Source organism: Aethina tumida, chromosome 5 (genome assembly GCF_024364675.1).
Source record: "Aethina tumida isolate Nest 87 chromosome 5, icAetTumi1.1, whole genome shotgun sequence".
Lineage (NCBI taxonomy): Eukaryota > Metazoa > Arthropoda > Insecta > Coleoptera > Nitidulidae > Aethina > Aethina tumida.
This window is the reverse complement of record NC_065439.1, coordinates 13,071,445-13,359,802: the sequence shown is the minus strand read 5'-3', so window position 1 is coordinate 13,359,802 and position 288,358 is coordinate 13,071,445. Positions and strand designations below refer to the sequence as shown.

Below are 288,358 nucleotides of genomic sequence, written 5' to 3'. Positions count from 1 at the left end.
TAAAAATGATTAGATAATGTGAATTTTTTATTAACTTTCTGTGTGACAAAAGTAGAGAAAGTAGGTAAAGAAATATTAATAAAATTTTGATAATACATGGTAGGAAAATAAAAGTATAAAAGTAACAAACAAAATGCATCTTTTATGTTAAATCAATTGAATCAATTTGAAAGATTTTATTTATACAAAAAAATGTTGAAAATATGTTTGAAGTCGATTATTTTATTGGATATGCCAACATTTACTTTGAAAACTTATATATAACTAAAGCTTTCCCGTGTTTAAGGCATTCGTTGCTGCTGTCGTTGCACTAGCAGAAGATTTTCAGTACGTTCCGAAATTATGGTTGACTTCCAGGAAAAAAAAAGTTAAAAGAGAACACACGTTTACCAATAGTACATAAGTAATTGCTATAGTTGTAACAGCCATGTCGGTAACTTTGGGTGATCTGATCCTGCCACTTGAGAAACAAGTTAATATTAGATATCCTACAGAATTTTGGGGAAGCATATATTGGAGTGATGAACCAAAGTTAGAAGAATAGAATTAAATTGTAAACTATACGTTTGTCGACTTCCAAATAAAAATTTATGTCATTGATCCGGATCTAAATACATTTTGAATGTGTAGTATAATCGAGGACGAAAATAAATAATCACAAAATATAATTTGACAAATATTTATTATTATTTATTAAAACTTGTTTTTGATTTCAATCTTGTGCGGAGCACCGTTCACATATTGCAGTTGAAGAACTTCGCAAACAATCCTGTTACGTATTCTTTTGATAAAGAATGTTCCATACATTCTTGTATTAATAAATTTGAGAATTATTTTAAAACTCTTTTAAGCCATATGTTTATGAGAGTAGTCCTAAAAGTAACCGATCTGATGACGTAAGTGTTTAAAAAAATACTTTGGTTAAAAGTAACTTTCAAGCTTAAGTTTTGAAAAATTGCTATTAATTGTATCTGCAGTATATCCACCTAAAAAGAATTTGTATAGATACTTTTTTTTGTATTCTCCTTGTTAGATCGGTACTTTGCAATTAATTAATTAATTAATAAACGTATATTATTATTCCATAAAAAATATGAAATACGTGGAAGCATTCGCCATTTATTGAATAAAAATAAGTGTGTTTCACATTTTTGAGTACCTTTACATTTATTACATTTACTTTTATTTAAATATGGAAAAATATTTAATAATTACGAACATTTTGTTTATGGCAGTAATTTTATGTTTGTTATTTCTGTAATTTTTGTGTCCACTGTTCAACTGGCTAAATTAGTTAATTTTATTCCTGAAAATACTGCGTTCATTTTTTCGTTGAGCAAAATTATATCAACTTTTACTTTTTATTAATTTATTGCTCCTATAAGAAAAATAATAATTCAGCGTTACAATAAACTAAAGAATTAAAAAGAAATCGTTAAAGAGTTTTTATCTAAATAAGTCACAGTTTCCCACACTATTATTAAGGGCTGACCAAGTAGCAAAGATAAATATGGAATAATTTCTACAGTTCTATATGAAATGAAAACTAATCATTAGGATTAGGAACTATTAAATTTAACTGTTTAGTTGAATAACGTATAAACCGAAGAAAAAGAAAAACGAAAGATTTCAATAAAACAGTGATTATTTGCAACTATTATTATGAAGCAATTTTAGGGTAATTGAAAGAAAATCAATACTGCAAGCTCGTTGCTAAGTTACACCTGGGAAATGTCCTAGAATTGCATTGATATACTCTATCATATGTATACAATTTCAAATATGTGCCCTTAACAAATAAATAAATCATTTAAATTCACAATATATTACTAAGGTAAATGTATAAATAGGCCATTTTTATAAGTTTAAAACTTAATACTAAAAGAAAAAACTATTTGACGGTGCAGTAAACGCATTTTAGAATATGACATATCGATACTGCAAGCTGGTGCTCGTTGCGGAGATCATAACAGATGTTTAGGAATTATTTTAGGGTTCTTTATAAACTTTAAAAAACATCAAATTAATTAGTTAACTAATAATTTTAATGTAATAATACATCTGTGGTACTCTGGATGAAACAGAAACTTACTCATATATTAAAAACACTTAATTAAAAATATAATTTTAATAATAGATGTCAATATCTAAATATTTTAACGAATTTTCTAATCTTTCTTCGGTACATGATATGAAAATCCTAAGAATTAAGATGTAAAAATGATTAGGTAATACAAAATTTTTATTAATTAATGTTTTTGTGTGAAAAACGCATAGAATAAAGAAATATTAATAAATTTTGATAATACATGGTGGGAAAATAAGTAATATTATAAAAGTAACAAACAAAATTCATATTTTATGCTAAATCTATTTTTAGAGCTCAGTTCGCAGAAATGTTTGATGGCTGGGGTACAACTGGGATTCTACGCATCAGCCTTTTACCGCTTTTCTGCCCCCTAAACCCCCCCATATACATGAAAAATTACAAGGGAGATGCAAGGTAACCTAGTAACCAAATTGAGACCAGCGAATCACCAAGTGCCGGAGGTGTGACAGATGCAATATCGATCCGCAGACTGGACTACTAATAAGGGATGCGTGCCCCGGGAATTTAATTTCAATACTTGGAAAATTTATTAGAAATCTGATAATAATATTATATGTTAATGTTTATCAGATTTCAAAATAATTGAATATATAAATATTAATTTCTATTCTATTTTTGACAATATTTGTAAAGAATTATTAAAAAGATTATATGTTAATATTTAATATTTCTTTACCAATATTGTCAAAAATGGAAGAGAAATTAATATTTATATATTCAATTATTTTTACCAATTACAATTCTCGTGAATACAAATCATGATTGAATAAATTCATGAATACAATGGAACAAGATACTATAACCACATTTTTAACGATTTATTTTTATCATTATAATTTGTATTCTCCTTATTAAATCGGTACTTTGCAATTAATCAATTAATACACGTATATTTATTATTATTATTATTGCATATAAATTACATGACACATTCGCCATTTATTGAATGAAAATGAAGGTGTTTGACACATTGAGTACGTTACCTAAAATACATTTACTATTATTTAAATATGGAAAAATATTTAATAATTACTATTAATTTAGTTTATGGCAGTAATTTCATGTTTATTATTTCTGTAATAATGTGTCCACTGATCAACAGATCAAGTTAATTTTATTCTTGAAAATACTGCTTTCATTTTTTCACTGACCAAAATGTTAACAATTTTTTCTTTTTAGTAATTCATTGTTAATGTGAGAAAAATAATAATTCAGCGTTGAAAAAGAAAATCGAAAGCTTTCAATAACACAGAGATTATTTGCAAATATTTTTATTAAGCAATTTTAGGATAATTGAAAGAAAATCAATACTGCAAGTTACTGCTCGTTGCTAATATATATTTAATAATACAGATACATATTGGAACAAAATACTATAACTACATGTTCATTTATTTCTTTTTATTATGATGATGATACATAATTTAGGATTCATGTGTTTTCTAAAGATTTCAACCTTGTATTTAACAATACCATCATTCGTGAAACACTCAATCAACCTTACAAGTTGAGTCTGGGCACTGTGCCTGTTCATTTCTTCGGTAGAATATTTTTTGTGAGTTGAGCAAACACCGTTCACCCACTAAAGTCACCTCATAATTGTACGTAACATAAGTTTTTTTTTTTTTTGGGACGAGAGAATGGAAAATCTTGCTAGACGCCTCCTGATGCAGGATCGGCGGAGGCAAGTAAACACCAAATCAGAAATTTCTTTCTCCTTTAACTGTGTAAAGTATGAAAAGAAAACCGTCGAACTTCAGCACCAGTCTTTAAAGAACTACAATTCTCAATAAAAATGATAAAATTCACGCCGTTTAGAGACGGTTATAACGATATTGTATTTCTACACTAATAGAAATAATATTTATATATTCAATCATTTTTACTAATTACAATTCTTGAAAATCTAATTGGCATTAAATAATATGAATACAAATTGGGACAAAATATTATAACCACATTTCCAACGATTTATTTTTATCATCATTTGTATTCTCCTTGTTAGATCTGTACTTTACAATTAATTAATTAATAAACGTATATTTATTATTATTGCATATGAATACACCATTTATTGAATAAAATAAGGGTCTTCCACATTTTTGAGTACATTACTTAAAATACATTTACTATTATTTAAATATGAAAAAATATTTAATAGTTACGAACATTTAGTTTATGGTAATAATTTTTTGTTTATTGTATCTGTAATTTTTGTGTCCACTGATCAACAGGTCAAGTCAATTTTATTCTTAAAAATACTGCGTTCATTTTTTCACTAACTGAAATTTTAACAACTTTTACTTTTTAGTAATTAATTACTCCTGCAAGAAAAGTAATAATTCAGCTTTGTCACGAACTGAGGAATTAAGGAGAAATCGTGAAAGAGTTTTCAGTTAAATAAGTCACCGCATTATTATAAAGGTCCGTCCAAGTGGTAGTTAAGTCAAATATTGAGTAATGAAAACTAACAATTAGAATTTTATAACTATTAAATTTAACTATTTAGTTGAGTAACGTATAAACCGAAACAAAAAATAAACGAAAAGTTTCAACAACACAGAGATTACTTGTAAATATTTTTATTAAGCAATTTTAGGATAATTGAAAGAAAATCGATACTGTAAGTTACAACTCGTTGCTAATATATTCAATAAAATAGATACAAAATTGAACAAAATACTATAACTACATTTTCATTGATTTATTTTTATTACGATGATTACATAATTTAGGATTCAAGTGTTTGAGGTTTTCTAAAGATTTTAACATTGTATTTAACCCTAGGGCACACTGTCTGTTCATTTCTTCGGTAGCATATTTTTTGTGAGTTGAGTAAACACTGTTCATCCACGAATGTCACCTCATAATTGTACGTAACATCAGTATTGATGAGCGAGTAAACACCAAACCAAGAATTTCTTTCTCCTTTTACTGTGCAAAGTATAAAGAGAAAACCGTCGAATTTCAGCACCTGTCTTTAAAGAACTACAAATCTCAACAAAAATCTACGCCGTTTAGAGACGGTTATAACAATATTGTATATCTACGCTAATATAAATAATATTTATATATTCAATCATTTTTACTAATTACAATTCTTGAAAATCTAATAGGCATTAAATAATATGAATACAAATTGGAACAAAATACTATAACCACATTTTCAACGATTCATTTTTATTAAATGAAAATATGGGTGTTTCACATTTTACTATTATGTAAATATAAAAAGATATTTAATAATTACTATTAATGTAGTAATTTTAAGTTTATTATTTCTGTAATTTTTATGTTCACTGGTCCACAGGTCAAGTTAATTTTATTCTTGAAAATAATGCGTTCATTTTTTCGTTGACCAAAATTATAACAACTTTTACTTTTTAGTAATTCATAGCTCCTGTAAGAAAAATATTAATTCAGCGTTGTTATGAATTGAAAAATTAAGGAGAAATTGTTTAAATCACGGCATTATTATAAAGGGCCAACCAAGTGGTACTTAAGACAAATATTGAATAATTTCATCAGCTCTATATGAAATGAAAGCTAATAATTAAGATTGTATAACTATTTACAAACTTACAGGTTGTGTCTGGACACTGTGTCTGTTCATTTCTCCGGTAGCATATTTTTTGTGAGTTGAGCAAAAAACGTTAAAACTGGCCGACCTTTCTTCTATTCTTCTTAAAATCCACGGAAGTCACCTCATAATTGTACGTAATATCAGTATTGATGAGCGAGTAAATACGAAACCAAGAAATTCTTTCCCCTTTAACTGCACAAAGTATGAAAAGAAGTCCGTCGAACTTCAGCACCTGTATTTAAAGAATCACAAATCTCGATTAAAACAACAAAAATTATAAAATTGGAATAAGTTGTGGGAGAGCTTACTGTCTTTATGAATATATACTTCGCCATTTTGAGCCGGTTATAACAACAATATTGAATTTCTACAGTAATAGAAGTTAATATTTATATATTCAATCATTTTTACCAATTACAATTCTAATAAGCATTCAATAACATGAATACAAATTTTAACAAAATACTATAACCACAATTTCAACGATTTATTTTTATCATTATCATTTGTATTCTCCTTGTTAGATCGGTATTTTTCATTTAATTAATTAATAAACGTATATTTATTATTATTATTGCATATGAATTATGTAGCGCATTCGCCATTTATTGAAATATAAGGGTGTTTCACATTTTTGAGCACGTTACCTAAATTACTGTTATTTAAATATGGAAAAATATTTAGTAATTACGAACATTTAGTTTATGGTAGCAATTTTATGTTCATTATTTCTTTTGTGTCCACTGATCAACAGGTCAAGTTAATTTTATTCTTGAAAATACTGCGTTCAATTTTTTGTTAACCAAAATTAACTTTCACTTTTAAGTAATTCATTGATCCTGTAAGAAAAATAATAATTCGGTGTTGCCATGAACTGAAGAATTAAGGACAAATCGTTAAAAAGTTTTCCGTTAAATAAGTCACCACATTATTATCAAGGTCCGACCAAGTGGTAGCTAAGTCAAATATTGAGTAATTTCATCAACTCTGTACGAAATGAAAACTGATAATTAGGATTGTATAACTATTAAATTTAACGATTTAGTTGAGTAACTTATAAACCGAAACAAAAGAAAAATGAAAGCTTTCAATAACACAGAGATTATTTTCAAATATTTTTATTAAGCAATTTTCATGTTCATTTATTTATTTTTATTATGATGATTACATAATTTAGGATTCATGTGTTTTCTAAAGATTTTAACCTTGCATTTAACAGTACCACCTTTCCTGAATCTCTCAACCAAACTTACAAGTTGAGTCTGGGCACTGTGACTATCTTTACAGAACTACAAATTTCAACAAAAATCTAATAGGCATTAAATAATATGAATACAAATTGGAACAAAATACTATAACCACATTAATTAATCATTTGTATTCTCCTTGTTAGATCGGTACTTTGCAATTAATTAATTAATTAATAAACGTATATTTATTATTATAATCGAATATGAATTACGTGTCACATTCGCCATTTATTGAATAAAAATAAGGATATTTCACATTTTTGAGTACTTTACTTAAAATACATTTACTATTATTTAAATATGGAAAAATATTTAATAATTACTATTAATTTAGTTTATGGCAGTACATCAAACCAGGAAATTGGAACAAAATGCTATAATCACATATTCAACAATCGTTAAAAAGTTTTCCGTTAAATAAGTCACCACATTATTACTAAACAAATAATTAGGATTGTATAACTATTAAATTTAACTATTTAGTTGAGTAACGTATAAACCGAGACAAAAGAAAAACGAAAGCTTTGAATTACACAGAGATTATTTGCATTTTATGGAGCAATTTTAGGATAATTGAAAGAAAATCAATATTGCAAGTAACTGCTCGTTGCTAATATATTCAATAATATAGATACAAACTAACTACATTTTCATTTATTTATTTTTACTGTGGTGAAATTTCTTCCTACTTTTGCGGCGCAAAGTATGAAAAGAAGACTCTCGAATTTCAGCACCTTCTTCAACAATTGGCCCCTTCGTCGAGACCCAACAAATCACCAATAACAGGAATATCTTTGGGGTGAGATATTATGGTTTAGTGTTCATTAGAGTTAGTAACATGTATTTAAAATATCATGTTGAAGTTTTCGATTGGTCAATCCACGGATTTTAATCTTTATAGAACCACAAATCTCGATATATACAACAAAAACCGTTGGGATAAATTGTGGAAGAGTTGCTGTCTCAATGAATATATACCTCACCGTTTAGGGTGCCGTTACAATTCTCGTACATCTAATAGATGTACAATAACATGAATACAAATTGGAAAAAAATACTAATGCAATACTTTCAACAATTTATTTTTATCATTATCATCATCAATATAAAATCAGAAAGGCACAAATCGGATATAATACAAAATTATTTTCATTTTATTAATCAATTTCATTTTTATTATTATGGTCATCATGTCAATCATGTTTTGAAAAGTTTAATGAGTTTTCACGAGAGATTTCAACATCATAGTTAATAATGTTGCCCTGTCTCAAACCCTCAACTAACGTCCCTGGTGCGGACTGCATATTGCGCCTGTTCAATTCTTCGAAAGCGTATTTTTTGTGAGTAGAACACGTACCGCTATAATTGGCAGCAGAATTATCCTCCAAATTAACGAATGTAATATCATAGTTGTATGTAGCATCCGTATTGATAACCGAGTAAACCCCAAACCAAAAATTATCGTCTGACTTTCTAATGCAAACTATAAACAGATGTCCGTCGAACTTCAACGCCTGCCGCCAGCAATTGGCTCCTTCGTCGAGACCCCTCAAATCACAAAAGTCAGGAATATCATTCCTGAAATCATGCGCCTCCCTTAAATGGTCTTCCATTTTATTGTACAATCCCGACCATGTGCATCCATAACTGGTAAACGGACATGGCAGGTTTGAATAAATGCACTTGTCCTCGTGTGTCATAACTTCTATTCCCTTGGCAACAAATTTACAGCCATACTCTGCGTTTTGACACGGGAAGGTGAGTTTATAGTATATCCTTTCCAGGTTCAAGTTCCTGAAACCGCTCTTCTTGCCCCTACATTCAGGACAGTGTAGCATACGCCGAAAGCAGGATTTGCAGCAGCTGTGGCCGATAACGCACATCCGTATTGGTGGTTTCATGTAATCAAAGCATACGGCACACTTGAATTCGCTTATTAAATCACACATCTTGCTAGACATAATGACGATCAGTTGGTTGATTTACGCGTTGCACTTCACAGTAAATTTAATGAACTGTGCCATTTGGTTTGATGCAGTTAGTATTTATATGCATTAACATTCAGGTATAATAAAATTTTAACATATACTATGGATTTAAGTTCTATAAAAGTTATACCTGGAATTATTACTTCCATTTTTATAATTTATATCTGAATTTAAGTAAGCTTATATTTTGTTTTCTGATAGAGCCTTTAGCAATATCAACACATTCACATTGTTTATTTAACTCACATTTAATCTTAGTATACCTAATCGACACGTTCTTATTCAGTCAATTCAATCTGACTGATATTTAATCTTAATTAATCTAGTGTTATCTAATTTTATTAAATTCAAATTTAAATAGTTAATTAAATACCAAATAACAGTTGAATATTATATTGAAAAAATAAAAACGACATGAACGTAAAACCTGTAACCATGGACTACAAAATCGTTAAAAGGCAAATTATATAAAAAATTTCTTTCTTTCCCTGATTAAATATGTTTATTTTTAGAGGTAAAGTTGAAATGGCTTGATTATTTGTGCCCAGTTCTATATGAAACATGTTATTCGTACAAGAATATAATGAAAATATGTTTGAAATCGATTATTTTATTTGATTCGCTATCACTTATTTTGAATACTATAATGAGGGCTGAAAAGTTCGTAGGCTGACACATAAATGGCGCTATTAGTATTAAATCCATATGATTTTCAGTTAGCCTTAACCTTCAAAAGACACGTGTATAAATTTGACAGCTGTCGTATGGACAAAAAAGACCATCTATAAAAGATTGCTCATGGTGTACGTACATCATTTGACAGAATTCACATAATCGATTAATTGATGATTCGAGATCACCAATGGCTCATGGATTCGATTTTTAAATTCTCGTATCTTTATTAAACTGCATACAGGGTGTTTCATAACTTATCCGATATTTTTTAACCAGATATGCACTTCTAAATAATAAGTCGATTTCTTAAAAAAAGTGTATTAAGAGTCCGACGTTCTAATTAACGTGTATTATGGCGTTAAAAATAACATAAATAAAATTATTTTACAATTATTATACTAATAATCCAGTTATCAAGACATTGCAACATTACTTTATTTTTCCAAAATAAAAGTAGTCTAAGTTACTCCTTATTACATCAGCTACCTGTCAATAAAAGTCCCGTCAAAATCGGTCCAGCCATTTCAGAGATTAGCGGGAACAAACAGACAGACAGACAAACAGACAAAAATTTCAAAAAATGTTATTTTGGTGTATGTACCGTATTTATATTCATATGCATGTAGTAAAAAACGGTTATTTCAATATTACAAACTGACACTCCAATTTTATTTATATGTGTAGATTATATGAAACTTTGGTAAAAAATTATAAAAAATATACCATTACTCAAAAGCATTTACTAAACAATTTCTCTTTTAAACTTTAATTTTCTTGATTTAATTAGCTGTTTATAAAATGATAAAATATAACAATAATATTTTCAATAATGTCAAAAATAAAAAAAATCTTATAAATGTTAACAAAATTGAATAACAGTTACTGGAGATAAAAAAACATTATATTAGCAGTCATAATTAATGAAATATATATTTTGAGAGGTAAAATAATCTGTAATAATTCAACGTGCTCTTAAAAAAGAATAGTTAAAATTAATTGGCGTTGTTACAAAGGTTGAAAACAAAGGCATTTATTCTAGATACATAATTTTATTCATCTTATACGTTTAATCTATTTTTATAGCTCGATTCGCAGAATTATTTGATGGCTGGGGTCCATCTGGGATTTCGTATAATAATCTTGCACTATCGATCAGGTTATAGCCAATCCGAATGCGCAAAATTAATAAATTGGATGCAAGGTAACCTAGTAACTGAATTACCGCCGACGAATCATCAGATGCCGGAGGCGTGCAACATATGCAACATCGATCCGAACCTTGAACTCGAAATTAATCCGGGATGCGTGCCTCGGCTACGTATAAAATGAAACTGGGCATCCTGGTGAAAACATTTCGAGTCCGTCAGTCCTGTTGAAAACGACCATCCATCACATCCCAATTTGTAATCTTGAGTAAGACATATTATTCGTGGCTTGATCGATGAGTATTGTAACACTGGTTTCTTTGCAAAGGTTTGTAGATTAACCGAGTTAATTTGTTTGGAAAATGGGGCCCGACTGGCAGCCACCTCCTCGTGGTGGGTCCTGGGTCGCTACTTGCGAGCTGAGAGCTGCCTTAATAGTTAAAAATGAATAAACGAGAAGTAAACCAAAAACGCAAACTTATGTCAATGGTCCGCATGCTTATCTTTCTCTTGTTCCCAATTTTCCATTGTTCTCATTCTTTCATAATACTTTGTGTGTTCAGAATGTGATATTATAGTTATATTCTCATTCCGCGCCATTATATAATTATAATATCACATTCATATGTATCTAATGCAATCTGAGTCTGTTTAGGTGGCCTAATGGAGCAAAGTTAAACACCCATTGCTGTTGATTAGATGTACTTTTGTCAATATTTTCCAACAGTATATTCATCCATCTTATTAGTGACAGCAGGCTGAACATCTCCATCTAGATTCATCTAGCATCTCCTGTTCTGTACCAGATGGGACCTGAAGATCAGTGGATTTTCGAAAATTGGCATGGCATTCACAGTCTTCAAACTTTCAACGTATTGGATGGACGAATAGAACTACATTCCACGGCCAAACATTAAGAGAAGAATGCTACTTACATTAATGGAGCAAACCATGAAAAAATCTAACAACTTTCCAAATGAGATCATATTAATGTTTCAATTTATACAGACGAACGAAGAGATGTATAATAAATGATTCGAAAATATGTTCGTTTCATTTCCAATTAATTAATTAATATTTCAAAATTTAATGTATACAATTATATTTTATTATATAAAACTTTGGTAAAAAATTATAAAAAATATACCATTATAAAAAAGTATTTAATAAACAATTTCCTTTTTAAACTTTAATTTTCTTGATTTAATTACCTGTTTATAAAATAATAAACAATAATATTTACAATAATGTCAAAAATAAAAAAAAATAATTATAAATGTTAACAAAATTGAATAATATGACTACTGCAAGCATGGTTTTTAATATTCCCTTACAAATATTGTAAAAAATATATATTCCACAATATTTCTGCAACATTTAATTTCAATATTGAAAGGAATTTTTTAACATGTCTGCACGGTAGCAGTAATGTTGGGAATTATATTTTCATTTAATTTGGGGACTATAGGAAAGGCAATCACAACATATGTTAAAAACTGAAAGAAAAGGATTTAAATATGTTTCAATAATAATATTGAATATATTTAATATCTACTGAAATGTGAAAGTAAGGACATATGAATATGGCTGAAATCTTTCCCAAATATTGTCTGTAAAAAATAAATATTTCAAATAAATATTCGTGCAATATCACTGTAATATTGGATGCTGGAAGTGTGGTTTTCATAAACAAATTAATGTTCATGTAGTCCACACAATCTCGACATTGGTTTTAAAATCATGCTGATTCAATTTGATTTTCGTTGCTTATAAAAATGTTGAAATGATTTCACCATTTAACTTTATTTTTATAATCGTCAACTTATATAATGTATATGTACAAAATAGAAATAAATGCTTGTTTTGAACTTTGTTAACATTACTCTATTTCTTCCAAAAAAATCTCTTAGAAGGTTAATTAATATAAATTGTGATGAATGGATAAATGTGCAAATTTAAGTGACTTCCTTTAATTAATTAATCGATGTACTATTCGAAAGGTAAAAGGAAAAATAGTAAAATTTTATAAAGATGCTTTAGTAAGAAAGAAAAATAAACTTAATAAGTTACTAAAAATATAAAATAAAAAATATTTGCTTGAGATACATAATTCTATTTATTTTATACAATAAATCTATTTTTATAGCTCGATTCGCAGAATTGTTTGATGGCTGGGGTGCATCTGGGATTTCATATACTCACCTTGCACTATCGATCAGCCTAAAGCTCCTCCGAATACACAAAAATAAAAAATCGGATGCAAGGTAACCTAGTAACCAATTTACTCCGGCGAATCATCAGGTGGCAGAGGCGTGCAACAGATGCAATATCGATCCGGACCTTGAACTCACAAATAATCCGGGATGCGTGCCTCGGTAACGTATAAAATGAAACTGGACATCCCGGTGAAAATATTACGAGTCCCTCAGTTGAACACCACGGAGATCCGCTTCAAATTAATTTGTTGTCATAAGTAAGATATATTATTGGTATTTTTGTTTCATGATAGATGAGTCTTGTAACACAGATTTCTTCGCAAAGGTTTGTTGATTAACTAAGTTAATTTGTTTGGAAAATGGGGCCCGAGTGGCAGCCACCACCACGTGACGGGCCTTGGGTCGCTACTTGCGAGCTGCCTTAATAGTTAAAAATTAATAAACGAAAAATAAACCAAAGACGCAAACTTAAGTGTATAATCCGCATACTTATTTTTCTCTTGTTCCCAATTTTCCATTGTTCTCATTCTTTCATAAAACTTTGTGTGTTCATAATGTGATACTATAGTTATATACTCATTCCGTGCGATTATATTATTGTAATATCACATTCATATGTTTCTAATGCAATCTGAGTCTGTTTAGGTGGCCTAATGGAGCAAAGTTAAACACCCATTGCTGTTGGTTAGATGTACTTTTGTCAATATTTTCCAACAGTATATACATCCACCTTATTAATGACACCAGGTTGAATATCTCCATCTAGATTCATATTGCATCTCCTGTTCTGGACCAGAAGAGACCTGAAAATCAGTGGATTTTCTAACATGGACATGGCAATCAAAGTCTTCAAAATGGATGGAAACTGACTTTCAACGTATTAGATGGACGAATGGGACTACATACCACAGCCAAACATTAAGAGAAGAATGGTACTTACATCAGTGGAGCAAACCATGAAAAAAAAAAACAACGTTCCAAATGAGATAATATTTGTTTTAATTTACACAGACGAACGAAAAAATGTATAAAAATTAATTTCCAAATAACTAATTAATTTTTCAAAATTTAATGTATACAATTATATTTTATTATATAAAACTTTGGTAAAAAATTATAAAAAATATGCTTTTTTTTGGGGGGGACAAAGAGGGGAAAGTAGTTTAAAAACCCCTCTCCGGGCATCGATGTATGATAAATCATACATGGGGGAAAGGAACGTATATTTGCATATACGGGGTATGCTGAACAAGAAGACGTGGAACTGACAAAGATGCCAGCCGCCTGTCAACTGGGTTCGGAAGAACAATTTCAATCTGAGGAAGATCCGAAGATCTTCCTGGGGATGGATTGGACTTGCAGGTGTTGGATCCGTTAGCTCCCCACTACCACTAGCTTGTGGAGCGGTACTGAGCCCCAGGACCACGACAAGGTGGATCCATCCTAGGGAAAAAATATACTATTTTTCCAAAATATTTAATAAATAATTTCTCTTTTAAACTTTAATTTTCTTGATTTAATTACCTGTTTATAAAATGATAAAATTTAACAATAATATTTTTAATAATATCAAAAATAAAAATAATCATATAAATGTGACAAAATTAAATAATATGGCTACTACAAGCATAGTTTTTAATATTCCCTTACAAATATTGTAAAAAATATATATTTCACAATATTTCTGCAACATTTAATTTCAATATTGAAAGGAATTCTTTAACATATTTGCACGGTAGCAGTAATGTTGGGAATTATATATTAATTTAATTAGGGGACTACAGAAGAGGCAATCAAAACTTATGTTAAAAACTGTAGGAAAAGGATCTAAATATGTTTCAAAAACAATATTGAATATATTTAATATTGGGCAATATCTACTGAAATGTAAAAGTAAGGACATATGAATATGGCTGAAATCTTTCCCAAATATTGTCTGTAATAAATAAATATGCTTGCAAAATCACAGTAATATTGGTTGCTGCAAGTTTGGTTTTCATAAACAAATTAATAATCATGTAGATGCAAGTCCACATAATCTCGACATTGGTTTTAAAATCATGCTGATTCAGTTTGATTATCGTTGCTTATAAAAATGTTGAAATGATTTCACCATTTTACTTTATTTTTATAATCATCAACTTATACAATGTAACCCTACACATGTACAAAAATGAAATAAATACTTGAACCACTTTTGAAATTTGTATAAGTTAACATTACTCCATTTCTTCCAGAAGAATCTTTAAAAAGGGTAATTAACATACATTTTGATGAACTGATAAATGTGTCAAATTAAATGACTACCTTCATTTAATGAATCGATATATTAATCGAAAGATAAAAGGAAAAAATTAAAATTTCTTTAATAATACAACCATAAAGATGCTTTAGTAAGAAAGAAAAAAAAACTTAATTAGCGCTATTAATAACATATAAAGGTATTTGTTCCAGATACATAATTCTATCTATTTTATACGATAATTCTATTTTTATAGCTCAATTCGCAGAATTGTTTGATGGCTGGGGTGCATTTGGGATTTTATATACTCACCTTGCACTATCGATCAGTCTAAAGCCCCTCCGAATTTACAATAATAAAAAATAGGATGCAAGGTAACCTAGTAACAAATTTACTCCGGCGAATCATCAGGTGGCGGAGGCGTGCAACAGATGCAATATCGATCCGGACCTTGAACTCACAAATTATCCGGGATGTGTGCCACGGTAACGTATAAAATGAAACTGGACATCCTGGTGAAAACATTACGAGTCCTTCAGTTGAACACCACGGAGATACTGCTCATCCTAATCTGTAGTCATAAGTAAGATATATTATTGACATTTTTGTTTCATTATGAGTCTTGTAACACATGTTTCTTCGCAAAGGTTTCTTGATTAACTAAGTTAATTTGTTTGGAAAATGGGGCCCGATAGACAGCCACCTCCACGTGGTGGGTCCCGGGTCGTTACTTGCGAGCTAAGAGCTGTCTTAAAAGATAAAAATGATTATAATTATAAGTAAAACAAAGAGGCTAACTTATGTGAATGGACAGCATGCTTCTATTTTCCTATTATCAATCTTCCATTGTTCTCAATTTTTCATAATGCTTTGTGTGTTCAGAATGTGATAATTTCCGCGCCATTAAATTACTGTGATATCACATTCACATGTTTCTAATGCTGGCTAGAGGAATTTTTGTGAATATTTTCCAACAGTATATTCATTCACCTCATTAATGACAGCAGGTTGGAAATTTTCATCTAGATTCATCTCGCATCTTCTGTTCTAAAGATCAGTGGAGTTTCGAACATCGACATGCCATACAAAATCTTCAAAAATGGATGGACATGGACTTTCCACGTATTGGATGGATCAACGGAACTACTTACCACGGCCAAACATTAAGAGAAGAATGGTACCAACGTCAATGAAGCAAACCATTGAATAATCTAACAATTTTCCAAATAAGATGATATTTATGATTCAATTTACACAGACGAACAAAGAAATGTATAATAAATGATTCAGAAATATGTTCGTTTCATTTCCAATTAATTAATTAATCAGTTAATTTTGCAAAATTTAATGTATACAATTATATACAGTATATATTATATTACATAAAAAATTATAAAAAATATCGTACCATTATTCAAAAGTATTTAATAAATAATTTCTGTTAACTAAGTTAATTTGTTTGGAAAATGGGACCCGCCAGGCAGCCACCTCCACGTGGTGGGACCTGGGTCGCTACTTGCGAGCTGAGAGCTGCCTTAATAGTTAAAAATGAATAAGCGAGAAGTAAACCAAAAACGCAAACTTATGTCAATGGTCCGCATGCTTATTTTTCTCTTGTTCCCAATTTTCCATTGTTCTCATTCTTTCATAATAGTTTGTGTGTTCAGAATGTGATATTATAGTTATATACTCATTCCGCGTCATTATATAATTGTAATATCACATTCATATGTTTCTAATGTAATCTGAGTCTGTTTAGGTGGCCTAATGGAGCAAAGTTAAACACCAATTGCTGTTGGTTAGATGTACTTTTGTCAATATTTTTCAACAGCATATTCATCCACCTTATTAGTGACAACAGGCTGAACATCTCTATCTAGATTCATATTGCATCTCCTGTTCTGGACCAGATGAGACCTGAAAATCAGTGGATTTTCGAACACCGGCATGGCATTCATAGACTTCAAAAATGGATGGAAATGGACTTTCAACGTATTGGATGGACGAATGGAACTACATTCCACGGCCAAACATTAAGAGAAGAATGGTACTTACATTAATGGAGCAAACCATGAAAAAATCTAACAACTTTCCAAATGAGATCATATTTATGTTTCAATTTATACAGACGAACGAAGAGATGTTTAATAAATGATTCGAAGATATGTTCGTTTCATTTCCAATTAATTAATTAATATTTCAAAATTTAATGTATACAATTATATTTTATCATATAAAACTTTGGTAAAAAATTATAAAAAATATACCATTATTCAAAAGTATTTAATAAACAATTTGTCTTTTAAACTTTAATTTTCTTGATTTAACTACTAGTTTATAAAATGATAAAATATAACAATAATATTTTCAATAATATCAAAAATAAAAAAAACATAAATGTTAACAAATTTGAATAATAGTTACTGGAGATAAAAAAACATTATATTAGCAGTCATAATTAATGAAATATATATTTTGAGAGGTAAAATAAAAAAGTAATATTTCTGTAATAATTCAACGTGCTCTTAAAAAAGAATATAAATGATAACAAAATTGAAAAATATGCCTACTGCAAGCATAGTTTTTAATATTTCCTTACAAATATTGTAAAAAATATATATTTCACAATATTTCTGCAACATTTAATTTCAATATTGAAAGAAATTTTTTAACATGTCTGCACGATAGCAGTAATGATGGGAATTATATTTTAATTTAATTAGGGGACTACAGGAGAGGCAATCACAACTTATGTTAAAAACCGTAGGAAAAAATCTAAATATGTTTCAATCATAATATTGTATATATTTATTATAGAGGCAATATTTACTGAAATGTAAAATTAAGGACATATGAATATGGCTGAAATTTTTCCCAAATATTGTCTGTAATAAATAAATATTCTTGCAATATCACAGTAATATTGGATGCTGCAACTGTGGTTTTCATAAACAAATTAATAATCATATAGATGCAAGTCCACACAATCTCGACATTGATTTTAAAATCATGCTGATTCAGTTTGATTATTGTTTCTTATAAAAATGTTAAAATGATTTCACCATATTATTTTATTTTTATAATCGTCAACTTATAAAATGTATATGTACAAAATTGAAATAAATGCTTGTTTTAAAATTTGTTAACATTACTCTATTTCTTCCAGAAAAATTTCTTAGAAAGTTAATTAAAATAAATATTGATGAACTGATAAATGTGCAAATTAAGGAAAAAAAGGAACATTTTTTTAATAATACAACTATAAAGATGCTTTTGTAGGAAAGAAAAATAAACTTAATAAGCGTTACTAAAAACATAAAATAAAAAATATTTGCTTGAGATATATAATTATATTTATTTTATACAATTAATCTATTTTTATAGCTGGATTCGCAGAATTGTTTGATGGCTGGGGTGCATCTGGGATTTCATATACTCACCTTGCACTATCGATCAGCCTAAAGCCCCTCCGAATACACAAAAATAAAAAATCGGATGCAAGGTAACCTAGTAACCAATTTACTCCGGCGAATCATCAGGTGGCAGAGGCGTGCAACAGATGCAATATCGATCCGGACCTTGAACTCACAAATAATCCGGGATGCGTGCCTCGGTAACGTATAAAATGAAACTGGACATCTCGGTGAAAACATTACGAGTCCTTCAGTTGAACACCACGGAGATACAGCTCATCCTAATTTGTAGTCATAAGTAAGATATATTATTGGCATTTTTGTTTCATTATGATGAGTCTTGTAACGCAGGTTTCTTCGCAAAGGTTTGTTGATTAACTAAGTTAATTTGTTTGGAAAATGAGGCCCGACAGGCAGCCACCTCCACGTGGTGGGTCCTGGGTCGCTACATGCGAGCTAAGAGCTGTCTTAATAGATAAAATGATTATAATTATAAATAAAACAAAGAGGCTAACTTATGTGAATGGACAGCATGCTTCTATTTTTTTATTCTCAATCTTCCATTGTTCTCAACTTTTCATAATGCTTTGTGTGTTCAGAATGTGATAATTTTCGCGCTAATATATAATTGTAATATCACATTCACATGTTTCTAGTGCTGGCTAGAGGAATTTTTGTCAAATTTTCAAACAGTATATTCATTCACCTCATTAGTGGCATCAGGCTGGAAAACTCCATCAAGTTTCATCTCGCATCTCCTGTTCTGGACCAGATGAGACCTGAAGATCAATGCATTTTTGAAAACGACATGCCATTCAAAATCTTCAAAAATAGATGGAAACGGACTTTCCACGTATTGGATGGACCAATGGAACTACTTACCACGGCCAAACATTAAGAGAAGAATGGTACTAATATCAATGGAGCAACCCATTGAATAATCTAACAACTTTCCAAATAAGATGATATTTATAATTCAATTTACACATACGAACAAATAAATGTATAATAAATGGTTCAGAAATATATTCGTTTCATTTCCAATTAATTAATTAATTAATTAAATTTTCAAACTTTAACGTATACAATTATATTATATAAAAAATTGATAAAAAATTATCATATTATAATAGTAGTATTTAATAATCAATTTCTGTTTAATGTTCTTGATTTAATTATTTTTTTATAAAATGAAATGTTATAAATGTCAACAAAATTAAATAATATGACTACTACAAGGATAGTTTTTAATATTTCCCTATAAATATTATAAAAAATATATATTCTGCACAACATTTAATTTCTATATTGAAAGGAATAATAATATTCAATATATTTGATATTAAGGTAATATCTACTGAAATGTAAAAATAAGGGCATGGAAATATGGCTGAAATATTTTCCAAATATTGTCTGTTATAAATAAATATTTTAAATAAATATTCTTGCAATATCATATCATAATATTGGTGGCTGCAAGGGTGCTTTTCATAAACATAAATTAATAATCATGTGGATTGCAAATCCACATAATCTCGACATTTTAAGATGTAAATAGTGATTAAGCAATCCCTACTTTTCTTGATTGGTTTTAAAACCATGCTGATTCAGTTTGATTTTCGTTGTTTAGAAAAATGTTGCAATAATTTCACCATTTTGCTTTATTTTTATAATCGTCAATTAATAAAATGTATATATATATATATATATACATATGTACAAAAATGAAATAAATGTTTGTGCCACTTTTGAAATTTGAGTAAGTTAATATTACTTTATTTTTTCCAGAAGAATTTTTAAAAATGGTAATTAATATAAATTTTGATGAAGTTATACATGTGCTAATTTAAGTGACTCCCTTACGAGTCCCTCAGTTGAACACCAGAGATACCCAGCTCATCCTACTTTGTAGTCATAAGTATTATTATTGGTGTCTAGTCTGTTCAGGTGACCTAATGGAGTAAAGTTAAACCTCCATTGCTCCATCTAGATTCATCTTTCATCTCCTGTTCTGGACCAAATAAGACCAAAAGATCAGTGGATTTTCGAGCATCGAGATGTCATACAAAGTCTTCAAAAATGGATATGGAAACGGAGTTTCAACATATTGGATGGACGAATGGAACTACATACCATTGCCAATCATTAAGAGAAGAATGGTACTTACATCAATGGGGCAAACCATAGAAAAATCTAACAACTTTCCAAATGAAATGATATTTATGGTTCAATTTACATAGACGAACGAAGAAATATATAATAAATGATTTGAAAATATGTTTGTATCATTTCCAATTAATTAATTAATTAAACGGAAATTAATTGATTAAATAATTAATTATTCAAAATTTAATGTATACTATTAAATTATATAAAACGTTGGTAAAAAATTATAAAAAATATCATACCATTATTCAAAAGTATTTAATAAACAATTTCTGTTTTAAATTCTAATTTTCTTGATTTAATTATCTTTTTATAAAATAATAAAATATAACAATATTTTCAATAATGGCAAAAATAAAAAGAAATTTTATAAATGTTAACAAAAATATGACTACTGCAAGAATAGTTTTTAATATTTCCTTATAAATATTGTAGAAGATATACATTCTACAATATTTCTGCAACATTTTATTTCAGTATTGAAAGGAATTTATTGATTTTCGTTGCTTATAAAAATGTGGTAATGATTTCACCATTTTACTTTATTTTTTAATTGTCATCGTTTATTTATATGCACAAAAATGGAATAAATACTTGTACCACTTTTGAAATTTGTGTAAGTCAACATTACCCTATTTCTTCCACAAGAATGATTAAAAATGGTAATTAATATAAATTTTAAACAGATAAGTAACATCCTTTAATTAATTAATCGATATATTATTCGAAAGATAAAAGGAAAAAGTAAAAAGATGCTTTCGTAAGAGGAAAATTAACTTAATTACTGTTACTAAAAATATATAAAGGTATTTGCTCGAGATACATAATTATATTTATTTTATACGATTAATCCATTTTTATAGCTCGATTCGCAGAATTATTTGACGGCCATCTGGGATTTCATATAACCACGTTGCACTATTGATCAGTCTAACATCCCGGTGAAAACATTACCAGTCCCTCAGTTGAACACCACAGCTTATCATAATTTGTAGTCTTATTATACCAATATATATATTATTGGTAACTTTGTTTTATGATAGATGCTGATAGAGATGATTGTAACATTGGTTTCTTCTCAAAGGTTTGTAGATTAACCAAGTTAATTTGTTTGGAAAATGGGGCCCGCCACCTCCACGTGGTGGGTCCTGGGTCGTTACTTGCGAGCTAATTGCTGCCTTAAAAGATAAAAGTTATTATAATTATAAGCGAAACAAACAGGCAAACTTATGTGAATGGTCCGCATGATTTTATTTTACTCTTGTTCCAAATTTTCTATTGTTCTCATTTTTTCATAATACTTTGTGTGTTCAGAATGTAATATTATACATATATTCATATGTTTCTAATGTGTTTCTAATGCAATCTGAGTCTGTTTAGGTGGCCTAATTGAGCAAAGTTAAACATCCATTGCTGCTGGTTAGATGTACTTTTGTCAATATTTTTCAACAGTATATTTATCTACCTCATTAGTGACAGCAGGCTGGAAATCTCCATATAGATTCATCTTGCATCTCCTGTTCTGGGCTAGATGAGACCTGAAGATCGATGGATTTTCGAACATCAACATGGATAGAAACGGACTTTCGACGTATAGGATGGACGAATGGAACTATATTCCGTGGTCAAACATTAAGAGAAGAATGATACTTACATCAGTGGATCAAACCATGAAAAGATCTAACAACTTTCTAAATGAGATAATATTTATGTTTGAATAGACTAAATGAGACCTGAAAATCAGTTGTTTTTTAACATGCCATTTAAAATCTTTAAAAATGGGTTGAAACGGCCAAACATTAAGAAAAGAATGGTACTAACATCAATGGTCAAACCATGGAATAATCTAACAACTTTCCATATGAGATGACATTTATGGTTCAATTTACACAGACGAACGAAGAAATGTATAATAATATTCAAAAATATGTTCGTTTCATTTCCAATTAATTAATTAATTAATTAATTTTTCAAAATTTAATGTATACAATTATATTATTTTATATACAACTTTGGTAAAAAATTATAAAAAATATCATACCATTATTCAAAAGTATTTAATAAACAATTTCTCTTTTAAACTTTAATTTTCTTGATTTAATTACCTGTTTATAAAATGATAAAATATAACAATAATATTTTCAATAATGTCAAAAATAAATAGAAATCTTATAAATGTTAACAAAATTAAATAATGTGACTACTGGAACCATAGTTTTTAATATTTCCTTACAAATATTGTAAACAATATATATTCCACAATATTTCTGCAACATTTAATTAAAATATTGAAAGGAATGTTGCATGTCTGCACGGTAACAGTAATGTTGGGAATTATATTTTTACTTAATTAAGGAACCATAGGGGAGGCAATCATAACTTAGGTTAAAAACCGTAGGAAAAGGATCTAAATATGTTTCAATAATAATATTGAATATATTTAATATTAAGGTAATATCTACTGATATGTAAAAGTCTAAATCTTACCCAAATATTGTCTGTAATAAATGAATATTTCAAATAAATATTCTTGCAATATCACAGTAATATTGGTGACTGCAAGGATGATTTTCATGAACATAAATTAATAATAATGTAGATTGCAAGTCCACACAATCTTGACAATTTATACAATGTATACCTTACACATGTACATTTTTGTACAAAAATGAAATAAGTGCTTGAACCACTTTTGAAATTTGTATAAGTTAACATTAATTACTCTATTTCCTCCAGAAGAATCTTTAAAAAGGGTAAATTTTGATGAACTGATAAATGTGTCAATTTAAATGACTTCCTTTATTTAACTGATCCACATAATAATAGAAAGAAGAAAAAGTAAAATTTCTTTAATAATACAACAATAAAGATGCTTTTGCAAGAAAGAAAAATAAACTTAATTAACGTTACAAATAACATATAAATGCTTCAGATACATAATTCTATTTATTTTATACGATAAATCTATTTTTATAGCTCGATTCGCAGAATTATTTGATGGCCGGGGTGCATCTGGGACTTCATATAACTACCTTGCATTATCGATTAGCTTAAAGCCCCCCTAAATACACAAAAATAAAAAACCGGATGCAAGGTAACCTAGTAACCAATTTACTCCGGCGAATCATCAGGTGGCGGAGGCGTGCAACAGATGCAATATCGATCCGAACCTTGAAATTAATCCTGGATGCGTGCACCGGGAACGTATAAAAGGAAGCTGGACATCCCGGTGGAAACATTACGAGTCCATCAGCCGAAGACAACATATCCAGCTCATCCTAATTAGTAGTCTCAATCAAGTCTTATTTTTAGTGGTTCAATCTCCTAGTAGGTGAGTATTGTAACACTGATTTTTTTGCAGAGGATTGCAGATTAACCAAGTTACTTTGTTTGAAAAATGGGGCCCGCCAGGCAGCCACCTCCACGTGGTGGGTCCTGGGTCGCTACTTGCGAGCTGAGAGCTGCCTTAAAAGATAAAAATGATAATAAATATATTCGATAGTATAGAGAGCCTAACAATAGCAAGGGTATACATTTCGACTTCTACAATTTTCCATTGTTCTCATTTTTCCATTGCGCATTGTATTTACAAAATATTGTATTATAGTTGTGTACTCCTTATCTCAATTATCTTTCGATTTGTCTATACAATTTTTAGCTTACTTATATAGTAATTTCGTTAATGTTTTATCTTTGTAGGTGTCCCAACTGACCAAAGTTAAATGTCTTGTGTTGCTAATTAAATATACTTTTGTTAATAGTTTCCAACAGTAAATTCATCTACCTCAATAGTGGCAGCAGGCTGGAAATCTCCATCTAGATTCGTCTTGCAGCTCCTGTTCTAGGACCAGATGTGACATGAAGATCAGCGGATCTTTGGACGTTGGCATAGCATTCAAAGTTTTCATACAATGGGTGGAAGTGGATCTTCGATGCATCCGATCAGCAATATGGAGCACACCGCCACCAAGCGATGAAAGAAGAACAGCATCCACATCATAGGACCAAACAACTTTCCAAATTAGATGACATCTGTGATTCAATCTACGTAAACAAATGAGAGAAGATTTAATAAATGATTCGTAAATATAATCGTTTTATTTATATGATATATATAATAAATTTGAGTAGTTTTGTTAATAGTATTTAATAGATGCAAAATTGACAGAATAACAAGGTTTCCCTTGAAAATAGAAAAGGGAAAATAAATAAATAAAACTTTGTATATTTTTTCTTAAAATAGTATATAAATAATATTTGTAAACTTATTTATTATTTAAAAGTCTTTCTGTCTCAGGCGTGTCTCTTTTCTGTTTCTCTTTGTCAATTAAATGATCAGACTTTTTCCTTTTCCTCATGATCCGTTTTAAAAGTTTGTTTTCCTTTTCTTTGATAGGTTTCTGCGATACCTGCTGTTCTGAGCCTTTCTGGTCGACACCCTACATAAGACGAAATAAGTTTCGATTACATTTATTTATAATACCCACCTCCATGATTTCGTGTAAGGTTTTCCCCATCATATAACCAAAGTCACCTCTTCCGAACACCCATCCTGGTGATTTGCCCTTATGATCCTCAAGTAAAAATACATTTCTACAAGAGGTGTATAGAATCTTCATCAGACAAAAAATTATTACCTAAAAACTATTTGTTCAAGTTTATGGAGTTTAATTACAATTTATGTCTCACATGGAGTACTGTAATGACAGACATCAAAGCAGTCACTAAATTTATACTAAATTCAACTGGTTTCGATACAATTTCCAAACAGCCGTTAGTGTTTACAGAGCTTTCCACAATCGAATCCTCATCCTTCCAAAGGTGAGCGTACCCTGGTTGTTGCAAAGCATCGTGAAAGCACTGCGATGGAAAATCCACCCTGCAGCAACTCCACGGAATTACAGGCAAATGCATCACCCCATCCTCCGTTTTACTGCATACAAAAATATGTTTATATAATTATATGAATATTAATCCACAGTAAATACTTTTTGACGGCTTCCGCATCTTTGTTAACTTCGTAAACGCTTAACCAACTGATCTTGTGCCAGTCCTGGTAACTGTAAATTCCACAACACTTCTGACTGAACTGCAAATAGTCCATGCTGTATTTCATATCCGCGTTCCTAAGATAATTTTTCATGTAGCTCTGCAAACTGTTCTTCATCGATCTCTCGATTTGTCTGTTCAATTTCCTAGCCAACAGCACGATCACGACAAAATACAACGCCGTTTGCGAACCGATGAAGCACCATATCGCGAATTGGCTGCTGGTACTTCTCCGTCGTGCGTGATAGTAGCACTTCCTGCAAACCATGATGCCGAACAACCAATGGGTCATCAGGTTCGTGCCGAATATGCCGGTGGTCGCGAATGCGAAACGAATTTCGGACGATTCCGATTTGATGATCGGAGCCACCTGCAGGAACATGTAGAGCGACTGTCCGAACACCGCCGCCCCCAGAATGGACTGCAGAATGCAGAACGCGATCAGTATGTAAAGTAACTGGGTTCGTTTAGTGTATGAAAGGATAATTGTTCCTAAGGCCATTATTTAACTTTTAACTTCATGTTTGTGTGACGTGTGACGTGTTTTCTTGCGACATGTGTCAGTTCTTGGAATATTTTACAGGGTGTCCTTAACTTACACCGACAACCTTTAACTGTAGATTCACATCAGCAAACTAAGATATAGGGAATGCTTTGGATGAAGTGTACGGGTTTAATATAAGAACGTCAAGTTTAGTTGAAGAAGTAAGTAATAATTTAATGGAAAATTGTCCTGCTAGTCATCAACTTTTTCAGTTTTACGAAGGAAATAAAAACAGGTTATTTCTAGACGTCCTGGTAAGGAAAAAATGGAACTGAGTATCAATGTCAGATTACAGGAAGCCAATATAACAGAAATTTTTCCAACAACTCAAATACCTTAAAAAGACACTTCATAACTTTTTTATTGAATGTGAACTGTTAAAGTAATTAATTAATGCTATGATTGTTTTAAACAGTATTATAAAAACTACTACATTCTTATTCTATAAAAAGATATATATATTTTTCTGAACTGAGTTAGGCATAAATTTAGTAATTTTAATTTTGAAAGAAATTTTTAATGATTAAATATATGTTATTTAACTTTATATTACCACTTTCTGTAATATCCTTTTTCTCTTTTAATTTTTGGCCCGACCATTTTCCGAATATACAACAAATATATATTTCTGGAAACTTCTCAATGAGTTAGTTCATTTAAATTTATAAAATTTCTATGTTATAGTTAGTTAGTTTAGTTATAAACTTTATAGAGGGTAGATGTCTGGAAATTGGGATAAGCAAGACAAAAAATCGATGGATGTTGTTGTTTCCTCAGTGCATGTTCAGCTACAACAGACCTGTCTGATTGTCATAGTTTGCAGCTCCGTTTATGTTCTTAATCCTAGTTCCCATTAAACATTTTCTAGTACTGATATAACAGTTGGGCTGAAAAGTTCGTAGGCTGACATAGAAAAAATCTTTTTTTTGATAGAATTTGATTTTATTATTCAATATAGTTGTCCTTGAGAGTGTCCTTTCAGATCGATACACTTATTCGAAAATAATTTTCTGGGAGGTTTGCAAAATACTCCTCCGCGAGCTGAATTTATTATTGATGAACCATCTTTTGAGGTTTTGAGAGGAGATGATAATCCGATGGAGTTAAATATGACGAATAAGGTGGATGGAGAAGCAATTGGAGCCTTAAATCACGGTGTAATCTGAAGAATCTTATAATATTTATCCAACTTTTCTTTTGTTTCCTTCGCCGTCCTAAAAAATAATGTTTTATGAGAGAACGAAAATCATGATGCATAACACGTACCCGAAAATCAGCTGTCAAAACAAAACTAAGGGCTGTATCGGGCTGAAATTTGACATGTCAGCCTAAATATAAATGGGCTATAATGTATCAGAATCTTTCTCCCGATAGCAGCGCATTTTGGTGGTCAACATGGTTACTTTTTAGCCCACTTGATATAAATATAGCAATGTTTAAGGATTAAATGTGTTATTTAATTTTATAGTACCACTTTTTATAATATCTTTTTCGCCTTTTAATTTTGGTCGGACCAGTTTCCGAATATACAACAAATATATTTTTCTACAAACCTCTTGATGAGTTTAAATGTATAAAATCTTTATGTCGAATTTAGTTATAAACGTGATTCCCTATACTTTACTGGAAATTGGGATGGGCAAGACAAAACATCGATGATTTGGTTTTTTGAAAATTTTATGGTGTGATTTCCACAGTTCATGTTCAGCTGCAACAGACTTGTCTGATTGTTATAATTTGCAGTTCCGTTTATGTTCTTTAATCCCAGTCCCCATTGAATATTTTGTAGTACCGATATACACTTTTCCGCAAAAGCATGGTATGTGATATATCCCGGAAGCCGTTTGAGAGTCCTTGTCTTTGGTTAACTTGAGACTGTATTGAATTTTTCTTGTAGGTATAATAGTAGTATGTATATTATGTTCTAGTAGGATAGAATATGTTGTTCCAATTGAAATAAATTTCAGGAAAATATCTACTATGTCGGTGGGGAATATTTCTATCACGGTTAAGGATTCATTGACAGGATCTTTCGTGAAAAGTGATACTACATCGAGACAGGCCAATTTATGATCTGTATCAGAATGTAACCCATTCAGTATTTTCTCTTGTTTGAATCTTCCAAATGATACCTTTGACGGATCTATTATTTAATATATCTTAATTTTTACATATATTTTGTTTAAAAATTATATTACACAACTTTTGAGTGACTGAATATAAAATTTGGTTTTTAAAAATCAAATAAAAATAAGTTATAATAATTAAAAATCACTTGATAACAAATACAAATACAAACATCTTGAAACATAGTGTTAATTCAGTATGACTACACAATCTTTTGGATGAAAGGTTTTGACCTCTCACTTAAATGTGTAATCAAAAATATAAATAAATAAAGATGCGAGTATGTCGTAAACATTTATTAAGCGCATAATTACATATGGAGCGATGCTGGTTAAAAAGGAAATTTGCCTAAAACTGAAACCTTAGCCGAAATTATTTATTCGCCTTCTTCGACCTACGGCGCGTGCCTTGCGCGTTGTCGTTCTGTCCGTAGAGCGTGTTAAGTAAGTTCTCCAGGTCCGGCCGTTCGGTGCGCGGCGAGTTGCTGTGCCTCCTAGGCGGATTGTTCTGTTTCCCCAGCGCGATCCTGTACTGCACGTGGTGCGAGTCCGGTTTCAGGTGTTTGAGGCTCTCCTTCTGGCAGCCGGCCCATTCGGTGATGTCGTAGACGGCGCCCTCCATGCAGGCGTAGTAGTGCCACAGGAAGCCGAGCACCTTGGCCTCCGCCCAGATGTCGCCCTCGCGGGCCGCATGATGGATCTTGCACTGGTTGCAATTTCGGGCCGCGTAGCTCGGCCGGTCGATCTTTATCCGTTTGTGGCGGAAGCCGCACGCGCTGCAACGGATCGTGTTCGCGGCCGCCTCCACCTTTTGCTGCAGCTGTTGCAGCAGGTCGTTCAGTTCGCTCCACGCCTGCACCACTTGCGCCGACTCCACCACACCTAAAATAAATTTATGTGAAAAACCGTTCAGAGAATTATCAAAATTTTCGTAAAAAATCCTGTTTTCTCTTACTCATAACTTGTAATATTAAAGCAATTCAAGTAATTCTTGAGAATGCTTCCTGAATATTAAGCTTTTCATATTTTTCTGCACAATCTTAATTAATTTTGATTATCACAGTTGTTGTTTGTAACAAGAAGATACCACTACGCAAATACAGTAGTGACGTCATTATTATTACTTTTTAAAATAAAATGTTAAATATTATGGTCATAAATAAAATATTACATTTATTATTCTGAATTGAGCTGGACAGGAACATAGCAGGAACTCTAATATTGAAAGGCATTTTTAATGACTAAATGACTAATATATGCCATGCAATGGAAGCAAACTGTTATTTAATATATTAATTATAGAAGCAGAGCATTCTCACATCATAATTAAATCACCATCCAGTTATACAGTGGGTATAACAAACGTTTTGTGTAGTTTTGTCCAACTAGGACATCTAATATAAGCTAAATAGTTATTCTTTAACAAATTAAATGTAGACTCATTATTAAAAACTACCTATCGCCGCTCTTCTTTTTACTTTAGAAGTCTCTAGTCTGATAAACCTCCTTTATTTTACTAACTTTTTTCTCAAAGTCCATAAACTAAATTTTAGTTCCATTTCCTCCATGTTGGCTTTAGTTTGAGTTGATGATAAGAATGGATTATTATATGACATTCAAATTATCCATTTATTGATAGCTACCACTTGCCTTTTTTTAAATTCTGTATTAATACATTGAAGTAAAAAATTACTATAATTTTACCAACGAAATATTAAAGAGTGTAAGTAGTTCATTAAAAAATAAAATTAAATTGACCAGCATAACTGAAATAACATTAAACAGTATATATACTGTAATCCAATTCAAGAAATATAATGCATATTTTAATAAGTTGCTATAATTACAGCAACGACTGATATATGACGATCTTGCTTCAAAAAAAAATGTTTTCATTAAATTTTACTTGAAAATACTGGTAATATAGAAGTTATTGAATAAAATCTTAAATTTGACCATTTGATATATAAGTTTGAATACTTTTGCTACAACACATTTATTAACAGCATCGTTTCTTTAATATGTGGAAGCAAATTGTTATTTAATGTTAATTGTAGAAATAGAGCATTCTCACACCATAATTAAACCACTATTCAGTTTTACAGTGGGTATAACAAACGTTTTGTGTAGTTTTGTCTAACTAGAACATCTGACATGTGCTAAATAGTTATTCTTAAACAAATTAAATGTAGACTCATTAAAAACTACCTATCGCCGCTGTTCTTTTTCTTTAGAAGTCTCGAGTCTGATAAACCTCGTTTACTCTACTAACTTTTTTCCTTGCTTTAAAAATGTTTTCATTAAATTTTACTTGAAAAGACTGGTTTATATAAAAGTTACTGAATGAAATCTTAAATTTGACCATTTGATTATAAGTTTGATTACTTTGGAATATTTTTGTACCACAAATACAGTATTTAACTGTGACCTGTTATTTAATGGACATGTATAATAATATTTATTTATTAATGATGATGTACCTCTGTCATAGGCAGCTCTCCTTTCGGGTTCGCCGATCATGTCGAATGCATGGACCAAAATTTTAAATGCTTCTTCAGCGCCTGGAAGTGGATTCTTGTCTGGATGTACCAAAAATGCTTGTCTCTTGTAGTATCTACAATTCACCCAGAATGTACCAATAAATCTTAAACAAAACCACCGCAAAATGTTACCGTTTAATGTCGTCGTCAGTGCACGTTGGCGTAACCCCGAGTATACTATAAGGATCCTTCCCCTTGCAGGCCAGCAGTCTTCGCATTGCCTCGTCACCGGTCGTGGGCATGTTGATGTTGTTCTGTAACCCATTGTGTGCAAAACTACTGTGTTGTTCCGTCTCCTCCTCCTTCTTCTTCCCCTTGAACTTCTCCAAGAGCCACGTGAAAACTTTGATGCGTTTGAAAACGTCCGCAGTCGACGTCAGCAACGTCGAACCGTGGGTTCTCATCCACGACCACGAGTTCACCGCCCTAAATAACAATCATCAGTTTTTTGTGATAGTACAGGGCGGAAGCGACTTACAAATCACGGCTAATATGGATGCTTAGACTGCATATGTCAGAAACAAGGTTGAATAACCACAGGAGGCACACCATAAATAGTCTCCACCATCCTTTGGTGTACTGTTTCAGTTTTTGTCCTACAAAGCCTATACAAATAATTAAATACATTTCATACAGTTAAAATTTATTGTGTAATAATTATAGAGAGCATTTTAGTTTACAAAACAAATATAATCTGATTAGACAAATTGACAATTATAAAATTACTTATCAAACTTTTATTGATAAAAACACTGATAGTCAAACAAACAATTACACAATTAAAAACAGTACAGCTCACCAAAAGGTACATGTGTTTCCCTTTTCCTAGTCCTTTGATTTCTTTTTCCTGGTGGTCTTTCACTGTTTGCAAAGGAATCATTTGGTTTAGGTCTTCCAATGGGTTTTACAATTTTCTTCACTCCATTCTTGTTGTTCATCAAAGATTCAGTTTTAATAGGAACTGTTTCGATATCAGTTATATCACTGACTGTTTTGTTGACCTTTTTGCTCTGTTTTATATAATTTTTATCCTTGTCATCCGATTTTTTCTTCTTGTCATCTGTTTTGGTGCTAGATGGATCAGCTATGTTGTCGAGAGATGCCCATTTTCGAGGCATTTGGTTGGTCTTATTGGTTTTTACATTCTTGTCAGATTTTGTAAACTGACTTTTGTCAACATTCAGATCTTTAATATCATTGTTCAATGTACGGTTTATATTATTATTACTCTTTTGAGATTTATCATTTTTTGTAGTTTTCTTATTCTCCTTCTTGGGTTTGGTCTCTTTCACATCATTCTTTAAAGGTTTAGCAGTGGTCAATGGTACAGGTTTAGTCAAAACATCAGAATAACTGGGCCTCATTGGTTTAACCTCAGCAACCATTCTAGGCTTCCTATGATCCCTGTTAAATGAAAACTGCTTATCCTCATTACCTTGATCCAAACTTGATACATATTTAGGCTCATCAATAAACTGATGATTGTTAATAACATGTCCAATATTATCTCTCTCAGGATGAACCTCAAAAACACTTGGCTTGAATGTTTCTGTGCCAAATGGTGAGTATGTCCCAGAATTGTTTGGTATAACCCAATTTCCAACCAGATTATCTATCAGTGTATGGTTGGTCGGATGTGGAGGTTCAGACTGGGGCTGATTCAAAATATTGTCTGGTATATTCTGAACACTAGGGCTTAAAATAAACCTGTCTAGTAAATTGAGATCGTTGCCGCCATTCGGAATGGGCTTATACTGTTCGTAATCGTTTATAGGTATAGTCTTGAACGGCGAGGGGTCGAATAAATTGGCTGGTGGCGGGATGTAATTATATGAGTTCGGATTGTATGGATCAATGGTGGGATGGTTCATCATCGGTTCGGGACTGTGCACGCCGAAATGGTTGATGTATGAATTTTGGGGTTGGTTCCAATTCATTTCGGTTGTTGGTGGCGGCGTAAAGGCCAGGGGCACATATTGGCCGTCGGTATTTTGCATTTCCGCCGTCATGTTGCCTATTATTTGCTCCATGGCTTCGTTTGTGAAATTTCGCTTTTTATCGCCCATATTTTTGGTCTATGGCTTACAACACATGCATTCGTTAAAACATTTTGGCACATAAACACTATTTTGTCGTTTGCTACTGTCACTTTTGACAAGATGTTAACAATTGCGTTTCAGATGGCGCGATCTATTTTATCGGCACATTTGCAACTTTAATCAACCTATTTCATGCGGTTTTAAAGAATTTTACTCTCTTTTCTTTTTATACATAACTAAATTTAAAAAACAAATGTTATTAACCAATTTGAATTGAACAAATTAAGATAAATTAAATATACAATTTTATGTTTACTTGAAATAACCTAGATGGCACTTTTTTACAGATAAAATATCCTTAACTTGCTTAAAATATTAGTATCTTTTATTCATAATTATTATATTATATTTAAAAGAAATTTTAAAACAAATCTTAATTTATTTAATACTTAAACATTAAAAAAATTGTTGCGACATCTAGTTACATATTTCAATACTGACAACTTACAGACTTTTATGTTGTTTAAGAAATATTTTTAAAACGAGTTTATATTATTTAAATAATTTTAGCAATGAACATTTATTACGATTTAATATAGTGTTTTTTATTATAAATCATGTCTAACATAAGTTTTTGGAATCAACGACAACTCACAGTTTAGTGACAGATCACACAACGTATTCATAATTTAAGGTTAATTTGTTGTCAACAGTAGGAAAATTCCAAAACAAACAAAAATGCTCTCTGCTATGGTAAAAGAACATCAATCAAAACAATCATTAAAAAAAGAAATTCAAGGTATTATTTTGTACATATACATAAAACGGTTGCACATATAATCATTGTCATCCTTTCCAGAGGCTAAAAGAAAAGAAGCTTGTGCCTCAGCTAGCGATTTAACACAAGCTCTAGTGGACCACTTAAACGTCGGGTAAACTCTTTTAAAGCACACTTTTTACGTCAATAGAAAAAATGTTGTTTTAGTGTGGCTCAAGCATATTTGAATCAGAAGAAGCTGGATGCTGAAGCTAAACAGCTTCATACAAGTGCCACCAACTTCTCTAAACAAACCCAGCAATGGCTTAATTTGGTTGAGAATTTTAGCAGTGCCCTGAAAGAGATTGGTGATGTGGAGAACTGGGCAAAGACCATTGAAGGTGATGTCAGAACTATCACAACAGCCCTGGAAATTGTTTATAAAAACTCCCAAGAGTCTTCACAAAGCAGCCTTAATAACTAACTGTTTTATTATTAAATATTTTAATGTGATATTTTTAGGTTTAAAGTACTAAACTAAGTTCACTACATTTTAATTTTTATTTCATTGTACATTCATAGACAGACAAATAAAAGTAACATTTATAAGCCATATATTTTATTATTTTCAAAATTACTAAATTATTTTATTTATTCTATTCTACTTGAAAGTCTAAATAATATGCCAAAATGTTTAGTGTTTAACCAGCTCCAGATGTGACTGGGAGAGCGTTTGTACGGCGGTACAACTCCAACAGTGACCCCTGACTGGTTCTGGTCCTGGTTGATAATATCCCCTGAATTTGTGTTATAGTACATCAGGGACATTGGAGGAGGTAAAAGAACTTGCTCAATTTTTGGTTTGACACAAGTAGAATTAGAAACTCAAACTCCCAGGACACTTTACAAAGCAGCCTTAATAACTAGCTATGTTATTATTAAATTTTTTAATGCGATATTTTTAGGTTGAAAACACTAAATTAAGTTTGTTATATTTTAATTTTATTTTTCATTGTACATTCATAGAAAGACAAATAAAAATAACATTTATAATACATATATTTTATTATTTTTAAAATTAACATACTAAAATATTTTATTTATCCTATCCTACTTAACAAAGTCTAAATAATACGCCACCAAATTTAGTGTTTAGGCAGCTCCAGATGTGACTGGAAGCGACCCATTGACAAGCGTTTCTACCGGCGGTACAATTCCAATAGTGACGGGCGACTTTTCTTGATTTTGGTTGACAACATCCCCCGTATTTGTGCCATTATACATCGGAGATATCGGTGGAGGTACAGGAACTTGCTCAGTTTTTGGCTTGACACAAGCAGGATTAGGTGTCGTGGAATTATCTGGATTTGTGTCAGCCGTTTCCGGACAATTCGGTTCTTCCGGACCTGGTACTGCCATAGTAGTAACACAGTAACTGTAGTCTTGCCCCGCCGGTTTTGCGCCACCGCTGTTCGCATAATCCAAGAGATTAACGTCCGCAGTTACGTTTGCAAAACATGGTAGATTTAAATTGGTCGAGTTCGCACCCGCCGTTGCGTTCTGACACAAAGGATCATCTTTGTCGATGCATGGTATCGTGGTGTTGACGCAAAGTGCCTGGTTTTGTTCCGGGCAAGGCTGTGCCGCCGTCATTGTCGTGACGCATAGGATGGTGCTGTTGGTGGTGCAAATCGCCGTGCTTCCAGGCACGCAAATATTTGTCGAGTTGTCGTCACATAATGTTAACACGTTGGCTGGTAGTTGTATTTGTTCAGTCGTTTCTGGTTGGTTGTAGTAGTTGTAAACCTTGTATGGACGCCTGAACAGTCCGGAGACCACGTACCACAGCACCATACCGCCTAGAATATTTCTGAAGGCGTGTTTTCCGAAGAAACCTCCGGATTTTTTCATTCCATAACCGTATCCATAGCCAGCTAAAATATAGTCGTCAAATCACCGGTGATTAAAATCAAACACTACTTACCCATGTTTCCATATCCACCATAACCACTTCTTCCGCCGAAAAGCCCCCCTAGAAATCCACTACTTTTTTGTTGAGGGTAGCCCATACCTCCCATGTTGTTATAACCGCCCATATTGTTGTATCCCATTCCACCCATATTGTTATATCCCATTCCACCCATATTGTGCCCCATACCACCCATGTTATTGTAACCCATTCCCGGTTGCTGATAACCCATGTTTTGGTTCGGATATTGGGAGTACGGTGGAGGTGCAGCATGAGGATTGTACGCTTGTCCTGGAGCACCGTACGGTGGAGGCGCTTGACCGTATCCTTGGGGTGAATGCCCTGGGGCTCCGTAAGGCGGTGGCGCTTGTCCATAAGGCGGTGACGCGTGTCCTGGAGCTCCGTATGCTGGGGGAGCTTGACCGTATGGCGGAGCAGCATGACCTGGGGCACCATAGGGTGGAGGGTTTTGTGCGTTCTTGTAGGCGTTCTGGCTGGATGCTGGCTGTTGATTGACATTCCATCCGATGGGCTTTTGATCTGGACTGCTCTGTTGCACACCAGCTTGTTCCTTCTTCACAGCGTGCTCTTGGACAGGTGCAGAAGGCTTGGGAGCTGGGGCCGGGGCGGGTGCTGGTGCTGGCTTTGGTGCGGGGGCTGGTGCTGGAGCTGGTTTTGGTGCAGGTGCGGGCGCGGCCTGTTTAGGATACGAATTTGGTACTGGTTTAGGCACATTTGCACTGGACGAGGAGGTGGATCCGGAGCTCGTCTTTTTACGAGTCCACAATGACCCTGACGAGCCTCTACTTTTGCTTCTTCCACCACCCGAACGTTTCGCATCAATCTCACATAAATGGTAGATTAACACCACCACTATGACAGTCCCTAACAAAAAACCTGGACGCATCTCACTGAATTCGAGCTCACTCACTACAGAAATGAGACGAAAATGAGATGGTCATAAATATTTAACACGCTAAAATGGACCGGATTATAAGACACACAATGTTTATCAACATAATCTCCAAAACATTTTTATATTATTTTTGTTTACCGTTTCAAGAGAACAATTTATTAATTATGATAATTTTGTCTAAATAAATAAAGGACAAGAAGAGAAACTCTCAATGCTTAACATTAAATTAAATTAAACTTTTATTTAGTTGAATTACAATAAAGAATATATTTAAAATTGGACAATCACAACAAGAATATATTTGTTTAACTAAACAAGTTGAATAATTTTTTTAAATTTTGTTTTCATACAAGGCGGTCTTCGGTCTAAAGACCTATTAAACATTTCCGTTCCTTGAAAGTGATCTCCCCAATGTCAATTTGAATTAAGAGCGGCCCAGTTCAAAAAAACGAGGAAGCCAATTTGCAGAGCTATTGTAAACAGCAATTTTCCAATTTACTAGAAGAAATCTAACATTTCCACTGCTAGAGCATATGGTATACCACACACGTCGAATAATATGCAGCATTTGTGTGAAGGAAACACCGTCATTGGAACTGAAAGAGTCTAACATAGTTATAATCGTACACTAATCTTTACAGTTTCCATGAGAATGAAATTATGGCCGGTTAAAGGCGTGAATTCATAATTCTCATAAGTCTCAATTAGAGTGTTTACACGAAGCCTGTTGCAGCAAATAATATAATAGGTTACAAGAATTATGGTTCTAAAAGGAAGTGTGATGTGATTTATGAGTGAAACTATCAACGAATCGAAATCTTTACAGCTACAGACTTGAATTTTTTTAAATAATAGAAACAAAACATCTTCGACTAAAAATGATTAGAAAGTACAATACCGTGATGTAATTTTTATTTGGCACTGCAGACAGAGAAAGTAAACTATAACAATGCACGGCAGATTGCGGCACACAATCGAAATAAACGCCTATTTGTCGCCAGTTTAACGGTTTTAAAAACCCTGAGGAGTTTTTCCCAGTGATCGTGCGTTAGACGTTGAATTGGTGGTGAAAAGTTGGATTGTCGGATGAACACTGACGTCTCGTGAGTTGTTTTATTTTTGAGAAAGTTAGAGAGTTTTTCGGATTTTGTTTTCTATTGTGCTTCACAGTTTAACAAGGCTTAAACGAAGCCGAGCGAAACCAGAAACAGTTTCCAGTTGTACAAAACGATATTAATCGATTGACCTGTAAACTATTTAGAACACAAATATGTTATGAATTGATTTGAGAGGTGCCTTTCTCACACAAATCTAAGGTGGAACAATTATACACTTCAATTGGCAACTGAGACATTTCAGTATGATTTAATTATGCACAAATTGTAACAATTAATTCAAATGCAGAGGAAAAAATAAAAACAGCAACATTCTTTAGTACTTTTCTAATTAATACCAGACAGTGAAAATTAAATGATTTTACTGTGTGCATATATATTGCCTTAGTCAATTGGTGAGACTAAAATGGATGTTAACGCTTTCCCTTTTATAACCCTTGCCTGACAGTAAAACTAAAAGCCGCAACTATTTAAAAATTTATAATTTACTATCTCTTGTTTGTTTGTATTGTAAATTACAAAATTAAACAAAGAGAAACGCTGCTACTCCAACAAGCGGGCCAAACGTTTACCACAACGATTTACCACTCTAATAATACAAATTATCCCCCTTATATAACAAAATTCTAATCAAAGATCCTGTAATTTCTTAATTGGCTGGATTTTCTAAAACTACACGAAAACATGTGTTTACCACAGTCAGTTACCTAACACGTTTTATTTAAGTCGTTTCAACAAATGACAAGACAATGAACATTTCTTTGCGTTGTTAATTTATACTTCCTCCACTTCCGTTTGCGTTCTTGCAAAATTCCGTCGTAACACACGTGCGTTAGCACGTACGTACCTTTGATAAAACTGTTTACTAATACATCTGTTAATAAAATGTGATTTCACTTCGCGTGATATTTTTTTTTTTGTATCTCGAAGCGACTCAACAATGAATTACGGGGTTGAAAGCCGACAAATTAATCAATTTTCCGCAGGACTGAGCGGTCGTCGTCGGAATGCAGGAAGCCCAAAAAATCACGCAAATGCAAATTGATTGATAGTGCGTTTCCTCGCACGCACATTTTTTCTCCGACGCGTCGCACAATTAACTTAATGGACGCCGATTGCACCTTTTATTGTTCGGCTTTCTTTAGCAAACGGTGCATGTTGCGGAAGTGGCGAACATCCATCCCGACGACATGCAACACCGGCGGGCGAATCTCTCGCTGGAATTCGATTCGAATTGAATCTTATGTAAGTGTTCTACCAGATCAGGAATTAATTGGGTTTTTATGAATAGCTTCTGTGAGTGGCTGGCACGGGTAAATGTTGTGTTTGGGCGTTGCGACATTCGTGTTTTGATTTATTGATGTGTACATGTTTATGGACTTCCTCAATCCAAATCGGTTTGTCCGATCAAGAACGTCAGTAAATTGCGAGTCTCTTTGTTATTTAGAATACGGCATAAAAATTCACAGTGTATTAAGTGAAAACGCTCTTTGGAATACGGAATAACTTGATTAAAGTGACAAAGAACACAGTAAAATATATTTATTTGGTGTAGAAACTTATTCTTACCTGTGACTAATTGTAAAGAGTTTTCCTTTTCAAATAATATTAAGTACTGAATTTATGTTATTGGTGGATGATTTATTTGAATAAATTTTTATAATTTCCAATACCTTTGTTTTAAAATGTATATGAAATTTGAAAGTTTTTTCTTTTTAAAATTTAAAATGTTCAAGTACACCAAACCAAACTTAAACGGAGCATTAGTCGTCAAAAAAGCAAATAATTTTTTGACAAAAAAATGTAAGCAAAGTTACGTATTTTTGCAAATTTTATTTTAAATGCCTTATGTAGGATTATCACAAATACAGAGAGGAAGAATTATTACTCTTTCAAAACACGGTCAAACTTATTCAAGGTTTCTGGAGTAGGCCCAGGAGAAGAAGACACGTTTAATTCCTATTAAACAATCACTAACCAGTGAAAGATATGTCAATTTAGTGCTACAACCTGTAGTAAGCCTCCGGAGAGGTGCTCCTCCACATACCAGCAGAGTTAACAAAAGTTGTTTGGAAATGGAAGGTGTGACTGAATTAGAGTAGCCTTCTTGTTCGCCGGATCTTAATCTCATTGAGCACTTATGGGATCATGCTAAAAGAAGAGTTAGAGCTAGTCATGGCAACACAGAACAATTTATGAATGAAAGCATTGAAGATGACCGTCAAGGTCGTCGTTCTGAAACCAGTACCATCGAAGAAATTCGAATATATCATGCAAAAAACCTTATACAACATATTTGGAAATAGGCCAGTTATCAAATTGCGGTTAATCAACCATTAGAAAGACGGTTCATGAACTAATTTTTATAGAAAAATTTATTCCACATAAACTAAGTGAGAATAACACTTCTTGGAGGCAACGAAAATATCGGTTGATTATGACATTCTCACTGGTCTGAATAATGGTTTGGAACTGGCAATTCTGGTACTGGATGAGTACTTAAAATGTGTTAAGCAAAAATAGGCTGTTGCTGGAAGAGTACTTAAAATGTCTTAATCTAAAAAATTGATTGTTTTGGAGTTCATGAAAAACTTATCCAAAGATAAGCCACTTTAATAATTAGAGAAGGCGTTTATGACAACACAAGGCTATATGTCTCATTAGGCATTTCAAGGAAGCTTCAAAATGTTAAATAGAAAATTCTATTTCATCTATCAAATAGTCCAGCTATTTCTCAATGTTATTATCCTTTATTTTTGTCGTTATTTAATTCCGAAGAAGAGGTCAAACTGACGCAGATATTTTTGTTTCAAGAATCTAGTTTTTTTTTCTCGATACATGAATTCACTTGTATAACGAGCTTTCATTGCTGCTAGGGGAATATTTTCTGAGAAATTCATATTTTTGTTATTTACTCTATATACAATTTGTAATTATAGTGTCTAGAGTTTTGTAGTAAAATTGGTTTGGATTAATAGCTTTATATTTTAAACTTTTTTTCCCAATGAATCATATAGGCTTGATTGTGTGAATTTACTATATTAGTTAAAAATCAGTTCAAACCAGTAAAAGTCTCACGTCGCCTTCGCAATGTGTTTAGAGCTGATGATTTCGTCAGTTTCAAAATGGCAATGAACGCATTGAAGATGAACAACCTCAAGGCCGTTCTGAAACCTGTACCATCGAAGAAATTAAGTAATATATCATGCAAATACCTTATACAACATATTTGGAAATAGGCCACTTATCAAACTGTGATGAATCAACCATTAGAAAGAAGCTTCATGCACTAATTTTTATCCAAAATGGATTCCATATAAACTAAATGAGAATAACAATGCTTGAAGGCAACCCAAATATGGGTTGATTACTTCATACTCACCAGTCTGAACAATGGCTTGGAGCTGGCAAACCTAGTACTGGATGAGTACTTAATTTGTGTTGAGCAAAAATGCTCTGGCGCTGACAAACCTGGTAATGGTGGACTCAAGTGGAATTTTCATGAAAAATTTAAGATAAGCTTTTCATGAACACTTTAATAATTAGAGGAGTTTATAACAATACAAAACCTATTTCATCTATCAGCTATTTCTCCATGTGACTATTGTTTATTTTTGTCGTTACCCATTTTTTTTACCAAATAAATTGTTTAATTCAGAAGGGAAGGTCAAAATTGACATTGATTTCTTTGTTTCAAGAATCTAGTTTTTTTTTTCTCGATACATGAATTTACTTGTATAACGATTAGTTTGTTGAACAACTTTTATTTTAAAGAAAGTTAAAATTACTTTTTTCTGTACCTATTATGATTATTCAGTATAAACACATGTTTTGCTCCTAATTTAAATTTTTGTAACAGTTTGTTATCTCCTCAGTAAAATTTCGCAAGAAAATAATAAAGGCACACCTTTATGTTTAGAGGCATAGTAAAAGCGCGAAGTAAAAGTTTTTTCGTTTTGCTATCGTACTTTAGAATTGATAGGTCGTCATTAAAGGTGTAAATCTAGTTTTCACAATATTTGAAGGTTAATGTTAAGATATCAGATTTATGTTCGATTCGTTTCAAACACCGTAATTAAAGACCCACGAAGCTTTCCAATCCGAGACGGTTTTTTATCGTACAATAAAACAACAATTAATCCACTGAAACACTAAAGGTAAAGTGTGTTTGGATGCGCTAACTGTAAATTCCTGCAAGGAATTCTGTGCCAACGGAGAAACTCATCAGTCTGTTTTTATTATGACTAAAATGTTACGTAAATATTTCGCCGTGCGTCCTTGTTGACCTACATTTGTTTTTGACGCGTTTACAATTTAATTTCTTTTCCCGACTGTTTCCTCGTCATTTCAATATCGGAGTGCAAAAAACCATACTAGCGTGTTGTGATGGTTAATTATTTGGAATATTATTACAATCTCTTTGGCTGTTATACAATCATTTATTTTGACTTGTAATAGATGGTTTGTTAGAATTGACCGAAGAGTAAGAAAGTACCAGTTGTCATAAAACGTTAGATAAGATAAAACAAATCTGAAAGCTTAATTTGTGAACGTCCTCTGAAAAAGGAAATCCAAATAGAATGGGCGATTAAAATTCAAACACCATAAGAAAATAAAGGAGATAACATCTGAAAGTACTTCTCTTCGTACTTAAACAAAAGGCTCACGCCCTGTAACCTGTAAATATAATTGAAAGTCACGATGAAAATTAGTTCATTTAATCAGTAAAATGTATACAATATATTCCATTTAATTATAGTATAATTAAGCACCCAACATAGCTTCGTCTGATGGATGTAAGAATTTTTCTGTGGCGTCGTCCGAGTCCAGATAGTCTACATTAGTGAGCACCTCCTGTGATTCATCATTGTCATATTGATCCAACCAATCATCAGTTTTGGTTGTATGCGCATCCAATACATCAGACTGCTCTCCACAGTACCCCATAATCCATTTACTCAAACTTTTGTCTGAATCCCCCTGTGACAATCCCATGAAGTCAAATGACGACGTCTCCTCCTCCACTTCCTCCATCCCTTTTTCCTCTTCCTCCCCTACCTCAACTTTATCGTAATAGTCCAAATGATCCAGTACCGGTCTGTCCAACGAACTAGTCTTGTTACAGACACTTGGTGCGTACTCCTCCTCGTCTTTTTTATCTTCGGTCACCAATTCGTCTTTGCCTCCCTCGTCTACGTCCTGGATGTGTTGTAGGAACGCCTCCATGACGTCGGAGGTGTGCGATTTCGATGACAACTGCTCAGTTGTCACTTCGGTTGATTCCTCCGACTCGTCACTCTCTTCGAATCCGTACTTCTGTCTCTCCCATCTCCTGCCGGCCGTCCACGCCTCGTAGAACTTCGGTATGTAGCCCACCGGCACGTCACTGCCGTATCTGCAGTTCTCTTTTATCCATGACTCTTCTTTTGGTGCTGGAATGCTGTTGACAATTGTAAGAGAAGTTATGGGGAAAATTGATTCGGTTACCTTATTTCCTGAACACCAGTCACCCTGAAAATCAATCAGTTTAATAAATGTCCCAAGGGGTGGAATTTCTCTTACACATCGTCGCTGATAATAATGTTCCTCCTTGTGTCAAAGACCCCATACACGACGTCATAGTCAGTCGGCCCCAAGACTTGTGGGTCCTTCTTACTCGTCAAAGTCTCTTTTCCTATTGGTGGAAGATTAACCAAAGGCGTCTCAATGGCAAATCTAACCAAAACCGTTCGTTATACTCATGGTTACTGTTAAAAAAGTTACCTTCTGTTCGGCATTTGACAATATTTAAAGTTATCCTTGTGCACCCTCTCCGAACCGAACACGAACACCATGCTGCTTTCGTCTACGTTGCCCTTGCAGAAATTCGCCTCTATCTTCTTGTCCATGCTTTGCCCCGTCGTCGGAAACGTGATGCACCCTTTGCCGTGGAACAGCCCGTCTTCAAACTCGCCGTCGTAGACGGTTCCGTCGGCGAACACGTATTGGCCGTACCCGGAGAATCCGGTCATGTCCCACTCGCCATCGTAGCTGCTGTGGGTGCAAAAGACCTTGATGGATTTGCGGCTGGTGGTGAAGCCGTAATGCAGATAGTTCGGGGTGGAGGTCAGGCTGTTTTTCGAGGGTATTACTTCAGGTTTCTCGCATCCGACCAGTACTTTCCAGTCGCTGTTCATGGAAATCGCCCTTTTGCGTTTTAACGTTGGTTTTCTGGTGTAGGACGATAGGAGCAGTTTCGGTGATAATAGTTCGGTTGAAGACTGAAAGGGTTGTTCGAAAATCATGATGGAAACGTCTTTTTAATGGTTCTCTTACCATTTTCTAGGAGTGATATTTTATGCGACTCGCGATAATAACAACAAAAAGTATAATAGAATGACAGTGACAAACGTGCCATGACCAATTATATGGATTTGACATAACATTAAAAATCTACATTTCCGGATTGTTTGATGGTTGTAAAAATTAATCCGCTCTGCTAGGATTGCTGCAGTTATGCAATTTGCGACGTTTACAATGAAAATTACGATTTTATCTGACATCCGAAACTATCAAGATTGCAAAAACAATGATTCAATTACATGAACAATTCAAAAGAATTTTTGCTGTGTTTTACAGATTAAGTTTTTGTGTTAGGCAAGTTTGGACTAAATCTTGTGGAATTTAATGTTGCATTTTTGCCTAATTGGTCATTGTTCTGTAAGATAATGGTGAACTGTAGAGAGAAGAAAATTGACATGTTGATGAACAAGTTTTCCTAATCCAAAAGGAAGAATACAATTCATTTTTCGCACTTTTATTTAAGGTAAATTTGAAGAAAACTGAAGCTAAAAACTCTCTCTTTACCATTTTCCTTTAATAATAGTATTTGAAGACCTTTAAAACTTCTCCATTTCGAATTGGTCATGTACTTCCTTTCCAGATGCATGCCCTCATCTAACGGCAACCCACCGACGATTCTGGATGCAGCAGATCTAGCCGAAACCTAGGCAAAACTCGCGCGCGTCAACTTGGAATTGACGGTCGCAGAGAAAGCTTTCCATGAATTTCTTCCTTGCATAACCCGATATGTTTTTCGACTTGTGTAACTCGCGAATGTGTCCGCGAACGAGAAAGGCCAAAACAGTCGGTGATGCCGGTGTCGTAGTCGGTTTTTCGGTTTGTTTACGTTCGTCGTGTTTGGCAAGGGAACGGGTCCATCGTGAGTAGGTCAGTAATCGGACCGGTGCAAGAACGGTCGTTTGGTGGAGGAAGTTCTCGGCGAGATTCTTCGGCACCGGTTCCTGCAGTCTTCAGTCGTTGTTGATACGCGGTCGCGGCCTGTGCTGTCTGACTTTCGAAAGGTGCACGTGGATTTATTGTTTTCCGGTATGTGCTTTTTTATTAATTTACTATTAGTTATTTGTTAAATAAATGTTTAAGAATCGACTAATCAATCGAATACTGATATTGAAGTGCATTTTGTACGTCACTGATATTGTTAAGATATGGGTGATTAAAGGAATATTCTTCAACTTATAATTTGAAGAAAAATATTATCAAAATATTTTTTAGGTAAAAGATATTCATAATAAATTAAATAAACATATAATATTTTTAGAAAACAATAAAAGATTTTTTTTTTCTTATACGAAAAAGGTTGCATAAAACTAAATATTTATTATTATTTTATTTATATTTACTAAAGATTTTCTTTAGTAAATATAAAGTAAAGCAACATAATTATTTATAGAAATATGAATATTTTTAAAAATCTAAATAATAATATTAAATATAAAAAATATGTTGTCTATTCAATCAATAAAAAATATAATAGCAAATGTATATAAACATATTCTAAAATTTAAAAATGTATCTGTGGCAAAAATCTATTAAAAGAATTATTTACATGTATATAAATATTTTTGAAGATCTAAACAAAATATTAAATACAAATAATAAAAGTTTTATCAATTTTATTAAATGAGAGATAAAAAATAAGTATATATAAATATATTATATAAAAGTTTAAAAATAAAAAATAAAAATATTAAATATAGTATGTTTTTTCAATTTAATAAAATATGAAAAAAATTATAAAAAACAAATATATATAAGAGTATTCTAAAAATATAAGAGTGGTAAAAGTCTATTAAAAATTATTTACAGTATATAAATGTTCTTAAAAATCTAAATAAAAATATTAAATGTTTTTTCAATTTTATTAAATATAAGAATAATTAACCAAAGTAAATAAGGAAAAACTAAGTAAAAATATTAAATATGATGAATTTAAATATTTTTTCAACTTGTAATATGAGAAAGATTATAAAAATATATATAATAATTTAAAAATCCATAAATATAAGATTTGGAAAAATCTAAAAAAATTATAATATATAAATTTTCTTAAAAATCTATATAAAAATATTAAATATGATAAAATCAAATGTTTGTTCAATTTGATTAAATATGAGAAGAATTATAAAAAACTAATATATATATATATATATATATATACATATATATATATATATATATATATATATATATATATATATATAAATATATTCTAAAATTTAAAAATATATCGGTGGTAAAAATCTACTAAAAGAATTATTTACTGTAAATAAATATTTTTGAATAAAATATTAATTACAAATAATAAAGGTTTATTCAATTTTATTAAATGTGATATTATAAGTGTTAAAAATCTGTTAAAAATTATTTATAGTATATAAATGTTTAAATCTAAAATTAAAAATATTAAATATAATAATATTAAACATTTTTTCAATTTTATTAAATATAAAAAAAATTATAAATAACTAAAATATATAAAAATATTCTAAAAATCTAAAAATATAAATAGTCGTAAAAATCTATTAAAAAATTATTTATAGTATATAAATGTATATAGTCGTATAAATCTAAATAAAAATATTAAATATGATATATTTAAATATTTTTTCAACTTTGTTTTTTTCAATTTTATTAAATATAAGAAAAAATATAAAAAACATATATTTACAAAATATTCTTAAAATATAAATAATGGTAAAAAAATATTAAAAAATTATTTATGGTACATAAATACTTAAAATCAAAGTAAAAATATTAAATATTATAAAATTAAATATTTTTTCAACTTTTTTTTCCAATTTTATTAAGAAAAATTATAAAAAACAAATATATATAAAAATATTCTAAAAATATAAATAGAGGTAAAAATTTATTAAAAAAATATTTATGATACATAAATGTTCTTAAAATCTAAGTAAAAATATTAAATATGATAAAATTAAATGTTTTTTCAATTATATTAAATATGACTAAAATTTATTAATTTATTATTATTTGATAATTTTTAATTTATTTTAATTAATTATTATAATTTAATTTTTATATAAAAATATAAGGGTGGTTGATTAAAAAATATATTTATAGTATATAAATAAATATTCTTGAAAATCTAATTAAAATATTAAATATAATAATTTTTTTTTGTTTTTATTAAATATGAGAAAAATTAAATCAATTAACAGTGGTAAAAATCTATTAAAACAATTATTTATAAATATTTAATCTTTTAAATAAAAAGTTAATTAAAAAATCTAATAGTGGAACATAATGTATGTTGTAAATTAAAAAATAAATCACGTAGAATTTCTTGTTTCTTTAATTTCATCAAAAAAAAATCAATTCATTTCAACAATTCAACATTATTATTTTATTCTGTATCTTTTTATGTTCAAGAAAATTTATATATTTAATTGCAAAACAATAGCTTTCTCTAATTTTAATTTATTATTAAGAAAATTAATTTTATTACACATGTACTAAAAATTGTAATTCGAGCAAAAAAATAAATAAACAAATCAAAAAAAATAAATGTTTTCTTTTGAATGATATCATTAATATGTAGATATTGTTTGTAATATTCACGTGTAAAAGTACAATAAATAAACCTCAAACAAATGAGTTTTTAATGATGACTTGAAAATAATTATAAAAAGTGAAATTTTTTTATCGATTCTCGTATTGTTGCACAACAATAACATTGACCTAAAGTACACTATTTCATAAGTTCTGTCTAGAAACAAATATTGGAAATCTGACTAAAATTTGCTTGCTTTAGAAATCCACCTTTTCCTTTTGCTAATTGACAACTATTTCAAACACGGTGATATTCTAATGAGCGAAGATCATTTCAAAAATTCACTTTAATATTGCACGTTTATTAATAAAACGAATAATTGCACTTTTACTCGTAAACTCTAATTGGAGGCAATGTCTTAAAACGTGTTTCGCAGTTTAAAACGTGTGATAATTTAAGTACTAAGTACTTTCTAATAAACACAAACCTAAATGTGGGATCGTAAACAAAAAATCAGCCTTTTACTGCACCCAAAGGCAATTAATAGTAAAAAGAATGTGAATGGATGAATCAATGAATTAATAAACGAATTCGCGATTTCATTTTTGCGTTACCAGTCGACCTGTATTAAACACAAATGTTACAACAAATCAATTTCTAATGCGTAAAATAACCATATGCATGTGTTCATTACTGTAATCAATTTTGTAACCAGTTGCATAATTGAATTTAGTCACTTAAATAAATGTCCACGAGTGGACAAGAGTAAATCTTTATAAACACTCCGACTGATTGACTCGCACTTTCTGTTTTTGTCTATATTAAGTCATCAATGCAATGTGCCGTCACAAGAATAATTAATCGCTAATTATACGATTGCAAAATCGAAAAAGTGCAGCGCTTACAAATAATCGGTACTGGAACAGTGTCAATGTCGCACAAATGTATAAGAAACAAATTGATATTAAAAAGAAATTAAACAAAAAAAATTGTCTAAAATCCGACCTCACCAATGTCAATGTTAATGACGTTAATATCCGCGTGTTGCTCAAGTTCAACATGGCGATATTGGAGAATTTCATATCCGTCCTTTGGAGACACACGCGAGAAACATTCGCAAGGTTGAGATTAGAGAAAGTGTGATCTATTCTGTAACAAAGTCGATGTGACTGTCTGTGTTTTGTCTGGATATTTTAAGTTGAATAATCGTCATTTAGTTTTTTTTACAGTTGTGGAGAAATTTTATCACGGTTTTTTCATTTATATGGTGAAAAAGTTTTATGAATGATGAAGATTAAAAACACAATAATGAAAGAAGAATTTTTATGTGACAGAACTAGAAAATTTTGATAAAAATTATGTGACTGTCAGTGTTTTATCTGAATACTTTTTAGTTGAATCATCGTCAACTGGTTTTTTCACAATTTTCGAGAAGTTTTAGTATTATTTTTTAATGTCTGTGGTGACAAAGTTATAAAATATTGATAATAAACGTATCAACAAATTTTGATAAAGATGATGTGAGTAGATAAATTTTTTCCTGAGGTATAATAAGTTAATTAGTTTTTTTAACTGTTAATTGATTGATCACTTCAATAGTTTAAAAGTTGTATAAAAAGTTTTAAATAAACATAAAAGAAAAACACAAGAGCTTTGATTTGAGAGTATCCAGTAAAAACTATTTATAGTAGTATAATATTCTTAAAAATCTAAATAAAAATATTAAATATGATAAAATCAAATATTTTTTCACTTTTATTAAATATGAGAAAAATTATAAAAAACTAATATGTATAAAAATATGATGGTAAAAATATATTTAAAAAATTATTTATAGTATATAAATGTTCTTAAAAATCTAAATAAAAATATTAAACATAGTAAAAAAATATTTTTTCAATTTAATAAAATATGAGAAAAACAATTATGTATAATAATAAACTAAAATCTAAAAATATGAGTGGTAAAAATCTATTAAAAAATTATGTATAATATATTTTTAAAAATCTAAATAAAAATATTAGATGATAAATTTAAATATTTTTTTCAATTTTATTAAATTATGTGACTGTTAGTGTTTTATCTGAATACTTTTGAGTTGAATTATCGTCAACTGTTTTTTTTTTCATAATTTTCGTGAAGTTTTAGTATTATTTTTTTATTTTTATAGTGATAAAGTTATATATACAAATTGTTGATAATAAACATAAAGACGTTATACTAACAAAGTTTGGTAAAAATGATGTGACTCGGTTTTGTGAAGATAATTTTTTTGCTGAGGTATAATAAGTTAATTATTTTTTTTTAACTGTTGAGAAATTGTTCACCTCAATAGTTTAAAAGTTGTATAAAAAGGTTTAAATAAACATAAAAGAAAAATTGAAAAACACAAGAAGTTTGATTTGAAAGTATATAGTAAATTTAATTAAAAATTATTTATAGTATATAAATATTCTTAAAAATCTGAATACAAATATTAAATATGATAAAATTAAATGTGTTTTTAATTTTATTAAATATAAAAATCAAATATATAAAATATTCTAAAAATATAAAACCATTAAAATATTATTTATAGTATATAAATATTTTTAAAATAAAATAAAATAAAATAAAAACATTAAATATTTTCAATTTTGTTAAATTATGTGACTGTTAGTATTTTATCTGAATACTAATGAGTTGAATTATAGTCAATTGGTTTTTTCACAATTTTCATGAAGTTTTAGTATTATTTTTTAATTTCTATAGTGATAAAGTTGTATAAAATGTTGTTAGTAAACATAAAGACGTTATACCAACAAATTTTGGTAAAAATGATAGTTAAAAAGTTGTATTAAAGGGTTTAAATAAACAAAAAAGAAAAATTGAAAAACACAAGAGCTCTGATTTGAGAGTATCCAGCAAATTTTAATGAAAATTATATGATTTTTAGTATGAATGATGTAATTGTATGTATTTAGTATGAATATTTTAGGTTGTACTGAAAAAATTGAATAAAATGTTGAAAAGGTGTTTTATACAAACATAGAAGATCAATTAAGAAACAGAAAAGAATTTTGGTTTTGAATTGGGAGTGTACAGCAAATATTGATAATAATAATGAGATCATCTGTATTTTGTCTGATAGATTGAGTTAAATAGTTATGAAATAAATATAAAGATCAATCAAGACAAAGAAATATTTTAACCAACTTGCTTTTCAGCAAATTTTTGGTATAAATGATTAAGTATTTATGTTAGGTATGAGTATTATAAGCTGAGGTATCATCGATTAGTTTTTTAGAATTGTTGGGAAGTCTGGGTACTATTTTATAATTAACGTAGTGGAAAAGATGCACAAAAGGTATTTAAATAAACATACAAAATAACTGAAAAAATGAAAAGATTTTTTATTTTGATTTGGGAGTATCCAGCAAATTTTGATGAAAATGATGTGATTATTTGTATTTTATCTGATGATAAGAAAAGAAGTATTTTGATAAGCTTGTTTTTAAGCAAATTTTTGGTAAAAATGATTTTGTTCTATGTATTTAGTATGAGTACTTCAGGCTTAGCTATCGTCAATTAGTATTTTACAATTGCTGGAAAGTTATAGCATTATTTTATAATTTCTGTAGTAAAAAAGTTACACAAAATGTTGAAAAAGTACTTAAATATACATAAAAGATAATTGAAAAACTGAAAAGAATTTTTATTTTAATTTGGGAGTATCCAGCAAATTTTGAAATAAATATAAACATCAACTAAAAGACAAAGAAGTATTTTGACAGCTTGTTTTTAAGCAAATTTTTGAAACAAAATATTTTAGTATTATTTTATAATTTCTGTAGTGAAGTTAATCAAAATTTTGAAGAGGTATTTAAATAAACATAAAAAATTAATTGAAAAATAAAAATTATCGATAATTAAGTATTTTCTGTGGTGGAAAAATTGTACAAAGGAGGAAATTATTTAACCTGATAGTTATATCAATAAATATTGATAAAAATGTTGATGGTGTTTTGTCTGGATATTTTAGGTTAAATTATCATAATTATTTTTACGATTGTTTCGAAATTTTCTCATTGCTCTTTGTGGTAAAAAGTTGTTCATTGTGTTGTAAAAGCTGTTTAAATAAACATAAAGAACAAAGACGTGACTGTTCAGTAAAGTTTGTTAAAAATTAACTTAAAAAAACAATAAAACGACCAAAAACCTCCTAAAAGTATATAATTAAAAACTAAACCTATTAACAAAATCGTTAGTACAACAATTTAATTACAATGATGAACCCTGCGGGTGCTTGTACCTGTACTTGTGCTTACATTGACCCCAAATCTAAATTTAGTAATTAAAACCAATTGTCTCCGCCTATTTTTTGACTAAAATGTCTTATTTCTCCTTATTTAGATATTTAATGTCAGGGCGATTGAACCGGCGTACATCTTTGACTTTTCAACACGGCAACTCGTTTTTTGTACGCGACTTTTCTTGAATGTGCAATGGAATGAGTTTCGTTATACTGTAGATTTCCATTATGCGCAATTCCACTTTCTATAAATAAAAATAACACCGATTAATGATTTCCTTGCCTTCGACAACAAAAACAGCACGTCTCGCATTAGCTAACGACGTAAAATTTCTTCTCAATAATATTATTTTTCGGAAAATGTTAATTAATTCGACGGCGGCAATTTAAGAACAGTTTGCACAATTTTTATTTGGCAATCGGTCTCTTGTAAACCAGTCGACGTTTCGACGAACCTTGCTCCGGTTATGATGTATTATTAATCGTGTCGATTAGACATTTTTCCCTCGCAAAGTGGAAAGTTGCATCTTTCAGATGAATAGAGACATTAAAACGGATTGGTTTATCTCGTGAGCCGATCGGAAAGTAGGTATTTATTACGGTTCGAGCTTGAAAATGGAAAAGCTGTTGGAAAACGGTTATTTTCGTACATAACTAATTATAATTGGCCGGCCGTAAAAACTTGTTATTAAATAAATAATTATCGTGGTGCAATTAACGTCCGTTGCACTTTTTAACTAGATTAATTAAGTTATTGGCTGGCTAATTGTTGTCGTAACGTTAAAAAATGTTGAGTTGGATGTCTTCAAGGCGATATACGTTTGGAATACAAAAATCCGTGCGTTAATCCCATTAATTAAAACTTAAATTAGCATGGCACTTAATTGATTTTCGTTTTATTTCTAGGGTATCAGAGGCATGTCACAACCGATAGCTTTCACAAGACCGATTGTTCTGTAGTTGTCGCAGGATTGGACGTCGATTCGTCGATTAGTGTGGTGCAATTTTTTGTAATTTAATTGGACGTTTTATGTACGATGGGACTGTCTAAGGTACTGGTGTTGTGCGCCGTGGTTTCGCTGTCGAACGTTGTTAACGCCGGAATTCTCGACACCTTCAGTTGGGCACGTTCAGACAAAATCGAAGTTTCCATCCCCTGGCTACCATGTAAGTTTATGATTTAATATTTCCCTAAACCACAAAAACGTTGTAATAAACCAAATGAAATGTGCACGTGTATTTGTAATTTGACACCGGCAAACTGAACGCCAATAATTGACCTCGTTTAACAATAACCGATAAAAAAGCCAATCACTACTTAATAAACATGTCTTGCAGTGCGGACTTTCTTCAGTTGTTGGGCAAGATGACATTAGCATCGAAAATCCAATCGTCCATCAAATATCAACGGCCCAAACGTTTCGTTGTGAAATTCTTCAACGTGTTGCAGTTTTATTAAAAACTAAAAAAACCTCATCAGCATCTTAACAACATTATTGCGCCACACTACAAAATTAATAATGTACGCGTAATTAATTTTTACGATTGGAAACATACGAGCTGCGCATTATTTGCTGATATTCGTAGCAATTAATAATGAGAATTATTGACAGTTAACAATTTCCTGTCTTTTATTTCCTACCGGGACGTTTAATTGGTGATTGTCCGATTCTAAAACGTTTTAATTGATCGCTCACAATAAACAACACAATCGTTTCAGATGATCACTGACTGGATATAATAATAATTGATTAAAAAATTAAACAAGAAAATAATAAGTATACAAAAGTATACATTGTCAGAAGCCAATAATGCGTCGCACCCTCTCTTTAATTAAGACATTTATTGATACGTTGTGATGAGATTATCGACATTTGCTTGTGATATCTTATTCCACACAAACTGAATCTGACGTCTTTGTTCATTAAGAGTCCGTGGAGAAGGTGTAAATTCCTTAAGAGTCGCCCCATCATATCCCACACATGTTTGATTGGGGAATGGTCTGAAGATCTGGGTGGCCAAGGCAGTAAATTTACTTGGGAGGCTTCTAGGAAGTTTAATGTATTCCTGGCAATATGTAGATGGGCATTATCTTGCTGAAAAATTAGTCTGAGATCTCTTTTTATGTAGGGATGAAAATAAGGTTTCAAATCGTCAACCACTTATCGCTAGGACGTCATATTGCCACTAATGAAAACTGACGGTGACCTGCTGCTATAAGCAATAGCACCCCATACCATTAAACCCATAATGTTATGAATAAGACTCTCCACAGCAAAGAGAGGATCACGTCTTTCTCCACGTCGCTGTCTTACTAACACATAACCATCGTGCATGCCCAAGCAAAAGCATGATTCATCACTAAACACAATGTGATTTCATTCCTCATCCCACTCTTGACGTTCCATACACCAATCACTACGTTGGCGTCTATGGTTTGCTGGTAGAAGCAAGTCCAAAAAAGGGCGATAAATTCGTAGGCCAAAAGACCTTATATGGAGGTAAATAGATGGAATACCAATGAGTCTACCAAAAAATTCATCAGCAATCATCCGCGTTGAACTCATCCTGTTCCTTAGTACCAATATTCTAAGACGACGGTAGCTCTGATCTACCTGAACCTCCTGCTCTATCTCCTCTGCCCCCTTTACTCTATTGCTGCCAACATTGTGTTACACTACTCACATTGTGACAAAAACTAAGTACATATTTCAATTTACACAAATTTTAATCATTTATTATTTCAAAAGGTACTTGTATACCAAATTTTAAGAAAATATCTGAATGCGTTCTGCGTGTTGCGTTTTTTTACAGCTAATATAATAGCAACAGCTAAAACGTTGTTAATGTGGAGCGTGAAATGAGCCTACATTAAATTTGAATATTGGCAATTAAACCTTTTAATAAAACTCTCTCTCCGACGAAGAGAGCTGAAATAATAACAATAATAAACACATTTAAGGTTTTTATGATGTAGAAAACGTGTCCACGGCCAATAAGGAATGAATTATTATTATTAATTTTGCAGTCGAGAACGAGTCAAGATGCTACGACGAGCTGGGATGTTTGAACATCACGCGGAGCTGGTACCATTTGATAAACAGGCCGCTCAACGTTTTTCCCTTGCCCAGATCGGTGATCAACACCAGGTTTATACTTTACACCAGGTCCAATCCCACCGAGGTAAAAATATTGACTTTTTTGATAATTTACTACTGATATTAAATTATTTCAATTTTTAAATGACAAAAATCGTTTGAGATCCCAAATATTTATCTAAAAATAGCGGTTTCATAATTCCTATTTATATATGATTTATCATTTTTTCATATATTTATGGTTCCATCGATATATAAGTAACAATGAAAACATTGAAGATGAACAAAATTAAGGAACTTTTCAGTAATGAAACGGTTGTTGAAAATGTTATAAGAGATATTAAAAAAAGTATAATGGAAAAGCAGTGAAGAATTTTGACTTTATAATGTAGCAAATTTTGGAAAAAATCATATTATCTGTCTGAATATTTTAGGCCATCAGCATTTAGTTTTTTTCATATTGTCAATAAAATCATTGCAGATGAACAAAGTCATGGTTGTCCTGAAACCTTTTCAGTAATATATAACTATGAGGAATTCAAATTAAAAGAACAGTCATTTTTTTCATTTATTTATGGTTCCATCGATATACAAGTGACAATGAAAACATTGGAGATGAACAAAATTAAGGAACTTTTCAGTAATGAAACGGTTGTTCAAAATGTTATAAAAGATATTAAAAAAGTATAATGGAAAAGCAGTGAAGAATTTTGACTTTGCAATATAGCAAATTTTGGAAAATATCCTATACTTGTTTTGTTTGAATATTGGATCATCAGCAATTAGTTTTTTCATATTCATAAGAAATTTTCCCATTTCTTTTTTAATGTAAAGGTGGTTCAAATAAATTTGTAGAAATTATAATAAAAAACAATAAAACTACTAAAAATCTTTTAAAGTTACACTGTTAAACAACAAACTCATTAACTAAAGTTTATCCAAAAAAAATTAAATTGTGCATGTCACAAATTAATAATATTCTGGATATTTATAAATTCCATTTTGATGGTTTCGTCAGTTTAAAAGTGTCAATGAAATGATTGAAGATGAACAAAGCCAAGGTCGTCTTGAAACCTTTTCTATAATCAAAAAATGTCGTAGTAGTACAATTTAAGTAAACAATAGTTGAAAAACAGTGAAGAATTTTGATCTTGTAATGTAGCTTGTTTTGTCTATATATTTTAGGTTGAATTATCAACAATTAGTTTTTTCATAATTATTAGATATTATCCCATTATTTTTAAATTTTTGTAGTGAAAAAGTGGTTCAAAAAGCAGTTTAAAACAACGTAAAAAATAGAAATATGACTTTTGATAAAAATTAGTTTCAAAACCTATAAAAGGACTAAAAAACTTTTAAAATTGTGCAATTAAGGAGAAAACTTATTAATAAAATGATTAAAATGATTAATTTTTCCAATAATTTTTCGAAAAAAACCTAAATTTTTTCGATTGGTTATAAATTTTATTCATATATGACTTTTTATTTATGGTTTCGTCGGTTTAAAAGTGAAATTAAATCATTGAAGATGAACAAAGTTAAGGTCGTCCTGAAACCTTCACCAACGAAGAAATTAAGCAACATCACGTGCAAAATTCTCGTGCAACACGTCTGGAATTAGACCAGTCATTAAACTGCAATGATTCAACCATTATAAAGAAACTTCATGCAATATATTTCATAAAAAAATTGGACAAATGGATTCTACATAAAATAAGATGGGAATAAAAAATTAGAGGTTGTCAACGATAATTGTGTCCTTGCTCACAATGCATATGAGCCCTTTTATTGATCATATTGTTACTGTGACTAAAAATGGATAGATTACGACAATTCTGGCCAGTCTGGACAATGGGATAAAGCTGATGGAACAGTACCCTAAGTCTAAAATTTTGATGACTAAATGGTGTTTTATCCATGTTTATTCGTTTCCAGACCAAACGATCAATGCAATTATATACTGGCAAATTGATCAAGTTCAAGAAAAACTCAAGATTCTTTATTCAATAGCAAAAGCATTCTGCTCCTTCATGACAATACAAGACCTCATGTCACCTTAAAGACATAAAGAAAGTTTCAAAATATTAAATACGGTATAATCCTGATACTTTAGTTGTCCTATTTTTTACCTAACAAACAATTTGAAGAGGAGATCAGAACTGAGGCTGATCATTTCTTCTGTTCCAACAAAGCATTTTTTTCTCTAAGCATAAATTGGCTCGTAAAATGCTTATTATAATGGTGATTACTTTGTTGAATAACAGTTATTATATGAAAGTTACGTTATTTTATAGCTAAACGTTAAAACGTGAAGTACTATTTCCGGTACCTAATATTTATTATAAGTACCGAATTTTAGTGTATGGTTATTTTCCCAGCGTAAGCAATGTTGCATCAATCAAAACTAGTTGGCACTCAATAATAAAAATTCTCCATATAAAGGCAACAATAACATAACATAAACAAAGTCTTCGGGTTCATTGACTTACGAATATGCACAGTAACTCGAATTAGGCCCGAAGATGATGATTATCAACGCTGACGTTACGTAACATCGTTTTGAATGATACAAGAGTTGCAAAGCTGCAGATGATTTGATACTCAACCAACTAGATAAAGACGGCCGATTTGGAATGTAATGGGTACCGTATTGTATCCATTCGAGTAGAAATTGAACACTTCCTCGTGTTATTACTTTTACTTTCGAATGGCGATCGGACTAATTGTAAAATTAAAGCCGGGGCATTCCTTCTCAGGGTTTTTGATCATTGCCGTTCCGTTTCAGGGTCAGCTGATAAAGGCGTCGAACCAGTCGATAAATGAGTCCAATTTTAGCATAGAGAAAAAGACGAAGTTCATCATACACGGATTCATCGACACGCCGCTTTCCAATTGGGTAAGTGGAGCCAGTTAGGATAAACGTAAAAGAATATATTCACCCGACATCTGGTAAGTTGAGAATAGCTATTTTGTTATCGATCTTACCATAAATATGACACCGGGGAGAGAGAGACGGTTACAGGAAGTCGCAGAGCGCAATGAAAGTGTGAAATAATTGCTGATATTCACCGTCGCATCTGATTTCCTGCAATAAATTCCCATCACCCACCACTTTGAAATTACTTCGTTTTTCCATTAATTTTTGATTTTCGCTTTGCAGGTTGGGGACATGCGAGACGAATTGCTGAAAGCCGCCGACGTGAACGTCGTAGTGGTCGATTGGGCTGGTGGAAGTTTGCCCCTTTACACCCAAGCAACCGCCAACACCAGATTGGTCGGGTTAGAAATCGCCCATCTCATCAATTATTTAGTTGTAAGTCAATCGGTGGTTTTAGAAAGGGTTTTAAATCGATTTAAAATCGATTTCACTTTAAAATTTGATAACAAAACAAGGAAGTTTATGCTAATTCAAAATTTGAATACTACATAATCCAAGAAACAAAGCGTTAATGATGTTAATAACTTGTATTGTTAATGGAAATGTAAATTAATAATGTTTTAATCAATTAATGATAATAAACAAGCTAAATATCAGTTTTGACATTGTGTAGAAAGCGCCTTTAACTGATAGCAAAATAATTAATTATGCAAAATGCAGATTTTCCTCTCGAATTTGATTGAAGAAGTTGATTTCTAAGTTTTTAAACTCCTATAAACTACTTGACTAATCACATAACCGTATTGGAGATATATATATATATATATTTTTTTTGTTGCTGACAAATCTGACCACATTACATAGCCAGAAATTATGTAATTGCATTATGTGTTATGATCATTTCAATGCAATTAAACCGATTTTTTGCGCTTTAATATCTGTTTAATGCGTTGTCCGATGTATTTCCTTGATATAAGAATTAAGAATAAATCTAGAAACATTACGCAAGTTGCGAACGTTATTATTCTAAAGATGTGCACTTTCACAGATAATAAAAATACATTTTGTAACAAGGAAGACTCTGAATAGTATATTGCATCTCGATAGTTAATCCTCCGTTCAACTGGACGTTGATTTATTCGCCATTGACCCATTTAAATCGCCAAATGTGACTTTCATCGATTTTCGGAATACGTTATGTAAAAGTTCTAAAAGTGTGTCGTCGGATAAATTCTGCACGTACATCTAATCAGGGCTTCTTTGAACAGAACCCGTTTCAAGTGTTGATGTGGAGACGTGAAAGCGGAGCAGATCAGTCCACACATCGACAATCTTCCTTTTTTTTACAAGAAAACATGCCCGCAACACATTATTAAATAACAAATTGTAAACCGAGAGCTATTCGTTACACGGTCTAGATATCTGTGTTGCAAGTATCGTTGTTTTTGATGCACCACACAAATTTTATATAACAATTTGTTACAATCCGAAGTACTTGAATGCTTAATTAATTTTAATAGATGACAATAATAAAAAATGTCTCATTATTGTCAGTCCTTTGCGTCAAAAGAAACGCACGTAGTTTCTAATGATCTCTTTATTATTAACTGCCCCACTTAATTTTATTTAACGACGATGCCAAATGAAAGTGCGACAAAAATTAAACATAATTAACGTAAACGGATTCTATTCTGCAATTTCGAAAAATTAATTTAACGTACGGATGGAAATTGCAATTTAAATTGGGCTCGTGTCTTTCTCGAGTGAAAGGACACGACGAAAAAAATGTCCGTCCCAACTAACAATGTCATTAACTCGACCAGTTCCTTCCTAGTTCGATTTTTTTCCGAATATCGGTCGCCACTTTCATTATTATTAACTCGACAATGTTTTTAGAAAAAACACGACTACGATGCGAGAGATGTGCACATCATAGGACACTCGTTGGGTGCCCACACCGCAGGATACGCAGGATCTTTAGTACCCGGTTTGGGGAGGATAACTGGGTTGGACCCTGCCGAACCGTATTTCCAGGTAAGTCATACAACTTGTGCGTTGTTAAAGATGGTATTGTGCAATAATGTTCGGTTACTTTCACTGTATGCATGTGATTTGGGTGTATTGTTGTGGAAAATTCATAAGGAGACATTAATAACAGTTGATTTTTCGTACTAATGAATTAGAATTAACATAAGCCTCTTACGTAATAAATAATTGATTCGCACGTTAATAATTGTTGATTTGTGTACGTCAAAAACATAATGCCATGTTTGTGCGTAATAAAAAAAGTACTTCAGACCACATTAGCCGGCATAAACTGTTTATAATTGTAGATTTGAAAAGTTTTAAAATGATAAATGTAGAAATTACGAAGTTGGAACCAGTTCGCGTCCGCCGAATCCATATTTATACTTTTTATTTACGATTATATAATAGGCATTACGGTTTTGAATAACTTTCACATTCCTGCGCTTGTTGCGAATATCGGCGCGGACGAGATGCATTCCCAGTGATTCACGTGTTTTTATTTATTTTTGTATGTTCGCAGGGCATGCCGGCACACGTAAGATTGGACCCGAGCGACGCGGAATTGGTCGACGTCATCCACACGGACGGAAAAGGCATATTCTTTTTGGGTAGGGCCTTATTAATTATAATTGTTACGTAGCAAGCGCCGGACCGCGGGGCAAAAGAGTTTGAGCGCCACACGATGGCGCCAATTCATTCCGGACGACACCCATAAATATTATGATATGATATTCGTTCGTTAATTAACTGAAAATTGAACCGCCTGATTTTAATTTAGGTTACGGAATGTCCCAGCCCTGCGGCCACTTGGATTTCTATCCGAACAACGGTAAAGAACAGCCAGGTTGCGACATTACGCAAACCCCTTTAGTACCGTTGACACTTATTAGGTAAGCAGACTAAATAATTTTCCACTTGCGCCGTTTAATTACGTACATTATTAGTTATAAATATTGCGCAACCAAATTATTACATAAAACAGCTGAAATTACCGGAATATTCCGACAGGGACGGCTTGGAAGAAGCTTCCAGGGTGCTTGTGGCCTGCAACCACGTACGAGCCATAAAACTGTTCATTGACAGCATCAACACCCAATGTCCTTACATAGGTACAATTCCCCCTTGCACTCCGTAACAACATGATTCATTGAATAAAATTACAGCTCATCAGTGCTCGGGTTTCAACCAGTTCATGTCGGGCAAGTGCTTCACGTGTAAACCGGGTGCAAATTGCGCCATCATGGGGTACCACGCGGATAGCACGCCCGGAATTGAAAACGAAGTCGCCCCCGTCAAACCGCAGGACACGGTCGGAGCTAAGTACTTCCTGACGACCGGAAGAGAGTACCCGTATTGCCGTAAGTGACTGAAATATCATCAACAAGTAAACGATTTAACAAACTTCCCCTTAGATCGCATGTACAGAATAAGCGTGGAGTTGGCTAAACCTGGCCTGGCCGAAACGTGGGTGCAGGGTTTCGTGAAAGCCTCGTTGTACAGTCCGTCTGGCGTTATCCACGCAGACCTGACGCCGTCCGGTGATACTAAATTGGAACACGGTACCACGTACACCACTGTGATATCACACCCCGTAGACCTGGGAGGGACGGTGCGAAAAATCGAACTGAACTGGGAGTACGACATGAACGTGCTCGAGCCTAGGACGTTGTGTCTGTTTTGGTGCAACGATCACCTGTACGTTAAAAGCGTGATGGTTGATGAAATGGAACTTCCCGGCAGAGGGTAAATACCCAACAATTATTAAATCCAATTAAAGTTCTACTTTATTTTTTACAGCAAAAGGGATGCTCAGTTCACAAAAAGACTGTGCTCAAAAGGGAAAAGAGAGTATGCGGACATTCCAAACAGAGGAAGAGGGATTTTCTTGGATGGATGTAGAAGTTCGGACAAATATGACAAAAGCTAGTATTCGCAATGGATGCAAATTTATTGTTGTGTCATACTGACTGGTTTCGGATCTTACATCACTTAAATCGTACGATGGGTCGGATGATCACTGCGTTTTTCCAAGTGTACTGTGTCTGAATTGTGATGTATTTTTATTATTTATTTAAAGTACAAAATATACAATGTTAAATATTGCGTTATAGATCAAGTTTCATCAAACTTATTTCTAACAATATCCTATAAATGTAAACATGACAGGTGGTGGATGTTAGATTTATATTGTTATTTAATAATCATTGTTGTTAAATAAGTACAAAATCACACAAAACAATAAAAACAGTATTATAGTTTATAAAAAAAATATCTGACTTATATTCTATAGACATTTAATCATTTAAAATTGTGATTGTGTAACATCAAATTATTTCATCATGATATTGGTATTTGCATTGTATATTGTTCTTAGCACAATAAATCCTAAGTATGTGCTAAGTATTGTGATATGTGACATATTTTTTATAATAAAACTTTCTTTAATTTAATAACAATCGTTTATTTACCTTTTCCTTAAACAAAAATTAATTGTATAAATAACTAAAGTTATATATAATAAAACTATGTTATTAATACTAAATAATAAGTTTATTATCTTAATCTATGTGTATTAAAACCTTTCCAGTACATTTTTTCTGTTCAATAAATTCTATAGCCTTATTAACATCTTCCAATTCAAACTTAGCACTTATGTGAGCACTAATTGACCCATTATTAGCCAGTTCCAAAGTATCAGACACAACAGTTTTATATAAATTCCTTTTCTGCTCCCTTAATGCTTTTAAACTTACAATAGAAAAGAATGTGTGTGGTGGTGGTGGTGACATTGTCTCAAGGAAGTTGGGTGCTGCATAGAAAATTTTGCCACAAAATGTCGCACTACAAAAAACATAAAAAGCAAAAAATTTTTAGCAAGAATTAATAATAATATTGGGGTGTAAATTTACCAGTTTTTTAAAGTTGTCATCATATGATCACCTACAGCATCATATACAATATTCACACCTTTATTTTCAGTAGCTTTCTTCACTTCTTTATCTAAATTAGAATTAAAAATGAATGTTGACAATGCTCCTCTTTCCCTCACCAATTCACCCAGTGCTTCATTGTCAACAACCCCTAAAACCTGACATTTGAATAATCCAATAATAAATGTAGTAAATGTTAAATACATACACTAGCTCCATAAATGTTGGCTGCTACATCCACAGCTGCTAAACCCATACCTGCTGGTCCAGTACTTATAACAATCTTTTCTTTTTCTTTCAAATTGGACAATTTTGAGAAGGTGTAGATGGCTGTGGAGTGTCCATAAGCTAATACGGCAGCATCTTTCCTCTCCACATCTCCAGGTATTCTCCACACATCATCGATATCCAACTACAACAGTCATAAGCTTATAATTCTTTGTCAGTTGGGCTTGTTGTGTTGGTTTTACAATGCACTGTTCGGCGAATCCTCCAAAATGCATGAGACTGAGACCAGCCACACGTTCACCAACGCGTATTATCTCGTTACCCACATCCTTGCCCTTTTCTATAACTTCGCCGGCCAATTCGTAACCCGGGATGAAAGGCAATTCTCCCCCGCCATGCCTGAACTTGTGACAATCGACGGAATTCACGCTAACGTACGCGACTTTCACTCTTACTTGTTTGCTTTTGAGTTTTTCGATCGGTCGTTCTTGGATTGACAGGGGTTCGCCCTTTTTGGTTAAAACGGCCGCCCTGAACGTGCCCTTTAATCGGGACTGATTGTGGAGATTTTCCGCGAATTTGCACAGTTTTCGGGCATTTCTTTGCAGAACGTTCATTTTGAAATTGTTAGGTTATATGGACCTAACCTCAAACTTGGCAATTTGACAAATGTCTCAGATTTCACTAAAGATGTGTTTATTTGAGGTGAGATCTGGGTTGCATATTTAGATTACTTAGGAGCACCACAATATCGGGCTCCCAGATACTTCACCAATTCCACGCCGCCACTAGTAGAATAATATCTGTTAGAACCATTGTAAAACAACTTCACAAAGTTGGTCTAAAAGACCACTTAGAAGAGTACTCCTCACTGATCGCTACCGACAAGACAGGGTACGGTGGGCGCGAGACAGGCAACATTGGGTGGCCGAATGGAACGCCGTGCCCTATTCTGCCATGTCCAGGTGTAGGTTGCATAATGAATTAGGATGTGGAGGCCAAGAAATCCGAGACCAAAGCATCACGTTTTTTTTTTTATATTGAAAAGGGAAAGTCTTATAAAAGACGGAAAACCCCTCCGGGCACCGATCCCGAAGATCATAGCCAAAAGACAGACGTATAAGTAAGGCATATACGCGGGTGCCGAACCAGAAGGCGTAAGGCTGGCAAAGATGCCAGCCCCTGTCAACTGAGTGTGAAAGAGTAAGACCAATCTGAGGAAGACACTAGGTTTTCCTGGAGAAGGATTATCCTTCCTGGGTCAGATCCGTTAGCTTCCCACTGCTACTGGTTTGTGGAGCGGTACTGAGCCCCAGGACCACAACGAGGTGGATCCATCTTGGGGCAAGGCATCGCGGATTTTTCCAAGTTTAAGCTTTTAGAGATGACTTGATAAAGCTTTGGGGTGGCATTTCTAAAGAGGTAGAAGCGATATTCCTGTTGTAGACAACACACGGTCTCAAAGGGCCCAAAGTGTTCTTAACACGATCAGGGAACTTGAAATTTTGCATCTTCCTTTGCCATCGATGTTACCCGACCTGAATCCCATCGAACATATGTGGGACGTCATTCAAAGGGCGTTAGATACTGATGAACTGGCTACTATCACACTTCTGCAGTTACAGGATGCCTTACCTCAAACCTGAGACAATATTTCTCAAGACTGATTGACATCTTAATACGAAGGAACCATGCTGCTAGAGGTGGCTTACAAGATACCATTTTTCAAAATATAGTTATAAATTTACGTTAATTTTTTGTTAGTCTTTCCTCCTTTTAACCGAACTTTCAATATCCCCTTTGTCGGTAGTTTAATTCATATTAACAGTCATTCGATCACAAATAGAAATATTTTAAAGTCATTGTAAATATATGAAATATAATAGATTGTGGTCGTTGAAACTGCATATCCCATTTTAAATATGTGAAATTTTGTTTAATTATATAGTAAGGGGGCCCAACACAACGAAGTGCTTCCCTTATCTATAGCTGGTTAAATAGCGACTACGCTTTAAGCACATTAATAAGTACTCCGCCGTGCACTCACTACTCAGCCACTAGAGTCGGAGCCCCCGTTCCCCAAATGTATGTGCTTTGAGTGGTTCTAATGGCATAACCTCTTACCACAGAACTTCAGCAACAATTTCTTGCAAATTAGCTTCCGTTTCATATGTATGAAAACAAACTATAATCTAAAAGAAATGTTGGATGGAATGCCCCACATCAATGCAGCAATTGGCTGTATTAATGAGGGGGTAAAAGCACATACGGCGAATGTCCTGAACAATCGCTATAACGCTGATTTGCAGGATAACCAATGGATTTGTCCTACACTTGTTGACACAATGTAGGTGGCATTTAATGTTTATTTATAATACAGTGCGTTTTATAAACTGACACAGTTTGCATGCTACGCTGTACATCAAGTGCCACAGATATTCTATATTTTTTTTCTATTTTCGGTTATAGTAAATTTCCTAATTAGTGCCTTTAGTAACAGTTCAGAAAAGTAATATTTCCGAAAGAAATAATATTCGATATCACAAAAAATGAAAAATGTTACAGTCAAAGTGATCAAATCGAATTAAACTTCCCCATGCTGTTTCTGTCATGCAATGACATTGGATCAAAATCATCTGGAACGACTGAATGTTGTCGACCTCATGCGTCGTTTTTCACAGACATAACATAACTATCAAATATTAATATTCTTTTTAATTATTTATAAATTATTTATTAGTATATTTATAAGAAAATAACCTGATCCAATATTTTTTAACGTTGATGTAAATTTTACTGAAATAGTAAGAACTATTGTGTTCAGACAATAATTTTAAGACGAATTGGGCTGTTTTTGCAAGAATGTAGAACCCCATCATAAACTTCAATACTTGGACTTACCTGTCTATCAGGGTGAGTCTAAAACCGAAGAATCCGGGGACTTTATTCTCAGCTATTTAAGATTCGTTCGACTTTGTGGACAATTGGTTGTCAAAAAATCATCGAAGTGTACCAGTAAAAATTAGTACCTAATCGATAATTAAAACCACTCATAAGTTTAAGGAGTACCAAAAGAAGACATATAGTGCAACCAAAATTTAATGGAACAGTTTTTGAAATCACAACGAACATTGTATATCTGAACAAATTATTGCACCAAACACCAACTATTTGTTAGTCATGTTATATACTGAAAAAAATGTTAAATTTTGTTCGATTATATAAAACTTATACTACTGTAATTATGATAAAAATTAGTCCTCCACATGATTTTAAAATTAATTGAAATTTAGTCAGATTACATATAACATCAGGGTCCTTTTTACACAATGGTGTACTAAAATTATGATTATATTGACAATTGTGACAAATATGCAAATCAAATTGTATAAAAAACTGTAAACTTTAATGTGTTTTTTGTTATTGTATTGTAGTATTGTTATTTTGTTAACTGTAGTTTGTGGGGCAAATATTTAAAAAGATCCAGAGTGGAATGACAAGCTGAAAGCGCTCCCAGTGGCTCCTCAGTTAGCTGCTCGCCCAGCAGGATAATCCAAAAACAAATAATAATAAAATTATGGATGCGAGAAAATTTTGTTTGATTTTATAAGAAGGGGCCATTTCCCTACACGTTGGAGTACTCGATATGAAAGATTATTAAAATAATTTTGCAAACGAATAAGTACTCCAACGTGCACCCAATGGGAATGGGTCATGAAACCCCCGTTGCAAAAATTCGACAAGACACCGTGGCATCCATCGATCATCCACAAGTAGACCAGTTTCCGGTAAGTACGGAAACTGACTTAAATGAGGTGACAATGGAATACCCACCCCCTACTGTTGTTAGGTGCAGTGGGAGGCGTGATATCTTGTCAGGGCACGAAGGACAATTATTGTTTGCTGAATTGTAAAATATATCCTGCTGACAGCAGTACAACGTAGGTAAAATATTATATTGTATGTATAGTTTATTTAAATTGTGGTAATATTTTATATATGACCATTACTGTAAAATAAAATACAGTCGTACTTCGATAACTTGAACCATGAGTTATCAAGAGTTTGAGTTAATGAATAAAATACCTACCTAGAGAGTTATAAAGGTGTACTTATCATGTAAATATGATTTAAGCTAGATATTACAAAAGATATTGTTAATGTGCACAACTTATTAAAAATAATATTTAAAAACCTGTAAAATTAAAAAATAGTTATCAAAAATTCATGTTATCGAAATTCGACTTATAGAAGTTCGACTGTATATTAAAATTATACAAATATTTGTGCATTGAATATATTCGGTTTTTACGGTACAACAGTTTTTTTATATAGAAATGAAGAAGTAATTAGATTTAGTGTAAATCCTGCATTTAAAAAAAATTCAATTCATTCAATTAAATCTATTATTAATTAATGTTTAAAATAGGCGAATAATATATAAAAACAACTGTAAAATCATTGAACAATAAACACTTATCAATAAATTGAATTTGATATTACAATTCTACTATTGCAATTTTAATTTTTAATAATCATTTAGTTTAATAAAGATTTTAGGTGATGCATAACTTTTGCAACTATATGTATTTATTAAATGCCTAATTAAAAAACCAATTTATTCCAAAATCACTCCAATAAAATATACTGAGTTAACCAAGTAATTTGCAGCAACAATTTGTTTCAGTGATGTCTGTATCACATCTACATATGTGCTCATCCAATTTTGTTTTCTGCTGAACGTCGGTGACTGGATTGAAATCAGAAATCGCATAGTTTCTGCTTCCACTTTCTTCCTCACTGGAATATTAAATAATCACGTTTAGGCTTGTGGTTTGGGCATTTAAAAAACTGCGAGCATAGTCCAGTGTTAAATTCTTCCAAACCTTGTTTAATAACCTTTTTCAACAATAAATTTAAACGTTAATATCATAAAAGTCAAGATATTTTTGCGTAATGTGATATTTGACATGAATAAATTAGTCCAGGCTTTTATTTTTACATTATAGCACCAACGTTTTACTTACATAATTTAATGGAAATTTTAACAATCTAAACAAAACACTAAAACAATGTAAATCTCTATAGCAGTTACACGACTCCAAAATATACATTGATGGTAAGGAATAACTAAATGCTTAAGTTAAGTAAATAGAATTTATTTATATACAATTTTCTATACCATGCACAGTCTTTAAGTTTTTTAAATTTAATGTTTCACGGTTGTTCAATTAAGTGCCCAAAGTACATTACCGCCCTTAATATATTAAAACAACAGATGTCTTCATTATTTAAACTAATTAGATAAATGTTCTCGTTTTTACAAATTTACGGAAAAATATCCTTGGTTTGTATTTAACTTTAAAGTTACCCCTTTTCTGTTGAATAAATTTTATTAAATTTAACGTCCTCATTGTTGTAGAAGTTGATGTTATTACCACAACTAGGTAAACTGCTGACTACAGAAGACCGGACAAAAAGAAGTTTATTAGGTATATATAAGAATCCCTTAATAGGACTTTTTTCTCATCTGAATTAATTTGGAGAAGCAAAGGTTCAGTTATATTGGTTTCCATGAGCTTATCATCTTATAATTAATGTTAAGGCTCATAATGTATGGAACTGCAATCTAACTGAAATTATTTCAATAATAAAAATTTTTCTTATAAAATATCTAAATCCAAATTTACAAATTTACCATAGATAAGGAAACAAATGATTTTTTCTCATTCTTGGGAATTCTTAAAAACAGAAACGAAAAAGGATATAGTGTAATACAACTATATATTGGGAAAAAAGAAAATGCATGGATAATTCAGGTATTTCACATATATATTAATTCTAATACATGTTTACTTTTAATTTAAACAAATACGAATTATTTATTGATGTACATCTTTAAGTTGATATTTCTTATTATAACATTTATGAATCCACTTCCGACAGTATTCTCTTGATAAATTTAATCCAGTTTCATTATTTATTTCAGCTTTAATGTGCCGCAAAGTATTTCTTCGACCATTTTTGCATATTTTTATCAATATTTTTTTATGCCTTTCAGAAACTAATTTTTGATGACCCAGACCATTTTTCCAAAATATTTACAGTTTGACCATAATGCCTAATTATATTAAGTTCGTCTGCCACTTCACGTATTGTTTTGTTACCACAATAATTTTTAACCATTAACTAATAATTTTGAAACATACGGTGTTATAGTTATAATATGTAATAAATGGATTTAATTCAAATTTTGTCTATTATATTATTTATAAAAGGAACCATGTTATGAACAGGAATATCATAACGTCATCATCATGCGTCCGAAGTTCTTCATAGTTGGTTGAAAGATAAGAATACTGAAGTTATCTATTGGTCAGTACAAAGTTCGGATCTAAATCCAATTGAAAATTTATGGAACGGCATGAAGTGCCGATTAAAAACCAGGAACTACCAAATTTAGATTATTTGTGGTTATCAACTGAAGAGTTGAGAATTTTAATTGTCTTATCGTTAAGAAGATAAGAACGGCCAACGAACAGAACACAGTTTCTTGAACATCAGTTGTCTAAGTTGTCAATCAAATGTCGAAGAGACGCGAACGAAGTCAGACCTCTGAAAATGCTACCTACTCGTGTTAACAAAACGTCAGAAAATAATTCCAACAAACATTGACATATAAACCGGAACAAATATAGATATGGAAAATTAATGTATATAATGTAATTAAAATTGAATTGTATTAAGTGTCTAAATAATCTACAATAAAATTGTAGAAATCGAATCCACATAAGAGATGGATGTCGAAGATTCTCGACTACAAAAAAGTAAAATAAAATGAAAATATTTATATTTTAAATACAATTGACGGCGCACTAACGGTTTCTATGGTTTTGACGATAGTTTGAGTTCATGCACTGTAATTAAATCCCGGTTTAGAAAAGCTTCTGATATTTATTTTACAACAATACATATTCGTGTTAAGACTAAAATTCATTCATGACCATAAACAGGAAAAACCTAAAACCCTCAGTACCTGGACTAGACTACCTGATTTTTTACAAAAGCTATACATTTTCATGGTGGTGGTAAACAATATCAAAATAACATCTGTTTTCTCAGTGATATCCTAAAATAGCCTTCCACATCTGCGCATAACAATAAAAATCTACCTGGATTTTTTATAAAACCCAGGATCTCTGGAGAACCATTTCCATTTATTCAAGAATCGGTGCGCGTTGTTGAGATCTGGTGCAACCACACAACATGTCAGTTCAAGAAGCAGAACTAGAAGAAAATGACAAACGGTGCAAAGATAACCATTCATCTGTTTAAGTCACAGCATCACAACAAATGTTTAAGATAACATGTAAGTACTTTTGTAGTTTAGAATATAACTAAAAATAATCAATATTTTTGGTTTTAATAGTGTAATAAGTAACTAAGATCAAAATTAACTTTTTAATTGACGTCCCTTTTCTGTTCCCTGTAAGTGTACCAATGAGGTTTACAATATGTTGTACTTGTTTTTCCATTTTACAAATTTTTCACTATTTATTTAAGCTATTATAATTATACTTATTCAACAAATTTGTTCGTGTAATTATTAAATGTAGAGTATTCAAGTAATTTTAAAAGTCACACAAAATGTTACAACACTTCTGACTAATTTTATTTGTCGTAGAATGTCCGAACAATCCGGAGAGCAATTGTAACCTGAAGGTGCTCTGGATGGTTGCCACCCAGAGCGTCTTCAGCCAACTTCACGTCCTTGATGCCGCTGAACTGAACGACATGTATGTTTAGTCATTTACTACTGATTTTGGTATGCTGATAGCCTTCATGTTCTTCGATACTAGCTAGCCATAATGAGGTTAATATTACTAGAAGTTCGACTATCAGTATGAAATAATAATATTTTACAAAAAAATATTAAATTAAAAAAGTTCACAAAAAAACACAATACAATTAAATCCTTAAACATAATCAGGTCAGAAGGTCAAGAGTATAAAGATAATTTCGCAAAGAAATATTAAATTTTACAAATATAAAATTAAATAAGTTTGCAATTTTACGAAAAAATGCAGTCAAAACCTTAACCATAATCAGGGCAGAAGGACAAGGGGTAGTTTACTATTTAAATGTGATAAAATAGGGGTACTTGATATGAAAGATTATAAAGATTATTTTACAAAGAAATATTAAATTTTATAAATATTGACAACTTAGTTCCAAAAAATTTATTTCTTCAAGACACCGCGGCATCCATTTGTTACGTAAGTACAAGTAGAGCAGTTTCCGATAGGCACATAAACTAACTTAGATAAATTAATGGAATACTGATCATTTGAAGTACTTACCGACGATTGAAGGCGTGATGTCTTGTCGGGGCTGAAAGGACAAGTTGTTGTTCACAGTATAAATGTGAGAAAGTCGGTTTAGGTTGCTTACGGACAGTTGAAGTCATGACGTCTTGTCGGGGCACAAAGGACAAAAGTTGTTTGCAGAAAAAAGTCGTAAGTCCAGTTCCAAAAATTTGATTTCGACAAGACACCTCGGCATCCATCTGTCACCTATAAGTAGATCAGCTTCCAGTGGGTACCGGAACTTAAATAAGCTAATTGATTACTCATTTCCTACTAATCATTTGAACTGCTTACCGACGACTGAAGGCGTTAAGTCTTGTCGGGGCACAAAGGACAAGAGTTGTTTGCAGAAAAAAGTCGTAAGTCCAGTTCCAAAAATTTGATTTCGACAAGACACCTCGGCATCCATCTGTCACCTATAAGTAGATCAGCTTCCAGTGGGTACCGGAACTTAAATAAGCTAATTGATTACTCATTTCCTACTAATCATTTGAACTGCTTACCGACGACTGAAGACGTTAAGTCTTGTCGGGGCACAAAGGACAAGAGTTGTTTGCAGAAAAAAGTCGTAAGTCCAGTTCCAAAAATTTGATTTCGACAAGGCACCTCGGCATCCATCTGTCACCTATAAGTAGATCAGCTTCCAGTGGGTACCGGAACTTAAATAAGCTAATTGATTACTCATTTCCTACTAATCATTTGAACTGCTTACCGACGACTGAAGGCGTTAAGTCTTGTCGGGGCACAAAGGACAAGAGTTGTTTGCAGAAAAAAGTTGTAAGTCCAGTTCCAAAAATTTGATTTCGACAAGACACCTCGGCATCCATCTGTCACCTATAAGTAGATCAGCTTCCAGTGGGTACCGGAACTTAAATAAGCTAATTGATTACTCATTTCCTACTAATCATTTGAACTGCTTACCGACGACTGAAGGCGTTAAGTCTTGTCGGGACACAAAGGACAAGAGTTGTTTGCAGAAAAAAGTCGTAAGTCCAGTTCCAAAAATTTGATTTCGACAAGACACCTCGGCATCCATCTGTCACCTATAAGTAGATCAGCTTCCAGTGGGTACCGGAACTTAAATAAGCTAATTGATTACTCATTTCCTACTAATCATTTGAACTGCTTACCGACGACTGAAGGCGTTAAGTCTTGTCGGGGCACAAAGGACAAGAGTTGTTTGCAGAAAAAAGTCGTAAGTCCAGTTCCAAAAATTTGATTTCGACAAGACACCTCGGCATCCATCTGTCACCTATAAGTAGATCAGCTTCCAGTGGGTACCGGAACTTAAATAAGCTAATTGATTACTCATTTCCTACTAATCATTTGAACTGCTTACCGACGATTGAAGGCGTTAAGTCTTGTCGGGGCACAAAGGACAAGAGTTGTTTGCGGTATAAAAGCCGTAAAATTTTATTTGATTTTATTAGAGCGGACTTTTCTACACGTATTGAGGTTATGACATAATTTTACAGCATATCAATGGAGAATGACAACAATACTTTTTGAATTTTTATGCTCACTGTCTTTTCCTTTTAACAAATTATTTATTATTTTTTAATAGTAATATAAACAAATATTTATTACAATTCTATAAAAAATTAAATTTTTATGCTTTGGACAATATAATATTTCAACTTCGGGATTTCTGGTTTGAACACATTTTAAAATAATTTTCTTTAAATTAATTTTACGAATGATGTTTGGAAGGATGTTAAAAACTATAGAAGAAATATTGTGAAAAATATTCGTAAACTCGCTTGTTGGTTCAAAAAATAATCCACGAAGATAATGTTTTCGCTTAATGAATATATTTTGCTGAAGACCTTTTTCAGTTACTATTAACTTTGTGCAATTATCACATCATAGTTCTTTAAACATTTTTTTAATAACGGTACCAGCTGCATATGGTGTAGACAAATCTGATTTTTATACAGAGTGTGATGGTATTCTGAAACAAAATCAATTTCGCTGTTAGACCCACTAGTGTCTTCTTGTGCGATGAGGTCTTTTAAAATATCCAATGTCCCAGTTGATAAATCCTCCTTACAGTTAAAACCTGGGGAGTGTAATGACATAAAATTGTTTACTATCAAAGTCTTTTCCTTTTAACAAATTATTTATTATTTTTATATAATAATATAAACAATATTTATTACAATTCTATAAAAAAAATTAAATTTTTATGCTTTGGACAAAATAATGTTTCAACGTCGGAATTTCTGGTTTGAACACATTTTAAAATAATTTTCTTTAAATTAATTTTATGAATGATGTTTGGAATGACGTTAAAAACTATAGAAGAAATATTGTGAAAAATATTCGTAAACTCACTTGTTAGTTCGGAAAGCATCTACTATTAACTTTGTACAATTAACACATGATAGTTTTTTAAACTTTTTGTTAATAGTGTGTGATATTCTGAAACAAAATCAATTTCGCTATTTGACTCACTAGTGTTTTCTTGTGCGATGAGGTCTTTTAAATTATCCAATGCCCCAGTCGATAAATCTTCCTCACAGTTAAAACCTGGGGAGTGTGATGACATAAAATTGTTTACTATCGAAGCGTTGGTTGAGTAGATAAAGGAGGTGTACATTGGATTGACATTTCTCACTCCATGACTTCTTATCTATCACGTATAAGTGGATCAGCTTCCAGTGGGCACCGAAACTAACTTAAATAAGTTAATTGAATACTCATTTCTTACTTTTCATTTGAACTGGATATGAGGGATAAACGGTATAAAATTTAGTTTGATTTTATAAGAGCCTCCAGTAGGCACTGGATAAATTAATGGAACACTCATTCTCCATGTCGGTTAAGAAGATTTAGGACGGCTAAAGGCATGAAATCTTGTCGGAGCACAAAGGACAAGAGTTGTTTGCAGGAAAAAGTCGTAAGTCCAGTTTAAAAAATTTAATTTCGACAAGACACCTCGGCATCCATCTGTCACGTATATGTAGATCAGCTTACAGTAGGCACCGAAACTATCTTAACTAAGTTAATTGATTGCTCATTTCCTACTGATCATTTGAACTGCTTACCGACGGTTGAAGTCGTTATGTCTTGTCGGGGTTGAAAGGACAACTTGTTGTTTGCAGTATAAATGTGAGAAAGTCGATTAGGTTGTTTACGGACAGTTGAAGTCGTGACGTCTTGTCAGGGCATAAAGGACAAGCGAGTATTTGAGGGATTAACGGGACAAAATTTTGTTTGATTTTATAAGAACTTCCAGTAGACACAGGAACTTATTTTAATAAGTTAATAAAACTCTCATTCTCCGTGGGTCGGTTAAGGAGATTTAGGACGGTTAAAGGCATGAAGTCTTCTCGAGGCGCGAAGGACAAGAGTTGTTTGCAGGAAAAAGTCGTAAGTCCAGTTCTAAAAATTTAATTTCGACAAGACGCCTCGGCATCCATCTGTCACGTATATGTAGATCAGCTTACAGTAGGCACCGAAACTAACTTAAATAAGTTAATTAATTGCTCATTTCCTACTGATCATTTGAACTGCTTACCGAGGGTTGAAGGCGTTATGTCTTGACGGGGTTGAAAGGACAATTTGTTGTTTGCAGTATAAATGTGAGAAAGTCGATTAGGTTGTTTACGGACAGTTGAAGTCATGATGTCTTGTCAGGGCATAAAGGACAAGCGGGTATTTGAGGGATTAACGGGACAAAATTTTGTTTGATTTTATAAGAACTTCCAGTAGGCACTGAAACTTATTTTAATAAGTTAAAGAAACTCATTCTCCATGGGTCGATTAAGAAGATTTAGGACGGTTAAAGGCATGAAGTCTTGTCGGGGAACGAAGGACAAGAGTTGTTTGCAGGAAAAAGTCGTGAGTCTAGTTTCAAAAATTTAATTTCGACAAGGCACCTCGGCATCCATCTATCACGTATATATAGATCAGCTTACAGTAGGCACCGAAACTAATTTAAATAAGTTAATTGATTGCTCATTTCCAACTGATCATTTGAACTGCTTACCGACGGTTGAAGGCGTTATGTCTTGCCGGGGCTGAAAGGACAATTTGTTGTTTGCAGTATAAATGTGAGAGTCGGTTAGGTTGCTTACGGACAGTTGAAGTCGTGACGCCTTGTCAGGGCATAAAGGACAAGCGGGTATTTGAGGGATAAAATTTTGTTTGATTTTATAAGAACTTCCAGTAGTCACAGAAACTTATTTTAATAAGTTAAAAAACTCATTCTCCATGGGTCGATTAAGGAGATTTAGGACGATTAAAGGCATGAAGTCTTGTCAAGGCACGAAGGACAAGAGTTGTTTGCAGGAAAAAGTCGTAAGTCCAGTTCTAAAAATTTAATTTCGACAAGACACCTCGGCATCCATCTGTCACGTATATGTAGATCAGCTTACAGTAAGCACCGAAACTAACTTAAATAAGTTAATTGATTGCTCATTTTCTACTGATCATTTGAACTGCTTACCGACGGTTGAAGGCGTTATGTCTTGTCGGGGTTGAAAGGACAATTTGTTGTTTGCAGTATAAATGTGAGAAAGTCGATTAGGTTGTTTACGGACAGTTGAAGTCATGACGTCTTGTCAGGGCATAAAGGACAAGCGGGTATTTGAGGGATTAACGGGACAAAATTTTGTTTGATTTTATAAGAACTTCCAGTAGGCACAGGAACTTATTTTAATAAGTTAATAAAACTCTTATTCTCCGTGGGTCGGTTAAGGAGATTTATGACTGTTAAACGCATGAAGTCTTGTCGAGGCACGAAGAACAAGAGTTGTTTCCAGGAAAAAGTCGTTAGTCCAGTTCAAAAATTTAATTTCGACAAGACACCTCGGCATCCATCTGTCACGTAAATGTAGATCAGCTTCCAATAAGCACCGAAACTGACTTAAATATGTTAATTGAATATCGATGTCCTATTAAACATTTGAACTCCTTACCGACGGTTGAAGGCGTTATGTCTTGTCGGGGCTGAAAGGACAAGTTGTCGTTTGCAGTATAAATGTGAGAGTAGGTTAGGTTGCTTACGGACAATTGAAGTCGTGACGTCTTGTCAGAGCATAAAGGACAAGAGGGTATTTGAGGGATTAACGGGACAAAATTTTGTTTGATTTTATAAGAACTTCCAGTAGACACAGGAACTTATTTTAATAAGTTAATGGAACTCTCATTCTCCATAGGTCGGTTAAGAAGATAAGGAGTTGTTTGGGGGAAAAATGCCATAAAATTTTATTTAATTTTATAACAGCAGACTTTTCTATAGGGAAAGCACTTTGTATAGAAGTTATAAGATAATTTACTACATAACAAATTAGTTTCAAAAATTATATTTCGACAGGACACCGTGGCATCTATCTGTCACGTACAAAGAGATCAACTTCCGGTAAGCACAGAATCTAACTTAAATAAGTTATTCTCATTCCCTAATAATCATTTGAAGTGCTTACCGACGGTTGAAGGCATGATGTATTGTCATGGCATAAAGGACAACTATGTATTTGAGGGTTAAATGAGAGGACGTTTTATTTGAATTTATAAATCGTGCATCATTCCCTATAAGTCGATTAACGTGTTAAGGACGCTTGAAGGCATTATGTCTTGTCAGGACACAAAGGATAAGAGTTCTTTGTAGTTCAATTATAAAATCATTGAACATTTCATTTGTTTTCATTCAGATAAACTGTAAAATATTGTTTTATAGACAACTAATTGTAAAACATTAAATAATAATTTAAAAATATGTCAAAACTTGGAACCCGATTCTTCGGGCCTTAGTTGCTTCGTGTTTAATCATTCTATAAATGTAGCATCCTAAGTTCGGTTCGGATCTTCGTTGCTTTTTGTCAGACACGCCAAATATATATGTCTAGTAAGGCGATTATGAAGTTCGTCGAAGAAGAAAATTGTTTTCTGGAGCCATTGCCTGGCCAGAAGAGTGGTTTCGGCGATAATAACGGATATAGCCATCTTGGAATAGGAACAGGACGCAGATGGACAGAATGATGTTCCTTATGGTAAGTGGAGAATCCAGACAATGTTTATCTCCGTACGATTAACACTCCTTTTCTATTTTATAGTGATTTCTAGACCCCTTCGATTTCATCACTGATATCCATGAATGGAGGAGGTATATATCAACTGACATGACTAGGAGATTTGTTAGATGGTGGAGTGTAACACTGCGACGACAGTACGATTTTCTTCGATGGCAACTCATGATATACAAGTAGTCAAACTTTTCTTGCTTTCTCTGGGATTATGACTGCATCTGGCAGGAATGTCTGTTCCCTGTATGTCCTGATAGGCTATCATCTTTTATGTACAACATAGGAGAAACCGCCTATTTATTGTTTGCTTCAACCAACGTGTTGGATGGTTGGTTTTTGTTGGTTGAGCCATATTCACTACTTTTGTTTGATTGTATATTATGGGGCCCAGCACAACGGTGTACTTCTCTTATTATAATAAGTGCACTACTTTTTCTACTATGAAGCTGATTAAATAGACACCAATCACATCAATAAGTACACAGTCGTGAACTCACAAGAGTTGGACCCCGACCTACAAAAATATGCGACAAGCACCATAAACAGAACATTAGGGCTGGTTATACGGTTAAATAATTTAACATTCTGTACCATGGAGACCATTAAACAAACAAACTAAAAGCAATGTGCACGGAAAAAGTTTGTTAAATGGAATATGCCAAGCTCACCATTGGGGGAATGTGTGGCGTGGCACATCTTGTCGCACATTTCGACTGAACCACTGTACAGTCGACATGTTGGATTGCAGGATTCTCGGCGGTCTTGTCCTGCTCTTGGTGATGGAACGTCGGTGGATTTTATCATTTATTTGTGTCACAGAAAAGTAATAAAAATTATTTTAGAAATATTATTGTAAATTCATTAAATGCAAATAAAATTGTAATAAACAGTTGTTATTTTAATTTAGATCTTTTTAAGAATTTACGAACCTCTTTAAACTGAGATTAAATTCGTGAAAAAGTCATTATTATAAAAGCATACTACAGATCTACAATATATAAAAAAACAAGTTGAAAGAGTTGGCCATATGTAAGTGCATATTTTTTTAACTTCGTAATAATTTGTAATTGAACCATTCCTTCACAACAATTGATGTAGTTGATTCTTATTAAACGGAACTAATTACTAAATAGAATTATAAGAATATTTCATAATTGGAACCTTTTATTTGGTTGTAAATTATAGGGATCCTACCCAACAGTGTACTTCTCTTAATCCTAGAAGTGCACTACTCTCCCTCTACTTCTACAAACTAAAGAAGCTGGTTAAATAGACACCGAATCACATCTATAAGTACACTGTCGGGAACTCACCAGAGTTGAATCCCCGTCCCAAAGCAATGTGCGACAAGCACCATGAACAGAACGTTAAGGGGATGATTGATGAGATGAGGGGGATGCAACGTTCTGTGCCATGGCGACCACTAACAAACATGGAAAGGAAGGATAACAGAGTTCGTTAGATGGAATACGCTACAACCACCACCTGTGGTTGTAACATACCTTGTCGCCCATTCGACCGAACCACCGAACAGTCGACATGTGGATTGCAGGATTCTTGGTGGTTTTGTCCTGCACTTGGTGCAGGAACGTCGGTGAATTTTATCATTTATTTAGATTACAGAAATTTGTAAATTTTAATTCGTATGTATATTTTTCAAGACTTTCTATTAATTGAGATAAAATTTACGACTGCAATTATCATTATTCTATATAAACATGGTACAGATCTTAGTCTACAATGAAAAATTAATAAAAATTGAAAGACGTATGTTTCAAACATGGCTGTTATTGGATTTGGGGTTTCTACATTTTGGTAATAAATAATTTAATTCATTAAATATTCAGGCATGATATGTTTATTTAATTCGTTGTACTTTTTTTGGATTCAATCGACATTATTAGTGTCATATGTTTTGTGAATTGTTTTTATATATAAAAACATTAATAAATTGTAATTGTACGTTCCTTCAGGACAACTGTATTTAACTATTGTGGATAACTTTTGTTTGATTGTATATTACAGGAGTCCTACCCAACGGTGTACTTCTCTTAGTCCTAAAGGTGGTTAAATAGACACTGAATCACATCTATAAGTACACCGTCGGGAACTCACCAGAGTTGGACCCCTATCCCAAAACAATGTGCGGCAAGCGCCAAGACATAGAACGTTATTGAATAATTTTAGTTGGGGGTAAAATGTGACGTTCTGTGCCATGGCGACCATTAACAACCAGAGATGCTTTTTAGATGTGAAGGGATTGTTAATAGGAATACACCTAAACTTGTTTTAGTAGCCCCGGATAGGCGTATCTTGCCACACATTCGACTGCGCCACCGCACAGCCGACATGTCGGATTGCAGGATTCTTACAGAATTTGTCCTGCTTTGGTGCTACAACACCGGTGCACTATATTGTTTATTTACTAAAACTAAAATCGCATTAAAAACATTATTGTTTTTATTTTTGTCAGTATTAAAATGTAAATTTATTTAATTTTAATAAATTCTAATTAAAATATCCTATTATTTATTATATTTTTTATATTTCAACAATGTTTCTATTTTAAGTATCACACTTTGAAATCGGCTTAATTATATTAACATTATATTTAATAAATGTTCTGGCAACTCATTTAATATTGATTTAATTATTTTAATTGTGTTAAATTTTGTTAAGCCAATTTCCTTGCCACTGTTCAGTCTAATTAATTTTTTTCATGGTAACTCTCTTTGACTTTAACAATATGGTAAAGTATTGAAAAAAGTGTAGAATTTTGCCCAAATATTTGATGATTTTTGACCTGCAAAAATTACATTTTTTAAGCAATCGAAAAACTGGAAGTTTATTGTAGAAATATTGGATGATTTGCTTTCGAGTTACAACTATAGCAAATTTGAAATTTAGTTTCGAATAAAAGACGTTTAAAGACAAAATGATTCATTTCATTGTTGTGAATAGACAAATATCATATTTAGAGCTATTCCAGATCCATACAATTCACATTCCTCTTCATCAAAAAGCGCCCCTTGGGCTGTCGTAGCCAGTGTGGCCATTCAGTAAACCGACATTCAGTGAACTGGTTATTTTCGTAAGACACGTTCGACACCTTTGGACTCGGCGCGGTTCAGTTTATGAATCGGAACGCAACTGCAGTGGTCCCACACGTTTATATCAGCCACGAAGTAAATAAGTGTCCCTATAGCACCACATATACTTGGGTATATGAAACTCGGTGCGAGTTTTAGTTGATATATAATTGGAAATTAATATATAAATCGCGAAATTCAAATTAAAAATAATTTTATAATGTAACCTTTCTATTAATTAGACCTATTTTCAAACTCTGAATGAATTATTTGAATTGTTCTTAATAAAAATTTTGTTTTAAGAAACTAATATCCATAAAATTATGAAAAGAAATGAAAAAATTGAATGGAAGGAAATATATTCCTAACTAAAGATACGACAACTTAGAAACTGTTATTGTATCAAAATAAACTCAAATTTTTAAGAACATTTTCAAAGTTTATAATGGATAAATTTAAAATATGTATAATATTTAATAATAATATACCTTTGTATACTGATAAATTAAAAAATAAATAAATACTTGTTTCTGCATTTCGTGCGTCATCAGATAGGACACAATTCAAAATTGCAATTCTATACAACTCTGAAAATCCTATGACAAGCTTTACACAATTAAAATACAGTTTAATTTGGTTAGTGGGGTAGCTTGTCGCTGCATTTATGGCGACAAGTTTTTCATTTAGAAATATTTATAATTTTATTATTTCAAACAACAATTTTTAAAAACTACAAAGCCCATCGTCGCTGAATAAATGCAGCACTATACTAAGTTTCAATTTATCAGCATATAAATTTAGTTTTATGAGAATAAATATAATAAATAAATAAATAAATGTATTTATTTATAACTTTATTTATAAATAAGTACATTTGGATATAGGACAAGCAAATACAAATTGATTAACATAATAATATAATACAATAAAGAACGTAAGATTACACTTTTATTACAATAAATGTACATATTTATATAAGAATATCAACTTCATAACATATAATAAATACGAAATTAATCAATCAGTTTAATTTTTTGGTAATAAAACAAAATTTATTTTTAATTATTTAAGCTGAAAAAGAACATCTAATTAGATTACCTGAAAGACATAAGAAACACATTTTACAACACACAAGATGTCAATATAAATTTGTAGTTCAGTGGAAAAGGGACAAATAGGGGATAGAAAATAATAAATTTTATTTTATGTATGTAAGCTGAAAGAGAATATTTGATTAGATTATATAAAAGACATAAGAAGCATACGTTTTATGACACAAAATGTAAAATTTATATTAATTAACATAAATATGTAATTTAATGGAAAAGGAATAATTATATGAACAGAAAATTGCATAAAGTTTTATTTATGTAAGCTGAAAGAAAATATCTGATTAGATGACCTAAAGGACATAAAAAACAAACATTTTATGACTCTTAAGATGTAAAATTTTATTAATTAATCAAAATAAATCTGTAATTTAGTGGAAAAGGAATATTTAGGAGGATACAAAATAAAATACAAGTTTTCTTTATTTATGTAAGCTGAAAAGGAATATTTGATTAGATTATCTGAAAGACATAAAAACAAACATTTTATAACACTTAAGATGTAAAATTTTTTTAATTAATCAAAATAAATCTGTAATTTAGTGGAAAAGGAATAAATAGGAAATAAAACAAAGTTTTCATTATTTATGTAAGCTGAAAGAGAATGTCGGAGCACATTATCCAAAGGACACATAAAACAATAAAAGCTTTACGAAAACATTCGTTTTGGGAAAGTAATAAATAAAATGTAATGGAGCAAACTACAATTTGTTCTACCTTCCGCAAATATTTAGTAAAATAATTGATGAACACAATGATAAACCGACACCAAAGTTCAAACGACGAAATAAGAACCGGAAATAACTTACTTTGCGTTGCGAGTTGCCCAGTTAACTAGTCTCGTTCTGGACCTACCTGAAAATAATTAAAAACGTTCAGTTAATATTATTGTTTAATTGTGTAATTCAATTATTATTTGTTACCTTTAATGCCCTTTCCCTGTTGCCTTATCGTCTCTCCAATGGTTGGTTGGGTCATCATCATCATCAGTTCAGGATTTGTCCATCAAAGTCACCAAAATAGTCCACGTTGGGGAAAACACCACATCACTGTTGTCCTTAGCACTTTTATCCGTCGATGAGAAAATAAACAAAAATCTTCCCTAAATGTTTTAGTTAAAGAAAGAACACTTTGATTTGTATTTGATGCGTATCTTTGAAAAACTATCAGAGTTCATTTCATTGTTACTGCGTTTCAAACCAACAGGGGACCAAAAATCTCGCGCCCGATCTTACTTATCCAAGTAAAATATAAATACTTTCAATAATTTAAGGTGACTGACAATCTCTTTCTCCCGATTTTACTTATTCAAGTAAGGTATCAATACTTTCGACAATTTGTATGCGACCGAAAATCTCTTTCTCCCAACTTTACTTATCCAAGTAAAATATCAACCCTTTCCAAAAAATTACTTCTGAATGCTTTTGTTAATATTTCTCAATGTAAATAATTTGTATGGCTTTACTTATCCAAATAAATTCATTTCATGGCTACTGCGTTAAACGTACAGATAATCAGTGCACCCCATGATCTGAAACCCAACCACTGCTGCCGCCAGGCTGCCTAATTAGAGCTTATCGGTACTGTGACCAAGACTCCGGGTCAGGATTTCAAACCAACAGGGGACCAAAAATCTCGCGCCCGATCTTACTTATCCAAGTAAAATATAAATACTTTCAATAATTTAAGGTGACCGACAATCTCTTTCTCCCGATTTTACTTATTCAAGTAAGGTATCAATACTTTCGACAATTTGTATGCGACCGAAAATCTCTTTCTCCCAACTTTACTTATCCAAGTAAAATATCAACCCTTTCCAAAAAATTACTTCTGAATGCTTTTGTTAATATTTCTCAATGTAAATAATTTGTATGGCTTTACTTATCCAAATAAGTTCATTTCATGGCTACTGCGTTAAACGTACAGATAATCAGTGCACCCCATGATCTGAAACCCAACCACTGCTGCCGCCAGGCTGCCTAATTAGAGCTTATCGGTACTGTGACCAAGACTCCGGGTCAGGATTTCAAACCAACAGGGGACCAAAAATCTCGCGCCCGATCTTACTTATCCAAGTAAAATATAAATACTTTCAATAATTTAAGGTGACCGACAATCTCTTTCTCCCGACTTTACTTATCCAAGTAAAGTATCAATACTTTCGACAATTTGTATGCGACCGAAAATCTCTTTCTCCCAACTTTACTTATCCAAGTAAAATATCAACCCTTTCCAAAAAATTACTTCTGAATGCTTTTGTTAATATTTCTCAATGTAAATAATTTGTATGGCTTTACTTATCCAAATAAGTTCATTTCATGGCTACTGCGTTAAACGTGCAGATAATCAGTGCACCCCATGATCTGAAACCCAACCACTGCTGCCGCCAGGCTGCCTAATTAGAGCTTATCGGTACTGTGACCAAGACTCCGGGTCAGGATTTCAAACCAACAGGGGACCAAAAATCTCGCGCCCGATCTTACTTATCCAAGTAAAATATAAATACTTTCAATAATTTAAGGTGACCGACAATCTCTTTCTCCCGATTTTACTTATTGAAGTAAGGTATCAATACTTTCGACAATTTGTATGCGACCGAAAATCTCTTTCTCCCAGCTTTACTTATCCAAGTAAAATATCAACCCTTTCCAAAAAATTACTTCTGAATGCTTTTGTTAATATTTCTCAATGTAAATAATTTGTATGGCTTTACTTATCCAAATAAGTTCATTTCATGGCTACTGCGTTAAACGTACAGATAATCAGTGCACCCCATGATCTGAAACCCAACCACTGCTGCCGCCAGGCTGCCTAATTAGAGCTTATCGGTACTGTGACCAAGACTCCGGGTCAGGATTTCAAACCAACAGGGGACCAAAAATCTCGCGCCCGATCTTACTTATCCAAGTAAAATATAAATACTTTCAATAATTTAAGGTGACCGACAATCTCTTTCTCCCGACTTTACTTATCCAAGTAAGGTATCAATACTTTCGACAATTTGTATGCGACCGAAAATCTCTTTCTCCCAACTTTACTTATCCAAGTAAAATATCAACCCTTTCCAAAAAATTACTTCTGAATGCTTTTATTAATATTTGTGAATGTAAATAATTTGTATGACTTCACTTATCCAAGTAAAGTATAAAATTTATTCAAAAATGTACTATAGAGTTATTTTATTTAGTATTAAAGTATTAAACTTTCGAAAATATATATTCAAATACTTTTATTTATTCTAGTAATGACAACAAAATGTTCTTTCAATAGTTAAAACATTGAGAATTGATTATTTATTTATATTATTAGCGACTTCTGTAATTATAAAAATATACCATTAACTAGTTACCCTGTATGCTATTCGTAGAAGGAGAGTGGGGTCGACGTACGCCATCTGTCAATGTCTGTCATCTGAGAGAAACATGGAAATTGGTTATAGAATTTCCTTAAATTGACAGTAATATTGTAGTGTTTTCGGTTGGTGAAAACAATTTCCCCAGACTTTTCGCACGGCTTAATGACAAATTGTTTTTTTTAAATTTATGTCATTTGTATGTATGTATGTATGTACATTTTTGTTTGTATTTGTTGGTGTATATAATTTTATGAATAGTAATGTTGGTTATTTAATGCGTTATAGGGTCTACATTGTACAATTGATGGACTACGTTATGTGTTCTACGGATTACGCTTTACGATCAAAGTAACAATTCCGTTAAACGTCCTTCCGTCCTGCAGAGAGAACGTATACATTGTACGGATTACGTGTTACGATCAACACCAACAATTTTACACATATTCAAGTTTATGCATTGTTAGACTCGTGATCTTCAAAAACTTTGTGTGAAACACTTTTATGTGTGTTAATTAAGTGATGCTTCCTTTAATAGTTAAATCAATCAGAATCGAATATTTATATACATTTTAATGTTCGTCTCTTACAACCCTTAAAGTATTATACATCCAATTGTTTAAATGCATTGAAAATATTTAAGTTACTGTTAAATTACATTAAAAAATATAAAGAAAAAACAATTAGATGTTTATAGCAGCCAAGTTAAATACAACTCTTATACTAAGTTATAATTTACCAAAATCTAAACAACTATAAACAGACCTAAACACCTTTTGTAATTGTTTTAACTAAAGAAGGAATATTTAAGATAAGTATTTAACAACGCAAATTTTGAAGAGTATTTAATTCAATTTCCAAACAATATACTATAGTCTTGTAAAATTGTGGGCTTTCACGTAACCGGCTTACGTTTTATGCAACGATACCGATGCGTTTTATGTTAAACATATGTCTGCAATTTGCGGTTTCAAGATATATTAAGTTTCAACGAATTGCTACGTTAACCATGGTATGACTTACGTTCTACGCTATACGTTTTTGCGTTACGTTTGACGTCATACGTATCTTTGCTAATGCGTTATACGGTCCACGTTATACGATTGACGGTCTACGTTATGCGTTATACGGATTACATTTTACGATCAAAGTAGCAATTTAACTCGCAAAATTTTAGAACCAAAGAATGAACATTTATGCTAATTGCGTTATACGTTCTACGTTACGTCTTACAGGGACTACGTATACATTGTACGGATTACGTGTTACGATCAACGCCAACAATTTTACACATATTAAAAGTTTACACATTGATAGACTCGCGAAATTCAAAAAACTTTTGGTGAAACTCATTTATGTGTGTTTATTAAAATGATTCTTCCTTTAATAGTTAAAACAATAAGAAACAAATATTTATATACATTTTAATGTTCGTCTCTTTACAACATTCAAAGTATTACACATCCAATTGTTTAAATGCATTGAAAATATTTAAGTTACTATTAAATTACATTAAAAAATATATAGAAAAAACAATAAGATGTTTATAGCAGCCAAGTTAAATACAACACTTATACTAAGTTATAATTTACCAAAATCTAAACAACTATAAACAGACCTAAACACCTTTTGTAATTGTTTTAACTAAAGAAGGAATATTTAAGATAAGTATTTAACAACGCAAATTTTGAAGAGTATTTAATTCAATTTCCAAACAATATACTATAGTCTTGTAAAATTGTGGGCTTTCACGTAAACGGCTTACGTTTTATGCAACGATACCGACGCGTTTTATGTTAAACATATGTCTGCAATTTGCGGTTTACAAGATATATTAAGTTTCAACGAATTGCTACGTTAACCATGGTATGACTTACGTTCTACGCTATACGTTTTTGCGTTACGTTTGACGTCATACGTATCTTTGCTAATGCGTTATACGGTCCACGTTATACGATTGACGGACTACGTTATGCGTTATACGGATTACATTTTACGATCAAAGTAGCAATTTAACTCGCAAAATTTTAGAACCAAAGAATGAACATTCATGCTAATTGCGTTATACGTTCTACGATACGTCTTACAGGGACTACGTATACATTGTACGGATTACGTGTTACGATCAACACCAACAATTTTACACATATTCAAGTTTATGCATTGTTAGACTCGTGATCTTCAAAAAACTTTGTGTGAAACACTTTTATGTGTGTTTATTAAGTGATGCTTCCTTTAATAGTTAAATCAATCAGAATCGAATATTTATATACATTTTAATGTTCGTCTTTTACAACCCTTATTACTTATCCAAGTAGAGATGATTTATTCTGAAATATTGTCATTTAAAGCATGCATTTATTCTTATAAACTATTCATGCAAAGATTTATCCATGCATTTATTTCCAATCGATTGATCCTCCACTTAATCCAAGTAGAGTTGATTTATCTTGAAATATTGTCATTTAAAGCATACATTGATACTCCACTTAATCCAAGTAGAGTTGATTTATTCTGAAATATTGTCATTTAAAGCATGCATTTATTCTTATAAACTATTCATGCAATGTTTTATCCATACATAAATTTTTAATTGATAGAAACTCCACTTAATCCAAGTAGACTTGATTTAATCTGAAATATTGTCATTTAAAGCATGCATTTATTCTTATAAACTATTCATGCAAAGTTTTATTCACGCATTTATTCTTAATTGATAGAAACTCCACTTAATCCAAGTAGAGTTGATTTATTCTGAAATATTGTCATTTAAAGCATACATTTATTCTTATAAACTATCCATGCAACTGCACTATCGAATTAACTTGGAGGGTATGGTAACGCAGACCACCACCCCATCTCCCCAAACCGGTCGATACAGAGGTCGATAACAGACTGACTGGTGTGACTCACGAGGGCGTCTTATATAGCGGGGAATGTCGGCTAATGTCGGCTAATGTCGGCGACACATCCCTTGCATCTGATTGGTCGACGCCGAGTGTTTGTTAAGTCATGCGTATCGAGAATGTTTTCAACCGAACTGAAAATTTTCCTGTACAATATTTGAATTATAAACAAATATCACCTACTGTTTTATAATAAATAATTGTGTATATGGTATTATAATCATTATAATTAATATTAAATACTGTTAAAGTTAATTTAATTTTATAATTGATAATTTATAAACAATAAATGCATATCAATTGAAAGTAAATAATAATAAACAAAGAAAATACAACAATCCGCCAATTTAAGGAACATTTTCTAGCGCATGCGTTGGTAGAAAGATTTTTAATTCATTGCTAGTCATTAGGTTATTTGAGAGCGGTATTTTGATTTTTATTATTACCATTATTATTTGGTAAACATAATCTTAATTTATTTTTCTATATAGACAATCGTATTGTATTTATTTAATAATGTACTTTTATTCTTTTTTAACTTATTTCCAATTTATTGATAAATATTATTTATTTATTTATTTATTTATATGGAGAAATAAATATAAAAATCACAATGTGTTTTATAAGCATTTTAAATTGGATAAGTGAGCAACATCCACTGGAATAGATTTGTTTCTTTTAATTGTGTTGTTTTTTATTATAAAATATATCTTTTTGTTAATGTTATATTAATGTATTATTTTTATATATTTATTTTTTATAAAAATTATTCCCCTTTATAAATTTGCCAAATTAATTAATATTTTCTAAATTTATTTAATAATGAAATTTTAATTAGATATAGATAGATATCAAAGAAATATTCAAATATTATATAGGAAAATTTTCAATTCGGTTGAGAAAGTTCTCGATACGCATGATTTAACATAACCTCTACGTCGACCAATCAGAAGCAAGAGATGAGTCGCCGCCATTAGCCGCCATTACACGCCGCGTGAGTCACACCAGTGTGGCCATTCAGCAAACCGTACCCCTCTGAACTTGATATTTTTGTGAGACACGTTCGGCACCTTTGGACTCGGCACGATTCGGTTTCTGAATCGGAACGGAACTGCTTGGACCCACATGTTTATAATACATTAGCAGTGAAGTAATTGGGATAATAAATTATTATGTGATGATTGGTCACGATTTCACTCTAAGCATATATCGTGTATTAATTACAAACTGCTTATTCAGTGAACGACTAATGATCCACACAAATGTATCATAGTCCAGAATTTTCTTTAACACGAGCTTCATCACAAATCAGAGCAATTACAATACTATATATATATTGTAATTGCTCTTCATTGTCAAATTGCCAAATTGTAGTAAAATTCTGTTAGTATAACGATATATACTACTTTGATTATAATAAACAATCAATTTTTTTAGTAAAAATTTATTTATTTAAATTAAATGCTTAATTTTAAGCAGTAAAATAACATTTATTTAATAAAATTTTTAGTTTTCAGCAGCTAACTGTAAAAAATATCTAAAACTTTAAGGTAATTAAGGTACCTTAATATTAAGATTAAAACTAAGTCTTACATGATATTTAATTTAATAATAAAACTATCTTAGACCTAAGTAACACAACAAATGTAAAATTAAATATTTATTATAAGTTTGTACACAAATGTAGTATTCGGAATATTTATATTACAAATACATCAAACAAAGTACAAATACTGTTAAATTATTGGACAAATATGATAGTTAAGACTGCCAGAAGATACATTTGGATGTTCGATCAGTTTCGAGATACACGTATATGAACAAAATTTAATTGTTTCTTGTTTTTCAAAATATTCTCCATGAAGACTGACACAATTTTTTTTATGTGAACCAATTTTCAAAGCACTTTGCCATCTTACCCCAACATAGTACTTTCAAAACAAGTGTTTAAAAGCTTGCTAAATTAAGGACTATACGGAGAATATTCCATCAGTAAAGTAAAATATTATAAATATTATAATTTTATCTTTATGTGTTCCATTTCCACTATAATAAAAGTAAATTATTTCAAGTTATAAAATGATTCTTTATTAAAAAAGTCAAATAATTATATTTAATTATATTGTATGGTTCTAATTAATTTAAAGTTTTCGTTTAATATTTAAATTAAATACAACATTTATTTTTAATCAACATATTTTTTTAATATTAACATTTGAAATCAGTTCAATTAAACAAACTTAATAATTCAGTAAATAATTTGAAGTTCTTCAAATATAAAAGAAAATTTCGCTTTTGGTTTTCATTAATTTGAACTAAATTGTTATTATGATTATTATTGAACGAGTCGTGCTGTGGAATTAATAAAATCTATACCAAATTTATTCTAAAAAGTACCAATGTTGAAGATTTATCAGTAATTTTATAATTGAATATTATTTTCCACACTTTAGATATAAAATAAATGTTTGTCCTTTTTTATAGTCCTAAAACCGAATAATATGATATCTGCAATAATGTTCCTACTATATAATTATTTTTAATAGTTATATTAAATATACATTTGTATTAAATAATTTAGAATTTAATGAACAATTTGTACGGTGAACAATATTAATATTAACAAAACGGGTAGTTAATTAACACATTTGTGTTTGAAATCAAAATCATAGTATTTCTCTCAGAATTATTTTATTGTATAAGATTATTTTAATAATTATATAATATATTTTTACAATTAAATTAACCATAAATAAATATTGATTGTTTATTACATTATTATCATTGTTTATTTTATAATTGTAGTTATATTATTAATTTCATAATTATATTGAAACAAAAATGTACTATATTCACACCGACTCTAAAATTTTATTCTAATAATGCAAGGTCGTCAATTAATGCCGACCGCAAATCTTATTTAAAACGCTTTGCAGGTAAATATAAAATTGGAAAAAACTGATACTAAAAACAGCATGCGTATCCACGGCAGTCGCGTTTCGATTCGGAAACCGAACGTGATGAACGAAAACGAACACTCCAAAATCGTCTTAGACCCGAAAAACCCGGTTTGCTGAATGGCCACACTGGACGTAGCTTGTCTTCCAGATGATCGACCCTCTCTCAAGGCAGCTCGTTGACATAACTTTATATTACCCGGAAATTTTTATTAATTATGTAAATAGGGGCTCCCCACGGCGAAGTGCTTGCTTCACGTAAGCAGGTTAAATAGACACCTCACATTGAGCACATCAATAAGTACTCCGCCGTGCAACTCAGGGCCTCTGAGTCAGAGGGAGTAGCGGGAACCCCGATCCGACATGTGTGCGACAAGCCACCACGACCAGAATAATACGGCGGAACGAAAGTAGTATATCTAGCCGTAGCGTCCATTAATTAACACACCTTAAATCTACTGGCCAAAAAGATACACACAACTCAAAAGGAATGCTCCACATCATACTGGTGTTGTGTGGTGTTCGATGGGCTTGGCCGACACACCGCACCAGTTGTGGATGTGGGACATCTTGTCGCACATGAGACTACACACATGCAGCCGCAATGTCCATTTAGGGGTGTTTCGTCCATTTTGTGCTGCTTTTGGTGACACAATGCAAGTGGTTTTTATTACTTATTTAGAGTAGTGGACAATTTAAAACAAATTTAAAAAAAAAAATTAAAATTGGCAGTTATGGAGACTGCCGATAGAAGTGAAAACTTGGAACTTTAGTATTAAAATTTGAAATTGCATAATGTTTAAATTAAAATTATCAACATCAATTTGGTATTGACACTCCGAGCAAGAATTATATGTATGTTTATATGTTTTTTATTATTCAAATATATTAAGAGCTGTACAAGATCATAACAAAATATAAATACAATTCAATTGAAATAACAATTGATATAGAATCGTATTATTTATGGATAGTATTTGTATTTATTTAATTTTCAATGAATTTGATTTTTAACATTATTTTAATTGTTTGCATCGTTGTCAGCATTAATTTCAATAATACTTAGATTTTTTGTACTTTCAATTATTTCATTTTGTTCTAAGATATTACAATAAGCTTATGGTAACTAAAGTAAGAAATGACAATGTTTGAATCAAATTTATCTAAGTATCGCGTAAAAACGGCATCGATTATCGTTTTATATTTTGTTGTACTGAGTTTTCGGTCATTGGACATGGCCATTCAAATAATAATCAAAGAAAAACACTATTTCAACAATGCACAGTATTACATTGAACTTTTCACTAAATCCATTCAATTTCACTTATAAGATATACACAACACTATCCATCAGCTGTATGGCTACAGATATACTGTTATGAGCATGTCGGTGACGCGAACGCACTAGATTTCACCCATCCAAAAAGTGTCTAATGCACACACCACACTGCGCATGCGCCAGTCATAAGCATGTCGGTGACGAATCCATATGATTTTCCTCTACCAAAAAGTGCTCAATGCGGCTAAAGAAGTTGTCACTTCAAAAATTTGCAGATTTTAGAACATAAATTAATAAATAATTGATATTTTATATTGCATTTTAGTGACAGAAATACTATTGTATCGTTTATATTAAAATAGATTTTTGTATCAATTTATGATCCACTTATATATTACTGTGAATACAGACTTATCTAGAGGGAATAAAATTGTCAAGCAGTTGCTTGCAGGATTTTTGTTTTTTATATCCCGCTTTCAAGACAATAGAAAATATTACAACTTCTTCGTTTTATAAATTGTAAAATCATTATAATTAATAATCAGTAAATTGTAATTGTAAATAATATTAAATTAATAATAACAAAATCTAATTGGCCTTTTTAAAGATCAGGGATCACAAAATAATATTGAAGAAGTTGTGATAAAATTCTTGTTTAATTAAACTGTCGGCAAAAAATAGGAGATATTGACTTTTCCTTGAAGTATTTACCACACAATATAAAAATTCAAAACAATTTCTTATTATTGGTAAATGATTTAAACATTTTAGTCGTTTTTCTTATTTGTTGGTTGTCAGATCAGGAAGTTATTGAATGATGATTATTTTTCACAAAAGCATCGTAGATGGTTTTCTTGGACACAGAAAAAGTGACAACTACAGACAAATTGTTTCTGAATTATTGAAAAATTATTATGAATTAGAAGCATGGATGCCATTCAAAATGCAGTTTTTGTACTCACATTTGAACTTTTCCCCACAAAACCTGAGTGCTTTGGGAAAACGCACTCATCAAGATCTAATTAAAGTAATTTGAGATATCAATAATTTTGGGACAAAAGTATTCTGGGAGATTATTGCAGGACATTAATTCGTGTAACTGGCCCAGAGAAATACAAACGATGTTCAAATACTGCCATTCACTTTTGAAATTTCCTTTATTTGTGAATCAATTTACGATATTTTATTAAAAACAGGGAAATAATGATAACAGATTATGGTGCCTTATAGCCCATTCATATTTAGGCCGACATGTCAAATTTCAGCCCTTAGTTTTGTTTTGACAGCTGATTTTCGGTTACGTGTTTGGCATCATGATTTTCATTCTCTCATAAAGCATTATTTTTTGAGAGGCAACACGGCGAAGGAACCAAAAGAAAAGTTAGATGAATATTATAAGGCTAATACTCCTTCAGATTACACCGCGAAATATTGGTTTCGAGAGTTTCGTGGTGGTCGAAAACTCCACTGCCGATGAAGTCCGTAGCGGCAGATCCTCCGATGGGATTGTCATGGCATACTCTTCGTGGACTACTTCGAAAAAGGAAAAACCATCAACAGCGAGTATTACTGCGCATTATTGGAGCGTTTGAAGCCCGAAATTGCTGCGAAACGGCCTCACTTGAAGCGAAAAAAAAATTGTTTTTGCATGACAATGCGTCGGCACATAAGAGCATCGATTTAAGGCTCCAATTGCTTCCCCATCCACCTTATTCGTCCGATTTACCTCCATCGGACTATTATCTCTTTCCAAACCTCAAAAGATGGCTCATCAAAAAAAAAATCAGCTCGTAGAGGAGTATTTTGCAAATATTCCAAAAAATTATTTTTTTAATTTATATAATATATATATATATATATATATATATATATATATATATATATTGAATAATAAAATCAAATTCTATAAAAAAAAAGATTTTTTCTATGCTAGCCTACGAACTTTTCAGCCTAACTGTTATTTTATATTTCGCAAACCTTACGTGTTACAAACACAATTTTGTTGCATATTTTAATATAAACTGTTTATTTGAATTACTTGTTTGTGTACCACATTGTATATAATACGTGTATGAGTGGCAACCTTGAGTTGATGCTGAGATGTGTCCTTTAAAAATTTCTTAAATTATCAGTCGCCATCCTTTGGAATATTTTTTGTATACGGTGTTGTATGTTGTCGTGGTGGAGGTAATTGTTCCTGTTAGTGTATTTTTTTTTACGCAGTTACATAAGCTTATTGAAGATTGTCATAGATGAAAAATTGATAACCATAACCATAACTTGGTTCTAATAAAATACTTCTGTGTTTGTTGTATTCTTTGAACTGTTCTAATTACGAATTCCGAAGTATTCAATGCACTTTTAAAAGTAATCAAATATAATTCAAATTAAAATGTTAGCTAGAAAATATTTATTTACAATTAAAACTTTTCAGTTGAAAAGTCATTTTTCTGGAATGTAAAACGATGTAGAATATAATATTGTCTATAGACTGTGCACAAATCCATTTAACGAAAATCGCTTTAGAAAAATAGATTATTAGAGACCTGTCGTTTCAGTCATTGTAGTATTTTGTAAAAGTACAACTCATACTATTATATACAATAATAAAATATGTTAAACTATTAGCTCCAAGGCAACCTTCAAACTGTTGGATATTCTAGGTCGCAGTATGTGATTAGTTTTATAAACTTTTGTAGAGTCTCTTTTTGTTGAGGTAAATCTTCAAATCTAAAACTTAAAGTTAATATACTCCAGATTATTAATTTCTGACCTTAATATAATTAATATAAAAAATCAGTCCCCAGCTTATTAAACAGTTTAAAAGGAAGTTAAATAAGTGTGAATTTTCTTTAATTAAATAAAAAGGGGTCCCCACATAACGTTGTATCTGTTGCTCAAATTTTGTTCTATATACCTTTCTACGAGGCTACATAGACAACATTTATAAGAACTCCGTCATGAACTGATCACAGTTGGAACCCCTGTCCCAAATCTATGTACGGCAAGCACCACGATACAGGACGTTACTGATGATGTTATAAGATAATGCAACATTCTGTGCCGAGGTGACCACTAACAAATAGGTGATTGAATAGATTATTTGTTAGATGGAATACGCCACACATAGAACCCCCGTTTTTCATGTGGCATATCTTGTCGTACATTTGACTGCAGTGAACAGTCAACTTGTTGCTTTGCTTTTTTTTTTTTTTTTTTTTTTTTTTTCTGGGGACAGAGAGGGGAAAGTGTAAACCCCCCTCCGGGCACCGATCCGGAGATCATAACCAATTGGAAACCATATGTGCTAGCACATATGGGGGAAAGGGCGTGTATATACCATACACGGGTGAAGTTGAACCAGAAGACGGGACTGACAAAGATGCCAGCCCCCTGTCAACTGGTTCCCGGAAGAACAAGCCCAATCTGAGGAAGGTCCTAGAACCTCCCTGGGTGAGGATTGGGCTTGCAGTTGATCCGTCGGCCTCCCGCCACCACTGGCTTGTGGAGCGGGACTGCCCGAGATGAGTTGCTTTGCATGAATCTCACCGGATTTGTTCTGTAGTTGGCTGCGCAACGCCGGTGGATTATGTTATTTATTTGAATCACAGAAAATCAATTTAAAATAGTTAAAATTACTATAAACGGTCGATAATTTCAATGACAACAATTTGAATAAACTTAAAGTTCATGCCACATTCTTATAACTGTATGTATACGTATATTTTGCTCCAACAGTGCAGTCAGTCAGAAATGCAATATAAATTTCAGCTATCCACATATAAAATTGTTTTAGAAGATCCTAGGATCATAACCATTCGGAATTATGCAGACCAAAGTCGCGGTGAAATATGGGGGTGGGCTTCGGGCATTTTAGCAGTCGAAACTGCTAATTGGAAAAGATGTTACATGCCCATGGATTGGGTTCAACAGCCAAAAGGCAAGGCCTTGTGTATGTATCAGAACCGCGGGGAAGAATGTCGTGAAGACGAGAATCATCCGGTTTGGGGTGGTTGGGGTTAGAAGAAAATTTTGTTTAATTATAATATAGGGGGGTCCCTTTTACACAGCGGTGTACTTTTCCTAAAATTACGGATTATAGACATTTAAACATCTATAAGTACTCCGCCGTGAACCCACCAGAGTTGGGACCCCCAACCCAAAACAATGTACGACAAGCGCCACGACAGAACGTTAATGTTAATTGTCCATGGGTAATGCGCCCGCTCTGTGCGATGACGACCATTAACAATCAAATAAAACGCGAAAACTGAAAAGGATTGTTAATTGGAATACACCTAACCCAATTAGAAACCCCGGTTAGGTATACCTTGCCGCACATTCGACTGCACCACCGTACAGCCGACATGTTGGTTTACAGGAATTTCGATGAATTTGACCTGCTATTGGTGCTACAACATAAGTGGATTTTAATACAATTCTACGTTATAGAAATATTTTCGTACATTTATTTAAGATGACAGGATCAAATCAAATTGTATAATAAACAACTGTAAACTTTAATGTATATGTTGTGTTCCTTTGTCATGAATGTAAGAATTTCTATTAATGGAGATTTAATTCACCCCAGTTTTTGGTATGGAGCGTCGTAATATTTTGATAATTATTTATTAGTGATTAAAATAGAAGAATAACAATTTTAAAACACAAATAAGTAGATACTAATAGATTCAATTTGCCTTATGCCAAAAGAATTTTAAAAATATCTACTATTTTATAAACCATTTTAAGTTGTGAATCCTAAAGACTTACTTAGTTTTTGATAAAGATCAGAGAGGGTTAAAAATTTAGAAATTAAAATATTAATACTACATTCGACTGCACCACTGTACATGTTGGTTCCCAGGAATTTCGCAGGATGTGTTTATAAACAACGTTATTGTAAATGTGACAAATATGTAAATCAAATTGTATAAAAAAACTGTAAACTTTAATGTGTTTTATGTCATCAATCTAAGAGTTTATATTAATGGAGATTTATCCACAATGGGTTATAAAATATTTCAAAAATGAAAGGAAAAAATGAAATTGTAATTTAGGGCATTTTCAAGTTAATTGAAAGTTTTTGATATGGAGCATCGTAATATTTTGATTATTATTTATTAGTGATTAAAATAGAAGAATAACAATTTTAAAACTTAAATAAGTACATATTAATAGATTCAATTTGCTTTATGCCAAAATTGTAAAAATATCTACTATTTTATAATATATTTTATTTTATTTAAGTTGTGAGTCCTAGTCCTAATGACTCAGAGATCAGAGAGGGTTAAAAATTTAGAAATTAAAATATTAATACTACATTCGACTGCACCACTGTACATGTTGGCTCCCAGGAATTTCGCAGGATGTGTTTATAAACAGCGTTATTGTAAATGTGACAAATATGTAAATCAAATTGTATAAAAAAAACTGTAAACTTTAATGTGTTTTATGTCATCAATCTAAGAGTTTATATTAATGGAGATTTATCCACAATGGGTTATAAAATATTTCAAAAATGAAAGGAAAAAATGAAATTGTGATTTAGGGCATTTTCAAGTTAATTGAAAGTTTTTGATATGGAGCATCGTAATATTTTGATTATTATTTATTAGTGATTAAAATAGAAGAATAACAATTTTAAAACTTAAATAAGTACATATTAATAGATTCAATTTGCTTTATGCCAAAATTGTAAAAATATCTACTATTTTATAATATATTTTATTTTATTTAAGTTGTGAGTCCTAGTCCTAATGACTCAGTTTTTGATAAAGACCAGAGAGGGTTAAAAATTTATAAATTATAATATTAATATTACTATACATGTATGTATATTGTATTATAAAATAAATAATATCTAATTGTTAGATAGTAATAGAAAATTTTGTTTAATTATATAAGTAGGGGGCCACAATCTCCTGATATAGTTCAGTGAGATTTTTTTACTTTACACGGCGATGTGCTTGTATCACAAGAAGCTGGAGGCTGATTAGAATGGTTAAATATTTACATAGAACACATCAATAAGTACGCCGCCGTGCACATTCGTGCATTCTGAGCCTTGTGCCGGTGGTGGTGGTTGAATGAAAAGTGGCCCCCGTCCCAAAAATTTAACCCGACATGACGCCGCCCAGAAGGAAAAACGGTGCAGCATCCTCTGCCTCAGCCAGATTTCAAAGCAGGTGCAAGAGAGAATAAAAAGTGCAAGAAAAAATTGGATACCCGCACCCAACGGCACCTTGGTGGTCGTTGGACTAGAGACCACTGGGTGCGTGGTGTCATGTCGAGCATGTCGGTTTGCAGGAATTTCACGGCATTTCTACTGCTTTCTGCAGTGCAATGCAGGTGGAATATACTCACACTGAGTGTTAAATATATTCAAATTATATTTGTAAATTTAATTTTCCATTTTTCACATGACATATCTCGTCGCACATTAGACAATAGTTTGAATCCAACATGTTGGTTTGCAGGATTTTCGCTGAATTGGTTCTGTTGTTGGTTGCACAAACTTCATGGAATATATTGATTATTATAACATAGAACATTTTGAAATAAAATCACACATAAAAACATTGCAATAAATGTGTCAAATATTTAAAAAATTAAGTATTATTATTTTGTTAACTGTTGTTTGTTGGACAAAAAATTAAAAAGAATCAAGTAATTTCTAAGATCATCAGATTTGTTTTGTGCTCTCCGGAAAATCCGGAGTGGAATGACAAGTTGAAAGAGCTCCAGCCAAAAGAATATTAAATTTGAAGACCACCTTCTTGGTGTTGTAATTTCTTTATCTAAAATAGATTTCTGAGTTAGTTTTACGAATTAGATCTTGATGAAAAGTCTAATGTGAATGCAAAATATGCATTTTGAGTGGCATTTGTGCAGCTAGATCGCAATAATTTTTTAGTAACAATTTGTCTGTAGTTATCATTTTTCCTGTTTCCAAGAAAACCGTCTAGGATGCTTTTAAAAGATTGTCAGGCTGCAGATTCTTACTCCAAAACACAACAAAACAATGAAAAATAATCCTTATTCAATAACTTCCTGATCTGAGGACCAACAAATATGCGTTCTTTAGCGTTCTAACTGCATACAAATGTTTAAAAGCAGCACCATATTTATTCAGAGTCTTCACGAAGTGTTTGAAAATACCTAATTTTATACGCAGTGGTTTACTTGAAATGTTTTGTTTTCCAAGAGAATACTCTGTTCTTTGTAGCGACCATGCTCACCAAAAATTGCTTAAAAAAACATTCTCCTTTTTTCCAGTCATTTTTTTTTATTTTGCGGACCATCATCAATACGAAGTAAGTTAGGATTTTATTCCACCAATATATGATTATTTAAATATTTACAAATATTATTTAAACATTCGTTACTAATATTTGTAGTTGTTGCGAGAAAATTTTGTTTAATTAAATAAAGAGGGGGCACTACTTATTAAGCTGTTACTTGGCGAATTACTTATATTAATCCTAAATTATCTCTACCTAATAACCATAACCCCTTATCTATAATTAAACCCTATTTTAACTATTATAATAACTATTATTGAGTATTGAGGTAGTTTAAGTCCGTGAGTGTTATAAATATTACTAACTAAAATTTAAATAAAGTAATTCGTCCTGCAACATTCGATGTACTAAGGTGCAACCAACAGTCCACCATATAATCCGTTGAAAAGTGGCCCCCGGTCCAAAAATTATTGCCGACAAGACGCCGTCCATAAGCTAAAATTTTAGACGGACAGCATTCTACTCTACACGTGCAGCACTTCATGGAAAAGTGCAATGTGTGAGGGGAATACCTGCAACCAAACAATCTCGATTGTAAATTAACATTGTTGGTGGCGTGGTGCCTTGTCGAGCACACCGAAATGTCCGGTTTGGGCATATTTCACCCGCTTACAGCAGCTTAACACGGGTGTAGTTTTAATCGTATACATGATGGGTGTTATGTTATGAAAAAAATATACAGTGTGCTTCTGAAATATATTTGATTCCTTTAAGAAAACTTACTAATTCTACACAATATTAAAATTATAAAATATTTTAGTAATAAAAATCTTGGTAATCTTGCTTTTTAGATGGATATAAGGAATAGATCAACTTCATAATTAATAATACTTTATATACAGTGGAGAAAAAATGTAACGTTTAGAAAATTTAGTTTTTTATGTTAATTTAATTTGACAAATAATGTCTAATTAGATTAATTAAAAACAGATAGATATAAAATTAATATTTTATCAAAAATATACAACAAATAAATTAACAAACTTTAAATACAAAAAAAAATAATGTTTGGTCTCATTGTTAAAATAACTAATATTGTTGTCCAACAGAATAATCACGAGTTCTGAAAACCACGAAAGAAATTTTCAGCTTTTCAGGATGATTAGGTAAAAAATTATCACAAACAATTGATTTGCAATTAAAAATTGCACCTTTAAAATTGTATAATGGCCTGCTCAATAAATTACACTTACCTTAAATTTAGTTATCTATGAAAACCCAAAGCTTGGAATATTCGTTTCCCTGTTACCACTCTTTGACTAAGAGAATTCATTAAATCTTGCACCAGTCACTGAAGAAGAAGGGCGTCCCAGACCTGAAAATGGAATGGTTTTAGGAAAACTGACTAAACTACTGAACATATTCTGACATCAACTTTCTAAGGTGATTGGAGTAAAGATGTGGAGGCACACTATTTATCTTAATTAATTTTTCTTTTGATAACAGATTCCGTGGTTTTCAATTATTGACTCTCTTTCTTCCCAGACACTGACTCTCCTTTTTTCCAATTAAAAAATCTTTTGACTATCTATTCGAATATCTATCAGAATAGTGAACACCAATTAATCGAAAAAGTCGCTGCATAACCTGAACACCATCTAATTAATTGAAAAGGGTGGAAGTGCACCACACTCTCAATGGATACACTATTCGATAACAGATTATTATAAGAATATAAGGTTTTTGTTTAATTTTAGTCAGTATGATACATACTACTTATATAATTACATGCACATTGTAGATACTCTCAATTGATTCTTAATTCTTTTAAAATTACTTTGTTTTATAATAATTCTTTAAATTATATCCAATCTTCTTATTTTCATACAATATTTTTACTTCCAAAAACTTGTTAAATGTCTTTTGGTTTGACATAACCTAACCTAACACTTAGGTTAGGTTAGGTTGGGTGTTCTGTGGGTTAGGTTAGGACCTTTTGTTTGTTTTTTTGATTAGGTGGTGTAAACAGAAACTATGGCCAGATCTACATTATTATGAGCAACCACTGTAAAGAAAAGGAAAAAGACATTAAAGGTAATTAATTTAAATTATTAATCAAACAATGAATTTAATGAATGAATATTTTTGTACGAGACTAGTTAAACTATGAACATAAAATACATTTTTGTACACGTTATTTTTGATTTTTCACACCGGTAAGTAAGTAAAAATAAAAAATAATATATTAAAATATTAAATTAAGGATCACAATTATTATTTTATTAAGTTACCAGAACATGATAATTGAAATGCTATTAAAAATAAATAAAATATTAATTGTAATTATGTATGTGTAAGTGAAATATATTTTATGAATATAAATTTTACAATATGTATAGTATTATAATAAAGGATTTGGCGCAGGTATAAATGTAATAAAAGTTTTAACAATAATGTATATTCAAAATAATAAAATACAGTCACGGATCTTATACGGTATCTAATATATTAAAATCACAATTTCACAATACTGGAAAATGATAATTGGGATGTTGTTGTTGAGCCAAGGATAGTATACACAGGAAGTAGCTTTTGTTCTGCGGATTAACGTAAAACGAATACGTGGTTGATAAATCTTGAGCGGACGTGGTGGACATTGCGGGGCTCACCAACGGCGACACACTAATTTCCGAGCTCACGTTCTCCTGCAAATTGAGCAAACCGACGGTGTTCCTTACGTAATCTGCCACTCTAGCTCTAGATACGGGATCCATTTGAATTGCGTTTTCATCATCCTGTTTAATCGGTTGTATTTTGGGTGTCACGCTTAATATTAGAAGTGTTGGATCCGTGCTGGGAATGGAGCTCAACTCGGATAGGCTCAATACTTTATCAGTCCTGTCTTCTTCTGTGTTAATTATGACTAAGGCCTCGGATGTTAGTATTAAAGCGGTAGCTTCGAAATCGGAGTTGTTTATTAAAGTTGCGTCTGTTGCGTATAATATGTTAGAGTTGGACAATGCGCTGGATAGTTTCCAACTGTATTTTACAACTGAATTGGGACTGGTGTAGATTTGGAACAAAACAGGTTGATTTCTAGCTTCTGGAAGTGAATTCCAGCCAGCCCCTTGGAGTAAGCCTTGTCCGGTGAGTGCCAATAATTCAGCTGCACCACTCAGAGGCTTGGTTATGACTCCCACAAGTCCCAAGCCTACACCCGCTGCCAGAGCACGAGGGGACGCTCCGTCGGACATCACAGATTGCAGAGGATGGTGTGCTATGCCACCCACTGCTCCTAATATACTTATGCCTAATCCAGTAAGACCCTAAAAACAATGACATGTATAACAAGTTAACAATTAGGTTATTAGATTTAGATACCTGCATGAATCCTTGCGCCAGTCCCTGCGGTCGCTGTCGCCTTTGTTCCTCCGTTCTGCGCAAGTGCTCCTCGTCCAACGTCAACCGATCTAAATTCCTGGCAACGCTCGATGCCAGCTTCGTGACGCTCTGCAACGTGCCGGACGTGATGTGCCACATCAATGAGGCGGATCCCTGGGTGACGCCGCGTAAAAACGCCATCGGTCCTTGCACCAGACCTCTGTAGGGTAAACTGACGAAATCTCGGAGTCCGGTGCCCATAGCCCGGGCCAAACCTCCGGGACTGCCCAGCAGTTCCAGCGAACTAACCACCCAGCCGGCCCGGAATATTGCGCCGGACAGGTAGTGCATGGTCAGTGCGTGGCCCAGTCTTAATCAGAAAATATATTAATTGTATAACACTTACAAAATATTTTAAATGTTTAAATTTGTACCTGTAGGGCGTGGTGAAGAGTCTCCGCCTTTCGAACTTGCCGAACTGCAGCGGCGACTGGTCCAACGCGATGTACAACTTGATGGAACAATGTACCGACAACAAAATCGACACTGGTGATATGGTGATCGCAGAGACGGTCAAAGGTGACGACGCCAAAGCTAGTTGCCAAGCTATGATGTCCGGTACGTAGACAAACCTGCTCCGGTTCGTAGTCATCAAACCTTTGGGAGGCGCCCACAGTACGAGTTTCGAGGGCGAGAATATCTTGAGGCAGTTGTTCAAGCGCGTGATGTACACGTCCTCTATGTAACAGCTGATCGGTTGCAGTGAGATGTTCACGCTTTTGGCACACGTTATTTTGGAATTGCGCACCGGGTCCGGGAACGATTCGAGGACCGCGTCCACCACCAGGAGGGCGTCGGTGGTGTCTAGAAGGAGAACCTCGATGGGCACGTTTAAAGAACCGAGTTTGCGGTCCTGATTTTGGGCCTGGCCGATGAACACCACCGGGAAGTCGTACGACTCCCTTGAATACAGTTGATTGTCAAATTGTATGTCGGAGACTACTAGATTAACGGTCAGGACCTGCAACAGAAGTACGATGTATTTGTTATAAAGTTTGTGTGGGTTAGTTTAACTCACATCAGTCTGTGTGATTCCCACAGCGACGTTATCACAGGTGAAACTGGCGAGTTCGCATCTTTCTCGGGGAGTTCTCAGTTCAGTCGAAAGAGTTGTAGAAAATGATTTTAAGAATACTTTTATTTCCACCGATTTCCATCTGTCGTTCATGGGTATGGTGTTGACCTGAACTGAACGATTGCGTTCGATGGATCTTGAAGTTCTCGTCGACGATGGGGGGACCAACATCATTTTATGCTGATCATACATTGTGTGTAAGTTTTGGAGGAATACCTGTTCTTCTGGTACTGCAATATCATCTGTCGTATCCGTTGAAATACTTCTCTAAAATTAGACAAGAAATTAGTAACCAGATTGATTATTTGTTTTAGTATTCTATAAATCTCTAATTAATAAATTAAGGGAATCACCCTGCATAATCACATTATTGTTCAAACCAATGAAAATTACCTGTAGGCCGTTTTCTGTGAATTCAGCAGTGTCAGGAATGCTTGTGTTTAAAGACAATCTCACTCTTATGTCTCTGGCACTGATTTCAACCTATAAAATTACAAAATTAGGGTATAAAATGATAAAATAATTAAGTAAAGTTACCAAACTAACGGATTCCAATAAAATGTGAGTAAACATGGCGTTATTAATAATTGAGACTTTAAGGTCACCAAAATAGGGTACCCTTAGGAACTGCTCATTGTCCACAGTTATATTAATGTGTTCAGACCACTTAACTTTTTTTCCATCTAAAAATATTAGAAAATATTCATACATTATTGTCAGAACAAAATAATATTAAATTATTTTGTTATGATGATTTTACCATTTTTGTTTTTACTTCCGAAGCACAGTAGTTCCGCATAGTTGGTCGGCGGAATTTCCGGAAACTTTTCCGACATCAACGGCATCGTGTAATAAATACTGGAATTTGGCAAGATCTCACAGTTCCATTCGAAATGCTGACTTTCTTTTACCGTCGTATACTCTGGGGATATTTGTGCGCACAATAAATGAACGTTGCTCTTGTTTTCTATAAATATTTGCGGCCTTGGATCGTGATTAATGGCAACAAATGTTTGGCCTTTATGTTCTGTTGTTGTCAAACAAATTGGAACCTGTACTCAGTAATATTTTATTAGTTTTCTTAACTTTTGTTTGTTGTAAAACGTACCGCAAATTTGTCATCAGAGAGGCACAAACTTCTTCTTACAGTTGGCTTATCCACCCTGACTGGACAAGACCAACCCAGCTCAGGTTTGATTGAGAACGTCATGTAAAAGGCAAAGTCTACGTTATCAAACTCGCCAGTTACATTCAACCATCTCTTAATAGAAACTCCGTCATGTCTAAAAATTAATCAATCAATATATTTAATAATAACAATTTGAAGAACGTACTCTTGAGTAGGCCGGACGTTAACAGTACTAACTTTCGTACTGAACGGTAGCTCGAAGATTTCTTCAACGTCAGGAATGACAAAGCACAAAACCTGCAGCGAAATGTTAGTCAAATTGCACAGCACATGAGTGGACGCCACTCGTAACAGTCTTATCTCGTTGGAAATGGTGCTGGATATGGAAAGCATGGCAACCTAAAACCCATAACATGTACAAGAATCCACCAAACACCCGATCAAACATACGTATTTATCACAGTAAATAGCTTCGGTGACGTTTCCGTCTAGCGGAATGGTTCCGGTGATCTTTGGCATGTAGAAAGTTTGGCTCCAATCGGATTTGGCAAGTTGCAGGGGCGCCGACGTGTACCAGGTGCCTTTTATGTGCACAGAAATGTGGAAGTTCTCCTCCATGGTGGGAGGAGCGACGATCCCGTTGTGCGGAATACGACACAGGTTCACCTTGTTTCTGCTCAACAGGAAACTGACTGGGCCGCCGAATGTGTTCACGATCATGCACCACGGATAAAGTTCCAGCATCAAGGAACTCGAGTACTGACAAGCGTTTCTGTATCTCACCTATGAATCGTACAAAATAAATATTTAATTACACAAAACATGGGTATATAGTACTTTAACGTGTGTCATGGGTTGTTCGCCGATGATCCAATCGATGTTGTCGAGTTCATCCCCGAAATTCGGCCACTTAGTTTCGTTAAAGTCGGCCAGAACTTCCAGTATGTGGTCCACATCTTCCGTGTCCATGTTCCTGAAGAAGCTTTGTTGGTCCACCAGACTATAGTGCAACGGTACATAAGGAGTGGGCGTTGTAATGCCATTTCTGAAACACAAAATTACTTAACAAACGAAGACTTTTATAAATATTAACTTACTCAAGCTTGAAGGATAAATTGTGGGAATGATCAATAGTTCCGGGACAGTATAGTTGTTGCACCTCCCCTTTACCTCTCACGATTGAATCCAACTGCACCTTCAACGTCGGCGTTTCGATGTGCACCTCCGCATTAATGGGCAAACTCGACCGGATCGCGAACAGTGGCCACAACATTGCCAGGATCCTGTTCGTACTGTCGATCTCTTGTGTCACCACCCTGACCCAGATGCTCAGGAACTGTCCCTTCTCCTGCAACGGTACTTTCACCAACCAGGGCTGCGAACCCGTGGTGTGTTCTCTGAGGGGTATATCGCCCGTCCATGTCGATTCCAAGCCGTAAAAACGCATTCGCAGAAAGTATTCCTTATCGGTATTTAGTAGGATTGATGGGGTCGGTAGTCTGGGTCCAATGACGTGGGCTGTGGCCGACTTAAATTCAGTTTCTTTACTTTCTTTGTCAGTTTGTGCCGTCACCACCTTGAACTCGAATGGTTCCAACAACATATTTGCCACTAAAACAGGTTAAATTTTTAGTTTGTTGGTTGTTACTGTGACATAATTAATACCAGTAAGTTGTGCTGAAAAGATTATTTGTTTTTGCGTTGAAGACAAAGATTTAATTGTGACTAAAATCCTTAAGTTCTGGCCAGAGCTCATTTTTACCACTTGTATGCCATCATGTTGGATTTTAATGGTTCTGCTCCAAATCCACTCGTTCTGTTCCAAAGCAATCTGTGAAAAAATACAATTATAACTTTGAAAATAATGATTTTATTTAGAATTAATAAATACTATTAGGAACCACTAGGCGCATGCGCAGTAATGTTTCATAGTGCGCAGGCGTCTGGTGGTTTCTGATAGTTATCAATATTTAATCAAATTTACCCTCATTTCCTGCTTCCTCTTCTGCGTTCTCCAACAATATAAATGAAAATGCCTGGGCATCAGAAGAATGTCTTCGTCTGTAGAAGTTTGGCCGAACCTGATGTTCACGTTGGTGTCATTACAAACCACGTACCTTGACACTATAATGAAGTCATTTTTTTCGGAGTTTGTAACACTTTGAGACCACAATTGGCCGCTCACTGCTAAAGTATGTGCGATATTCGGACCGATTCTCAACTGTATTGGTCTTGAAAGAAAGTTTAGGCGCAAACTATCAGACATGCTTACTTCTAATTTGTAGGTGAACGGGTCCAAAAGGGGTTGTTCCGTTAAATATGTGTAGTCTAAAACGCTGGACTTGGTTGAGGCACTCATTTCGAACGAGAACATTTCCATGTTCCAGCTGGTTAAATAAGAAGTAAGGTTGTCCCAAGTCAGGACTAAAAATTTTTGATTTTCCGGAATTAAAATGTCAGGTTTGTAATTTCGCAAACACTTGGGCAATTGCTGTTCAGATTTCTTGTTGATGTAACTGTACAAATTGACGTCGATTTTAGTTATGTAAAGGGCGGCGGAAAAGTTGGGTATTAAATTGCGGTTGAAGTAAGAATCGATGCGCATGCAGGCGGCTAAAGCTCGTGGCGATACAAAAACATCTTGGAAGTTTTTGTCGTCGTCCGATTTGTTGAAGGTGTTTATAACGACTCGCCAAGTGCAGGCTACGATTATTTGGGGGTGGCTTTTGGGCAAGTTCAGGTGACACACGTCGTTCTCAGACAAATAAAATTCCGTGTAAGGTAGATAACAGTTCCTGACGTCGCTCCAGTACTCCAGTTTGCACAGAACTTCCAAGTCATCCTCGGTGTCCATAGTGATTTTGTATGGCACGGGAAATACTCTGACTTTCGTAAGAGCTCGAGGTTGTGGATAACGCCAAGCCATGGCGGATATATCTTTGGTCCAGAACATGACTTGATACGGCAGGGGTAGTTCGTCAGTAGTGTTGCTGTTTGCGTCCACGAATTGGAAGGCGCCAGCCCTTAAATCGTCTTTATAATGTTGATCTTTGTCCGAAACAGGTTCCGGTTGTTTCCATTCCCTTTCCTTCTTCGGTAATTTGCTGATAAACTCTTGCAAGTCTTTCAAAACCATCTGGACGCACTGCACGTGCGCAGGACTGACGTCGAATATAATACAATCGCTTTCTGCCGTTAGTTGTATCTTAGGTTCGCTTTCTGCTGTCTGCCAGCTTTCCCAAAACAAGCAAAGCTCGAACGTCAACGTCCATGGATTCAGCAGGATCTTCCTGAAGTTCTCCTTGACCACCGTCAGAGTTAAACACTTCAACGTGAAGGAATTGGTGATTTTCTCCGGACGACTGCACAGAACAAGTTCGCTTCTCATGCTGTTGCAACTCAAATTGACCTCGTGGCCTGTACGACTGATCATGGCGAAAAGAAGCTGCGAACAATGCACGTTAATCGCCTGGATTCCGCACAGGGCGTCTTTCATTTCCTGAAACTTGGCGTACGTTTCGCCGTACTTTATGCTCTTGACTCCGCCGAACGTTACATCCTGCGAGTGATACGATTTGTTTTCGGACGTGACACTCACGAAACTGGTTCTGGTGTCGGTTTTGAATGCCTGCGTCACTCGGTCCTTGATCTTGGCCAGGTGCGACCACTTGGATGAAGAGCAAAGTATTTTAATTGGTCGCGAAATGTCCACGTCCAAGGTGGCGTTTCGGGTCAAACCTCTCGTAAGTCTCAATGTAAGGAAGGCGGGCAAAATGCCAGTATTGGGGTCGGGAGAGCCGGACTTTGTTTCAACCAGACTGAGGGGGAAGTCTGGTTCGATTGGCACATGATCCACTGGCGAAAATTCGGGGTCCGTGAATTTGACGTTGAGGTCGAAGCATGAAATTTGGAATTTTCTGCCCATGTGTTGCTTGGAAATGAAACAATTGGGTTGGTTTAGGGCTACGTAAATTAGGGGTGTGTAGAGTTTACTGTTTTCCGTGTCCGTTGTTTCTTCTGACGATTGATATGATTGATCCTGAAAATATTTAAAACGAAATTTTTAACTGTTGGGTGTAACTAATCGAATCTTACTTCTTTTGATGATTTTTTTCTTTTAAGGTAAAGAGACCGTCCCCGTTCGCTTCTGTCCATCTGATACAGTGACAAGATAATTTTTCCTGCCGTTATAAGCACTTCGACCGGAACAACATTGTGAGCCGGTGGAAGAGGATTCGGTGGCCTTGGAAATACGTACAATCTTTCACTTTCTGATATGGTAGGCACCACCACTGATCCACCAGTAGGAGCCTAAATACAAAATATATAATAAAATTTTATAAAAAAGCAAAGATGAAAGAAATCTTACAATAGCTTTAAACGACGTTAAACTGCGAATATCCGACGTATCAATCCCTGAATCTCTTTGAGCATCCGCATCGTCGTCATCGTATTCATAATAAATAGTTTCGGAGATTTTCTCTGAGGTGTAAGGCAATTTAATCTTAGGTCTTTTGGAAATTTCGTCCTTCAGAATAAAAGGTTCTAATAGATAGAAAAATTCACCCACCAAAGCAGACGACAATTTGATTTGTTCTAAGGATAAATAAACGAAAATGTCGGTCACAAAGTTTACTTCCATGGAGTTGCCGCAGATTACTGTGTGATCATGGTAGATCATAGCCGGGGCCGCCACCACAGAAATGTCGAACCTACATCAACGAAATTTAGTTTGCTCATTATTTAATAATAGTAGTAAAGTACTTGTCAGTAACTGGCCATAGGTTTAACATGGGTGTCATGTTGGGTTGGCCTTGCTCCAAATTGTTCCATTCCAAAGCAGGATTTTCGCTTAGTGCCCTTAATGTTGAATTAACGCTGTTACTGCTGCTCAAAACAGGATCTATATCCTCCCAAGGGCCTGTACTAATTGACATTCCGATTATGTCCAGTTGATACTGGCGATCTTCCACGTCACTTCCTGTAAATTAAAGAATATATACTAAACATTATATTTTAAAATCATGAATGTTACCAGGAATGTTGAGAATACGTGCGTGAGCAGCTTGTTCATAAATGTCAGGTCGTACTGGTACTCGAATTATGGGATTAACGGCTGTGGGATTCAAGGAAATCCTGTGTACTTGCAATACGTAAACGTCGTGGCCCGTTTTGGCGGAACCCAGCTCACAACTGGGCATTATCACCCTAATATCTTGACATTCCACATAAGCCAATGGTAACACCTGATTGTTAAGATAGGACAGAACAGTACCCTCAGTTTCCGTCTTGTTTTTCGGCTTAGGTATCTGCAAAAGGGGCGCCAGAACCAAATAAAAGCTCCTCAAAGTCTTGAGCGACAGCACGAAATCGATTGGCTGGATGTTTACGACGATTTCCGTTATGTATCTGGTCGTAGACATCATGTTAAACAATTCCGATTTCTTGTCCTTCTGCTTCTTCTGCACGGCACCCCACAACGTGTGCGTATGCTTGCAACTGGCCCTGGTTATTGTGATGCTGATGAAACCGTTGTCCTCGTGCCTTTGTCCCGTTGAGACGTCTTCTTGTAACCGCATGACAATACCAGAAAACGGACCCGGACGCCAATGGGAGTTGGGTGTACTGCGTTTGTAGTGTTGGATTGAAAGGGAGCCGATTTTGCTTTTAATCTTTAAATAAATGCTTTGGAAGTCCAAAGAGCTGACAATATCCTCCGCGTCGATGACCAGCTTCAAATGCGGATGGATGTTTTCCGGGTCCTCACCGCATTTGACTTTGTACTCGTCGCTCAGCAGTTCCACCGTAAACCTATCATAAAACAGAACTCATTTACAACAAAAATATAGACTTTTTTTACATGTTATGAGTATTTGTTTTTGGTAGTACCATACAAAGTTCAAACCATTTAGATTGGTACTACTATATCATCAAATTCAAACCCTTTACATTTATTTTCTTCACATTTATAGACTCTTTTTACATATTTTTAAGATGATTCTGGTATGAACAAAAAAATTATATTAATATTATTTATTTCATTTGGACCATTTACACAGATAACAGCAAATTTATGCTTTTCGGATTATTATTATGTTCAATGCATATTCATATATTTGTTTGAATTTGAATATTTTTTTATAAAATATTTTAAATATTTAATCGATAATTTATTTAATTAAAAAAAGTCCTATCAGACTAATATCTCATAAAAAATGAATGTCATTTCTAGTGATATTTATGAGTATTTGTCTTTGGTACAAGATCGTGTGGTTCAAACCCTTTAGATTTATTTTCTTGGGAACATCTAAATCTCAGAACTAGTTTACAACAAAAATATAGATTTATTTTACATATTTTTAAATTTCGGGTATGGACAAAAAAAATTATATTAATATTATTTATTTCATTTGGACCATTTATATATATAACAACAAATGTATGCTTTTCGGATTATTATTATTTTCAATTTGTTTGAATTTGAATATTTTTTATACAATATTTTAAATATTTAATCAATAATTTATTTCATTAAAAAAGTTATATCAGACAAATATCTCATAAAAAATGACGGTCATTTCTAGTGATATTTATGAGTAGTACTCAAACCCTTTAGATTGGTACTATTATATCACCAATTTCAAACACTTTAGATTTATTTTTTAGGGAAAATCTCGATAATTTCCATTCATAATAACTATATAAACAAATTACATTTATAATCGACAACTTATTAAAAAAAATTGATAAAAAATGAAAATGTAATATAAGGAATAAAAAGACGATGTATAAAGTTCTTGCTTGCTTTTGATAAGTTTCATTTATATAATCTATATAAACCAATGATAATGGCTAATTGAATTATCCTAGTTTTACATTGTTAATCAATAACTTTAATTAAAACTAACTGTCAAAAGTTGGATAAAACATGAAAATGTAAATAAAAGACAAAAATACAGTGAATAGGAATCCTGTAAACTCTCTCTCTCTCTATATATATATATATATATATATATATATATATATATCTGATAATGGTTAATTGAAATTATCCTTTTAATGATAACTTAATCGATTAATAACGTCTTAATATTCGTGTTAAATTCGATATTTTTCATTAAACCTGTATAGATCGATGATAATGGCTAATTAAAATCAGTGTAGTTAAAATTTGTCCGAATTACCTCGTGATGGTCCACTGTACCCAAGCGGTGAGCCGCACGTTATCCTTGTCCATGATTTCTGTTTGCGAAGTGATGGGAGGCGTCGTTTCGCTCATGGATTCCGTACTTTCCCTTATGAGAGTCGGGGTTAGAGTCGAACCACCGCTTTTCGGCGGCAAAGGAGGTAATAATTCAGGGGCTTTCTGACAATTGGGTTTGTCTGGTGTTAAATTGGTCACAACTTCCATCAGCCCGTATAAAATGCTGGCGAACAAATATACTTGGACTTCGCAAGTGCTTATGACTACAGGAGTCATATCGATGTGAACGCATATTCCCAAATAGCCTAAATCTTTTTTGTTACTTGGTCCGGTTATTTCGTTTTCCGGTTGGGCTTTCTCTTTGCAAGGTTTCGCTGACAATCCGACCGTTGCGTTCAACGAGACTGGTTGAAGGAATGTTAGTTTTTTGCCGAATTGGATGGAGTAACAACTTAGGTCTGAGATGGACATGGTCCAAGGAAAGCTGGAGCGGTCCGATGTCCAAATGTTTTCGGGCAGAATCACCGGTAGAGATTTTAAATAGTTTTGGATGTTGTGACGTTTCTGGCTTCTGATGCTGGCGAATGGCAATGTTATTATCATAATTTCTGGCGGATTGTTTCTGTTTATCGCCTGTTCAATTGCCTCTTGAATGCCTGAAATTGAGAATTATTTAATTTTTATGAAATACACAATAGAATTAAACAACCTTGAGCTCCAACTGCCGAAAGTGATTCCATTGGGAAGTAGATGGTGCATTGGGATATATCACCCGATAATAACATTCCTTTCCAAACGTCAAACCATTTTTTCAGAACATTGTAAATATGCTCTTGAACCTGTAATATTGGATTGTTTAAATGTTGTACAATGTGTTCTAAAATATCAAAAACACTTACATCCACTTCACCTTCTTTCTGAATTTTAATTTTCTTCGACGGCACACTTACGGTCAGCTCTTTCTCTGAACTACTGTGGACTGATTCCAATTGACTGAACTTCCTGGGCGTCTCTATGATACTTCCACTCGCCTCCGAAATGTTCTTCCTCTTGTGAATCGAGTCCAAAAAGTCTAATTTATTCTGCGGCACCTGCTTGGGCGAGTACAGCATCCACCTGCAAAGCATCGGATCCACGCATATCCGGATCTCCTGCAAATTGAACACCAAAATTGGCGGGTGTGCTTGCACGTCCGGATCTAGCGGATATTGAACGGTTGCGGAGAACAAGGGCATTTCTTCCGCCAGACTTTTAACGGGCTGATCCTTCCTCGGTTCCGGCCCAGAGATGAACAACACCTGTTGTATGTCCCTGGAAACGAAACCCTCCCGTCCCTTGACTTTTATCTCAAGCGGTTCCAGGATGAAGGCTTTGATGGACCCGGCGCTCATATCTGTCGAAACGGTGGTGTTGGTGGTGACTTGTCTGAACCTGATGCCTTCAACGCACAGTTCTATGTACGGCAAACCGAAATCTTTGGACGCGTCAATCAGCAACGTGGTGTTGTGAATGGAGTTCACCGTTCCGCACGGATCCAGCTTTATCATCTTGTCTATAATTTCGCAGACCACCATCATTTTCGCCTTGGTGGCGTTTAAGGTCACGCCTTCGGATTCGAAGGTGCGTTCTCTGTGAGGAATGTTCGAGTTGATCCAGTATTGAGGTTTTAAAATGCTTTTGGAAAAGTAAGATGCGCTGCAAGGCGTTATGATCGTAGTGTGTCGCTGGGGGTTGATCAATAATTTGCTGCACAGTCCGAGAACCTTAACAGAAACCTTGTAGTAACAGGCGTCGAACATTTGGGGCGGCGGATCTGGCAACTGGCATGTCGTGTGTACCAATCTGTTCACGTACATGGGAGTTGTAATTGTCACGTCTAAGAACTGACATTCCACCGTGACTTTAGGTAGTTCCGGCAAAATCTTGGGTGCCGAAGCTGCTGAGTTCTTTTTCCGTTTTCTGAATATGGTGCCTTTTGTGGGGAGGAAGAAGGGATGGTCCATCAGTTGCATTTCAATTATCGGTGCGAAGAAGGTGATTCTGGTTGAACGGCCCGAAATATATGCGTTTAAGGCGTCGAAATCGTCTTCTGACGGTGGCAAGAGTTCGTTAAGACCTAGGTCTGGTTTTGGTGTACTGTACGGTGCATAATCGTAATAGGAAGCTGCGACTCTCAAGGACTGTATCCGGTGAAAGAATCCCGAACACAACTTTAACTTAAAGGGCCCAAAGCACACCCTCAAGTTGGACATTTCCGAAAGGTTACTGAAAATTTCAACATGTGTAACAAAAATCAACACGGTATCTTTAAATTACGTCTGCACATGTTTACTAAAATGTTATTAATAAGTACCTGAATTCGTAGTCGCTTCCGATTTCAGACAATCGTTCACTGGTCATATCCTCCGGCAATTCCATCTGATAGACGTAGTCCAAAGCAAAAGCAGAGGTCCGTTCCAACAGCACGGACTCGGTGAACGTCATCATGTGATAATCCCATGACAGGTTGTAGTTACGCCTCTCACCCTTGTTCTCCACCGCCTCAGCATCGAACAGCGAGTCCGTTTTGTGGAAATTCGTGACAGCACCTAGTTTCAGGTAGGGAACTGGTACAGATCCATCCTTGACCTCCTCCTGGGCACAACTACAGCAACCCTGCGGCAACAACAAGGCCTCGCCGATGCCAAAACTCGCGTTCAACCATTTCATGCCGTGGGTGATCGTCTCGCTGTAAATACCTTGCAGTTGAAGCTGAAGCATAGGCCAGTATTTCAGTTTCTTTTGGGAGTAGTAACCGCGGTCGGACGGGCTGGTTTCCGACACCTGTTAATTAAGATTTTTGATTAACATTTTAATTATGTGTTAGTACAGACCACCTTGAAGGTAATCGACAAATTGTCGACGTAAAATCCGATTTGTAGAGTGTGTCCACTTGGACTTGGCTGTTGATTGTTCCAGTCCTCCTCCCACTGCATTGGCAGGACGGACGAGACGTAGGACCACGCCCACCCCGTCCAAGTTTCAGTCTGTTCCGTCATATCTGCACAAAACAATTGTTAATTTGGAGACTCTAACGACAAATTTGTAGTAAAACCTCTGATTTCAGCCAGCGAACTTTGAGACACAATTGGGGTAACGTTGTCAGGCTTCAGTTGTTTTTGCTGCAGTGCGTAGAGTAGCATTATTAAACGCATCAGCATTGGCACTTGTTGTTCAGTCATGCTAAACTGCATTCTGTGAACAATTATCAATTTAATATACAATCAGAAATGTCAATATATAATATACTTGTTGCAATAAATATCTAGTCTGGTTGTTGAGGCTCTGCTGGCAGTGGCTGAGTGATAGTGTCTCAGCAGATGCATCGTCATTGAGCATCTGTATAGCATAGGCTCTTGATAAATGTCGATTTTTCCGGCTGCATTCCTCTTGTCCAGACATAGGGTTAAGTCATTCACGGCTACTATTTTTCTGAGCATTACCTGCACTGGGGAAAGATCTAAAATTTAGTATGCAAACTCTTTTCTATTATTTGTCCTTTGGGAGATCTACATAATATATTAAATAAACATTTTATATTTAAATAGAATTCGAATTTTATCATACAACTCATGTGTTAATACCCATTCAAATAAAACAACAAATTAAATTGGGGTATTTTTTAACACCTTGAAATTAAATTAAGGTGGACTTGAATATTCAAGTAATTAATTAAATGAATATGGTTTATAGTATTACTTTAACATGCATTAAAATATGCTGACCTGAAAATGCTGGTTCCCATTTCTCATTTGCTGATTCAAATTTCAGGTGTTTAACATTCATAGACATTACTATGTCTTCTTCCACATATTTTAAAATTAAATTATTACAGTATATGCTTATGTTACTAACTATTTTATTTATTAATAATTGGACATAACCAGGTGGGGCTTCAACTTCTTGCCTTCAAATTAATTTATGTAAATATTTTTATTGTGCTTTTAAGTATTTAACATACTTTGTGCTTGGCCTTTTTTGCTTTTCCCTGGCAGCTCTTGCTGCTTCTGGAGAAGCAGTAGAGTCTGTCCCTCTTAATTTTAATATGCATTCTACAATTCAAATTATTACTACTTGTGATAAATTACATTATTATTTTACCTATAGTATTAATAGTTATGGTAATTGGTTGTGAGTTTAGTTTAGTCCATGGTACATGTATAAGTAATTCCCTAATATGACCAGACACAAAACTAAAGGGTAGATGTAGCTCTTGTTCTAACACATCCAATCGCAAGTCTAAGTTGTGAAATGATGCGTCTCCGCCCCATAATGATACCTACAAAACAAATCCAACTAGACTTGAAATTATAGCAAAAGTGGTAACTGTATACTTGAGAATCTTCAAGTTTGAAGTTCTTAATGTACCGATCGACATAACTGAGCAATATGGGAGTGATGTACGACTCCAGTTTAAACATATCGGCGAAAATCACCTGGAAAATTCACGAAAATTGAGTAAATAACAATTTTTCAAGGTTAGATGTAATTTACCTATTGTAGAAGTCCATTAGTCGGCGATTAAGTATTGATCATCGTTAAGCTAAAACCGCCTCATTTTCCAGGCTTATATTCGTGACATTATAGATAATGAATTAATTATTTAAACATGATAATAAACATCTGATTTTAAACACGTCAAATATCAGTGTGACCAACCATTATTTGATTATGCATATTGGCAACCCTGCACAATTTTGTGTTGGCCAATCTTTAAATCGTAGTTGGCCAGCCCGAAATGTCAGTCTTGCAAGATGGCGAACGTGCGTGACAGCGACACTTCGTTGTGGCTTCACAATAAACTCGGAATTTCGAACGATTCCTGGACCGGCGGTTCGATATGTTCGCAACTAAACGCGGAAGTTTTAAGGAACATAAAGGACTGTTTTCCAGATCTGCAGACGCAGGTCAAGCTGAAATTGTTATTAAGTTTTTTCCATATCCCGCGCAGGAATCTCGAAGAGGTATGTTTATGTTTATTGCGAGGTAATCAGTGTGTTTCCATCCTTGTCGGTCGCGCGCGTTGAAGAGGCGAGCCGCTCCAGACGTCTATCGCGGATTAATCACGGTCTTGTGTTGTAAATAATGCATTTTTTCAGTGGAAAATCGAACTGGAGCAAATTTTGGAGGTGGCGATGGCCGATTCCGAGTTGTGGGTGTGCATGTTGGCCGACACGTTAAAAACCTATCCCTCGACTGGTTCCCTAAACACCGAAATATCGGAACTGGATGAGGTACGACCCATATTCACAGACCTGGTCTCGGACCTTCGTAGGTTGGTCCGCAAGCAAAATGAACAGAACGTCTTACCAATGGAATGCCATTACCTCAACAAGGCGGCCCTCGTTTCAGTCGTAAGTGTTTGTGTATAATTAGCGTGTGTCACAATTTGATGAGCGTCTATTTTCTGAAGGTTGGAAACAAGCCAGAACCCATTAAGCATTTCACGCTGAAGAAACGCCCGAAGTCCGCACTGCTGAGGGCTGATTTGCTCCAGAAGTCGTCAGATGCCGCATCGAATCTCAAAAAGTCTTCCGCACCTGTCATACCGGTCAGGTCTAGGGGTATGCCCCGCAAAATGACTGACACAAGTAAATAAATGTTTATATATCCGTATTCTGGTATGTAATGTTAATAAATTTTAGCCCCATTGAAGGGAATTCCAAGCAGAGTGCCAACCTCTGGTTTCCGCACTTCTGGCCTCAATGGCACGATGAACAGCAGACCGTCACTGACGCGACCACCAGCAGGTCGAAAAGAGGGTGGCGTGAAACTGCTCGAGATATCTGATCAACCGCTTGGTTACGCGGCTGCTAAAAAACGGAAGAAGATGCAAGGTAGCAATGTTTATTTATCAGAATTTCACGTGATTACTACATTATATTTTGTACCTTTGTTGCAGAAATGGAAGACGCAAAGAAGGCAACGGAGAATGCCGGTCAACAGAATCAACCTGCTGCTGGTGCTACGACTCCCGATTACGCGGCTGGTTTATCTACGACACCCGCTTATGCACCTGCTACGCCACAGCCTACAGTTACTCCTGCAGGTTGGTTCTTGTTTTTTCTAATACACATTATATATACTGGTACACTGTTGGATTTTTGTTAATTTTTACTTTTGTAACAGAGTTCGAAACACAAAATCACACAATTTATGTTCAATAATTTCTAATGTCTATGTATTTTCAGATTCGTTGCGTTCTAATAATTGGTTTGGCAGTGGAAAATTATTGATTTTGCCAGAATTAAAATTTAAGGATCAGCCTCAAACAAAGACATTCATTGTCAGTCGCAAGAAGCCCAAGAAACTCACTTTTCCTGGTTAATAAAATTTTTGATCTCTTCAATTTATAAAAAATTGGATGTCGACGGTAAAAACTGCCTAAAACAAAACCGTGATTTTGTTCTCAAATATCAAAATTAAACAAACATTTTTTGAAGGAGTAAAAAATTGTTGAAAATGGCAAAATCACTATTTGAGCTGGATTCAAATAATGACAGACATTGTCAATCTCAGGAAACCTAATTTTTCTTGTTAGAAAAGGTTACAATCTCCTTTAATTATAAAAAAAATGCTATGCTAAAAACAAAAATGTCATTTAGATCTCAAACGATAAAAATATTAAAGTGATATTAACACACTATAAGCGGGTCTGGTAAAAATACCCGTCTCGAGAACTGTTGATTATTAGCGGGCCGGGTAAATTTTACCTTTTTGAATGTACTTACTTTAAAAGCAGGCTAAGATAATTTTACACTATTGATTTACATACGGAACTGAAAAAATTATCTCTTATTTTTTGTTATCATTCAACAACTTAGTTTGGACTGTTTTGCTACCCGCCTATAGTGTGTTATCATTCTTTCTAGGTAAAAACGGTGTTTACTTTACTGTTGGGGTTTATAGGTCTACGTTTGTTGAAATTATTTCCTGACGTTTCCCCAGCATGAGTGGCTAGCATCTTCAAATGTCAGACACGAACGAAATCATGGCTCTGCAGATGCTAATCTCTTGTGGTTGCAAAACCTCAGGAAATAATTCCAACAAACGTAGACCTATAAACCCAAATAAATATTTCTTATTAATAATATTTACTACCTTGTTTATTTATAAAAAATGGTATTACAGAAACAGAACTTTGATTTTGTTCTCAAATATTAAAATTAACATTTTTTGAAGAATTAAAAGGAGTTGGGGTTGACAAAATTAATGTTTAAGTTTGATTCAAATAATGTCATTCATTGTCAATCTCAGGAAACCTATTTTTTCTTGTTATGTTTTCTGTTTACAATCTCCTTTATTTGCAAAAAATGCTATGCCAAGATAAAAAATGTGATTTAGTTCACAAATACTGAGACAGAATTGAAAGAACAACAGCAATTTGTTTTTTCTTCTTGAAATTATTAAGTATTTATCACACTTTAAAAATATTAAAATTTAAATAAGACATTGTTTACTGATTAATCATTTTCTCCAGCTTCATCTACATCAGTACTGACCACAACGCCTGCCACCCCACAAACCGCCGTACAGTCGCCCACGACCAACACGGCGACAGCTGCGGCGACGTCCGTCACGACCGCCCAGATCGTGACGGCAGTGGCGGCCGCACCTCAGACTCAGTTCGTAACCGCGGCGGTGGCACAACAGGCGACGATGCGACCGGTGCCTCCGTTACTGGCGACGGCGACCGGCACCAGGACCACCACCGCGGTGATAGCACCGGATCAACCAGCAGCGGCCGCGGTCAGTGCCGTCATCGGCCAGGTGGTGGGCACGTCGCCGATGGTGATGGCGCAGCGGTCTGCGCAGGCGGCCGTGCCGACAGTCACACAAATCAGGATTCAGCCCCAGCCGCCGGCAGCGAATGCGTTGCAGAGGAGAGGTCTTGCCCTCACGGTAGGTCGGTTGTAGAATGATAATAACTTGTTTGACTCACGTTTGTTATTGGTTTTAGAGAGAACAAATGTTGGAAGCTCAGGATATGTTCAGGACGGCGAACAAGGTTACGCGTCCCGAGAAGGCGCTCATTCTCGGTTTCATGGCGGGGTCGCGGGACAACCCGTGTCCACATCTCGGCAACATAGTGACGATAAAACTGTCGGAGGATCAGGAGAATGTGATGCAACAGGACGACACGTACGTGACCATGATGGTCGAAACTCATTTCCAGATGAACTACAACAACGGAGAATGGAAGCGGATAAAGAAGTACAGACATATCGAGAATACAGTGGACCAATTGCCTGCAAACACGGTGACACCAGCGATTGTTTGATAAAAGTAGAAACATGCGACATAATGCGCTTCCAGATTTTAGTAGATACTGTTATACTCACAATGGATTTGAGTGATCTCACATCTGAGCTTTGTTTGGTGGAGTATTATTATCCTTATATTATGCTTTTTGCGTCGTACAGAATTTTATTTGAGTTTATGACTTGTATAGGTAATTACAAGAGGATGTTCACCAAAAGAGTATATAACTCTACATTTTTTGTACAAATTTGACTGATACAGTTCGTTTTATGGAGTGCAAACTATTGGAATAATATATGCGATATATTTTTAACAATTAAGTATAGAATACGAGATGCTTTACAAACTGTTTCTAGGCAGAATTAATTGTAATGTTGGAAGATGCAAATTATATTTACTGAAGTTGTACAGGTTTTTTTTTTTATTTTCATCAGATATTTATTATACAAACGATAATTAGTTACATTACATGAAGTTTTACAAATTTAAGTGTTCACAACTACGCTAAATTTTTGTTACGATTTACTGTGAATATATAAGTGTATATATTGTTAAGCAAATAAAAATATTTTTTAATAATTTGATTTAGTTTTTTAATTGTTTCCCAATACTCTTATTCCATCTCTTATATGAATTTATAGAAAAATACTTTCCAAATATGGAAAAGAACTGATTTATTAATTGAAATATGTTTTTAATATTATTTTTAATAATTTTCCAGATTTAAAAAATTATTAAAAAAAAGTTGTTTTTTTTAATACAAAGACGTTTTTTCTGGTTTCACAATATTCTTGTTCAAACATTTTGAATCTTTCAGATTAAATTAATAATTACAGAGAATTAATTTGCTTTAAAATAAAAATGTTATATTAATTTTAAAGAAGAAATATGTTTTAAAATAATGAATTTAAAGTTACTTAGTTTTTTAATCGTTTTGCAATATGATTGTTCAAATAGTTTGACTATTATTGAAAAATTCAAATTTTCAGATTGAAAAAAGAAAATGTGCTGTTCGATGAACAGCAGACCGTCACTGACGCGACCGCCAGCAGGTCGAAAAGAGGGTGGCGTAAAACTTCTCGAGATATCTGAACCTCTTGGTTACGCGGCTGCTAAAAAACGGAAGAAGATGCAAGGTAGCAACGTTTATTTATCAGAATTTCACGTTGTTACTTCATTATATTTTGTATCTTTGTTGCAGAAATGGAAGACGCAAAAAAGGCAACGGAGAATGCCGGTCAACAGTCAACCTGCTGCTGGTGCTACTACTCCGACGCGGCTGGTTTATCTATGTTCTTGTTTTTTCTAATAAACATTATATATACTGGTATACTATTCGATTTTTATTAATTTCTACTTTTGTACAGAGTTCGAAACACAAAATCACACAATTTATGTTCAATAATTTCTAATGTCTATGTATTTTCAGATTCGTTGCATTCTAATAATTGGTTTGGCTGTGAAAAATTATTGATTTTGCCAGAATTAAACTTTAAGGATCAGCCTCAAACAAAGACATTCATTGTCAATCGCAAGAATCTAATTTTTCTTGTTAAAAAAGGTTACAACCTTTATTTATGCTATGCCAAAAACAAAAATGATAATAAAAATATAATAATTTTATTTAGTTTTTTAACTGTTATGCAATATCCCTGTTCAAACATTTTGTTGTTATTGAAAAATACTTTTCAAATCTAATAAATAAAAATATTTTATTAATTTTAAAGATGTTTTAAATTAATTAAATGATTAATATTTAATAATTTTATCTGGATTTTTAACTATAATGTTCAATCATTTTAAATTTATAGAAACATACTTTTTAGATTTTAAAACATAAATATATCTTATTAATTCTATTGAAAAAATATGTATTAAAATAATTTAAAAAATATTTTAAAATTATTTTTCTTTAGCTTTTTAATTGTTTTGAAATGTAATCCGCAAATATACTGAAGTACTTTTCGGATTTGAAAAAATAAAAATGGTTTATTAATTTTATAAAAGAAGTATGTTTAAAATAATTAAAATAATTTTTAATATTAATTTTATTTAGATATATAATTCTTTTTAAATGTTCTTGTCAAACATTTTGAGCTTACAGAAGATTACTTTTCAAATTTGAGAAAATAAAAGGGTTTTAATGTTTTTAATTATTTGAATATATATATATATATATATATACTTTTCAAATTTGAAGAAAAACATATTTTATTATTTAGTTTTTAAATTATTTTGATTGAATTATTAACATTTTGAACTTACAGAAAGATAATTGTCAGATTTGAAAATGTAAAATATTTTATTAATTAAAAAAAATATTTTTTAATAATTAATTTAATATTCAGATTTTAATAGATTTTCAATATTCTTTTTCAAGCATTTTAAATTTATTGAAAAATATTTTTGAACTTTGAAAAATTAAAAATATTTTATCATTTTAAGAAAGAAATGTTTAAATATAATTTAAAAATATTTATTAAGATTTTATTAAGAATTTTAATTGTTTTGCTATAATCTTGTTCAAATATTTTGAACTTAATAATATTCAAATTTGAAAAAATAATAATATTTTATTAATATGTTTTAAAATAATTTAACAAATAGGTTTTAATAAGTTGATTTACATTTTTAATAGTTTTGAGATGTTTTTGTCAAATAGTTTGAACTTACAGGAAAATACTTTTTAAATTAGAATAATAAAATAATTGTTATATTTGAAAAAATAAAAGTATTTTGTTACTTTTAAAGAAAAATAATTTAAAAAATGTTTTTAAACAATTTTATTCAGATTTCTAATTGTTTTGCAATATTTGTTTAAAGCAACAAGATTAGATACATTTGAAACAAGTGCTTTAAAAAATTTAAATTACATGAATATATATGTTTAGTCGAGACACGAATCAAAGTTCTCTTTACGTGGTTCACAGTTCGACCGTGGGATGGCGCCAGGCGGTCAACCCACGTAGTCGCGTGTTTACATGTTGTTTGGCAAGATGTAGACACAATCTATCATTTAACAAATCTTAAGAAAACACATTCAACAGGCTGACAGTACGTTTCGACACAGTGGTTGCGCGATAACTAAAGCGTTTGAAAAAAATATATATATACATAGTTAAAAAGTTCGGTGGTTGTGAAGTTGGTCCGGTCGCGCGGAAGAGTTGCATAGTTTCGTGGTGTGTGTCGGTGGTACGGACGGAAAATGAGTTCAGCAAACCAAGAAAGTTGTATTTGAAAACTTGATAAAAGTTATTTAAATAATTATGTTTACTTATAACGATATGATAAAATTAAAATAAGTGAGTGTGGTGGCGAGTTGAAAAAAAAAAAGAATAAATATAAATAAATAAAAATAAATTGATAAGTGTGACGACGGACTGGATAAGGAATGGTTGAATGGGATGTTTGAGATTGTTTTAAAATTTTGAAAGTGAAATTCGTACGTTTCCTTAGAAAGTTCGGTGCGGGTTCGAAGGAAGCAACTCAAGCCGACTCAATTTTGATTTGACGATAATATAATCGCACGCAGCGGGTCACTGTGCAAATGTATAATGTTCAAATTGTGCGGTAAATAAAACATTCACACACACAGTGTTTTTATCTCTATTGCAAACAACCAAGTTTAAAAATAGCCAGCCAACTATTTATTAGTAAAGTGTTAAATCACGTGAAATAAGAATAATTATCGTCTCTGCACTAAAAAATTCGGATTACACAAAGCTGTACCGTACACGCAGTGTACCCACTGTTGGATTTTTAAACACATGGTAAGTTCACTTCTGACTTTAAAACTATTTAAATTAGGACCATAGTTTAAGTTTATTTTTGTCGCCAAGGTCATTTTCTAAACTCCGGTTTTAAAATTTTATCGTACTATTTTATTGACCTCTCTTGTTCCAACCATTTTCAAAATACACGTGTACGTAAATAACCATTTATAACACCTATTAATATTCTATATCTATTCATTTACGTTACCGATAATTGCTTTTTCTATTTTAACATCGTACCGTACTCCTAATGATCTTATAAAACCTACTCCGATGTTACAAAAGTACTTCGATATTACTGGGTATTATCTGGGATTATTAAAAATCATTAGCAAACGGACGAATTCATAAAACTTCTTATTAGATTTACACCATATACAATTGTTAAAGGGAGAAAAATCAAAGCAAATTCGTCTTAATCTGCAAATATATCTACCAATTAAAAACACATCAAAGAACACATTAACATTTTAATTTTCAAAATCTTATTGGAAAGAATAATATGTATTTTTGCATAGATTTATTCATGAATTGCTAAAAATATATAATAAATTCATCCTAAAATAGGAGAAAGAATAAATCAATTTCAAAATTTCTTATTGGATTTGCTAGTTTCCTATCGACACGTCAAAATATCCACTAGTTAAATCTACATGAGATGTCAAATTTGCCTTTTTAACATCTTGTGAAGGGAATAAGTTAAATTTTTGTATGGAGCTGTTGATAGATATTAGTTTTTAAAAATCGTGTACAAATTAGTTTTAAAATAGATGTAATAATAAAACAATTATAAAAATTGTCATTGATTTTATTCCTTGAATTTATATTAAAATGTGATAATCGAAGAAAATTCTCGAAACTTACTTTTTACGTCTTAACAAAATTAAATAACTACTAATTAAATGTACACAATAGATTTACGTTTTTATAAAGAACTCACTTATCAAAATTGTAATTTTTAAAAAGTTGTTTGGAACTAGCATTTTATATTTTTATACAGTAATACTGATAAAGATTGATTATTGAATATTATGTACAAATTAATTTTTGTATACTTATATTAATATAAGTAAAATGTTTTGTTAGTTTTATTTGTTGACACAAACTAATTAAATTTACATAATAATTTGAAAAAGACTTAATGAAAATCGTCAATGTTACATATTTTACGAATATTTTGTACCTCTGTGTTGTAGACAAAAATTTTACAACAGGTGAAATAATAAAGCAATAGTAAAATTTCTTACTCTATTAATTTCTCTTACATTTATTAAAATACGAGAACAAATTGTTGCCGTATAATATTTTAAAAAGACTTGATTAAACTGAATAGTTTCTGTTTCTGCAGCGTTGTAGATATATAAATCAGAGTTAATAATAGGTGAAATAATAAACTAATAATAATTTTCTTTCAGTTTCATTCTTTTCCATTTATTGAAATAGGAGGATCAGGATGAAACTGTAAAAAATTCAATTTTCAGAAATCTTATTAGAATAAATTTATTTTTATCAGCTGCGTTATATAGACGAAAACTGTTCACATATTAGTATTAAAATAAGGGATAACCATTGTAAAATATTTTTTACACAATTATTAAAATAAGAAAATTTGGGAACTTTGATTTTTAATTTTTAACACGAAAAATATTTGCTAATTAAATTTACATAAAAATATTTTCAATATTGCAATTTTTAAAGATTGTATTGGAAGGAATAGTTTGTGTTGTGGGTAGAAAAACATTATCTACAAATTAGTCTTAAAACAGATAAATTAATAAAATTTCTTATTCAATTTATTTTTCTGATTTTTAATAAAATGTGGAAATCCAATAACTTCTTCATTTTTCTCTTGTTACCATTTGATATTTTAAAAAGTGGAGATGAAACTGTAAAAAGTTCAATTATTAAATGTCTTATTGGAACTCATAATTTATAATTTTACGTGGTGTTGTGGATTAGTCCTGAAATATAAAAAATAGTTTATATTTTTGCAATGTTGTAACATAATAATAAACCAATAATAATTATAATAATAATAATTTTCTTTCAATTTTAATCTTTTCCGTTTATTAAAATGTGAGAATCAAAAAATCCTTCAATTTTTCATTTTATTATAGAATATTTTAAGAAATCTGATGAAATTATAAAGACTTCAATTTTTGAATATTTAATTGGAACGAATATTTTATGATTTTGTATATTGTTATTGATAGACAATAACAATTTACAAGTTAATCCTGAAATATGAGATATAATTAATCAATTATAAAATTTCCTGTTGGTAATATTTTTGAATTTATTTCAAAATGTAATAATCAAAGAAAATTCTCGAAACTTTTACGTATTAACAAGCAAAAATATCTACAAATTAAATAATAATGTTAAGGTTTTAACAACATAATTGATCTAAGTACCATATATAAAATATTCCTTACTTAAATTTACTTAAAATTTTATTAGTTTATGTTTTTACAGTGGTGTAGATAGACTAATTTTAATATAGATGAAATTATAAATCAATTATAATTATAATAATAATTTTCTTTCACTTTCATTATTTTCCATTTATTAAAAGGAGAGAATCAATTCAAAATGCTTTAACTTTTCTTCTTATTATAAGAGTTTTTAAAAAGATCCGATGAAATCGTAAAAATTTCAATTTTTGAAAGTCTAATTGGGATAATTTTGCATATTTTTATTGATAGACAAAATTAATTACAAATTAATCCTGAAGTATGACGCATAATTAAAAAATTATTGGTATTATTCTATAAACTTATAATAATATAATTTTTTATTAATATTAAAGTTTTAACGTGATTTAATATTTTAAACAAGGAATTTATATTTTACACAGTATTATTTGATAGGTCCAATAACAGAACAAGTATAAAAAATAATATTATTGATGTATATTAAAATAATTAAAAATTTAAAAAAAGAAACAATCATGAATATATTTGTTTTGTTTCTTGCATATTCATTAAAATGTGGAAATCGAAGGAATTATAGGCATCTTCGAACTTTGCGTTTTACGTTTTAATACGTAAAATATCTATTAATTAAATTTACATAGACACTTTTAACACTTTAAAAAGACATGATGAAACACGTCAAAATTACAATTTTAAAAAACCTTATTGTAATGAATAATTTATATTTTTGTATGATGTCCGTTGACATAAATTTATGTTTAATATTTATCAATATTAGCACGTACATGTAGTAAAATTAATTTTAAATACACGTTTTCCAATTAAATATTTTCTGTATAGAAAAGTCGAATTGAATTATGGTTGTCCAATAACTTTTTAACAAACTGACCTACATTAATCAAGTTTGAACACTTTGTAACATTTACAGTCGTTTAAATATAATTTCATTTGGTACAACATTAAAGGAACAAAACAATAAACCAGAATTATTTTATATTAACCTAATTAATAACTCTGGATTTGTCGATTGGACATAAAAATGTCTTACCCGACAAACAACTCGAAATGTTTTTGCTTAGATGGTTTTTCGCCATATTAGTACAACGTTCAAATCAATATGGTGAACAAATATAACGAAATTTTGGCTTATTCACAAGTTTCCCGTATCAATTCGTGCGAACGGACACCTGTAAATTCCAGGAAATTCAAATTCCCTCAGAACGCGCTTAATTCGTTCCAGGTTTTCGTCGACTTTGTGTCTCGACACTTATTAACAGTCCCATCGTATCGAAACGGGATGTACCCAGTTTTGCATCGACGATTCGTTTTCGTATGCCGACGAACAAAGACGTGTTGGGTCCGTTGCTTTGGTCTGGCTGCTATTTTTCGCCTCATCGGTTTTATTTTTAGGTGTACTGTGTACCTAATTTCTGAATTCCGAATGGATTTTGTGCGACTGATTCATTATTTATTGGCATATAGATATAGAATAATAACGTGTATTCGATTAAATCACTTTTACGACCCGTTGTTCGTGTGCTCATTTTTGATTGATTAGATTTGTAATCGTTGGTTCGGGATTAATAGGATTATTGGGCGGGATGATAAAAACTTGTGGAAATTACCGTTATGATAAGTTATATGCAGGGAATCGTAGATGAGGTAGGTGTCTTTGGATGTTAGCAGGATTTCCTAAGGGGTAAAAGCTAATATGAACAACAGCAACACCGCAAACAATATTTTGATGTCTATGAGCGTTTCAGAAATAACTACAAAAACTGGCATATAAAATATTTCGCAATTAATCAAAATATAGTTGTATCACGAACTATATATTTTTGGAAAACTTTATTTTTTTTATATATTGCAAATACAAATTCAAAATTCAATTATTCTATTTGAAATAAGAAAGTTGAGCGTATCATCTTCTATTATTTGGCAAACTTATTATTAACGGATGTTAACAACTGATAATTTATTTGAAATGTATATGTAATAAGTTTTGGGTTAATATCTGTGAATATAAAATTTTCATTTAAGAAACATAAATAAAATAAATTATCAATTTTGTTTCGTAAATAACAATATATGAAATAAAACAGTTGTACATATTACCTCAAATTTTTTCAAATATTTGTAAAATAATTATATTATAACTTATCATTAACGTATCTTAATCAATGATATTTTGTTTGAAAATTAATATTTATGTCATACATTTTGGGCAGGTGTAAGTAAATATAAAGTTTACTTTTATTAGTTACACCATCTTTATGTCATAGACAACAATATTTATTATCTCGATTTTTTTAGAAAGATTGATATATTTTTGGAAAACTTGATTTTATTTTGACATTTTAAAGGCAAATTCTGTCATTTTCTATTTGAAATAAAACAACTGCACATATTATCTCGAATTTTTTCAAATATTTAGAAAATAATATTTTTATACATGAATATGTTAATACTATTAAATATGACATTTGACAAATTTAATATTAACGTATCATAAACAATGATATTTTGTTTGAAAATTAATAACTATGTCTCATTTTTTGGGTAGGTGTGTGTGAAAATAAAATTTATTTTTTGAAAGCATAAGTAAAATAAAGTTACACCATTTTTGTTTCGTAGACAACAATATTTATTGTCTATTGTTATATGTTAGATTTGGAAAATAATATTGTTATACATGAATATGTTAATACTATTAAATATGACATTTGACAAACTTAATATTAACGTATCTTTAACAATGATATTTTGTTTGAAAATATCTCATTTTTTGGGTGGGTGTTTGTGAATATAAAATTTATTTTTTGAAAGCACAAATAAAATATATTATCAGTTACGCCATCTTTATTTTATAGACAACAATATTTAATATCTCAATTTTTTTAGAAATATTGTTATATCTTAGTTAAAGATAATTTAAAACACTACCAATTTATATGATTTTGGCAAACTTGATTTTATTTTGACATTTTAAAGATTTTAAAGATAAATTCAGTCATATTTTTTATTTGAAATAAAATAATTACACAAATTATTAATTATTTTGTTTGAAAATTAATAATTATATCAAATATTTTGGAGAGATGTGAGAGAATATAAAATTTGCTTTTTGAAAAGATAAATAAAATAAATTATCAGTTACACCATCTTTGTTTCGTAAACAACAATATTTATTATCTCGATTTTTTATGAATATTGTTATACCTTAGCTAAAGATAATTTAAAATATTATATATTTTTGAAAAACCTGATTTTATTTTGACTTAAGGATAAATTCAGTCATACTTTCTATTTGAAATAAAATATTTGCACATATTATCACGAAATTTTTCAAATATTTGGTAAATGATATTTTTATACATGAATATGTTAATACTATTAACTATGACATTTGACAACTTAATATTAACGTATCTTAAACAATGATATTTTCTATAAAAATTAACAACTATTTTGTGTGTGTGTGAATATAAAATTTATTTTTTGAATGTAACAATATTTATTATCTCATTTTTTTAGAAATATTGTTATATAATTTAAAACACTACAAAATTATGTATTTTTGGAAAACTTTTATTTTGACATTTTAAAGACAAAATATTTTCTATTCGAAATAAAACAATTTCACATATTATCTCGAAATTTTTGATATTTTTTATTTTGTGTTTAAAATAAAACAGTTAAAAAGCATAAATAAAATAATTTATCAGTTACGCATTTTTTTTTTTTCGTAGACAAAAATATTTATTATATTGATTCTTTTTTAGAAATATTGTTATATCTTAACTAAAGATAATTTAAAACACTACAATATTATATTTTTTAAAGTTATTATATTAATGTATAGTCTCCATTAAAAAAGATTTACATATTAATTAATTATTATATCTTAACATTTTTATGTAATATATATATATATATATATATATATATATATATATATATATATATATATATATATAGCTGTTGGGCTGAAAAGTCCGTAGGTTAGCATAGAAAAAATCTTTTTTTTTTATAGAATTTGATTTAATTATTCAATATTGTTGCCTTCGAGGACGATACAACGATTATAGTGGTCATACAATTTTTCTATACCATTTTTATAATACGATTTGCCTTTAGCTTCAAAATAGACTGGAGTCCACTCGGCTGACTGTTGGTTGGACTCCGCTGTGAAATGATGGAGCCATGTTTCATCCATTGTTACATATCGACGCAAAAATTCGGGTTTATTACGATTAAACAGCTCCAAACACTGCTCAGAATCATCAATTCGATGTTGTCTTTGGTCGATTGTTTCGTAAAAAAAATGAACTTTGGTACTTATGTCAGTTAGTTATACTACATTTTGTCTGAAAATACCCGTAACAGTTAAATACAGTCGATTTGGGACACCCCGTGTATTTAATATATTTAAATAAATATCTTGGAAGCTAAATTAAATATAACTCAAGTTGAATATTAAACAAATTTTTGTAAATTAAACTTCGGAAGGAAACGGGGATTAATAAAATTTCAGCGAGTATGTTTCCATGTCGGTTTCGGAATGAAGCCTTTGGGTAAACACGGTTTTACACGTCGCTAAAATGCGAAAATAACTCCGCCGATGAGTTTTCTCGTTCATGGTGATTTAGATGCTGCGAATGCGGCGCACAATTAATATTTTTCCTTGCCCCTAAGGATTGTTTATTGTACGGCATTTTGCCGGCAAAGGTATTTTTAAGCTTCAATTAATTTATTTGAAATTAAGTCTAATTGGAATGTTTATCAGCGTGCAGTTCGTAGAAGCCCCGGGAAATGTCAAGAACTGAAGGAAAATAAATAACTTACTTTTAATTATGGTCGTTAATAATTTAAAATCACCGAATATTTTTTTTCTATATTAAATATTTTTTTGTATAGAAAAGAAATTAAATTTCCAAATTATAAAAAGAAAAAAATGCTTTTCTTCATTGTACACGTAATTAAATAAGAAAATCAAGGAAAATATTTTAGATAGGGAGACTATCTTTAGAAAAACATTAACGTTTTGCACTTATAAACAAATTTTACTTTATACAATTCCTAAAAATATTCTTTTTATATATTAAAAAAATACATAATTTTTGGCGGATATTAAAATATGGGGATTAAGTATAAGAGACTCTATATTATAACAAGAATTTATTAAAATACTGTAAAATAGCCATTCTGGAGTTTTGTTGATACACAAACATAAATTAGTCTTATGAGAGACACATTTTTTTTAGCTTTTGAAGCTTTAAATAAGCGAGATATAACACAGAATTGTAATTATTAACAATCATATTTTGAACAAATAATTTATAATTAATTACTAAATTATATTTAATTTATATTGATCGAAAAATAAGAAAAAATAATAGTTTCCTTCGTTGTACACTTAGTTAAATAAGAAAATTAACAAAAATAATTTAGATACTAACTTTAGAGAAACATTAACACTTTGCAATTCTAGACAAAATTTTACTTTATAAAATGTTTCTAAAAATATTGTTTATGTATATTAAATTAAAGAAATTTATAATTTTTGGTGGATATTTAAAAAATGAGGATTAACTTTAAGAAACATTTCTAAATTTTAGAGAAAATTTTACTCCAAATAATTTTTAGAACTGGTGTATACATATTTCATTTTTCTGGAGCCATTCTGCAGTTTTGTAGATAGACAAAAGTCATTCATAAATTAGTCTTATGAGAGAAACATTTTTTCTAGCTTTTCAAGCTTTAAATAAGCGAAATACGACACAAAATTGTAATTATTAACAATCATATTCTGAACAAATAATTTATAATTAATTAATAACTTATATTTAATTATATATTAATCGTAAAATAGAAAAAAATAATGGTTTTCTTCGTTGTACACTTAGTTAAATAAGAAAATTAAGAAAAATAGTTTAGATACAGAGACTAATTTTAGAAAAACATTAACATTTTACAATTCTAGGAAGAATTTTATTTTATAAAATGTTCCTAAAATATTGTTTTTACATATTAACTTAATGAAATTTATTACTTTTTGTGGATTAACTTTAAGAAACATTTCTAAATTTTGGAGAAAATTTTACTCTAGATAATTTTAGTTTCTTATATTATGATTTTTATGACATTTTGTAATTCTATGTAAAATTACTCTATAAAACGACATTTTAAAAATGGTGTTTAAATTTAAGAAACATTTCTAAGTAACAGAGAAGAAAAGTACACTAGAAATTTTTATTTTTTAACACAGTTGATGAAATTTCATAAAAGCGTAAACTAGTGTTATTTATGTCACTTTCCTGGAGCCATTCTTTAAAAAATGTAAGTAGAATAATACTTGGTAGATAAAGATAATAATTTTATTACAACTCCACAGCAAACAAGCGTGTATTTACATTAGAAAGTCAGTTAATAAAAACTATTTATATCTAAAATACGCGTCGGTAATCAATTTGCGTTCGCAAACACATTTTGTACGCGACAGATAATTTTTTTATTCTTCACAAAGATAAGAGTGTACATATAATTAAATCACAAAACTGTTTAATTGAAATATTATATGATTGTTTGGAAATAATAATATGAACATCTGTTCGGTTTATGTTAAGATTGATGAACGTCCCCTTTACCTAATCACCAATTCAAACAGAAAGGAACAAAGTAAATTTAAGTGTGTGTGTGTAACGACTTAGGAAATTTTTTATTTGCACACCACTCGAAATCTCGATTAATGTTACAATATACAAATATTAATAAATCAAATAAATCGCAGGGGGAGTTCGTACTCCGGCAATGAACGGAGCCAATAATACGATTAGCAGCTCATGTTCATATCACAATTGTTCTAAAAATAGCACGAAACCATCATAAACATCTATTTACATAACATGTGGTGCAATATGCAGTATTTCACGAAAACCAGACACGCACATTGTGTGGAACGAGAAAACGGAACGGGATGGGACAGGACTTAAATAAAGGTGAATCCGGGCAATTTCAACTTTTCCCATAAAAAATGACGAGTTGCCGAACGTCGACGAAAAGTTTGGTGCGGACGGATATGTCAATTAATTGTGTATTAACGTTGTAATAAATTGATGTATATGGCTTCAAAATAAATACAACGTTAATGATGATGATAATTCAGTTGATTTGTGCATGTCGGTCATGAATTTTATAATTTATCTACGATTTATCGCGATGTGTAAATATTGGCCTTCTAAATATAGATTGTGCGGTTTGTGCGTTCTGAAAAAAAAAAAAAATGAATAAATAACGGAAACCTCTCGAAAATGTCCCGGAAAAGATATCCGCTTTGTGGATATCTGAGTTTATTTTTTTAACATTGAATTTATTAAAATTCATTCATTGGTTGTTTCTATGAGTTATATTTAGTTTGAAAGTTTGTTTTAAAATATTTTTCCTAATATAACTTTAATATTAATAATAATATTTCAAAAAAAGTATTTATTAATTCACAATATTCCTTTTTTTATATAATATAATTATAAAAACTTTAGAATGTAAAGTTGTATATTTTGCAAAATTTTGGTTAATAATTAATATTTTATCTTAATCTCAAACATTTTTTCGTATTTATTTAATTAGTGAAAATTGTTACCTCCAATTAGAATTTTATATTTTGTATAATTAATTTCTATTTTCTTCATTCTTTGTTTTTTTTTTTCGTTTAATGTTGAAATTAATGCTTATAGGAGAAATAAAATTGTGGATCTCATATTTATTTAAAGAATTGATAAAACATTTTCTGTATTTTTTCTATTAAATTGAAAAAAATTAAAATCAATAAAATGTTGAGTTTGAAATTTTATAATTTAAACTAAATGAAAAAATTAATATTAAATTTATAGAGGGAATAATTGAACACTCTCTCTTTCTCTCTATATAATTAAAATTATGATTAATTATTATTAATTATATGTTCTCAAATTTAATTTCTTTTTTTTTTTCACATTTTCTACTGAAAGTTTTTAAAAATTGAAATATTTAATATTCCTAATCTTGTCGTATTTATTTAATTAGTGTAAATTGTTTATATAAATATAAAATTGCTTAACTTCCTTCCAAAATTTTTTAATTTTGCTTAATACCTGTAATTAGAATTTTATTTACATATTTATTTTTCCAATTTCTTCTAGTGTTGAAATCCATAAAACTTTGGAATATGAATTTAAAATAAGATAATTGAAAAATTTGTTACAATTAAGGAATGAAATAAAATGTTGAATGTTGCTGAGTTTAGTGTAAATTATAGATAAATATGAAGTTACAGTTTTATTTTTTTTATTTCCTTTAATTATAATTTTACAATTTTTAATATTTAATTTTTTTTCTTAATTTTTGTTATTTTTCTACTAAAAAGTTTTTAAGAAAATATTACGAATGAAATAAAATGTTGGATGTTACTGAATTGTGTGTAAATTATAGATAAACATGAAATTTTTCACACAATTTTTCTGTTTTATTTTTTTCATTACCTTTAATTAGAATTTTATAGTTTTTTATATTTATTTTTTTTTTTAATTTTTGGGATTTTTCTACTAAAATGTTTTTAATAAAAAATTGAAACTAAAATATAATATTCCTTAAAATATAAATATATATTTTGTTTATTATCTCTAATTATAATTTTATATATTTCCATAATTGCCGTCTATTTTTTATACTGAAAATTTTTTAAAAAATGATTAAAGTAACAAAATTTTGTATGTAAGATGTATATTAATTTACTGAAAAATTTAATAAAAAATATATGTAGAAAATAAAAATTCGGGTCTTGTCGAATTTCTTAAATTAGTGTAAATTGATGATGCAATTACACAGTTTTTTTGAATGTACTATCTTGTCGAATTTGTTTAATTAATGTTAATTTTTGTACAAATTTAATTTTTTGTTTTTTTTTATATTTAGTGTATTTTCTATTTTTCCTAATTTTTCGCACTTTCTGTTATTATAAATATAAAAAATGTATTTATTACAAAATTTTCATATTTCTATGTTAATATTCGTTTTTATGTGTTTTTACATTTCTTAGAAAAATTTTTATAAGATTTTTCGACATTCGAAATTTTTTAGAAAACTTACTATAATTGTGTTTATTCATAAATTAATTTTAATTTGACTTTTATAAATTTTTCTAGTACAAATATTGTAAATTGTTTATGCACATGTTCAGTATTACTAAAAATACTAAAAGATTTTTAAATTTTAAAATGTTTTTATTAACAAAATTTTCTGTTTTAAATTTTTATAATTTTGTCTCACATTTTTATATATTTAAAACATTTCTGATAATATTTTGTTAATATTGGAATTTTGGTTTAGTTGATGTTTTTCTTTTTTCATAAATTTCGCAGTTTTGTTGAAGTTAATTTTTTATAAGTAATTTTTTATAAAAAATAATACATTTTTCAAAATATTTATATATTTAATGGTATTTTCTTCTATTCTTCATAATTTAAATATTAAAAATTTGAGTTTGAATGTTCATTTACTAAAAATTATTAGTATATTATATTTATAATTTTACAAAATTATTATTTCTTAGAAAATTGTGAAATACTATATAAATATAGAAGCTTGTAGAAATAATTTTATTCTGTAAATTTGATTTTATGATGATTTTCTTGTTTACTAGAATTTGTTAATACAGCAACGAAATTTTATATTTTTTTTTTGTTGAATAATTTTAGTTTTCTAAATTTAGATTATAAATATTTATTTAAATTTTACAACTTAATTTTGTTTACAAATTTAAACATTTTTTTTAAATTCAAAACGTACAATTCTATTTATAACAGTGTTACTTGGTATATATCAAAAACATAAACAACTATAATTAGCCTTAAGATTAAAATATTCAAGTTATACTGTAATACTTAATTCTACAAAGTTTTTATTGTGAAAATCGTTAACTTTTGAGCTGTGACGTTTTACTTTTATTACATTTTATGAACCTAAACAGCTATAAGTGGCATGAGTAAACTGAATTTATCAGTAAACCACAAGGAAACATTGAAACGACCATTATTTAACTTAATTTTATGCCACCGCCTCTTATTTACATAATTATCCAATTTTAATTTGGGTAATATGTTTTCTTATACTTAGCATTTCACATTATGTACGCACAATATTTGGGCTTTAACGGCAGTAACTTGCCAAGTTATCGTAGCTAAGCAAACGTTTACTTTAATAATAGATCCTCCCTTGGATTAATGCACATAATTAACTTTAACGTTACCAAAACCGATTCATGAAACACATAATGATGATGTTAAAACGTTTCACGTAATTTTGTGGGTGAGAGAAAAATGGGAAGTGAAATGTAATTGTGCAAGGACGTAATAAAAATTTCTCCCGAAAATAAATAACAGTAATTATCAGCGATAAATTATGGCAATGTTTAACTGTCTGATTATTTATTCAAACGCATTCGTATTGGGTCCCATTCAGGTACGTAATACATAAATTGCAAAGTAATATTTAGCCGAAGGCGCATGAATGAAATCTGTAAGTGAAATGCTACACTTTGTCAGTGCAAATCGCATTTCGCTCGGGCGAATTCCAGATTGTCAGTAATATAATAAGCCATTGGTTACTGTAATTAATTTGTCCGAGTTATTGTTCAATGTGATCGAGTCACTGGAAATTGCCACAGCACAAGGGAAATTAGAAATTTGCGGTTGTATATCTAAGGGAGTCAAATAGTCGATTTGTTCGTGGACAATAAATTGGTTCAACAAAAAATTCAATATTCAAAATTATGAATAAATTCATAAAATGAATATGATTTTTATTTTTTCCACAGAATTATGAATATCATTTTTTAGGAAATTTGGTACACTCCTGGACAAAAGTTTGGGTACCCTATGAAACAGTTATTGAAAGTAGCAAATAAACAATAATTATAAAAAATAATATTAAAATAAGCACTATGTATATTAAAATATAAAATATTAATAATAATAAGACATAAGATTGCAAACCCCTTAAATTTTATGTCCAAATAAAAAAGTTTAATTTTGTATAAAATTCTATTTTACTTTATGATATCTTAATAAAAGTAAAAAAAAATTCTTGATGCATTTTTATTAATCCTTTATACAGGAGAAAAAATAGTAATTTTATTTAAATTATTATTCAAATAATAAACAATTCAGTTTTAAGGTTTCCAAACTTTTGTTTAGGAGTATATATGACCATATTTGCAGGTGTTTAATCCAGTGGTGTAGCTAGACTTTCATAAACTTAAAACTTACCCTGTAGGTTTTCATTTTGGTTAAAATACGTGACATTTTGTCTATAAGTACATATTTTCATTCTTTACAATTGAAAAAGTTGTCAAAATCGGACCAAAAATATAAATTTTATGGGGATGTTCCGCTTTTAAATTGTCCACACTGTATTACAAATTGTATAATGTCTATATTATTTAATAATAGTGATAATGAATATTTATATTAAAGTAAACTATTATAAATTAATATATAAATAATGCAATGATATATTAAAAATTATGAATAAATTCATAAGATGGATATGATTTTTAATTTTTCTCCAGAATTATGTATATATATATATATATATATATATATATATATATATATATATATATAATTTTTTTAATAAATTTGGTACACTTCTGGATAAAAGTTAGCATAGCAAATAAACAATAATTATAAAAAATAATATTAAAATAAGCGCACTGTATATTAAAATACAAAATAATAATAATAATAATAATAATAATAATAATACACTGTGTATACTGCAATTTGTTTCGATATTATAAAAATATTATAAAAAGTATACTGTTTTTTACCAAGACATAAGATGGGAAACCCCTTAAATATTATTTATTTCAAATTTATGTCTGAATAAAAAAGTTTAATTTTGTATAAAATTCTATTTTACCCTATAATATCTTAATAAAAGTAAATACAATTTCTAGAAGTATTTTTATTAATCCTTTACACAGGACATATTATTAATTATTGGAATAATAAATAATTCAGTTTTACGGTTTCCAAACTTTTGTCCAGGACTGGATGTGACCATTTCTGCCGGTGTTTAATCCAGTGGTGTAGTTAGACTTTCTGTAGGTTTTGGTTAAAACACGTGACATTTTGTCTATAAGTACATATTTTCATTATTTACTACAATTGAAAAATTGTCAAAATCGGACACAAAGCACAAATTTTATAGGGATGTTCCGCTTTTAAATTGTCCACACTTTATATACCAAATTGTATATTATTTAATAAAAATCATAATGAATATTTATCTTAAAGTAAACTATATTAATAATGCAAATGATATATTAAAAAATAATAGAGGAAAGAGGCAGTTTATGTTTTGTAAAATTCAGGGCATCATTCTGGGTCCTGTGTAATAAAGATAGACAATAAACTGATGATCAATAAATAAAAGACTAGCTTGATCTTTATTTACACCAAATAACTCAGAATTTTCTAAACGACAACAAACAAGCTATGAGAGAATGAGGTTCTTAGCCCTACAATGATGTCCTACATTAGATCATAAATTGTTTAATGTATTCATTGGTAGATAATAAAGTAACCATTAAAAAGTTAATAAATCTATAATGTAATGAAATATTATAAAATAATAAAAAAACATAAGAAAAAATTCTCTGACAATAAGTAATGAATCAAATTAAGATTTTAAAGCTCTATTTGTGTTTTATAAGTTTTCCCATACTGTGTGTAAATATATAATACAATTAATTTAAATTAGATTTCAAAAACTAATCTAATTACCAAATATTTAAGGGGGAAGAGACGATTTTGTCAATAAACTGGTCTTTAAAAGTTGGGTTCTTTAGTGAATCCTATTTTGTTTTTAATATTTGTAATATGACGTAGTGTATTTGAGTTGTAGAATAATCAGCTATGCTAATGACCTCAATTTAGTAGTACATTTTAGTACAATCTACGATTTTCATAAAGATGTATTGAATAAAGAGTGGAACTAATATTCTTAGTGATACTAAGGACTACAAGGCAGATAATAAAAATGATATAAAAAACAATAATGAATATTTACCTCTAGTTTATTTAAATAAGAGTTTCCATATTAGTTAATAAAGAAATATAATAAAAAAGAAAACCATTAAAAAGTTAATAAATTCATAATGTACTGATATATTAAAAAATAATAAAAAAAACATTAGCATAAGAATAAAATCTCTGACAATAAGCAATGATGAAACAAATTAAAATTTTATTTAACGAAACAACGCTCTATATGTGTTTAAAAAGCTTTCTCCTGCTTTAACATATATAAAAATACAATCATTCTCAAAACTAAATACCACCCATTTTTATTTGTTACGTTGATCACGTTTTTTTAGCATATTTAAACATTTTTAATTGTGAACATAAACGTTCAGTTGAACAATTTGTGATATTATGTGGAAAATATGCGAATATTTTTATCTACAATTGGAAATGCGGTCAATATTATCTTCTACAATTATTTTATAAAGTATTCCATGATTAAATCTTATTTTAATTGAGAATACAGGGAATGTAAAGAAAGGCCAGTATTAGTCTGGAGGCGAATTCTGCTTATATTGGATTCTATATTTTTATTACTGTGCTTACTTTATTTCTACTACAAACATTTATCATTACTTTTATATTATGTATATTTGTATCAGTACAAACATTTATTTTTATTGTTGTTTGTCTTTGTATGTAATTAACAGTAGAGAGCAACTAATTCACCCACTTTTGTCTAAACAAGTGAGCTTCACATTAGTCATTATACAGTGTGGCTCATTTCAAAGTGCCACACTTGCATAAAATTTTATCTTTTTTTCCAATTTTGTTTTGTTCAAATGTAAAACATGTCATCACTTTTATGGGCACAAAACCAACATTTTTTAGACACGAAATTAGATCATATTATTGAAAATCATATTCTCTTTTTGAATTTACTTTTTAATTAGTTTTAATTAATTAATTTAATTTATCAAGAATTTTGGAATATTATACTAATAATACTATGCTTATACTAATACAAAATACCCAAATTTTATTTACCTGTATCATTCCAGTGTTCTATTGAATGTATTTATTATAACTATTTCATAAGTTCGTGGGTCTTTTTCACAATTATTCTGGGGCAATTTCCGAACGTGATTCATTAGTTCTTCCACAAACTTCACAAAAATTTGAGTTTGAAGAATATTAGTATAAGTATAGTATAATTAATATAGTATTATTAGTAAAATATTCCATTAATGATAAAAATAAAAATTGTGCTATTTTTGACAGTTTGTTCCATAGACTACTTAATTTAGATAATAAATTCATAAGAAGAATATGTTTTTTGATTTTATTTACCAAATTAAGAATTTTCTTATGAAATTTTATATATACTATTTTCTGGGGATGCTTAATCCAATGGTGTGGTTAAATTTTATATAAAAAATTTTCTGATTTGATTAATTTTTTCAATTTTCATTATTTTATTCATTTTTGTCTATAAGTACATATTTTCTTTATTATAATTGTTTATAATTGAAAAAAAAGTTGGTTTAAATCGGATAAACTCTATATCTTAAATTATATAATGTGTATATAAATAAATATTATTGAATATATATTTTTAGTTTATTTAAAGAAAAAATTGTAGATGTTAACTTTCGTTTCATTTAAAAGTACAAGATAATATTTTTGGATCCCTCTGTTGGAGAGAGCAAAGTAACTCTATTTAAAGTTCAAAAACTTGCTTATCTTATTAAGGACGTTGTAGTGGAACTAGAAAAAAGCACACTCACGAATAAAATTAAAGGTAAACAATGGCTTTTTGTAGGGGGAATTAAAAAATTGTCAACGAAAGAATGTTTGGTTTCATTTTAATGGAAATAAACACAAGTATAAAATTTACATTTGGTTGTAAACCGCCTAAAGTATGATTTATGTCTAACAGAGTTAACTTAAAATAGATGCAACATCAAATAAATGCTTAATACATCTTAATTAAAAATTAAATATATCATCGCAATATTTGTTAGCATTTCTGAACATTTGGAAAACTGGGCTTTTTAGTAGAACATTGGTTCTAGTCTTGATATGGAGAGAGAAACGTCTTGGCACGTTAAATTCAATATGGTATATAAGAACAATCAATTTTGCCATGTAACATATTGACAAGAAACTTTGCTGACGTTTTTCTCTTCTTACTAGCAGTGAGTTCATAGAATGTTCTTGCTGTAATAGATTGTGATCGGTGTTACGAACAGGGTGTACTTGTTTTTACGAAAGCTCAAGAACTTTTGGTATCGTCGTTGAATAGATTCTAGGCTAATTTTATGGCAAGTGTAAATGGGATTCCAGACAATAGCGATTTGCAGTTTCGTGAGACAAGTCCCAAGATCTTGGAAGTTGAAGAAACTTCCATTATTTGCAGCACAAAAGATAATTCGTAATCAAATAAAATGCCTAAATCTTCACAGCAATCCTTCCCCACCAGCACGTATCTATTTATGTTGTTTGAAAATTAAATTAATTAAAGTGTTACTTTTTGTATCTGTTAAAATTTCTTGCATTAAGGTCGCCCACCAAAAACATACGACAGTCCACCATATCTTCAATCTTCACATCAGACGATATATTTGTGTAAGCTAAATCCCCACAATGGAGCCCCATATTAGATACGTCATAAATTGTTTAATGTATGCATTAGTAGATAATAAAGTGACCATTAAAAAGTTAATAAAGTTATAATGCAATGATATATTATAAAATAATAATAAAACATTAATATAAGAATAATTTCTCTGATAATAAGTAATGAATCAAATTAAAATTTTAGACCTCTATTTATCTTTTAAGTTCTCTCCTACTTTGTGTAAATATATAGTTTAAATTAGATGTCCAAAACTAATCTAATTACCAAATATTTAAGGGGGAAGAGACGATTTTGTCAATAAACTGGTCTATAAAAGTTAGGTTCTTTAGTGAATCCTATTTTGTTTTTAATATTTGTAATATGACGTAGTGTATTTGAGTTGTAGAATAATCAGCCATGCTAATGACCTCAATTTGGTAGTACATTTTAGTACATTCTACGATCTTTATAAAGATGATAATGTATCGAATAAAGTTGACAGTTGGTTTCTAGCCTATAAATTTGTAATCATTAAATAAAACACTAGCTGCTTAATTTTCACAACAAAAAACTCAACATTTTCTAAACCACAAAAAACAGGGTGGAACTAATATTCTTAGTCATACATATCAAGTTAGTGGTGGTGGACCTGCCTAACATATAACCGAGCTGATTAGCAGAAATTTTATAACGAATATTTTGATAAATGACAGAATATAACATCTACTCAAATATTTTAGAGAAATTAATTAATATAGAGATAGATCTGTAATTATTAAAATTAGATTGATCACCCTTTTTGAATACTGGGGTAACTTTGGCAGTTTTCCATATAGACGGGAAGGTATTAGTTTTCAGGGACAAATTGAAAATAACTTGTAATGGTTCCAAAAATGTAAGTGCGCAGTCATTGATCAAAAATGCTGGTATCTGATCATCCCCTGCAAGTTTTTTGTTGGCCAACTTGTGGATACTCTTTAGTAGGCGACACTCATTTACTTCATTGAACTGAACACATTGATGATTAGAAAACGCAGATTCAGCTCGACGATCAGACGAGGCAATTACTAAATTCATGAGCAAATTGATCCACCATATCTTCAATCTTCACATCACACAATATATTTGTGTAAGCTAAATCCCCACAATGGAGCCCCATATTAGATACATCATAAATTGTTTAATGTATGCATTAGTAGATAATAAAGTGACCATTAAAAAGTTAATAAAGTTATAATGCAATGATATATTATAAAATAATAATAAAACATTAATATAAGAATAAATTCTCTGATAATAAGTAATGAATCAAATTAAAATTTTAGACCTCTGTTTATCTTTTAAGTTCTCTCCTACTTCGTGTAAATATATAGTTTAAATTAGATGTCCAAAACTAATCTAATTACCAAATATTTAAGGGGGAAGAGACGATTTTGTCAATAAACTGGTCTATAAAAGTTAGGTTCTTTAGTGAATCCTATTTTGTTTTTAATATTTGTAATATGACGTAGTGTATTTGAGTTGTAGAATAATCAGCCATGCTAATGACCTCAATTTAGTAGTACATTTTAGTACATTCTACGATCTTTATAAAGATGATAATGTATCGAATAAAGTTGACAGTTGGTTTCTAGCCTATAAATTTGTAATCATTAAATAAAACACTAGCTGCTTAATTTTCACAACAAAAAACTCAACATTTTCTAAACCACAAGAAACAGGGTGGGACTAATATTCTTAGTCATACATATCAAGTTAGTGGTGGTGGACCTGCCTAACATATAACCGAGCTCATTAGGAGAAATTTTATAACGAATATTTTGATAAATGACAGAATATAACATCTACTCAAATATTTTAGAGAAATTAATTAATATAGAGATAGATTTGTAATTATTAAAATTAGACTGATCACCCTTTTTGAATACTGGGGTAACTTTGGCAGTTTTCCATATAGATGGGAAGGTATTAGTTTTCAGGGACAAATTGAAAATAACTTGTAATGGTTCCAAAAATTTAAGTGTGCAGTCATTGATCAAAAATGCTGGTATCTGATCAGCCCCTGCAGTTTTTTTGTTGGCCAACTTGTGAATACTCTTTAGTACGCCAGACTCATTTACTTCATTGAACTGAACACATTGATGATTAGAAAACGCAGATTCAGCTCGACGATCAGACGAAGCAATTACTAAATTCATAAGCAAATTGATCCACCATATCTTCAATCTTCACATCAGACTATATATTTGTGTAAGCTAAATCAAGTACACATCCACCTCCACTCACAACTTTCATTAAATTGTTGTAGATCTAACAATGCAGCGAAATTAATTAAAGTGTTACTTTTTGTATCTGTTAAAATTTCTTGCATTAAGGTTGCCCACCAAAAACACGACTGTCCAAAGCCGATAACGCATTATATACATAGCAAATAATTGACCCTTTGTCGACGACACGAAGTCCTCCTTCTTTTAAGCTAATAATTCGACTTCTATCAAGTCAATTAAATTACTAAAATTTGCTGGCATTTGGAATGAATGAAATTCTTTAGCTATAACTAATACGAAGTGAACACAAATTTGTACCACAAAAACTCTTTCATAAATCCTTTTTTTTATGTTAAAATTGGACCACTGAATCTTTCATAGTCAGTCGACTTATATCACTGAATATTTTTCTTTAATCATATGCCTGACCCACAATTCAAGAATTGTTAGTCTTTGTTGGTATTGGAAAATCTGAAAATAAAGAGTGTTGTTATTATTATGATTTTGCGTTTCGACAGGGAGAAAAATGTGCTGACACGCATATTTATTGTGCCGAATCCGTATCGACCATCTGTCTTAGTTTGACACCGCACGTCCCTAATTACCAATTCAAATGTTGGGGTCAAGCCGTGTCACAGATGAAAGCAATTTGAGGCCGGACAATTTCTAAAACAGATTTAATTGCACAATACCGAAAAGCAAAATAAATAAATAAACAAACAAGAACGGATCCACCGGCAATGGAGGCTGACGGGACAACGATACCCGTTTAATTGCATCTCCCCAGGTGTAAAAAGTGTAAAGCAATCCCGCCGTGTTGCTTTACACGATTCGCATTGAATGCCGGCGCGGCGAGGGAGGAGGGAGTTGGGGGACATGACGGACGAACGGAAGGCCGACAAACAAGCGAATAATGCCGCCTCGGGGGTAACATACTAGACAAACTGGCTCCGGCGATCGGCAACACTTCTAGAACACCTGTGTCTAGTGCCGAGTTGCCGCATGACCACCGACCACACTCTAATTGCTCCACTTTTTCAATGCGCGCCATTTGCCAGTGGTGATTTCAATTGTTGGGTGGCACTTTCGCGGGGCACGCCGGAAAAAAGCTGTCTGGACCGGCACGACACCTTTTTTTTTTTGATGCCGTGATGTTGCGGCCGAATTGCTTGGAGGTTCCGATATCAAACTTCTTAATTTTTTGTAACGGGTCCTTTTAAAGCATATTCATAGTGAAAATGTAGATTTAAATGGAACTGAAATTTGTTGCTCAATGAGCAATTTTAACGTAGTCGCAGTTTTTCCTGTCGATTTCGCTTTTAATTATTGAATTTAGTTCTTCGATTAAATATTTTTTTCGAATTCATGTTTAGTCATTAAAAATTTTCACAAAAAATTTTTCAAAATGTGTGAAACAGCACAATTTGAAAAATTAGTCAAAAATTGTTTATAATATATTTATTTAATAATAAACAATTAATATATCAAAATATTTTGTGTAATCATCATTTTTAAACTATTTTCTTAATACATAGATATAATTTGTTTTTATTTAATATTTCTTGTGAAATTAAATATATCAAAATATTTACAGAAAGTGTTACTTTAAGTTAAAATGTAACTGTTAGAGTTACATTTTAGATAAAAATCACTATGAAATATTGATCTAATTTTTTAAATTTTTTTAACTTTATTTTCCTTTTTTATATATTATCAAAATTTTATAATTAAAAGTTTTATATCTTGATAATTTTTGTGTTGTCCATTTTTACCATGTTTTTTAATTTATAAATATAAATATAATTTTGAGTAATTTAACTTTTCGTGAAGTGAAATCATGGAAAAGATACTGATAGTTACATTCTACATAAAAATCACTACAAAATCTTGCTCTTAATATTAATTTTAACTGTTTTCTTTTTTATATGATTCAGTATATTTCTTAAATAATATTCATAAATATAATACTGTATAATTTAATATTTGTTGTTAAGTGTATATTAAAATATTTACAGGAAATATTACTTTAAACTAAACAGTAGCATGAAAAAGATATGTAGTTACATTCCAGTTAAAAATTATTACAAAATCTTGTTCTTAATTTGTATTAATATGTTAATTTTAGTTTAGTTTTTTATATGATCACAAAATTTTATGATCTGAAGTTTTTTAGTATATTTTACTAATTTTTGTATAACCACCATTTTGCAGAACTTTTCTCAATTAATGTTAATTATGTATGTATAATTGTGTATAATTTTGTATAATTTAATATTTGTTACGAAGTGTATTACATCAAAATATTTACAGAAACTGCTACTTACTTCAAACTAAAGACGATCTGTAAAAATATACTGGTAGTTACATTCTAGATAAAAATCGTTACAAAATCTTGCTCTGTTTTTTTTAATATGTTAATTTTAATTTTGAATCAATACTCAAGTCTAATTTTGTAAAATTTAAAATATCTTATGAAGTGTAATTCATCAAAAAATTTACGGAAATGCATTTGATTAAATATGATTATGTAAAAAGATTACATTTTAGTATTATTACAAAATCTGTCTTTTATTTTTTTAATATGTTAATTTTCCTTTTTTATATCATATTATCAAAATTTTATAATCTGAATTGTCTATTTTACTAATTTTTGTACAATCATCATTTTACAATATTTTTCTAATCAATATTCATAAATATAATTTTGAATAATTTAATATTTGTTGTGAAGTGCATCTCAAAATAATTACAGAAAATGCTTCTTTAAAATAAAAATAAGCATGGAATAGATTCTGATAGTTACATTCCAGATAAAAACCATTACAAAATCTTACTCTATTTTTTTATGTTAATTTTAATTTCGAATCAATATTCTTAAGTATAATTTTGTATAATTTAATATTTGTTGTGAAGTGAAGAACATTCAAATATTTACAGAAAAGACTACATTAATCTAAATTCTATTTTGTAAGAAGATACTGGTAGTTATATTTTAGTTAAAAATTACTACAAAATCTGTCTTTTATTTTTTTAAAATGCTAATTTTAGATGTTTTATAATCTGAAATTGTATATTTTACTAATTTTTGTATAATCACCACGTTACATTATTTTTCTAATCAATATTCATAAATATAATTTTGAATAATTTAATATTTGTTGTAAAATATACAACAAAATATTTCTAAAAAATGCTACTTTAAACTGAAAACAAGCATGGAAAATATACTGATGGTTGTATTCCAGATAAAAATCATTATAAAATCATTTTCTTATTTTTTTAATATGTTAATTTTAATTTTGAATCAGTATTCGTAAGTAAAATTTTGAATAATTTAAAATATCTTGTGAAATATAGAATATCTACTTTAAATCAAACATGTTCATGTAAAAAGATACTGGTAATTACATTTTAGATAAAAATCGTTACAAAATCTTTCTTTTATTTTTTTTTAATATGTTAATTTTAATTTTGAATCAATATATAAAATATCTTGTGAAATATAAAATATCTACAGTAAATGGTACATTAAGCCAAAGATGATAATGTAAAAAGATACTGGTAGTTACATTTTAGATAAAAATCGTTATAAAATCTATTTTTTTTTTAAATTTTAATTTTGAATCAATATTTATAAGTATAATATTGTATAATTTAAAATATCTTGTTAAGTAGAGAATATCTACAGAAAATGGTACTTTAAACCAAAGATGATCATGTAAAAAGATTCTCGTGATTACATTCTAGATAAAAATCGTTACAAAATCTTGCTCTTAACTTTTTTTAATATGTTAATTTTAGACATTTTCTTTTTTTATATTACATCAAAATTGTTTGATTTGAAGTTGTATATTTTACCAATTTTTGGACAATCACCATGTTGTAGTATCTTTCTCAATCAATATTCATAAGTATAATTTAGTATAATTTAATATGAATTATTACATCAAAATAATTAGAGAAAATGCTACTTTAAACTAAAAACGATCATGTACTGGTAGTATCTTGCTCTTAACTTTTTCTTAATATGTTATGTTTATGTGTTCCTTTTTTATATGTTTTATTAAAATTATATAACCTGTACTAATTTTTGTTTAATTACCATAAGTATAATTTTGTATAATTTAATATTTATTATGAAGTGTATTACATCAAAATATTTACAGAAAATGCTACTGTAAACTAAAAACAATGATATAAAAAGATACTGGTAGTTATATTATAGATAAAAATCATTACAAAATCTTGCTCTTATTTTTTTAATATGTTAATTTTAGGTATTCCTTTTTTATATGATATTATTTTATAACCTGTAGTTGTATACTTAAGTAATTTTTTGTTAATTACCACTTTATAATATTTAATATTATTTATGAATTGAAGTACAGGATAAATTAACTAAATTTAATTTAATTAATTTAATTCAATTTTATGAAAAAGGATAGTGGTAGTATCATTTCAACTAAAAATCACTACAAAATTGATTTTATTTTTCAAATTTGTTAAATAGTATCTATTTTATGATTTATAATCTGTGTATTTTACTGATTTTTGTGTAATCAACATTTTTTAATATCACATAAAATTATGCTAGTAATAAAGGCCTAAATTATGTGTACAAAGTTTGTTGTTTTCATATGACATTTATATATTTTATACTTTGTAAATTTTTGTATTATTCATTTGTATATTATTTATTTATTTTTAATGGATTTTAAAATTAAATTATTAAAATGTAAATGATTTTATATTTTGTGAATTATCTTTCTAATGTATTTATTTTAATATACAATTTTAAATGTATATTTATATATTTATACACACAGAATACCATAAAAATAATAAAATTTTGATTTGGTTTATTTATTTACTGAATATTACCATCATACACATTTTTCTGTTTTTTACAGGTTTACATTTACATTTTTGGGATTTTTTTTATAAACTTTTTATTACTACCATGTACAGTTAATATTAAAAGTGGAATGCATTAAAATATTTACAGAAAATGCTACTTTAAATTCAAGGCAACTCACATAAAACATGTCTCTATACAGGGTATTTCACGTTCATGATCTAACCGTAGGACGGCGAAGTTATATATTTATAAAATTACTCTAATCGAGTAATTTTAATTTGTTTTTTGGTTATGGAAACTCACATTGATACAATTATTACGAATGTTTTCAACATTTCAATTAATTTAAATAGTCTTGATTTTTGAGTAATTTGTTGAGGTGTTTTAAAAAATTGTTATTAAATGTTTTAATCAGTTTATTTTAAAAAGAAAAAAAAAAGAATCTTAATCTGGAAAGTTAATTCGGTATAGTTAGCAACATTATTCACAATGTAAAATATAAGAGAAAATAATTTTGTTAGAAAAATAACTCAATTTGAAATTTTAATTTGGAAAAAAAACATTGCAAACGGTTTTAAAAAAGTTAATTTTTAATGGTATTCTCTGCGTTTGAATAATAATGGAACAATGGAGAAAATCGAATTCACTGTGAGAATTCAGAAATACTCAATAAGGGCACCATTTTATTTTATTAATTTTGTAAAATTTATTGTAATTTTTAATTATTAAGTAAGAAGAAAATATTTGGAGCATTGCAAATTGACCAGTCAATTTGAATGAATGAAGTAAAACTTAAACAAATAATAAAATATACGAATAATCCATAAAAAATCATTCCCCTCTATAAATAGGCTTCCATGTTTGTAACTCAAACCGTACCAACACAATAACACCGAAAGAATTGCATTGTGGTACTACAACATTCTAACATTTGAATACACCTTCCAGGAATTTAACAGAAATCATTATTCCGGGAAGCAAATCAGAAATAATGGACAGTCGGCGAATAATTCATCTAATTCAGTTCCGGTAATCATAACTGAGTTCTGAATTGTCGCAACGACACTAAACTCCCGCTCTCGGCCGGCATTAAATTGATAGCGTCCTTTTTACTAATCTAAAATTAGTGTGTTGGCAAGATCGGACGCTCAGCACTTACGAATGGACAGTGTTCTGCTCCAGGATTCTCCTTTGGAGGGAAAAAAGACGGAATACACACGAGGCGACTTTACCTTCACCGTCGCTGTTTTATTATTTATTTGGTCCGGTGCACGAGTTGTGCACAAAGTTGTAATTACTTTGCTTAATTGCAATTACGCCGTCCGTTTTAATTAGTACTTGTATCATGTTAATGTGTGGTTTGTTTGTTGTGAAGGAAGTGCTTTTTTTTTAAGACCGTGTTTGTGGTCGAAACCAGAAATTAGTAATTCAATTATTTTACGAAAGATGTTTTAAATCGTTTGTGTTTGAAGCTGTGGTTGCAAACAACCGTCCAATTATAAGTGGTGTACTTGGTGAATTGTAATTAAAGAGAACGTTGTCCTTAATAAGTCTGCGTATAATATTTTCATCGTTTAAAGTTTAACTTAATTCTTACAATTTAATAGTTGAGACAAGTGCCACCAATTCCATGAATTATTAAAAGCATTCCTCGTTGTTTGTTCATATAACTGATTTCAATCGTTTATTATAAACACAACAATCTGTGATGGAAAAATGTAACAATTAAAAATTCAATTATTCCCCATTCGTAATTAAAAGCGCCAAAATAACGGCACAAATTGAAAGCTATCGCATGTCGTGCCGTCAAAAGATGTCGTTGCTGTCAAAGTGTATCAGAACCGTATTCAATAAAGGCGCCCATAAAAACCGAAATTAAAATCTCGAATTGTAAAAACAACACAATAATTAAAAGCCATATTACATTTCATCAGCACTGAATTACACAAACTGCTACAGTTACAAACTCGTAATTATTTCCTGAGTGTGGGCTTGTTTGTTGTTTAATTTGCGCCCTCCAGCTACGATATTAACATGGACGCGTAACATAAGCCACCCCAACATACTGATATATTCCTCAAAAATCAATGTAAACGAAATACTGTTACGTAAAAACCAATGTTAATTGGCTGGTAACTTGTTACGTACTGCTTTGATGTCGTACACCCCAAATTGACTGATTTGCAGGATTGAGTGACTTCAAAGCAGTGACGCTTCCTTTTACGAATTTTCAATGCGATTCACCCCACATGGTAACCGGCGTTTCCTATCCCAGCTTTGACTTTCAACCTATAAAAACTGGCGTGCACTTTTCGAAATAGGTCAGGCAACTGTTGCAGAATATATTGGTGTGTTTATTAAATGCATTCGAAACGTTATGCTTTCGAAAGGGTGGAAATAACTGCGGAAGTTTAAACTAACATTTCGGCTACTAATCGATAGATGTCTTTTGAAAAAACTAGCACTGATTAAATGACAGCATTGGTGTCGCACCCTCTCAAACCACTAATATTCATGCTTTTTACGAATTTTCTACGTAATTTATTCCACATCGTAACCTCGTTTTCGATCTCAGCTTTGACTTTTAGCCTACAGAATTTGCCAGGCATGTTTTTTCCACAATATAGGTTGTTTTATTTATTGTTTCGAAAACCTTTTATGTTCTTTCAACTGATGGTAACCGCTAATAAACCGCTACTAATCGATAGATGTCAGATCATCCGTGAGTACATTTTGGTACCTTTAACATTTGAGCTTAACTTAACAAAATCTATCGAGAACGTTATTTAAATTATCTTAATTGACACAGCTCTTTGATGTTTCAGACTCTAAATTTACTGATTTGTAGTATTGTACAAATATGGCTTTCTTTTCTGAATTTTCTATGTAATTCGTTTCACTTGTTAACTGTCGCTGCTACCAGATTTGACTTCTAACCTCTAAAATCTACCAGGCGTTCCACAAAATATGTCAGACAACTGTTACAGAATACATTACTTTCTTTAATAAATGTTTTTCTCCATTTATTTAAAGTGACGGAAACAGTTGTAGAATTTTAAACTAACATTTCTGTTATCAATCGATAGATGTCACACTATCTGTGAGTAAATTTAACGGTGGTCAAACGGTCTTCATCTTCTTTCATATTTAGATACTAAAATTATGTTTATTAGTTGATAATTTGTTACACATTACTTTCATGTTTCACTCTCTAAATCAACTGATTTGAAGGATTGTGTGATTTCAAAGACAAAATTTCCTTTTACGAATTATCGACACTATTCACTCTACATGGTAACAGTCAATTTCCCTCCTACCTTTTATCTTATAGAATTTGTCAGACTTGAAATTTTCAGAAAATGGAACAGACAACTGTTGCAAAATTTATTACTCTTTTATTAAACCTATTTAAAACCTTTCTCATCATTTTTCTCAATTGGGGGGGAAACAACTGTGGAAGTTTGAACTAATATTTCTGCTACCGATCGATAGATGTCACAGTATCTGTAAGTAAATTTTGGTTTTTGGACTGTGTTTAAATCTAATCGGAGAGACACTGAAAACATTACTAAAATTATGTTTATTAGTTAATAACTTGTTACACACTTCTTTGGTGTTTCAGTCTGTAAATCAACTGATTTGTAGGATTGGCTGATTTCAAAGACACGGTTTCCTTTTATGAATTTTCGATACTGTTAATTTTACGTGGTAATCGGCGATTTCCCTTCAAGCATTGACTGTAAACTTATAGAATCTGACTGGCGTCCATTTTTTAAAAAATGAGTCAGACAACTGTTCCAAAATATAGGGCTTTTTTATTAAACGTATTCGAAACATTTTTTCTATTTCTCTTCACTATCGGAAACAACTGTGGAAGTTTAAACTAATATTTCTGCTACCGACTGATAGATGTCACAGTATCTGTGAGTAAATTTTGGTTCTTGGACTGTGGTTAACCAATCTTTATCTTTCATGTTTAGATCTAACTCGGGAGATACTGGAAACATTACTAAAATTATGTTTATAAGTTAATAATTTATTACACACTGTTTTGGTGCTTCACTCTCTAAATAAACTGATTCGTAGGATTGGGAGATTTCAGAGACAGGATTTCCTTTTATGAATTTTTGATACTGTTCATTCTACGTGGTAACCAGCGATTTCCCTTCAAGCTTGTTAACCAATCTGTATCTTTCATGTTTAGATTTGATCCGGGAGAGACTGAAAATATTACTAAAATTATGTTTATTAGTTAATAATTTATTACACACTGCTTTGGTGTTCAACTGATTTGTAGAATTGGGTGATTTCAAAGACATGGTTTTCTTAAATTTTCGATAATGTTCATTCTACGTGGTAACTGGTGATTTATCTTCCAACTTTGACTTTAAACTTATAGAATCTGGCAGGCGTTCATTTTTCAGAAAATGGGTCAGACAACTGTTACAAAATATATGAATTTCTTTATTAAACGTATTCGAAACGTTTTTCTCTATTTCTCTCAACTGGCTGAAACAACTGTGGAAGTATCTGTGAGTGAATTTTGGCACCTTAATTGTATTTTATACAGACGTTGTCATCCATATCTCTAAGCAAAATATATCGAGAACATTAATAAAATTATGTTGATGAACTGATAATTTGTTGGGCTTTGATGTTGTACTCTCTATCTGCGAATTAATTTTGAAATGAATCCTTAAAAATATAGAGAGAAATTGACAAAAATCAATGTACGAAATACTCTTTTATAAAAACTAATGCTGATTAGCTGTTACAGATAGCTTTGATATCGCACCTTTTAAATCTACGGATTTACAGGATTGAGCGACTTCAAAGCTGTCGTATCCTTTTATGAATTTTTGATACGATTCGAACGTTTAAAAACTACGAGCTTTGAGCCCCTTTCATTTCAAAATAGATAGGGCAAGTGTTAAATTACATTATGTACTTAAAAATATTTTAAACATTTTTCTCTATTTTTTCCATCTGGTGTAATTGAAAATATCCGCCACTAATCGATAGATGTCAGAGTAACCGTGCGTGAATTTTGGCACGCTAACTGTGTGTGTTGAGCGCAAACATTCATTAAAAATTCACCCGTGACTGAAAATCCACGCGCTGTTCACATATTTGAAAAGTGTAACTAGGATGTGGTTGAAATAACGAGCCGAACGTTTGACGTGCACATACAAAAGTGTGACAGGCCCATAATGTTTTTAGTATATGCGTTCCCAAGTCACAATCGGCTCAATTACGTCCTGAATTATTGTGTGTGCTTTGTTGACCTGTGTGTACGCAAGGCTCGTTGGCCAACTTGTATCCAAGTATGGGAAAAGTTTTTTCTTCGATTTATACTTTTTCCTGAAAGCGATTACTTTATGGGGAACACTATGGTTTTATATATTTTCGCCTTAGTTCAAATACTGTAATCGTTCACACAATCGAATCGAATTTGTTGTCTCAATTACGTTATGCACCCATACAACAGTTCGAATTGAATTATAGAACGGCAATGGTTTAATACAATGCCCAAATTAAATTGAATTCGATTAAATCCATTAAATTTTAATAGTTATTAGGTTGTCACAAAGCGTATTAGTGTCACCCATATAATTCATTCAGAAATCTTCCCGTGCCTGATTTAAATTGGATAATGTGATTTGGTTTGTTATTTTGTTGAGGTGCAGAATTGGGGGACGTTCGTCTGGCGTAGTTTTAACAAATTAATCACCCGATTAATGTCACAATAAACGTTCATGATTGACATAATCGACACTGCAGGAATTCAACCTTCGAGCGTTGTTTCGAAATGGTAGGAAAGAACAAAGATGTTATTTTCTAGGCCACGTGGTATTTTCGTATTGGATAATTCAACAGTTATCTGGCAATTAGTGGCCTCACTTAATGCGTTAATTTAAATTCATTATTGTCCGCAGCTATTTTTAGATCTTGTTTGTTAAATAAGCCATTTAAATTTTTTGAATATGCATATTTCACGCCTCTGGACTATAATTAGTCGATAGCGGAGCCCACCGCGGACCGTCGTCCCACTTCCGTCAGTGGAAATCGAAATGAAAACGAGCGAAAAAAAAAACAAAAACAAAAAGGTGCACACGTGTCGTCGACTACTACAGGGAACGCGCACGCACAAAATACCTGAGCAGTCAAGTCACATCGCACACATCACCTATGCCATAATCACAGACAATCTCGTTTCGTTGTGTGTTTGCTGGTTCATGGTCAGGGTACGGCTATAAATAGAAGACAAGAGCTCCCAACACTCACGGCCGTTCCTACAAATCCTGCCCACCGGTTTTGTTTTCTTACTTACGCATGCAAAAATGTTAATTGAGGCCCGCGTGAATCACTGCGAAATGGACCTCAGTCGGATCATTCGTAAATGGAGTAAAATGTGATGTTGATGAATTTCGACGAGAGATGGCGCTGTTCTCAGTACTATCAGGACCGTATTCGCAATAGTAAAACGTTCACATACCCCTATTCAATAATTTCAAAATTATTAAAACATGTAACATACGAAGCTGTAGATTAATTAAGATAACGTCGGTGTTGACAGTTCTCAGTACAATCAGGGACTTATGAGAAAATCTACAACTGTATAAAACCTTATCCTTATCTTACTTAAATAAATCGAAAATCAATTATTATTATAATTCGTAAATACTATGAAACCGTTTGGACTAATTCACATGATGGTCTCAGAACTATCAGGAACTAATTAATTTAAAATTAGCATTACTTTTAATCAATTGTTATATATATATAAACAGTTTAGATCAAAAAAGATGATATCATTAGAAGATGGTTTTTCTTCCAGTACTATCAGGAACTTATTAAAAAATTCAAAATTATCAAAAGCTTTATTCTTTCATTACCTTCAATGAATTGTTATATGTCAAAGGTTCTTAAATGACATGAAACAGCTTAGATTAATCTAGATGATGTCGTAAGAAGGTGGTACCGCTTCCAGTTCTATCAGGAACTTATTAACATTCAAAGATTTGTAAATAACATAAAACAGTTTAGACAAAATTATCAAAAACTTCCATTACCTTCAATGTACTGTTACATATGTCAAAGATTCGTAAATGGCTTGAAACAGTTTAGATTAATTAAGATAACGTCGTAAGAAGATGGTACTGCTTCCAGTACTATCAGAAACTTATTAATACTCAAAGATTCGTAAATAACATAATACAGATTAAATTAAAAAATATGATATCATTAGATGTGCGCTGTTTCCAGTACTATTAGAAATTTATTAGAAAAATTATAATTTTGAACTTAATCTTTTCATTACTTTCTTTAAATAAATCCAAAATCAATTGTTATTATAACTCAAATATTCATAAATGACATAAAACAGTTAAGATCAATTAAAATGATGTCGTTAGAAGATGGTACACAATTGTTTCATTACCTTACTTAATTAAATCCAAAATCAATTGTTATTATATTTCAAAGATTCGTAAATAACACGTAACAGTTTAGAATAATTAATATGACATCGTAAGAAGATGGCACTATTCTCAGTACTATCAGGAACTTATTAATACTCAAAGATTCTATCATTAGATGGCGCTGCTTCCAGTACTTAGAACCAGAATTTATTAGAAAATTTATAAATTTGAAAAATTTCATTTTTTTAATTATCCTGTTTAAATAAATCCAAAATCAATTGTTATTATAATTCAAATATTCATAAATGGCATAAAAGATTAATTAAAATAATGTCGTTAGAAAATGGTACTATTTCCAGTAATATCAGGAGCTTATTAGAAAATTCACAAATTGTGAAAAATTGTCTTTTCATCAGAAACTTATTAATACTCAAAGATTCGTAAATAAGAAAATGGTTTGATTAAAAAAGATGATATCATTAGATGGCGTTGCGCTCAGTACTGTCAGAAACTTATTAGACTACTCCGGGTACTATCAAGAATTTATTAAAAAATTTACAATTGTGAAAATCTATCCTTTGATCACTTTGCTTAATTAAATACGGAGTCTATTGTTATTAAAACTTAAAGATTCGCAAATAATATAAAACTGTTTAGATTCATGAAGATAAAGGTGGTGGTATTTCCGGTACTACCAGGAGCTTATAAAAAAATGCACAATTGTTTATCTATTTAACATCTTGCTTGCTTGAATAAATCCAAATTAAAATATTATTAAACTCAAAGATTCGTAAATAATTTGGATTGATTAAGATGATGTCGTTAGAAGGTGGTACTCTTCCCAGTACTATCATGAACTAATTAGAAAATTCACAATTGTGAAAATCTTTTTCCTTTCATCACCTTTTTTAGTTAAATCCAAAATTAATCGTTAATAGAACTCAAAGATTCGGAAATAACATAAAACACTTTAATTAATTATCATGATTTCGTTAAGAGATGTCGCTGATCCCAGTACTATCAAGCACTTATTATCACAGAAAATTCACAATTGAGGACAACTTCATCCTTTGATCAACTTGTTTAAATAAATCCAAAATCGATTGTTATTAAAACACAAAGATTCGTAAATAGCATAAAACAGTTTACATTAATTAAAACAGGGTCGTTAGAAAGGTGGCCCTGTTCCCAATCAGAATTGTATTTAAAAATTTACCCTTGTTTGAGGTAATTGTATTTTCTCTCCCTTAATCAGCGATCCTTGTAAAAACTTCCATCCCGAATTAACTTAATTACGTTATTGTTACTGTTCTTGTTCGCAACTAATTAAGCGATTCGTAAAATAAACTCGGACCTAATTTCTGAAGACGCTAATTTCCTGTTAATTACCGCATTACAAACCAATTAATCTCGTCAAAAAATCCTGTATGTTTAATGATTCACGGATTACAATGTTTGATCCATGAATTGTGAAATGTTAACGATTTTTAATTAAACCATTTAATCAACGTCACAAGCATATAGCCAAATTAATTGTGATTTTATTGAGAGCCATGAAATTATTCCAACAATGAACGGTTGTTTCAGCAGCAAGAGGATAAAATCATCAATTTGATTTGCAGGAATTTAACCCAATTTTATTAATAATTATGAATTTGGGAATAGGATTGTTTAATTATTGTTTCGGCATTAATTTAAATTCACATAATTATGTTTATGAACAATATTTATGGTTTTAATAAAAAGATAGAAAAACCCAAATCATGCACTTTACTCCCATTTATGGCGTAAATCACATGCTTTTCGTTATGACCAACATTTTTGTGGTTTATAAATGTGTTGACTCATTGAAATCGGAATTATGAATGATTTTTTAGGACAAATTGTAAATTTGCTGATTGAATTTTGTTGAAATAATACCTATAAACTACTATAAATTTATTCGAATAATAATTATATATGTAAAATGTAATTTGGAACATGTACATCAATAATTAAATTAATTATTTTAATTAAAATATTGTAAATCATGTTTAACCTTTAACATTAATGAATTTCATCACACAATTAAAACTATCGGACTTATTTTCCGGACATTTTCCTGCTGATAAAACAAAAACAAAAAGCTCAGTCGCCAACCAGTGGAAAACGGAGGAAGAAACGGCTCCACCGAAACGATACCGAATGCGAAACGCAACAAAAGTCGTCCTTCATTTGGAATAGGGGCTGATTTATCGAATCTCGCATCCAGGAACACCTTGACACAACGAAAATATTTTATTTTTTCTCGTTGCTCCTCACCCAGTTACGCACGATAATCGAAAGCTCCCCGGGAATTTCTATCAGATGCGTTATGGTTTTTCAGGTGCTACCTGGCGAGATACGCTCCTGAACTCTTGACCCTTCACCTTGGCGGGATTTTCTGCAATTAACTTGTCGGACGATAAAATTTTATGCCGGGGGAATTTACTGCGTCGATTTTATAGTTCGACCATTAAAATATCCGCCTTATAAATAGAAACAATAGTGCGGGACAATAAAAGTGATATAAAAAATGCTTCTATAAATAGGCACTGCACAAATAGTGCAAGTGTGATTGTATTATCATTATTTGTGTGCGGTAAACACGCGTGCAACGATCAGCAGGAATTTTTGGAATTTTTACATCCGGTGTTTGTAACTTCGTTTCGATTTTATGTAAAATTAATAATATTATAAAATCGTTGAACTACCAGTTAGGTTTTCTGAAGAAAATTCAATTTCTCATTGGGAAATTTCATATTTAATGTAATTCAATTCATTTCACATATTGAATAAAATGTGAAATTGAATATTAGAAATATGTAGTAAAATTTCGTACGTAGGAAACGAAGAAAAAGGATAAAAAGGAAAAGTTCTAAATTTTATTTCTTAAACATTTCAAATACATATTTTACAACTATGTACTAGTTTGTATAAAGAATGTAAAAATGGAAATATTGCCAATGTCTACATTTATTACCATATGTTATTAAAATTAAATAGAAATATAGTTAAAAATGAATGAGAAATAAGTTTATTAAATTGTAAACATTGATTAACGTTCTAGTTTATGCTGAAATATGCTAAATTTTAATTAAAAAAGAAATAAATTAATAATATTACTAATTTATTGAATAAAATAACAAAATTTTCTATATAAAAAATTTAAATATTAAATAATTATTATTAAAATCATTTAGAAATAGGTTTATAAAATATTTATGAGTTAAATATAAATATCTTAGAATTAAAAAAAAATTGTTGAAGACTTACACAAGTCTAAATTTGAAAAATTCTTAATTTTTAAATCTAATAAAAAAATAATTTATATAAAAAAATCAAAATTTAATATATAATTAATAACACAATTAAAAAATATATATACAAATTGTTGAAAGTTCAATTGAATAAATAAAATTTTAGAAATTTATTGTTGTCCGTTTATTTTTAATTTGTAAAATTATTTCAACATTTTTCTTTCTGATTTCAGAATTTAATTAATTAAATGAGAAAATATTGTCATAAAAAATAAAATAAAAAATGTTGGAATTTACAATTGTTGAATTGAAGTTCATATATAAATTAATAAAAAAATATTTATATATGCAGACAATTAATAAGTAATAAATTAATAAAATTTAAAACTTATATGAAGAAAAATATAATTCTGAAGCAAAAATTATTGAAAAATTTCCTAATTTTTAAATCTGCTAAAAATGATTATATACAAAAAAAAAACAAAATTTAATATATAATTACACAATTTAAAAATATATATACAAATTGTTGAAGGTTCAATTGAATAAATAAAATTTTAATAATTTATTTTTAATTTGTAAAATTATAGGAAAATATTTCTGAATTGATTAAACATTAAAAATTGATGAATTTAATTAATTAAATGAGAAAAGATTCTCACAAAAAATAAAATATATATATGTATATATATATTTTTTTAATTTTACAAATACCTGACAGTTTAATTCAATTCAAATTAATAAAAAAATAGTTATATATACAGACAATTATTAAGTAGTAAATTAATAAAATTTGAAACATATATGAAGAAAAATATAATTCTGCAATAATTATTGTTAAATAAAATAAAAACATTAAAAATATTTCTATGTAACGTTAATGAGTTTAAATAATAACTGTTGGCTGTTAAATTGAAAAACTTAAGAAATGTTAGTAATAAAAAAAAAATTCTATACAAAAAATTTAAATATTAAATCATGATTATTAAATTCAAATGTTTAAAAGATAAGTTTAGTAATTCAAAAAAGAATAGTTGAAGTCTAAAATGATAAAAATCAAGAAAACTGAAAAATATAGTAATTACATAATTCTTAAGTATTCACAAAGATGAATTTAATTTGATTAAGATATTAAAGTAATTTAATATTTTTGTTTTATTTGTAAAATTATATATAAATGATAAAGAAAAATGAAAAAAAAAAAATAATAATTACATAATACTTAAGTATTCGCAAAGATGATTCCTGGTTTGATTGAGAAATTTATTATTTCCTAAGAAAATTAATTCCTCACATTAATTTAATACCCATTGTCAGTAAATAAATGCATAAATTATTGTCGTACAATTAGTCACTTGAGACAAAGCACTTAAAATGATTCATAAATTTCGCATATTGTCCATAAACCACTTCATCTACGATTCTCAGAATGTTACAAGTTTCCCAATTAATTAAACATTGTCGCATAATTAAAACGATATTCTAACAATGACCCAATTGAACTGTGGAAGTTTAAACCGCTCCACTCTCATACAATTCGTACAATCCCTCCCATTTTGACTGTTATCTCCTTTTGTTGATCTAAAATTAGAATATATCGTAATTGTTTATTAATTGGGTAAGTTCTATAAATAGAAGCGGTGTTAAAAGCAAGGACACACTTTAAGCCACGTTCGAATTATTTGTACAAATTCATATATTCTAATGGAGGAAAAGGGAAAAAATAGGGAAGGAAAATATATTTTTAGCACTCGAGCCTCAGCTTCTGATGTGTGTAGAGGGCAATTTGATAAGAAGCCTGTCAGTTTCCACGTCAACTTTCCGCGTCTCGACCCGGTCATAATTTATAATGTGGCACACGTTTCGGGGAAAGGCGCGGAAATGCGCAATTACGAGAGTTTTTAGCGCGATGCATTATTAAATTTGCTGTTACTGAACTGGGAACTTTGTTTTAGTTTTTTAGTGTTAGGCGGCGTGTGCATGTGTCGATGACAAAATCCAAAGTGGATCTGTCTACTTGTAAAGTAAATAAACAAAGAGAAGCCCGAAGAGGTACAACATATATTTATATCTGAGCGGGTCTATTTTTAGAATTGCCATATAAGCGATTATAAGGTTACACCAAGTTCCGTAGGCGTTATACTACTTTGCACAAAACTAGCTGAAAATCCGTTTATCTTCTACCTTCCTTAGTTTTATTCAGTTTTCCATTTACCTTTTTTCTGCTTGAAGCTTTTCATGTAAAAATATTTCACAGAAATTTTAAGAAGGCTTAAAAATTATGATGAAAATTTAGGTAAACTTGAATGAAATGTATAAGAACTTTGTAAAAACTAAGAGGGATCCTATTAAAAATTATTTTTTAATCACTGGAGAAAAAAATGTGTATATTTAATTAATTTATGTTGGAAAAAATTACAAAAATATGCTTAAAAATATGGAGTATGACAATTATAGTTTGATTAAATATATAAAAGACAAAATATCTTATCAATTCATCAATTATTAAATAATAGCAAATTATCATTCGTAGAATTGTAGAAAAATGATTCTGGCTTGATTAAAAATTAAAATTTGCTGAATTTATTAAATGAGAAAATATTGTTTATGAAACTAATTGACACTGGATTGATTAAAAAATAAACATTGCTGAATTTAATTAATTCAATGAGAAAATATATATATTTTTTTTATTTTTAAAATTTCAATTTGTTATGAAAAATACTATAATTGAAATATTTAATTTGTAAAATTATAGAAAATGACTCTGGAATGATTAAAAATTAAAATTTGATGAATTTAATTAATTAAATGAGAAAAGATTATCACAAAAAATAAAACAAACATTTTTAAAATCTATAAATTGTTGAAAGTTCATTTCAAGACTTATAAATTAATAATAAATTAGTTATATATGAAAAAAATTTCTACAAAATTGCAAAAATGTTAATTTATTAAGAAAATTAAAAAAATCTTAATATTCTGCAAAAATACTATAATTGAAATATTTAATTTTAATTTTTAAAATTATAGAAAAGTTAAATGAAAAGGATTGTCACAAAAAAGAAAATACAAATTTTTAATCTCTACAAAATTGCTGCAAAATTATAAAAGAAGTTAATTTATTAAATTTATTGGGAAAATAAAAAAATATCTTAAAAATTAAAATTTGCTGAATTTAAATTTCCAAATTGTTGAAAGTTCAATTCAAAAATTGTAAAAAATGTTAATTTATTAAATTTATTTAGAAAATAAAAAAAAATTTATATTATGAAAAAATACTATAATTGAAATATCTAATTTTAATTTATAAAATTATAGAAAAATGACTCTTAATTGATTAAAAATTAAAACTTGCTGAATTTAATTAATTAAATGAGAAAAGATTATCACAAAAAATAAAACAAACATTTTTAAAATCTACAAATTGTTGAAAAGTTCAATTTAAGACTTATAAATTGATAAAAAATTATATGAATTAATATTGTGAAAAAAATACTAATTTTAATTAAATGAAAAAAGTCTGTGACATAAAATAAAATAAACATTTTTAAAATCACATTTTTAAAGAAATATTATTAATTTTATATGAAGAAAAGATTGCAAAATCATAGAAAAATATTAATTTGCTCAATTCAAGTAAAAAAAATAAATAAAATTGTGAAAAAATAATATAAAATGTTGTTATTGTTATAAATATAAACTAATTCAAATATTTTAAAAATTCACAAATTTATATCAAAAAATTATTGTAAAATCATAAAAAAATATTAATTACTTAAATTTATTGAAAAAAAAAGATATATAAAATTGTGATCGACCTATATCTAATTTTATTGTAAAATTATAGAATATAAAATATAATATAGAATTATGTTTTGATCAAATATTAATATTTACTGAATTTAATTAATTAGAGAAATGAGAAAAGATAAAAAAAATAATAAATTGGGAAAAAAAACTATAATTTAAATATATATCTAATTTTTATTTCTAAAATATTTGAAAAATTACTCTGATTTGATTAAATTTGCTGAATTTAATTAATAAAATGAGAAAAAATTGTTTAAAAAAATAAAATAAAAATTTTAAAAATCCCAAAATTGTTGGATATCCAATGAACTTATTAAATTTATTAAATTCAGTAAATTACAATTTTTAATCAAAACAGACATTTTTCTATAATTTTATAATAAAAATTAGAAATTTCAATTATAGTATTTTTTTAAAATAATTTACATTATAAAATTATAGAAAAATGTCTGTTTTGATTAAAAATTGTAATTTACTGAATTTAATGAGTAAAGATAACAAAAATTAAAAAAAAATACTATAATTCAAATAATTAATTTTCATTTGTAATATAATAGAAAAATTACTGTGGTTTAATTAAATAATTAAATTTTGCTGAATTTAATTAATGAAGTGAGAAAAAATTGTTTAAAAAAATAAAACATATATTTTAAAAATTCATAAATTAATGAATGTTTAATTGTAAATTAACAAAAAAAATTAGTTTTATATGAAAAAAATTGCCGTAAAATAATAAAAAATATTAATTTGTTAAATTTATTGAAAAAATAAAAAGATAAAATAAAATTGTAAAAAAATACTATAATTGAAATAAAAAATATATATTTGATAAAAAAATATAATTTATTGAATTTAGTATGAAAATTATAGATAAATGAATGGTTTGATTAAAAATGATTGATTAATATTTGCTGAATTTCATTAATTAAATAACAAAAATTGTCACAAATAAAAAATAAAATAAAAATTTATATTAAGAAAATTGTTGCAAATAAAAAAATCTTCTGATTTTATAAAATATAATTTATAATATTACATATTATAGAAAAAATATTTTTAAATGATATTCTTAAATTGTGTTGAATTTTAATCGCAAAAATAAAACTAAATTAGTCGTTAGAAAAAATAATAAATAAATAAGTTTTAATAATGGGAAAATATTTAAAATATCGATATTTTATTTATAAAATTATGTAAATATGTTAAAAATAAAGAAAATTGGAAAATCTCAAATATTTGCGTAAACAAGTATGAATTTAAAAATAAATCATCGAAGGAAGCTGTTTAATATTTAAAAATTTGAATATTTATAAAAATATTGAAATACTACTATTTTATAAATATGTCGAAAGCAGTAAACAGGAAGAAATAATAATGTTGAAAATGTTGAAAAACCCGTAAACCTTTCGGAATAATTCTAGTGCCAATATTATTCCACCGTCAAGTCAATATTTTCAAATCCCCAGCAACAAATAATAAAAACATGTTTCGCTGAAGTAAAAGACGGTTCGGTTGGCCCGTTTCCAAATCCAACGACGAATAAATAACGCGAACGGGAAACGAAACTCGCGAAATCTTAATAAACCCAAACCAGTTTGTTGTCTTAACAACAACACCAAGCACAAATTAACGCATATTATTTATACAGCGAACGAGTATTTATCTTAACTACATTATTCACCCCTCCCCCACGCGGCTTCAATAATAAATTAATTGGAGCGGCTTGATGGAACTAATTATTTATTTACTTAGCATATTCACATATGCTTCGGATCCGAAATAATCGCGGATTATCAGATGAATAAATTTAATCGTCGATGTGTTAACACGAGATTCATTCGAGTTATCGGAGCTTGATTTTTTATTGATTTTTCGCAAATTGAATTCAAACGTATAAAAAAACGTTTTTTTTTTTCTCTTATTGTGTCTCTAATGACCGGTTTTTTTGCGCCAAGTAAAAAACACGCGGGAGTGAAAAAACTTGATTGATTGATTGACAGCAGCACCTGTGCATCTGTTTTCTAGGAAATGGTAAGATGCGACCTTGACCGTAAAAAGTCCGCATCAAAAATCACATAGGAATGTTCCTGACGTTGGGTAACACGAGTGGAAACAACACAAGTCGAATTACGCAGGAAGGACTTGCCAATTTTTAATCCAACCACTTGTTTCGTCATTTTTCTGAGACGCGTGCCGTTGTTGATCTTGCCAGATTTGCATTAGTTCAGAAATACAGGCTCAGAAATGGGTTTTGACCAAATTTCATCACTAAACACTCTAAATGTGTATTTAAATTTACTAGGCATTAAATTTCTGAACATTTAGTTAAATTTCTAGCTAAATTTGTGTGCTCAGAAGTCGATTTGAATCAATTTTCGTTCCAGACACTCAAAATGTTAACCTTAACAAATGTACCAACATTTAACTGAACAAGTAAAAACAAGTGTCGTATAAAAATTTGTGACAATCTAGTCAATCGATTTAACACAAATTTCATTCCTGGCACTCTAAATATTATTAATTTTACAATAATTTGAGAAGTATTCTAAAACCTCACTGAATCTAAGAAATAAATGTGCTTTAAATATTTTTGGACATCTAATGATTCCTCTAGCTAAATTTTTTTCGGTCAGAAGTCGATTTAACCCACATTTTCTTCTTGATACTCTAATTGTTTAGAAGTCGGTATTTAATTTTAAATGAATTTAATAATATCAAGATTTTATTGAATCTAGGAAACAAAAGTGAGATAAAAATTTTAATATCTAATCATTCCTTAAGCCAATTCTTTGTATGCTCAGAATTCGATATAACTCAACTTTTGTTCTTGACAGTCAAAAAATTAACCTTAAAAATGCCCCAAAATTTGACTGTATCTTGAAAACAGGTGTAATATAATAATTTGTGACTATCTAGTTAGTCCATAAGGTAATTTTTTGTGTACTCAGATATCAATTTAACTCTTAACTAAATATTTAGAAGTGTACTTTTCATTTTACAATAGATAAAGAGGTCTCCGAAAATCACACTGAATCTAGGAAACAGATGTACTATAAAATTTTTCGACATCTAATGATACTCTAAATGGTTAGTCTGTATTTAATTTTAAATTACTTTAATAATATTAAGATTTTATTGGATCTGGAAAAGATATGTGATATAAAATTTATGACATCTACTCTTTCCTCAAGCCAATTTTTTGTATGCTCAGAAGTCGATATAATACAATTTTCGTTCCTGACAGTCAAAAAGTTAACCTTAAAAAATGTTCCAAAATTTGATTGTATCTTGAAAACAAGTGAGATATAAAAATTTATGACCATCTAGTTAATCCTCAAGGTAAGTTTTTGTGTACTCAGATGTCGATTTAACACAAGTTTCATATCTGGTACTCTAAATATTATGAAGTCTACAATTCATTTTACAATAATTTGAGAAGTCTACTAAAATCTCACTGAGTCTAGGAAACAGATGTGCAATAAAAGTTTTTGGACATCTAATGATTCTTGTAGCTATAATTTTGTGAAGTCAGAAGTCGATTTAACCCACATTTTCTTCCTGATACTTTAAATGTTTAGTCTGTATTTAATTTTAAATTACTTTAATAATATCAAGATTTTATTGGACATGGAAAATATATGTGATATAAAATTTATAACATCTACTCATTCCTCACGCCAATTCTTTGTATGCTCAGATGTCGATTTTACCCAATTTTCGTTTGGAGAAGTGTATATTTATTAAAAAAAAAAATAGAATTTTCAACATATAATTATTCTTCAAGCTAATTTTTATATGCTCAGAAGTCAATTTTCTGACACTCCATAACTATTTAAAATTGTGTATTTAATTTTTTAAGACTTTAAAGACCTTAGATGTCTTAAAATCTGATTGGATTTCATTCCTGAATTTAAATTTTAGTATGTTCAAAAGGGTATTTAACCCAAATTTCGTTCCTAATACGTTAAAAAGTCATAAAATCTGTTGGGATCTAAAAACTAATGTATTACAAACAACATACAGTCACTCATTCCTAAAGATAAATTTTTGTATACTCAGAAATCGATTTAATTCAAATTTCTTTTTTGACATTTTGAATGTTTAGAAGTGTGTATTTAACATAATTTTACAATACCTTAAGAAGTGTTGTAAATTTTAATTGCAGATGTTCTAAATCTAATTTAGAACATCTAATCACTCCAGAGTTAACTTTTTATGAGCTCAGAAGTCGATTTAATTCAAATTTATTTTCTGACATTTTGAACATTTTGAAGTGTGTGTTTAAATTTACAATACCTTAGGAAATGATATAAAAGTCGATTTAAATTAAATTTCATTTTTAACATTTTGAGTGTTTAAAATTGAGTATTTAATTCCTGAAGCTATAATTTTATATGCCTAGAAATCGATTCAACCAAATTTCGTTCCTGACACTCTATATGTTTAGATGTTGTGTATTTAATTTAAAGACCTTAAGAAATTTTGTTTCTGACATTCCAAAAGTTTAGAATATCTAGCCATACCAAACTTCCTATCGATAGTGAGTATTATATTTAATTTTACAATTTAAAAATAATACTGACTAGATCCATCAAATAGATATGATATAAAATTTTAAAACGTCATTATGAATCGTTCTAAAATCTTATAGAATTTATAAAATAAATGTAGTATAAAAAAATTAGAACACCCATTGATATATCCCGAATTTCCTCGCAAACACACTTGTATTTAAATTTAAAGAACCTTACGATTACCTAAAATCTAATTGGAACCAGAAAACGGATATTTAATTCTGGATCTAACTAGCTCCCGTAAAATTAAGTGCACATTTCTAAACATTCGAAGTTGTTTGTTTCATTTTAATTAATCCGACGAACAATGGGTAGGGCAAAATCGTTTTGTTTATCTAAACATCCAGGCATAAATTACGATCGCCGTTTTTTCACTCTAACGGTAGATTTTTGCAACAATTATCCGCACACAATGATGCTGCATTAACGAGAATTTACCGCAATCGCTCCGTATAGATTATCATCGTCGGCACTAAATCATTTCCAAGTTTTCCTTTCGCCGGGAAAACGTGCGGTTACCGAGAAAATCACGATTTACATTCGTCGCTGGCAAGGAAAAAAAAAACAGCAGCAACATAATCTTAATGGAAACGGTAAATTGCGCGAGGCAATCAACGGGAGGAAACTGATAAGCGAATGCGTTTTCATCAGGACGCTTATCGCAGTGATCTGGTAACTAATCCATTTATACCCGAAGACATTACAATTAAGACGGCCTCACATTAAGTCCAGTTCGAGTGCACTTATATTAGGAAATCGCCACAGTGTGCTCCCGCAAACGTAAACGTGTCGGGACAAAGAAATAAACTGGAACTCCAGAACTTGCACACCTGTTACAAGATCCCGCGTTGTTCCGGGTGCGTAATGGAAATTAATCTCCAGGTTTCTGGGAATTAATTATTTAGTCGAATGTGGCAGAACGAATCGATTTCCTCGATAGAGGTTTCCATTAGCTTTGTTCTAATCTATTTTCGGAGATTGGAAATGTCAGTTTGATACTCCTCAAGACCTGTTTTAAGTCGTTCCAGCTTCGGATTTTTTCGGCTGTCATAAAACAAATTCTTGCAGCGTTGGAAAGACGGTTAAGTTGCCACAGACATATCCCGTTCAATTTCGGAGGCTGACAGTTCAAGATCCACCTGTTCCATTCGAACGATCCCGTCGATGAATTGGACCCGACGGTGATTGTTTGTGACAGCGATCGTTCGCGATAAACGCTCGAGACTCAAGGATTCCCGCGTCCCGCTGTTCGACGATTGTTTTGGACAAATTGCACTCGAATTAATAGATTATTTATAAATGTGAGCTAACACACAAAGGCTGCATCGGTCACGAGTCCGAGTCGGGACACGTGTACGTTGATCCTGGGCTTTTTACACATCCGATTGGAATTAATGCAGATCTGGCGGAATCAACGATGGCTCACGTTTCGGAAAAATTAAATACTGGAGTGTGCAAGGTTTGAGTGTTTAGGGTGAAATTTGCCCAAATCGACTTCTGAGTATTCAAAAATTTGGCTCGAGAATGATTAGGGGTCCTATTTTTTACAATCTATTTTGTTTCTACATTTTCAGACACAACTTAAGGCCTTTAATTATTAAAATACATACTTCTAAAGATTTAGAGTGTTAGGAACGAAAATGGACGATTGTGCATCTTTTATAATATATCAGTTTTTTAGACGCAATTAAATTTTATAACATTTCTTAAGGTATTGTAAAATCAAATACACACTTCTAAACATAAATAATGTCAAAAACGAAATTTGAATTAAATTGATTTTGGAGTATACAAAAATTTAGCTTCAAGAATAACTAGATATTCTAAATTTTTTATAATATATCTCTTTTTAGATTTTTAGACATTTTGTAAACTTAAAAACTCACTTCTAAGCACTCATAATGTAAGAAGTGAAATTTGGATTAAATATACTTCTGAGCACATAAAAATTTAGATTCTGCACTGAGTAGATGTTCTAAATCTTTTGTAATATATTAGTTTTTTAGATGCAATTAAGTTTTATCACATTTCCTGAAGCATTGTAAAATTAAATACACACTTCTAATCATTCAGAATCTCAAAAACGAAAATTGAATTAAATCGATTTCTGAGTATAAAAAAATTTAGCTTCAGAAATAACTAGATGGTCTAACTCTTTTGTAATATATCTCTTTTTAAGATGTAATTAGATATTATGACATTTCCTAATATATTGTAAACTTAGATATTCACTTCTAAGCACTCATAATGTAAGAAGTTAACTTTCAATTAAATAGACTTCTGAGCACATAAAAATTTAGCTTTTGAAGTGATTAGCAGTTTTAAACCTTTTGTAATATATCAGATTTTTAGATGCAATTAAATTTTACAACATTGCTTAAGGTATTGTAAAATTAAATACACACTTCTAATCATTCAGAATGTCAAAAACGAAATTTGAATTAAATCGATTTCTGAGTATACAAAAATTTAGCTTCAGAAATAACTAGATGGTCTAAATCTTTTGTAATATATCTCTTTTTTAGATGTAGTTAGATTTTATGACATTCCCTAAGATATTGTAAACTTAGATATTCACTTCTAAGCACTCATAATGTAAGAAGTGGAAATTGAATTAAATATAGTTCCGATCACATAAAAATTTAGCTTCTGGAGTGATTAGAAATTTTAAATCTTTTGTAATATATCAGTTTTTTAGATGCAATTAAATTTTATATCATTGCTTAAGGTATTGTAAAATTTAATACACACTTTTAATTATTCAGAATGTCAAAAACGAAATTTAAATTAAACCGATTTCTGAGTATACAAAAATTTAGCTCTTTTTTAGATGTAGTTATATTTTATGACATTTCCTAAGATGTTGTAAACTTAGATATTTATTTCTAAGCACTCATAATGTAAAAAGTAGAACTTGGATTAAATATACTTCTGAGCACATAAAAATTTAGCTTCTGGAGTTATTACAAGTTTTAAATCGTTTGTAATATATCAGTTTTTTATATGCAATTAAATTTTACCATATTTCCTGAAATATTGTAACATTAAATACACACTTCAAAGCTTTCAGAATGTCAAAAACGAAATTAAAATTAAATCGATTTTTGAGCATATAAAAATTTAACTTCAGGAATGTCTACATATTGTAAATCTTTTGTAATATATCTCTTTTTTAGATATAATTAGATTTTATGACATGTTCTATGTTATTATAAACTTAAATACTCCTAAGCACTCAGAATGTAAGAAGTGAAATTTGTTATAAGTTTTGGAGTGATTAGATGCTCTAAATCTGTTATATTAGTTTTTAGGTGCAATTAAATTTTACGATATTTCCTAAGGCATCCTTTAAACGTTCAGAATGGAGTGACAAGATTATCTAATTTTTTCGTCATATATCTGTTTTTAGAGTTTTTGGAATGAAAATTTAGCTTCAGGAATGACTACATGTTCTAAATACTTTGTAATATATCTATTTTTTAAAACCAATTACATTTTATGACATTTCCTAATGTATTACTATATACATCCTTCTATACATTCAAAGTGTTAGCAACGAAATTTGGATTATATCAACTCTAAGTTAACAAAAAATTAGCTTTAGGAATGACTACATGTTGTAAATTTTTTGTCTGTTTTTTAGATGCAATTAGATAATTGTTATAATTTAATATAATAATTAATACTCGTATATATGTGTTTAGGTCTAATTAGAAGTTGACACACTTCTTAACGACTTCTTAAAGATTTTTGACATCTTGCGTTTACAACTTTATTACTACTTTATTTTTCAGGAGTTTCTGAAGTCTAAAAACTAAAGGGATCTAGAAAACACATTATACACCTTAATAAGAAGTCAGCTCATCCAGTTTCTTAAGCCAAACTTTTGTGTGCTCAGAACACGATTATACCCATTCGTAACACGATTTATGTCCTTGGTAAAAACTAATCTCTTACAACACGATAATATAAATAAATCTAGCCCAATTTCGGTAAATTATAGGGTATTATAAAGCATTAAAAAAAAGCGTAGATATTCGTTTGTTGTACGTCTAGACAAGTTTTTGCTCCATTTTTCCGTTTCGTAATACTGGAAGTTTACAATTCAATTCGTGACGAGTTTGCGGCGTACACAACGATTCCGTTTTTGACCAATACCATTAATTCATTCCCTTTTAGATTATTTACAGTTTGTATATCGCATGCGGGACGGAATCGATATGCACTTTTGTGATGCACGAATGTTTTAAAAAATGAACGGCGTCTCAATAATTGAAATTTCTGGCAGATCGATTGAGACAATCCCGAGAAACAAACGTTGCGGCAATGAATATGAATTAGTGTTTTTATCGAGTGAACGTTTTCGTTCCTTTGGTCGCATGGTGAATTGTAAAAATGACTGAACGTATGCGTAGACGTCGGAATTTAATTACGTTTTTGTGTTTTGAGTGTCGAACACGACTTTTATCGTCGGCACGATCTTATTGCGGCACTCCAAGTCGAGTGCGTACGTATTGTAAAACATAAAAATCGGATGCGGAATCGGTTAAGATAAAACGGGCAGCGGATGATAAGGGAAACGAAAGCAATTAAATAGACATAACCGGTGCAGAAATCGAGTAGCGTAATCCGATTCCAAAACAGGAAATATAGAGCGATGACTACGCTTGATTAGATTGTTGTGTACCTCGTGTTTTTTAAATGGGTTTTAAATTTATTAAACGTAAACAATGAACGTTTCGCGTTCTTGCACAAACACGATCACAATGGTCCGTAGTCTAATTGACGAAATCCCAGTTTAACGTCCGACGTGTCTCGAATGCGGATAATTGGATTGCCATTTCGGCCGTACATTTGATAATGAAGCGGTCCAGAATTTGTCGTTGTTGTTGCACCGTTGATCTTTTAACTGTTTAATTAGAGGCGTGGCGAATATGGCTAATAAATTTGCAAATAGAGATAACGGCCGATAAAATGTCCGATGTTTAGTTTATTATGGCACATGGTAATTGGTCGTAAATGCGAGTGTGCACATTGGTAACATGCATGAGGAAAAATGTATACAAGAAACATTTCATGTCACCGTCACTATGTTACAAACTAATCATTTTGTTTTGTTTCTTTATATGATATAATTCACTTCGCTACGGTTATTCGATTCAATGTTACAGTTCGTTCCTATTGAATTCTTTGTAATGTTTAACGAGATTCAGTTTTGAAATTTGATCCTATAGAATTTATTAACTGTTTGAATGAAAATAAGCAATTTAGCAATATACATGTCACAATGTAGACTTTCATAATAATCTTTTCTGTCATTGTCGAATTTAAAATAATAAAGTTTTATGACCAGTCACTTTTATTATTCTATCTCTATCGAAAATTGACAGCTTAAACAACAAATAAAAAATATGGTATAAATATTTATTTAAAATATAAAATTATTTATAGGAATAAACAATAAAATATTCAATGAAAATGTCTTAAATACCGTTTTTAAATGTCAAATTTAATATTTTGTATGTAGTTTTAACATAACAAAATAAAAACAACAGAAGAAATAATTGTCTACAATAAATTAATTTATCAATAAATATTCCAAGAAAAATAACAAATGAGAATTGTGTTTTTTTAATTTTGGAATAAAATTGTAAATCTTAGTAAAAATTTTATGTAGTTTAAATATGGCAAATTAAAAAAGTTGGTGGTGTCTGCACCTTAATGAGATTAATTAATTAGTCAAAAAAACTGTGTTCTGTGATTTTTTGGACATCAACGCCATCTCTCGTCGACAAATGTAACCTTTAAGTTTTATGACCTTTGGCACCTTTATCGTTATATCCTTGCAATAAAAATTTACAATTGAATATTATTTAGACATAACAAATTAAAAATTTTAATGTAGACATTCATCTAAAATAAAAAAATCATCATTAAATCGTTATATAAATGACATAAAATATAGTAACACGTGAATAACGGGAATAAAAAATTTGAAATTGCTTGAAAATTACAAAATGCTGAGTTTTCTTTTTTTTCTACAATCTACAATAAAAATCATACTAAAATATTTTATGAACAACCTGAATTATTTAATTAATGTAATTTTAAATTTATAATCTGATCAAACTGGCAGTCTCCATCTTTTGTTGTTAAATGTAAAATTACAAGTTTTATGACTTTTGGCACCTTCATTACATTATTTTTGTGACAAAAATTAATTACTGAATATAGTATAAACATTAGACAAATTAAAAAAGCTAATGTGATATGTGTGTGATATCTGTTCAAATTTAAAAATGAAAATAGAAATATTTCCTAAACTAACTTAAAGATATGACCAATATCCACATAAAAATGTGATTTAAAAATTTCAAATTTGACCAAACTAGTAAAAAGTTGAGTTTTGTAATTTTTATGGAACATTACCGCCATCTCTCGTTGTCAAATGTAAAATTGCAAGTTTATGTCTTTTGGCATTTTCATTATCCTGTCTGTGTAACAAAAATTAATAATTGTATATAGTTTAAACATGCAATAAAAATTTATAATTGAATATTATTTAGACATAATAAATTAAAAACGTTAGTGCAGATACTCGTCTAATGTAAAAAATCATAATAAAATCGTTATATAAATGAACCAAACGATGGAAATATAGTTTAAAAATTTGAAATTGATCAAAATTACCAAATACTGAGTTTTATGATTTTTTTAAAGCATTACCGCTATCTCTCGACGTGAAGTGTAAATAACAAGTTTTACTACGTTTAAGAAGTATATCGATTTTAAACAAAAATACTATCTACAATAAAAAACAACCTGAATTATTTAAGTAATATAATTTTAAATTAAAAATCTCATCAAACAGGTAGAAAACTGACTTTTACAATTTTTTTGTCGCCATTTTTTGTTGTTAAATGTAAAATTACAAGTTTTATAATTTTTGGCACAAAATATATAAAATTATATAAATATATATCTATATATATATATATATATATATATATATATATATAAATATTAGTTTAATAAAAAAAAGATAATAACAATATTTTTTGAATAACACAAAGATATGATCAATAACCACATAAAAATGTGATTTAAAAATTTCAAATTTAATCAAACTACCGCCATCTCTCGTTGTGAAATGTAAAATTACAATGGCACTTTCATTATTCTATTTGTGTAACAAATATTAATAATTATATATAGTTTAAACAATTTGAAAAAGCAAATGATACACATATTTAAAATAAAAAAATTCAATAAAAACATTTTTAAATGACATAGAATTTAAGCAATAAATATTTCAAGAAAATGTAGTTTAAAAATTTCATATCTGATCAAACTAACATTAAAGCTGAGTTTTGTATTTTTTGTGGAACATCACCATCTCTCGTTGTCAAATGTATAATTGCAATGCACTTTTATTATTCTATTTGTATAACAATTATTAAAAATTATATCCAGATATATATAAATGTGTATAAACTTTGGCACTTTTATTATTTTATATTTTCAACAAAAATTAAACAATTATATATAGTTTAAATATGTCAAATTTGACACCTGGCAAAAATAAATTTTACAAAATGGCATAAAATATTTAAATAATAATTATACGAAGAAGATTTTGTTTAAAAATTTGAAATGTAATCAAACTGCCAAAAAGCTGAGTTTTTAAATTTTTTAGAACACCTCTTTCGTTGAGAAATGTAAAATTGAAAGTTTTATGTCTTTTAGCTATGTAAATGTCTGTTTAAAATTAAAAATGACAATACAAATATTTTATGAATAACCCAAAGATATGGCCAATAACCACATAAAAATGTGACTTAAAAATTTCAAATTTGATCAAACCACTAAAAAGCTGAGTTTTGTAATTTTTATGGAACATTACCGCCATCTCTCGTTATCAAATGTATAACTGCAAGTTCTATAATACTTAGCTCCTTTATTATTTTACTTTTTCAAATAAAAATTAACAATTATATATAGTTAAATATGTCAAATTAGAAAAGCTGAAGAAAACACCTGTCAAAAATAAATTTGTAATTTAAACAAATTTTATAAATGACAAAATATTTAAATAATAAGTATACGAAGATGTGGTTTAAAAATTTGAAATGTAAACAAACTACCGAAAAGCTAAGTTTTTAAATTTTTTAGAACACCTCTCTCATTGTCAAATGTAAAATAGCAAATTTTATGACCTTTAGCATCGCTATTTGTAACAAAATATAATTTAAACATGACAACTAAAAAGCTAGTATAGACATATCTGTAAATTAAAATATTACAATAGAACCTTTATATAAATGACCTAAAGAATTTAAGCTATAAATATACCTTTTACAAAAAATGTTTGAAGAATTTGTAGTTTAAAAATTTCAGATCTGATCAAACTAATAAAAAACTGAGTGATCGTCACCACCGTCTCTCGTTGTTAAATGTTAAATAGCAAGTTTTATAAACTTTGGCACCTTTATTTTACATTTCCAACAAAAATTAACAATTATATATAGTTTAAATATGACAAATTTGAAAAGCTAAAGAAAACAACTGGCAAAAATAAAAAATTACAAAACATTTTATAAATATCATAAAATATTTAAATAATAAATATGCGAAGATGTGCCTTAAAAATTTGAAATCTAATCAAACTAGCAGAAAGATGAGTTTTTTAATTTATAAGAATACCTTTCTCATTATCAAATATAAAATAGCAAGTTTCATGACCTTTAGCATTGTTTTTATTCCATATTTATAACAGTTATTTGTATTATAATTTAAACACACTAATGCATACATCCTTTTAAAATAAAAAATAACAATAAAACCATTATAAAACAACCTAAAGAATTTAAGCAATAAATATATGAAAAACATGAGGTTAAAAATGTCAAATTTGATCAAAGTAACAAAAAACTGAGTTTTGTATTTTTTGTGGAACGTCACCGTCATCTCTCGTTTAAATGTAAATTTGCTAGCTTTTATAAGTTTTATAACCTTTGTCGCCTTTATTATTAGTTGCATCCTATCTGTGTAAGGAAAATTCAAAGTGTACAAAATAAATCACACAAGGGAAATGTGGTTAAAAAAAATTGAAAAAAGTGATTAATCGTGATAATGAAACATTCGAAACAAAAGAGCCATTTAATTAATCATCGACAACCGGGTTAGAATTGTCAAATACCCAAAGCATAGATTGTGGTTTAATTTAATTATCAATTAACTTAATTAATTTAACCAACTGTGTAAACAAACTACTTCGGATGCCAGTTATTAAAGGCATTATAACGGTCCGACCGGGTCGAAATTAAAAGTGATTTATTCCAAGGATAATAAAAGGACCAGACTGAAAACAACGACTGGGATAAATATCGCTGTAAATATTTGCACACCGGTAGCCGAGCCGAAACGGAATTCAGCCCGTTACGATTACAAGGAGATTTACAGTCAAACAATTACCCCCGATCTCACCCTTGTTACCGTTTCATTGTCTATTTGTTGTCGGTCGTAACTCGAAACCTCTTCGCAAATATCGAATGTTTTAAAATTAAATTAAACCCCGAGTGATTATTCCGTGGGCATTTTAGGGCTCATTAAAGTGCAGTGGATAAGTGTCCGTTGGTTGTGGATTAAATTGCACAAAAGCAGATTTGTCATGGACGACCGAATAATTTATCGTTCACCTGGGAAATGATACTCTATGCTGCATTAAGCTCGAGAGCACGGTAGTTTTTTCTATTTGCTTTTTTCGTAATGAAATTATTGGATTTGGCACTGAAAAGAGTTACGTTAGTTCGTCGTTCGTTGTTTGCATTGAATCATCGGTTTGGATACGAGTAGACATGTTTTGTCTCGATTCGAAGAATGTTAAAACGTTTATCGAGGGGTCAAGAATATCACTATTGAGCGACTGATAATTTAATGTTGTAAACTGAGAAATATAAATGTATTTTACCTGTTTATTTAATGACGAATCTATTTATAGATTGATAATAATAATTAACATGATTGTTAATTATTATTATTTTTTTATTATTTTAAAAATATTAAGCACTTTTTCATTTTTTATAATATGTGCATCATATTAACAACCTTCGAACTTTAATGTTTAATTTTTTCTTTCTCTTTATTATTTAATTATAATACTAGATTAGTCAAATTATTGTTAACTCTTTTAAACTATAAGTACATATTTTTCACACAAATAACAATAGTTATAAAAAGTGTTAATTTACTTATATAACTTATTTTGTAAAAATTAAAAAGCCTAGAAAACTGTAGTAAAAGGATATATAAAAACTATTGATTTAAACTGAGTGTTTTATTTCTGTTTTTTAATTTTTAATCAAGGATTTACCGCAGTTGATTTATTATGAAAAAACTAAAAGCAACTAGAAAACAGTATTTGTAAAGGGATTTATGGAATAAAAGCTATTCAGTTAAATTGAATGTTCTGTATTTCAGTTCAAAATTTTTTTTGTAATTTTAACCAAGGATTTACCGTATGTGACTTATGTAAAAAATGAAAACGACTAGAAAACGAAAGCTATTTTAAAAAATATACATTATACTACGAATATAACAAATTTTTTACAATTTAAGCAATTAATATTAAATAACTAACACTTTTATTAAAGTAAATTTAAAATACAAATTATTTGAAGAATTTTTCATTCATTTAACTAAATTTATAATATCATTTTTTTTTTAATTTTTAATCAATAATTTTCTAAATATGATTAATCATGTAGAAAATAGGAACTTTTGGAAAACTTAAATATTTAGCATTTCAACTTTATAAACAATATTGTATTATTCAACTAAATAATATTCTGAATTTGTGATTATTTAAGTATGTTTTTAAATTGAATGTAATAATTCTTACTTCAAAACGATGTTTTTTAATTTTTTATCAATGATTTACTGAATATGACTTATTATGTAAAAATTGAAAACAACTATAAAATAGAAGCTTTTTGAAAATTATCAGAATATTTAGTATTTCATTATTATATACAATATTGATATAATTAAATTAGGAATATAAATTATGTTATGAATATAATATATAAAAAATAAATATAAATTTAATTTTTAAAATTTAAGCAATTAATATTCTGAATTTATTATTATTTATATATAATTCTAGGTTAATCAAATAAATTAATACCTTTATTAAAGTAAAATTAAGCAAACTGTAAATTATTTGATGATTTTTTTATTTTGTAGTGATTAAATTTATAAAACTTTAATATAAATTGAACTATTTTTTTTTATTTTGGCTGAATGTGACTTCTCTTGTAAAAAATGAAAACATTAAACCAATTAGAAAACAAAAGCTTTTCGAAAACTTAACGAAAATATTCTGCATTTTAACATTATATATAATATTGACATAATTAAATTATTAATATAAATTGTTTTATGAAAGCAATATTTTTTTTTTTAAATTTAAGCAATAATTTCTTCATTATTATTTATGTATCGTCAAATAACTTAACAAGTAAAGTTTAAGTAAACTTAAACTGTAAATTTACATTAAATAAATTTATTAAAATATTGATTTAAATTGAATGTTATAATAAATTTTATTTATTTACTGAATGTGACTAATTATGTACAAACTGAAATTAAGTAGAAAACAGGAGCTTTTTGAAAACATTCAAATTATTAAGAATTTTAACATATACAATATTGACATAATTAAATTAAGAATATAAATTATGTTATGAATATAACAAATTTTTTAATCTTTAGCAATTAATATTTTGAATTTATTATTACCTATGTTTAACTTCAGTTTTGTCAGATAACTTAAAAATTACTATAAAGTGAATTTAAACTGTAAATTATCTGAAAAATTTTTCATTTCAGAGTGAAAACATTTATAAAACATTAATTTAAATTGAATAAATTTCATTTTAAAATACTCTTTTTTAATTTTTAATCAATGATTTACTGAATGTGACTTATTATGTAAAAACTGAAAACTTTCAAAACATTCAGTATTTTAACATTATATACAATATTAACACAATTAAATAAATAATATATATTTAAATTTAAGTAATTAATATTCTGAATTGATTATTATTTATGTATAACTCCAGATTCGTCAAATAACTGTAACACTTTTGAAGTTAATTGAAACTGTAAATTATTTGAAGAATTTTTCATTTTATGGTGATTATATTTAAAAAATATTAATTTAAATTGAATTTAATAAATTTCACCCTAAAACTCTCATTTTTTAATTTTTAATCAATAATTTACTGAATGTGACTTATCATGTAAACTGAAAATTACTAAAAAACAAACTAACACTTCTTATGCTGTAAATTATTTTAAGAATTTTTTATTTTATGATGATTATATTTAAAAAATATTAATTTAAATTGAATATAATGAAGTTCACTTTAAAACGCTCTTTTAATAATATTAAGTAGTAATTAATATTCTGAATTGATTATTATTTATGTATAATTCCTGCTTTGTCAAATAACTGTAACACTTATTTAAGTAAACTTTAAGTGTAAATTATTTGAAAAATTTTTCATTTTATAGTGATTATATTTATAAAACATTAATTTAAGTTGAATATAATAAATTTCACTCTAAACCTCGCTTTTATTAATTTTTAATCAATTTGTTTGCTGAATGTAACTTATTATGTAAAAAGTGAAAACAACTAAAAATCAAAAACTTTTTGAAAACTTTCAACATTTTCAGTATTTAGCATTATATATGATATCGACAAAAATAAAGAACATAAATTTAAATGTATGTAATTAATATTGTGAATTGATGATTATTTATTTATAACTTAACTCTTATGTATATCTATAACACTTTTATTTAAGTAAACTTAAACTCAAAATTACCTGAAGAATTTTTCATTTTACAGTGATTATGTTCATAAAATATTAATTTATATTGAATATAATATTTTTTTCACTCTAAATCACATTCGTTTTTAATTTTTAATCAGTGATTTATGATCTCATGTAAAATGTAAAAACAACTAAAAAGCAAAAGCTTTTTGAAAACTATTCAGCATTTTAATATTATATATAATAATGTCACGAATGTAATTTATGTAATTAATATTCTGAATTGATTATTATTTTTGTATAATTCCAGGTTCGTCAAATAACACTTTTATTGTAAAATAGTAAGTAAACATACTGAAAATTATCTGAAGAGTATTCCATTTTACTGTAATTAAATTCATAATTTAATTAATTAATTTAATTTAAATTGAATATAATAAATTCCACTTTAAAACACTTTTTATTTTTTAATCAATTATTTACTGAATATGGCATATCATGTAAAAATTGGAACCAACTAGAAAACAAAAGTCTTTTGAAAACTTTCAGAATATTAACATTAATTAATTAAATACAGAATATTAATTTAAATTTAAATAATTAATATTCTAAATTGATTATTATTTATGTATAACACGAGATTCGGATTGTATATTATATACAATATTGATGTATTTGAATAAATAATATAAATTATACTTTGAATGTAATAAAATTTAAAAATCTATGCAATTAAAACTCTGAAGTCATTTTAAGTATTGAACGTTTTGAATTCAGTATAACTTTAGATTCCTTAAATTACTTCAATACTTTTATTAAAATAAATAAACAGAGTAATTGACATAATTTAAATAATTATAATAAATTATATTTTAAATATATCTCTATATTTTCATGATTATTTAAGAATAAAATTAATTTCATCAACTGTTTTGACATAACTGAAGAATTTTTTATTCCAAAATGACAAAAGAATTTTACCTGTTTATTAAATCACGATTCTATATATAGAAATCCCACCAATTACAACAAAAAGCAATTACTGCATCGCCTCAAGTGTGTTCCAAATTTTCCACCCAAAAAAAAAAAACTAATTTGGCCCGTCCTTGAGTTGTGCAACAACATGACCCAATATCAAGAGCAAACATGCAATTACAACTAAAAAAAAATTAAAACCAGTCGCCTCGAAATGAAAACACGCGACTTCCGAAGCGAAATCGAAAGTTTCGACCGCCCACAAATTTATTGTCTTGTACAATGCAACAAATTCGTGATTGAATAATTGTACCAGGTAAAGTTGTGTGAGTGTGTGTGAGTGCGATTTTCTGCCCATTCAGAAAACAAGTTATGTCATATAGATGTTGGGTATCTATTTATAGAAATACTTGTAGCGTTATTTATAGAACGAAAATCGTGCAAAAATCCGAACCGGAATATCTGGGTGGTGCGTTTGCCGATGCCCGAACAACTGGACCGGCTTGGCTTGGTAAAAACATTAAAAATCATACGGCGCGTTCTAAATATAGAAAACCCACCAACTGGACGCATGTTCGAGAGCCACACGGGTCACATCGGTAATTCGTATGTTCGGGCCTCGGTTGCATCCTTAAAATCGTTCACACCGGAGCCCGGGCCGTAATATTAGGCACCGGAAAAAATAATGGGAAGTATTGTATTTGAAAATTTTTGTACTGAACCGTATAATGTATATTATTTGAAAGCTATTTTATGCCTCTTCAAACTATTCTATTTATTTTTCGTTTGAGAACGTTGTTAAAAATGGATTATTTAGGTTGTATAATTCGTGCTAATTTGCTTTCAAATTAATTTTAAAGTCACAAAACGGTGTGTGTAATCTTTAATACGTCAGCTTAAGAATGGAGGATGCTTTGATGCCTGTACCAAAGAAGAAATTAATCAATATCTCGTGTAAAACATTCGTGTAACATGTTTGGAAACAAGTGATTCATTAAACTATGATGAATCAACCATTAGGAAGTGTTTTCATGGAATCAAATTCATCAAATTGTTGAATAAACGCATCCTACACAGGTTAAGTGGGGATATTAAAATTAGGTGTTTGATAATTGCCAATTCTCTTGTTGCATATAATGCAAAGGAACCTTTGCTCACGAACAGAAATTGAAGAAAGTTTTAACCCTAGAAACATTTTTATGTTTGTATAGGTGGCAGTATGTTGAATTTAATTTGTTGACTTGCTTCTAAAGAACTAAACGATGAATGAAACTACCCACGCCTCACAATTCGGCAAGTTCACGAAAAACATACTGAAAGACAAGTTTCTTTGTGTTTTTTCTTCTTCATGAAGCTTCAAAATGTTAATTGAGAAGATCTATCTCAACTATCTTACAGAACAAATATGGCTCCAAGTGATTATTGAAGTGAAAACTTCTTTAGCCGTGTTGGGCACTTTCTGGTAGGGAAAAATCCTATGGGTTCACGACACCGTCATGCTCATGACTGGCCCATGCGCAGTGTGGTGTGCGCCTTAGACACTTTTTGGATGGGTGAAATCTCGTGCGTTCGCGTCACCGACATGCTTATACCACTTTATCTGTAGCTATACAGCTGACGTATATCTTATAAGTGAAATTGAATGGATTCAGTGAAAAATTCAATGTTTATATACTGTGCATTGTGGAAATAATGTTTTTGTTTGATTATTATTTGAATGGCCATGTCCAATGATCGAAAACTCAGTGCTACAAAATATAAAACGACAATCCATACCGTTTTTACGCGATACTTAGATAAATTTGAAGCAAACATTTTCATTTCTTAGTTTAGTTACCATAAGCTTATTGTATCTTTTTTAAAACAAAATGAAATAATTGAAAGTACAAAAAGTCTATGTATTGTTGAAATTAATGATGACAATGGTGCAAACAATAATAATAATATTAAAAATCAAGTACATTTAAATTTAACTAAATACATATCCATAAATAATACGATTGTATATTAATTGTTATTTCAATTGAATTGTGTTTATATTTTGTCATGATCTTGTACAGCCCGTAATATATTTGAACAATAAAAAACCACAGTCAATAGATGTGAAAATCAGATTGATGTTGATAATTTTAATCCAAACATTATGAAATTTCAAATTTTAATCCTAAAACTTTTAAATTTTTATTTCTATCGGCAGTCTCTATAACTGCCAATTTTAATTTTATATTTACTTTTTTAATTGAACAATTTTTTAAGTAGTATTATATCTGTGTTCCACTGAAACATTGAAAACAACAAAGTTAAGTTATTTTAAGATATACAAAATTTAATGTAAATAAATATTCTGTATAAAATTTTCGAGTACTAATAAGGACACCTTACAGGATAATTCTTGGGTAAGATATATACTAAAAATTAATTTTCCAGCATCAACATTGGTAGTTTTACAGACATTTTAGATCGACCATCAATATGTTAAAATTTTTGTAAAATAATGAATTAGAAAAGTTCTACTTCTTCGTGACATCCCAAGATGTTGTATTTTATATTAAAATCACAAAGAAAGCTTAAAAAAGTTGAATGGGAGGATCTACTTCATCCACCTTTCTAGTTTTAATATTTAAAAAAAAATAATTCAAAGAATATTATGTTTGTTTGTTTTGCAATTACATATATAATTTAAAAATATTCAGGGTTTTCATTGGATATACTTGGATATATTTTAAATATATTAAAATGTTTACATTATACACAACAAAGCATACAATAAGCAAATTCGTCAAAAAAGTACAGTTAAACTACAAATTAGGAAATTGCAATTTAATATTATATTTTCCAATAAAAATTCTTTGTGTCATGTTTATTGAAGTACCATATTTAATTTGAGTTTACTATTTATATTACTATTCATTTTAAGTAGAAATAAGTTTAAAAAAAATAGTAGTGACTAAAGAATAAAAGAGTAAATAATATTCGGCATCAAAAACAAACTATATTAACAGTCGTTAAATGTATATTGTATATTTAAAATACAATTAAACAATAATTTGAGAATTGATTATTATAAAATAACAAAATTTATGAGTATTTTTAAATTATAAACAACACGAAGAAAATAGATCAACAAATTTGGGGCAAAAAATTAAAAACTATTATGTTTAGGTACAGGATATGAAAATAACAAAGTTGACAACGGTGTTTCGGTGGAACACGAAATAAAATTTTGTTCAAAATAAATTAGAAAAGTAGACAAAGTTAAGTTATAATTACCATAAAAAATTCAAATCAACCATCATCCAACTTTTTCCGTTGATTTAATGAATTCAGGTTCAAGAATAACAGGAAACTGGGAGTTAAATGTGAAAAATATTCAAAATTTCATCTTCAGTCTACCTAATTTGATTAAAGTTTATATTATATTCATAATATAGCATAACTTTTTGCTTTCATTATTATTAAGCATAATAATAGCTTCGCTATGGGTAAAAGTGGTGAAACAATTTTTGAAAATGTGTTAAATCAAGAAAAAAAGTTGATACTATGGTGAATTGATTGTATATTAAATTTTAATTTTTGATTACTATGAAAATGAAAATATTACTCAAAAATTAGTTTCTTTTGTTAACAGAAAAAAGGTCTTGACAACGTAAGACTACATGCTGCATTAGAGATACAAAAAATCAGTGGGAAGATATACTTCATCCACTTTATAGTACAGATATTTCTTCATGTAACACATATATATCTTTATAATTATCGATGTCCTTATGTAATAAACGGCTGAAGAGGTGGTGAAAACTGGTGTTGACCTTTTCTCATGAATTTCTTACCATAAACTCAGTAAAATTGTTGATTATAGAGTTGTTGAATCAGTTGATATTTTAATGAAAGTTGTATATTTTAACACAGTTTTGCCCACGATTGGTTCGAAAGGAAATAAAACCGTGCATTTCAGTTGGAAAATTGAAATTAGTGGTCGCCCATCAAAATGTAAATTGCGGCCTCGTTACAGCCAATATTTACCGGACCTTTAATTCCAATATTTGTTTTCGACGGGAATCATGACTGTCCTTTTCTAAACGTTCCCAAATTTATCAAATATCGTAACTCAAATAGACGAAACGATAATGTTACTACGTCCACCACAATCAAATTTTCCATTTTTCTTCCTCGCACTTTTGTATTCGGAGCGTCTCCGGGAGAAGGTATAAGATGGAAACAAAAGGACGTTTCCTTTTAGCGTGTCCTAAGGAATAAATTGATCTGGTCCGGTGCATTAAAGATTTACGGTAAGCTCTTCGATTTCTTTTTTTTTTTCTTTTTGTTTCGTATTCCTGTGCCAGCTGGATCTGGACGAAAAATGTCGAAACACGCACGAGTTCACATTAAATGCAATGATGAATAAAACAAAACTGGCTTGCTGAAATTTTAAAGAAGGACTTAATTAATACGAATACTGGAAATATGTAGAGTATTAAAAATACGTAGAGTATGGGAATTATGAAAAGAATTACTTTTTAAAAGCATGAAAAATATTCAGTATTTTCGCATTGTATGAAATTATCGATTTAATTTAAATAAAGTACATAAAAATATATTTTATCAAAAGGTTTGGAATTTAAATAGTTAATATTTTATTTCCATTATAACAGATTAGTCAGTTAATTTTAATATACATTTAAAATATAAAATAATTAAAGAATTTTACTCATTTAAATTTAATTATTTATATTTAAATAGAAAATCCTGTTTTCTTTTTTAAATTTTAACGAAGGATCTAGTAATTATCATCCAAAAATAACTTGTAAATGAGAGTGCTGAAAAAAATTTTTTTAAAAGAGAAAAATCTTCAACATTTCCTCATTTATGAAATATGAAGGTAATTTAATATATAATAAACATTTTAATAAGTTAATAAGTAATGAACAGAACAAAGTATAATAATAGATAAGTCTAACAGTTTTAAATATTTAAAAGGTAATTAAACTATAAGTTAATTAAAGAATTTGTTATTATAAAATAAAATCTATAAAGAGATAAATCTAAATTTAATATTATATTTGTTAATAGAAACTCCTTTGTTTTAATATTTAAGTAAGAATTTAATTAAATGAAGTTTACTAACTAAAACTAACTAAATAAAATAATTAAAAAATGGATAATGAATAAATTTTATGAAATGTCGACGTAATTTATATAAATATATTACAATTGTTAAATTATATACTACAAAGTATAGCAAACAATTCGTCAAGTGATTTTTAAATATTTATATACAATTAATTAAATTGTAAATTAATTAAAAATAAAATCTATAATAATACTCATTTAAATTTAATATTATGTATTGCAATAATAATTTTTAATAAAGAATTTATTCACATTAATTTTAAAATAGGGATAATGAATAATTTTTTATGTTGAAAGTGTAGAAAAAGAATATCAACATTTATAATTTGAATAAAGGTTTTCAGTATATTAAAATTTATAAACAACGAGTATAAAACATTTATCAAATGATGTCTATTAATTAAACTACGAATTAATTCAAGAATGTTTTATTTAATATGGCAAAAGCAATAAAAAAATTAATTTAAGTTAACATTATGCATTTCAATAAAAATTCTCTTTTTATAATTTTGAACAATGAATTTAAAGAGAATTTACTAATCCTATTTCTATTTGTATTAACTAAAAATGGCTAAAAATGGAGATAATGTAATAAAAAATTGTTTTTAATGTATTTCATTATTTTATAAAATGTTGACATAATTTGAATAAAGATTGTAAATTGTATTTTAAATATATTAAAATTTTTATATTACGTACAACAAAATATAGATGCGTCAAATGATTCTAATATTTAAAATACAATTAAGCTACAAATTAATTAAAGAATTATTTATTTTAAAATGATGAATATTTCAATAACAAATTCTTTTTTTCTAAAATTTTTAACAATGGAGTTAATTAATTAAAATTTGTTATTATATTTTTATTAACTAAAAATAGCTAAAATGGGTATAATGAAAAAATTCTTTTTAATAATGTGTTTTGCATTTCCTCATTTTATAAAATATCAACTTAATTTGAATAAATTATATCGACTTAATTTGAATAAATTAATTAAATAATTATTTATTTTTTAAATGGCATAAAAATTCTCATTTAAATTTAATATTTTATATTTCAATAAAAAAACCTTATTTTTCTAATTTTTAAAGAAGTATTTAATTAATTAAAGTTTATTATTTATACTACTATTCATATTAATTAAAAATAACTACAAATGGTAATGACTAATGAATAAATTTTCTTTTTAAAAGAGTGAAAAATATTTAGCATTCCCTCATTTAATAAAATATCCACATAATTTGAATAAAGATTGTAAGTTATATTTTAAATATGTTAAAATCACAATATTATAAAAAACAATGTACAACAACAGAGAGGTCAAATGACTTTTCACATTTAAAATCAATTAAACTACAAATTATTAGATTTAGTATCAGATAATATTTTATTCTTAAATAACAGAATATATTAATATTTTTAAATAATAAACAATACAAAGTAAAGTAACAGATTGGTTAAATGATTTTTAATATTTAAACTATATATTATTTATTATTTTATAAACAATTAATTTAGTATTATAGTTCCCTCCATAACATTGTGGATTTAATGTGTGTGAATTAAAAGTTTTCAAATTGAAAAGAAGTAGAAAATTGGAGTTTTACAAATCAGGTAAAATTTCAAATTTTTTTATACGTATGGAAATAATATATATAAATTTTATTAATTATGTTATAATTATATTAAAACTTTAAATCTACCTGACTGTTATTTACTTTGGTCATTTGCCATTAAATTGATATATGTAATTTTTTGTATCAAAAATAATATGAATAAAGTTTAATAATTTAATATGATTTAAAGTCTCATTAAAACAACCAACAGTAAATTAACACAATAAATTTTTGGTTCAAAGTGCCCGAAACTATAAAAGACTCAAAATTTGTTGTATATGTTTATATGTTTGATGATTTAATGACTTCAGGTTCACTATTTATACTGCTCTTTATATTACCTAAAAATAACATGAAAATGGTGTTTTGAATAGATTTAAAAGTGTGAAAAATATCCAGCATTTCAATATTTATGTAACCTCAACCTAATTTGAATAAAATTCATATATATATATTCATAATATCTTTTTGCTTTCATTATTAATAATCGTAATAATACCTTCGTCAAAACTATAAGGCATTAAATAAAGTAAACCACACGGAAATTTTTCATTATAAAATGACAAAACCCATAAAAACACTCATGCAAATTAAATGTTACGTGTTTCTCCAAAGCCCTGTTTAAATCAAGCATCTATTGTGTTTCGAGTGACTTCAGCTCTTAGAAATTTGCAACATAAATAATTTATGAATCGTACCGTTATATTTATGATTTGGGGATAATAATAGCGTGTAGGTAAATCGAAAAATAAAATATTTATAAATCCAATAAACGTTTGTTTTTTTCCTTCAGACTATTGTTCTCGAATGTTGATTGGAAATACGGTAGCATTATTCGTTGCAATTAGTCGTAGTATTGAATATTTCATGGCATTATCATTTATTATTTACGAGCGTATCAAATCGATCGTGTAGCAAGTATTGTTGTCCTCGGGGATGCTTATTGTTCTTAAGCGCTTGTTAATAATTTATAACAAACGTCTTGTTCCGCCTTCGATTTATCCCATCAATAAATATGGGATTATTAACTATTCATCGATTGTTCGTTTGTGCACTTTACAAAAGGAAGTACGGGACTCGGTTAATTTGTCTTTCGCTGAAATTCCGTTGCGCCTGAAAAAGGATAATTGCTTTGGAACACAATTAGAAAGTTAATGCGTCCAAGCAGCTCGACTCTTATTGAAATCGAAATAAATTAGTGCGCCGTAAAAGGCAGTATGGCTTTTATGCCCCTTAAATAATGGAGCTAACAATATATCACCTGCAGTGATTGAAATGCCCGGAGGAATTCGTCCCATGCGGGAAAACGTGACGATTTTTTCCAAGGCCGGATGGAAATACGTTTTTTAACATGTTCGATGTGCGCTTCCGTTGTTTTTTTACTTTTATCTGTCAACGAGGGTAAACTAATTTGTTTGCCGCTTTCACCTTTTATCTTCCGGCGTCCGAGAGGCTCCGCCGTTTTTGTCAAAGTGTTTTGCGGCCGCTCCATTTGCATTCCTTGCCGCAAATGAAATTTCCACCCCCGTTTGCACAGAAGTGGAAATCCACCTTCGTAACCGATTTTCCTTTATCGTGGCCGGAATGTTTTTTAATTTATCAAACCGAAAGGTCCTTTCCACGGAATAAAAGGAACGTGCTGCGGGGCTAATTGCCGTAATGGAAAATGTGTGTTTCATACACAAACAAGCTTAACGTGCGTGGGCTTTTATTGCGAAAAATCGGTTTGATTTGGACCGTTTGTTTTTTCGTCGGGAAGTCGAATCGAATGTCCGGGATTATGATTTGTCCCACATACGAAAACCGTGTTGGAATTAAACCCGATTTTTATTGCGAAAATCCTATTGCATCGAAAGTTATGTGCGATTTAAATTACGTCGTCCTTGAACGGTTAATATCGAATGTATTTTTAGAAGCGGGTTTACGAATTGGTTTGTTTTAATGTGCGATCCTTAACTTAAATGGACCCGGTCTGCAAATTTCGCAAAATAGTACCGTTAAGCGGCGAATGGTCAACGGCTCCAACGCGTAAGAGTCAGTCGGACAGTATCGATAGTTCTATCGATATATGGTATTATTATAGTTAATGTCTATAACTATATTGATTACATTTCTATATCATCGATTTTACTATTGATAGTATTTTGGATTTATCAGAAACTATGGATAGAATTAATTAGATCGATATTAAAATTTAATTAAGAAAGTCATTCATTTTGGGTAAATTAATATCTTCAATACATCGATATTGATAGTATACATAGATATTTTCAAAAACTATCGATAGGACAAATTATAGATACTTCCATATCCAATTAAAAAAACTTTTAAGTCCTTTTAAAATCGATAAAAATAAATAATAATAATAAATTAGTGTTTCCCATATCGATAATATCTACAAATATTATTAAAGATATTGATAGATATTTTAGATTTATCGATAAGATTGCATATCAATATACAATTTTTTAAAAACATTTTTTTTTCAGAATGTATCTTTAAAATCACTGAAAATATATAATAATAATAATAATAATAATAAATTAGTTCCAGTTCCATTCATATTACTATCGATAATGCCTACAAATATTATTAAGAATACCGATATTAAATTTTGATTTATCGGGTTTTATATCATTTTTTGTTGAGCAGTCTCTTTAAAATCACTGAAAATGTCAGAAGGAATATATAATAATAACATAATAAATTAGTGTTCCCAATTCTATCGATTTTATTATCTATAATATTTATAAATATATATTAATATATTAATTTGTTTTAAGAAAATTCATTTTTTGAGTAAGTGCCTTTAAAATCAGTGAAAATACATAATAAATCAGTGTTTCCAATACCATCAATATTACTATTACTATAAATAATATTAAGGACATCGTTAATATATTTTAGATTTATCATAAATTGAGAAGAATTTTTATTGAGTAAATCTCTTTAAAATCAGTAAAAATACATAATAAAAACAACAAATTAGTGTTTCTGGTGTCATCAATATTACTATTATTAATATATACAAATATTTATTACAAGGCATATCAGTATTGAAATTAAAAAGAACTATTTTTATTGAGTAAAAGTTTCTTTAAAATTAGTAAAAACACATAAGAAAAATAATTAATTAGTGTTTACAATACCTTCAATATTACAATCGATAATATTTACAAATATTACTAAGGATATCTGTATTATGTTTTAGATTTGTAAGAAATTATCGATAGTAGGCAACTATAGGCAAATCGATATTCAATTAAATTCAATTAAGAAAACAATTCTTTTTTAGTAAAACGATTAAAACTCAATGGGGATATGGATAGTATATTTTAGATTTATCAGGCAAGTTTCTTTAAAATCATTGAAAATATATATTATTAAATTAGTGTTTCCAATTCTATCGATATTATTATCGATAAGGACTACAAATATTATTAAGAATACCAATATTAAATTTTCATTTATCATTATTTTAGAAAAACAATTTTTGATGAGTTGGTGTCTTTAAAATAACTGAAAATATCAGTAACAATATACATAATAATGTATAATAATAATAATAAATCAGTGTATCCAATTCTATCGATTTTATTATTGATAATATCTTCAAACATTTGAATTTTTGAATATCAGTGAAAATGCATAATAAAATAATAAATAATGTTTTTGATACCACTTATATGTAAATTTGTTTTAAGAAAATTCATTTTTTGAGTGAGTGTCTTTAAAATCAGTGAAAGTATTAATAATAAATTATTGTTTCCAATATCATCAAATCGATAATACCTACAAATAATCGTTAATATATTATAGATTTATCAAAAATTATTTAAGAAAAACTATAGACATAAAAATATATAATAAAAATATTGAATTAGTGTTTCCAATACCATCAAATTAAAAAAAACAATTTTTATTGAGTAACTCTATTTAAAATCAGTAAAAATACATAATAAAAACAACAAATTAGTATTTCTAGTCCCATCAATATTACTATCGATAATAGCTTCAAATAATATTAAGGACTTCGTTAATATATTTTAGATTTATCAGAAATTGACAAGAGTTTTTATTGAGTAAAACTCTAGAAAATCAGTAAACATACATAATAAAAACAACAAATAAGTGTTTCTAGTACCATCAATATTACTATTAGTAATATGTATAAATATTTATTACTAGGCATATCAGTATTGAAATTAAAAAAAAGCTATTTTTATTGAGTAAATCTCTTTAAAATTAGTAAAAACACATAATAAAAATAATTAATTAATGTTTACAATACCATCAATATTAGTATCGATAATGTTTACAAATATTACTAAGAATATCGATGGGGAATTTTAGATTTATAAGAAATTATTAATATGCATATTATTCATATCAATGTACAATATTTTTGAAGAAATAATTCTTTGGAGAGTTTAAGTCTTTAAAATCAGTGAAAATACATAAAAAAAATAAATTAGTATTTCTTATTAGTATCTATATTATATTTTAGATTTATCAGAAATTATCGATAGGAAAACTATAGATATATCGATATCCATTTTTTTAAAGAAAAGAGTTCTTTTTTTAGTTACTTCATCTTTTAAATTAGTGAAAATAGATAATAATAGTAAATTAGTGTTTCCAATACCTTCAACATTATTATCGATAATATTTATAAATATTATTATTAATACCGATGAAATGTTTCAAATTTATCAGAAATTATCGATATGAAAAACTATAGACATATCGATAATTAAATTTAAAAAAAAGTATCTAATACCATCGATATTACTGTCGATAGTATATTTTAAATTTAAATATTGAAATTATCGATATCAATATTCAAATATGTTTAAGAGAACAACAATTATTTTTTAGTAAATCTCTTTAAAATCAATGAAATATTAATATACAGAAACTATAAAGTATATATTTCTTTAAAATTAGTGAATATATAATTTATTTGGTGTATAATAATAAATTAACGTTTCTAATACTAACGACATTACTATCGATAAAATCTATATTACTAACGATATTAGTGGTATATTTTAGATTTATCGTAAATTATAAATTTTGAAAAATTATTAAGAAAACCATTCTTTTTGAGTATTAAAACCAGTAAAAATGCATGTTATTTGATGAATAATTAAAACTCAAGATTTCCAATACTATCGATATTACTATCGATAAAATCTAAATTACTAACGATATTAGTAGTATATTTTAGATTTATCGTAAACTATCAGTATTCACAATTATTATTCTTCTTGAATATATTTCTTTAAAATTATTGAAAATACATATTTGATATAACATATATTAATAAATAAACGTTTCCAATACTATCGATATTACTAACGATATTACTAGTAAATTTAAACTATCAGTATTCACAAATTATTCTTCTTAAATATATACAAAAATTATTAAGAAAACCTTTCTTCTTGAGTATATTTCTTTAAAGCCAGTGAAAATACGTGTTATTTGGTGTATAATTAAAAATTAATGTTTCCAATACTATCGACATTACCATCGATAATATCTATACTACTAACGATACTGGTAGTAAATTTTAGATTTATCGTAAACTATCAAAAATTATTAAGAAAACCATTCTTCTTGAATATATTTCTTTAAAATCTATGAAAATATTTATTATTTGATATATAATAATAAATTAACGTTTCAAATACTATTGATAATATCTATATTTACGATATTAGTAGTATATTTTAGATTTATCGTAAACTATCAAAAATTATTAAGAAAACTATTCTTCTTGAGTATATTTCTTTAAAATCTATGAAAATACTTGTTATTTGATGTATAATAATAAATTAGCGTTTCCAATACTATCGATATTACTATCGTTAATATCTATATTACAAAGATACTAGTAGTATATTTTAGATTTATCGTAAATTATCGAAAATTATTATTATTATTATTATTATTATTCGTAAGTATATTTCTTTAAATTCTGTGAAAATACTTGTTACTTGATGCATACTAATAAATTAACATTTCCAGTACTATCAATATTACTATCGATAATATCTATATTACTAACGATATTAGTACTATATTTTAGATATATGGTAAACTATTAAAAATTATTAAGAAAACCATTCCTTAAGTATATTTCTTTAAAATCAGTGACAATACATGTTATTTGATGCATAATAATAAATTAACGTTTCCAATACTATCGATATTACTATCGATATTTCTAACGATATTACTAGTATATTTTAGATTTATCGTAAACTATCAATATTCAAAAAATTTTAAGAAAACGATTCTTCTTGAGTATATTTCTTTAAAATCTGTGAAAATACTTGTTATATGATGTATCATAATAAATTAATGTTTCCAATACTATCGATATTACTATCGATAATATTTATATTACTAATTATATTAGTAGTATATTTTAAATTTATCGTAAACTATCAATATTCAAAAATATTTAAGAAAAACATTCTTATTTAAAATTATTAAACATATAAATTTGATATATAATAATAAATTAATGTTTCCATTACTATCGACATTACTATCAATTATATTTTAGATTTATCAGCAATAAAAACTTATTAAGAATATTTCTTTAAAATTATTGAAAATATGGCTAGGGATAATGTACATATAGTATATTTCACATTTATCGATAACCATCGATAGTATCCGAAAATTAACTAAGTGATAATAGGTGTGTACGTGATTGAAGCGATTATAGCGTGCACGGAATCCTCCAAAGATTTGATACACGAAACCAGTTAGTGTTTGCTAATTCACGTTTCATTAGCATCCGATCGACGTCACTTATTTGTTTAATTCAAAACAAAAGATAAAAGTAAGTTTCCAGTAAATCCAAACGGACTGACTGACCTTAACAACGTGAATTCGCACGGAATTGTAATTTTGTCACCTTTACATGCACACTTATCGAAATTACACGAACGTACATTTAACCGATTGTTAAAATTCCGCTAGATAACGCAAAACTACATCAAAGACATTCACGCGAAACTGCGGCAAACCGAATAACAATTAATTACGATTCCCGACAAGATGCGCCCAAAAACTGGCCGCTTCGGCTTTGCAAAGCAAACATTCCCCTCCGAAACTTGTTACAAAAGCAACGTCCGAAATGCACACATCTTCACGCGAAACGCTCCGCTTTTAAAACAACGAACGCATCGCTCTGAGCCAAGGAAAAGATTCATTATTTTAATGGGCGAGTACATTCACAATTGTAAACCTTAATTGTGAGCGAAATGTGCTTACGGTTTTTCCTTTGCAAATTTTTAATGAATGTCGGCGGCCGTGCCTCGAGTCAATTTCGAAATTAAACTTGTAAGCTTTGAATTACACGGCAATTTCCCTTTTCGAATATCCTTTTGTGACGATTAAAGCGATGTAACCGTATAACTTTATTGTTTTTAATTCCCGCAATGTTGTTGCCCGACTGTACCGATAGATGTTGCATATATATATATTTTTTTTCAGGCAGAAATCAATTATTTTTGCTGATGGAAATCGATTTGAGATAACTAGTTCGGAAATTTGCTTATTTCAGTGCGCCGTTTCTTTTTAGAAATGCGTTTGTAGAAGAACGGAAAAGGGATTTTTAATAAGACGATTGCAAACACGACTTCAGAAGTGCATGTTTACTGATAAATCATGTCTGACTATGCTTTGATCTAGAATATAACTTTAATTTACGTGACTTTCAATATATTTTTTGTACTTACCTACTTACTTTTGCACTCACGTTGCTTCTTCGTTTATTAAAGTTTAAAAATAATGGAGAGAATGTTCTACAAAGGGGATCAAATATATGATAATATATTGGTTATAAGGATTTACATAAAACGCATATATAATTTCAAATCAAAATGTCCTCTCTGCTCATCATTTCATATTTAGATGGAACTAAATTATACTCAATATATATTTCTTTAAAATCAGTGAAAATACTTATTTGATGTATAATCTTCATACATACATACGTACCCGACAACCTGACATTATTTATCACTGAAGGCAATCTCATTTCATTCAACATCCGAAAGTTATTATCTCCGACACCATCTCAATCTTTAACAACCATAATGCAAAAGACCAAATTCTTCTATAAACATTATATGATAAGCAGTCTTCCTTCTGTAATCCACTGTTTGGGTATTGAAGGCTGCAAAACAGTGTATTGGAGCTGAAGTTCTAAGCTTTTACACGACCATGCTCTCAAGGAACGTCCAGACAGTCCTTTGACTTTAGCTCATGGAGACACCAAATTTTGTTAAAATTAAACCTTTATTCCAGTTTTCCGATGTACAAAGCTCTTTGGGAAAAAAGGTAAATTTCGTCTTCCTTATACGTACCCAACATCCTGAGAAGATTTATCACTGAAGGTAGTCTCTTTTCATTCCGCATCCGAAAGCTATTATCTCACTTCACTCTTTGATATCCATAATGCAAAAGACCAAATTCTATTAAATACACTAAATGATAAGAAGTCTTCCTTCTGTAAACCACTATTTGGTTATTAAAGGCTGCAAAACAATGTAATGGAGCTGAAGTTCTAAGCTTCTATACGACGTTCAGGATCTTCTTGAAACCACGCTCTCAAAGAACTTCAAGACAGTTCTTTGACTTTGGCTCATGGAGGCACTACATTTTGTTAAAATTAGACCTTTACTCCAGTTTTTCGATTAACAAAACTCTTTAGAAAAAAGGTGAATTTCGTCTTCCTTATACGTATCCAACATCCTGAGAAAATTTATCACTGAAGGCAGTCTCTTTTCATTCCGCATCCGAAAGCTATTATCTCACTTCACTCTTTCATAACCATAATGCAAAAGACCAAATTCTATTAAATACACTATAAGATAGAAGTCTTCCTTCTGTAATTCACTGTTTGGCTATTGAAGGCTGCAAAACAATGTAATGGAGCTGAAGTTCTAAGCTTCTACACGACGTTCAGGACCTTCTTGGGACCATGATCTCAAGGAACGTAAGACAGTTTTTTGACTTTGGTTTATGGAGACACTAAATTTTGTTAAAATTAAATTTTTACTCCAGTTTTTCGATAAACAAACTTCCTTAGAAAAAAAGATGAATTTCGTCATCCTTATACGTGCCCAACATCCTGAAAAGATTTATCACTGAAGGCAGTCTCTTTTCATTCCACATCCGAAAGCTGTTATCTCACTTCACTCACTCTTTGATAACCATAATGAAAAAGTCCAAATTCTATTAAACACACTGTATGATAAGAAGTCTTCCTTCTGCAAACCACTGTTTGGTGATTGAAGACTGCAAAACAATGTAATGGAGCTGAAGTTCTAAGCTTCTACACGACGTTCAGGACCTTCTTGAGACCATGATCTCAAGGAACGTCAAGACAGTTTTTTGACTTTGGTTCATGGAGACACTAAATTTCGTTAAAATTAAACTTTTACTCCAGTTTTTTGATAAACAAACCTCTTTAGAAAAAAAGTGAAGTTCGTCTTCCTTATAGGTACCCAACATCCTGAGAAGATTTATTCCCGAAGGCAGTCTCCTCATTCCGCATCTGAAAGCTATTATCTCACTTCACTCTTTGATAACCATAATATAAAAGACCAAATTCTATTAAATACAATATATGATAAGAAGTCTTCCTTCTGTAATCTACTGTTTGGGTATTGAAGGCTGCATAACAGTGTAATGGAGCTGAAGTTCTAAGCTTCTACACGACATTCAGGACCTCCTTGAGACCACTCCTTCAAAGAACTTCAAGACAGTCCTTTGACTTTGGCTCATGGAGACACTAAATTTTGTTAAAATTAAACCTTTACTCCAGTTTTTCGATGAACAAAGCTCTTTAGAAAAAAAGGTGAATTTCGTCTTTCTTATACGTACCCAACATCATGAGAAGATTTATCACTGAAGGCAGCCTCTTTTCATTCCACACCAGAAAGCTCTTATCTCACTTAACTCTTTGATAACCATAATGAAAAAGACCAAATTCTATTAAATACACTATATGATAAGATGTCTTCCTTCTGTAAACCACTGTTTGGATATTGAAGGCTGCAAAACAATGTAATGAAGCTGAAGTTCCAAGCTTCTACACGTCGTTCAAGACCTTCTTGAGACCATGCTCTCAAGGAACGTCAAGAGAGTTCTTTGACTTTTGTTCATGGAGACACTAAATTTTGTTAAAATTAAACTTTTACTTTAGTTTTTCGATAAACAAACATCTTTAGAAAAAAAGATGAATTTCGTCTTCCGCCACAAAATGATGCAGTCGTGCTAAAGTTCTAACATGACACTGAATTTTGTTAAAATTCGATCAGTGGATCTATGCATCATTGACTATATTTATGAACAAAATTACACATTACATTACAGTAAATAATAAATTGATTTTTTAAGGGTTCGTTTATTGTTTAATAAATACTTTGAATGAATACATTAACATGAATTCTCTTCTCTTCTAGATTATCCTGGAGGTTCGGTGAGGGAGGAGGCCGGCCATGCGCCTCGGCCTGGCTCTGCTGCTGGTCGCGCTGTCCTGTAGCCTGCGGAGCCTCCCGTGCGCCTGCCAGCCGTCCACCGGGTCCTTCAACCGGACGGCCGAAGGGGCGCACGACAGCGGGCCGCCGCCGCCCTCCGACCTGGACGACAGGGCGGACGGCTACCGAGCGCCCACCAACGACCTAGACGATGGCAGCGACGAAAACGAGACGGCCGCCGTCAGACGGTACGCGATGGCGGCCCCGGAGCCGGATGAGGAGAACGGGAGCTTCGTCACGGATCGCAGGACGAACGAGGCAGACAGGATGACCAATCTGACGTCGTTGAACCACAAGACTGAGAAGTCGGCAAAGAAGAAGACGTTGACCGTCGGCTTTTTGCCGGCGATTAAGGGTAAGGCGAAGGACAGGCAGGGACTTCAGGTAGCCGGCGCCATCAAAATGGCCCTCGATCAGGTAATTACAACACCATACGCACATATGCTGTAATGACAATTAAATCAATTGGTAACAGATCAACAGTGATCCGGATCTTTTGCCGAACGTAACTCTAGTCCTGAAGTGGGAAGATACCAAAGGTGAAACGGTGGTCGCCACAAGAGCTATGACTGACATGATTTGTGAAGGGGTTGCCGCCTTTTTTGGACCTGAAGGCTCTTGTCATGTTGAGGCTATTGTTGCGCAGTCGAGAAATATACCAATGATCAGTTATGTAAGTACCATCCCGAATGAAACACCTACAAAACAATTAATCACTTTTATTGGCTTGTAGAAATGTTCTGACTCGACAGCATCCGAAGTGCCGACCTTCGCAAGAACTGAACCGCCGGATACGCAGGTGGTGAAGTCACTGGTCGCCTTGATGACGTACTACAAGTGGAAGAAGTTCACGATCGTGTACGAGGTGGAGCAGAAGAACGTAATGGAGTCCTTGAAAAAGGAAGGCAGAAAAATGAACATGACTATTAATGACGAGATCAGAACTGACGACAAATATAATTGCTGCCAGTTGAAATTGAAATGTTGCTCTGGTGGAGTTTGGTACCAGATTATACAGGAGACGAAAAATAGGACTAGAAGTAAGTCGGTCTCTTCAAGTTTCAATCAATCAATTAACGTTTTGTTTTTAGTTTACGTGTTTTTGGGACGTTCAGGATCATTAGTTGACTTTATGGACGCCATGCAAACTGCTAAAATGTTCGAGAACGGAGAGTATTTTGTTATTTCGGTCGACACCAACATCTATTATGAACGAGAAGTGAATAAATATATTTGGAGTAAGTCTGTCACAACTTTTGTAACATTTTTTAATTCTATGTAATTGTAGAAAACGAAATTACCGGGCAGTACAAGAACTGTGAAAATCTCCCGGACTACCAAAGCCACGTGAAACGATGCAAGTCTCTGTTCGTAGTACTACCAACAGCTCCGGTACAAAACTATCAAAGTTTTATCGAGGAAGTGCGTAATTACTCGGGAAAGGAACCTTTTAATTTCACCACATCACCGTCTTTGAGTACGTTTCAACGAGTAAGTAGCAAGTTCAAAAGTTGGTGATATATATTAATGACCTTTTTGCAGTATGTACCATTAAATGCTGCTTATCTGTACGATTCGGTTATGCTGTACGCGCATGCTTTACACTATTTGCTGGCGGGCCAGGAAATTTTGAACGACCAAGTGATTGACAAAGTGGCGAATAACGGCACCAAAATTATCGAGACGATCATCAACATCAACAAAACGTACCAAAGTACTAAGAGGTAACGCATATCGAGACCAATATCGACTAGAGTGTGTCGAAGATTTTGAACAATTTAAGCTCATTTGTTAGTGTTATGATTTATTTTTTAGGAAATAATAAATGATTTTTTTAGGTAATGTATATTTGTTATAATCAAATTAATCATATTAATATTAATAAATAAAAATGTTAAAATGTTTATTTTTTCGTTCAGTAAAGTTAAAAAAAAATAAATCCTTGAAACACATTCAATTTAGTTTATAAATGTATTGAATATTGTTTTTCAGGAGTAAATGTGAAATATTTTGCAGTCAAATTAAAAATGTATTTGGCTTTGATTCAAGTGAATACATCGTTTATTTTTAATAAACGCGTTATTTGTTGCTGTTTTTTGTAGAACATACTAGAATTGAATAAACATTTATTTGTCAATAACTTCCATTTACAAAAGTCGGTGAACGTACGTCAAAGCTTTTAATTAATATATCCAAACAAGAATACCCCGATAATTAATTAATCGCCACTCTAGTCGCTGTTGATCTCGCCCCCGCAACGTTACTAAAGCCCGCTTCCGTGTGTTCAAGGTGTGATAGGCACGACGATGAAACTGGACCGCAACGGCGATTCCGAGGGCAACTTCTCGGTGCTGGCCTTCACCAACGAAGAAATCCACACGCAGACCAGAGTCGCACACAACACGTTCTCCTGCTCGTTCCAGCTGAAGCCGGTCGGTCAGTTTTTCCAGAACACCGCTAGCGATGCTTTTCCAGTGAGTGAGTCCTCATTTTGCCCAATTGTATTTCCCATGTTTATGTCCGAAATAAGTGTGTTAATTAATCTCTCGCGTAGACGTACAGGATTAATTTGAACACGACGATCGAATGGCCCGGCAAGGACAAGCCGAACGACGAGCCCAGTTGCGGCTTCAACAACGAACTGTGCCCGAAACCGAACACCCACCTGAACAGCATCATCGCGGCCGGTGTGCTGGGCATCGTGCTGTTCTGCGCCGGCGTGATCACCATGAGCATCTACCGGAAGTGGAAGATCGAACAGGAGATCGAGGGTTTGCTGTGGAAGATCGACAAGGAGGAGATCCAGAGCTATTTCGAACGCGACATAGTCTCCAGTCCCAGCAAAGTAACTACTAATCACAATTTACCCAAACAAGTTCTGAGGGATGTTTTGTTGCAGCAAAGTTTGGTGAGCGCAATCTCCTACGAGTCTAGGGCGGGATTGCAGGTGTTCGCGTCCACCGCCCAATACAGGGGCGTGGTTGTGAGGATTAAGACGTTAACGTTCTCCAGGAAGAAGGACATATCAAGGGACGTTATGAAGGAGATGAGGTTGCTTCGGGAGTTGCGACACGACAATGTCAACTCGTTCATAGGGGCTTGCGTCGAGCCCACCTCCCTGCTACTAGTCACTGATTATTGTGCCAAAGGAAGTTTATATGTAAGCACCTCTGTCTTTTTTCAGTTGTCACTGTTTAAATGTGTTTTGTTTCAGGATATTATAGAGAATGAAGATATTACGTTGGACAAGATGTTTCTTGCTTCACTAGTTCATGATCTCATTAAAGTAAGTACCTATTATAAAATGTAAAAGGATCTACATGTATATTTCAGGGCATGTTGTATATACACAATTCAATGCTGATCTGCCATGGGAATTTGAAATCCTCGAACTGTGTTATAACAAGTCGTTGGGTGCTTCAAGTGACCGACTTCGGGTTGTTAGAAATGAGGCAGTGTGCTGAAAATGATAGTATAGGTGATCATCAGTATTTTAGAAGTAAGTTTGAGGAAAAACTCTATTCTATGGACATTTTATAAACCCAATCATTTTAGGTTTATTTTGGAAGGCTCCTGAGATATTACGGGACCCAAATGTTTATGTTAGAGGTTCTCAGAAAGGTGATGTTTACGCGTTTGCTATAATACTTTACGAAATTATTGGAAGGAAGGGACCATTCGGATGTACATACGAACCAAAAGGTAATGACTTTTTACGATAGCAAACGTTAGGTTTACGTTTATTAGTTAATTGTGGTTTAATTTATAGTTGTATTGGTGGCTTTGATGTAATTTAAGTTTATTTTTGAGGTATTTTACACTTTCTTCAGATTATTTAAGGGGAATAACAATTCCAGATGAAGGTACACATTTTATTAAGGCTGACCATGCTTTTATCAACATTTAGCATGTTGACGCTTTGTTCCAACCAACAGTATCCAATAATACTTTACCTTATCATTACAAAATCTACTTATAGAAACTATGTTGAAGGATACTGTTTCTTAATTAAATTCAAGTGCATGACCCACAATTATTTCTTAAACTCTTACACAAACGAGTTCATCCCATTGTCCAACAAATTTCTGAACTGAACTACTGTCAGCAACTTCAATACTTAATCAAAAATTTGATTGCAGACATAATAGAGCTAGTGAAAAAGTATCCGGGCGAAGGCGAAGAACCGTTCAGACCGAACATCGACTTGCTAATGGATTCCGACATGGGCTGTGACGATTATGTGCTGCAGGTGATTAAGGAGTGCTGGGCAGAAAATCCGGATGACCGGCCTGAATTTGCAGTAATACGATCCAAATTGAAGAGAATGAAAGACGGAAAGTACGTTTCTTGTTGTTGTTTTGTCCTGATTTCAATTAATTAATTATATGTGGCAGGAATAAAAACATAATGGACCAAATGATGGATATGATGGTGACCTACGCCAATCGCCTCGAGGATCTCGTCGGTGAAAGAACAAGGTTGCTCATTGAGGAGAAGCAGAAAACTGAGGATTTACTTCATAGAATGTTACCTAAGTAATTAACCCATTTGTGATTATCAAACGAGGTATTAATTGTGTGGTGTTTCCAGACCGGTGGCGGAAAAATTGACGTGCGGTCACGGCGTGGAGCCGGAATCATTCGATTCGGTAACAATATACTTCAGCGACATCGTAGGTTTTACGGCGATGTCCGCTGAGAGCACACCGTTGGAAGTGGTTAATTTCCTAAATGATCTCTATACAGTATTCGACCAAATTATCAAAGGCTACGACGTGTACAAGGTGGAGACGATCGGCGATGCGTACATGGTGGTGTCGGGACTTCCGATCAGGAACGGCGAGAAACATGCGGGAGAAATCGCCTCCATGGCCCTCGATCTTCTGGCCGCTGTGAACAATTCCAGGATCACGCACAAACCCAAGGAGACGCTCAAACTCCGCATCGGGATTCATACTGGTAATTACGAAAGCGATGGCTTGAAAAAGGCACTGAAGGGTGTGTTTTAGGACCCGTGGTGGCGGGAGTTGTGGGCTTGACGATGCCGCGTTACTGCCTCTTCGGAGACACCGTAAACACGGCGTCCAGAATGGAGAGCAACGGGGAACCACTTAAAATTCACATTAGCGTGCAATGTAAAGAAGCTTTAGACAAACTAGGCGGGTATATCATAGAAGACAGGGGAAAAGTCAACATGAAAGGTAACGATAAGACATCCGATAAACTTAACGACATGCACAAGTGTTTTAGGTAAGGGTGAGGTGCAGACGTACTGGTTGACGGGTGCCAACGAACTGGCGGTGCAGAGGCGGGAAGTCGACCTCGGTCACGACCCGCCTTTGTTCTGCAGACCCAGGAAAAGTCCCAAGTTGAACAACGAGTCCAGACATCCATCCATAATCGGCGGATTTGGCGGGATGAATAGCAGGAGACACTCCAGCGTACCCAGAGGTAAAATTACATTTATTAATACTTATGGTATAGCTGGTTCAAGAGGGGGGGAACAAGTTTTAAGCTTGTTAGTTCATTGATGGTTTAAGTTTAGTTCTTGGTATTCTTTTATTTGGCCTGTTGTAGATTTTACAGCTATTGGTAGTTGCTTTCCACTTTATGACTTGATTATGTTTTAGTTGGTGATGGTTTTTTCATTGCACCCAGCTTTTCTTATCTTTATTAAATATTTAATTATTAAACTCAACTTTAGAAACAAATATACTGAATTATGGAAAATATTTATCTTGATGTTGTATGCACCATTTTATTAGTTTGTTTATAAATATTGATTCAGATTAGATAATATTTATTAAATATTATTTAATGCTGGTTTTATTGATTAGATCTATCTAATAATCTTACAAGTTCAATATAAAGGCAAAAAAGTTTGTTTGAAATTTCTATACCATGATGAACATTGTTTATTGAATTGTTTTCAAGTTTGCATTGTTTTAATTTTTGTGTGGTGACACTATAATCGTTTCCAAAGAAATTATTATTAATATTATTTGTTTAAAAACGATTAGAGATTCTACAAATCGACATGAAATGGATAATTTGAATTATTATTTACTCGTGGTGGGAGCCACTGTAATCAAATTGAATTCGTATGAGAACGTTCTCAATCAAATTTACACTTGTAACCATCAGCCTCAAATTTGTAGGAGCTGCTAATGTTCTTAGAGAAGAATGGCGTGCTTCGGATCAAGAATTTATTCCCTCACTAATTTTGAGGGTGCTAAAGAAGGTCGAATTTGTAAGAAGGGACTATTATATTAACACACTATAAGCGGGTCGGGTAAAAATACTCGTCTCGAGAACTGTTGATTATAAGCGAGCCGGGTAATTTTTACCTTTTTGAATGTACTTACTTTAAAAGCGGGGTAAGATAATTTTACTCTATTGATTTACATACGGAACTGAAAGAATTATCTCTTATTTTTTGTTATCATTCAACAACTTAGTTTGGACTGTTTTGCTACCCGCCTATAGTGTGTTAATAGTTAAATATAAATTCTGTTGTTGATGCAATTTAGTTTAATTTATATAGGAGGTTGCATTGTCTATTAAAACTTATTTTGATAATATATTTATTGCAATATAATGCCATTGACATTATGATTCTTTAAATAATTCAAATAATCCACTTCAAAAGATGTGCAGAGTATTACTATTATCTTTTGGAGAACATGTTTAAATTGTACAATAAATAAATGTAATGTTTTACATGTTTGAATGAATCCAACTATGACACACAATCATTAGAATAATTTTAGTTAAAAAAATTTAATCAAAGCTATAAAAATAGGTTTTATATAACTTTTTGTTTTCAATGTTTTTTATATGTTTCCTGTGGGTACCACTGTATATTGTTTAACAATGAATGTTCTTCAGTTCTATAATATTTATATATAAAAATTTAAGAAATTTATATAAATATTAAATTGATTAAATAATTGTTATCTAAGTTTGTATATGTATATGTGTTATATATGTGTTAAATGTAAGAATGTAAGTCTAAATAGTTGGGTGTGTTGGGTTCTTAATTTTCTTCGTTTGTATAAGTCAGACAGTTTAACTGATTCTAACACTGACACAACTATTTCTAAATGCACAATCTCTCTAAAAACTAAATAAACTATCACCAAACACACACATAGCTCCACAAATTGGCACATTAACCCCGACCCCACCTACCAGCCCCCAAAACAAAATTAAAACCCGTTGATGCCTCGTTGACAGGAACAAGCATAGAAGTGGAAAGTACGTCTACCCTACAAAATTCGAGTCCGGTACCGTCGCGCCACTTAAAAGTCAACCGTCACAATTTAACCGTTCCAGACACGGTGGGCTCGAAGCTAACGATAAACACCGCGTTCGACAGCCAACTGATCGAGGTGCCGGAAGAGTCGCGCAAAGGACTGAGACCGCGACGGGTGCTCTCAAGCATCGCGTCCAGCTCCGACGAGCACAAGAGTCAGGGCATGCTGAACCGCATCAGAGAGTCGAGGAGCTTAGATCCGCTGCCCCTGGCCAAGATCAAGCAGCTGGACGTGGCGCCCGTCATTAACATGCCGCGCAGCACCAAAAGCCTGGACAATTGCGAGAATTGCGGCGACGTGCAGATCATCGCCATACCGGAGGACAAGCTGTTGAACAACAACTTCCCGAACGGGAATGTGACGCGGCACGAGGACAACAGCTGGCTGGAGGACGTGGAGGTGCCGCTGCTGAATCCGACGCAGCAGAAGCAGATCAGTGTGCGCAGGAGGGGTGGGAGCACGTTCAACGACTGCTTTGAGAATGACACCTCGAACAAAAAGTGAGTAGTTTGCTAGACGGTTGATGTGACTTTAGTTTTATTATTTGCCGTTTTGTTCAGTTCGCTTGATTACAGCCATAGTTGCAACGAGCGAAGACTGTACACTTTGTGATCGTGTTGAATGCGTTTCTGTGGTGGGTGCTAATGAATTGCTTGTTATAGATGGCGGTCACTGGAGTCTGTACCAGCATCTTGCAATACCTTCCTAGAGCCTCAGAGGAAAAAGGTCCCGTTTAAAAGTTGGTTGCACGGGTTGTTTAGAGGTAACGGTTTGAAGTCTAGCAACTCGTCGCTGCGACGAGGTGTGTTGAATGAGTTCAGTAATCTACAGCCGGAAACTGAGAGTATTGTATAACTGGTGTAATATTATTATTGGAGATTTTCTCAGTCGTGTTTTTAGTCGTCTATGTGTCAGGTGTTGTAGGTACTAAAATTAAAATGGATGTTGTCCCTACAAATGTGCTGGATATTTTGTGGCGAATTGGTTGTATAGAGCAGAATTGCTCAATCGAGTATGGCAGTATAATTGTATGGGACAAGTGATTAATAAAGGAGTTACTTAATTAATTAAAACTAAATATTACACCTCAAGATATTACTGAATGTAATATTAATTCTAATTAGGTAACAAAGATGTTTAATGTAAATGGAAACTAGTCTATATAGATTAAATAAATGTTAGAGAAAAGTCATATATATTTTTTTCATACAGTAAACTTACTTTGTATTTTTTTATTTCTGACTAAGTGTATAATAAACTTGCATTTAATCTGTAAAAAGTTTAGTTTTGGTCATTAAAGAACGTCGTTCATATCCATGTCAACCATGGATAAAAATAAATCTAATATTCTCTGATCATGACAAGTACACTGTCGAAACAAAAGTAATGTCATGAACATATTTCATTCAGTCTTTGAAGTTAGAGCTAGAAGCAAAAATATTTTCAGAATATAAATGTTTAATATAAGGAATTTGTTTTACTTTTCATGGATTTCAAAATGTTTTCCCACATTGTCAAAAATTACATTAATGTTTTGAAATCCCAATCAGCAGAAATTTTAATGTCGATGTTAGTTTCGAGATTAGATTTAGACGAGGAAAGGTACAAAAATATGGAAAAATCGTCTAGTTGTTTTGTAGATTATTTTAAATATATTTTACTTTATTATATAATTTATTTATTGTTTTTAAGTTAATCCATATTAATTCCTGGTAAGTCTGGAACGATTTCTACCATTTTATAATCCAGTCGTTACGTTTAATCAATTTCCATATTTTCGTACGATGATGTTACCATTTTTTAGATAAACATTATGGAAACTATTGTGATTATTTGTTTTGTAAATTCAAAAACTTTATTTTTTTAATTGCTGCTACATATAAGAACAAAAATGTATTTTCTTACCCCGTGTCTATATGCGATCAATTTGGAATATTGTGAGTGTATTCTATCCAGTGTTACTACTTAAATCTATAATAATAACGCCACTGACAATATTCCAAGTTGATTAGCTGCGTCCCAGCACTTTAGCCTACGTAATTTAAATATTGGATGCACTCATCTTCGTCCTTTTCATTTATTTTAGTTGAAATTAGATAATAAAAGCAGCGCAAAATAATAACAGGTAAAAAAATGATCTGGCCAAAATATTTTAAGTGATTTAGAATGGATGGATGAGAATGGAAGTCAGAATTATGTTTAGAGGCTGTGAATATTATCTATAATTGTATATATATATATCGACTATTTTGTTTTCCTTGGAAGAATTTCAAATCTTTCACACTATTATAATAGATGTGCCATTAACTTATCAAGTTTATGTATATTACAGTACGCATGTAAATATGTTATTGTAGGTATTGTTTGATAAATACACATATTTATTTATTAGACCCGTGTTTCACTTCTTAAAAAATAGTAAAAAATCATGGAAAGTCAAAATATTTTTATAGGAAAGGTAGATAACTAAAAAAGGACTACATTTTCCGTTACAATTAACAAACCCTTTCTTCACATGGAGTTTCAGGACAAGGAGGAGCACTAGGTTCGGGATCGCAAGGATCGCAGGGACGATTACAATCCTCGTTGGCGAAATCTTCGCCTCGTTTAATGTCGCAAATCAGTTTCATCATGGCATTTTTGAACAAACAATTCTCGTAGTCGTTCAATTTTGGTACCCCCAAGTTCTTCGCAATGCCATTAGTTCCTGAAAGATCCTTTAGTTATTGACAGTTCATGTTGAGAGTATTGTATACCTAAGACAATTGGAGTGGAGAGATACTTGAGCTGGGGGTAAACGCAGGATGGAACATAAGCACACTCGACAATATCCAGATACCCCTTCAAGCCTTTAACTAAAGAAATAATAAATCTGGCTACCGCAAAGGCTCTGGATAATGGGGCATTTTCGTTCGGTTTCAGTTTAAGAATGTTGTCGTGGGCGCTGCGCACGCTGTGGGTTATGTTCTCGATTTCGTCCTGAAAAATTGCAATTAACTCACGTCAGCAAGTAATATTCAATTTACATTCGAGTACTCATAGCAGGGTTTGGACTGAGACAAAACGGGTACAATGGTTTCTTCGCTGTGTCCTCCTATAACTGGGACAAGGACGCATTCGGGCTCGTAGCCTTGTACTTTGGCAGCAAACGTGTTGGCCCTCACTACATCCAAGGACGTTATACCAAAAACAGTTCTTGGATTAAAAACCCCGAATTTCTTCAACTGTTCACAAGCCAACGGTACTAGGCTGTTTACGGGATTCGTTGCAATCGCCAACATTGCCTAAAATACAAAATTTACCCCATTCCTAATTAATTGTTAAGGTATTACCTTGTGGCAATGCTTTGCGAACTCGGACACTATTTCTTTGATGATTGGGGCGTTAGGTTGCCACATTTCATCGATGCTCAGCAAGTCTGAGTCCTTGGAAGCGGCCAAGACAATGACGACTTTGGAATCCTAACGTCAAGCAGTTAGAATTTTGTAAGATTTTATCGGTTGTATCATTACCTCTAGAGCATTACTAAGCGCTTCCTTTCCCGTGAACGAAGTAACTTTGCAATTGGTATCCACGTGGTTCAACTCAGCAGCAAATCCTTGAGTTGGTCTCAGGTCGTGAACGCACAGTTCATCGATTAGCGGGGACTGTTTCAGCATCAAACAGAGGGATTGACCAGTTTTGCCTGAGATAATGTTCCTTAATGAGGTAATAGTTGGAGGGTCCTTGCTTACCTGCAGCTCCAACAACAGTAACCTTCATTTTTGTACGGTTCCTGTCACCGGAGCAAAAACGTATATTGTGGAAGAAGTTTAGCTTGTATAATCCTTCATTCATTTTCGATAAAGGGAAGTGAGAATTTTGGTAAGTTTTGTAAATCTTGAGCACGTACTTGTCCATGTTTTATCTGAACGAACAATTTTGCGATGTGATTTTTTTGGGTCTCTGTTTTGACAAATTGTTATATTGTTTGTTTGATTTCAATTAATATTAGTATCCAAAGCAACCAATGTAGTTTATTTTTAATATTAAAGATTATTTTAATTAATTTGAAGATGAATGATCAGGATCATAATACGAACTACCTTAATAATAAGTCGTTTAAAGTTACATTAGCAAAATATACCAGAAGAAATCTTTCTGTGGATGAGCAGTTACATCACCATTTTTCTACATATTGTCTGTCCATGATATCGTGAGTCCAGCCTTGCGATGAATGCTTTACATGGCATAGATGTAAGAGAGATATTTGAGTACAAGATCATCTACATAAAATATTCAAATTGGTTGTAGAGAAGAAATCAAATGATGAACTTTGAAATGAGAATTATGATGGTTCATCGGAGAATACAAATAGTAGATATAGAAAATGGAGCAATAGAACCAAATATATAGTTGTCATCGATAGAAGAATCATTTGGTACCAGCATATGTACAAAATGAGTACAATAAGTGATAAATATATTGAATAGAGTAATCGATTCAAATATCTTGGATTACTAATGGATAGAGGAGCCAATTGTTACTGGCAAGTGAAGAAAGCAAGAACAAACACCAAGATAACCATCCACTTTTATTTAATAATAATTGCAATAATTAGTAAGATTGCCAAAGCTCAACTTTCGTAAGATACACTGATTTGCTGCTATCCATCCATCAATTACAACAATTGATATATGGATCAAATGTCAGGGTGGCTGCTCCTTGTTTTACTGAAAATGCTTAGCTTTACTGAAGTATGAGATCTTATGGATTCATTAAAACAAACAGGATGACAATAGAAATTGCTGCAGTGCATTATAATAAACTTTTACGTAAACTGGTGAACTACGACCCAGTTGAAAAGACACATTAAATACCAAGACGGTGATCAGCTTCGATTATATTCTACCATTTAATAAATAGAAAAGAAACAATATTTCGAGTGAAACATTTAATAGGTAATATACGATATACATTTATAAATAGTCGTATAAAGTAGTGCGGTATATGTTTATACACGAGCCTTCCAAATAAGAATATTCAAACAATCCACAAAATAGGAAATAACCGCTATAAACTTTAAGTCTGTATTTTGTTACTTAGTATTGTCTTTAGTCGTACGTATAGTTGTTCACAAAGGTAAATATTCATAACTTTACTACTTAAAAAGAATTTTCGATTATCTTAGAAGTCTTTCCTTTTCAAAAGTAAGATAAAAGAAGCTACTTCATAATAGAACTTTTTATACCATAAAGAAACCTGTTCCAGCATATTTTGTAAACTCAAATAAAATCGATAGAGCATGTATATCTAAAGTTTACTTTACAGGAAACTTCTGGAAGTAGAAGTTTTATTATAACAGTAAGTACAATCATTATGTAACACACAGATAAGAAAAAAGTTCCCTTTAAGCATTTCGATTATGTACAGATTGGTTTTCAATTTAAATAAAATAGTAAATTAGGCTATAAACAAAAAATAATGTATATAATCCAAATGCACTTCACTCACAGCCAGTTTCAAAAATTACCAGTTTTCTCTGCTTTTCTCCATCCGAAACAGTCCAACCTGTACAATATCGAAACCTTATCCTTATGATTAAACATTTAATTACGATGAGCTGAACGCCATTCGCACAATTATTTTGTGATTTGTTTGAGCTTAATTAATAAATAAATTTGACTAGACCGTTGGATCACGTTCACCAACTCAAACGCACGTCTCCGAATCCGTGGGTTTGGTGATCTTCAACAGCGGCGCCGAATCCGCCCACGGTATAACTTCGTCGCATTCCGGATATTTGGAGAGCAACAGGTCTTGTTTTCGCGGACTTGCGGGCGCTGACAGGGTGTGAATTAGCGGGAAATGGGGCAGAGATAGCTGAGAGCACAACATGGGTACGCTGTAACAGGAGGGCTTGGACAGTTTGTGGGACTTTTCGTCCTTGCACAACACCGAGAGTTGCGAATGCGCCAAGGTGGCTGCGGAATTGGCCAGGTTCTCTATGCAAGGACAGGACGTGGAGGACGTCCTCAGTTGTTCGCTGCAGTCGTTCAGGGAGTTTTCGACGAGGGAACAGGCCGATTTCTTGCAGGGACTTTGATCGGAGATCACGTCTAGATGCTTGACGTCGTTCTTTTTCTCCAAATTGTCGCCGCTGGCGAACCTCAGCCTCTTGGGGCTTTCGAAGGAGGAGCAACGGGGTATGGGACTCTTGACTATGCTGTTCTTGTTCTTCAGCGAGCTTCTGGTTATGATGTAGTGGCCGTTGCTGTCCAGTTGAGTTGTTTTCCTGCCGTCTAAAAGAGCCCTTCTGCTTTCACGCTCTTCTTTCCTCATCTTTTTGTATTGGGGATCCTCACCCACCAACCAGTAGGTTTTTTGGTCTCCTTTACCTTTCATTGGCACCAAACCACGTTCGATCAAGTGATAACCGCCTATCTTTACTAAGAGCTCCTGGCACGCTTTGCTACAGTGGATTTTAAGGGCTGAAACAAAGGAATTAGATGGAATTTAGGAACGAAAAGAAAACTTACGAACTCCCGTCGATTCCATTCGACTTGCTGTGTTGACGGTGTCACCAAAGAGGCAATATCTGGGCATTTTTAAACCGACCACTCCAGCACAAACTGGACCTAAACCAACTAATTAAAAACAACTTTTCGGATTGACAAAAATATTTACCTGAATGGATGCCTATTCTGAGCTTTAGTTTCTCGTTGGGCCTGTGTCTGATGGCGAAGTTCTTCACCTCGGCAAGTAAATGCAAGGACATGGTGGCAATTTCGGCTGCATGCTGATGGCCGTTTTTAATTGGTAGCCCACTCACCTAAAATCAATAAATAAAACAATGCACAATACACGCGACTTCATTGATATGCTTCTTGGGTTACTGAATGATAAAGTTTTATGGCCTGATTCAATTTATTTTTGACGTACAATTTCGTCGTATTCGGATTATACCACTGCACAATTGATTTTTATACAATCCGTTTAGGGAATAACTGTTGTATGGGTATTGGATTGGAGCGGAACATTCAATTCATATTACTCGGATTTGAGCAATTTGCTGAATGAACGAGCAGTAATAAAATATGAATTGTATGGGTTCGAGTTATACTTACAACCATGTATGCGTCCCCTATTGTCTCCACTTTGTATACGTCGTAGTGTTCGATTATCGAGTCGAAACATGTGTACAAGTCGTTTAAAAAGTCTACAACCTGAAACAAATTTTACTCGTTTTATTGTATTAAACCCAACATTATTTTAATGCATTTACCTGTAAAGGGGTGCTTTCAGCTGACATGGCAGTGAAGCCGACTATGTCACTGAAATAGATCGTAACACAATCAAAACTTTCGGCTTCCACTTTATTGCCCCGTTTCAGCTGTTCGGCGACAGGTCGGGGTAACATCTCGTACAGCAAGGCCTCTGAAAATTAAACGGATCTCTTTATGTCCATGCACTTCAGAATGTTGCTTTAATATAGCTAGATTGGCCAAGAGATACAACAAAAATATTCCAATAATTACATAGGAAAATATGACAAAGTAATTGATCATTAAATAAGGGAAGAATGTGGAATATTTTCCTGCTAGGCAATTTGAACCAAGCAACACGATTCGTATACAAAACTGGGATTTTTATTATTAAATTCTTGGGGCAATAACGAGCATAATAAAGAGGGCGGAATCGTGTAGGGCAAGTTTTTGGCACAGCAACGGGTCGTAGATTTATGCTCACGATTTGGCCACTTGAGTTTGTTTTTAATTAAACAAACAAGTCCCCAACTTTTTCGTTTTCGAATCCCCAACTTTGCCCGTAGTAAACTATGAAAACTTCAGTCAGTTTTATTTTTTTTATTTTTTTGATTTACCTGTTTTCTTTTTTTCTTCCTGTAATTGATCGGTTCGTTCGTCCACTAGAACTTCCAAATTGTTAGCATACTTCTCCATCATCGCCATCATGTTATCGAAAATGTTGGGTTTCCTGCAATAATAATTTTTGTGGGGGATAGTTTAGTTTTAAATAGCGTGTTTACTAAAAGTGCTCCGGAGGGAATAAACAACCCTGTTTATCTGCTGTCTGATAATACCGTCAAAACATCACAGAGTTGACTTAACTCTGAGTACAACCCCCAGTATTAGTTTGTCATTAGGGAAGTATTTTTCTATTAAGGCCTCTTGACAGATACATGAACAATGTGCTGCTACATAATTAATCTTGTGTAAGGGTGATACATTACCGATACACGTCCGAACTTCGGCAAATGGGGCATTATAGCTTGTAATTTATTGTATCACTATCAGTAGTTTGTTTTGGTCGGCATAATTTTGCCCCGCATAAATATGAGGCAAAAAGATTAGCTTATGAACCTTTTATGCTAACACGACGCTTCGATTTTTAATAAATTCTCAAGAAGTACACACAAACATGTATGTTATATTCGAGTATAATAGATGCAATCCGGAAACAGGGTTGAATATAAATCCGGGCCGTATTTTAAACGGAACAGAACCCCACTCACATTCCTTTCCGTAGCGGACGCAACTTGGTCCGTATACTTTTAAAATCCGGACGTTCATCCGGATTTTCCATCCAGCACTCCTTCAGACAATCCCTGACAAAGTCGAAGCTCGTTTCCAGAGCCGTTAAAGGCGGTCTGAAATGTTACAATGGAAGTGGGACTCGAGTTGCGGTTCGCAGGATCAGTTACTTACCTGAAAGGCGCTAATGGATTGCTGCAGTTGATAACGCGATTGAGGATCTCGGCGGCGTTCAGATCCAGATCACCGAACGGTCCGTGCCGGCTGTGAAGTTCGTATAAAATGATGCCGAATGAATAGACGTCCCCTTTCTGGCTGCCGCTCCAGCTCGAATCCTTGCCGCAGGACGAGAACGTATCGGGACATCGCAACAGTTCGGGCGCTCTGTACAGTAACTCTGAAAGTGTACTTCTTGTTATGTTTGTTATTTTATCGTTGTCGGATCTGTGTCAGGAAATATAAAGTTTTGATTAAAATTATTATTTTAACTGGTTTCTTAACATTCTCTGTTTTAAATTATTTTACTTTAAAATAAAACTTAATTGTGAAATACACTGGTGCAAGAAATTAACACACCACTTATTATTTTTAAAATAAAAACTCTATCAAAGATAATACTGTTTTTATTAGTTTTGAGGTTCAGTTTCATTGTTAGAGTTTCGTTAGAACTAAATTATCTCATCTCATTGTCGTATACTATTAATATGCAACGACAATCAAAAAATTTTACTCTTGATGAGTGTGCTCAAATTCTTTTATCAGTGGAAGGTTAGAAGTGTCGCATGATAACTGAAAGGTTTGGTGTGTCTCATCGTCAATTTCCCTGATCTTCGAGGTTTACAATTTTAAGACAAAACAAGAACCACAAGAATGTTAGAGTCGTGTTGAATCAATTCGATAACATCTTAGAAAAGATAATTTACAACATCGCAGAATCCGGGTAAATTTTGCTAGAGAACACGTCGTTTGGTATATTAGGAAAATATTCTGCTTCTGAATGAGTCCAGATTTTGCCTGTTCACACGAAGATAGATGGAATGAGACATATCTATTTTAAATATAACTAAATACCACCTTATTTGACGGAGGCATAACATTATATTTTATTTAATTATTTTCATTAGTATTTTGGCATTGTTTATTCTGATCAGTTGAAGTGTGTTAGGATCATTGTTGGTGACGTTTTGTTCTAAAAATTTGAAAAAGTCATTTTTTTTCTTTCATATTATTAAAGCTCAACCGCTTAGGAATATGCCTTCAAGAGATACAGCTATTTTAGCGTTAGGGATCATCCGCATCTACCTGTGATCATGTTGTCTCGTCAATGCTTTTGCTTTTGTCGAAGAAGGTCCCATGTATGAAGGAGGAATGACAGAATGAATAAATGTAAGTATAAAATATCACTTTTTGACTTTCAGTTCTATTGAACCGATTTAGTTAAAAATTGGTGCGAGTCTTCTTTATACATTCCTCTGTCGAATTAACCCAAATTTAACATTAATTTTTAATTTTTACCATTCTTAAAAAAATCAGAAAAGTAAAAAAAAAATGGTACAAAAATTTATAACGATAACGTACGATAGCAGCATAACTCTATATTAATATTTTTTTTTTTTATTTTTTCATTTCAGCCAATTTTTTGGGACCCCTCACATCGTCAGCCTATATCTTTTTCAATTTTTAATTTTTTCACTTTTTTTAATGTATTCTTTAAATATTAATAAACATATTGTAAAATAATGGATAATATAAATATTATTTGTCTCTTTCTTTTTGCACAAATGTGCCTAATATGTAACGTGTAATGTGTAATGTGTAATGTGTAATGTGTAATGTGTAATGTGTAATGTGTAATGTGTAATGTGTAATGTGTAATGTGTAATGTGTAATGTGTAATGTGTAATGTGTAATGTGTAATGTGTAATGTGTAATGTGTAATGTGTAATGTGTAATGTGTAATGTGTAATGTGTAATGTGTAATGTGTAATGTGTAATGTGTAATGTGTAATGTGTAATGTGTAATGTGTAATGTGTAATGTGTAATGTGTAATGTGTAATGTGTAATGTGTAATGTGTAATGTGTAATGTGTAATGTGTAATGTGTAATGTGTAATGTGTAATGTGTAATGTGTAATGTGTAATGTGTAATGTGTAATGTGTAATGTGTAATGTGTAATGTGTAATGTGTAATGTGTAATGTGTAATGTGTAATGTGTAATGTGTAATGTGTAATGTGTAATGTGTAATGTATAATGTATAATGTATAATGTATAATGTATAATGTATAATGTATAATGTATAATGTATAATGTATAATGTATAATGTATAATGTATAATGTATAATGTATAATGTATAATGTATAATGTATAATGTATAATGTATAATGTATAATGTATAATGTATAATGTATAATGTATAATATACGGTACAAAAAGAGTTTGATCCATCTGAATCCTGAAAGAGGCATCATGTGCAATAGAGATAGGAAGTCTTCCACCATGGGATAGACTTCTATTGTCTCTGTCATGCATGATGCCTCTCTCTAAATTCAGACGAGTCGAATGCTTTTCCTGCTGTTTAATATATAATATAAAATGTATATATTATTATTTCAACCATTTTGTCAAGAGTTTATGTTTCATTTCTAATCAATATTTTTTATATTTTTGTTCATTTTATTTTGTTTTTCTTATATTTATTTGTTAATATAGTTGAGTTGTTTTAACCTGCTTTTTAATTAAAGTTCTGAATTATAAATTTAGGAATAATAAAATACGGAATAAAATTAGCTAATATTTCGGTTTTATGCATGATGTGAGTATTATGTGAGCTGCTCAACGAAAGTGAAGTTTGTGATATTGAAATTAATTTCGAATGAAAGTTGTAAAGTCGAACATCATCGATATAGATTAACTTAACGACTTAATTGTGTCAAATAATGGCTGCTGGCTTTGGGTTATATTTTGCATATACTGTAAGAATATTGCTCAATTTTTTTATTACTGCTCGATAATGTTTGTGTCCACATTGCTTATGTTTAAAATTTTCTTGCTTGCATGCGCAGACAGTGTGACTCGAATTAGAGGTGGAAGTATCTAACTTTAAATAAAATTCATTAAATCCATATAAAAGTCGAATTTCCACTTTTTTAGAATTAAATTATTTTTATATTTTCTTTAGGATAATTCAAAAAAATTTAAATATACAAATAGTTTATAACTTCATATTTCCAAGTTTCAGATAAAATAATGATAAATCATTGTTATTGATATGCGTTAATTTCTTGGAGCAGTGTATGTAACAATTATAAAAGAGACTCGGAATTGGATGAGAGTTTTGCACGGAAGAAGTAATAAATAAGACAGAATATAAGCGTAGCCTTTTTTCAGAACTATGACACCGTATCTGCTTCCATAAATAACATTAAAATTCAATGAAATATTAGCTCAACTGTAACTGCAACAAAAGTAAAAAGTCATAATTCTTAAGGATAAACCGAAAGGAGAGAAAAAATAAAAGCAAAAGTATACTTAGCTTATCCTTCTGGTGATTTACATTTTATATAAAACACTTATTGCTTCCGCCATTTCGTATTAGACTACACAAAATAAAACAGGCAATAAAATCTGCATTCCTTTGGCTCCGTGGAAATTTCAACTTGGAATGTCGGATACTGTTATATGTCGCTGATAAAATGAACTGTGTGGCGTTTTATTGGTGCCTAGTTGAGTCAGGATTTATTACTGAAATACGTTTTTTTGGAAGGAATGGGTTGAATGGTCGCAAATAAAAGAGAAAAAGGGTATTTGAATGGGGTATTAATTGATACAAAACCGGAAGTTATGTTTCTTTCAATCCCATAATCCGAAAGCTTTTTTATATCTATAAATAAGTGTCATTTTAAACGTAAAATGTCATTATAACCTAATCAACTGTGTATGTCAATATGGTTCATCCAACATCGTAACATCAATAAATATGACTGGGACTATTTAATATGCCATCAGATAAAAAATCAAAAACAAGATACAACTGCTCCTATTGCAAAAAGCAAATCCTGAGCGAAGATGTAGAGTGCAAAGTTTGCAAGGAGCATTATCATGTGTATTGTGCGTACAGATATGGCACTCTCATCTTCTCTGGGTCGAAAAAGCTGGTGGTGTGCTGTGAAAAACCGGAAAACATCGACAAGCTAAAAAACACAAGGGGATGTCGGCCTAACACTACTTCAACAAAAACTAATGACAATCATATGATGTCACCATGCGAGCATGGAAAGATATACAGACAATTGATGAGTAAAAATACAAATAGTACTATATGCTCAGTACAACCAACTAAAAAAACAATCAGTAACGTAATTATTTTGCAAAAATATGAAATTGTATCAGGTGAATCGTGTTCTAATACCGATCCATTCTCAAAATGTGATAGTCCCTCATGCAACAATAATGAGGATGATTTAAATACTAAAGATGTCGAGGCTGATGAAGAACCTGGTTATACATGCAATATTCCAACATGTGAAAATAATATAAAAGATAATGAAGAGGGTACAACAATACTAGATCAACAATTTTGTAAAATCTGCAAAAAAACCATTACTAAAGACATGGTCACGTGTAGACTTTGTCGGAGTATATACCATAAAACCTGTGTATTCGAAGTAAACAATTTAGTTATTCTAAGTCAGAGATCAGTTATTTGTTGTAGCAATTCTATCAACGATTCTCTATCAAAATATCTAAATGGATCATTCATCAAAGAATTGGAAAGGAAAGGGTCCAAGACATCGGGTGACCAACCCGACAAAAAGTTATATGTGGTATGTGATTCAAAAGTAATCGATGAAGAAGATAATGCAGATCCTTGCGTAGAAAATTGTATAGATAAATGCTCAGAAATACCTGAAAATGATGAAGGAAATCAAGAAAGTTTTACTGGTACTCGATCAGTATCATTTGCGGGGGGTCCCAAAGTACCTCTTTGTCAAACGAAAAAAATATCACTAGAAGCTGTCCCAGAGGGTGTTGAACAACAAGAACAGCCGAAACAAGCAGGTTGTCATATGAAAAAGGAATCAACAAAAGAGCAACCAGATGAATTGAGACCATCGCAGAAATCTGAAGCTGAAGAAAAATCTGAAAAGCCGAAATCATTGGAACAAGAAATTGAGCCAATTGAAGGGCAACAAGAATTTGAAGTTGTGGAACAAAAAATCGAAGAAAAGCGGAAGTCTGAAAGTCCAACACCTTCGGATGAACAAACTAAACAAACTGAAGGCGAAACAAAAAAATTGGCTTGTGTCACAAAGCGTGAAGATCCGGAACCAAGGGGGGAAGAAAAGCAACCATTTGAATGCGAAATAAAAAAATTTGCTTGTGTCACAAAACGTGAAGATACGGAACCATTGGGAGAAGAAATAGAACCAGATGGTACAGAATTATTGGAGGAAGAAATCGAGGAAACTGATACACAAGTGAAAAAGACATGTGGCATGAAATCTGAAGATGCTAAACCATTGGAAGACGACCAACTCCGGGGGGAAGATAAAGATAAAGATGAAGTGAAAAAATCTGGTTGTGGTGTAAAAGCAGAAGAAAAGGAACCATTAGAAGCTGACCAACCTCGAAGTAGCACAGCTAGTAAAAAAGAGGCCATTAAGTCTGAGGAGACGGGAGATGCAGAAGTGAAAAAGACTGGTTGTGGCATAAAATCTGAAGATGTTAAACCATTAAAAGGTGACCAACCTCAGGTGGAAGATACTGAAGTGAAAAAGCCTGGCTGTGGTGTAAAAGTAGAAGAAAAGAAACCATTAGAAGCTGATGAACCCCGAAGTAGTACTGCCAGTAAAAAAGAAGCCATTATGTCTGAGGAGACGGGAGATGCTAAACCAGTGGAAGATGACCAACTTAAGGCGGGAGATACTGAAGTGAAGTCTGGTTGTGGTGCTAAGAAAGAAGAAGAAAAACCCCCAGAAGCTGCCCAACCTGAAGAAGTAGTAAAAGAGAAGGAAAATGATGATATATCTTTGGAATATTCAATGGTGAGCGAAGTATCAAAAGATGAGTCTATAAAAAGTAAAACAGAAGAGGAGGAAGATATATGTTTAGGATGTGAACAACCTTGTATCGATGAGTGTTTGTGTCCTAGAAAAGATCCTAAAAGAAAGAGTACAAGACCAAGTTGTGTTAGTGGTATTGGGATACCATCTGATAAGAAACAGTCAATAAAAAGTGAAACTGAAGAGGAAGACGACATATGTATTGGATGTGAAAACCCTTGTATCGATGAGTGTTTGTGTCCTAGAAAAGATCCTAAAAGAAAGAGTACAAGACCAAGTTGTGTTAGTGGTATTGGGATACCATCTGATAAGAAACAGTCAATAAAAAGTGAAACTGAAGAGGAAGACGACATATGTATTGGATGTGAAAACCCTTGTATCGATGAGTGTTTGTGTCCTAGAAAAGATCCTAAAAGAAAGAGTACAAGACCAAGTTGTGTTAGTGGTATTGGGATACCATCTGATAAGAAACAGTCAATAAAAAGTGAAACTGAAGAGGAAGACGACATATGTATTGGATGTGAAAACCCTTGTATCGATGAGTGTTTGTGTCCTAGAAAAGATCCTAAAAGAAAGAGTACAAGACCAAGTTGTGTTAGTGGTATTGGGATACCATCTGATAAGAAACAGTCAATAAAAAGTGAAACTGAAGAGGAAGACGACATATGTATTGGATGTGAAAACCCTTGTATCGATGAGTGTTTGTGTACTAGAAAAGATCCCACTAGAATGAGTACAAGACCAAGCTGCGTCAGTAATATAGTGATACCATCTGATAAGAAAGAGTCAATAAAAAGTGAAATTGATGAAGAAGATGACATATGTATAGGATGTGAAAACCCCTGTATCGATGAGTGTTTGTGTACTAGAAAAGATCCCAGTAGAATGAGTACAAGACCAAGTTGTGTTAGTGGTATTGGGATACCCTCTGATAAGAAACAGCCAATAAAAAGTGAAACTGAAGAGGAAGATGACATATGTTTGGGATGTGAAAACCCTTGTATCGATGAGTGTTTATGCCCTAGAAAAGATCCCACTAGAATGAGTACAAGACCAAGCTGCGTCAGTAATATAGTGATACCATCTGATAAGAAAGAGTCAATAAAAAGTGAAATTGAGGAAGAAGATGACATATGTATAGGATGTGAAAACCCTTGTATCGATGAGTGTTTATGTGTTAGAGAAGATCCTACAAGAAGAAGCATAAGACCCAGCTGTATGAGTGGTATAGATATGCCACCAGATGTGAAAAAACATTCAGTTAAAGATGAAGGTAAGAAAAAAGTGTCTGACGGTAGTTTATCAGTGGAAATTAAAACCGATGCACTAGATGATGATGAATACGAAGAATGTTTTGGATGTGATGAGCCTTGCTTAGATGAATGTCTATGTCCTACTAAAGATCCTACTAGACGTAGTACAAGACCAAGTTGTTTAAGTGGCATAACGGTTCCATCTGATAAAAAACACTCAGTAAAAAGTAAAACGGAGGAGGAAGATGACATATGTATAGGATGTGAAAACCCTTGTTACGATGAGTGTTTGTGTCCTAGAAAAGATCCCACTAGAATGAGTACAAGACCAAGTTGTGTTAGTGGTATTGGGATACCATCTGATAAGAAACAGTCAATAAAAAGTGAAACTGAAGAGGAAGACGACATATGTATTGGATGTGAAAACCCTTGTATCGATGAGTGTTTGTGTCCTAGAAAAGATCCTAAAAGAAAGAGTACAAGACCAAGTTGTGTTAGTGGTATTGGGATACCATCTGATAAGAAACAGTCAATAAAGAGTGAAACTGAGGAGGAAGATGACATTTGTATAGGATGTGAAAATCCTTGTATAGATGAGTGCTTGTGTCCTAGGAAAGATCCCACTAGAATGAGTACAAGACCAAGCTGCGTCAGTAGTATTGTAATACAATCTGATAAGAAACAGTCAATAAAAAGTAAAACTGAAGAAGAAGATGACATATGTTTAGGGTGTGATAAACCCTGTATTGATGAGTGTTTATGTACTAGAGAAGATCCTACTAGAAGAAGTATAAGACCAAGTTGTTTAAGTGGTTTGAATTTACCACCTGACAAACAGAAACAGTCAATCACTAATGAAGGAGATGTTGGAAGTAGTTCATTGGAAATCAAGTCCGATTTACTTGATTATGAAGAAGAGGAAAATGAATGCATTGGATGTGAAGAGCCCTGCATAGATGAATGTTTGTGTCCTAAAAAAGATCCTAAGAAATTGACCGCCAGAGCTAGTTGCATAAGCGGAAGTATTGCAGTAAAGAAATCGGTTGTAGAGGACACTAAACCTGTGAAAGCAGATAAACCGCAGACAAGAGATGTTGGAACATTAACAGTTTTGACGGGGGTAATTGATTGTATTGGTTGTAAGGAACCTTGCATAAATGTGTGCGCATGTCCTTTGGTGGGCAAATCTGCCGTGAATGGAGCACCTAGTTGTTTAAGTAATTTTGCCGCAAGACAACTCTATCCAGAACATGAAACAACAGTTAATTATTTTATACAAGAAGAAAGACCAAAGGTTTTGTTAGACGATAAAGGAGTAAATGTAGATATGCCTGAAGAAGGTAATGAGTATTGTAATGAGGTTAAATGTCAATGTCCAGAAGATGTAGAAGTACCTTCAGAAATTGATTTTTTGAGAATGAAAGGAGGTAATACCAATGACTCAGAAATTTCATCTGATCAGTATTCTGAACTGTCGAACGAGAGCCATCCACTGGATATGAACTCTAAGAAATGTCAAGTTTCAAAAGAAATTAGTTGTCATCTTAATAATACATTTATGTCGTGTGCCCTTAAGCAGCTTGCAAATAAAGCTTTGGTCAATAAAAGTGTGGATAATATTAAGAATGAACTACATAACTCCGACACATTGATTCAACAGAAAAAGAAAATTGGAAGCAACCTATATACATCTTGGCGTGAACCTCAATTAAAAAAGATGAGAGAAAACGCAAGAAATGTAATTCTGAGTATAAAAGAAACAGAATGTCATACATTAAAGCCCAAACATGGAACTGTGAATATTAAAAGATGTAATAATAAAAGCACTGGAAAGAAAATTGGAAATCATAATAAAGAGTTACAAGCTGCTAGACAAGAAGACATAGCTAATCGAATATTGAATTCAGTACAAATAGATTGTCATCTTGATTCTACAAATTCGGAAGCTGTTACACCACCTGAAGATGACGCGGAGAAACGGTATATCAAGCAAAGAGAAACGGAGGACAAAATTAAAGGGGATATTCAATTACTGGAAGCTCAATGGACTGATGAGTATGAAAAATCGAAGAAAACTGTTGCTGGGCCAGCATATGAAAAAAAGCGTAAGAAGCATAAAAGTAAAAAAGTAGAGAAAAAGGGCGAGATTGGCGAAATTAAAATAGAACATAAAGAACTTGAGAAGAAAAATTGTGAAGAGACACAGAGTGATGGGAAAGATCAACAAGAAAAGGAACAAATTACTGACAATATAGAACAGAATGAAAAACCCAAAGAAGTGAAAAAAGAACAAAAAATTGACTACACAACCCTAAATGAAGAGTACAATAAAGAACAGAAAAATGAACTACATAAAGAAGCGATAAAAGGAAATAAAAAAGAGGAGCCAAAAAACAAAGATGAAGAAGGGAAGAAGAAAGGAGGATTTTTTTTAACACTTAGTAAAAAAATAAATAATATACCATAATAGCCCAGTCATATTACCATTAAACCAATTACAAGCAAATTGTGTTTTACTTACTAAACAATATTAATCAGTGTCAGTGTCAATTTAAAATAGGGTTAGTAAATATGTCATAACATTATAAAACCATCTTTAAATAATTTAAAACCATGTTCAAAATTTCTTCATCGGACGAACCAAAAGAAGATAGTGAACTTTCGGAAGGAAGTAAAAGTGTTAGAATATCAGACGACATTATTGAGGAGGCTTCAGCACCTCCACCAGAAAAAGAAGATTTAGGTGATGTCCCAATTGAACCGACGATTTTGAAGGATAAACTTTTGATTAATGTTGCAGAAGATGTTACTCCAGATGATACGCCAAAGGAAGCGACAGATGATGGTGAACCTTCGGAAAAAAGTAGTTCAGAAAAAAGTGGTACAGAAAAAAGTAGTTCAGAAAAAGGGGAAAAGGAACCAGATGAAACGGTGGAACAAACGACTTCAGACAAGGATGCGTCGAAGGAAACACCCGCCCAGCCAACAGATGAAACAACAACTGCAGTAACAATAAAAGAAACCACAGATGAAGAAGCGCCTGTGCCAAAAAGAACTCCGAATGTTTGTTGCACTGACATCCAGGTCAGATTCAAAGGGAACAGAGACGCAATGGAAAAATATGTTCCGTCAGATTTAGATTCAGGGAATCGATCTTCAGTTACTAGTGATGTGTTGAAACCCAAACATCCGCCAAAAAAATATTAAATAAGTAAATGTGTGTAAGATTTTAGATTAAAAATAATTAGCCCTGACACTGGTTTTGACTTAACATTACTATACTCACTGTAGCATTTTTCACGTATTTTACTGGACTCTTTGAGGGATAAATCTTCGGCTCCCCTCTTGAACTCCCTCAGCCCGAAGTCGGCCACTTTCACCACCCAGCGCGAGTCCACCAGACAGTTGGAGGTGTTCAAGGCGCCGTGGAATCGCACCGGTGAATCATGCAGGTAAATCATTCCCTGTAATATATATTTTTTTGTTCTGAATTTGCCCCTTAGCACCAAAACAGATGGATGTTGTAAAAACATGCGAACATTCGATGGGTATATTGAGTAGTGAATTTATTCTGGGCCTCGGGATGTTAGTGACATACGTCGACGTATTTGCGTTTGATAAATTGAGAAGCTGAAGGCGGAGCTGAAAAATGTCGACGATATTTCACTGTTTGCCGTTAAAAATTTAATTTCGTACGAACTTCCACGTACGACGAATCCATTAGATTTTTAAAAAGAGTAAACAAACTTGATGTCGATTATCTTTGTACTGAATATGTAGTATTATTAAAATTGTAATATACTCAGAGACAGAAAATGGAAAATATGTTGTGAGGGTTATATTGGACTGTTTCTAATATTCCTACAAATACTATGTCCATGACATCACAAGATTTCCGGGTGATATATGATTGAACATATATAGGACATAATAGGAAGAAAACTTTCTGGGTTCATCAATGATTGAACAATAGACTTGGTAAATTGGTTTTGCCTCCACAGACTTTTTCCGATCTTTAGTGTTTCAAGTAGAAATTAAAACTAGTAAGCTCATTGGATCAATGCCAAGGAGGGTCAGTCAGTGTCTGGATCAACATGATACAAGATTTCCGGCTTTACCAATTATTCAACATCTGTAGGACATAATAGGCAAAAGACTTTGTAATTGGGTCCTTCCTCCACAGACTTTTTCAAATCTTTAGTTTCAAGTAGAAATCAAAACTAGTAAACTCATTGGATCAATGCCAATAAGTCAGTGTCTGAATCATCATGACACTAAATTTCCAAGTTCGTCAATCGATGTCTGGATCATCATGACATAAGCTTTCCGGGTTCACCAATGATTGAACATCTGTAGGACATAATAGGTAGAAGACTTTGTAACTTGGTTCTCCCTCCACAAACTTTTTCACATCTTTAGTTTCAAGTAGAAACCAAAACTAGTAAGCTCATTAGATATATGCCAAGGAGTCAGTGTCTGGATTATCAAGACATAATATTTCCAGGTTCATCAATGATTCAATATCTGTAGGACATAATAGGTAAAAGACCTCGTAATTTGGTTCTCCCCCCACAGACATTTTCAGATCTTTAGTTTTAAGTAGAAACCAAAACTAGTAAGCTCATTGGATCAATGCCAATAAGTCAGGGTCTGGATTAACATGACACAAGATTTCCGAGTTCATCAATGATTAAACATCTGTAGGATAATAGGTAGCAGATTTTGTAATTTGATTCTCCCTCCACAAATTTTTTCAAATCTATAGTCTCAAGTAGAAACCTAAACTCGTAAGCACATTGGATCAATGCCAAAGAGGGTCAGTCAGTGTCTGACATAATAAGTGTAAGACTTTATAATTTGGTTTTTCCTCCACAGTCTTTTTCAGATCTTTAATTTCAAGTAAAAACCAAAACTACTAAGCTTATCGGATATATGACAAGGAGTCAGTGTCCGGATTATCATGACATAAGATTTCCAGGTTCATCAATCATTCAATATCTATAGGACATAATAGGTAAAAGACCTCGTAATTTGGTTCTCCCCCCCACAGACTTTTTCAGATGTTTAGTTTTAAGTAGAAACGAAAACTAGTAAGCTCATTGGATCAATGTCAATGAGTCAGTTTCTGGATCAACATGACACAAAATTTCCGGGTTCGTCAATGATTGAACATCTGTAGGACATAATAGGTAGAAGACTATGTAATTTGGTTCTCTCTCCATATACTTTTTCAGATCTTTAGTTTCAAGCAAAAGCCAAAACTAGTAGGTTCATTGGATCAATGCCAAGGAGGGTCAGTCAGTGTTTGGATCAACATGTCACAAGATTTCCGGGTTCATCAATGATTGAACATCTGTACGACATAATAGGTAGAAGACTTTGTAATGTGATTCTTCCCCACAGACTTTTTCGGATCTTTAGTTTCAAGTAAAAACCAAAAGCTCATTGGTTCAATACCAAGGAGGGTCAGTTAGTGTCTGGATCATCGTGACGCCATATTTACGGATTGACCATCTGTAGGACGGAATAGCTAGAACACTTTGTAATTTGGTTCTTCGTCCACAGACTTTTATGGATCTTCATAATGAACTCAGTATTAGTTAAAAAATGATACTGATCAATATATATTCAATATTCTTCTATTCTATTTTGAATTTTTAATTATTTACCACTCTCTGTTACCCCAAAATGTACACAAAAACCAATGAATTCTGACCATTGGATCTTTGGTCTGTTTTCGATGTCACTGAGTATACACCAACGTACACAATTTTGTTCATGGAAGATTTAACGACCCAAGTTTAAAATAAGAAACGTGAAAATATGCTCGAGAATATTTCCCAGTTATCTTTGTTACTTATGCAGCGCAATACAATGTCAAAATATGCACCCTTCGCAGAAATAAAAATAACACCGCCACACAAGAAAATAATCCGATCACGACCCCCAGTTTTATGTCGCTGAATTAAGAATATTCGATACTACCCCCCATTCAATTTAACCGAATGGAAATGGAAAACAGGCGTGCGTTAAACGTTCCATTAACGGGATGCGTTCAACTGTTAAACTATCAGAAAATTTTGCGTGAAAGCCTGAAAATATGGCACGGAAAAGTACACGAAAACACTGTTTGATTTGTTGTCGAATCGGCTGTTTTATTCGGTACCAGTTTTGTGTTTCGACAATAGCTCGCGGCCGATAAATCACCGAAAAATCGGCATAAAGGTCTTTGTCTCTGGATCGGGCTTTGTTATGAAAATGATTTGTCATTTAACTTGCATATTTTCGCGTAGCAAAAAATTACACTTTTCAAGCGTTTCCGCGTTTTTTCCTTCTGTTCGGTCTGTTTAGAGGCAAGGGATAAGAGATTTATTATTTTATTAGGCCGGGACGGGATTTATGTACGTGTGTGTGGTCAGTGGGATGAGAAGTGGAACCGCAATTTATGGGGAGTTTTATTAGGTCGGAAATTTATTCATTTCCATAAACAACACTGTCGTCCCTCTCGATGAAGATCACTGTCAAAACGTTCCATCGACCAACTTAAATAATAAAGCAGTAAATCAAAATATTTTAAGTCAAACAACGTAATTAATAACGGAATAAAGTAATTTCTTTGACATGGAACGTGCATTTTATTAAAATGTCTGACTTTGAGCACGAGCCGCACATTCTTTTGAACATAAAGCGGTAATTGCGGTTTCCGTTTTGCAGTTTCAAAGGCACACACATGCAATACGACTCTAAATAACTTACCCGTAAAATGTCGCCTACTAAAGAAGCAATAAACATGTTGTCCAGCTTTACATCGTCGTTCTCCAGGATGTCCTAAATTAAACGTAATTAAACAACCATTTGCAGCAGTTCGGTCCTTTATATCGAAGTAACGGTCCTGTTTATTAGTTTACTTACTTTTAAGCTTCCTCTGGTACAATATTCCGTCACAATACAAATATTTGGAGGGTCCGTGCAAGCGCCGATAAAAGCGTTCAGATTGTCGTGTCTCAAGTCTCTCATCTGTAAGGAAAATCTTTTTGTAACCAGACAAGAAAAAGGATTTAACAAATAAATGTTTCCCACATACAAAATCGTTCTAAACAGTAAAAAGATGAATTATGGTAAAGCATTTCAAAAATATCAAATTATTTGATTTATATTACTACAAATAAAATGATATATTTAAATATAGTATTTTTTCACTTACTTATATTTTTCACAAGGGTATAAATTATGTTTTTACATTTAAGAAAATGGAACAGTAAATTTTAAAAAGAATATCAAATTTCTGTTTCATTACTTTTAAATTAAGAATAAAATATTTATGTGTAATTTCAATGTTTTTATGCCATTTCAATATTTTAAAGTGAAATAAATATTACTTATTTAATATTAAAAATAATTTCAACTATATTTCTCTTTTTTTAATTCAAGATAAAAGTAGAATAGATTTTTACCATTTATTAATTTTAATACTTGATAATAAAAATAATTTATTTATTCTATTTAATGTATTACAAATAAAATTAAATGTAGAATATATTTGTATGTATTACTTATTTATTTTTTAAATGTTATATTTATCATTTACAGAAGAATAAAATAAATTTTTACTTTTATATTTATGTTTTTTATTTACTTTACTTAAAATACTAAAATCATAATAATTATATTAACTAATATTTTCATTTTAATAAATTGTATTCTTAAAAACAGTAAAATAATTTAGATATATTTTTTTATTTTTTTTTTCTTAAATACTAATTAAGAATAAAATAGATTTTTATTGTTTTCACTGGTGATAAATATCAAAGATAATTTCAAATATAGTTTTCATCTTCAAATTTAATTAAAATAAGAATAAAGTCAATTTTTATTGTTAATTCTCTGTAGTTTATTACAAATAAAAATGTTAAAACTATAAAAAATTTAAATTATACATTTTCAATTTTATAAATATTGTTAAAATATAGTAAATAATTTACATCATTTACTGAAGAATAAAAAAATACTATTTATATTTATGTTTTTAATTTACTTTACTTAAAATATTACAATAAAGTCACAATAAATTATATTAATTAGTAATTTCATTTCAGTAAATTGTATTCTTAAAAACAGTAAAATAATTGACACATATATTTTTATTTTTTCACTTATATTTCACATTTTCTTAAAAAGCAAATTAAAAATAAAATAGATTTTTATTTTTTTTCACTTACTGGTAATAAATTTTACAATTAATTAATATTAAAGATAATTTCAAATATAGTTGTCTTCTTCAAATTTAATTAAAATAAGAATAAACTCAATGTTTACTGTATATTCTCTATAATTTATTACAAATAAAAAAAATTTCAATATTTATATTTATGATTAAATTTGTTACAAATAAAAATATTAAAACTACAAGAAATTTAAATTATACATTTATAATTTGATAATTATTACTGTTAAAAAACAGTAAATAATTTACATCATTTACTGAAGAATAAAAAAAAAATTACAATTCATATTTATGTTTTTAATTTACTTTACTTAAAATATTTAAATCATAATATAATATTATTTTAAATAATATTTTCATTTTAATAAATTGTATTCTTAAAAACGGTAGAATCATTTACATATATATTTTTATTTTTCATTTATATTTCACTTTTTCTTAAAAAGCAAATAGAATAAAATAGTTTGTTATTTTTCTCACTTACTGGTAATAAATTTTACAATTAAATAATATTAAAAATAATTTCAAATATAGTTTTCATCTTCAAATTTATTCAAAATAGGAATACAATCAATTTTTACTATTTATTCTTCGTAATTTATTATAAATAAAAGAATGTTCAACATTTATATTTATGTTTGAATTTACTACAAATAAAAATATTAAAATTACAAAAAAATTACATTTTCAATTTGATAATTAATATTATTAAAAAATAGTAAATAATTTACATGATTTACTGAATAATAATATAAACTTTTACTATTTATATTTATGATTTTAATTTACCTTACTTAAAATACAGAAATCATAAATTATACATTTTCAATTCAATAAATATTAGTATTAAAAAACAGTTGATAATTTACATATATATTTTTAAAATGTTTCTCTTAATATGCTTTTAATGTTTCAGAAAATGAAATAAAGATTATTTAATTAATTTACATTAAATATAATGTATAATATAAATTTTTAATATTTATTAATTAAAGTAACAAATTTTACTATTTCTTGTATTTAATTTACTATAAAAAGATTGAAAGTACAATTAATTTAAATATTATATTTCAATATTATGTATTTTTGTCAGTTATTAAATTAAGTCTTTAATTGATTAAGTGAATAATATTAAACATTATTTGAAACTCAAAGTATTATTAATTTTAATCATATTATATTATTAAGTTATTAAATCAATTTTCACTTGTGTGAGCGAAACCCTTAAAATACTTCAAACAACAACTGTAAATTTAATCCGGAAGTTTGTTTTGGTCGGGTAAATTACCTTTATGAGATTTTCAGCAAATGGGAATTATTTTATGATGTTGAAATGGACCAAGATTTTTCTCTTGGGATTAAATTGAATTTGATAATATTCCTCTTCCTTCATTTTGCTGAATTATTAATATTATGTAATATTTATAATCATAATATTATTTTTAAATTATTAATTTAAACATTATATTTTATCTCATTTATTCGTTTCTTTATTTTAAAGTCAGTTAAAACTTTTACAGTGGAATAGATATTAATTAAACATGTTACACTAGTTTCTTGTGTACAAAAAGGTTTCCGCCAGAGAATAACGTCCGTGGTTGGAACTTTTTAAACTCACCAGACGTAATTCAACGCGAATTAACCTCATGAAAGAAAACTATTAAGATATTGCTGGCAGGGACGTAAATTTAAATTCAAGTCTTATGAAATTTTAAAATTATGAATCAGAAACTGTAATTCGGCATAATTTAATGTTCCATTCTGGCGTCTGAATGTTTAACTTTATTCATGAGACCGATTAAAAGTTTTAAATGGTAAAATTGAATGTTTGTTACTGCCATGACACTTACCATTTTAAGTTCCTTCTTCATCTCCCTGGTAATATCGATGGATTTCTTGTTGACTTTCTTTATTGCGAAAACACGTCCCTTGTAAATCCCGATTTGGGTGAATATCGTCGAGTATCGGAAATCGGCGTCTGGATTCGAACTTAAGGACACTTGGCTCGTCCTTATCAAAGGATGGATGGACTGTGAAAACAATATCGAATAACCCGTTTTAGCACCTTGATGTTTATGTATAATTTACCGAATCTCCACAAACTGTGCCACATCGTAAAAACTCTTTTATGGCATTGTGTGACCAAAGGTCATAAGATTACAGGTTTATGTCGGGGATAAAATATGAGAGGGTGTTAAACACACGCCGTATTTATAATAGCTTTTTTAACAAAAGCGATAAAACATAAACGGGCATAAATTGCATCAATTTCGTTCGAGTATCATCAATAAAAAACTAATTGGAAACTTAAATTACATATTCATACGTCGCTCTATCGATTTTGAATGTGCGCTTTAATACAAAATTAGTTGTGCGCAATATTTGACTTGCACCACCACTAACTTTTTGAATATTCCGCACTTAATTCGCAATAAATTCGAGTTCAATGTGATAGTAAACTTCCGTCAAAGTTTCACTCAACAAACAGACTGGCAAATAATTAATTCAAACGAGGCAAATGATACACATGAATACAAATAAGTGTTGCCGTTTTAATGTTTGCTTACTTTATTTCCACGTCTGGAGAAAACAAAACTATTCAAGAGTCGTAATAAACCAAAGAATGATTTCGGGAGGGTGTTAATTTAATTGGTCCCGTTTTATGACTAGTCGAAATCATCATTAAAGGAACGGCACTGGTTTATAGATTTTCAGAAATTGCATACGTATTCTTTGAAACACAAATTTTTCTGTAGAATTTAAATTTAATAGTTTTTTAAAGTTAGCAACCGTTTTTGAAATATCAGCAAAAAAGTAATATTTAAGTAAATTTCAAAACATTTATCTGTAAAAGTGAATTTTTTAAGGGATTTTAAAGTTTTGAACGGCTTTAGTTATAACTACGATAGATTGGTGACTATGAGACTACTACAGTAGTACTTTCAAGCATTAAGAATCACAGACTAGTAAATAAAATATCTTTCAGAATTTGATGGTGCTGTCATTAAACTTACCATTTTAAAGTCTTTCTTTATCTCCCTGGTAATATTTACGGATTCTTTGCTTATTTTTTTTAATGTGAAAACTTATCCTTTGTAATAATCAGTTTCTTATACAGCAATAATCACGTAGCATCTTATTTCCATCGCAATTAAATTTTGATTTTCACCTTGTTCATTAATCTCAGTTTCTAAATTATGAGGAAAGTAATTTAGATGAGAGTGTAGGAAATGTATTTTTGAAGTCTACAATTTTCACATAATTCTGTTCATTCATGTTCTCGTAAAAATCATTATCAACTGCATGGTAATTCATTAACGAATATCATTTTCATTCTGCACAAATTCGTCAAGCGTATATATAACCATATATCAATTGCTCTAAACAGTAAAAAGATGATTTTTTAGAGCGTTTTGAAAACATCACATTATATCAATTTAATAAAAAATATAATAAAACATACATATTGAAATCATGATAAATTTAATATTTCTCTTAAGAATAATATTCTTAAGAGTTGTAAAATAATGTATTATTTAAAATATTTTTATTTATCTTTTTTACTTACTGTGAACATATTTAACTAAAATTATTTGTTTTAGAAGAATCAAATAAATGTTTCATATTTCTTATATTAAATTTTTCATAATTACCAATTGTCTTATTTCTGAGAAAATCCTTAACACCAATTTTCCCTAGACACTGATTGTTCTGAACAACAAAGACGATTCTTTAAAGACAAAATAAAAGCAGTAAAGTAGTAAAGCAGCACTTATAATACATTATTACTGTTTTATTTTTATGTTACTGTTTTAAATATTTAAAATATATGACCACAGTCTCAATTTAAAAAGAAATTTTAGGAACAGTAAATTAATGTACATAGATATCTTTTTACTTAATGTGAGTACATTTTTAATGTTTTAAGTATTATTTAAATATAAATATTTCTATTTACTTTATAATTATTAAATTATAAATAAAATTTTTACTATTTCTCGTAGTAAATTTTTACATAATTATCTTATTTCTGAGAAAATCATTAACGACAGCCTTAAATAAATGTTAATCAATATGGTGTATTATTTTCATTAAATTTTTATACAAATTTATCAATTATTTCCATAAGGAATTGATTGCTCTAACAAGTAAAATATATATACATATTCTCAAAAACATTTCAAAAATATCATCACAGTATGTCTATATATTTTTAAATGTTATATTATATTACTGTGAATATATTGTTAATGTTTTATAAAATTATGTTTTTTTAGGAGATTAAATTAATTAATATTAAAAATAATTTCAAATATAAATACTTCCATTTTCATAATAATTATTAAATTAAAAATAAAATAAAATTTTACTATTTCTTATATTAAATTTTTTATAATTATCAGTGTCACTTGTTAATTAATAATTATTAGTTGTTAATAATTATCACTGTCACTTGTTTCTGAGAAAGCCATTAATAACAGCCTTTATCACTTGATTTTTGCACAAATCTGTCATCTTTCTCCATATAACCAAGATTGTGCAACATTTTCAATAAATTTCGGAACAAATTTCTCCATATATAGAATCGATTGCTCTAACTCTCAGTTCTCTTGATTCCCAAAAAATTATTAACGATAAGATCGTGCAACATATTTATTAAATTTTTCATTTTTTGTTTCTTTTTCACACCGAATTGATTGCCCTAAACAGCAAAAATATGATTTTTAAAGCAATTTAAAAATAACAAATCAATTAATTTATATATTTTTTTTACATATTGTTAATATATTTTACTGTTTTTTGAAATTACCTAGTTTAATGTTTTAAAAAGTGTAATTAACAATTGCTTAGTTATTATTAGTTGATAATAAAATAAATCTTTACTATTTCTAATTTTGAATTTTTACATAAATCTCAACTCAAAACCATTAATTAATATTATTATTCCATATCTATATTTGTTATTATAATATTAGTGGCTTTGACTAAATATTAATTAATTAATACAACTTTAACCTTAAATGATAAATAAGATTATTCTCATTTTTATTTAATTTCTATCCAAATTCGTCGTTTTTCTGCAACAGCTTACGAAGTCTCTGTGACAAGGAAAGAAGGAGAATTTTGTAAATCTAGCTTCCAAAACAAATTTAATGTAAATGTCAAAAATAAGGAGAAATTAATATGTATAATAAAATTAAGTTTTATTTGATTTAGTTGCACTACAAAATAAAAATAACAGTATTAGTGTTTCACTAAAATTGCTTTCTTTCTTCCATGTCTATGGGCTCAAAATGTTTATGCAAGAGCCCTCTATAAAATCGACTACTAAAACGATTGAATTCGATCTGTTCATCTGTGATTCTTAATTCTTGACATTTAGATAGATAAAAAAGGCAAAAAAGTATTTTTTTTTTCATATTCTTATTTATAATTAGACAAATTCCATAATCATGGAATCATAAAATGGTTTAAAATTTGTTCTCCATTATTTTAAAAATATATATTCTAAAATACCATAAAATGCAGCATTTATAGACCACGTGTATCATAATGTTTTCCAATTTTAAAAAATTCCACTTTTTGCCTTTATTTTAAAAAAGCTATTATTTACTTCGAATTCTAGATATAACTTTAATTAGTATAAATTGGTGTAACCGAACGGAAATTCATGCAACAGTAAATCAACAACGGTTTGCTGTATCATACTCTGGTGATTTTCGTTCCTGCTGCGTTCACGTTCGTCTCCTCGTTTATCTGTATGTCCTTGAAGTCCACTTTCCACAAAAGACTGTCCAGCTCCTGTTCGTACTTCCAGTTCCGGTAGAGGACGAGCGATATGATCAGAATTATGAGACAAATCCCGCCGGTTACGCCCGTCGTAATTTCCATTGTGTGTGCTGGAAATTACATTTAAATTAAACTTCCCCGTACCCGCTAATCAATTTTACAGGTTACAAGTTGCAACGGGAATTAACATACAAATCATGGGTGGATGGTTTGACTACGTACTTATGCATTTCTCGCCGCGGAATCCGCATTGGGGCACTGCGATCGGCGGTTTCCCTGTTACCCAGTCTATTTCGTCGGTCATGTACAGCACCTGGAATTAATGTGATTTCGTTCGACACTGTATAATTAGAATATTTTTTTTATTATTAATCGTGATTTCGTAATTGCAAAACAAGGTAAATGTAACGCTTGCTAAGCGAATTGTTAAGTTAGTGTTATTTGTGCGGTCGCATTTATGGCAGTTTAAATGCATCAGCTAAATATGTATTCGACTTTGCTGATTTCCTGCATGTTTGTGGTGAGTTATGGAATTATTTTAATTTTCAACTTAATGTAATATTCTTGTCTTGTATCTTTTTGTTAATGTGTGATAAAAGTTTAGAGTTTGGAGACAGTAAACGGATATTAAAAATATTAAACTTGCCCCACTAAACTTGGTTTGGTTAAATTGGAATTTTCGAGGGTGACGTTTAATAAATATTTATTAAATTCTGGAATATTGAATCTATAATAAATGTGTGCGCTATTTTTGCTACACAGTGTTTGTTATTTGTAAAATTTTAAACGCTGAATATTGGAAAATGGTGGAAAATTTAGCAATTTATTTCCTGATATGGAAATTTACCTGTAATATTTTATTCAACAATTTTTTTTAGATAGAATTTCATACTCATTAATATAAAATTAAATAATAAAATTATTTAATCATTTATTATCAAAAAATGAACAATAATTATTTGAAATTGTTAAATTTTTAAAACAAAAAAAAATAATATTTTTCTTGCAAATTAGACTTGGTATTAATATTTTTTTAATATGTTTATGTAGTCTCGTAAAATTTAAACGCCGAATATTGGAGTGTAGAACATTTTTTTATTAATTTTATAAATCGTGCTCATAACATAAATAGATATTTAATATAATCCAAAAATAAAAAATTGTTACTTAGAATTTCCAAATTTCTAAATATAAAATAAATTATAATAAATATATTTGTCCTATGTTTATTTGCATTTTAATCGTTGTAAATTGGAACGTAGAGTACAATAAATTTTTTTTTAAAGCTGAAACAATTTAATTAAAATATTTTATTTTATTAATTTTATACATGTTGTTAAAAATTAAATATAACATCAAAAAAAAAAAAAAAAGAATAAATAATTATTATTATTATTTATAAAAACAAAATATAGTTACATAAAATTGCCAAATTTTAAACGTTAAATATTGAAACACAATCAATTTGTTTCCTGCTGAGACAAATTAATATATAAGTTAAATTAAGTATTTTATTGTTATTTTTTAATTTGAATTTAATTTTTTATATTTAATATATATTTAAAGAATATTTTAATTTAAAGAATATATTAATTAACTTAGGTAGTATTTCAAATAATAATAATAATTTTATAAATTTAAATTGTTTTTCTTTTATTTATTAATATTGTTTTTAATTATTTTTTATTAGATATTTTATTTTTAATTTAAATTTATATTTATATTTTTAATTTCTTTATCTTAATACTTCAATATTCAAAATAATAAAATATTTAATCAAATATTTTTTTTAAATTAAATTAAATATATATTTTTTAACATGAACAATGAACATTAAAAAGAAGTAACATTTGTTTCCTTCTGAAATAATTTACTTGAAAAATTTTGTGCTTTTTTATCTTATACTTCTTATCAAATATAAATTTTAATCAAGTATATTAGTAAAATTTATCAGTCTCTTTCCTCCTGAGATAATTGAAAAATGTGAAAAATAAATTACTTTTTACTATTATTATTATTATGAATTTAATTTAAATATTTCATAATTGTTTTAATTTTAAACTATATAATTTTAATGCTTCAAATATCTATAAATATTTTTTTTATTTAATTTTTACCTTATTATTTCATATATAAATTTTAATCAAGTATACTATTTTTTTTTTTAATTTAAATTAAATATCTTTTTACATTTTTTTAACAATGAACAATAGCGTAAAATTTTTCTATTTTTTTAATTTACTTAAAAAATTATTATTTTAAATTAGGTATTTTAATATTTCAAATATTAAATTACCTAATTAGATTTAAATTATTTCTTATTTAATTTTAAATTAAATATTTTATGTTTTTTTTTTCAAATTTTTAATTAAGAAATTTTAATTTTTTCAATTTAAATTTGTACGAACTTCATAAAATTTACACCTAAAGTTAAATAGTATAAAATATTAATAATAGTAATAATATAATGATTTAATATGAAAAAATGAAAAATAGTCAAATATCTAAAATAAAAATAAATAAAAATACGCGTTATTACAATCGAAACTGTTATTTGCAATTTTTTAAATTTTGTATGTACATATATAATTTTTGTTACCCAGTTTTTGTTATATGTAAAATTCTAAATTTTTCAATTTATTTCCTGTTGAGATAATTTAGTTGACATTTTGTGTAACAAGTTTTTTAGAATGAATTTCATACGTTGTATTATTAACATTAAGTATCTATAAAGTGCCAGTTTTTTTCAAATTAATAATATAAATACAAATATTGAATCTATTGAAATATTTTGTGTTAACAAGTTATTTTAAAATGAATTTCATAAACATATATATATAATACTAAACAATTATAATTACATAATGATTTAAATATATCAATAAAAGAAAAATTGTCAAAAAAAAAAAAAATTGAAAAATGATCTTTATTAATATTTAAGTGTAAAATTTCGTCTAATTAATTCTTGTTTCTCAGTTTTAATATCAAAAGTTATGTAATGAGGTTATTAAATTCCGGAATATTAATCTATTATAAATGTGTGCTATTTTGCTAAAATCTTTGTTATTTGTAAAATTTTCAGTGTTGAATATTGGAACGTAGAGTAAAATATTTCAATTTGTTCCCTGCTGAGATTATTTTCCGGAAATATTTTGTGTAACAAGTTTCTTTTGAGAGAATTCTATAAACGTTATATATTTTATGATATAATGTTTGATATTTTTAAATGTTGCAATTTCACTGCATTTTAAAATTAAATTCCAAACTGTCGAGGGAAAATTATTTTAAATTCCAGAGATATGTTTATTATTATTTAATTACTAATTTTAATATTATGAAAACGTAATGTATCATAAATTTTAATTATAATTAATTATATAGCATTAAATATTAAAACTGGTATTATTTAATATTAAGGGAAATTAAAAATGAATATCAAATATTTATAATATTATATTTTTAAATTAACTAATAATAATGAACTGCATAATTCCAAATTTATTTAAATTTATGTTAGTTAATACAAATAAAAATTGTGGAATATACCTTAATATACTAAGCACAAATAAATAAAATATAATGAATAAAAAATGCTTGTTTTTCAAACACTAAAAACTCTATTTTTGTCTACTGTTTTTCATGCCTAAATATGTCCTAAATATTTTTAAATATGTATATTTTTATTAAATATGTTTAATATTAAAATATATATATATATATATATATATATATATATATATATATATATATATATAATAAAATATATGTAAAAAATAATTTTATAAACTAATATATATGTAACTAATTCAATTCTTTTAACAATATCTTTACTTTTACCTCCCAGTAAAATAAAATATAAACATACTTATTTAAAAAATATTTTTTGTTTGTATACTTGTATTGTTATTACTTTTTATTTATTAGAATTACATTTTTTCTTATATTTTTAATTTTAAAACTACCTCTTTTTAAGAAATAATTATTATACATACTCCTCATTGTAAAAGAATACTTTTATGTTTTTATTCGTATCTTTCTAGTTAGACTCTAGACCAAATTTGAAAACTATTAATGTCTTAATTAAACATTTTCCTGATACTACTGAAACACTTTCAAGTAGTTCGTCCAACTTTTAAAACACAATCAAATTATGTAAATTGAATCCGAACTTCTTAAGCACACATCTTCAACTATCGACCAACAATTCCAAGTCACACACAAACTTTTCTCATCTCATCAATCAATCGTACATCAAATGCACGCGCGCAATATTTTTTACAGACGATTGTGACGTCGAGTCCCTTCAACTTCACATCCATCGGTTCGGGATTTCCGACGACCCAGGAACAGGTCAGCCTGCTTAGCAACGTGCAGGAAGTTTTCGAACAGGTCAGAACCGTCGTCGCCGACGAGACCCAAGCAACAGATGAATCCGTCGCCACCGACGTGGAGGGTTTGGTCAATCGCGGACGGGAAATACTGATGCTCTATCAGGAACTGGTCATCAGCAGTAAGTATTAATATCATCAACCCTATGCAAGTTGATTAAACGGCATTTTCAGGGATAACGGCCTTTTCGAAGTCCTCGTGTGCGACCGGCCCGATAGAAAAGACCCGTGAATCGGTGAAGGAGGGCAGAGTGTTGCTGAACGGCTGTTCCCAAACCGCCATCGAGAACGTGATCGAGAGCTCGTTGCACACGAAAAACACGACCAATGCGGCGATGGTGAGAGGTCAGGAGTTGCTCGACGAGTTGGGCAAGTGCAGCAAAAAGCCCGCCTTTCAATTGGTGCCCTGCTACAAGAGGATCATAGACACGGACGTGGTGCCGGTTAAAAAGGCGCTTTTGGAGGCCATCAACGGCCACAAATTATGGCACATGAAGGCGATCGAAATTAGGAACGAAGCCGCGGAATGCGTCGACACGATTGTGGAGGGCTACAAAGTTATGGTCGACAGGCATTTGAAGAACGCTTTGAACTGTTAATAAACGATTGAGCCAGTACTTTTGGTTTTATTGTTTGCTATGTTGTTGGTGAATGAGATCTGACAGGCGGACAAAGTTCGTAGTGCGTTAATTTCTGAACAGAACTGGTAAACAATGGGAGCTGGGATTATTTACGGAAGGTGTTTCGTATTGTTGGCGCAACTAGCACACAAATTTGGTTAATTAATCGACAATTAACGTAAACAACAACCCTTATCATTCAAGCATAGACGTACAGACAATTTCGACAGGTTTCCATGCACAACTTACCGGTAATCTGGACTGTGTCCTTCTTAGCGCAAACACCCCGACGGGGAACAATCCGTAACTACCCTCCTCATCCTTGTCTCCGTCTTCTGTTCGTTTCCTCGCCACCAATGTGTAATTGCCTTCGGCGTCGCCGTTCTCGTCCATGTAAACGATGTAACTGAAATTAAATAGGATGGGATATATTTAATTGTGTGATCAAGCAAAACAAGATGAAGGAGGATTTGTTCTAGAGGATGATTAGTTGGGGGATTTACAGACATACAAATGCGTGCACACACAGACTTAAACGATTAAAGGTAATTGAAAACGCAGGTGATTTCGTGTTACGTTAATTAATTAAAGGTTCAGGTGTTCGTCACTAACACTTGTCAAAATAAATTGCTGAACTTCACATAATCAAATTAAGTGTCGTCTAATTTTCACCCGTGATTAATTTAACGAGTTTGTTGTCCGAAAAATTATATCCCTCTGGTTTTGCTGCGACTTCCTGACACACATAACTGTTTACGATTATCTGCTATTAAATAAATTAAAGGACAACAACGGACGAAAGATAATAAAAGACATAGGGGCAATAAAACGAGGAGGCGACTGACTTTTGACTTTTATTACGGCCCCTAATCCTTACCTAGATTTCGTCCACCCGAACGTTACATTAAGCTACTTCCAACTCTTATTTGCACTAACTGCAAAGATAAAATTCTAGTAAAAAACCTCCTTACTTTTGATTCCTTGTTCGCAAATAACCGTTGCGGGATGGGAAAAAAAGTTTTACAGTAATTAACCCGTTTAGTTGCTGGCCACGGGGCGAAGGAAATTGCGAACTGCGTTATCTGGAGGGCCGTTCAAACGGTAAGTCACGAATGTCGATTCCTGGTCGAATTAGCAAGTTAAATCTCGATTAACTAAATTAGTGTGTCCCATGTCTCCTAGGAAATAATTAATCTGGATGTTGATATTTCATTTATTTTAAGTTCATTATTAAACAACATCAATTGTACGAAGGGCTTTAACAAAATATTAATTTTGTAATGGGCCAATTTAAAGTAAATTTATGAGGGTTCAGGTGTTCCATCAGCCGTACCAAATTGCATTAAATTAAATGAAAGGTTTTATTCAATTTTATGTCTGATTTAAGTGGGAAATTTGTGTTGTTTCCAACACGTTAAGGATGTTTAAGTGTGCTACGTTTGTATTTTTTAGGGACTGGCACACATAATTCTTTATAGCTGACTTCTAGATAAATTTACTGGTGAAAACGAGACAAAAACTGACTGAAAAACATGGTTGGTAATAAAAAAGGGACGGTATATGACGGTTTGACTTTTTAGCTTTTATCACACCTTTTAATCCGTTTGTTCACAGTCGGATTTGACACTAAAAGTCTCTAATGGCTTGTCATTAGTTTAAATTACTTTTTTTGACATTGTTATTAACCATAACCCAGATTTCAAGGGTTAATGAATTACTACATTAAAATTTAAAGATTTTGTTTGTTAGTTGAAAACACTTTTGCCTAATTTATTATAGGAAATGAAATTAAGATGCCTTCTGTTATCAGTAACAACTGATGTTGGGAGAATTAGCAAGTTAGATTTGGTTTGCTATTCCCCATTGTTGAGTTGCAAAGTTAATTGATCAAACAATTGATATGCAGGCTCAACCTGTATGAAATTCTAAATAATTGTTAATTGGAATTTTGTATTTCACTAAATTGAATGTGGGATTTTGTTACACTGCATGGGAAATTGTTCAAAAATTTATTTTGCATGCAATTAATGTTTTTGTGTTACTGTATACCAGCTGGAAATTGAAACTTCAAATGTAATTTTCATTGGTATTTATACTATCTGTAAACGCATCAGCCAGAATGCATTCAGATATATTCATAAAATATGATACCTATTGAAATAACAAATGGTTAAAATTTGAAGTCAAAACGAAAAATATCTTATGTTTAAGATATTTCAAACAAGCCTGTACTTAGTTTTTGTCACAATTTGTAATACGATGTTGACAATCATGGAGTGAACAAGACAGAAGAGGCGGAGCAAGTGGTTCCTGAAGAACAAGAGCTACAGTAGAGCCACAAAACTGTCGTCTAAGATTATTGATCGAATTTTTTGTCGATGAAGTTACGCCAATTGGTATTCGATATGTTTACCTTCGTCTTTTGACCTATCGTCCTTTTTTGGACTTTTTTACTTCTACCAGCAAACCATAGGCACCAACGTAGTTGAGTGAATCAAATTGTGTTTAGTGATGTATCACATTTTTGCTTGGGCACGCACGGTGCTTATGTGTTAGTAAGACTACGACGTGGAGAAAGAAGTGATCCTCGTTCTGCTGTGGAGAGTCCTATTCATAACACTATGAGTTTAATGGTAGCAGGTCACCTTCAGTTTTCATTAGTGGCTATGTGGATGATGTTTTAGACTCTTATTTTCATCCATACATAAGGAGATACCTCAGATTAATTGTTTAGCAAGATAATGCCCCTCCACATATTGCCTGGAATACAAACTTTCTAGAAGCCTCCAATGTGAATTTACTGCTTTGGCCACCCAGATCTTCAGACCTTTTACCAATCGAACATGTGTGGGATATGAAGAGGCGACGTTTAAGGAATTTACAGCACTCTCCACGGACTCTTAATGAACTGAGACATCAGATTCAAATCGTTTGGGATGAAATACCACAAGAAAATGATGATCTCATTAGAGTCATGCCACGACGAGTCAATGAATGTTTTAATCAAAGAGGAGGTCCATTCCATTATTTGCTTCTGACAATTTATGCTTTAAAATTTTTGTCTAATTTTTTAGTCAATTATTATTTTGTGATAGGTTAATATTTTTATTTTTTTCTAAAAAAAGAAATAAATCAATTATATCTAGGTGTTGCGTTTTTTTTGTACGCAGTATATATTACAACTACAAACTTTGGTAATAAATATAACATAAATGCAGTTTTTATAGTTTAAAATGCCGCTTAATATTTTATATTTTTAACAATTAAAAAATTTAATTAAATTAAACATTAAACAATTTTAAATTCACCCACAGAATTATGATGTTACATATTTTTTATGAAATTTCATGTTAATCCAGTAGTGCAGTAGATTTCCCATAAAAAAATTTTTAGTATGATTTTTTCACTTTTCATAGCTAAAAAATTACCATGTAGATTTTGGTTTTGGGTAAAAAACTTGTCTTTGTTAAAATCGGATAAAAATGGGCTTTCAAATGGGCCTCACTGTATATTTAAAGTTGGCTATGAATTTATGTAATGGTGGATTTACACTATCCTAATTAGATTAAAAGAACAATTTAATAATAAAATATTCAAATCTTAAGCATTAATAATATAGTATTTTGTACTAAATTTTATTTTGTATTGAAATAACATAAATTAAATAGGTGAACGATCTTTGGCTTCCAGGAATCACAAAAATCAATATTTTTTATTACTCGTCGACGGTCAAGTTACTTGCAATGAATTTGAATGTTAGCAAGACGCGTCTACGATGTTGAGTCGGTTCATTCATTACAAATTTTCAGTTGTGTTTACTATGTAAATAAATGTGTCGTGTTGTCTTATGTTACCTCTCTCTGATTTATTTGTGCAATTTTATATGTGAATTTGTTTGCAATACGTCAAATTGTCCAGTAAGCTTTATTGAAACAGTTTTTTTAGTTAAGAATTTCATTTATTTGTGTTGTAAAATTAAGTCTATTTTCTATATGTTATATTAAGTAATCTTTACATTTGTCATTACAATTATAAAAATTGAAGTTTGAAGGCACATATGTCAACAGTTGGCTATGAATTTGTAATGGCAGAATTAAAATCCTGTAGTCTGATTTAAATCATAGTTTATTGATAAAATAATTAAATATTAGCATTTCTATAAATTAAACAAACTAATTTTTGTACTTGAATGTTATTTTATATTAAAAATATGGTTTATACATACTTACATATAAATTGAATAGGTGAACCCCCAGCCATTTCTAGGAATAACAAAAATCGACGGTGGATTAGTGAACTAATACACTTTTAATGGTTTTAATGAGAGCCAAACGCGTCCGCGTTATTTTGTCCATTTTTACCGAATTTTCTACCGTGTTTATTAGGTAAATGTGCTGACTGGTATTTTATATTTGCTTTGACTGATTTGTGTGATTTTAACGTCGGATTGATTTACCGGATTTATGTTAGAAGACATATTTTTAAAGTTGGCTGTGAATTTATGATGGCGCATTTAAGACACCGAATAGGACACGTGCGGATTTTCGTCAGTTTTTGCAGATATTTCTGTTGTGTTTATTAAGTAAATATGTTGTCTACGTGTTTTATGTTTATTCTGACTGATTTGTGTGATTTTAATGATGGACTGATCTGCAAACCCTTAAAACTGGTAAGTTTTATTGAAACTGAATATTATAATTTTAAGTTGGCTATGACTTTGTAATGGCGGATTTATCGTAATTTGATTATATCAATAATTTAAATCTAAGTTTATTTTAGTTAAATGTCATACAACTATATTATTCGTGTTGTAGATTTGAGTCAATTTTTTAGATATCAATTTATTTTTACATTTCTAATAAATGTTATAAAAATTGCAGGTTTTTAAACATATGTTTAAAGTTATGGCTATGAATTTGTTTGTAATGGCGGATTTAAGATACTGAACAAGACGCGTACGGGATTATCGGTTTTTACGGATATTTTTGTTGCGTTTATTATGCATATGTGTTGTTTCCGTGTTTTATTTTTGTTCTGACTGATTTGTGCGATTTTAACGCTGGATTGACCTCCAAACTATTAAAACTAGTAAGTTTTGTTGAAACTGAATATTATATTTTTAAGTTGGCTGTGACTTTGTAATGGTCGATTTATTCTATTAAATCAATAATTTAATAATTTATCGGTTTTTACGGATATTTCTGTTGTGTTTATTATGAAAATATGTCGTGTCCATGTTTTATATTTTATTTGATTGATTTGTGTGATTTTAACGCTGGACTGATTTGCAAACCTTAAAATACGTAGGTTTTATTGAAATTGAATAATATTTTTTTAAGTTGGCTATGTGTTAATAAAATATTTAAATCTAAGCCTCAACATTAGATTTATTCGAACTAAATGTCATACAACTATATTATTCATATCGTAAATTTGAGTTAATTTTCAATAAATGTTATAAAAATTGTAAGTTTAAACTACTTTATGTTTAGAGTTGGCTATGAATTTGTTTGTAATGGCGGATTTAAGAAACTGAATAGGACACGTCCGGGATTTTCATCGAATTTTAAGGATATTTCTGTTGAGTTGGTTATGTGCGTTGTCTGGTGTCTCATGTTTAATCTGATTGAATTTGTGTGATTTTAACGCTGGATTGATTTGTAAACCCTCACACTGGATTAACGCTGGATTTATAAACTCGACGTTGACGTTCGTCTCAGCGCACGCGCTGGCGTTCAATGTTGAACTGGTGTATTCCTATTTATTTATAAACACCGTTGGCGTCCGCGTCGGCGTTCGAGATGGTTATAAGCTCGACGTTCGCGTCTGCGTTCGCGTTGACATTTATAAACTCAACGTTGTCTTTCGCGTTCACGCTGTCATTCGTCAAATTTGGTTTGTTTATAATTTTAAATTATTTTTAAAAGATATTCTGTGCTTAAAAAATATATTTAAATTCGAAAATCATGAGATATATCTTAGGTTTGTTAGAAACCACAAAAAACTAAAATGTATAAACAAATGTCATGTGATCCAATAATGAATGCTGATTGTCTGTCGTAAATAAAATATGTTATTATTGGAACTGGTTAAGAAAAGACACAACGATGAGATTTCTATTATGAATAGGTGTAACATTAGTTGTATTTTTGCCCAATTAGTCTAATTTATGAATATCAATTAATATTCATATTGCTAATAATTAAAGTGTCGTAGATTTCAAGACACATACTTTTTAAGTTGGCTATGACTTTGTAATCGCGGATTTAAAGTATTCTAATTCGACTAAATTCATAATTAGATAATAATATTTATATCTTAAGCATTAATATTAAATTAATTTGAACTAATGTCATTTTATATTGGAAATATACTATACGATACGAAAATAATTTGATCCATCTGAATCCTAAAAGACCAATAGAGACAGTAAGTCTCCCACTATGGGACAGACTTCTACTGTCTCTGTCATGCTTGATGCCTCTCTCTAAATTCAGACGGGTCAAAAGCTCTTTCTACTGTAATGTATATTACATATTACAATTAAATTGAATAGGTTAACGGCCTTTCGTTTCTAAAAATTTTAAAAATTAACAGTGAACAAGTGAACTAAACATTAAAATGAATTTTCAATAAGAAGTCGCATCTGATGTTTCGTCGGTTTTTTTGGAATTCCTTACTGCATTTATTATACAAATATGTCGATTCATATTTTAAGTGTGCTCTAACTGAATTCTTGTTGTAAATATTTACATTTGCAATAAATATTAAAAATTTTAAAATTAAAGCGACATATTTTTAAAGTTGGTTATGAATTTGTAATGGGAGATTTAGAATTTACTTAAAAACACAAAGTGACGTTATTCCTTTTTTAAATAGTGTAACAACAATTGCATTTTTGTCAGTTTAGTCCATTTTATGAATATCCGTTGATGATTATTTTACAAATAAATAAAATTTTGTAAATTTCATTATGGCACATACAGTCATGTGAAAAATAATGACACTTGTCGGTATACAGAAAAAATATTGCTCCTTTAAGAGAAGGAAAAAAAGAAAAATAATTGATTTATAAAGTACTTAGTAAAGTAAAATATATATATGTCGGAGGGTTCATGTGAAACGCAAGTAGTACTATGGGTTGCATACTTATAGTACTTGGGTGGAATCAGCGGAAGTGCTAAGCAGGGGATGGTACTCGAACCGAGGGTGACGGTAGAGGAGACCTGCGAGGGCGGACAGTTAAGCTCCGTCAGGGAAGCTGCGTAGAAGTCTTGGCTTGGCATAACCGTCGGGATCACCGCGTTTCATACGACTCCTACCTAATTGTTTGACTATTAGTTGTAATCCTGTGCCTGTTAGTTCAATTACATTGTAAGGACTATTTGCGTGTTATTTAATATTCGAAATGGCCGATAATCCTGACCGCGCTGCGACATATATATAATTTCCAAATAGCCAAAAATGTATGTTTCAATGGATTTATTTAAACCATTTAGTACTTAGTTGCTAAGTCTCTAGTTTTAATACTTGCCAAGCACCGACGAGGCATCGAGTCTATCAACTTTTGGCATGTTTCCTGGGGAATTGAATTTCACGCTTCCTCTACCAGGAACCATAGGGTTTCTTTATTAGTGCCACAAGTTCTCGATAGGATTTAGGTCAGGTGATTGGACAAGTCAGCTTAAAAGTTGAACCTTGTTGTCAGAAAATCTTCAATATTAAGGAACGTTGACTAGTTGAAACACCCATCATAATCGTATATTGTCAGAGTATCGCAACATAGTCCTACTTAACACATTACAGTAAGACATTGACAATATTTCGTAAATACGATATATTGGACTGTATGCCTAAAGATCCCAGTTGCCAATTTAATGTGTAATTTCGAATAAATTTTGACAAATTGTAACCCAAGGGGTATTTTCAACATATTTCATACGAGTGTGCCTATTATTTTTCACATCACTGTATATTTAAAGTTAGCCATGATTATGTAAGTATAAATAAAAATAAGTACATATAACCCTAATTTAAATTATGTTAATTTGCCTTTTAAGTGTCCTCTGACTGATGTGTGATTTCAACGCTGGATATTTTTGCAGTGGGCAAGGGTAAGTTTTATTGAAAATTTTTATTTCGGTCAAGAATTTGAGAAAACAATATTCTTCCATCAGGAAGAAAATCCAGTAATTATTACTGTAATATTTCCATTAGGAAATTAAATTATTAAATTTTAAATAATTTGAACATTGGAAACAATTTTCACTATATGCATACATAAATCTTACTTATAAAAGAATAAAATGGAACGTTTTCAATTTCACACTTCTATATTTACTATATTTTGTGTGCAAAGTGGCCAGGTTTTGACTTAAGTAAGTTTTGTGGACCTGACAAAATATTAGAAAATATTTAAAATGTGGTCGTTAAAAAGAAAATCAGGACAGGCAAGCGGTACGTGTCGCAAGAAAATGAAAATATACTTTAAACATGTATAAAAATGCTTAATAAGTCACTACTTGACAGTAGGCATTTTATACATTGACCGAAAAACGTTCGAAATATACAACAATAAATATTATGATGTTAACGTTATTTTACTGCCAGGATAATCGGAAATAACCAGAAAAATGAGATTTTAAATAAAAAATTTTATATTTAGTTTTAGGTCAGATTACTTAATAAATGAACTTAATGTTTATAACTTTCATGTCTAAGTGATAATTTTGAGGTTTTTTACTAAACGTTGTATTTGAATGCAGTTGTAATGCTTTATATTATATTTATACTAGATATATTAATCGAAACAATTAAAATTTTTTAAAAAATCCAAATATTCTTTACGTAAATACATACCAGACATATGAGAAGTTGTCTAACTCGAACGGGTCTGCGTGCTTGTATAGGAAGTGCGATAACAGCTTCATGTTTTTAACTGACAGGAATATTATATATATTTCGTATTGTCTCTATTCTATGATGGAATTTGGAATAATAATAAAGAGATATGAAATTTCTTTTTAGATTTTAGCAAAGCTGGATTGATTGTTATTGTGATTAGATAGAAATATTTTTGGTTTATGTTCTTATTTTACATATTATTTCGGTAGAAAACTAGCTTACATTTTGTAAAATCGCCACACAGGAAAGTGACAATTTTGCTCACATTTAGGAATTTTTCTCCAAAATATATTTTTTGACCTCACTGAATTAAAGTGCCCCAATAGAAGTCAATTAGTTCCTTGTACCATATTTAAAATACATCTGAAATATTAAAAAACTATGTAGTTGAGTTGAGTCCACTAAATATCGCATATAATATACATATTATTATATATAATATTGGATTTTAAATTTTTTCAATAATTCTGAGAGAAATAAAATTATATTTTTGTGATTTACAATTACTTAACTCGTAGGGCAAATTATTATTATTTTTATAAAAATCAAAATTGTATGAAATAATATAATTGGGTTGAATAATAGTAAATAGGTTTATGAAGCATGTAAAATTTCATTTTATATTATAAAGGTAAAATTTCAATACAGTTGTACAATTTTTAAATTTTAAATATATAATTATATAAACAGATTAGAAATTTAATACAAAATAATTTTATTAAAGGTTAAAATTAATTTTATTTAATAAAAAATTAAAATACTTAATAAATTAAAATTATTTTGAAAGTTTGAAATATTTAACATTACTTAAAAGTAATAGGTGGGCTGAAAAGTTCGTAGGCTGACATAAACGGCGCTACAAGTATTAAAGTAAATTTTGTCAGTTTAAAAAAATGGATAAAAAGGAATTTCGTGTGTTAATAAAGCATTGCTTTTTGGCGAAAAAAATACTATTGAAGCCAAGGCTTGGCTTGATAAACATTATTGGGACTTTGCACCAGGAAAATCAACCATTGAGAAGTGATTTGCTAAGTTTAAACGAGGCGGAATGAGTACCGATGACGATGCACGCAGTGGACGCTCTAAAGAGGCTGTTACCGACGAAAACATCAAAAAGGTCCACAAAATAATTTCGGATAACCGTAAAGTGAAGTTGATTGAGATAGCTGGGACCTTAAAGATATCAAAGAAACGTGTTGGACATATCGTGAATGAATATTTGAGTATGCGAAAGCTCTGTTCAAAGTGGGCGCCGCACGAGCTTACAATCGACCAAAAACAACAACGAATTGATGATTCTGAGCGGTGTACGGAGCTGTTCAATCGTAAAAAACCCGAATTTTTGCGTCGATATGTGACAATGGATGAAACATGGCTCCATTATTTTACACCGGAGTCCAACCGACAGTCAGCCGAGTGGACTGAAACCTATTTTGAGGCTAAAGACAAATCATACTATAAACATGGTATCAAAAAGTTGAATGACCGCTGTAATCATTGTATCGCCTTCGAAGGCAACTATATTCAATAATAAAATCAAATTCTATAAAAAAAAGATTTTTTTCTATGCTTGCCTACGAACTTTCCAGCCCAACTGTTAAATGATACATAAAACATTTAAATCGTAACTCAATATTGGATTTTAAGTGTAAATAAATATTCTAATAATAAGAAAGAAGATTTTTATATCTTTTATGACTTTGGTACAAAAACTTATTACTAGCTTTAAAAAATAACACACATATACAAATGTACAATATACCGTATGAAAAGTAGATCAAGCCACTATACTGTATAAGTAGTTAAGATGACAAGACAGACAAGTATGTTTAGGAGGAATTTCAAAAGTTTATTTTTTTAAATTGAATATCGGTAATGAAAAAGTAATTTAATTAAAATAAACAATATTTTATTTCACTTAATAAAAAATAATCAAATATTGAACAAAAATTTTAATTATCGGGAAAATTAATATATATTTTTACATGTAAATTAATAACAAATCGGTCCCCATCAATAATTTTTGCTAATGTTCTACGAGTACATTAATGAGACGTGAGACAAATACTGAATTCTTGAAATTTATGGAAAAATCAACCCAGGAGTCTTCACCTCTTCTACAAAATTAAATCATTCATTACATAAAATATGAGGCAATAACAAAAATAAATAATAGTTATATGGACAAATATTTCGACTATGGATGATATATGCTCTTGGACTGTTATGAAAAAGGTCACCTCTTAATGAGTTTCCACGAATTCTGGTTCTTATAGTCATCAAAATCTTTCTGGGGACTCTTTTAAATACTATTTCACTGTGAATATCATGGGCCAAACATATTGTATGATAAGTTTTAGGACATTGACGCTGTCTACCTTCAATGCATTCATTTATTGCCACTTTTTAACCTAGTTAGAACGTGTATAAGAAAGTGTTCAAATAACACATCAAGTTTAATTAAAAAGTATTAAATATAAATATAACATAAAAATTTATTAAAATAAATAATGAACCAAAAACATAAACTACTTCTTCCTGCGCCCAACAATCCAATACATGCGAGTCAACAATAAGGATATCGATCCTGCCCTTATTAACTCACCCCATCGCACTTTTGTACTGGGTCTCCTTCATGCAGTCTATGATCTCCGTTCCGTTCCTGACGTTTCCGCCCGCCTCGAGAACGGCGATCAAAGCCTTCGCGTACAGATGCACCGCGTCGTACAGATAGGCCGCCTCCGCTTTAATCTGCAACAGAAACAATTAAACAGGTCCACCGAGACCCCTTAGTGCCTCACTCTTTTCTCGCCCCCGAAGTAGATCAGCGGATTGGGAAAGTTGAACGGCGGCCGTTCCATGTACGAGTTCACCAGATGCGTGAAGTTCTCGAAGCCGACCGGGCTCGAGGGCACGACGCCCAGATAGTTTCTGTACGCCCTCTCGGCCACGGGGTCGACGTCGTCCCGCAAAAGTGCATGCAGGTATTTCTTGGGGTTTTCGTTATCGTACTGTTCGATTTCCACTCCCACGACGAAATACTCGCCTGGAACGTGAAGAGGTTAATTAACGGGCTTTGTTAGAGGTGATCCCCGGTAACATGAATTGTTGTTCGGACGTTTGTTCTAGGACGCGTCCTCATTAATTTTAAGCTCGTATACGGTTACGAAAGCCGGTACTGTTTTAGTTAACTGCATAAAAGGATTTATACCGGACGCACAAGCTTCAAGGCCTATTCTATTTCAAGTCGATCACTTCGAGCCTGATTATGATGTTATATTTCGTTGAAAATGGATTTTGTACCGCGATGAATTTAATTAGAGATGCATTTTTTAAATTGAAATGTAAAATGATTTTTATTTTTTTCAAATGAGGATAAATACATTAAAAACTAACGAATATACATCGATTTTTTTTAGTGCGTGGAATGGGTTTACTCATGTACTAGGGTGTATCAATTAGTTTAAAACTGTTTATAATTTTTTATTTAACAATAAACGAGAATTTTTGGAAATTCAATTTTTAAAATTTAAAATAATTGAATAAAAATGTTTACCCTTGTAATTAACAGGTTAAATAACAGTGTGATATAGAATATTAAAGTGTTACTTTAATTTAAATACGTGAAATGTTACTAGTACATATTAATTTAAAAGAATTAATATTAATTAATAAAATCTAAAAATACATGGGGTGTCGCTTTTCAAAAAGCAAAATTATTGATACTAGTAAAAGGCATATATTAATTTAAAATAATTATAATTCGAAAGATTTCAGATTTTTAGCCATTTTACTAAGAATTTTATATTCAATTAAAAAATATAAAGATAATATATAAATTAATTAATTAATATTAATATATTAATTATTGAGTTGAAGAATATTGTATGTATCATTTTGTGACCAAGTAAAAAATATAAAAATAAACAGTTTTAAATAACAAAATGTCGCCAATTTTAAATTAATATGTGCTTCTGCACATATTAATTTAAAATAATTATAATACCACGAAAAAATTGTTCTGATGTACAGAACATTGTATGTCCATTTTACTTAGAATTTTATATACAATTAAACAAATCAGAGGGAATGTTTTTTTTCAAATAACAAAATTGATGTCAGTAACGAAAAACACATATTAATTTAAATCATAACTCGGAAGTTATTGAGTTAAAATGTAGAACACTGTATGCCATTTTACTCCGAATTTTGTGTCCAAATTATAAAGATAAACAGTCTTCACCAATAAAAAGCACATATTAATTTAAAATAAATATAATACCTCGAAAATATTGATTTGATATATAGAAACATTGTATGTTTATTTCACTTAGAATTTGTATTGTACATGAAAAATTTGAAGTTAGACGGGGTGTTTAATTTAAAATATTATAATACCTCGAAAATATTGAGATTTGATGTATAGAACATTGTACGTCCATTTTACTTAGAATTTTATGTCCAATTAAAAAATCTAAAGTTAGGCGGAGTGTTTCTTTTCAAATAACAAGATTAATGTCATTAGTAAAAAGCACATATTAATTTAATAGAATCATTACTCGAAAGTTATTGAGCTAAGGTATTTACTATATATAAGTTGTTGATTTGAGAAACAGAATATTGTATGACCATTTTACTCAGAATTTTATATCCAATTAAAAGTGTTTTTTTTTTATTCAAGTAACCAATATAAATCACATTTAAATTTTAATGGATTATGTCTCGAAATTATTGAGTTTAGAGTATAAGTCATTGTATGTTAATTTTACTCAGAATTTTATATTTATTTAAAAAAGTAAAGATACATGAGACATCATTTGTCAAATAACAAAATTAATGTACCTAATAAAAAATACATATTAATATTATAGAAACATAACTCACAAAATTATTGAGTTGGCGAATAGTACATTGTATAACTATTTTACTCAGTATTATCTCCAATTATGAAATAAAAAAACACACTTTTTTCAAATAACAAAATTTCACCAAGAAAACACTTAATTTAAAGGAATTATAATTTTTCTAAATGTAAAAAATGTAAAGTTATACAAATACCTCTTTTTAGAAAACAAAATTAATTATAATACAATTTAATTTTGAAGAATTATGATTCTAAAATTGAGTTGAGTTGAAATGTAGCCCTTGTAATGTATTTTTAAAAAATATATGGATTTAAAAAAATCCTATTAAAAACTTAAAATTCAGTCTTCATGGGTTTATTCGAGTCTATCCAATTTATTTTAAAAAATACATAATAAATCTCAGGAAACATCTTTAGATCGAAATAAAATATTTATTTAATGAAACAATACGTGTTAGAATTAAAATCTTTAATAAAATGAAACAGAATATTTTTCACAATCGTTCCAAAGTGACGCGTCCGGAATACTATGACTCTCGTAAAGATGCGAATCTCGAGTTTAAATTTAAATAACGTAATTCAATCTCGTAAAATGCAAACAAGCACGAATTGTAAAAATAATATGTTTACGTATTCGGATGGTAAGGAGGTATTTTGGACTTTCGGGATAAAATCCATCCGTGGTGTTATTTATGTACGGATGCGATACAAATATTGTCGGGGATTTTTATTCAGCCACATGTCAGCTCTTATCAGACACGACCGAACAGAAATTGAATCGAGTATTGGGTTTATACTTTACAATTTTATGGGATGTCTGTTTCTGGATTTGTAATTTATTTTACTCGATGGATTTTATGCTATTGTTAATCTTTGGTAAATAATGATCTTTGATGTTTTAAATAAATATTAAAATTTAAATTGAAAGCAAACAAACATCAAATATTAGAACGTGTATAGTTTATATTGAATTTTCAACTAACTTCGGGGGTTAAAAATTTAATGGATCGTCATGCAAACCGTAATTTATTCCACGTTCACAACAAATATTTGCTGGACAGATATTAGTTTGTAATTAACTCGAAACTAATAAAATTCATGTACTGTTTGTCGTTCTCCAACAGGCAATTAATATAAGTCGCATCAACGTATTTAGATAAATTGTAAAACTCGAGTGAAATTAGCATAACCAAACTTGCGTTATTAAAATTCACGAACCTTTATCGAAGAGCTTCTTCTCCTCCATGGCGACCATAAGACCTAAGTGCTCGTAGTGGTGACCCAAAATAACGAAAACTGCAACAATTAAATAAAATATACTGGTCGAACTTTACACATATATAGTGCATTGTGCTATTTTCATCTTTAATAGATGCAATTTTTAAAGGAATAACAACTATTGATATTCAAATTTTAAAACTGTAATATCTTAAGTACGATTATTTATAGTGAATGCTCGGTTGTATAAGTTTCAGGCAAATTTAGTTTAATGGGGTATACTAATTTATTAATGGTGAAAGTTCCAGTATATATTTATTCATAGCACATAGTTTATGAGAAGAAACACATCATGTGAGGTTTATGATTTTACGTTTAGTTAAATATGGAAAGTGTATGTAATGTAATATAATAAAATAATAAAATTATATGTTTTTGTTCCATTCCTTTTTATTTTTTCCGTTCTAATGTTAATGTTCAAATGTTAGGAGAGAAGACAATATTTTTACATTCAATTACTCATAATAATAAGGTCTGGTTGTGGGAGATTTAAAATGAAATGAAAAATTTCATATTATAAATCCCGTAAAAAGAAAACACAAGACCCAGTATGTATTAAGTAAGATATTTGAATATGAAGTCAATTGGAAAACATATTGTCGGTTTTTTGTCATCTTTTCTTCATTGCTTTAAGGTATCACAAACAAGCGTGTATTTAGTTTTTGTCACAATTTGTTTTATTTAGTAATTTATACTAAACGAAGAAGTTTTAGTCGATTAAACGAGTTTAATAGAGGTGAGCCTGCATAAAGGGGGAATTTCGTTTCGAGAAGTAGCGTGGCGTCAAGACAAACTGGACTTAAATTTTGTCCACAAAAAACAAAGGCCATCCTTTTCAGTAGGAAAAACACCAATTAAATCTAACACTTAATGGATCTAACATAGAATTAGTTGATAACATAAAATTCCTTGGAGTTGTTTTTGACAACAAAATGAAATGGGAACAACACTGCAAATCGTTAAGAAAAGTGACTCAACAAGTAATTAATGTATTGAGATGCTTAAGCAAAAATAACTGGAGTACTGATAAACAAAGCCTACTACACATATATCAGAGTCTCATAAGATCAAGGATTGATTAAGCAGCAATTGCATATGCATCAGCCAAGAATTGCATCCTTCAAACAATACAAAATATACAGAATGAGGCTTTGAGGATAATGACAGGAGCTTTTTATACAAGTCTTATCAAATTAAGAAGACAAATACAATCCCTCAAACATGTTGCTACAATTACATCAGCGAAAGACCACCCAAATTCTACAATAGCAACTACCACAAGATTCCACAAAACTTTTGCCAACAAACCAAGACTTAGCCCCACCTTTGGAAAGAGAATATCTGACTATAAGGATGAGCTAGACTTGAAAGAACTACCACAAAATTTTAAACAATCAACAAATATGCAGCCACCTTGGATAATCGGGCTCCCTTCATGCGATACAAGTCTTACAAAATGGGACAAAAATAAAAACAATCATCAAAGAATAATCAACGAGTTTAAGTCTATCACAGTCAAATATAGTAATTACACCCATATATACACTGATGCATCAAAGACTCTAGAAGGCGTAGGCGCCGTATTCATTTGTAGAGATTCTCAACATCTTTTTAAGCTTTCACCTGACGCCTCTATATACACCGCAGAGCTATACGCCACACTAAAGGCAATACAATGGATATATAACAATGAAACAATGAACAAAGCATTAATAGCGACAGATTCACTAAGTTCAATTATGGGAATAAAACAACTGTATAGCAAAAATCACAAGAACAAGAAATACAGATACAAGAAATTAAAAACTTTTTGTATGAAATTCATCAAAAAAATAAAATAGTTTGTTTCATCTGGCCCCCTTCACACACAGGTATCGTCGGTAACGAAATCGCGGACAATGCAGCCACAATGTCCATTATCTCAGAAGAAGCCCAACAAGAAAACAAGATAACCCTAGCAGACACAAAAAAACAAAATTAAAAATGCAGCTCTACGTCTATGGCAAACAAATTGGGAAAACGCCACGTCCTAAGCATTCCTAAAGAACCGATGACAGGAAAAGAACACATCATAATAACACGTCTTAGAATGGGTCATACAAAACACACACATGTACACCTTCTAAGCGCCGAAGAACCACCGTTTTGCGAGATGTGCCATAGTCGACTAACTGTAAAACATATACTGACCGAATGTGAACAACTTCGAGAAGAAAGAACAGAAAACAACACACCCAACACTATCCAAGAAATCTTAGAGGATAATTTATCAGTCACTAACCTAATAAAATACCTATAGATATTCAAATGTATAATAAGATATAATGTAAAACTGTATATACATATACATATTCGCTAATAACCCTTAAGTGGTTGATGCGGTTAATAAATAAAAAAAGTAGCGTGGCGTTTGAACAGAAATGTGAGTATTGTGTTGGGTCGTTGGAGTATTAGAGTGAAGAGGATAGAACAAGAGGTTCCGGAAGGCCCAGAGCTACGACAAAGCCACAAGACAGTCGTCTTAGATTATTGGCCCTAAGGGGAAAGGATGAGTTCAACTCGGATGATCGTTGATAAATTTTTTGGTGATGAAAGTAAGCCAATTGGTATTCGATCTGTTTACCTCTCTATAAGGATTTTTAGTGTACGGAGTAATCGCCTTTCTTTGGTCTTGATTCTAAGAGCGTCAAAGGTGGGATGAGGAATGAAATCACATTATGTTTAATGATGAATAACACTTCTGCTTGAGCATGCACGATGGTCATGTGCGACGTGGAGGAAAACGTGACCCTCACTTTGCTGTGGAGAGTCATGTTCACAGCACTATGGGTTTAATGGTATAAAGTGCTATTGCTGTGGTAGCAGATCACTTTTAGTTTTCATTAAAGGGAATATGAAGTTCCAGCGATATGTGGATGACGTTTTGGAGCCTTATCTTCTTCTCTATATAAGGAAAGATCTTTGATCATCAAACCTTTCCTCAATTGTATAAACATGTAGGGGATATGAAGTTCACATGGGATGGCACGCAGTATATTACATAACTTAAATACAAAATGGCAGATTCTACCATTTTTTTATATTTATAAAAAACAAATTAAATATTTGTTATATGATATTATGGATAATACAAAAGTAGCAAATTAATTTAAAATTCTTAAAAAAACATGAATTGGGTCATTAGCTAATTAATTACCCTAACAAACAAATCAAGAGAGCAATTATTTATATTGCAGAAAGAACAGATTTCATTAAAGTTTTTTCATGTCGTTGAACGAGATGTATTTAATGCGTAGGTTGACCTGACGGGGTTGGAATAAAGTATAAGGTTACGTCCACTATTCTGGCGATGAACGAAAAAATTATGCTATTTTAGTGAACTGGGACAATTCGCCATATTATATTAAAGAAATTAATAAGAATAAGAAAATAAGAGAAATAATTAATAAATTATTTCTTACACATCAGTTAATCTGCATCACAATTTGCAATTGTAAATCCTCACAATCAAAGACAGGAAGGAAAATAGATTACTACAATTAATGGACAATGGTAAATCATTAATGAATAGAAGGAAAAGAAGGGGCCCAATATTGGATTTTTGTGGCGCCCCAGAGGATGTTAAGTAGAATTTCAACTTTAAGCCATTTTTGCAGACATTTTGTTCATATCTCTAAGGTATGAAGCCAATAATTGAATTGTGGAATTGTTGAATCGAAGGGAGTTTAATACAGAGAGATCTGTATAAATAACGTCGACTTGACGACCACCTTATCCATTTCACTGGTCCAAATTAATAAAGTCGTTAAGATTTTCCTCAGATAACTATGAACAATTTAATAAAAGCCTTGGTTGGAGTCTGCAGAATTCCTTTATACTACGCCATAAAATAAACAAACTTTGATTTGCGAAGTAGGTGGATAATAATGACTACGGTTAATATTGGTAGGCCTTAATAACCGCCGTTCACTTGTATACGTTGATCAAGATCAATATTTATTATTTGTTCCAAATGACGGGCTCTCAGAAAGTCTGATGCGGTAAAGAGAGGAACAATACATGTTCGAAAAGGGGTAGTGTTTGTTTTTGTTATTTGTGGTTGGGTTTGAGCTGGTGTTCTCATTTTAAATACAATTTTCGTTAATTAAACCTTATTACCTGACATACCGTATTACTAAGAGGTACCTTATATATTTTTATAAGTTTTAATAAATTGCCACAAATGTTTAAGATAAACTTTTATATTAATTTTTATTTGTAAATGTCATATAATAGTAAGCGACGTTTTAAACTGAGAAAAGTGCAAGTATTTTTATTATATAAGTTCGTACGTAGTTTCATTTTAATACCAGTGAAAATTACATTTAAAATTTTAATTTTCTGCTGTTATAAAAAGTAAAAGAAAAACATTAATTAGGTGAAAAATACTTTTTTGAACTATTTTCCTCGCCGCGTAACAAATACCTGCATTCAAATGAATAAAACACAGAAATTCAATTATAACTTCCTGACAATTATTTAAAAATTCATACAGGTTAGGGCTGCATATTAATTGTTGGATCAATTAATAGTCATTTACAACTCGACAACGAGGAGTAACAAATCCAAATTTAACTTGCTAATTATACCAAGCCCAGTTGTTACTGATAACAGAAGGCATCTTAATTTCATTTATTATAATAAATTAGGCTGAAATGTTTTTCAGCAAATAACAAAATCTTTAAATTTTAATGAAGTAATTCATTGAAATCTGGGTTATACGTTTTAGGCGTCTGTGAGGGGGATTTGGGTTGGTTAGTTAGGCCTTGTTACCCGGCATCTAAATATAATTTTTTGGTGGGTAATCGTGCCTGAAATTGTTACACAATGTGACCCGTTTCTGATTTTATCAAACTTTATTTCTCAATTGTAAAGCATGAAAATATGTACTTATAGGCAAAAAGTCATAATACACCTCTGGAAAAGCACCCCTTGAAATGGGATTATATCAAATTTCATAAAAATATGCATATTCATAATTTTGTGGAAAAATTAATAATCATATTCATTTTATGAATATATTTTTTAATCAGTAGTCGTGTCGAATCTATTAAAACTATCACAAATTATATTACTTTTCAGGAATATTGGAATATTATATTATATATATACATATAAATAAAATTGGAGTGTCTGTTTGTAATATTGAAATAACCGTTTTTTATTACATGCATTTGAATATAAATACGGTACATACACCAAAATAACATTTTTTACAATTTTTGTCTCTCTGTCTTTCTGTCTGTCTGTCTGTCTGTTTGTTTCGGCTAATCTCTGAAATGGCTGGACCGATTTTGACGGGACTTTTATTGCCAGGTACCTGATGTAATAAGGAGTAACTTATGCTACTTTTATTTTAGAAAAATTCTTTTATTTTAGAAAAATAAATTAATATTGCAATGTCCAAGTACTGTCCAGTACCACGCGCAGCTCACGCGAATGCCACCACAGGGCGGTCACGTCGGACGCCTCCCACCACTTCTCCCACCAACGATTGATTGATAGTTTGATTTGATTGATAGGTATCTTTTATAATTCCAACGATCCGTTATTCTCATCTTATCTTATCTTAATTCAAAATATTTTGTTACATTTTTACTGCTTTCCTTTTTTACCTTTAAGTAATAATTATAAATAATTATAAATTAAGTACATTAGTGTTCAATATTCAGATTTACATTGAAATTGATAAATTATTATTTTATTTAGTTAGTAACATAGATAATTGTTTTTTTTATAATATTTAGTTATGCCTAAAAGAAAGTCAAATCTCTCTAAAAACATGAGAAAGGCCAAAAGCCAAAGATTGCGACGTGAAAATGAATCTGAACAAGATAGGGAAAGTCGTCTTACAAATTGTAGATTATGTATGTCCATGTCTAGGTCGAATGAGAGTAGTTCTGAGAGGAATGAACGATTACAATTAGATAGAACGCGTCATTCATTGTTAAGGGCTCAAGAATCATTGGAATCTCGAGATCACCGTCTAGAAAACGATCGTATTCAATACGCTATCGGACGAAGTCGCGAGTACAGCTAGTAATAATATAAATATAGTAAAATAATTTCATAAAAAGAATATGATTTTTAATTTTTCCCCAGAATTATGAACGGAAGTGTCGCTTTCATGTAGGGCAAAAGCCAGATAGTTGCCACAGTGGGATATTTGCCTCGGTTTAGAATACACTATTTTAGCGATGTCGATAGGGTTTGTACCCTACCATATTTAAAAGTGTTACTTCCATAGAGCTGTGTAATTTTTATTGAATATTTTAAATACGGGTACTGGTTTCAGCCAACTTTTTGTTTCCTGGCATGTATTAGACTTTTTATTACATTTTGTTACTGAATAGTTTTTATTACTTTCACAGATAAAAAATGCAAAAAACGACTATAGGAAAAGTCATCAAAGGAATAGCAATAAAACGGAAGAGAGACGAAAATTCGATAAAAGACTCTGAAAAGATATTAAAAGTGAAAAACGCTAATTCTGAAATGGAAAATACGAATAAAAAAGCATCAGTTTATGATTATTGTGTAGAATGTTTTGAAAATTATAATTTTACCAAATCAAAATCGGATTGGTTGCATGAAACTTGTACAACATTCAAAAACCAATGCCAAGATGTGGAAAGCTAAATACCCTGGCTTCTGGTGATAACTAATACTAATACTAAAATTCCTTACTATAATGGCAAACACTATGCTGTTCTATTTTTAAAATAAATAATATTTTAATTTTTAATTAATTAACTCAAGTTTGGAAGCTATTTTTTTGTTATAATTTTAGAGTATAAAATGTTATAGCTGAATTTTGTTATTTAATTATTATTAATTATTTTATGTTAATTAATATTTTGGTTTGTATTTTAATAAAAGATCTCATTAAATATAAAGAGTGTTTACTTATGTGATATACATAAATCATAATGGGGCATCTATTCCCGCACTAGGCAAGTATCCTTCGCAGCATTTTTAACTTCGGGCTACTATCCGGTACAGTAGGCAACTATCCCATTTTTAAGATGACAAATAAAACAGGATTTATTTAAAATCAATATTAAAAAAGTTTACAAAAATTGGCTAATATTAAAGGCCAAATACTTTATACTTACATGTTTCATTAATCTAAGTAAATACATATTTGTTTATAATAGACCTTTTTTTAAGAAGTGGTGCAACTATCCGGCTTTTACCCTATAATATATACTTTGTTGAATTAATTATGGATGCACCAGGTTTTTGGCAAAATATATTCAAAGTATTTTTTTAAATAATTTGCATCGTTAAACTAAACGTTCCATGAAAATTTATTAAAGTAATTCTATGTATCGCCTTCAAGAATTGGCAAAGTGTCCTGCCAACAAAGTTATCGTAATAGATTGGTATCTTACTATTACTCTTAGTTTCCTGAGTGCGTTCAACTTTGTCCCGTAGAACTGCCTTAAATCAAATTTATTAACACGATAGCTTTAAATTTAAGCACGATTTATTGCGATTTAGATAAACTCCACAGATAAATTCAATCTTAGCAGTACACAAATAATCCCAACATGAAATATCGAATTCAATTAATATTCATAAAAACTGTGACTTTTGTCGAAACATGCGGCTCACGTAATTGTATCCGATAATCAAATCCGAACATGTGCAATTTTAGATTTCCCGTCGAGTTAAATCACGAAACGCAATTAACTTGATGAAACCGCCAGAAACTGCGTTTCAATCTAATACACGATGCTATATCTGTTCGTGAGCGACACGATTTCAAACGTCTGATCTTAAAAGAATCCGTATTACATGTCGTATTTATTTATTTCTGCGCGATCACTCACTTCTGCAATCTCTGTAGGTTTCCTCCACCAGTTTGTGAAAGGGGTTCTCCATGTAGCCGTGATGGTACGGGGTGTCCCAGTATTTCGTTGCTATCACGGTCACACCCGCCGACGCCAGCGATTGGAGGATGATCTTTGCTATGTTGCCGAACTCAAAATCCGGTGACTTTAGATACAGAAGTACCACCTGTAAATCCATCAATGGAACATCAGAACAAAAATGTTAATTCTTACGCACGTGTGTCCAGTTGAAGGCGACGAGCACAGACGCCACCGATTTGGAGATCTGGGTGTCGGGCGGTCGGGTCCTGGCGAACGTGGGAAACTTCGATTTGTCCGATGTGGCGTAGTGTGTGCAAAACTGCAAAAAATATTAATTAAACGGCACAATGCGTAAAAGGATTTAATTAAACGTGAATTAATGAAGCTGCGATTTAATCTATCGAATAAATTTTAACGTCAGTCATATTATAATTACTGTGCCCAATTTATGATGTTATTGCATTATTAGTTCGCATTCGCTTCTGCAATTTTGCGGTTTTAAAACTTTGGCCTTCAATAAAAGGAAAAACAAGGAGTTCCCTGCCTAAAATTGATTTTATACTGGGAACGTGAATATTGGCCATTATGAATATTCCCTAAGGGGTATTTGACAAATTCAGTTACATGTTTATTAACCACAACAATATGGTCTAATTTACATAAAACCTAAGGGGTTACTATATACTTCGCAATATTGATATAATGGTGAATGCGCGGTCTGTAAAAATTAATTTACGTTTAATATAATTTGTTTAATATAACTTTTATTTAATAAAATATCATTATTATCAAAATTCTATTCCCCACGTACTACAAGCAAATTTATGCTCTGGATTCTTGGTTGTCAAAAAAACATCAAAATCATTTTCAGAATTAAAATATTTTTTACGTAATAAATATATATTAAATATGGTTGAGATTACATAAATATTGTAACACTAAATATTTTTCACACTTAAAATTCAGATCCCTTTTCCTGATATTTTTAGTTAATGTACATAAATAGTACTATAATTAGTGGATCTGAATTGATTATAATGAAACATTTAACACATATTACATTAAATTTTATAGCTTTTGGGCACTTTTAACTAAAATTTATTTCGTTATTTTATAGTTTAAATTTTAATATTTGGGCTTCATCATAGATCTATGTTATAAAGTTATACCTGATCGTATAACTTTTAAAATGTTGAAGCTTTTATTAGGTCTCTATGTGACATGTTTTTTATTTCCACATTTAAATTTAAATTATTTTAATATTTGAAATTAATTATAATTGGTAAACTGCAATAATAAAGAGAAATTATTTTACAGAATAATGTTAGTGCCTCAATTTTTCTCATGGTATGTTCAATAATCAGTTTTTTTGTGAATTGTTTCTTTTTCCTACTTTTATATTTTTTATCCCCAATTTTAATATTTGATATTAATTAAAATTGGCAAACTGCAAAAACTCAGTCAATTATATTTCGTAAAAATTATATTTTGTTTAAATTCCCCAAGCTTAAAATTATATGTAGAATTTAAAAATCAAACATTATACAGAGTGTTCCATGGAAAATAACAAAGTTTTTGCTGTAATTAGCAAATTTCCATAATATGTATATTGTAAAAAATAAGAGTATAAAAATTATTATTTTTTAATTGTTTTTTATTTCCACATTACCATTTAAATTATTTTAATATTTGAAATTAATTATAATTGGTAAACTGCAATAATCAGGAGAAATTATTTTACCGAATAATGTTAGTGTCTCAATTTTTCTCATGATATGTTCTATAATCAGTTTTTTTGTGAATTGTTTCTTTTTCCTACTTTTATATTTTTTATCCCCAATTTTAATATTTGATATTAATTAAAATTGGCAAACTGCAAAAACTAAGTTAAAATATATTTCCTAAAAATTGTATTTTGTTTAAATCCTTTAAGCTATCTTATGTTGAGTTTAAGAATCAGTTTCCTAAAAATTGTTTCCTTCTTCTACGTATGTTTAACTAAATTGTTATATATTATAATTTTAAAATTTTATATTAATTACAATATAACCAACACAAATTATTGTGCCATTAAAATTGTATTTTAACTAAATCCCTCAAATATTATTGTCATGAGTTTAAGAATCACCTTTTTGTTTCTTTTTCCTATTTATATATTTAAATAAATTGTTGCTCCCAATTTTAATATTTTATATTAATTATAATTAACAAACTGTAATAAACAAGATAGATTATTGTACCAAAAATGTATTTTATTTAAGTCTCTTAAATTTTAACATGGTAAGTTTATGAATCAGTTTTTTGAAGTCGATTCTTATACTAATTTTTATATTTGAATAAATTGTTACTCTCAATTTTAATATTTTAATATTACTTAAATCTTCCAGATTTTATTACATAAAGAAGAATGAGTTTATTTTTTTTTAGATTGCTTCTTCTTCTTACTTTTATATTTAAATAAATTGTTACTTTTAATTTTAATATTGTATATTAATTATATTTGACAAAACCAAAGAAATTGTATTTTACTCAAATCCCTTAGGTTTTATTATATGAGTTTAAGAATTTGTTTCTTTTTTTCCCACTTTTATGATTAATTAAATTATTACTTTCTATTTTTATATGAAATATTAATTGTAATTGATAAAATGAAATAATCAAAACAAATTATATTACGTAAAAACCCCAAGCTTAAAATTATATGTAGAATTTATAAACAAACATTCCATGGAAAATAATAAAGTTGATATCACTTCTGTCCTAATCAGATAAGAAATGTTCAAAATAAATTATAAAAGTAGTCCAAATCAAATTAAAATATATATAATAATAATATATACAAAAAATATATTAAACAACAGACAAAAGTGCCCTGAATTCATAAGTATCCAGTATAAAATATGGTTATTTCAATTGTCAAAGTAAAATTAAGTAATATGTTCCAAATATATTAATATAAACATGTGTAACAATTCAATGAAATTATTTTGAGTGACATCTTTTCTGGAATTTTTTTTAAACATTACATATTTTTTTATAGATTTAACAACCAGCAGAAGTTGGTCACCATATTTATATTTCATCCTTAGAATCCTGTTTCTATAGTTTTATAATTTGATCTAGAAAAAAATCCAGATATGGATCTAGATAGTGGTGTTTTATATTTACTGCACCATAAATTTTTATATTTATTTACAATATTCTTCCTTAATTTTTACATAAGATCATTATTTTGTACACAGGTACATTTAGAGCTTTAACAAACTGTTACATTATACCTAATTTAATATAAAGCAGAATTAATAACATAGTTATAATATTAAGGTCTAAGTGAAAATTAGTACTATATTAATTTTATTAAAAACCTGATGTAATACGATAAAATGGGGACTAAATTCGTACTCAGCACTAGAAAAGTGATAAAAAACTATATTTTTGCAAGGAAAATCAGGAATCGGCCAGTGTAATTTATATAAATTGAGTTACCCTGGTTTACCTATTTCGTCAATACTAAAATATAGGTCGAAAAAAGAAATATATGTGTAAGCTTAAGCTTAGATATAAGACACAACTTCTGGAATTTTAAACTATAAACGTCAGTTTTGACATCTCTAGAATCAAACACCAAAGTTATTAAAATATTTTAAAGTAAAATAGAATAGAATAGAATTAATCTAAACAGATCACAAACCAAAGACAATACTTATTTCCTAGTGTTTGAAAAATGGCGAATGCGTAGGTTAAAAGATAAATTTAATAAAAACGCATGTGTATACACCATTTTGAATGAATTTTATTTTATATAAAAAAATAAATCTTAAGATAAGTTATAATTTGTCCCATAAATTAATGCGTGTAATTACGCGAATAATTAACAGCCCAAATATACTCGCAACAATTTGGGGAATTTCAACTTAAGCCTATTCGTTTCGGGGTTACACAAGTTCAATGTTCACACCAATCAAAGCTAAATAGTCACGCCGTGGCAACTTTTGCGTGTCTGATTTGATCAAGATACATACCGCCTAAACATCGAGCTTCACATAAATTACAAAACTTACGAAAATCGTTACCGAAACGACGAACGAGGAAAAAAAGTAATTTAACTACCATAAATTGAAGTGTGCACTAGATGAAAATGACTGAAGAGGGATGTTTAATTGAAATTATACACGAGTGCCGCGCGAGAATTTAATTTTACACATGACTTCGGTATTATTACAAATTAAACGAACCTGGCAAATTATCATTAAAAAAAAAAAGATCCGCTTTGAAGTGCTTACATGGAAATATACGTTGATGAATGCCATGAAAGCTTTTATCGTCCAATTTGGCATGCTTTATTTCCATTATGCGGGATTCTTTCGAAAGTCTTTACAATTTATATTTTATTTTGTCAAAAAAATTGTATTTTACCTAAATCATTAAGTTTACCTATAATGGGTTGAAGGAGCTGTTCTTTTGAAGCCGTTTTTAGATCTCAATTTCATTCAAAATCAAACAACAATTTTTATGATGAGCTTAAAAGCAAGCTCTTTTGTGCTTGTTACTTATTCTGTATTTTACATTTAATTTAATAATTAGTTCTCATGTTAATATTTGAGTAAATCTGTAACTGGCAAATTACAATAATATGTATATTGCAAAAAATAAGAGTATAAAAATTATTATTTTTTAATTGTTTCTCATTTCCACATTTACATTTAAATTATGTTAATATTTGAAATTCATGATAATAGGTAAACTGCAATAATCAAGACAAATTATTTTATCAAAAAATGTTAGTGTCTCAATTTTTCTCATGATATGTTTAAGAATCAGTTTTTTTGTAAATTATTTATTTTTCCTACTTTTATATTTTTTATTCCTAATTTTAATATTTGATATTAATTATAATTGACAAATTGCAAAAACTAAGTCAAATATTATTATCTAAAAATTGTATTTTGTTTAAAAGTTTTCTTATATTGAGTTTAATAATTAGTTTCCCTAAAATTGTTTCTTTCTTCTACGTGTGTTTAACTAAAATAAACACATAATTTTAAAATTTTAAATTAATTATAACCAACATTATTTTGCCATAAAAATTGTATTTTAACTAAATCCATCAAACATTTTCGTCATGAGTTTAATAATAATTTATTTTGAAGTTGTTTCTTTTTTCTATTTATATATTTAAATAAATTGTTACTCCTAATTTTAATATTTTATATTAATTATAATTAATGCACTAAACAAGACAGATTATTTTACCAAAAATGTATTTTACCTAAGTCTCTTAAATTTTATCATGGTAAGTTTAAGAATCAGTTTTTTATATTTAAATAAATTGTTATTCCCAATATTAATATTTAAAATTAAGTATAATTCACAAATTGTAAAAACCAAGTCAAATTATATTATATACTATATAATACTGTAATTATAAAAAATTGTATATTAACTAAATTCATCAAACTTTTTTATGACATGTTATGAATCAATTTTTTTGAAGTCGATTTTTATTCAATTTTTTATATGCGAATAAATTGTTACTCTTAATTTTAATATTTCAATATTAAAATTAAGTCCCTCAGTTATTTCTTTTTCCTACTTTTATATCTAAATAAATGATTACTCCTAATTTTAATATATTGTGTTGATTATAATTAACAATTGAGTCCCTCAGTTATTTCTTTTTCCTACTTTTATATCTAAATAAATGATTACTCCTAATTTTAATATATTGTGTTGATTATAATTAACAAACTGCAATAAACAAGACAGAATACTTACTCAAATCCTTCAGGATTTATTATTATTATTTATTTATTAACAATATGTTTTTTTCCTACTTTTATATTTAAATAAATTATTACTTTCAATTTTAATATTAAATATGAATTGTAATTAATAAAATGAAATAATCAAAACAAATTATATTACGTAAAAATTGAATTTTGCTTAATATCTCAAATTAACTGATTAGTTTAATAATCAGTTTTTTAAACATTGTTTTTTTTTTTCTACTTGCTTATTTAAATACATTGTTAACATTAATTTGAATATTTTATATTATATTTCGCCATAAAAATAAAAATAACTAAATCCATAAAGCTTTCTTATCATGAGTTTAAGAATAGCATTTTTTGGAGTTATTTCTATTTACTATTTTTATATTTAAATAAATTATTGCTCCTAATTTTAATATTTTATGTTGATTATAAGTAACAAACTTCAATAAACAGGACAGAATATTTTACCAAAAAATGTATTTTACCTAAGTCTCTTAATTTTTATCATAATAAGTATAAGAATCATCTTTTTTAATTTATTTCTTATTTCAATTTTTTAGTTTTAAATAAATTGTTATTATATAGTATATTAACTAAAATCCATCAAACTTTCTTATGACAAGTTTAAGAATCAGTTTTCTTGGAGTCGGATTTTTTTTTCAAATTTTTATATTTGAATAAATAGTTACTCTCAATTTTAATGTTTTAATATTGCTTAAGTCCCTCAGACTTTATTATAATAAGTTGAAAACAGCTTTTTTTAATTGCTTCTTTTTTCTACTTTTATATTTAAATCAATTGTTACTTTTAATTTTAATATTTGATATTACTTATAATTGACAAAATAGAACAATCAAAACAAATTATTTTACCATTTATTTTTAAATTACTTTTATATTTAAATAAATTATTACTTTATTCCTATTAATAAATTTTATCATGTTAAGTATTAGAATAAGTTTTTTTAATTTGCTTTTTATTTCAATTTTTAGATTTAAATAAATTATTATTCCCAATTTTAATATTTAAAATTAAGTATAAATAACAAACCAAGTCAAATTGTATTACCAAAAAATTATATTCTAACAAAATCCATCAATCTTTCTTATAACGAGTTTAACAATAATTCTTTCGTATTCCAATTTTTACATTTGAATAACTTGTTACCCCCAATATTCTCATATTACATAAATCCGCCAGGATTTATTAGAATAAATTGAAGAATCAGTTTTTAATTGCTTATTTATATTTATATGCTACCTTTATATTTAAATAAATTATTTTTAATTTTAATATTTGATATTAATTATTAATTACTTAAATCTCAAGTTTTCTGGATAATTTTAAGAATAATTTTATTCGAAGATCTTTCTTATCTTATACCCATTTTTATATTTAAATACATTATTGCACACAATTTTAATATTTAAAATTATGTATAATAGACAAACTGCAAATATTATACCTCAAACCTTAGAGAACTTCAAAGGAATATAAATCAGTTTATTTGCTTTTGTGTTTACTTCAAAGCAAAACAGTCAAAAAAAGCAATGTGCCACAACATATGAACAACTTTGCATTGTCTAAGACAATAATAAATCCGTTTTTAAGACTTTGAAACATCGAAACTCTTCGAACTCACATAGGAAATCATCGGTACGTTGAAAGCTGCAGCCATGAAAGCCTCGTGCTCGCAGGTCTCCTGCGGCCCAATATAGACCGAAACGTTCTTCGTCCACAGGTCGGCGGTTCGTTGCACGCTGATTATTTCCTCGCCGTACGTTTCGGCCACGATGAAATCCAGACGATGACCCATCCTGCCCAACGGACCGTTATTCACCTGCAAACCGAATAAATCACTCCGGGTCCGCGTTTCGTGCCCGGCAACTTACTTCTTCGACTGCAAGGGAAATGGCTCCGGAGATTTGGAGGCCGGGCCTCGGGTATTCGAGGTCTCCAGCACGTCGCTGCGATCCGGTCAGGTAGCCCATCGTGAACGTTTCCGTGAACGACGTCCTTAAGTGCAGCAGCAGCAACAGTCCGGACAGGTACATAATTCTGGTCTGGAACAATCGCTTTAATCAATCTTCAAGTTGGGATAACGTACAAAGCGACATTGTGCACACATACGTACACGTAGGTGTTGGACTGTTAAGGTTTCGAGAGGGGGTGTGCATTTGCACGATATGTAATGGGGTCAGTGCATTAATTCCTCTCGGGTCGTTTGTCGTTGAAATTAAAACTGGACGATACGTAAAATTCATTTTCGCTGCAGCTGTTTCCATGTTTATTTTCTACTTTTGCACCGACTACTTTTTGGTCTGATTAAGCTCTGGAGTGTGATTTAAGCTTCAATTAATTCAACAAATACATAATATATTGTACTCAGTGTCATAGAAAATAGAATAAATAGCTTCACAATTAATTATTTTTTATTAGAGCTAATTTGGCCTTCTTGCAATACGTCCAGAATATTGCTGTTTTACCTTAACATCCTTCAAAATCCAATGTTTCAACAGGATAATGCTCAACATTATATTGGTATTGTTTTCAACATTTCGATTAAACATCCCAGAACTTATTACCGATTGAACTCATATGGAACATTGAGGACTGGAGAAATACAGACAGACTATGACAGACGTTCAAAGACAAATAGTCTGTAGGAAAGAGATACCACTTCATTAGATCAACGCCAATGCAAGTTAAAGTGTATGTGGATCATTATAGAGGTATATTTTGTAAAATAGCCATATAAAATTTTGTACATATTATTTATACACTACAATACATTTTAATACTTTTTATTATTTTTTTTTGAATATCTAAAACACTAAAGTAATTGAATGCTTCAGAATAGACTCGTTTAATTCGCGAATGACAGTATTTATTGGTCGTCTTGGTGGTGGAGTGTCATGAACAATGATGCTCTTGGAAGACCTAATATACAAAGAAGTCATCTCAATCCCAATAAAGTCGTTAAAGTCTTCTCCAGGAAGGTCTAACATAGAGGTACATACGTGGCAAACTTGCTCTAAACACGTCAGCCGGTTATTAATAGATTGTGGAATCGATGCAGAATGTTATTAATCATAGGAGACGATATACTGCTTGTTAGAGACTAACTGTTCCTCGACAAGATCGACATTTGATTCAGATATCACTTCATGGCCTAACAAGAACAGCTCGCCTGTTAGGTAACCTTCACTTTATGGCCACAGGAACACATTTATCTACTCAAACCGTACGTAACATGGAGTCGATTTACATTCAAGACTGGCAGCTGTTATTCCTGAATTAACTACGGCATAAAGGAGAATAAACATATTACCTGTCAGGTTTTCTTTACAGATGAATCCATATTTTGTTTACGAATAAATGACGCACGACAAGGAATCTATAGACGCCGAGGAGAACTAAATCTGAATATAACTGTAGCTGAGAGAAGAGTTTTTGGAGAAAGATCTGTAATGGATGGGGCAGTATAACTTCAAACCGACATAGAGTCCCTCACGTCTTTGTGAACGGTTCCCTGACGGTCAGACGATACATTGAAGGTACTCTGCATCTTTTCATGAATCAGTATGGACCAAATTTCACTTTACAACAAGATAATGCAAGACCACACACTACCAGAGTTGTTCAAAATTTCTTTGAAGAGCATAATTGGGGGGTTATGGAGTGGCCAGCGAATAGTCCCGATATGAATCCGATAGAACATTTTTGGGACATTCTAGAGCGATGCATAAATAATCTGGAACCTGCAAATAACCTGTGATTAAATTCTGTAAAATTTATTATTTAATTGTTTTTATACAGAAGCTATAAATGATGAAAATTACATTTCGATATATTTATTAAATAAAAAGTAACAAACTCTTTTTGAAGGTATCACTACTTCATTGTGACTAGTTTATTTTTAATGTCACTGACTATAATATTTTCTTTTCATTGATGGATTCTGGTCATAATTTTATATTTTGTTGGAATTGTTTGACAAGAATCCTCGACCTTTTCAAATGTCCAGACAAAATGTCCTTGTATAAGTATCTAGTAAGTTAAAGTACTTATTATGTGCCTCTTTTAGCCTTAAAAGCTCTAAAACAAAAGTGTAGAAGTTCATTAGGTGGATTAACTCAATTTCCTTAATATCAAGATCACCACCATTGATTTTCTAAAGGAATGCAGAATTCTTGGTTCTTCCAAAATGTTTTTTTATCCCTTTAAACAATTCCAATATGTGGCCATAAATAAAAGAAATTTTCTCGAAAGTGATCTAAATCATTTATCAACTCCTTGTTTGTTTCCCATGTAACTTTGAAAACAAATAGATTCCAACCCGACACGTTACAAATGTCGAACGACCGTGTCGAATGTTCGGAATTTTACCCGGTCTTCTGCTTTCACCTTATAATAAATAAATAATACCACCCCATAGTGACATTAATAAACGTCACAAATGCCTGTTTCACTCAGATAAACCGCCGTTTAAGACGTAGACACTTCTTCCGATACAAGACACATCGTAAGTTGTCTAGGTTCGTGAATCCATCGGCAAATGACGTGGAAATCGAGGCGGTTCCAATCGTGCGTTTTACCATTTTTCCCTGTTATTTTTTCTATCGTCTAGGGTTGTAGACCTTTGACGAAAAACCGTTAATGTGGCGACAAAAGTATCACGTAGAGTGTGTAAGTGGTTGTTGGTAGGTGTCTGCATTACATCGGATTTCCAACTGTTCGCTAACCTTAGTCACCATAGTGTTGAGTGCCCTATTACCATTAACTGCGGCTTTATCCGTTTTCATACTCAGCCTGAATAAAATTGTAAATAGGATTTATCTAGCGCACGTTACGGGATTTGAAGTCTAGTTTTGTCTATTTTAACAATGGTTTCTTGTTTTGGAGAGATAATTTTGACTGAGATTTGTTTATTAGAGAAGTTTGGACATTAATCGTCTCGGGATTTGCTACGGTTTTAATCAACTAGATTTTCGACAAGTTTCCTCGATCACAAGTTAGGATTAGTGGTAAAAGTTTCTACACATGATTATATGGTGATGGGGGCTTTTTTATTGTTTCTATCGTTGAGGCATATCGACCCTTTGTGACAAGATTTGTTGGATTTTGTTTGGACCAAAAAAAAAAAATAATAAAATAAAATACGACTTTTACAGTTTATCAAGTTTGAAAATTAATGTTTAAAACACAATACATTATTAATTTAATTTTATGAATATAATTTAACATCAAATATGTTTTATTTAAATACCTTTTTATTATACTTTTAATATTTTTTTACATAATATCTGAATGTTTTTTTCCTATGTCGTATTTAAAACAATTTTTGGGGTTAGTAATATCTTGTGTAGAATCCTCGTACAAGAAGTTTGAAGATAGACAAATGGATTCCACACAAATTAAGTGAAGACAACAAAATTACGCTTTTGACAATTATCATATTTCTCTTTATAAATTAAATATTTAAATTAGATTAAAAAATATATACGCTGTGCAATTATTTATTCCGTTCAAACCTAAAATTTTTCTAGAATAATTTTATAACAAAAAATAAAGTAACTGTAATAAAATCGATTTTACCTTTTCTAATCTAGCCTAAATATTTGAAAATAGTTGAATAAATATTATTATTGTTTGTTTTATACAATTTATTTATTAAATTAATTTACGAAGTTTAATTGTAATAATGAAATATTTGATTATTCTACTTTAGAGAAACAGAAATATATTTTTAATAAAATATGTTACTTTAAAATAGTTAATTATTTTCATAAATTAAATTTAAACATTTGAATAAATCTAATGAATAAATAACATCAAAACTGTCTAATTACCTATTCGTTTGAATTGTAATAATAAAATTTTATAAGACATATTTTATATACATTTTAATGAAAAAGAGTAAAATAATATTTTTATTTATTATGATTTTTATTTACAAAATATATTTGTTTCAAAAAATGGGTAAATTATTTCGTTGGGTAATTTTAATTCAACCTATTCTAACCCAAATATTTAAGAAGAGTTTAATTAATTATTTTTGCTTAATATTAATTGTTTATATAAAAATTATTTTATTAAATTAATTTTAAGTAAAAATTGTGTTGAAGAAAATATTTGGATTTTGATTGACTGGGACAAAAATATAATTAAAAAATTTTATTCTAAATTTATAATTAAATAATTTGTCAATTAATAATAATAATAATAAATTTAAACATTTAAATAAAACTATAATTGTTTAATTATTTATTTAGTTGAATTTTTGGAGTTACCAACTAAGAAATTAAACAAAATCTCGTACAAAATCTTCGTGTAATATATTTGGAAACAGACAGACATAAATCTCATTAACTTGGACAAATGAATTCCACTTAAATTAAGTTTAGTTGTTTTATTAACATACACACATATTTTTAATCGGAATTAAACAATTCCAAAATATTTTTATTTATTATTATTTACAAAATATATTTGGTACATAAAGTAAGTAAAATACTTTCGTTAGCTAGTTTTAATCCAACCTAATCTAACCCAAATATTAAAAAAAATGTTCAATTAATTATATTTGCTTCACAAACAATTATATAATTGTTTTTATAAAAATTCTCCTATTAAATTAATTTTAAGTAAATGTTGATTGGATTTTATTTGATTGAAACAGAAATATATTTAAAAAATATTAATTCAAGAATTAAAATTTGAACATTTAAACTATAATTGTGTAATTATTCATTTAGTTGAATTTTTGGAGTTACCAACGAAGCAATTAAACAAGGTCTTGTACAAAATCCTCGCATAACATGTTTGGAAATATACTCTCAGTAAATTTCATTATAAACTTGGACAAATGGATTCCACATAAATTAAGTGAGGATAACAAAATTAGGCGTTTCACAATGGCCAATTCTCTATCTCCTTACACATAAATGAGCTTTTCATTGATCGTATTGTTATATGAGACGAAAAATAGATTGATGACAGACAACACTTATTGCTGGTTGAAGCTGGTAAACCTGGTGGAACATTATATTACTTCATTCTCATTTTCTTCTAAGGTATCCATAAAGCAAATCTGGACGAATCATAACATTAGAATACACCATTTTTAGCCCAAAAAACGTTGTAATATAATAAAAAAAATAAACATTTATTTATATAGCTCCAGAAATATACAAATTTTAATAACCAAAATTAATTATTAATTTCTTTATTTAAATAAATATTATTTGTTCAGTTGATAAATTAATTTTATGAAAACGTGTTAATTATATTTTATAGAAACATTTTCCATTGAAACTATGGCAATTGATAACATTTATTTATGTACTAGTTATATAAATTCATTAAAATTTTAATTAATGAAAACAATTATTTTACTTTGTTTAGTTGATGAGTAGCAGAAGATATAAATATGTGTGAATAACTATGTAACCTATAATGGGTTAAATTCTTTTTCAATAATTAATTATGTGTCGCCAAACAAATTGTTTTTTGTATGCACAATAATTACTATTACTAATGTTTGTTCATTACTAATTATTGTTGTATTACTAATGGTTATTTCAAAAGTCATTTATTATATTTTATTTATAATTTCCACTGCAATTAAATGATAAAGTTTATATAATCATTTACATAAATTCATTAAAATTTCATTTTGTGAAAATATTTTACTTTGTTAACGACTTCTCGAATGCGTTTAGTTTAGTATGATTATTTATAGAGATTGAATATAATGGCAAAGTTTTAATTAGAACCTTTCCAACATATTCAATTTTCATTGCTTTGATGTGTCCTTTCATCATTTGTTGACAAAACCAAAAGTTAATTTTAAAGTTTCCACCACATAAACCACATTCACTGATGATGAAACGTGATACCTATTGTAATCGTTCAGAAACTAATATCTGAAGCCACAAGCTCTCTGTAAATGAATTCGCAGGAAGTAATCCGGGCATTTTCTTGTTTCGTTTCCAAGGACATCCTCAACCGACACGTTAACAATCGAAATTCATATCCTAATTTATTATTCGTTCCCTTCCGCGTGAAAAAAATCCGCCCGCGAACTTTCATATTTAATTACCGACCATAATATTTCACATCGAATAAGGCATTCACACGCCGTTTTATAGATAAAGTGTGATGAATGTTTCCGAGGGTCACATCCCCATAAACATTTGTTGTCGACCCTCGTATAATAAGCACGGTGAAGAAGCCCGGTTCGCAAAAACGATTCGCGGCGGATATTCAAACGGGGGTAAATAAACCCGTACGCGGCGATAGTGGAACACAGAAAAGTGGCGTAATTTATTTTGCGAAAATTAATTAGATATGCGACATTTATCAGAACTTCGGCGCACAATTTTACCATGTGGGTTTTAAAAATAGAATGGAAACGCGCTCTTGTGAATTTGTAATAAGCCTCGTATTAGGTATTTACATTCACACGCTGTCAACGCGACATTTGTTGTTGCCCACAATCGCACAGGTTTCGGATACAGACGATTGAAAAAACACTATTCGGGTCACGATTTCCAACCACCATGCAATATACTAGTGCTACTTCGATGGTTCCGTTTGTTTTGTTGTTATTTTTTCTCTGTTTTTGGTTTATTTGCCTTAATATTAAATCAATTGTTTCATGGACTCATTCCAAAAGTAAAACTTGTGTTTCCACTTAAATTGGTTGTAGTGCAGTAATGGAATGAAAACAGTTCAATAAATATTGCGTATTATTGTTTGTTTTTATACAAAATCTTTTATTAATATATTTTACGTCAAAATTTTATGAAAGCGGTATTTGTGGATTTTATTTTACTGACAGTCAACCAGAAATTTCGATTAAATAATTCGGTAACCCTTTCTGTAAATTAAAATTATCAGTTTGAATAAAACTAAAAAATAAAAAATAAACAAACTGTTTAGTTAATTAATCATTCGTTTGGAACTGTGACAAATGAACTACAAAAACGGGTAAAAGAATCTTATAAAAAAATCCTTTATTAAAATATTTTATATAAAATAATACATGGGCTGATAAGTTCTTAGGCACACACAAACAAAATTAACATTTGTTTAGTAAGTAGAAATTTTATTACGATCTAACATCAAAAGTTACAGTGGTTTTAGTATGTATTTTGAAAACAATGGATTCGTGTGTTGATAAAACATTGCTTTTTGATGAGAAAAACACCGTTGAAACAAAAGCGATAAGTATTATCCAGAGGTTATAACAGGATTATTATTGAATTGGTGTGACGAACAAGGCAAGGTCTGGTCGTCCAAAAAAGATGGTTACACCAGAAAATATCAAAAATATCTACAAAATCGTTTTGATTTACCGTACATTGAAGTTGCGGGACCCTCTAAACATATCAAAGGAACATGTAAGCTTTATTTTGCATGAACATTTCTCTATGAAAGCGATGTTTTCCAAGTGGTGGACACCAAAAACAACGTAGAGTCTATTCGAACGATGGATTAAAATTATATCCACTATAACTCACCAGAGTCAAATTTGCGGAATGGATAGTGTGGTGATAAGTTATGGCGTCCGTATTTTGGGATGTGTTCTCTATTTTGTGTATCGATTACCTTGAAAAAATCAAAAGCAATCACTACGTTGCCCAAGTGGCCCGTTAAAAACAAATTGCTTCAAGATCCGTTCTAGTTTACAGATTTGGCCCCCAGCGACATTTGCGTGTTCTCAAACCGAAAAAAAAAAAATGATCACTGGAATGAGATTTGCCTCGAATGAGGAGGTGAATGCTGAAATAAAAGCCTATTTTGAGACCAATAGTTATCGCTCTTGAAGACTATATTGTTGAATAAAATTGATTGAAGAGTTTGGAAACGGTACAATTAATATTGTATATTTGTCATCAAAATTCCTTTATTAAATTAACGTATGAAAATTAAATCAAGACAATATTATGTGGAAGTAATATTTAAGGATTCCATTTTATTGAAATAGAAATAAATTTTAAAATATAGATTAGATTTAAATAATCCGTTAATTAGTTTCATAAATTAAACTTAAAAATAAATAATAAATAGAATGTATAAATAATTATTGATGCACGTCAATTGTAATAATTAAAAACAAATAAATGTATCAAAAATGGATAAAATCTTTTGGAAATTGATTAACCGTTCAATTTCAGTTAAGTTTAAATGTCGTTCAATTAATATTTTTAATATTGTTCTTATAAAAATTAAATTAATTCTATATAAAATTTGTAAATGTTGTAAATCTTATTGTTTGAAATGTAATAATTGAACACGCAAATAGGTAAACTATTTTGAAAAACTAATTAATTTAACTTAACCTAACTGAACAATTTAAAGCCTTTAATAATTATTAATATTTTTTTATTTAAACAATTTAAATAAATTCATGTAAAAGTTATATTAAAGGATTTCATTTTATTCCACGATAAATTTGTTTTAAAAATATGGTATTTTAAAACCATTTAAATAATTCATTAATTATTTTTCATAAAATAAACTTCAACAGTTATATAAAACTAAATAATAAAAAATAAATAAGCTGAATAACCTCTTATTTATTTGATATGTAATAATTGAAAACGAAAAATGAACATGTTGAAAAACTAATTAAATCGAAGAATTTGAAAGTCGTTCAAATAATATTGCTCAATATTGTTGATTAAAAAAAAATAATAATAATTTAATTTCAAGTTGTATTACAGCCATATATGAGTATTTCATTTTATTCTAACAAAAATTTATTTTAAAAAATATGTTATTTTAAATAAAATATATTAAATAATTAGTTAATTATTTTTCATGTAATAATTGGAGGCGAACTGATTAATCTATACTAATTTAATCGAAGAATTGTTTATATTGTTTGATTTAATAAAAAATTAAATTAATTACAAATAAAAGTTGTATTGTTGCAATATTTGAGGATTTAATTTCATTCAAACAGAAAGATATTTCAAAAAATATATTATTTTAAATAACATATATTAAATAATCAGTTAATTTTAGTCATAAAATAAATATCAACAATTTAAAAAGATAAATAATCTCATTTGAATTGTAATTAATGAAAATGAAAAAAGTAATGAAAAATGAGTAAAATAAAAACGAATTAAACTAACCTAATCTACCCAAAGAATTAGAAAGTTTTAAATATTATATAATATTTGTTGTTTGTTTTAATAAAAACTCCTTTATTAAATTTATTTTATGTATATATTATATCAAGGCATTGTTTGAGGATTACATTTTATTGGAATAGGAAATTTAATTTAAAAGTCGTATTATTTTAAAATCAGGATTAAAAAATTTGTTAATTGTTTTTATTTATTAAACTTAAACTTTTAAATAAAACTAAAAGTTACATAATAAATTATGTGTATTAGGATGCACAAAAAATATTTTCTTTGGTTACCCACTCATGATGAAAAAAATCTGGTAAAATTTAATCTCTTGATGACTTCTACAATTTTTTATATTTTATTTCGAAATAGTGGTTCAAAAACATAAAATATCATATTCTGACTAAAGTTTTTCGTTTTTATTCTTCGAACTCGAAAAGAAAAACTTCTTTTGTACAATTCAAATAAAAAGCGAAAAGAATTTAAGTATGTATATAATTCTATTCGAATATGTTTTAATTCGTTATTGAATATACAAAAAATTGTGGAAGTTATCATATATACCATTTGAAGTTAACCTTCAATAACTTTGAAACGAGTTGACTTAGCAAAAACTCATCAGGGTTTTATTGAAGACCGTTAAATTTTCTACAAGAATATGTACAATACGCTAATTTTTTAGAAGGCATTAAAATTGCAAATAAAAAAATCCTATGTTATTTAAATGGGAAAATAAAAAGTTACGACAAGCCATCTTTTAATATTAATATTAAGTTTACTACAATTTTTGGTTCACTCTAAGGTGTATAATTACTTATTTTTTTTATTTAGTTACAAAAAAATAATAAATGAAAAATGAAAACCAAATTAACCCAATCTAACAAAAAGTATATACAAAAGTTTTGGTAACTGAGTAACTAAATAATAAATTACCCATTTGAATTACAATAATTAAAATTTACAAGCAACTATCTTTTAATCTAATGTATCTTAACTTGATTTAAATTAACCTAACTTAACCTTTTAAAGAGCTATAAATGCATTTAACAAAAATAAACATAAGTTACACCACAATTTTAAAAATTCAAGTTTTTTAAACAAATAGTTGATAACTACATTATTTATTTGTCACGTACATCCGAATAAATTTAAGTCACGAACTCGCGCTAATTTAAAACTCAATTTTCGTCGCATTTTGATCTTTTATTTCCATTTTCCTCAATACAAAGGACTCAATTAAATAATTGTCCTCGAACCTGCAACGTTTTAGAGAATTGACCGAATTTCCGTTTAATTAAAGAAACGCGATGATTATAATTATCACGAAAACAAATTGCACTAAATTCCAAATTAATTAACAATCAAACGAAAATATGGTTGCCGAAAACGCTTGGCAAGCCGCAGAACGCGTGGCTAATTATTGCACGCGTTAATTTCGCATATAAATCACGTAAAGTGTGTTTGTGTTCGGGTGTATAAATCAACGTACGACGCTATAGATAAAGATAAACAGCCCCCGAAGAATAATCGATCCGATTGGAATGCGTGCGTGTGTCTATTTGCATATTAATTATACAGTTCGGCTGCATTTTTCTGCGATTAATTTTCATGAAATTAATCGATGGCGCACGCGACAATCCGCCCGAGATAAACTCGTGTTGCAGAATGGTGCGTTCTGTATGCGAAATCCTTGACCAACTTGCGATTTTAAAGGCGGCGAATTCCAATATTTGTTTCGTAAATATATTTATAGAATAATCATGCTGTACAAACCCATAAATCCGAGTGATAGTTAGCGAATATTATTTTTAGCGGAACGGCTTTATTTACGTTTGGATTTTCGGACCGTTGACCGCTTTATATTTTAAAATATTGTGTCCGGATCCATAACTCGAAACGTCGAGTCCATTATACGTTTACTTCTCAGACATTTTCGCATGATTCAACTTCGGTAATTAGTTTATTTTTTTTTTCACAGCGACCTAAATAACCTGAGTTATCAACTGTTTTTTATCGTAACAGGAAACAAACTTGTAGTGGATATTTGAATATCGAAATTTAACTACTTTAAACAAGTTTAAATAAAATTTTATTATCTATTAATTTAAAATACTTCTTTTTTTATTATTTTATTCTGATAATCATTTTAATTAAGACAATTCTTTATAGCATTTGAATATATAGACTCTTAATTAATTTTTAATTGCTTTTATATGAATTTTGATTCTTTCCAAGATATTTATTTAAAAATTTAAAATTTATTTGTTTATTCATTTTAGAAGGATTGCTTAAGAAATTAAAATATATATAAAATATAAAGTTCTATTTAATATTTAATATCAAACCAGTCAAAATTTAATAATTATTTAATTAATTTTTAATTTAGGTTTTTAACAGATTGTACTGATAATAATTTTTATTGAGAAAGGTATTTACAAATATGAGACGATGTATAATATTGAAAATATTTAAATGATATTAGAATATAATTATGTCTCTTCGGATTAATTAAGATTGAGATTTAAAAATATGAAACGATTTATGATTAAAATATTTTTTTTAAATGATATTTTCCTTTATACTTTTTCAGTTTTGTTAATTAACATTTTTAATCGGTTTTATGTGATTTTTAATTCTTTATTTAAAAAAATAAATTTTCATCTGCTTATTTTAAGAAACACATTTTAAATCAGCTGAAAAATTAATTAATTACTTAATTAAGAAACTTTTATATTTCGTTGACAAATATGGAATGATTTTTTATAGTACTTATAATATTTTTAAATTAATTAAAATACATATTTTTTATTTATATAATCCAAAGCAATAAATTATTATCATTTTTTGTTTTTATTTAATTTTTAATTTTTTCTATTTAATTTTTGAAATTTTATATAATTTAAACCCGTAATAAAATTTAATTAACCATTATATCCAGTTAAAAGTACTTGATTTTTTGTGATAATAACTTTTTTATGGCATTTACATATATGTACATATACGGAACAATTTATTATTAATATATTTTTTAAATGTTATTTTTTTGTTTATATTGAATACTAAAAACTTTAATTGTTTGTAGTATTTTAGTAATTTTTCATTCTTTCCAAGACATATATTTAAATTCCCCCATTTTTCATAATTTAAACCATTAAACAAATAAAAATAATTAACTATTTAAATAAAATTACTTGATTTTTTTCTGATAATCATTTTGACTAATGTGTTTTTATGGCATTTAGATATATCGAACAATATATAACATATTTAATATATTTTTAAAAATTTTATTTTCTTTTATATGTTTATATTTTTGAGATTATATATTACTAATTTTTATATTCTATGACACACAATTCATTTTATAATTGTTTTTAATCATTTCGAAGGCGTATGTTAACAAAATAAATTTCCATTTGCTCATTTTAGAAGAATTTCATAACAAATAAAATATTTTTGTGGTCATCTCAATTTGATATTTGAATACACACACACATTTTTTACATTTTAAATTAGTATAAATAAAATCAAAAAAACTTATTTTTTAATATAGTATTCTGAAAGTCATTTTAATTGAGATTGACATGTAAGAATATGAAACGATTTATAATTAAATTATTTTTTTAAATGATATTAATTTCTGTTTTCCTTTATAGTTTTTTTAATTAACATTTTTAATTGGTTTTATGTGATTTTTAATTCTTTATTTAAAACAACAAAAATTTTCATCTGCTTATTTTAAGAAAAATAAAAATACTAAATTTTTACACATTTTAAAACAGCTGAAAAATTAATTAATTACTTAATTAAGAAACTTTTATATTTCGTTGACAAATATATAATGATTTATAGTGCTTAACAAAATATTTTTTAAGTACATTATTTATTTGTCATTAATTTAAATTAATTAAAATATATATATTTTTAGATTCTATAGTATTATAATCAAAGCAATAAATTATTTTTTGTTTTTTTTTTTTTTTTAATTTAATTTTTTTCTATTTAATTTTTTAAATTTTATATAATTTAAACCCGTAATAAAATTTAATTAACCATAATAAAAAAAACTTATTTTTTAATATAGTATTCTGAAAGTCATTTTAATTGAGATTGGCATTTAAAAATTTGAATTTTTTAATGATATTAATTTTTATTTTCCTTTATTTTTAATTGGTTTTATGTGATTTTTAATTTTTTATATTTTTATTTAAAATAATAAATTTTCATTTGCTTATTTCAGAGAAAAAGAAGACTAGCAAAGTTTTCCACATTTTAAACCAGTTTAAATAAAAATTAATTAATTATTTAATCAAAAATTTTTCTTATTTAATTTTTAATTCCTTCTAAGGCACTTGTAAAAAAAATGAAATTTTCATTTGTTTCTTTCAAAAAATTGTTCATCAAACTATAATTGATATTTAATCTTTGAAATATATAATTTAATCTCATAATTTAATTAAAATTACTAAAATTTATGGAATTTAGATATATGGAAGAATTTATTTTTGATATATTTTTTAAATGTTATTTTTTATACTCTAAAGAATTAAATCAATAATAATAAATCTTAAATAAATTAAATATTAAATTTCGAGTTTATGTATTTTAAATTATTTTTAAATGTATTTCTTTGATGTATGTTCTGTAGTATTTTTAGTTTGCTATTAAAATTATCATTTTGTAAGACCACATATTTAGCGAACAAATCAACTTATAAACGAGCATGAATGCCTTTCCAACATCAAACGAGTTCATGTACAGATGCTAATGCACACAACAAAACCAAATCTGTAGGATAGATCGACTAGGTATGTCTCGGTTCCGTTACGATTGTGCTACACCTTATTTTAACCTTACGTAATAAAATTTAGGTTACCTATGTCAGCTGAAAGAATTGTCGGAATCCAAGTTCAAGGCTGTGCGGACTCACCGTTGGCAAATCCTCTCTTTCATTCTTCAGTCCGTAACTGTTGATCTCGTTCAGTTTAACCAACGGTTTCTCCCGTTTAAATAATGCAATAAAATAAACTTGCGGGAATTGCACGGTTTTCGGTGATTCCCCCCAATAATAATTCGAACGTAGGAGTACAATTACGTTGTGAGGTGGTGAGGAAAATTTTAATAATATTCTCCAGCCAACCCGTTTTTTTTTCGCACAGTCCAATGATTTACGAACACAAAAGAAATTTATAAAAGATCAAACGCATCTGGTATCTCCGACAGGGGCATCCGAGTGTAGGTGATAGAAAAGTCGTCTTTAATCAAAACTTCGAATTATGTTTTTTGCGATTTAAAACTTTCAGAAGAGAAAATGAGAACTGTCCTGGTGTTAGTTGTTTTGCAACTAATGTCACGTTCAAAAATTCAGCACGTACTTGCAGTTAGAATCGAAAATACAATAGGCTAAGGGTGGCGCAAATGTGCGAGGTCATTCGAAATAACTAGGGTACAAAAACAGTAACGAAGGCTACGGGAATTAACTCTAACTAATTACTCCATCAATAACTCCTACATTTATGTTTCGGAAAAACTAAAATCTATCGCCAATTAATTAATTTACTGCCGGTTTTATCATTCATGAAATTGTCGGATTAATAAAGATAAAAATGGGGGAATTGACTGATTAATGGTCAATAACCCAACAATGTAACTGGAGGGTACATGGAATTAGACAATCTGTTGATCGGAAATTGAGTAGGCCGAAATTTATTGGAGGATTTTCCATTGATTGAGGATCAAACGGAGTAAAAGTTTTAAAATCGTATAGGCGTAAGTTTATCCACAATAAATCGTTCAATATACTTGGGGTGGAAAAAAGAAATATCGAAAGGTTTCATTTAATTTTATTATGCTGTTGAGAACTTTCCCGAAATTTTTAAAATTATTATTATTTAATGAATAATTTAAAATAAATGATTTATTTTTTGAATTTAAAATATTTTTTCACTCCTTTAAAAATTTTATCAAAACTTTATACACATATAATATTATTTTTAGAATTATTGTATATTTATCATTCTAATTTTAATTTCTAAAAATAAACAATAATAAAACAATAAATTTACTTAATTATGATATAATTATATAAATTTATAAATAAATAATTTTTTTATTCAAATTTAAAGGACTTACTTTCAGAAAAAATCCTAAACTTCCAACTTCCAAAAAAATAAAAAAAAATTCGCACACGTTTTGGAACACGCGCACGTGGCAGGCGTTTCGTGGGTGGACGCGTCGCGAACGATCGTACAGTCGGTTTGCGACTGCTGAGGATGTTCTTCGGGCCGCAGGAATCCGACGATCGTGCCCAATGCGCAGGAATCCAAAGTTCCGCCACTAATTGGCCCGGCAACTTTCCGAGAGCGCGATCAAGTTTTGATGTTGCGATTTTCTAATTGAAAATTTTATCAATGGT

General features: G+C 30.4%; 14 protein-coding genes and 3 long non-coding RNA genes across 20 annotated transcripts; 9 read left to right on the top strand and 8 right to left on the bottom strand.

Annotated features, from left to right (window-relative positions):
- Positions 1-24,916: 24,916 nt before the first annotated feature.
- LOC109605327 (peripherin-2) lies at positions 24,917-26,386 on the bottom strand. Its single transcript, XM_020021894.2, has 4 exons — positions 25,777-26,386; positions 25,478-25,721; positions 25,276-25,425; positions 24,917-25,227 (listed from the first exon to the last, which is right to left on the bottom strand). Exons 1-4 carry the CDS (start codon positions 26,337-26,339, stop codon positions 25,054-25,056), a joined length of 1,131 nt encoding a protein of 376 aa, XP_019877453.1. The 5' UTR covers positions 26,340-26,386; the 3' UTR covers positions 24,917-25,053.
- A 2,403-nt stretch (positions 26,387-28,789) lies between these two features.
- LOC109605324 (dnaJ homolog dnj-5) lies at positions 28,790-33,188 on the bottom strand. Its single transcript, XM_020021890.2, has 5 exons — positions 31,847-33,188; positions 31,526-31,652; positions 31,180-31,473; positions 30,988-31,121; positions 28,790-29,389 (listed from the first exon to the last, which is right to left on the bottom strand). The coding sequence occupies exons 1-5, from the start codon at positions 33,111-33,113 to the stop codon at positions 28,881-28,883; spliced, it is 2,331 nt and encodes a 776-aa protein (XP_019877449.1). The 5' UTR covers positions 33,114-33,188; the 3' UTR covers positions 28,790-28,880.
- A 417-nt stretch (positions 33,189-33,605) lies between these two features.
- Positions 33,606-34,412, top strand: LOC109605323 (biogenesis of lysosome-related organelles complex 1 subunit 1). Its single transcript, XM_020021889.2, has 3 exons — positions 33,606-33,885; positions 33,946-34,018; positions 34,072-34,412. Exons 1-3 carry the CDS (start codon positions 33,825-33,827, stop codon positions 34,325-34,327), a joined length of 390 nt encoding a protein of 129 aa, XP_019877448.1. The 5' UTR covers positions 33,606-33,824; the 3' UTR covers positions 34,328-34,412.
- A 472-nt stretch (positions 34,413-34,884) lies between these two features.
- On the bottom strand, positions 34,885-36,728 carry LOC109605321 (translation initiation factor IF-2). The gene is made up of 2 exons (XM_020021888.2): positions 35,828-36,728; positions 34,885-35,777 (listed from the first exon to the last, which is right to left on the bottom strand). Exons 1-2 carry the CDS (start codon positions 36,717-36,719, stop codon positions 34,996-34,998), a joined length of 1,674 nt encoding a protein of 557 aa, XP_019877447.2. The 5' UTR covers positions 36,720-36,728; the 3' UTR covers positions 34,885-34,995.
- A 5,817-nt stretch (positions 36,729-42,545) lies between these two features.
- On the bottom strand, positions 42,546-44,236 carry LOC109605328 (uncharacterized). Its single transcript, XM_020021895.2, has 5 exons — positions 44,159-44,236; positions 43,607-44,103; positions 43,406-43,558; positions 43,331-43,354; positions 42,546-43,283 (listed from the first exon to the last, which is right to left on the bottom strand). Exons 1-5 carry the CDS (start codon positions 44,159-44,161, stop codon positions 42,608-42,610), a joined length of 1,353 nt encoding a protein of 450 aa, XP_019877454.1. The 5' UTR covers positions 44,162-44,236; the 3' UTR covers positions 42,546-42,607.
- Positions 44,237-45,047: 811 nt separating this feature from the next.
- LOC109605325 (pancreatic triacylglycerol lipase) lies at positions 45,048-62,380 on the top strand. Its single transcript, XM_020021891.2, has 12 exons — positions 45,048-45,211; positions 52,897-53,157; positions 55,019-55,173; positions 57,874-57,984; positions 58,249-58,401; positions 59,863-60,000; positions 60,515-60,602; positions 60,773-60,884; positions 61,003-61,103; positions 61,158-61,352; positions 61,407-61,737; positions 61,792-62,380. The coding sequence occupies exons 2-12, from the start codon at positions 53,028-53,030 to the stop codon at positions 61,919-61,921; spliced, it is 1,644 nt and encodes a 547-aa protein (XP_019877450.1). The 5' UTR covers positions 45,048-45,211; positions 52,897-53,027; the 3' UTR covers positions 61,922-62,380.
- A 55-nt stretch (positions 62,381-62,435) lies between these two features.
- Positions 62,436-63,818, bottom strand: LOC109605329 (quinone oxidoreductase-like protein 2 homolog). The gene is made up of 4 exons (XM_020021896.2): positions 63,395-63,818; positions 63,133-63,336; positions 62,904-63,082; positions 62,436-62,835 (listed from the first exon to the last, which is right to left on the bottom strand). The coding sequence occupies exons 1-4, from the start codon at positions 63,767-63,769 to the stop codon at positions 62,553-62,555; spliced, it is 1,041 nt and encodes a 346-aa protein (XP_019877455.1). The 5' UTR covers positions 63,770-63,818; the 3' UTR covers positions 62,436-62,552.
- Positions 63,819-69,910: 6,092 nt separating this feature from the next.
- On the top strand, positions 69,911-78,451 carry LOC126265645 (uncharacterized). Its single transcript, XR_007548142.1, has 4 exons — positions 69,911-70,521; positions 70,837-76,049; positions 76,520-77,514; positions 77,578-78,451. It is a non-coding gene; the product is annotated as an uncharacterized LOC126265645 (long non-coding RNA).
- Positions 78,452-101,921: 23,470 nt separating this feature from the next.
- LOC109600832 (intermembrane lipid transfer protein VPS13B) lies at positions 101,922-116,992 on the bottom strand. 2 transcript variants are annotated; one of them, XM_020017024.2, is made up of 30 exons: positions 116,866-116,992; positions 116,706-116,807; positions 116,473-116,650; positions 116,333-116,423; positions 116,097-116,278; positions 115,621-115,831; positions 115,427-115,566; positions 115,209-115,372; positions 114,686-115,155; positions 113,232-114,597; positions 113,042-113,171; positions 112,313-112,988; positions 110,164-110,939; positions 109,893-110,109; positions 109,498-109,840; positions 109,224-109,439; positions 107,113-109,167; positions 106,794-106,959; positions 106,226-106,739; positions 105,966-106,173; positions 105,579-105,911; positions 105,334-105,527; positions 105,108-105,282; positions 104,760-105,051; positions 104,537-104,682; positions 104,393-104,482; positions 103,943-104,266; positions 103,299-103,885; positions 102,865-103,234; positions 101,922-102,809 (listed from the first exon to the last, which is right to left on the bottom strand). In XM_020017024.2, exons 2-30 carry the CDS (start codon positions 116,790-116,792, stop codon positions 102,006-102,008), a joined length of 11,505 nt encoding a protein of 3,834 aa, XP_019872583.2. In that variant the 5' UTR covers positions 116,793-116,807; positions 116,866-116,992; the 3' UTR covers positions 101,922-102,005. The 2 variants fall into 2 exon arrangements, with proteins under 2 accessions (XP_019872583.2, XP_049823038.1); XM_049967081.1 differs by having other exon boundaries at positions 115,621-115,819.
- A 125-nt stretch (positions 116,993-117,117) lies between these two features.
- LOC109600829 (negative elongation factor A) lies at positions 117,118-121,217 on the top strand. Its single transcript, XM_020017021.2, has 7 exons — positions 117,118-117,335; positions 117,471-117,725; positions 117,785-117,962; positions 118,017-118,208; positions 118,274-118,420; positions 119,852-120,273; positions 120,332-121,217. Exons 1-7 carry the CDS (start codon positions 117,126-117,128, stop codon positions 120,650-120,652), a joined length of 1,725 nt encoding a protein of 574 aa, XP_019872580.2. The 5' UTR covers positions 117,118-117,125; the 3' UTR covers positions 120,653-121,217.
- A 473-nt stretch (positions 121,218-121,690) lies between these two features.
- Positions 121,691-121,965, top strand: LOC126265660 (uncharacterized). Its single transcript, XR_007548159.1, has 2 exons — positions 121,691-121,769; positions 121,835-121,965. It is a non-coding gene; the product is annotated as an uncharacterized LOC126265660 (long non-coding RNA).
- A 1,732-nt stretch (positions 121,966-123,697) lies between these two features.
- LOC109600831 (receptor-type guanylate cyclase Gyc76C-like) lies at positions 123,698-209,576 on the top strand. 2 transcript variants are annotated; one of them, XM_049968270.1, is made up of 20 exons: positions 123,698-124,403; positions 199,796-200,287; positions 200,346-200,543; positions 200,604-200,910; positions 200,962-201,108; positions 201,159-201,361; positions 201,413-201,584; positions 202,160-202,344; positions 202,425-202,715; positions 202,770-203,030; positions 203,085-203,156; positions 203,204-203,369; positions 203,426-203,572; positions 204,010-204,208; positions 204,265-204,405; positions 204,461-204,828; positions 204,879-205,070; positions 205,120-205,320; positions 207,205-207,685; positions 207,848-209,576. In XM_049968270.1, the coding sequence occupies exons 2-20, from the start codon at positions 199,832-199,834 to the stop codon at positions 208,038-208,040; spliced, it is 4,380 nt and encodes a 1,459-aa protein (XP_049824227.1). In that variant the 5' UTR covers positions 123,698-124,403; positions 199,796-199,831; the 3' UTR covers positions 208,041-209,576. The 2 variants fall into 2 exon arrangements, with proteins under 2 accessions (XP_049824227.1, XP_019872582.2); XM_020017023.2 differs by having other exon boundaries at positions 207,106-207,685.
- Positions 209,577-209,616: 40 nt separating this feature from the next.
- On the bottom strand, positions 209,617-211,148 carry LOC109600830 (malate dehydrogenase, mitochondrial-like). The gene is made up of 6 exons (XM_049968271.1): positions 210,920-211,148; positions 210,698-210,870; positions 210,518-210,646; positions 210,212-210,469; positions 209,942-210,164; positions 209,617-209,892 (listed from the first exon to the last, which is right to left on the bottom strand). Exons 1-6 carry the CDS (start codon positions 211,083-211,085, stop codon positions 209,681-209,683), a joined length of 1,161 nt encoding a protein of 386 aa, XP_049824228.1. The 5' UTR covers positions 211,086-211,148; the 3' UTR covers positions 209,617-209,680.
- A 367-nt stretch (positions 211,149-211,515) lies between these two features.
- On the bottom strand, positions 211,516-288,156 carry LOC109600828 (guanylate cyclase 32E). The gene is made up of 23 exons (XM_049967194.1): positions 288,076-288,156; positions 272,686-272,856; positions 272,436-272,633; positions 265,216-265,338; positions 264,978-265,164; positions 257,044-257,121; positions 253,763-254,007; positions 253,567-253,712; positions 242,307-242,463; positions 237,272-237,362; positions 236,969-237,159; positions 233,110-233,289; positions 229,948-230,052; positions 229,792-229,863; positions 226,322-226,499; positions 215,891-216,113; positions 215,698-215,832; positions 215,047-215,159; positions 214,450-214,601; positions 214,292-214,390; positions 213,852-213,996; positions 213,704-213,802; positions 211,516-213,655 (listed from the first exon to the last, which is right to left on the bottom strand). The coding sequence occupies exons 2-23, from the start codon at positions 272,845-272,847 to the stop codon at positions 212,877-212,879; spliced, it is 3,858 nt and encodes a 1,285-aa protein (XP_049823151.1). The 5' UTR covers positions 272,848-272,856; positions 288,076-288,156; the 3' UTR covers positions 211,516-212,876.
- Positions 216,887-217,469, top strand: LOC126265496 (uncharacterized). The gene is made up of 2 exons (XR_007547981.1): positions 216,887-217,102; positions 217,348-217,469. It is a non-coding gene; the product is annotated as an uncharacterized LOC126265496 (long non-coding RNA).
- On the top strand, positions 219,710-226,289 carry LOC109600835 (uncharacterized). 2 transcript variants are annotated; one of them, XM_020017028.2, is made up of 2 exons: positions 219,710-225,778; positions 225,839-226,289. In XM_020017028.2, exon 1 carries the CDS (start codon positions 219,716-219,718, stop codon positions 225,500-225,502), a length of 5,787 nt encoding a protein of 1,928 aa, XP_019872587.2. In that variant the 5' UTR covers positions 219,710-219,715; the 3' UTR covers positions 225,503-225,778; positions 225,839-226,289. The 2 variants fall into 2 exon arrangements, with proteins under 2 accessions (XP_019872587.2, XP_019872586.2); XM_020017027.2 differs by having other exon boundaries at positions 225,836-226,289.
- LOC126265495 (uncharacterized) lies at positions 237,491-242,054 on the top strand. Its single transcript, XM_049967195.1, has 3 exons — positions 237,491-237,569; positions 241,331-241,559; positions 241,612-242,054. The coding sequence occupies exons 1-3, from the start codon at positions 237,519-237,521 to the stop codon at positions 242,034-242,036; spliced, it is 705 nt and encodes a 234-aa protein (XP_049823152.1). The 5' UTR covers positions 237,491-237,518; the 3' UTR covers positions 242,037-242,054.
- Positions 288,157-288,358: the final 202 nt, after the last annotated feature.

Bases quoted from the DNA above. Each gene is read 5' to 3' on its own strand.
- LOC109605327 (XM_020021894.2), bottom strand. From the start codon at position 26,339: ATGGCCTTAGGAACAATTATCCTTTCATACACTAAACGAACCCAGTTA. The intron at 25,722-25,776 runs GTATTTACTGTG...TTTTGTATGCAG, and splicing joins GATGCGGAAGCCGTCAAAAA to TAAAACGGAGGATGGGGTGA. The intron at 25,426-25,477 runs GTGAGACATAAA...AATAGTTTTTAG, and splicing joins CTGTCATTACAGTACTCCAT to GTAATAATTTTTTGTCTGAT.
- LOC109605324 (XM_020021890.2), bottom strand. From the start codon at position 33,113: ATGGGCGATAAAAAGCGAAATTTCACAAACGAAGCCATGGAGCAAATA. The intron at 31,653-31,846 runs GTGAGCTGTACT...TTATTTGTATAG, and splicing joins GGAAACACATGTACCTTTTG to GCTTTGTAGGACAAAAACTG. The intron at 31,122-31,179 runs GTAACATTTTGC...GGTGAATTGTAG, and splicing joins ACTGACGACGACATTAAACG to ATACTACAAGAGACAAGCAT.
- LOC109605323 (XM_020021889.2), top strand. From the start codon at position 33,825: ATGCTCTCTGCTATGGTAAAAGAACATCAATCAAAACAATCATTAAAA. The intron at 33,886-33,945 runs GTATTATTTTGT...CATCCTTTCCAG, and splicing joins ATTAAAAAAAGAAATTCAAG to AGGCTAAAAGAAAAGAAGCT. The intron at 34,019-34,071 runs GTAAACTCTTTT...ATGTTGTTTTAG, and splicing joins GTGGACCACTTAAACGTCGG to TGTGGCTCAAGCATATTTGA.
- LOC109605321 (XM_020021888.2), bottom strand. From the start codon at position 36,719: ATGCGTCCAGGTTTTTTGTTAGGGACTGTCATAGTGGTGGTGTTAATC. The intron at 35,778-35,827 runs GTAAGTAGTGTT...ACTATATTTTAG, and splicing joins TGGTGGATATGGAAACATGG to CTGGCTATGGATACGGTTAT.
- LOC109605328 (XM_020021895.2), bottom strand. The intron at 43,559-43,606 runs GTAACTTTTTTA...GGTTTTGGTTAG, and splicing joins TGTCAAATGCCGAACAGAAG to ATTTGCCATTGAGACGCCTT. The intron at 43,355-43,405 runs GTAAGAGAAATT...ATTGATTTTCAG, and splicing joins ATTATTATCAGCGACGATGT to GGTGACTGGTGTTCAGGAAA.
- LOC109605325 (XM_020021891.2), top strand. From the start codon at position 53,028: ATGGGACTGTCTAAGGTACTGGTGTTGTGCGCCGTGGTTTCGCTGTCG. The intron at 53,158-55,018 runs GTAAGTTTATGA...TTAATTTTGCAG, and splicing joins TTCCATCCCCTGGCTACCAT to TCGAGAACGAGTCAAGATGC. The intron at 55,174-57,873 runs GTAAAAATATTG...GTTCCGTTTCAG, and splicing joins CCAGGTCCAATCCCACCGAG to GGTCAGCTGATAAAGGCGTC.
- LOC109605329 (XM_020021896.2), bottom strand. From the start codon at position 63,769: ATGAACGTTCTGCAAAGAAATGCCCGAAAACTGTGCAAATTCGCGGAA. The intron at 63,337-63,394 runs GTAAAACCAACA...TGACTGTTGTAG, and splicing joins GATTCGCCGAACAGTGCATT to TTGGATATCGATGATGTGTG. The intron at 63,083-63,132 runs GTATGTATTTAA...TTCAAATGTCAG, and splicing joins CCAACATTTATGGAGCTAGT to GTTTTAGGGGTTGTTGACAA.
- LOC109600832 (XM_020017024.2), bottom strand. From the start codon at position 116,792: ATGTTTAAACTGGAGTCGTACATCACTCCCATATTGCTCAGTTATGTC. The intron at 115,832-116,096 runs GTCAGCATATTT...ACTAAATTTTAG, and splicing joins ATGGGAACCAGCATTTTCAG to ATCTTTCCCCAGTGCAGGTA. The intron at 109,841-109,892 runs GTACTTTACTAC...TCGTTGATGTAG, and splicing joins CTATGGCCAGTTACTGACAA to GTTCGACATTTCTGTGGTGG.
- LOC109600829 (XM_020017021.2), top strand. From the start codon at position 117,126: ATGGCGAACGTGCGTGACAGCGACACTTCGTTGTGGCTTCACAATAAA. The intron at 117,336-117,470 runs GTATGTTTATGT...GCATTTTTTCAG, and splicing joins CGCGCAGGAATCTCGAAGAG to TGGAAAATCGAACTGGAGCA. The intron at 120,274-120,331 runs GTAGGTCGGTTG...TATTGGTTTTAG, and splicing joins GGAGAGGTCTTGCCCTCACG to AGAGAACAAATGTTGGAAGC.
- LOC109600831 (XM_020017023.2), top strand. From the start codon at position 199,832: ATGCGCCTCGGCCTGGCTCTGCTGCTGGTCGCGCTGTCCTGTAGCCTG. The intron at 202,716-202,769 runs GTAACTACTAAT...GTTTTGTTGCAG, and splicing joins TAGTCTCCAGTCCCAGCAAA to CAAAGTTTGGTGAGCGCAAT. The intron at 204,406-204,460 runs GTAATTAACCCA...TGGTGTTTCCAG, and splicing joins CTTCATAGAATGTTACCTAA to ACCGGTGGCGGAAAAATTGA.
- LOC109600830 (XM_049968271.1), bottom strand. From the start codon at position 211,085: ATGGACAAGTACGTGCTCAAGATTTACAAAACTTACCAAAATTCTCAC. The intron at 210,871-210,919 runs GTAAGCAAGGAC...ACATTATCTCAG, and splicing joins TACTGTTGTTGGAGCTGCAG to GCAAAACTGGTCAATCCCTC. The intron at 209,893-209,941 runs GTATACAATACT...AGGATCTTTCAG, and splicing joins CTCCACTCCAATTGTCTTAG to GAACTAATGGCATTGCGAAG.
- LOC109600835 (XM_020017028.2), top strand. From the start codon at position 219,716: ATGCCATCAGATAAAAAATCAAAAACAAGATACAACTGCTCCTATTGC.
- LOC126265495 (XM_049967195.1), top strand. From the start codon at position 237,519: ATGCATCAGCTAAATATGTATTCGACTTTGCTGATTTCCTGCATGTTT. The intron at 237,570-241,330 runs GTGAGTTATGGA...TATTTTTTACAG, and splicing joins TGATTTCCTGCATGTTTGTG to ACGATTGTGACGTCGAGTCC. The intron at 241,560-241,611 runs GTAAGTATTAAT...CGGCATTTTCAG, and splicing joins TCAGGAACTGGTCATCAGCA to GGATAACGGCCTTTTCGAAG.
- LOC109600828 (XM_049967194.1), bottom strand. From the start codon at position 272,847: ATGTACCTGTCCGGACTGTTGCTGCTGCTGCACTTAAGGACGTCGTTC. The intron at 265,165-265,215 runs GTGCGTAAGAAT...ATGGATTTACAG, and splicing joins TCGCCTTCAACTGGACACAC to GTGGTACTTCTGTATCTAAA. The intron at 230,053-233,109 runs GTAAGTGTCATG...TTTTCCTTACAG, and splicing joins TGAAGAAGGAACTTAAAATG to ATGAGAGACTTGAGACACGA.